Source organism: Mauremys mutica, chromosome 3, assembly GCF_020497125.1.
Source record: "Mauremys mutica isolate MM-2020 ecotype Southern chromosome 3, ASM2049712v1, whole genome shotgun sequence".
Taxonomy (NCBI): domain Eukaryota; kingdom Metazoa; phylum Chordata; order Testudines; family Geoemydidae; genus Mauremys; species Mauremys mutica.
The window spans coordinates 138,175,879-138,433,729 of NC_059074.1; the positions used below are offsets into that span (position 1 = coordinate 138,175,879).

General features: G+C 42.3%; 3 protein-coding genes and 2 long non-coding RNA genes across 11 annotated transcripts; 3 read left to right on the plus strand and 2 right to left on the minus strand.

The window, feature by feature from the left end:
* Positions 1 to 5,299: 5,299 nt before the first annotated feature.
* OPN3 (opsin 3) lies at positions 5,300 to 34,374 on the minus strand. Its single transcript, XM_045010318.1, has 4 exons — positions 34,026 to 34,374; positions 13,660 to 13,979; positions 11,240 to 11,491; positions 5,300 to 7,373 (listed from the first exon to the last, which is right to left on the minus strand). The coding sequence occupies exons 1-4, from the start codon at positions 34,372 to 34,374 to the stop codon at positions 7,110 to 7,112; spliced, it is 1,185 nt and encodes a 394-aa protein (XP_044866253.1). The 3' UTR covers positions 5,300 to 7,109.
* Positions 34,375 to 34,528: 154 nt separating this feature from the next.
* On the plus strand, positions 34,529 to 38,329 carry LOC123365774. The gene is made up of 3 exons (XR_006577747.1): positions 34,529 to 34,881; positions 35,877 to 35,952; positions 37,180 to 38,329. It is a non-coding gene; the product is annotated as an uncharacterized LOC123365774 (long non-coding RNA).
* A 10,455-nt stretch (positions 38,330 to 48,784) lies between these two features.
* On the plus strand, positions 48,785 to 182,982 carry WDR64 (WD repeat domain 64). Of its 4 annotated transcripts, XM_045008688.1 has the most exons (29): positions 48,785 to 49,128; positions 51,149 to 51,279; positions 62,236 to 62,338; positions 62,890 to 62,993; positions 67,471 to 67,500; positions 84,302 to 84,412; positions 87,302 to 87,516; positions 88,272 to 88,406; positions 92,941 to 93,020; positions 100,181 to 100,320; positions 133,752 to 133,878; positions 138,440 to 138,588; positions 143,587 to 143,710; positions 147,432 to 147,601; positions 151,238 to 151,420; positions 154,153 to 154,283; positions 156,855 to 156,947; positions 159,164 to 159,248; positions 160,780 to 160,816; positions 161,994 to 162,145; positions 162,782 to 162,887; positions 165,382 to 165,443; positions 166,433 to 166,542; positions 167,446 to 167,634; positions 171,671 to 171,770; positions 179,892 to 179,972; positions 180,161 to 180,212; positions 180,854 to 180,961; positions 182,702 to 182,822. In XM_045008688.1, the coding sequence occupies exons 1-28, from the start codon at positions 48,975 to 48,977 to the stop codon at positions 180,919 to 180,921; spliced, it is 3,222 nt and encodes a 1,073-aa protein (XP_044864623.1). In that variant the 5' UTR covers positions 48,785 to 48,974; the 3' UTR covers positions 180,922 to 180,961; positions 182,702 to 182,822. The 4 variants fall into 4 exon arrangements, with proteins under 4 accessions (XP_044864623.1, XP_044864621.1, XP_044864622.1 ...); XM_045008686.1 differs by lacking the exon at positions 180,161 to 180,212 and having other exon boundaries at positions 182,702 to 182,982; XM_045008687.1 differs by lacking the exon at positions 180,161 to 180,212 and having other exon boundaries at positions 161,997 to 162,145; positions 182,702 to 182,982.
* An 8,443-nt stretch (positions 182,983 to 191,425) lies between these two features.
* On the minus strand, positions 191,426 to 209,067 carry LOC123367559. 3 transcript variants are annotated; one of them, XR_006578527.1, is made up of 4 exons: positions 208,973 to 209,067; positions 208,246 to 208,427; positions 199,848 to 200,099; positions 191,426 to 195,088 (listed from the first exon to the last, which is right to left on the minus strand). It is a non-coding gene; the product is annotated as an uncharacterized LOC123367559 (long non-coding RNA). The 3 variants fall into 3 exon arrangements; XR_006578526.1 differs by having other exon boundaries at positions 208,246 to 208,409; positions 208,973 to 209,063; XR_006578525.1 differs by lacking the exon at positions 208,973 to 209,067 and adding an exon at positions 208,683 to 208,957 and having other exon boundaries at positions 208,246 to 208,409.
* EXO1 (exonuclease 1) lies at positions 204,666 to 233,603 on the plus strand. 2 transcript variants are annotated; one of them, XM_045011880.1, is made up of 14 exons: positions 204,666 to 204,683; positions 209,664 to 209,837; positions 211,803 to 211,922; positions 214,494 to 214,617; positions 216,044 to 216,181; positions 216,934 to 217,146; positions 219,558 to 219,745; positions 220,632 to 220,728; positions 222,486 to 222,714; positions 225,036 to 225,288; positions 227,598 to 228,087; positions 228,771 to 228,875; positions 231,567 to 231,760; positions 233,240 to 233,603. In XM_045011880.1, exons 1-14 carry the CDS (start codon positions 204,670 to 204,672, stop codon positions 233,382 to 233,384), a joined length of 2,484 nt encoding a protein of 827 aa, XP_044867815.1. In that variant the 5' UTR covers positions 204,666 to 204,669; the 3' UTR covers positions 233,385 to 233,603. The 2 variants fall into 2 exon arrangements, with proteins under 2 accessions (XP_044867815.1, XP_044867816.1); XM_045011881.1 differs by lacking the exon at positions 204,666 to 204,683 and adding an exon at positions 209,072 to 209,270.
* Positions 233,604 to 257,851: the final 24,248 nt, after the last annotated feature.

Consider the following 257,851-nt stretch of genomic DNA (forward strand, 5'->3'; position numbering starts at 1 on the left):
TTTTCAGAAATCTTAAAAGAGCAACAGTCCGATGTGGATACTACAGAACCCAAACCACCAAAAAAGAAAATCAACCTTCTGTTGGTGGTATCTGATTCAGATGATGAAAATGAACATGCATCGGTCCGCAGTGCTTTGAGTTGTTATCGAGCAGAACCTGTCATCAGCATGGAAGCATGTCCTCTGGAATGGTGGTTGAAGCATGAAGGGACATATGAATCTTTAGCACATCTGGCACGTAAATATCTTGTGACGCCGGCTACAATATGTGCCATGCAAACGCCTGTTCTCATTTTCAGGTGACATTGTAAACAAGAAGCAGGCAGCATTATCTCCTGCAAATGTAAACAAACTTGTTTGTCTGAGTGATTGGTTGAACAAGAAGTAGGACTAAGTGAACTTGTAGGCTCTAAAGTTTTGCATTATTTTATTTCTGAGTGCAGTTAGTTCTTGTACATAACTATATTGGTAAGTTAAATTTTCATGATAAAGAGATTGCGCTACAGTACTTGTATTAGGTGAATTGAAAAATACTATTTCTTTTCTTTTTTTACAGTGCAAATATTTATAATAAAAAAGAAGTACAAAGTGAGTACTGTACACTTTGTATTCTATGTTCTAATTGAAATCAATATATTTGAAAATGTAGAAAATGTAGAAAACATCCAAAATATTTAAATAAATGGTATTCTATTATTGTTTAACAGTTAATCGCACAGTTAATCATGATTAATTTTTTAATCATTTGACAGCCCTAGGGAAAACCCCATGTTCTAACCAGCTCTGTTCCTCACAGTCTTCTCCATTTGTGACAAACCTGAATAACTGTCATCTGCAACTTTTGCCACTTTACAGTTCACATCTTCCCTAGACAGTAATAAATATATTAATCAACAGAGGTCCTCCCAACAGAACCTCGTGGAACCCTGTTTTTAACCCTCTTCTATGATGAAAACTGGCCATTTATGCTTGCTGTCTCTTGGTCAGTTTTCTAGTCTGACAGTACTTTGACTCTTACTCAATGGCTACTTAATTTCCTTACCAGCCTCTTGTTAAGGGACTTTGTCAATGGCTTTTGAAAACGTCCAGATGAACATTGTCAACTGGTTCTCCTTTAGCTTCTGTTTCCTTGATGTGTTCAAGGAATTCTAGTAGATTAGTTAGGCACAATTTTCTTTTGCAGAAGACATGACAATTAGACCATATTATAGTCTGCCTGTATTTTTACAATTCTATTTTTATTAATTATTGCTTCAAGCAGTTCTGTCCTCCAGAATAGTCATTGCTGTCAATGAGATTTCATCTTTTTGTTAGCTGCTCAGCCACTTCATTCTTATCTCCTTCAGAACTCCTGGGTATATACCATCTAGCCATGGACACTTGATTCTCTTTACTTTATCCATTTATTCCTTTTCTGACACATGGTCTCTGGTGGTATCCCATCTTTCTTACCTGACAAGAGTGAGTCCAGAGTAGGCATTTCTTCAACATCTTCTGGGCTGAAAACAGATGCAAAGAAATCACCTTCTTTGCAACATTCTTATCCTTGGTGATTCAGTGAACTGACCAGTTCTCTTGCAGGCTTCCTGTCTCTGATACGTTCGTTAATGTCTCAAACCTTTGACAATTTGCTCTTCAATAATCCTTCTCATCTCTCCTAATTTCCTTCTGCTGCACTGTGTGGGTGAGATTTTCAAAAAGCTCCTGAGGGAAGTAGGAGTACAATCTCATTGAAAATCAGACTTGTGCTCCTGAATGCTTTTGAAAATGTCTCCCAGATGATCTTTTTGGTTGGCTTCACTGGGGTTGGTTTTCCAGTTTGGGAAGGATCTCTGTTTAACCTGAATAACCTCTTGCACTTAACCACTTCGCCATACTGGCCACCTCCTTGCCTCCTTGTTTTCTCTTTTCTTATTAGGGATACCCATGACTTCCAAGACTCTGTTACTGTATCTTTAAGTAGATTTCATGCCAAATTGAAGGAGTCTGTCTTTATTTAGATCTTGGGGTCTTTTTGACTAGTTTTCTCTCCTTTCTTTTTAAGTGCCCCTTTCTAAAGTGGACTGTCAGCATGATAGTTTTTGGTCCTGTTCCTTCCTTTAAGATTTGAATCTGATAATACTGTGGCCACTGTTAGTGTGTCAACTATAGTTATAATTATAATCAACTCTTGTGAGTTGACACATGATTAAGTTGAGAATAGAACCTCCTTTAATGTGCTCTAGAACTAGCTATTATTAAAAGTAGTCAGTTAAGGTGTCAAGAAATTCGTTCTCCAATCTTTGTCCTCCTGTAATATTTTAACTGTTGGTTTATATGTGGGTAGTTGAAAGCCTCCATTATTACTACTAGATTTTGTTGCCCCTTTTCTCTCTCTCAATATTGTGCACTCTATATCCTCTTCCTGAGCTGAAGGCTGGGGTAGTATAAGCCATGGAGAAGTGTACCCTTGTCATAGGGGTGCAAGGGACCTTGAGAGTTCTAGTCCAGCCTCCTGAAGAGAGTCAGGACCAAGTATACCTCCTAGACCATCCCTGACAGGTGTTTGTTTAACTTGCTTGTAAAAACCTCCAGTGATGGGGATTCTACAACTTTCCTTGGAAGCCTATTCCAGAACTTAACTATCCTTATAGTTAAGAAGTTTTTCCTAATATCTAACCTAAATTTCCCTTGCTGCAGATTTAAATTGATTACTTCTTGTCCTACCGTCAGTAGACATGGAGAACAATTGATCACAGCCCTCTTTATCACAGCCCTTAACATGTTTAAAGACTGTTATCAGGTCCCCCTCAGACTCCTTTTATCAAGGCGAAACATACCAATTTTTAAAAATCTTTCCTCATATAACAAGTTTTCTAAACCTTTGATCATATTTGTTGCTCTCCTTTGGACCCTCTCCAGTTTGTTGACATCTTTCTTACAGTGTAGCACTCAGAATTGGACACAGTACTGTAGCTAAGACCTCACCGGTTCCAAGTAAAGCAGGATAATTACCTCATGTGTCTTATACAAAACATTGTTAATACACCTCAGAGTATTAGCCTTTTCACAACTACATTACATTGTTGGCTTACCTTCAATTTGTGATCCACTATAAACCCCAGATCCTTTTCAGCAGTACTACTGCCTAGCCACTTATTCCCCATTTTATGTTTGCGTGTTTGATTTTTTCTTCCTAACTGAAGTACTTTGTACTTGTCTGGATTGAATTTCATCATGTTGATTTCAGACCAATTCTCCAATTTATCAAGACTGAATCCTGTCCTCCAAAGTCCTTGCAACCTTCCTCAGCTTGGTGTCATCCACACATTTCATAAGCACACTCTCCACAACATTGTCCAAATAATTAATGAAAATATTGACTAGTACCCGGACAGACCCCCAGAGGGCCCACTAGTTCTGCTCCCCTCCACCAGTTTGACAATGATTAGACTGTTCTTTCTGGATGGTTAAACGTAATGCAGTGCTCCAGTAATCTCTTCAGTTAAGACATACCAATTGGAAACATAGTACGCTTGTAATGGCTTAGTACTTAATTGACTTATCTTTAGTAACCTTATGAGAGGAGGACTAGGCTCTGCCTTTCCTCATGAATGAAGTCCATTTCTGCATAAAGCCAAAGTAATCCAACTCTTTGTGGGAGGTGAAGTGATGAAACCCACCCCATAACCCAAGGAGTGGGGTGCAGCATAGCTCTCCTGTCCCCACAGGTTCTACCCTATAGGGGGGAGCAGAATAGTTGCCAAATCTCCTCCACACTATTTGCAGCATGTTGGAGCAGCTAGATCCTCAACACTCACCACAACCCTTCACACCTGCCTTTGTAGATCTGGTTTGGGGACCACTTCCATGGCATGCAGGAGATGTGGAGGTGCCCCTGAACTGCTATACTATGTCTAATCTCCCCACTAAGCCCCAATGAGGGGGTTGTGTGGTGCAGCAGGCCTGCAGCTGATCCCCCGCACAACAAATTAATTTCACCCTCTAAATCTACTGCAATTGCTGAGCTATTAATAGATTTCTGTATGCTAAATTATTACTGCTGTTTCTTTTATATTGCTATAATCCATGAAAAAAACGTTTTAAATGAACTGGGCTGACAAGAGGTCATAACGGTGCTCTAGCCACTCTAGTTGAAATTTGTGTCTTATTTTTTAAATTTAACATCTTAAATTGGATTATTTCTTTTTAAACACTGAATGGATTGAAAGTTCAGCTCTGCAACAGGCTTATCTAAAGAATTTCTAAATTCTATAACTTTTTTTTTTGCTCCTTCTCCCTTTCCTGCGTTTTCTTATCTTTTTCCTCTTGTACTTTGGTTATTTTAGACAGTTAATGGCCTTATTCTGCCAGCTGCTAAACACCCCTAAATCCCATTCTATTCACTCAGCACTTTGCTAGATCGGGCTCTTAGTCTCCCATAAAATGGATTAATGAGCTATGATCATCCTCAAAGTAGACTGAGGAACCATAGAAATATAGGGTTCTCAGGGACTCCAAGAGGTCACCTGTAGTTAAAAATCTCCCTTGCTACAAACTAAGCCAGTTACTTCAGGGGACATCAGAAATGGAAGATATTAAATATGCTGCTGGTCCTTGCTCTAGATTGCCTGTTAGCATCCTTGAATTCTGTGGCTGGCTGTAATGTCTGCATCAAAGCTGCTTTTATCAAAGAAACAAAAATAATGTTGGAGCTAAATGGTGAGGAAATGGGATACCAATGTGCTAAACACATAAGAGCAATATACAAATCAATTTCAGGACTAGTATTTCTTTAAAATGTCCTTTATGTGTAGAAATAACCAATTTCTAGTAAATTTCACTATTTGTTTCTCATTTACTATTTTATCATACTGTTATATATGGTGACATTCATAACATATATTCTTTTGGGGTTGCAAATACTGCAGGGGGAAATTTGTTTTTAAATCTTAGTAGTTCATTTATTTTTAATTTCATGGTAACTCCTTACCCATGTGACCTGGGGTTAAAATCCATGACAGTATCTCTCTGAAGAAGGTTGATTTTATGAGAGTTCTTTATAAAATAAATCAGTAGCTTTCTGTGCAATTTCAACAGGGCAACAGGCAAAATGTTTATGTCCAAAAGCTGAAATGATGTTGTTGTCAGTTCCTCAGAAACTCTATATTTGTCCAGTAGGTGGTACTAAGATCCATTTCCTTCTCAAAAGGAGAAAATACTTGACCATAATTTAATGTACTATAAATAAGCTAAATTTAATCTTTTGTAAAAGGCTCAAGATACATAAAATGCTAAAATATCAAACATACACATTCTGTGAAAGGATGGTAATTTATATGGATTTCTGGGGCATTTCTTTCTCTTTGGTAAAAACAAATGTGCATAGGTAGTGATCATTGGTGGGGGAAAAAGGGGTCCTGGACATGGAAACTGATAACTTACATTAAGGACATGTATCTGAATTCATGAAACAGCTCAAATCAATGCCTGTTGGGGGAGGGAAGCAGACAAGTGTTTCACCTGTGTCCTTTTCCCAGATGAACTACTGTTTATATACTCGTGTGTGTGTGTGTGTGTGTGTGTTTAAAACATTGCATATAGAGTCAGATTACCAGTGCAGATGCATTAGAGGGGTGCGTGTACAAGGTACTTCATGCCACTGCACCCCTGCATAGTACAAGGAAAAAAATTTGTCTTGTGTCTGGGGAGTTCAAAGACTGCTCCAAGCTAGTACCACCTGTCATTACCTTTTTGAAAGCGGAAACGGAGGGGACTGGGTCAGTCACTTTAATGTGAGTTGAGTTCAGTCAGTATCTCCAAGGATCAGACTCCCGCTGAGAACTTTTGTTTCTGGTCCCTATTGATTTTTTTGAGAGCTTAATTCTTTCAGGCCGGATCAACTCTTGTTAGTGCAGACAGGTGTCCAGCCTGGTCCCTTTGCCCCATTGTCTGCTTTTCCTCCGGTTTCCATCAGAGTGGAGAAGCTGCAAGTTATACTTGGGGCTCCATATTGCCCTATTGGCAGCAAGTGCTGAAGGGGTGGCCTAAAACAACGCCCATCCAGGGAGTCCAGGGACCTGATTCTCTACTCCATTACACATCAGTGAAATTTCATTGATTTATGTACAGTTCACTGGTGTAAAACTAATGTAGTGGAGAGGAGACTCAAGTCCCATGTGTTGATTCTAGTCCAACAAACATAGGAATTACTTGCCTACTGCTGAAATGCAGCTACCTCTGGAGTGCAGCACTGCAACTATTTTGTGCCAGCAATAATTCCCATGACTTTTTACAAAAGTAAATACAGAGCAACTTCTGTAACTGTTCTGCTGAGTGTATTTTAAGAAGGAAAAGTTATTACTCAGATTTGAAATTTAAGCAGAAGCAGTTGGTTGACACCTGCTACTCTCACAAAAATATCACAGCAGATTGAATTTTCAAAAAGTAGTCAGGGCCTCTGTTCCATGAAATGATAAATGTGTGTATGAGTTTGGTTTGGTTTTCAATCCCTGCTAATCTATATTTTCCTCTGTTTGTTTTTTGTTTGGTTGGGTTTTTTTACACTAAAGCAGGATGTAGTGGTGTGTAAAATTTCTGATGCTCTCCTTTTTGTCATCTCTTTACCAGTCCCTTTATTCCCTTTTTCTAAAAATATATTTTTTATTTCTCCGGAACACCTCTCAAAGTGGTTAAGGGCACCTAATGAGTAGCAACAAAACAACTTTGACTAAACAAAGGGGCAACTTTGTACTGGCTTTACTGTGTATGACTGCAGAGGGGGCAATTTGAAAGTCAATTTTTTTTTTTGTCAAGATCAGGTTCTAGTCAGCAAACCCAAGTCCTACTTCTGAAACTCCCCGCATTTCCCAGGTAAGTCTATGGTGCAAGGAATGCTGATTAATCATGTTTTAAAAAATTCAGAGTCCAGCAACATGTTGGGTACAAATGTAAAGATTTCTATACGGTTACCACGATTAAATTGTTCAGAGTTTCATCCACTGAAGTGCTTCAGTATTTTGCAGCTGAAGGACAGTGCTTTCTTCATTACACTATCATCAAAGGAGATGACCAAACAGTTTAATTGGCTAAAGTCCATTCAGGTTCTGACACATGTTGTAGCTTAGCCCCTATAGTGGCTTTACTTGGATCACATTTACTTTCGTGCCATTGTGTTTGCTGCTGTTGTCCATTTGCTGGGTGTCATCACCAGTGATGATAAAAATGATGGAGGAAGAGCTAAAAGTCACTTTCTTCTTTGGCCTGACCCCAGCTTTCTGGGACATAACTATTGGTCTTATTGGCTTTTCATTCCCTAACGCTGGTATTTCTTTCCCGGTCCTCTGGAATCTTAGCAAGCGAAAGCACAAGAGCTGCAAAAGGCATCGTCGAAACTGCAAAGAGGAAAAATTAGACTCAAATTACACCTTTCAAAGCTCTCACTTTCAAAATGCATCCAGTGATGACAATCGTATCAAGTAGTTCTCAGTGAATTGTTATACCAGTTTCTGTAGTTGCCAACTGGTTTTGAATTATCAGGAGTAATGCAATGAACTTACTGGCTCCTTACTGGATACCTTTTCCTTATGCACCCCACACACTCAAATGAGCTGGAGGGGACCAACTAGCTGGTTGAGATCGCTGTTACTCAGTTAAATATGTTGCCAGTAGAGGGCTCCATAATCCCTCAAGAACAGGAAAAGGAGGTAACAGCGAACTGGGTTTAGGAGAGACTGGGAGCTAATTGGAGAGGCTGCATGCAAGTAAGAGCAGTAGGCCAGGCATAATAGCCTAGGAGCTGGCTACGGAGAGGGGGCAAGGCAGCCTGCAATGCTTGCCTTTCAGCTCTGAGTACACTATGGAGGTGGTGTACCACAGCACTCCCAGAGCCATGTGGTGGGGTTGGTTACTGTGCATATGTTGCTGTAGAATAGTTCTAATAATTTTTTTTCATTAACTCAATATTGCTAACTTCAAATATTCAAAAATCATCAGTCAGGCACCCTGAAAAGTCATGATCTTGGCTTAATCAAGATTTTGGAGCCTCTACAGTTCATAATGTTAAGTTTTTTTTTACCCTACAACTATTTAAAAAAAAAAATCTGAGATTTTTTCCTGTGATTTGCATGGCTCCAGAAACTGGAACTTTATTAAACGCCAAATTTTATGGACTTGCAATGACATCCCAATTGTTGGCAACAATGAACTAACTAATTTCCCTTTGAGTAAAAATAGTAGTGGAAAGGAAAACTATTAAATGCTTCCCTATACTAATGGATTTAGATCTGGGATGTGATCTGCACTCGTCTGTCCCATTTAAACATAATCACTTATGAAACGTGATCTTACTTTACAGATATGTAGTGCAAGATACTCCGTGGCAACTCTCCTGATTAGATAGAATTCTAAGGCTTCCAAGAGTAGAACTGTTAAATGTGGCAAATATGGTTTTACTTTCACCATAAATATGTGTACAGTACTTCCAAATCTTCACAAACCTGAAAAACTCAAAGTGAACTCGATCCCTGAGATAACTCATCAGTTTAACACAAAACAAATTAATTTGGCAACATCTTGAAGGGGGTCTAAAGAAATCCCTGGAATAGTGGTTGGGCATTTCCACAAAAAACATGCTCTGAAAAAGCCGCAGCACCCCTGCTTCAATTTCAGGACTTGGATGGAAGAGTCCTTGGTGGTCGACCACTCAGCATTTTTAGGGGCTACTCTCTGCAATCATTTCCCCATCTTTGTGTCCCTGGGGAATACTGCCTGGTAGACAGCCTGCTTCCAATGATCACTAGGGCTCTGCTGACAGCTCCTGGAGACCTAGTCCTAATTCAGGGGCTGGGAAGCCAACTGCAGAGTGGGGTGAGTGAGCCTAACAGTACTTGGAAACGTGACTCCAGCCAGGTTCTCTGCTATGGAGCTGCTCACGCTGGAACCCCAGCAGGTCTCCAATGGAAACATGCCTGTGTTTTGGCAAAAATTGTCTAATCTGCAATAGTGTCTACCAAACATTTTGGGCTAACAAATTGGCATTTTCCAATTAAACGTAGTTACATTTGGTCAGAAAACTTCCCACCAGTTCTAGGTATTATGTCTGGGATGAATTAAGCCCATGTATAGTTATCAACCCTACAGAATCTCACTCAGTTGATGGGTCCCCGTGAACTTCAGGGGTTTATGTGGTTGCTATTGTATTGTACTGGGAATCAGTTTGTGATCTGGGGATTGAGTCAGAGCTGCTACATCAAAATCACTTAGTTCCAAATGTTCTTTATGTATATGATTGGAAAGCCCAAGTGAGAGATCCTGGAAAACTTCATCTCTAAAAGGTAGCCAAAAGTCAGGGAAGGCCTTTCAGAAAACATTCATATTTCTCTTTTCTTTGTCACATTATGCTACTTCGTGTATATAGAGAACTGTGTATTGAAACTCTGCTTAAAGTAAACTAGGAAGTTTGTTTAGAGGGGCTGCAATGTGCAGGCTATTTCCAAATGATGCTTTGCTTCATAGTGGTGTTTATCTTTATTATGATGCAAGTGATTTTTCATAGAGATGCCTAGCTTCCTCACAAGTGTCTTTATAAATAGGAAGATCTGTAAATCTCCATTTTCTTTTGTCCTGTAAAAGCTTATTCAGATAAGTTGGCTACTGCCACTATTGAAGTAGCCTAATACTCAGAAGAAAGACTAGAAAAGAAGCCTATAAAATTAAATCTCCATAAATTTTCTCATACAAAGCAAGTGTTTTCTGTTTTGTTCCCCTGTTTCAATTGCTCCAAAATGCAATTCATTATGACTCTCAAATTATTCTGACTTAACATCCTTCCATTGGAAAAATACCAAACTGGCAAAGCAAACATTCCACAGGAACATGTCACTTTTGACAAAATTTTCATTTTGAAAATAATTGAAACTGGAATATTTTAAACATGTCAAAACATTCTGTTTCAACATTTTCAGAACAGAATGTTTTCATTTTGAAATTACTTTTAATTTAGAAATATTGTATTTTATTTGTAAAAAAATTAAGGTTGAAGTCAAAATGAAATGTGTGGGTTTTTTTTTTAAACAAAACCTCTTGATTAGCCTGAATAAACTTCTGGAATAAACTTCATGAACAAAATTCAAAACTTTTGACTCTTTGCCCCAATTTGTGACACAACAAAATTTTAAAATGTTTTTTTTCCCAGTCAGCTCTAGGGAACATCCTTATCTTAATATTAATGGATATACCTTTGGTTACAATAATACTTATTTTTTTCATATAGAAGTGTTAATTCAGGAGTGTGTCACATTGGTACTTTGTGTAAAACTTTCCATAGTCAAATATATGTGGTTTGTGGGTTTTTGTTTTTGTTTCAAAGCATCCATACCTCTTGGATTTTATTGCAGAAGTTTTATTTAAATTCATAGTAAAACCAAGACACTGTATTCTAGGGGATAGGACACTGGACTAAGGCTCAGGAAACATGGGTTTTATTCCTGGTTCTGCCACTGGCTTCCTGGGTGTCCTTGGGCAAATCACATCTCTCTGTGCCTCAGTTTCTCCATCTGTAAAGTGGGATAATGATACTGACCTCCTTTGTAAAGTGCTTTGATAACTTCTGATGAAAAGTGCTATACAAGAGTTAAGTATTATTATTTCTCTAATCCAATCTAGATTCTCTCACACACTCTAACCTGAGCACTGCAGCAACCTGCTAAACTGTAACAAAAAGCAGAGGATGCTAAAATCCTAGATTGCTACAGCAGTTCTAAATTAAAGATGGATGTAGAGGCTAGGCTGTGCTGTAGTTCTGGGATGCTTCTGATCTGGGTTGAACTTCCCCTGAATCACCAAAGTTCTGGGTGCAATAAGGGTGCAATTTGGATACGTTTCCAGTCTGATCTGCTTTAAAGGACATATTGGACTAAACACTTTCAAACTTGGACACCTAAAGTTTGGATATCTGTTTCCATATTTGGGATAGAAGCAGCAGCAAATAACAGAGAGGAATGGAAGAGTCTGGTTTTTGCTCTGTTTGCCACTGTTGCCATGGGGAGGATGTGATGTAATAATTCCATATTTGTGTGCTCGGGTGGGTATTTGGACACCTCAGTCCCAATTTCTGACCCTTTTGCTAATGAGAGTGATTAACTGCCCTTAATTTAAATGTTCAAGTTTGAAAACTGGACTCCACATCCAGTATAATCCTCACAGCTGTGTCATATGCTTTCTTTGACTGCTCAGGTAAGTAAGTTTGTGATTAACCTACCTTTCTGCTCATGAAGATGTAGATGACTGGATTATATGCAGTGCTTGATTTGGCAAAGAAAGATGGGATAACAGCCACTGTTGGAGTTACAAGGTTGCTGTAGCCAGAAGCTACTAAAAGAGAGACCACTGCATAAGGCATCCAACAGATAAGGAATGTGGAGATCATTAAAAAACACATTTTAGCCACTTTCTTTTCATATCTTAGGAGTTTGATCACTTGAATGGTCTGAAAATCTTCAACACAGCGAAGCTGCAGGGGGGGAAAAGGGAAAAGGCTGAAAACAAATGCAACAAATAGCTTTTAATTTTTCTTAGTTTTTGTTAATTCTCAATTCCCTAGCCTATAGTTTTTTAGGAGCAGAGACTATTAATCCCATTTCAAGACTCTTTAGTTCTTTTGCAGCTGAACAGGTGTTTCCTGCTCATTTAGGATGTGTAGTAAATAAGGTGCAGATATAGTTTGAGGAGATACAGGAAAATGAATGTGCTAAAGAATGACATATCAAATGACCTCAGATTACCTTTTTTTCATTCAAATGAAAGTATTTTAGGAAACTAACATGCACCCATCCATTAACATAGGAAGTTTCTAGTCTCTGGCTGATGTTTTTTTCCCTCAAATTTTGTATGAATATGTTGGTGCTGAAAGAACAATCCTGGAGATTTATTTCTGCTATCTATATAGACTATGCGTAGCATGAGAATTGCCAGTACAGTAGAACCTCAAAGAGACGAACACCAGAGTCATGAACTTACAAGTCAACAGGACACCCTCCCTGTGGAACTGGAAGTAAGCAATCAGGCAGCAGCGCAGACCAACCCCCCTCTAGCAAATACTGTATTGCCTCCGGGCTTTAGACCTGGGGCTCTGGGCTTCAGACAAGGGGGGTTGGGACTGCACCCGTGGCGGGGGAGGGGGAATCCCAGGCACTGGGCAGGGGTGACTCTGGACTTCTGACCTTGGGAGCACCATGACTCAGGGCTTTACACCAGGGGGAGCACTTGGGCTCGGGGCTTCAGCCTCATGGCTCCACTCCTGGCTTCAGCCCCAGTGCTCAGCACTTCAGTCCTGCAGCTCTGTTGCTGGCTTCAGCCCCACGTGGGGCACCAGAGCTCAGTGCTTTAGCTATGAGGGGGGTGCCAGTTTCAGCCCCAGTGCTTGCCCCATAACTAGAGCCCCAGCACCTGCTGAAGTTGGGAATGGAGCCGTGGAGACCCTCAAGCCTCTAAAGCCTTGTGCCCTAGTACTCCCATGGGACAGAAGCCCTGAGCCCTCGGTTGGGAACCCTGGCACCCCAAGGATCAGAAGCCCTGACTCCCTTTTCCCCCCTCCCCTGCAGTTGCAGCCCCAACATCCCCCTCCCCCGTGGCTGAAGTCCATAACTCCTTGTTCAGAATTGCGGAACATTTCAGAGTTATGGACAACCTCCATTCCCGAGGTGTCTGTAACGGAGGTTCTCCTGTACAAGATTCTCCATGCTGCCCTGCCAATTGATTTATAACCCTAACATGGTGGCACCACTTCTTGAGGGGAGATGATAGTTCATTCTCTATGCCACTTCAGCTCTCAGCATTAGCTAAGTGACTTTCAGGAGATGAGAAGTACGTGTGTAACACTCATACCTCCCTAATTACTATTATAGTTGTTTGATAGAGATGCTGATTCACTGTAAACTGGACTGAGACTACCAAACTCAAACATAAAAATTTCTAATTATGGCAGATTTGGACTGAATTAGAACTGATGACCTAGATGCAGAATACTATCTGAACAAACATCCCTGATAGTAACTGCGTTTTACAAAGAAGAGGTGTTTGGGTTATTGCCTCAAAAGACTGATGGCTCACAAAGTAAAAGGGATGCACTGGATATAAAAACAATGCATACCTACCCCAGGTCTCTAGCATTACTGAACAATAAGTCATCAAAGGGAAATTCCTATTGTTCCAATTAGTGCTAGCAGTAATATTTTGTTATTGCTTTATCAAATTTGTATAGTAGGATTCTTTTTAGAGTCTCATGAGACTTTTTTTATTTCAATACTTCTGACGTGGGAGGGGAGTGTATCTTATCTCTAGGTAATTTTTCTAATAGCATTCAAAATGAGATTCTGCTTTTCATGAAAGGGAACAGGAAAAAATGAGGCACGTTAATGGAAAGTAAAGATACTACATGAGACAAGGAGCACTGTACGCTAGGCTGAAATTGTCAAAGTTGCCAAAGGGATTTAGAAACCAAATTCCCATTAAATTGAATGGAAATTTGGCATGAAAATCCCACCCTTCATGTACATTAACTTTTCTATCAGATATCTTATCAATAAAACCTTGGACTATGTACATCTCCAAGACCAATTACTCATTTACCTTTTCATTGAAATTATTCATTGCAAATGCTGTTTGCTTGTTTCAACTCACCATTCGTATTGTATATAGAATATGGCCATAGCAATAGGCCATGATCCCCACAGGTGCCACTAGGCAACCAAGAAAGAAAAAGAGCACAAAGGAGGCATCACGGGGGTTTTTTGACTGCCAGTCCACTGAACAACCTAGTCCATGTATCTCCAGTGTGTATCTGTTCCAGCCTAGAAGGGGTGCTCCTGTCCAAGCTAATGAGTACAACCAGATGTAGGTGATGGCCCTCCAGGACCAAGAGAAATCAATCACTTTTGCATGAACGACTCGAATGTAGCGCTCGTAGGCAAGAACAGTGAGGGTCATGATGGAAACAATTCCTGTAAGGAGAAATAAAGAAAGCTAATTGTGATCATTAAGTAGAGTCATGAACAACTACCCCACTAGTAGTCTGTCAGCAGGGGAAGCTTACCATCAGACACTGCAAAACTACACATTATGGGTCCAATTCTGACATCTTTAAGCCTACTGAGGGCACCTCCCTCCACAAATAATTCCACCAATTTCATAGGGACTATTCAAAGCGAGTAAGGGTCTCAGAATCTGACTGCTGTGCAACTTTTGAACTTCACAGCCTATGCATGGCATATGGAAGAGGAAGAAGGGTCCAGGTTAATCTATATAGTCATAAATACAGCTTGGTTAAGCAGGGGTTAATGTTGCAGGTACATTTAAGGGTAAAACCACTGTAAAAGAATGCTGTCATAAACCACACCACCTATTAGAAACCCAGGAAATTCAGAGCGAAGACTTAATTTAAAAGCAATTAAAACATTTGAATGTTCTGAAAGGCACAGTTAAATCTCCCAAACAACATAAATGGGTAGAATTCCAACTTTTGACAGCTGAACTGTCACAGAAGCTACGGTGGGAGTTTCAATACCATATTTTTCTTTTGAATTGTTGGCACATTTCAAGCCCACACTTCTAATGAATGCAGCATGACAGGAGCCTTAGATTAAGGTCAGTACTGAACAGTGCATCCTACCAGCACTTTTGTTGTGACTTATTCTCTTCAATGGGAGTTTTGCCTGTATTAGGACTGCAGGATTTGACTCTACGTGAGTTGTGGAAATTAATGATCAGTGTCTATTTTATTAACATAGTGCAATCTTCAGTCAACCGAAGCCCTGTACTATCACTGTTGATTTAGCAAGTGTGTCTCTTCTCTTAACAGCAAAGCCTAAACACAAATGTATTTATTTCATAGCACTCTGTATGGTTGGATGCAAATCTCTCTAACAGAATTTGCATATGTCCTTTCTAATAGGAAGAACGGATATTTTGTCATGCACATAAAATGTTTGATTTCTGCATGGAGATTTGTATTTATCAAAATCATGTTTTTATTTTGCTGTGAGACTGTTGAACATGCAGGTTTTATTATTCCCTGAAATGGGAACATCCATTGTGCCCTAAATAAAATCTTCAAAGTTAATCATAGATGACTAAGGCTTAACCTTTTCCCAAAGTGAAAAAAGCTTCAAGGATAACAAATATAACATATGTTAACAGTCGTCTCAGTAGGCACCAGATTAAAATTAATTTTAGGAGGAGCATATAAGCATGTTTGAAGATAGATGTAATTTGTTGTCTCTGCCTTCGTGTATCCTGTATTAAAGTATCCATTAGTAAAATATGTATAATATTAATTGGTTACCTCACAGAAGTACTGGGGGGCTTAATAAATGTTAGTAAGATGTTGTTTTAAGATCTCTGTAAGAAAGGTGCACAATCAATGCAGATGGTGGTGGTGGTAGTAGTAGAATACATCCCTTAGAAGTAACGAGAGGTTCATGAATTTCAACTGATTAAAGCATGGTGGAAGAAGAAAGCACCAGATACTCTGTAGCTCTATTGGATGTGAAACAAGGTAGCTCTCTTTTAGTATGAGCACTTCCTTTCTATGCTGGAATCTGCAAACTCATCATTAAGAAAACGAAGATGGTAGCTAGGACTAGACAATTGTGTCTAGCACTTAAAAAAACAGGTATGTGGCCTTGACCCTGAATCCTGCACAATTTGTTTCTTCAGTGGATTCTTTGCAAGAAGAGTAGCTTTTAGCAGAGCAGGGGAGCGAAGTGATACTGGAAAATACAGGAGGTTCTCTGGACAACTAGGAAGAAAGCTCTTTAATGACAGGTTCTTCAGGGCAGAGTATTTAATTTGGGATCAGGAACAAATTACACTGAAGAGCATGGGCTTCAAAAGATCTTATCAGGAATTAGAAAAGGATTGTATGCTAATATCATATGGATTTTAGTTGCTGGGTGGAGCTTTGTAATCCCAGTGGATTACCCTGACGGGCACAGGTAGCCCACCACTGGTTTAAAGGGTTAGTAAGAAGCCATTGATTTGAGAGGCCCCAAAAATGACTCAAATAGAAGTTTTCTTAAAGATCTCACTTTTAATTAATTCCTGAACATATTAACAGATTTACTTGAGGATCTTTAGAAAAGTCAGTCTTAAATCAAAAATCACTTGCAGTAGGTTCTTCATACAAAGCAAACAGAGTGAAGCCCCGTTTAAGTGTATATGGAAAGCAACCTTAACTGTGACAGCACTATCAGAATCTCCAGAATGTACATCTGTCATCAGAGTTACTTTCTGGATAACCCAGAACCCAGTGTGTATATCTATCAGCTTACCCTTAAAGCCTGGTCTGTTGAATCAAAGTAAGTTTATATATAAATTAATCCTTTCAATCTGCTAGTTTCGGTGTAAACTGTGATTAACTGAAGTGAAGAACTGGTTTCAAATATGCAGTTAAAAATAAAAGCACATGTAACTTTCCCTACTTTGTATTCATCTTTACAATTACATATTCATTAAATTTAGTGCTTGCTTTTTTCATTTAGTTTACAAATTATACCCAAATTCTCTCCTGATGTATCATCAATAGAGTTCCTGAAATAAATTGTTTATATTTCATTGTGAAAAGTTTATGGGCCTAATCCTGTAGTCTTTACTCAGGCAAAACTCATACTGAAGTCAATGGAAGTCTTGTCTGTGTAAGGATGTGACCCGTAACTTTTTGTCTTTTAATTTACCTACAATATTTAGAATGCTTTCACTGTAAAGATTCTCCTTTTTATATTGGGCTTCAGCTCAGTTTAGTTCAACCATCCTTTTTTATCTTCAGTGGATTGTATTTTTCAAATGTTGTCATTAGACAGAGGATAGTTTAATTAATTTACATTTTAAGAATAAAGTCTCCATAGCCAATACATACTCCTGTATCTCTGCCAAATACTAAAGCTAAATCCTTGCGTCATCAGGATTGATGGAGCGAAGGCAGATCACAGGTAAGAGGCTTATATGAAGGATTATGTTTTCAGCAATGTAAAAATGTTGACTTGCTGGATTCATCTATGCTTCAGAGGAACTTGTACCAGTTGAGTTTCACTTTCCCATTGGGGAAAATGTATCTGAGATAGGATGCTGAACTAGATGGATCATATGATGACAGCAAATGGGACTTAATGGAACATCCACCCCAGGAGTTAAAAGTTCCCTGCCTTTTTGTCATGATACTTCTGGAAAAACCATTGAGGGAAACATAGATCCATGATCGCCCTGATGTTTGATCAGAACATAAATCTGCATCAGATTATAGTTTCATTTAGGGTGATATTTGTATCTTCAGGTTAGAGAATAATGAAGAATGTATTGTGTCTGGAAGCTGGAACAAGGCACCTAAAAGCAGCACCACATGTCTTACCCAACTATGAATAGCTGAACTCTATCAGCCTCTTATTAGTCAAACACTAGCATTAATAATCTAGAATTCTTTCCTCTTCTTCCACCCACATTTGCACAGACAGGTCTAAGCAAAACAAAGAGGATTTAGTTTTGTCTTCCTGACTCTCAAATAATGTCAAACCCTACAAAATACCTAACTCCGAAATACTAAACAGATGAGAGGGGTTGGCAATTTATTCCTGATCTGGCTGGGTTATCTGCTAACAACCTGAAGTATAAGGATTGATGGCCTTTGTAATTATGTTTCAGCTACTGACATTCCAGGTGCTAGTCTTATTCATACAAATGGTCTCATGTTTTGAAATGTATTGGTAGCCTTAGTATACTGTGGATTAGCCTCTGTATACTGTGGGAATGAATTCTTCAGGCTAAATGTATTTTTGTGAAAAAACTTAGTCCAATGAACTGTTTCTTTCCCACGTTTCTATGCATAGTTGTGTGAGAGTTATTTAGAGGTATGCTGGCTAGTCAGCCTATGAGTAAAAGTGCTCATAACTGTGCCAAACACACATGCATGCATTTTTCACAGATCCTATTCCCTGTGAGATAATCTAGCCTGAGTTGTCTCTTAGATATAGTACAGAACAATTCCACACTTCAAATGCAGTTAGCATTGTTCCAATATGTACTGTGTCTGCCTCAATGCCACGCTTCCCCTTGGTGCTGAACTAGCACTTAGTACATCATCTCCTTTAAGCGGTGGGAGTTGTTATTAGACTCTCAAAGTACTGATTGGTACTGGAGAGCGAGAGGAGCGAGGGAGGAGGGGAAGAATCCTAATCACAGAATTACTAAAACTAAACCAAAAAAAATGACATTTTTGTGGAGGGGACAAGATTTCTCAATTTGTTGATGATTCTATTAAATTCTGTATTCAGGGCTCTCCCTGTGGTGTTCCCCTACTTCAGTGTGCTTAACTAGAAAATTGCCAAAACCCCATTACTCAGGTATGTTTCCTGTGTTTCTTTTCCCCTTTCCTACTGTCTAAGAAAATATTGTTTATGATTCACACTTTTACTGAGGGTGAAGAGGTAAGCCTGCACTCTGATCACACAGATGTTAACTGCATCCCCTGGAGAAAGCTGATGGGGTAATTAAGCAATCAGGTTGGAAAACCGGATGGGATAAGGAACCAATCCAGGCAGGAAGGAAATGGTGGGGTGGATCAGGGCTAGTGTTCCTTTTAGGTCCTGGGGAGAGGGCCAAAAAGTGCTGCTGGTGCAGTAACTAGACTGTTGCATGGGGATTGCTGGGGAAATGGGGGCAGGAACTTACAATAAAAGGATATGGAATACAGTGACAGCACTACCTGGAGTTCATGCTGTTTCTGCGGGGGAAAATGTGGGAGGAGCCACACCCACTTGCAGACTCCACCCATTTGGAAGGCCAAACAGCCATCAAATGGTAGCAACCTCTGGTCAAAACATGAAACAACAACATGCTAATAAGATGCTTTACATCCCACTGGCAATCCCTGTCTGAGCTGGTTTCATTTAGCAAACAAATGTATGTCAGAACATTACTTAGTGATACCAACAATGCATCACTGAGAATTTTCAGCAACATTTAGTATTAAGTTCATTTCCTTCAATCAAAGCTAAACAGGTTGAAGAATATTCAAGAAATATTAGACTAAGGCTTCAAATATATTTTGTCTAGTGGCCCATTATCAAACAATTGTAGAATTAATATCCACTGTTCACTCCTGTGAGCAATTAATTTGCTTCAGACAAACCACTAAAGCTAAGAGTATATCGAGCAAGTTCTTTGCTGTCTGTAAGAAAGGACAAGTCCATGAAGCTGTTTGGCAGATAGCATTAGTTTCAGTGGAAATACAGCTGTGAAAGCAGCATATGGTGACAGTGTGAGAGAGGTTAGTGGAGGGCAATATGCTCTCAAATTGGGTAAGGATGGGCTTCTATTTGAATAGCTGGTGAATCTATGTCAAATGGACTTTTTCCAGCCTACGACCAGATCTCGGCTTTCAGATGAATCTCTGGCAGTTTATATCATCTAACATTTAAAGGAAAAACTCTTAAATCTTTTTAAAAAGGAAAAATTCCTTGTGAATTTAGTACAAGACCATTTGAAGCTTTTCATGGTTTGAATAAAGTGCGTTTCACCCTTAGCAAAGAGCTGTTTGTGGCATTGTTCTCCAAGGGTATGTCTAGGCTATGAAATTAGATTGATATTATAGAAGTTGATTTTTCGAAATTGATTGTATACAGTTGATTGCGTATGTCCACACTAAGCACATTAAGTCAGTGGAGTGCATCCTCACTACCGTGAATAGCATCAACTTACGGAGCGGTGCATTGTGGGTAGCTATCCCACAGTTTCCACTCACTGGAATTCTAGGTTAAGCTCCCAATGCCTGATGGAGCAAAAACATTGTCGCAGGTGGTTTGGGGTACATGTCATCAGTCTCCCCTCCCTCCATAAAAGCAACGCCAGACAATCATTTCACGCCTTTTTTCTGCACAGATGCCATACCACAGCAAGCGTGCAGCCCGCTCAGCTCAGCAAAACAGCCACTGTTGTGTCCTGCTGGCAGCAGACGGTGCAGTAGGACTGCTAACCGTTGTTATCCACCGCTTCCGCTGCAACTCTGCTCTCCTGCAGACGCCACACCATGGCAAGCAGGGAACCCATTCAGCTCACAGTCACCGCTGCTGTTGTGAGCATTGTAAACACCTCACACATTATCCTTGAGTACATGCAGAACCAGGCTAAGAGATGTCAGCATGAGGAGGATTTTGATGAGGATATGGACACAGATGTTCCTGAAAGCACAGGCTGTGGCAATTGGTCATGGCGGCACTGGGGCTGGCTGATGCAGTGGAATGCTGATTCTGGTCCGGGCAAACAAGCACAGACTGGTGGGACCGCATAGAGTTGCAGGTATGAGATGATTCACAGTGGCTGTAAAACTTTTGCATGCATAAGGCCACTTTCCTGGAACTCTGCGAGTTGCTTTCCCCCACCCTGGGGGCTGCTGTGATCCAAGTAGCCAGGGCAATCACTAGCCTTCTGCTAGCAATGATAGTGACTCTGGGAAATGTGCAGGTCATAGTGGATGGCTTTGCTGCAATGGGGCGATAGACAGAACGCATATCCCCATCTTGGCACCGGCCCACCTTGCCAACCAGTACATAAACCACAAGGGGTACTTCTCAATGGTGCTGCAAGCACTGGTGGATCACAAGGGACGTTTCACTGACATCTACGTAGGATGGCCAGGAAAGGTGCATGACACTCGCATCTTTAGGAACTCTGGGCTGTTTGAGCAGCTGCAAGAAGGGACTTACTTCCCATACCAGAAAATTACTGTGGGGGATGTTGAAATGCCAATAGTTATCCTTTGAGACCCAGCCCACTCCTTGCAGCCATGGCTCATGAAGCCTTACACAGGCAGTAGTAAGGAGCAGTTCAACTATAGGCTGAGCAAGTGCAGAATGGTGGTAGAACGTACCTTTGGATGTTTAAAAGCTCGCTGGTGCTGTTTGCTGACGAGGTCAGACCTCAGCGCAACCAACATCCCATTGTTATTGCTGCTTGTGTGCTTCATAATAGCTGTGAGAGTAAGGGGGAGACGTTTATGGCGAGGTTGAGGCAAATTGTCTGGCATCCAATTATGAGCAACCAGACACCAGGGCGATTAGAAGAGCACAGCTAGGTGCACTATGCATCAGAGAGGCTTTGAAAACCAGTTTAATGACTGGTCAGGCTTCGGTGTGACAGTGGTGTGTTTTTCTCCTTGATGCAAACCTGCCCCCGTTGTTTATTTTAAATGCCCTGTAAGCCAACCACCCTCCCCTCTTTGAAATGAAGTAGCTACTGTTTTGAAACCATGCATTCTTTCTTACTTAATTTTTGTTTGTAATTATTAAACAGATAAGGGAGCCTGGGTGGGGTGGAGAAGGAGGGAAGGACAAGGCCACATTGTTTATTGTAGCCACACTACACATCAAACTGCTTGAATGACAGCCTTCTGTTCTTCGGCCATCCTCTGGAGTGGAGTGGCTGGGTGCCCAGAGCCTTCTCCCACCCCATGTTCTTGGGCGTCTGGGTGAGGAGGCAATGGAATTAGGGGAGGAGGGTTGGCAGTTATACAGTTGATGCTGTGGGGGTCTGTGCTCTTGTTGGCTTTCCTGCAGCTCCAATACATGCTTCAGCATGTCCGTTTCCTCCCCCATTAGCCTCAGCATTGCATCTTGCCTCCGCTCTTCGCACTCACTCAATTCTTTCCTGGCCTCTGCCACTGAATGCCTCCATGCATTGAGCTGTGCCCTATCAGTATGGGAAGACTGCATCAGCTTGGAAAACATGTCATTGCAAGTGCATTTTTTTCACCTTCTAATCTGTGATAACCACAAAGACAGAGATGATAGGGGGAGCATAGAAACATTTGCACCTGAGGGGAGATAAAAAGGGAGAGTAAAATTGGGTTGGCTTCTTATGTCTTCATAACATGTGGAAATGTTTTCAAACTGCAGCACTCTCCTTTCCCAGAGCAAGCAATGGGTTGGGTTTCACATTTAAAAGGAGGGGCTGCAGTATTTGGGTAGATGTGCAGCACACACCTGTCCTCACCCCACTGCATGGCTATTCTCTGGGGGTGATCCCTTCCCTGCTCCCCCTGCCACGTGGCTATTCTCCGGGATGATCCCTTTTAGCCAAACGCAAACAGCCCAGCATGAATGGGGTCCTTTTACTGTTCCCTTACAAACATTCCCCTATTTCAACCAGGTGACCATGAATACTATTGCTTTTAAACCCTGTACTGTAGTTACAAATGTGCACTCACCAGAGGTGCCTTCTCCGACCTCAGGGTCAGGGATCCCGCATTGGGAAGGTATTGGCTGTAGGGTGATGAAAAGTTCCTGGCTGCCAGGGAGAATGGATTCACTGCTTGCCTGCTGCTCAGTCTCCTCATCCTCATCCACAAAATCCTCCTCCCTGTTGCATAAGACTCCCCCCTTACAGGTGTCCACGGACTAAGTGGTAGGGTCCCCGCTTAGAATGCCATGACCTGTTTATAGAAGCAGCATGTGTGGGGCTCTGACCCAGAGTGACGGTTTGCCTCCTTTGTCTTTTGGTAGGTTTGCCTGAGCTCCATAACTTTCACCCGGCACTGCTGTGTGTCCCTGGTGTAGCCTCTGTCCAACATGCCCTGTGAGATTTTGGCAAATATATTTGCATTTATTCTTTTGGATCAGAGTTCTGCTTGCACAGATTCTTCTCCCCATACAGCAATCAGATCCAATGTCTCCCTTTCAGTCCATGCTGCAGCTCATTTGCGATTCTGGGACTGCATGGTAACCTGTGTTGCTGAGTGCAGCTGAGCTCACCACGCTGATCAAACAGGAAATTAAATTCAAAAGTTCCCGCGGCTTTTCCTGTGTACCTGGCTAGTGCATCAGAGTTGAAAGTGCTGTCCAGAGCAGTCACATTGGAGCACTCTGGGATAGCTCCCTGAAGCCAATACCGTAGATTTGTGTCCGCACTATCCCAAATTTGACCCAGCAAGGTCGATTTTAGAGCTACTCCCTTCACCAGGGAGGAGCACAGAAGTTGATTTTAAGAACCCTTTAGGTCGACGGAACAGGGTTGGTTGTGTGGACGCGGTCATTTTTTAAATCGACTTAACAAGGCTAAATTCGACCTAACCCCATAGTGTAGACCAGGGTCAAGGCATTCCCCAAGAGAGAAGAGGCTATAAAATTGCTTGGAAAACTTTCTAGTTTTTCTCCTCACACTAGTGGAGAAGACCATAAAGCCCTAATTTGTAATATTTACTTGGCAGTTCACCTTTATTAAACTGGTCTACTTAGAACAGACTTCAATTTTCAAGGAATGTCATTTGTATTTGCTGCAGCTCAGGAACTCAATTATCTGTGAAGTGAATGAGTCATAATTTAGCTATCGCATATACTATGAACTCTCCAACAATGTGGAAAGAATATTTTCAGTCAAATGGCTAAGAGCTGGAAGTTTAAAATATGTTCCTATATATATCTTTACAAGAAAAATAGCATGCTGTTAGAAAGGACATAGCTTTCTATCCATAATTAGAGTACTGTTCTGTGACGTTATTGACATAAACTCTGACCATATAGATCACTGTTGTAACCAAAGTCCTACAGTGGGCAAATCTTGTACAAAGTAGGTTAAGTAAGCTGACTATGACAAGGTTATGATTGTTATCTGTATGCATGTATCATTTTTGTATTTAAAGTTATAAATATTGGCTCTATCCTGTCTGCATTTCAAACTTGTGCTATGCTTCTGGGTGACACCCCAGACAATGTGGCATTAGCGCTGCCTAGCCTGCTTGATGGTCCATTAAGGACCATCAGCTATACAATTGACCCATTGAGAGAATGCAGATACCTCTTGTGACTCAGCAAGGCATGCAGAGATATGCCTATGGACAGAACTCTAAGGTTTTTCCATGCCATGTGCTGGGTAGCTTGTTTTTGAACAAAGGAAGCACAAGCCACATGGCAAAAGGACTATAAAAGGCAGCTGCATCATCTCCATTTTGTCTTCAATCCTGTTTCTGACCTCTGGAGGAACTTTGCTACAAACTGAAACTCTAAACAAAGGACTGATAATCCCAGCTGTGGATGTACTCTTGAGACTTGATTTGAACCTGCCACAAGCCTGAACCAAGTTTATTCCATCACTGCCACAAGCCTGAACCAAGAACTTTGCCATTACTGTATGTAATTGATTCCATTTAACCAATTTTAGCTCATTTATATTTCTTTTTATGAATAAACTTTTAGATTTTAGTTTCTAGAGGACTGGCAACAGGGTGATGTGTGGGTAAGCTCTGACATATATTGAGCTGGGTCTGGGGCTTGGTCCTTTGGGATCAGGAGAACCTCTTTTTTTCTTTTACTGGAGTATTGGTTTTCATAACCAGTCATCCCCATAATGAGTGGCACTGGTGGTGATACTGGGAAACTGGAGTGTCTAAGGGAATTGCTTGTATGACTTCTGGTTAGCCAATGGGGTAAAACCAAGGTCCTCTCTGTCTGGCTGGTTTGGTGTGCCTTAGGGTATGGCTACACTGGCGATTTGCAGCACTGGAAAGCCTCCACCAGCGCTGCAATTAGTAAGTGGCCACACCTGGCTGCAGCGCTGGCCGTACACCTCACTCAGCATGGGGAATAAGGATTCCAGCGCTGGTGCTGCAGCGCTGGTCATCAAGTGTGGCCACACACCAGCGCTGTGATTGGCCTCCAGGGTATAAGGATGTATCCCAGAATGTCTGTTCAGCCACTCTGCTCATCAGGTCAGACTCTACTGCCCTGGCCTCAGGTGACCCGCCCTTTAAATGCCCCGAGAATTTTAAAAATCCCCTTCCTGTTTGCTCAGCCAGGTGTGGAGTGCAATCAGTGAATCTTTACAGGTGACCATGCCTCCACGTGGCAAACGAGCCCCAGCATGGAGCAATGGCGAGCTGATGGACCTCATCAGTGTTTGGGGGGAGGAATCTGTGCAGGCACAGCTGCGCTCTAGCCGTAAGAATTATGATACCTTTTCCCAGGTATCAAGAGCCATGCAGGATAGGGGCCATGAGCGTGACGCGCTGCAGTGCAGGGTAAAAGTAAAGGAGCTGCGGAGTGCCTATTGCAAAGCACGCGAGGGAAGCCGCCGATCCGGCGCTGCCCCCACGACCTGCCGGTTTTACAAGGAGCTGGATGCGATTTATGGGGGTGACCCCTCTGTAAATCCAAGGACCACGATGGACAGTTCAGAGCCGGTAGAGGAGGGGAGGGGGAGGCAGAGGCAGACAGTGAGGCTAGTGTGGTGGGGGAAGACACCCCGGAGTCCCAGGAGGCATGCAGTCAGGAGCTCTTCTCAATCCAGGAGGAAGCTAGCCAGTCGCAGCCCCTGGGACAAGGTGCAGAAGAATCACAGGAGCAGGTCCCAGGTAAGCAGCTTTTATTGCAATGCAAAGGTTTTGGGAGAGGAGGGGGGGCTGGTATGGCTGCATGCTTGCATGCCTAGACATGGAATATCCCATTGATGTGGTCTATCACGTCGCGGTAATCTGCCTCTAATCTCTTCAAAAGTTTCTGCAAGAGCATAGGCAATTCACGTGACCAAGTTTAAAGGGAGAGCCAGTGTGGTCCCTGTCCCAGTCAGGCTAACGCTTCCGCGCTACTGTTCCAGGAGGGGTGGAGGGACCATGGCTGCACACAGGCAAGCTGCATAGGTGCCAGGGCGGAATCCGCATTGTTGTAGGAGACCCTCCCTTGCTTCCCAGGTAACCCGCAGCAGGGAGATATCTTCAAGTATTAACTCCTGTGGGAAATGGAGGGAGTGTTTCAGTGCAGGACCCAACTGCTGCTTGCTTCCTGCCTTTACCAAAGCCCCAAAAAAGCAGTGCACCCATGAAGCAAAAAGCACCCTGCCCAGGCAAACCATGGCAGGAACCTCAGGTTTAATTCCTGAGGGACATGGAGGGAGTGTTTCCCAGCATGTCTCCCAGGTTCTATTGAATTCTACTTCTACTATGCTACCCTCACTTACCATTTCTGGGAGGCTGTGAATTCTCTAGCTGTGTTTGAAATGTCTGAGGAATGCTACAGTGTGAGACTTGAAACTAACTTCAGATTATACACAATGCAGGCTCTCTTAAAATGTATAATTTGCTGTATTTTTATAGTGTCCTTGACTAGTCCTGGACCGGTCTTATCAGTGACTGAAAGAAAGCTTCAGAACCTGAGAAGGAAGCCTAATAAAAGCAAGGAAGATTTGGTGAAGGCAATTATGAACCAGTGTGCAACAGAGAATAAAACTGCGCAGGAATGGAGAGAAAAGATGCAGCACTGGAAGGAAACAGAAAGCAGGAGAAAGGTGTTGACGCTGAAGAAAACCACGAGGCAGCTTATAAACCTCATGGCGCGCCAAACAGACTGTATGCAGTCACTGGTAGCAATGCAGGCAGAGCACTACCGTGCCAAACCCCCACCCTCCCAAACCTCTTTCCCCTATGCACCAATGTCAGCTCCAAGTCCCGTTCCCCAGCATCCAGGTTCTTACCTACACCATCACCAGCTGCCCCCGACACCTGTACGGTCACTTATGAGCCCAGAGAACTATGACCCTTACCCTCTGCACTCAACCCCCATCACCATGTAACAGTACAATCCTGAGGTGCACAGCACTCCTGGCAGTACATATGCAAACCTATGAATGTACAGTTCAACAACCAACCCCCATGCCCGTTTACTTGCTTTTTTTTAAATAAATGATTTCTTTGATTATGAAACAGTTTTTATTATTGCATAAAGTGAAAGATAAACACCAAGGAAAACACAGGTAACAAACAGCAAGGAAAAGACAGGCAATTAAAAGTACTGTAACCAGTGCACGTCACTCCTGACCAAGGCAAAAAACACCACTGTTGGCTTTCAGCCTCAAATTCCTCCCTCAAGGCATCCCTAATCCTTGTTGCCCTGTGGTGGGCGTCTCTAGTAGCCCTGCTCTCTGGCTGTGCAAATTCAGCCTCCAGGACTTGTACCTCGTTGGTCCATGCCTGGCTGAATGTTTCACCCTTCCCTTCACAAATATTATGGAGGGTACAGCACGCGGATATAACCTCAGGGATGCTGCTTTCCCCCAAGTCTAGCTTCCCATAAAGGGCTCTCCAGCGCCCCTTTAAACGGCCGAAAGCACACTCCACAGTCATTCGGCACCGGCTCAGCCTGTAGTTGAAATGGTCCTGGCTCCTGTCCAGCTTCCCTGTGTAGGGTTTCATGAGCCAAGGCATTAATGGGTAAGCGGGGTCCCCAAGGATCACAATGGGCATTTCAACGTCCCCTACTGTGATCTTTCGGTCTGGGAAAAATGTCCCTTCCTGCATCTTCCTGAACAGGCCACTGTTCCAAAAGATGCGTGCATCATGCACCTTTCCAGGCCAGCCTGTGTAAATGTCAATGAAACGCCCACGGTGATCCACAAGCGTCTGGAGAACCATAGAGAAATACCCCTTGCGATTAATGTACTCGTAGGCTAGGTGGGGTGGTGCCAGAATAGGAATATGCGTCCCATCTATTGCCCCTCCACAGTTAGGGAAACCCATTTCTGCAAAGCCATCCACAATGTCCTACACGTTCCCCACAGCCACGGTTCTCCTTAGCAGGATGTGATTAATGGCCCTGCAAACTTGCATCAACACGATTCCAACGGTCGACTTTCCCACTCCAAACTGGTTCCCGACCGACCGGTAGTTGTCTGGAGTTGCCAGCTTCCAGATTGCAATAGCCACCCGCTTTTCCACTGTCAGGGCAGCTCTCAATCTCGTGTCCTTCCGCCACAGGGTGGGGGCGAGCTCAGCACAGAGTCCCATGAAAGTGGCTTTTCTCATACGAAAGTTCTGCAGCCACTGCTCATCATCCCAGACTTCCATGACGATGTGATCCCACCACTCAGTGCTTGTTTCCCGAGCCCAAAAGCGGCGTTCCACGGTGCTGAGCATTTCCGTTACCACCACAACTTTCATGTCACCCGCATTGGGCAAATCCAGATCATCGTCGAACTCCTCACTGTCACTTTGGAGCTGAAGGAATAGCTCAACTGCCAAACGTAATGTGCTGGCGACAGTCATCAGCAAAGTCCTCAGCAGCTCAGGCTCCATTTCACACAGAAAGCGTGCTGCACTCACAATGGCAAGAAACGTGGATGGGGAAACTGTGACTGCTGGGAAGTGAAGCGATGCACCACGGGGCGTTGGAACAGGAAGCGAAATGACCCACACACTTCCTTCCCCTTCCCACAATACTCAGCGCCAAAGTGGCGCCAAAACGGGACGAGGTGCTCTGTGGGATAGCTGCCCACAATGCACCTCTCAGTACAGCGCTGCAAATGCTGCAAGTGTGGCCAAAAATACCTTTCGTAAGATCATTTCTGTATGCAACCAATTCAGCATTCTTTGAGAGCTTGCTTAAGACAAATTTCAATGTATTTGCAAATGTTTATGGGAATAGTATTTTTGATAGGTGGAATAACCCTCATCAGTGTTAGCTGAAATTGTGTAGGTAGCAAGAGAACAATATGCTCCTTGGAGTCAATCAGGCATTTTTCTGAAACCTCAGGAAATATTATCACATGTACAGGACTAATCCTATGCCTGATAATAAAGCATGGCCCTACTGCATATATTGGGATTCAAAACAGCCTGATATGCAGTTTCAAATTTGTCTGCGGGTGGGCACTACTAGCTGTAGATTTTTTAGATTCATGACAAGCTACCAGATGCACATCTAATGGTTTAATTCTCTGATTCTGTGGTCCTTAGGCAAAATTCCTGCTTTAGTTAATGGGAACTGAGTCTGTTTTAAAAAGGTTCGTGTTTTAGCTATCAGGTATCCTCTCTAGCACGTGGATAGATAAATACATGCTAGACAAGAAATCTTCCAGATAGATTCAGCAATATAGCTCTTGTGACTAAACAGAATTAAGATGCCATCTGCTACCAAATTGGCTCCCATAGGTTGGGAGGAGGGGAAGGAGGTTCATATTCTCATAGGCAGAGGAGCTCACCAGGACAAGTACAGAGCTCCTACAAAGTCATCAGAATGGAGACCTCCTTATAGCTTAAAATACACCTATTAATTGGAGTACCTATCTCTTCCCATCATATTGGAACCACTGTGGCTCCACACTTACGATTTAATGGACTAGATGGGGGCTATAATCTGGGAAAGGTAATGTAAAAGTTACTTAAAAATTCAAGAGTAGTAATTAAATTTACCATATTATTTCCCACCCTAAGTATAAGGAATCCTGCAGATGGTGGCACAGTAATGGTGTAAATGCCTGCTCTTTTCACAGTCCCCATTGTGAATACATATACAGGGAAGTTTCATCTGACTTCAGATTCTGCTCAGAAAAAAATTAATCGGGAATGGATTATTATTCATGAAACAAGAACAAAGTTAGTCCTACAGTGCATATGATTTAAGAGTTTGGGAGTCTATCGCACAGAGTACTTCCAGTCTGACCTTGACAATTCCTTTATTTTCCAAATCAATAACCACCCTTCCTGGTTCCAAACATAACAGCAGACTGAGAGCCTGGTAGAGTGAACAGCAGGCCCCAAGCAACCTATTACTGCCTGGGGAGTAGCCATTGCTACACGGTCTTGTCAGCTAATGAACCAAAATTAATGCAAAAGTAGGGTACTGCAGGAAATACATAAGAAATAGCGTGTATATCCCTGGATCAAATTGGACCCTGAGTGAGTCAACTTTCACTGGAGTTGAGTTCCAAGCCCTGTTACTTTTCCCCTGACTGAAAAGCCTTAGAATGTGGAGTTTGCTGACAAAGTCTACGTTTTGGAGCTAAGACACCTGCAATCTGTCAAAACAGTTCTCAAAAAGAGAGGCTCTTTTAAACAGGAGCTCTTAAAACTGCACTGTTCCAAAATCCCAACAGAAATAAGTACCCTTATATTTGTGAAATAACCTCCCAGAAATTATATGGTAAACTAGAATATGCCATACAAAATGCAGATGCTGTCTCAATGTCTTTTTTGTACATGCCATACCTATCATATAATACTGAAATGCTCCAGTTGAACACAGAAGCATTTTGATATCTATTTTCAAAGTATAACCAATAGCAGTCTTGTAAAAACAACTTTGTTTAAAATAAGACTGAGAACTAGTGATTTTGGATGCCCATCCTTAAAAGGTTTTTAGAAACTGTCATGAACCTACTTTCAGAAAATCAGACCCACTTTAAACTGTCTTAAAATGGCTTAAATTGGCATCCAAAAATCACTCGTCACTTTTGAAAACCTTAGCCTATAGCATGACAAAGCTGACTTGTGCAAAAGTGGTGTGTGAAGAAATAAGTGCAGAATATAACTCTGATATCTAAGATTGTCTCCACCCTAGAATGTGGGCCTTTCAACTGAAGATTGTTCAAGTTTACAATGGGAAAATCTGTGAGCACAAGAGGTGAAGAATGAGAAAAGAGGATTTACATGTAACTATGTCTTAGTAGAAAGAGTGGGCTGATGTTCTCCAGACTGGTTGGTTAATATAACTCAATCCCAAATGCTTAACTCTAATATCCTCTTTGTAGGTCAGCCCTAAGTTTGTGTGGTAGTTTTGTGATGGTAGTAAATTCTACTAGAGGATATAACAAGATCACTATAGTTGAAACCTGGCCTTTGTAGGTGATAAACTAATTCAATAAGCCTCTATTCTGCCAGGGATGAATGCCTAGGTCTATATTTAAGATGTGAGCACAAACAATAGTGATCACAGCTAAACGCCTTGTGGTCATTCAGTGTGAAATGAGTCAAGTTCTCAGACAGGTGTCAACAACACAAAAACTAATTGGTACTTGCGAGGCCAAGAATTCAATATCTGTGATGACTGAACTACATGTTCACTCTAGAAATGACCCTGTTAGGTCACTATGCCATGGCATAATGAGAGAATGGAATGTGCAAGGCTGCACCTGGTCTATTTACAAAAGGACATGAACTTCAGAAAATTCAGAACTGTCAATTTTCAAGTTCTTTTTGAGCACTAAATTCATGTTTAGACAGCTGTCATGGTGGACATGACAAAGTCAGAGTTCCACTTTAGAAGTCACTAACATGCAATGTGTAAGTGAAACTCTTCCTATTCAATAATTTTGGTAGTCTGGAATGCACCTGTTTTTAAAGTGACAGGTATTTGTAACATACAGCCTGTCTATTTTGTTCTTTTTCATGTGTGTCTAGATTATACAGTCTTTCTACAGTTATTGGGAACAAAATGTATATATAGTATGTGCAAAATTCAGATTAGCTGTAATATAGAGTACTTTGAGATTAAGATAGTCAGGTTTTATTTATATATACATAATAGTTAAATGGTTTTGTTTTTAATGTGGAAGTTGAACAAAATGCATTAAAGTATCAGATTCCATAAGGCAATGTAATAGGCAATTCAAGGAGGAAGAAAATTCTAGGGGAAAGTAATTATGTGCATCAGTGATTCTGTGGTGTAAACACTAGCCCAGCTTCTAGATGCAGCCTTAAAAGTTTTTCTTAATTTTTGGAACAACTCTGTGTGCGCATGTGGTTGTGTTTTTTGTGTGAATGGGGTGGGAGGGTATTTTTGTATTTTTAAAGCGCAAACTTAGCAGTCATAATTGTATGGATATATTAAAAAAAGACAAGCCATTAACACTTCCAGAAAGGAATTGAAAATGATTTCAGCTGTATATAATAGTGCATTTATCCTGGCAATGTATACGTATGGTTTTAACGTGATATTTTTTGAAGATCATGATCTGATTATAGCTTTTTCACATTGATCTCTACAGTGTATTTTATATTTTGGATATGTATTTAAGTACAAAAATATAAAAACAGCTGTTGGAAGTCAGTGCAATATGTGAGAAAAAGGATAGTAAACTGAATGGCATTTTAAAATTGCTTAAGTAAGTGTAATGGTAAACTCTGGATGAGGTCACATGCAAAACAAACACAGTAGATGCATAGAGGTGTTTTTTTTCTTTTTTTTTAAAAAGTGTCTGAAATACCTGACTGACATAGATAACATTATGCTAGTAGGGTTCTGTCCTACTATCATGGCAAGCACAAGTGGGTTTACTTTTAAGACCCCAGGAATGTGCTAAGCACCATACAAAACAAGTAAATAGTTCCTGTTCTAGTGAGTTTGCAGTCTAATAGCATCTTGCACCCACAACATCCCTTCATTGCACAAGCATTTCCACTGTTAATAGCTTTAGTGAAACCAGTCATAAGTGATCAGCTAATCCACCACCAAACAGGTTGTTTATTAGAGGTGAATTATAGCTGAAGATACAAAAATTATTATATTGGGAAGTTTGAAAATCTTATAAGGGGTTGCTTATGGGAGGTAGACTAAAGCAGGTGCATATTTTTTGCGTACACACCTACCTATATCTCTGTATTTTATAAGTGTGTCAAAGAATTTGATAGTCAATAACCATATTTCAAGTTCTTTTCTAACTACTTCTGTGATTGTTTACAGCAATTGCTATATCTTTTTGCAACATTATTAATCAAAGAAAAATGTTCTTCTTTCCAGCAGCCTGCACTGATTGATAAAACACAGGATGTATTCTATCAGACTTCCATAAACTGTCTCTAAAAGTTACTTAACATCTTTCATATTTGACTTTAAGTCTTTTTTAAAATGTAAATAGTGGTTTCAGAAACACTTGTCACTACAGAAAATTGTACTTTACAGTGTTCAATAGTTTAGGAATGCTACAACCACCAATAATACTTGTTTCTCATGTGGGTGAAGTGAACATTCAAGATAAGAGCAGCATAAAAAAATACACTTTTGTTACTAATGCTTTTTTTTTTGGACAAATCAAGAGTACTGGTGTGTCTTCAGAACTGATGCAGAGAGTGGAAAAAACAAAACATGTTCCATGTTTTGGATAACTTCCTGGACAAAGACCTAGCTGACTTCTAAATTTCCTGATATCGTGATGTGGCTCCCATGATATTCAGACTTCTCTGCTGTCTGGCTGGTCAGAGATGCCTCTGGTGTGTCATTAGTTATAATTTTCCCTTCTCCATAAGGTTTTGTTTTGCCTTACAAATTAGGAATGATGACACACAATATTCAAATAAGTGAAGGATTTTCTTTGAAGATGTTTCTATGTTTTCAAAACAGCTTACTCAGACCCTTTTGCCAGCAGGGAGGGGATGTTGAGGCACACTTGTCTGATTCAGTTCTAGCTCTCCTGATTAATTTTCAAGAGTTTTCTTTCTGATAATAAAAGTTACCAAAAGCGGGTATAGGCTGTAATAACTACTCTACATAAGTAAATTTCCATGCAGAAGGTCCCAATCTTTGAACTTGCTTTTGGTAAATGTTATAATCACTACAAGAAACACACTTTATACTTTCAAGCAGTAGCATCCTACCTCTTAAAAGCACAGTAAGCAGAGACTGCAGGTTTTCCCCCATTCCCTTTTCATGGAAACAGTCTTTTTGGCCAGGACTTCACACTAAAACTGCCTTTCTGGACATTATTGATATCTAATAAGGGAAAGAGGTGCTGGAGGAAAAAGGAAATAGTATCAATAAGAGGATGAAATTGGTGGCATACAGTAGTAGAGAGAGAAAATGGCACAGGGTCAGTAGTGACGTGGGGAAAATACATTGATGATGGTTTGAGATGGTCCTTGGGTGTGGTATAGAGACAAGGTTATGCAGAGGGGGGAGCTGGAGCTGGTGGGATGGAGATAAGGTAGAGCATGTTGTAAAAGTAGGTGGTAAGGGGACTGAGATGGGGTAGGGTGGTGGTGGAAGGGGATAAAGTGGTGTGGGTGGAGGTTTGAGTTAGGAAGTGAAATGAGGGAAAAAGATGATTGCAGGTAGGTGGATGGTAGCAGGCTTGTGGGGTGAGGTGGGTGGGGAATGAGTTGGGGAATAGGGGGATGAGGTAGGTAGAGAATGGGGGTGAGGTGGGTGGTAATGGGGTGGAGGGCAGGGAGGTGGACGGGGAATGTGGGGTGGAGGGCGGTGGGAGGCAGTGATGGGGGGGGGGAGCTGGGGGCGTGCGGTCCCCCTTACCGAAGAGGCTGTTGCTGAAGCCGTCCCAGAGGCAGCCGGGCGCGTCCCAGACCCAGCGGCTGCGGAGGCAGGACACGAAGGTGAGGGTCCCCCCGCAGAGCGAGACCAGCAGGTCGCTGAGGCTGATGTTGAGCAGGAAGAGGTTGGCGGGGGTGCGCAGCCGCTGGAAGCGGTAGTACAGCACCAGCACCAGCAGGTTGTTGCACAAGCCCAGGATGCCGATGGTGGCGATGAGCAGCGCCAGGAGCTCGTAGGTGCTGGGGCTGAAGAGGGGCAGGTCCTCCCGCTGCTCCTGCTGCCCCGGGCCGGGCGCCGGGCTGCTGCTGGCGCTGCTGTTCCCGGAGTACATGGCTCCGGGGCTGGCCGCCGGCTCCCCGCTCACAGGCGGAGGCTGCCCACACCCAGCGCGGCCCCGGGTCCAGCAGCAGCAGCAGCAGCTGCTCCCTGCCGGCGCCTCAACCCACCGCCGGCTGCTGCCGGCACCAATGAGAGCGAGAGGAGGAGCTGCCGCCACCCCCCGCCCCGCCGGTTCCTAGTGGCCCCCCAGCGGCGAGCCCCGTTGGCTGCGTGCCGGGTGTGGCGGGGTGTGCTCGGGCCGGGCCGGGGCAGCGGGGCTCCCTTAGCTGTAGGCACGCACAGGGCGAGGCCCCACCGGCGCGCTGCCGGCCAGACCTAGCTCCCCATTAAAACGCGGCAAACCCCGGCCTTCTGAGAGGGCTTGTAAAGGTACTCAGCGCGGATGCTAACGCTTCTCGCTTGCCGGTCCTGCAAACACCTCCCACCTGCCCAGCTTCAGGCTTCACTTCACTGGGACTGGCCAGGGTGCACGCAGGAGCGGGAGCTGTTTTCTAGCTGGGTCAGTGTGTCCAGGTCTCTTTGTGCCTTCCGCGTGGAAAACATTAACTGCTTGGAGAGAAATTCCTTCTGCCTGCTGGGGGCAGAGAAATGCTTTGTGCCAGTGGCCCCGCCCTTGCCTTTGAAAATCTAGGGAGCACCTCATTGTATTTAATTGTCGTTAGAAGTGCAGACAAAAGGAAGCAATTGTTTAAGCAGTATAGATGCCAGTTATGTCCTATCATAATGGAGGAAAGAAATGAGACAGAGAAAAGGAACCTCACAAATAATGTAGTGTGTAGGTATAATTCTGGGCTTTAGGAGGTAATGCAGGGTCTCATTGGCATACATCTGGTAACTCTGTTAGGCCCTGATCCTGTAAAGACCGAGGAAGGTGTTTAGGATTTTGCACTGTGAGTAGTTTGGTTGAAGTCAATAGGACTACTCAGTGCATAAAGCCAAAATGTGTAAGTCTTTGCCAGTTCTGGGCTTTTTGTAGTACCTTGGTATGTCTATTTGAGTCTTCTGTAGAACTCATACTCATCCATTTAGTCTTCATATTATAGATGTGGTATATCTGTCTAACTGGGTGGTTTATAATGGCACTGTGTTATCTGAAAGCCGCTTCCTCTCCTCATTCCTATTGATAGTATTTTATAAGAGATTTCTGCTTTTGTAGGATTTATTTAAAAAAAATAAAGGTAGTAACTGAAATTTCCTTTGTGAATAATCAGCTTGAGGGAACATCTGTCTAAATAAATGAGATTGGGTAGGTGAATTTCACTTTCATTATATTATCCTGCCTTTCAATTTTCCAGTGTCACAAGCAAGAGTCCAGTTTGGTCACCCCATATGTCACCCAGCTCCCTACAAAATGTCAGATTTATTGTTTTACATGTACAAACATTGGGGCTGATTTGTACTCCATCATGCAAAATTTCCATTGGGGGAAGGAATGTGGGATTAAGCATGTTTTCTTTGTTATACAGTTCACAATTTTTTTTCTGTCAATTTTAGAGCGGCAAACAGAGAAAATAGTAGGTGTGTGCTGTATAGAGGTAAATTGGGCTGAACCAGTCTGCCTTTCTCCAGGGTATGATTTCAAACTCATTTCTTTAACGGGGTTCTGATTCATAACTCATTTGTGGAATAGCCCTGGCTGCATGTTCTGGGAAGCAAGCCACACCTGGATTATTTTTCTATTTAAATATATGCAACCTTATTACTGAGGGGGATAGGCTGAGAACTTGGTTCTTCAATGGACTGGCCATATTTATAAATGACATTGTGTTTGTGGTGGTGGTTGCCTTGAAATACATACAAAATAATAATGAGGATTCTTGGTTTGTCATGGCAAATTATATGGAGCAGAAAAAGCAATCATTTTAATAGTATACAGTGCTAAGAATCACAGGTTACATCATTTTAATTAAAAAAGCCTACAATTTGCAAACAAAAAGTGTTCAAACCCCTTAAATAACATTTAGCCATTAGCTGAAAACAATTTAAAATATCTATACCAGTCCCTGCTAGTTCAGGCCCCACCTTCAGCTCTGCTTTCCTGATTCAGCCTTGGCAAAGGCAGCAGCAGCAGCTGCCTTTTTAATATCAGCTATAAACATGTGCCATGATTTTGTCCTAAAAGCAGGATTCATGATCTTTCTGCTCCTCCAGTAATGGACAACTAGCCCTAATTATGAATTGTCTTGTTCCCTTTTAAACTCTGGACTTTGTGCAGGGTGTAACTTATCAGCTTTGAAAATTCTGAGTTTAAGTTACCACAGAGCATGTGTAAAAATACGACAGTATGAAATCATGGGATCCATGGGTCTTGTGATGGCCATGTTGAAAATGCAGCCTTAATAATGGTACAAATGTTGGTGTAGCTAGTATAGAACAGATGTAAGTCAGAGAGCAAAACAGACAGTGCCCAGCATTACATAGACTAAGTGCTGGATTCCGGGATGCACTTAGGGGTTTCTTATCCCACTGAACAGGTTTTTATTATCAAACACCTGGGAATGAACAACAGGAAGCTCCCTGGGGAGGCCTTCTGGATTTCCAGAAAATGAGAGAGAGCAAGAAAACTAATAAGTGGAATTGGACAAAGATCACATCTCAACGCACATAATTTTGCAATTCTTGCAAAATGAAATAGATCCACAGATATGCAGCTGGTCTAATGTTTGACCTGATAATGCCTACATTATTAATCTTATCAAACAGGGAATATTTTGTAACTGTTCTATAATGCTTCTTCTGTAGGTCTCCATGTCATTTACAATGGAATGAAGTTATCGTCATTATCTTCATTTTGCAGATGGGGAAGACTGGGGCACAAGGAAGAGAAGTGACTTCCCTTGGTGTTACAGCGTATCTGAGAACAGAACACACACTCCTAACTCTCAGTCCAATGCCGTATTTACTAGAGCATATAAAGCCTCACCAGAAAGCAGATCCAATGCAATTACAATACGGATAATCTCATTAACTCTTTAGCCAATCCCATTCTCAAACTTTCAGGCTGTTATAAAGCTACAGGAAATATATTTTAGAAGAGATACATCCATCTTCATTACACTGCTCTCTTTCCTATTAATTTATTTGTTGGCCAAACCCTGCTTGTCTTACTTGTGAGCAAGTAAATGGGAATACAGCGGAAAGACTTCACCCTGAATGTTATAGTTGCAGGAAGGGAGAAACCACAACCCATTATTGGGAGCTCCGGAAATGAATTGGTGTGTAGTGTTATTGCAATGATTATTAATTGAATTCCACTGAAAACAGCTAGGGATTACAACATCCTGAATGTGAACTCAGAGGACAAAGATGTGCACAGTTGAGCTTTTAGTCAGATGGAAACAGTTGAAGATGAGATGCAAGCTCTCTGAGCCTCAATTATAAACAGGGTCCCTGAAAATCACCAGTGTTTCATGGATCATTTCTGCAGGAGCATTTTTATAGATCTGTTGTCAGTTATGCATCACTCGTATGTGTTGGCAGAATCCACTGACTATAAATTTTTAGAAAACTCAACATCTTATGTGCATGTAAAGAAAGTTAGAGTTCCAGCCAACTAGCACATATGCAACATTTAATGATTGTAATGTCAGCAGGTGATTTGAAATTTCATTAAACCCGCTCCCCTTTTAATATTCCTGGTGGTTTGAAATATGTTTTGGAATCTCAAAGTACTGCATGTTTGGTTCTGCAGCTGAGGAAGCTGAGGTTGCAACAGTGAAGTTACTGTATGACCTTTGGCATGCTGGGAAATATAAGCCAAGACTCCTGACTCCCAGATCTCTACTTTAGAAACAAAGCAATAATGGTAATCCCTAATACTGAATGGGATTCTGTGATTCTCAGTTGGAGGCTGGGAGAGGAAGAGAGGCATGTTTTAAAACAGACCTCCCCATTTGTTCATTCTCCTGCACTCTGCTTTCTGTCTTCCTCACCCTCTTCCCTTCCATTTCTCCTTCCCCTTCATTTTCTTCCCAACAGTCTTCTAGTTTTGCAGACTCTCACATGTCCTATCTCCCCATTTCAGAAACACTGGATAAGCCAGCAGTGAGAAGAGACACAGTTAAGAGATTGCTGTCAGTGTTTCGTACATTCCATTTCAGGAATCAGACAAAGCTCATTTCTGAAGCCTGCTCTGAATTCTGAAAATCCAGGGGACTCTGGTTATAACGAAGTAGTCATAGCATTCTGTGCAGCCGGCCCACAGTACTCTTTAAAAATGATTACCCTGTCTTCAGCTTCTTAACTAGGATTGTTACCGCTGTCTCTTAGCATTTGTTTTCTTCCTTGTTCTTTTAGCCATTCTTTAGCCTGAAAGGCAGATGAAAGCCCAGTGATTATTCACCGTTTCTATATATAGCTACAACATATATCAATAGAGCAAGGGAGAAACTTAAGGACAAGGGAAACTTTTTGTCTATTCACTACCACTGGGAAGTAAAACAATGTTTTTAAGCAGCTATATACATGTTGCTAATGCATACCATTAATGTACATTTTTATAAGTAAAAGGTAGAATTTCAGGGCTTGCTCCTGCATAACAGTAATCCCTAATCATGGAAACAAGTCCCATTTTAAGGGTTTGCAGAATCAGGTCTTAATTTTTAAATAATAATCTGTGTAAAGTGGGCACATTTAAAGAGCATTCAGAAGTCAGGATATGCAAAACTAGAAATCCAAAATACTCACGGTAGTGGCAAGGCTTTGGCAGAAAAGAATTTGGAGCCAGCCCTATTCACTTAAATGACCACATCCTTGCACAGCTGAAAGGGACTTCTGGACCCCTATGTTCAGGGTGCGTAGGTGAAGATAGCTCCTCCCCTGAATGTTGGTTTGGTAAAAAACAATCCAGTGAAGTATGGCCTAGATGTTGTTGCCTTGGTATTCTAAATTTCAGTTTCGATAGAAATTATTTATTTTTAAAGGAATAAAGTTCCCTATCCATTTTTTCAACCCCACCACTACAGCTTCTTGCTAAAGTGACAACTAGGAAATCAAAATGATTAGAAATGGACACATCTATCTTCATTGCCTAAACAGAGTGAAATGCACAGTAGAAGGTAACAGCATAAATAGTGCATAAGAAACAAGATTTTTTTTTAAATTGTCCTTTAATAATTTAAGGCATCATTAGTGGCACAGGGAAGAAAATGCATTTAAAGAACAAGGAGCCCAATATTGCTGCCATAAACATACACATTGAAATCAATGGGCAGGAAAATGAGCCCATGTGAATTTTAACTTGATAGTGTCCCCTTAGGGTTAGTGTAAAACCCTTAAGTTTGCATTTCCTTACTCTGAGTGTTTTCAAATGGTGTAGAATCTCACAGTAATGATGGAGAATCCCATTGAGAGCAATTGATTTTTGCAAATAACCCAGGCTCTAATCCTGCAATTTCATTTTTTGGGGAAAACCTTTGTACATGTACCAAGAGCCATTGACTTCTGTCCTACCCCCAGAAGACACCAGATGTGACTAAATATTGAGAAGCTAAGAAGATGGTTGTCTGGAAGCTCAAAGGCAGAGGTTCCTAAAATGACATTAACTCTGCCATATTCCACATCTTGTGTATTTTATTTATTCGTTTCACAGTACAAAAAAGGGAGACAGATAAAAAATACTCTGCAATGTGGCCAAGTTAACATTACTGCCTTCTCAGTGTTACAGTGCTCAGACTATCAAGTTGTATGCAAACTTAGGCTATAGAACAACATATTCTTGTTTGTCTCCCCCTTTCCTTCCCTTCTATTGCTTGTTCCACTTAATCGTTATGTCTTGCATTGAATTGGACTATAAACTTCTCAGAGCTTAGGCCCTGTATCTTCCTATGTATTCGTACAGCACCTAGCACAATGGGGTCCCATCTGGGGCTTCTGAGCACTACCATAATGCTATATAGAGCTGTATCTTACACAATAAATCCCTTCTGTGGCAGAAGGCAAGAGAATAACAAAGCTTAACTCTTTTATAGAGAACTTGTTGTCCAAGGCTGTTCAAGTTCTTTACAAAGACGTGTAACATTTTGCATATATTACAAATGGAGAAACAAAGGCTCAGCCCAAGGCCACACATGAGTCAGTGGCAGGACTGGAAACATAACTCGAGAGTCATGAAGTCTTAATGGAAAGCAATATACAGGGTGCACAATCCTAAAAGCTACTGTAATTCAGGTACAACAGACAAGAATTCCAATGAAAAAGGAAGAGCCCAGTTGTTCTCTGGTGTGGTTCCTGCCCAGAGAACTGTGTGCAATAGAATCGGGGGTACACTAACACAGAATTGTGCCACAGCATCACAGCTGGAGAACTATTGATGGGAATAGCGGGTAGGTTTCCTGGATCACTTCTTACCTCTTGCAGGTGCTGATGTTATCTGTTCTGCCCAGTGCCAAACACTCTCCTTTCTTACATTTAACCCCCACTTCTATTTTCCATTGGCAAAGCCATCTCTAGCAATGATATTGCTCAAGAAGAGATAGCACAAGTCAATGTCAGTAAGCTTCCGAAGTCCTTTGAGGGTTCAGGTGGGTGCTAAACTACCAACACTATTCAATACAACCGTCCATCTTAAATATGTGATGCAGTCAACAAGTTCTGTTGATGACAAAGCCAAAAGGGACAGGCTTGTGTAGAACATTCAGAGGATGTGTACAGGAAGGGGTTACAATAGTCGAATGATTTTTTAAAAAGTGATAGGTGACCCTCCGTGTATTTTGAGATATGTAAACTATGAAGTTGTTAACATCTACCCTTAGTAAAATCACTAGCATTTGTAGCCCATCAGTTTGACTGAGATTATTATGTGGTTTTAAAGTTATGGCAAGAATGGGCATTCAGATATGGTGTGATTCTGCAAAGTAATAAGTGCCTTTCAGCTTGCAGAGTATTCAGGTTGCTCAGCACCTCACAGAATCAGACCTATGACTACTAAGATTGAGAGGAACGCAATGTGATCATGGCAAGCCTGGATGCAATGTGACAGTTTACAAAGTCAGGGACTAATGCTCTCCCATGTAGTTCTGCTGATTTCAGTGAAACTGCTCATGTGAGTAAAATGAGCAGGACTGGGTCCCCAACATATTCTTTCCAATTTACCATGCATAAGGGTGTTACCTCCATGAAATTCTGTAGTCACTTGCTTGACATTAAATTGTTTCCTTCATTGTAAGATTCAAAACTGCCACCAGGCTGATTTTTGCAAAGTTTTTTTTAGCCTGCAGCCATAGAACAGGTAGCAACAGAATGAACTTTGCTGCACTGTTAATCATTGTACCTCAACCCTGACCTGGAAAGACCACTTCGATGGGGCAGTGTCCATGCACATCAATCCCAGTAAAATAAGCCAGTTAGCCTGAATAAATAATGGAAAGCAATGGAAAAGATGATACAGGATTAAACTGATAAAGAATCAAAGGAGAGGAATATAGTTAATATCAGTCAGCATGGTTTTATAAAAAATAGGTTTTGTCAAACAAACCTGATTTCATTCTTTGAGATTGCAAGTTTGGTTGATAAAAAGTAATTATGTCAGTGACTTAGACTTTTGGAAGCTGTTTGATTTAATATTACATAACATTCTGACTAAAAATTAACACTATACAGTATTGGTAGAACACATGTTAAATGGATTAGGAACTCAAGTATCAGAGGGGTAGCCGTGTTAGTCTGGATCTGTAAAAGCAGCAAAGAGTCTTGTGGCACCTTATAGACTAACAGACGTTTTGGAGCATGAGCTTTCGTGTGTGACTACCCACTTCGTCGGATGCATGCGTCGGATTAGGAACTGACTACTGACAGATCTGAAAGTACTTGTCATTGGGGAAAAGAAATATCACTAAATGGGGGTGTTTCTGGTGGGGTTCCATAGGAACTGGTACTACACCCAATGCAATTCAGCATTTTCAACAGTGAGCTGGAATTAAACATAAAATCACTGGTACTAAAATTTGAAGATAACACAAAGACTGGCATAATGGTAAGTAATGGTGAGGCCAAGGGCAGTCATACATAGTGTCCTGGATTGCTCTGCAAACACACATTCAAACAAAATGTATTTTAATACAGCCAAACACAAAGTTATTAATCTAGGAACAAGGAATGTAGGGCATACCTACAGAATGGGGGTGTGAATCCTGGAAACAGGGCCGGCTCTAGACCCCAGCGCGGCAAGCACGCACGTGGGGCGGCCCTTTCCCGGGGGGGGGGGCGGCCGGCTGGGCCGGCGGACCTGCCGCAGTCATGCCTGAGAGAGGTCCACCGGAGCCCCGGGACGACCGGACCTGCCGCAGGCATGACTGCGGAGGGGGCGCTGGTCCCGCGGCTCAGCTGTACCTCCCGCAGGCATGACTGCGGCAGCTCCAGCAGAGCCGCCGGACCTGCGAACCGTCTGCAGCTGCGGGAGGTCCAGCCGAGCCGCGCGACCAGCGGACCCTCCGCAGTCATGCCCGCGGGAGGTCCGCTGCTCCCGCGGCTCCGGGGCGCCTCCCGGGCATGACTGCTTGGGGCGGCCAAAAACGTAGAGCCGCCCCTGCCTGGAAAACACTGACTCTGAAAAGGATCTGGGGCGTCATAGTGGCCAAGCAACTCAGCATAAGCTCCCAGTGTGATCAGGGGCGGCTCCAGGCCCCAGCACGCCAAGCACGTGCTTGGGGCGGCCTGCTGTGGGGGGCACTCTGCCGGTCGCCGGGAGGGCGGCAGGCGGCTCCGGTGGACCTCCCGCAGGCATGCCTGCGGAGGGTCCGCTTGTCCCGCGGGTTTGGTGGAGCATCCGCAGGCAAGCCTGCGGGAGGTCCACCGGAGCCGCAGGACTGGCGACTGGCAGAGCGCCCCCCGTGGTGTGCCGCCGTGCTTGGGGCAGCGAAATGGCTAGAGCCGCCCCTGAGTTTGATATTGTGGGGGACGGGGGAAGGGTTAATGTGGATCCTTGGATGTACCAACAGGGAAGTAGTGAATGGGAGTAGGGAGATGTTTTTTACTTCTATCTGTGGCATTGGTGAGACTGATAATAGAATACTGCATACAATTCTGGTGTCCACATTTTAAAAAACATGGAAAATTTGGAGAGGGTGAAGAAAAAGCCACAAGTTATTCAAGGACTAGAGAAAATGCCTTACAGTAAGAGCCTTACCTCAATCTGTTTAGATTCAATCTAAAAAAGATTGAGGGGTGACTTGGTTAGTATCTATGCTCCTTCATGGGAAGACAATACTGGGTACTAAAGGGTTCTTTAAAATAGAGGCAAAAAGTTTAACATCAACCAGTGGAAGCTGAATACAGACAACTTCAAATTAGAAAAAAAAAAGGCACATTTTTAGCAGTGAAGGTCACTAATCGTTGGAACTAACTGCCAAGGGAAGTGGTGGATTCTTCATTTCTATGCCTTCAGCTCCAGTATGGATGATCTGCTTAAGCCAACCACAAGTTATTGGGTTCAGTACATAGGCACAAACTCTGTGGGTGCTCTGGGGCTGGAGCACCCATGGAAAAAAATAGTAAGTGCTCAGCACCCACTGGCAGCCAAGTCCTTGCCCCACGGTGACCAGCTGTTCAGGGGCATGCAGGAGGTGCTAGGGAGGAGGGGGAGGAGCGGGGGCAGGAAGAGGTGGAGGAGGAGTCAGAATGGGGTGGGAAAAGGCAAGGCAGAGCAGGGCGAGGAAGAGGTGGAGCGGGGATGGGGGATTTGGGGAAGGAGTAGAGTGAGTCTGGGGTGGAGGGGGATCAAGAACACCCCCCTTCAGGAACTCTCAAAGTCAGCACCTCTGACTCAGTACAAGTTAATTGGGTGAAATTTAATGGCTTGTGATACAGGAGGACAGACTAGATCATCTAATGAGCCCTCTTGGCCTAAAATCTATGAATTCATGATTCCTTTGCCATGATGGCTAACAAAGGAGTTAATTAGGACCCAAAGTGATGGTGGCTGATTTGTTTTTGGTTGGGCTTTTCTAACTGGGTTTTCTCATACACAGCTTTATCACCAGATAAGACAATTACATCTGCACTGATAGTGAAATTAAAGGAATCTATGATTATGTGAATTACTAGGAAATAAACCAATGGCCACCTGAGCTGCTAGTGAGGATGTCTGTTCTAGAAGAATCCGTTGCTTTGGGATGAAAGGTGATATAATTCCCCAATCAACAGTGTTGCTAATTTATTCCCCTGCAATATTTTGGAATTTGTTGGTCCTGGGAATGTTGATATAGGATGGGACAAATATCTGCTCTCAGAGGCGATGTGGTTCTTTGTCAGTGGAGCTTTCTGTTGATAAGTTAACATGTGCCTCAAAAACCAACTCTGTGTAGCTTTAAAAGTGCACAATATCGTATTACTTAATCTGCAGATACATTTTATTTTTAAACCAGAATAGAAAAAAATTATGCTTAAGATATTATGGTAGTTTTGTTAATACTTTTGTGCATGGTTGTGTGTGTGTTACCCACATAAGGCAAGGTATGTTCTGTCCTCAGCATTTGCAAAGAGTCCGTTTCAATGACATTATACCTCTTTTGTATTATGTCTTGCTGTTCCTTAAATCTCACTTGAATGGATTAAAGGTATCTGAAAAGACCATTTAATGTTTGTAGAGCACTTGGAAAATGAAAAGCGCTGTAAATGGTAAATAGGATTAATACAGCAGAACCTCTGTACTATTGCACTAATGAATGATGAATCAATGCATTCCATAACTGGCAAGTAAATCAACGAACAAATAATTTTTTAAACAAAGCTAATGCCTCACAATGTACTTTGCTATAATTGAGTTATAGTTCCGTTTTATGTATGATCTATTATATGTACGATCAGTATAATAGTCAAGTAAATGTAAAGCAGCATTTTGTAAAAATAAATCTTAGTAACGCAAGACTTGTCAAAGATTTAGCAGCAGTGTGCTGTACAGAAGTGGACAGAGACTGCTGCTTTGGTACACATTATAAAGTGCAAAGACTACTGAGTAAGGATGAATGAGGTTTTACTGTAACTGTTTCATAGGTGGGATGTTGTTCTGTTTTACAGATAAGTTTAGCAACTTGATACGTTCATACAAGAAGTAAATGGCAGAGCCAGGAGTGGACCCCACTCCCCTGACTAACCACTGGACCATGCTGTGTCCCTTAGCACCGTTGAGAAAATGGTAAGACTTTGCAATGTATAAATATGGTCAAACACTAAGTCCTTTGACTATTTCATATTAACATTGTAGTGGGGGAAAAAACAACACTTAATTTACTTTACCCCAGGGGGATATAGAAAGGAAGATCTTTTTCTTTTGTTAAGTCTAGAAGGGGCTCAGAATCTACCATGGTGGGGGGTACAGTGTGAGACCCTGAATAGGATGCAATACAATCTAAGGCACCAAACCTGCCACGAAGTGGGGAGCCTCACTGACGTCAGTGGGGCTCCATGTGGGAGCAAAGTGGTGACCATATGCAACAGGTTGCAGGAAAGACCTATGGGCCCAGTCATGCTCCACTGAAGAAAATAACAAAGGTCCCATTGACTTCAGCAGGAGTAGTACAGGATCCCGAAGGCACAAACCAGTACAATAATATAATAATACCTAGCTCTCATGTAGCACTTTGGTTTGAGATCTGCTGATGAAAATCAATTAACAAACAGAATGGCTTATGGGTGTTACCCCTTGTATATGTCCTGGAACAATAGGTGCATGTGATGGAGGTGTATAAACCCCACAATGTCAGTGATAGGGTTAAGTGGAGCTGGGCAGCCCAATTAGCCCATTCTGAGACCTGGAAGGGAAAGAGGTAATTAAGGATTAGACCCAGGTGGTGAGAATCAGACTGGGTGGTGTCTATAGAGGAAGCATGAATATAAAGGGAAGGACTGAGAGAGGAGACCTACAGTAAGGTACATTTCTTGGGGCTGGCCCTGAGAGAAGGAGGGTGAAAAGGTTCCAGGAAAATGACAGCGAGGCTGGAAACTGTGAAGAAGAGGCTTCTCAGCAATAGACTGTCGAGAAGCCGCACAAGGAGTCAGCCTTCCCGAGAGAGGCTTGGAAAGCATAATGCTCGGAAAGGGGCCTGTAGACAGACGTAGGAAGGAGCATGTCTTAGTTGGTTAAACACAGATTCCCAGGACTGGAACCCAGAGGAGAGAGGGGACTGGATTCCCCTACCATCTCCAGAAAAGGGGGATAGGAATTCTGAGAAGAGGAAGCAAAGACTGTAGAGCCCAGGCTGGGGCTGTGACTGGTGACCTGATACGAGGCCATGGGACTCTTTACTACCTTGCAAGGAGTAAGATTATGAACAATCTGGCTGGAGTTGTGAGAAGAGACCAACTGTCATATTGCCAAATTGATGTCTGGGGTGGGGGGGAACTGAAGTGGAGTCACTGTAATGTCCTGCCCCGCCATGAGGGGATGCACTGGCCAATAAGTTCACTCCATGACAGTGCTGAATTAAAAATACTTTGCAGAACGTGGTGGCTTGGCACACATTTGCTGGGAGTCTGTTCCCAGCATAAAGGGGTGACGCTCTTTAGTTGGCAGTTGCAGCAGAGGCCAAGAACCAGTGGGCTAATTAAAAGGAGTGTCAGCTGCGGTATTTGAGCTCACTGCTAATTGCACGTAGGCCTCCAAACTGCTGTCCAGGCCTGACAATGTTGGATCACTACTGACCAGGTCTGGATCAGTGACCTAGAATCAAATGTGTAATTGAGAAGCAGGTTCCAGGTACAGCTGGGTTTACAGATGAGGAAAGATAGTAAATACTATGGGTATTGAACCTCAGAAGGAGAAGATTTACAGGGGAAGGAAATAATTAAGCTTATGAAGTCTGTGGTGGCTATCACTCAGTACCATCATTTTACTATATCCCATAGAACCAGGACCCAGGGGTTCTCCTCAAAGCCCACAGGAATATTTTTGACAAAAGGAATACTGCATCTGAACTTAGTCATGGGCAATCAGAGTTTAGTACAGCAGAGAAATTTAAAAGAGTATCTGAATAAAGTAACAACCAATACCATGTGTAGGTAGGGGGAAGCTGATTGCTATGAGTCTGGAGGGTATCTTCCCCTCACCTCCTTCCCTTCCCTGACCAATGATAGGACTGCACAAATAATTAGGTGGATTATGGTGGTGGTTGTTTTTTTTCCACATTCTGCTACATCATCTGATATAAACCAGTGGTAGAGACAGGAGAGAGAGCATGATGTCCCATTGGTCTCCTCTGAGACAGAAAATCTTGTTTTCCTGTGTATGTTTGTAACAGGGTGGCTTGCCCTGGTGCTGGAGAGCCTGAGGCCAAGCCAACCCTGATTACAGAGCCGCACCTCAGGGGAATCGGGTGATTTCCTATAAAGAGCAGAAGGTGGCTGTGATGAGGGAACTAGAGGGAGAGAGGCTTCCGCAGGGAAGACCATGAGAATTGCTCCAGCTGGAAAGGGCTGGGAGTAGCTTGCTAAGGCAGAAAGGACTGTGACCAGACCAGGGGATTGTGTGCTGTACCCAGCTGGAGGGAAGACTTTTGTGTTGAGTTTTGAACTTTAATAAATCAACCCCTAAGGAGGGCTTTTGTAAGTGGAGTGGAAAAGCCCTGTGTGGAGTTTAGTTGGAGATCCAAGAAGGGAAACTGAGGTGAGGAGCTGCAAGCAGGGCTGCCATGAGGCTGCCAGGGGGCACCATGAGGTGGCCACTCATCTACAATGGTATATAACAAAATAAGTGAAAAGGCATTTCAAAGAAAAATGCCCCAGTCCATTTGAAAAAAAGCCCTGCTCCCCTATGAGCCTCCGGGCTTCTGTACTGTGGGGACTGCTGGATGGAAGAGAACACTAATAGGGAGCTGCTGTGCATCCTTTTCTCCACCCCACTAGTGAATTGTCCTTGAATAAAACAAGGAAAGTTTTGCCTCTTCTGTAAAAAATGCCATGACATTTTGGTTTTAAAAACATCCTTCCCCCTGTATTAAAAGCCACCTGCAAGTCACCCTTCCCCTACTTTTCCCAAGTGGAGAAAGGCTCTTCCTTAGCTCAGTCACTCTGTGCTCCGCACATGAGCTTGTGCAGCTGAAGTGTGAAATTAATACCCACCAGAAGGAAGGGAAGCTCTGCTCACGCGGGGTGGAAGGAAACCCTAGAACCCCAAGAGGGAGAGAGGATGTGACCAGGTAGCGAGAAGGGCAGAGAGTCCCTAGGTGCACAGGAGAAGATGACCTCTGTCTGACACTGAGTGACTAGCAAAGTCTGTCTTTATAAGCTCATTGTGTGTATATATATGTTTTCTGCAAAGGAGGGAAGTGGGAGAGAAACTGCCATTCCCCAACTGGTCACTGACGCTGGCTCATGACCTAGGCTGGCTCAGTGATCAATAGAGACTCTGTGATGTAATGAAGGGTTATGACATCAGGAGTTTGCTGATAGGCTTGCCAGCAGGAAGTGCTTGTTAAGCCAATCATCACTCACTCATTTAAGTGACACCTGGAATTAGGGTCATGCAGCTGCACCTCACACACCCTTGCATGACAGTTTAAGATTTCAGGACCCAAAACAAGGATTGGGGGGGTGCCGTGAGGAGGAGGATTCTCCAAGCTGTCCTTCCTGCATGACGCACCTCCATGCCATCAATCGAAGATGTCTGACAGGCGGGATTCAGAAAAAGAAAAACTCAGTACTCTTTCTGATGTGGCAAGATTCAACTATGCCTTGAAGCAGTTTCAGACACTGATTGGAAAAACAGTCGCCCAGAAGAGGGAGGAAAGATTAGGGATGTACATTAAAGATGAGGGTAAGAGGCATTGTCTTTCTGATTGAAAGATTGTGTAATTTTGGAGTGGAGTCTGGGTAGTTAGGTTGGATGGCCCAGGATTCTACAGAAGACCCAAACTGGCATACAGGTTAGGGCTCGCCTTCCCCACTTTTAAGGGAAATATGCAGATTACTCTAAGAAAATATTTCCCTGATAAGCTAAAACCTACAGCCGTCTTATTATGGCCAGATTATGTTACTGAGCCATTTACCCACAAAAACGTATTCTTCCTGGCAGCATCCCCTCATAGTGATTCTCTGTAATAGTACTAGATTAATCCTTACATAGTGCTATGTGTGTTTGAATGAATCAAACACATGAACCAATTAATTGTCCAAGTCAATCCATTCATATTATCATAAGTAACTCAAGCTTATGTAGGTTGTTACCACTGCAGGCCAGCAGCTTTAGGTGCACAAAAAGTCAGCTTTATCACAGAACTCTCTTTGACCTCAGAATACTCCTGGGTAGTAGGTTAGTAGAATGCTCTCTTAATACCTTTCAGAGTAAGCCAGAATTGGGAATGGAAGGTTTCCACGCCATTTTCCTTCTCACCCTGCAGGTTTTCTAGGCTGCACTGTTTGTTTGTGAATTACTTTTCAACCCATGAGATTTTTGGAAATTAAGAAGCTTGAATTTTTTTTGGCAGGGATGCTAGAATGAATTCAACAAGAAGATTGAGAACTTGAACATTAATGATGCTGAAGGCGAAATCAAGCCGGGAACCAAATGTAGTATCATAGAAATGTAGGGCTGGAATGGCCCTCAAGAGGTCATCCAGTCCAGTATCCTGTATTGAGGCAGGCCCAAGTAAACCTAGACAATCCCTGACAGGTGTTTATCTAGCCTGTTCTTAAAATCTCCAGTGATGGATATGCCACAACCTTCCTTGGAAGCCTATTCCAGAGCTTAACTACCCTATAGTTAGAAAGTTTTTCATAATATGTAACCTAAACCTCTTTTGCTGCAGATTACACCCATTGCTTCTTGTCCTACTTTCAGTGGACAAGGAGAACAATTCATCACCATCCTCTTTATAACAGCCCCTAATATATTTAAAGAGTGTTATCATGTTCTCCTCCCTCCTCCCCGCCAGTCTTCTTTCCTCAAGATTGAACAGGCCCATTTGTTTTTAAACCTTTCCTCAGATGTCTGGTTTTCTAAACCTTTTATTATTTTTGTTGCTCTCTTCTCAACGCTCTCCAATTTGTCCACATCTTTCCTAATGTGTCACACCCAAAATTGGACACAGTACTCCAGCTTAAGCCTCACCTGTGCTGAGTAAAGCTGAGAAATTGTCTCCTGCATCTTATCCAAAACATTCTTGTTAATACACCTCAGAATTATATTAGCCTTTTCACAACTGCATTACATTGTTGGCTTATCTTCAATTTGTGATCCACTATAACCCCCAGATCCTTTTCAGCAGTACTACTGTCTAGCCAGTTATTCTCCAATTTGTAGTTGTTCATTTCATTTTTCCTTTCTAAATTTAGCATTTTGTGTTTGTCTTTATTGAATTCCATCTTTTGAATTCAGACCAATTTGTCAAGGTAATTTTGAATTCTAATCCTGTCTCCAAAGTGCTTACAATCCCTCCCAGTTTGGTGTCATCTGCAAATTTTATAAGCATACTCTCTACTCCATTATTCCAAATCATTAATGAAAATGGACCCAGGACTGACTCCTGCAGGACCCCACTAGATACACTCTCCCAGTTTGACAGTGAACCTTTGAGTATGATCTTTCAAGGAGTTGTGCACCCATCTTATAGTATTTTCCGCTATACCACATTTCCCTAGTTTGCTAATGAGAAAGTCATGTGGGACTGTGTTAAAATCTTCCTAAAATCAAGATCTATTTCATCTACCGCTTTCCTCACCCCTCCTACAATCCACTGGGCCAGTAACCTGTCAAAGAAGGAAATATGAGAAGAAACAATTTGCTAGTGTTCAACTCTGATGGATTTTTTTGTTTTGTTGTTCTTGTTCCAATCCAGATGAAATAGATTATGATAAATTTTATGAGACAGTACAAACTCTCTTTGGTCCAGAAGTGAAGGATCAAGATGTTAAGACCTTTTTCAGGAAGATTAGCAACAACCCTGATGGAAGGATAGAATGGTGTGAGGTAAGGTTTATATATAATCTGAAATAGTGAAATGTCAGGTTAATTTATGCAAGTATGTAATCATTGACACCATGGAACAAGAATGGATTCACGGAGAATGCACATAATCAAAGTGACATTTCCATGTCATTTATTACTGTTTCTATAAATCTTTCATCTGCTACAGGCCAAAACATTTTTAAAAAAGGATCTGGCTTTGAGGCTAGATGGAAAATTAGCTAAAACTACTGTTCTGGTTGGTTAGAGAATAAGTGAGAGGTAAAATGTGAAGGACTGGCTTAGGGCATCTTGTTTGTAATAATATGAGCCTTTATCCAAGATGTTAACAAAACCCAATAATAAATACAATTTTGACAAGCTGAGAAAGAAAGAGGAAGCATTTATTTTTAGTTTGGTGGCGAACAGTTAAAATACATGTACAGCCAACAATCTTAGGGACAAATTTTGCCTTTGGATGCACACATGTCTCCAATGAGAGCATGCGCATTGCAGGAGAGGGGAGATAAATTTGTCCCTTGGACTTTTTCCTCTGTACAATCTGCTCTCACCTGGGGAGTTATTAAACATCTCAGGGTCAAATCTTCCAAATGCTGAGCACCTGCTGCAAGATACTGACCTGCTAGCGGGAGGGGTCAGTGGGAGGCATCAGTGCCCTGCAAGATGTGACCCTTTCGGTGCTGTGTGTTAGGGGTACAATAATCATTGTTCAGGGTAGAATTTAACCAACAAATACCATGCTCCTAGGTGCAAAAATTAGCATATAAGGCCTGGCTCTGCCCTCAGGAAACACTTGCATTTAGGCACCTGAATGAGCATGTAGGTGCTCAAATACCTCCTGTAAAGGACTGGCTGCCTTGCGGGTGTGTTGTGAGGATTCATTAACCCTTATAACAGGGACAAATTTGGCTCTATAATTTGGAAATGGAAAGTGTTATAGAAGTGGTGGCATTTTAACTGAAAGGTGCTTAATCATTGAATTGTCATGGTTATAACTGAGCCTATACCAAATAAGTATATGATTCTAAATAAAAATAGTCATGGAAAATAGCTTTACAAGCAGCCATTCTGTGTAGGATGTCTAGCTGTATGCTGTAGCCAACCTACACAGAATGGCTGCTTGTAAAGCTATTTTCCATGAATATTTTTATTTAGAATCATATACTTCTTTGGTAAGGACTCAGTCATAACCATGACAATTCAATGATTAAGCACCTTTCAGTTAAAATACCACGACATCCTATTACCATAAGATTTTTATTTTCCACTTGGACAACTACCAGAGCTGGGCACTGGGGACCTGATAACACCTACAGTGCAGTGTGGTGCCTTTCCTAGGATTGCACTGTCAGCATTGGCTATATGGGCGCAGACTTATTTGACTGCCCTTGTGGCCCAGAGGAACAGTGTTACTAACTAAACCATGTTATAAATTCAATAGGCAGACTTCCTCGTTACTCTGGAACATCAAATGATGTTTAGTGATCTCTGAGCTACCCAGCTCTTAGCCTTTGATAATCCATGCAGAACATCTTCATATAATTTTCTAGAACCACTGCAGTGGCAATGCATTTGGTCCTGGCAGTCTGGTAAAAGAGCTTCCATCTTAGAGTGATTCTATCAAGTCCCCGACTTAAATATTTTTGCTTGTGATTTTGTTCTTTATGATATCACTCTGCTAACAAATTATTCTCAGATCGACTGTGTGTCAAGACAAAAAAAATGCTTCACATTATCTGTGGGGCTTGGATGAAAGCTGTGATATGGTTGGCTGAAGAGGCTTTCAAACATCATGTAGTTAACTTCCAGTCAATGTACTTGAACCTATTGGGCCTTTTTATCAGCTAGGTCTTTAAATCATGACCAACCTTTTTGTTACAGCATTCACCTAGTGAAAGCTCAATGTAAAACTTTTCTCCCTTCATGTCCTCCCCTTACATTTCTTCCCTGTTCCTTCTTGCCTCCTCTCTTAAGATGAGACTTGAAAGGAGAAGCTGTTGCTAACCAGCTCTCTTCAGCTTTCCTTTGAAACTCTGCTAGCAATGGAAAAGAAGAAAATGGGCATTTTCAGTGTTACAAGGACATGGTGCACAAGAGATGGGTTCTTGAAATAGCCAGTTATGTTAAGAAATGTACCAGCTACACTATAGGAGTAGCCAAATTCTAGTCCCTGCAAGAACCTCTGCATCACTTCTTCAATCTTGTAGGACCCCTTTGCATGGAGGGGGGATGCAGGCAGAGTGACTAAACAGAGGGGCTTCTGCACCTCCTGTATACTGCTGAGGCAGGCTCCACACCTATCCTAAATAGAGCAGCATGGAAAGGACCAGATGGCAGCAGACTGGGAAGGATGTACTAAATCCATGGTTTAAAAGACAGTGAGCCTTGCACAGAGAACAGCAGTGGCTATTCAGACCCAGCAGCTGATATAGTGGCTGTGTAACAGGGGTTGTGTTGGGGAGGAGGGTGAATTCCAGCTTCCCCAATCCTCCCAAACCTTAGCTTGATCACCACTTAGAATATTTTCCCTGGAAGGGTGAATTTTGCCCTGAGAGTTTAATTCAGCCAATAATTGGGTTAAGGCTGTTGTAAAAGAGTACAGGGAAAATGAAAATGACAAAATGACAGCCAGCATTACCCATGTACATTAGGGGAAAGATTTAAAATTACTCAGAGCATCTTCATTACTTCCCTTTACAACAGCATTGAGGAAAAAATGGTTTGATGTACAATTTTTGGCACATTGTGTACAAGAAAGGAAATCAGCTGTTAATGTACTCACCGCCGTTATTAAAAGGTGGGCGCAGGGGGACTAAAAGAAACAAAAGAACATAGGGATGTTATAGAAGGCTGCTCTTCATCAGCCAAATCATGCTTCAGGTGGTAAAAAAGACCAGACCTGCTGGATGAGGTTGTGCATTTATATGGAAGTGTGCCATTATTATTTATGAAGGGTACAGTGGAATAAATCATCCCCAGCCCCCAAAAAAGGAAAATACCATCTAGCTAATATTTTATGTAGATCTGGTTGATATCTGTCAAAATATTTTTAAAAAACCAAATGGTTTTTCAACCAAAATGAATTAGGTCAAAATTTTCTGGGTTTTGTTGTTTGTTTTGTTTTTGAAAACTAAAATTTGTTTTGGCTGTGATAGGGAAAAAATGGGAAAAAAATTAGAGAAATATTTTGGAAAAAGAGAAACATTTTCACATTTTTCTGCAAAAAATAATAATCATTTTTCAACGAGCTCTAGTTGTAAGTGCTTGGGAAAGAAACCAGGTTGAAGCTGGCTGGAGGACTCTCTTCTCACCACTGAGAAGTATCAAAAGAGTGGAAAGGACTGGTTAGCATCTGTAAATGACCATTAACAAGGGGCAGCAGCCTGGTGGCATGACATAGGTTCATAGAGTTTAAGGCCAGAAGAGACCATTACCTCATGTAGTTTGACCTCCTGTATAACTCAGGCTGTTAAATTTCCCCTAGCTACCTCTGTATTGAGCTCAGTAACTTGTGGTGTTGCCCTCCACAGTTATGTCTTTGCTGTACACCATAGCACTTGGAACTTCCTGCTCCAGAAAGCACAGGCTCTGTACCACTCCAGCTGGAGGAGAATCTCTATAGTCTTTTGGCAGCAGAAGGTCTCTAACACAGTTGAGCAGTTCTGATTCCATCCCAGTAAAGGGCAGTGGTATACATAATACTTGCCAGTTTTTATTACAGCATATTGGGGTTACCAAAGCAACATGAGAATGTGACAAACGGGAAAATACATCAAAACTGCTTCCAGCTGCAACCTGGGATAGAGGGTAGGGTACATTTTGTTGTGATTGCCTGTCATTTGTGCAGTTTACAACTGTTTACCTGATCAGGGAAACTCTTAAAGTACACCTGGCCCTCTGGCTGCTTTAGAAGCAGGAGTACAAAAACCCTTGCTGGATGAGGATTTTAAACATCTAGGCTACCCAATTAGTGTGCCACCAGCACAAATGCTGTCTGAAGGTCCCAGGTCCTAGACCTATAAGCATTCTTCAGGAACATAATAGTAAATGCCAGCATTTGAATTCATTGTGTTAGAGCAGAGATTGATTAAAAACTATCAATTGGGGAGCACATGAGCTGGTGAATTTTATATTTGTACGTAGGGTGCTTAAGATGCCTATTAATATGGAGGAAAGTAGTGTAATGTAAAATTGAATTAACAGCTCTCTTCATAGACAGCTCTTGGAAATGGAGGTCACAAATTGTACAGGACACTGTGGGAGGGAAATTTGAGATTTTAAAACATCTCCACTCTACAAATAAATGTTTATTTTTCCTTGCAAGAAATTATGTAATGACTAATAATACAGAATAGTTAGAAAGTCACCCCAGCAATAATTCTGAAAATGGCAATGCTTAATTATGTGATGACAAGAAATAGAAGGAATTAAAGAAATGAATGTTCTATTGAAGCTATTTCATCTAGGTTTAGCCATAACCAGCATTCTTTGAAATATGACACTGCAAAGAAAAGTTGCAGAGTTTTTTTAGTGTGAAATCTGCTGATAATGTGAATTAGAAGCAATCTGGGTAACACCTTGGATGACTTTATAAATGACAGCATGTACCAGGACATTAATCTAGGAGATGTATCATGTGGAGACTGGGTAATAAATGGAAACGGAAGCAAGAGCTGGAAACTGAACTACGAAAACCTGCAGAGTCCTGAAATTGTCCAGATTTTACCTATACTAAAACAGGGCAACCACTGTTTTCAAGGAGGGGAGAAACAATAACACAAAATGTGGAAAATCAGAAGTGCTAAATGACTTTGTTTCAACTTTCATCAAAAAGATTAGTAGCGATTGGATGTCTAACATAGTTAATGCCAGTGAAAATGAGGTAGGCTCAGAGGCTAAAATAGGGAAAGAACAAGTTAAAAATTACTTAGACAAGTTAGATGTCTTCAAGTCACCAGGGCCTGATGAAATATACCTAGAATACTCAAGGAGCTGACTGAGGAGATATGTGAGCCCATTAGTGATTATCTTTGAGAAGTCATGGAAGACAAGAGAGATTCCAGAGGACTGGAAAAGGGCAAATATAGTGCCCATCTATAAAAAGGGAAATAAGGACAGTGTGGGGAACTATAGACCAATCAGCTTAATTTCAGTACCCAGAAAGATAATGGAGCATATAATTAAGCGATCAATTTGCAAACACCTAGAAGATAATAAGGTGATAAGTAACAGTCAGTATGGATGTGTTGGATTTCAACAAATTGAGTCAAATCAACCTAATAGCTTTTTATTACAGGGTAACAAGCCTTGTGCATGAGGGGGAAGCAGTAGATGTGTTATATCTTGACTTTAGTAAGTCTTTTGATACTGTTTTGCATGCCCCTCTCATAAACAAACTAGGGAAATACAACCTAGATGGAACTACTATCCGGTGGGTGCATACCTGGTTGGAAAACCATTCCCAGAGAGTAGTTATCAGTGATTCACAGTCAAGCTGGAAGGACATATCGAGTGGGATCCTGCAATGATTAATTCTGGGTCCAGTTCTGTTCAATATCTTCATCAATGATTTTGATAATGGCACAGAGAGTACACTCAAAGTTTGCAGACGATACCAGCTGGGAGGGATTGCAGGTGCTTTGGAGGATAGGATTAAAATTCATACTGATCTGGACAAACTGGAGAAATGGTCTGAAGTAAATAGGATTAAATTCAATAAGGACAAATGCAAAGTACTCCACTTAGGAAGGAACAATCAGTTGCACACACACAAAATGGGAAATGACTGCCTAAGAAGGAGTACTGCAGAAAGGGATCTGGGGATCATAGTGGACCACAAGCTAAATACGAGTCAACAGTGTAACACTGTTGCAAAAAACCCAAACATCAATCTGGGATGTATTAGCAGGTGTGTTGTAAGCAAGACATGAGAAGTAATTCTTCCGCTCTACTTCGCACTGATTAGGCCTCAACTGGAGTAATGTGTCCAGTTCTGGGCGTCACATTTCAGGAAAGATGTGGACAAATTGGAGAAAGTCCACAGAGCAACAAAAATGATTAAGGAAAACATGACTTATGAGGAAAGATTGAAAAAACTGGGTTTGTTTAGTTTGGAAAAGAGAAGACTGAGCAGGAACACGATAACAATTTTCAAGTACGTAAAAGGTTGTTACAAGAAGGGAGAAAAATTGTTCTTCTTAACTTCTGAGGATAGGACAAGAAGCAATGGGCTTAAATTGCTGCAAGGGTGGTTTAGGTTGGACATTAGGAAAAACTTCCTACTGTCAAGGTGGTTAAGCACAGGAATAAATTGCCTAGGGAGGTTGTGGAATCTCCATCTGTCATAAATAAACAGATCAGGGTTAAGGTCTCTTTTCCCTGGAAAGGGTTAACAAGCTCAGTAACCTGAGAAACACCTGACCAGAGGACCAATCAAGGGACAGGGGAATTTCAAATCTCTGTGGAGGGAAGCCTTTGTCTGTGTTCCCTGTTTTGCTCAGAGAACTCTTTTTGGATCTAAGAGAGGACAATCATGTCTCCAAGTTCTCCTGGAGTAGTTTCTACTAATTAATAGTGAGTATTAATTAGAAAGGCGAATTAGTCTTATGATTTGATTTCTATATTTGCAATTGTGGAAATGCTTTATTCCTGTTTGCTGATATTGCTTTTACTGAGAAAGGGGGAGGGGGAATTCTCTCCAGAGATTGATAAGGTTATACCCTATGAATGTCCAGCTTGGGCTCATAGAGATTCTGTATTTTCTTTTTATTCTTTAATAAATTCTCTTTTCTTTGGACTTGGTTAATTCCTTCTCTTGTGGAAATTCAGGGGAAGGGGAGGGGGGAAGAGACAGTCCTCCTGGGTTTGATTCAAGCAGTTTGAATCAGGTATCTCTTTCCAGGACTAGGGAAGGAGAAGGGGGAAGTGAGTCCCTCTTTGTGTTGAGTCAAGGATTTGACTCGGTGTATATCTCTCCAGAGCAGGCTGGAGAGAAGGAAGAGGGGGAGGAGGGGAACTGGCTGTTTCTCTCTCTCTCTGGTGAGATTCAAGGGGTTTGAATCTGGGTTCCCCAGGGGAAGCTTGGGGGACAGGCAGTGTGTCAGACACTTTAACCTGACTGGTGGCAGCGACAAGGAGACCTACCCTAGGATTTTAGGGTGGGGGGATACATGCTGGTCCTCAACTTGAAACCCCCCAGTTTCAAGTGAGGGTGCAGACCATGACACCATCATTGGAGATTTTGAAGAGCAGGTTAGACAAACACCTGTCAGGGATGACCTAGATAATACTTAATCCTGCCATGAGTGCAGGGGACTGAATTAGATGACCTCTCAAGGTCCCTTCCAGTCTTACAATTCTGTGATTGTAATGGCCTTCAGTTTATTGTCTGAGCCCAACCAACATTATGTCCACTGTCATAGGCGATGCATGGGGTGGCGGTGGCAGGCTCAAGTGCACACCCCCCAGATTTCTGCTTGGACCTGCTGGGTGGGAGAGAGAGAGGATCTGTCCTTCTCCCACTGCGCCTACCCCCCCGCCCCCGCATGCTTGGCCTCTGTCCCTGGCAGCTGAGCTCGAGCAGGGAGCAGAAGAGGCGGGACCAGCCACTTTTCACACCGACTGCTCAAGGTGGCTGCTTTGTGCAGCACAGCAGCTGCCTATGAGAGAACCTGGCTGGGGCGGTGGCAGCAGCAGGCTGCCCTCCACCCAGGCTCGGCTGCCAGGGACAGGGGCCAAGTGAGCCGGAGTCCCCTCTTCCCCCTGGCACATTTCTGGCTTGCTCAGCTCCTGTCCCTAGCATCCAGGGTTGGACAGGGGAGTGGCCTGCCACTACCTCCAGAGCCAGGCTTTCTCTCAGGCAGCTGCTATGCTGCACAGAGCAGTGACTGGGAGCAGCCAGCTTCAGCTGCATGAGAAGCAGCTCCGTTCTGCTTTTTATCAGGACCTGGCTGCCAGGGAGAGCAGATGAACATGCTGGTGGGGGGAGGCACAGTGGGAAAAGGACAGAGCCCCCTGCACCTCCCTGCTCAGGTAACTCCATCAGGACAGGGAGAGCGCGGCAGCCCCAGGCTGGGTGTAGGGTGCTGGGGGCGGGGTCACTGGGCAAAGGAGACATGTGAGGCAGTCATGTGTCCCTCCCCTTTAGATTGTGCCCCTCCCCCCCATGGAGAGGCATGCCTCATCTAGGTCCATTGTAACTCATTCTTAGCTAAATTGAGTCAAACCAGCACTGTACCCAATATGGCCAAAGGAATCCACAGCCATTTTTTCTCTCTCATAACCATGCATAAAATGAGAGGACCAAATCATAAACATTTGTAGGTTAAGTTAAGCCATTTAGATATGGCTCTAATAAGGTCAAATGGGTTTGACACTGTTCCAAGACATTAAGGCACAGGAGGCGTTGTTTGTTTTGTTTTATTTTGGTTGATAGCAATGGTTTAGTGGTGGCTGCAAGACGGGCAATTTTGGAGAGAGGCAGTGTTCTCTAGTGATTAGAGCAGGGGACTGGAAACCAGTACTCTTGGGCTCTCCTCCTAGTTCTACCACTAACTTGCTCTGTGACCTTTCACAAGCCTGGCTCCTGTTCTGTCTCCACTCTGTCCAGCTCCCACACCGTTCACAGTCATCCCTCCATCCTTTTGGACTCCCCTTCAAGCCTCACATCCATCCCCAGCTTTCCCCTCTTCCTTCTATAGTTGCTTTGTTTCTTTCTCTCAGTGAAATACGGATGGCCCTCTGCTGCCATCCAGGGTCAGAGGGACCACCATTCTTTGCACCCTTTCTCTCAGCAGTGATCTCACATGTTCACACAGTCTCTACTATCAATGACTCTCCCGTCTGTGTCTGCACTTCTGACCTGTCTCTGACATCCCCTCCTGGTTGCATTGCCATCAGCTTCAATTTTGCCTGGCCAAAACAGAGCACCTTCCCTCCCAGCTCCTTCCTTTCTCAGTCACTGACAACCTCACCTCCCTCCGTGTCACTCAGGCCCACCGTCGGAGATTCTGTCTTTCACTCCCCCACTCTCCCTCAGGTTGAGAGGCAGAACAGTTGTGAATGTGTACACTAATTGTATGTATGAGGTTTTTTCTCTTCTTGCACTCTTTATATTCCTCTTGCATGCACTTTGGGGTGAGCACTGGGCCTTCGTCCATGTTTGGATGGCATCTTAGCACAAAAGGTACGTCTACACTGCAATCCTAAGTGTGACTGCAGCATAGGTGGACATACCCATGCTAGCACAGATAAAAATAGCAGTGAAGACACAGCGGCATGGGCTTCAGTGAGGGCTAGAAATGCAAGTATGTAATCACTGTCCCCCGTGTGTTTGTACAGACTGAGCTGCTGCATCTACACTAATCTATGTAACCATGCTAGCCTAGGTAAAGCCACTGTGCTGTAGTCAGGCCTCGGACTGCAGTGTAGACATACCTAAAAGGGGCTCCAGCCTGGATTGGGGCCTCTGGGAACTACCACCATGTAAATATTAAATAACAATCGACACATTCAATTATAGCTCTTCAGCCGGAAACACATTTTTCAATGTTTCCTGAAAAGGTTGTATGCTAGTACTAGAAATAATCAAGGGATTTAATCAATTTTTAAAAGGGGCAAGAATCAACTATTTGCCATGTTTTAGCATCATCAGTTTATATAAGAATTATTGGCAATGTTAAGGTTGATTTACTTCAGAGACCAAAGGAAGAGGGTGATGCTGTGATATTGCAAAAGGAATCAGTAGGGTGTGACTGCAAAATGTCACTTAAGAAAACTGTACAGGTAAGAGGAACTCTGGAGAGACAACTGCAGAGCAGCAGTAAGAGGGGTCAGAAGGAAGAATGTAAAGGGCTGTGATTGACAGTTGATTGCAGTATCATTTAGAGTGTGAATGACTGAGGTCACATCAATGCCATGAAAGATGAGAGCACTAAAGCTGCCCCGCAAGACTATGCAGAATGTTCTGTACATGGCACTAAAGGGCATAAATTGGAACTGTCAGGATGGATAATAGATGTAATAAAAGAGAAAATGACTAGGCGAGACAAATGTGCAAAGATTTGACTTGCATCCTAATACACTATTTTTAAAACTAGTGAGAGAAAAGTAAATGAAGAGACTTTGATGGGGTATATGACCTATTTGGATCTTGGGAGCCCATGTGGCTGCTAAGGTGCAGTCAAGACTTCCAATCCCATTTTTTTCCTGTCAGATTTAGAGATTTTTTTCAAACCACACAGGAAGGGATTAGGTCGCTGAGTAGCAGAGGTAGCTGGGTCTTCTTGACCAGGTCCCGGTGACATGCATAATGAGGAGAGGAGGAAAAGAGTGAAAAGTTTTGCAACACAGTGAGATGGGAGTCACTTCATGAGGAAACATCTGCTCTGCTTTTGGACCCAGAGCATGGAGGGCTTTCCATTTTGGAACCTCATATGCCCCTGTTTTCCACATAAAGTTATATGGGGGAAAACCTCAAAGCTTCAAAACGGTGTATGATACAAATCCAGAAGTTCAAATGTTCAGCTTTTCTCATGAGGCTACTAAGTAATATATTTCTATTGTTTCAGTATTTCTTCCAATCCTATCCTGTACCAGGAAGTGCAGAAGTGTGAAAATGTTAAGAATTTAAGACTTTTGAATGTAAAATATATGTATATAATGTAGAGTACTACACTAATAGGTTTTTTTTTTGCATTTTAATAGAATTATTATTTGCAGTAGCACACACTAAGTGCTCTGTGTTTTCCTAACACTTCAGAAAAGCACAGAATCTAAGACCAAACAAGTAGACAGTGGTCAGGGGAAGCGGAATAACAATAGGTGATATATAAAATTGTATAGATAGGTGATTATTTAAAGAAAAGATGTTAAATAATACTGAGCAGAGTCAGGTGAATGTTTATCTTTATTCATATATTCATGGTTTTTAGAAATTTTTTCTTATGGGTTTTTCCTCAGATCTTTGGCTATTTTATAGTAGAAGGTGATGCCCTCGCTGCCCAGCTAGATGAAGAAAACATGGTTTTCCTGGTGTCCCGAAGACAGCAGATTACAAAAGCAGGTGCCCTCTTTTAATATTCATTCCAAAATCTACTCTAGTGCACACTTTTTTTAGGCTGTTTGTTATGCACACTTCTTGTTCTACCATGTTTATAATATACCCCCTTTTTTAATCTGAGGCCCCTATCCTGTTTATACCTGAAGATTTCTCACCCAACACATTGAGCACACAGGCCTTGCCTATTCACCCACTTTCTTAAATTCTTTCTCTTTTCTTCTTTTCTTCTTATTTTTAAATGACTAGATCACCTGACCCAAACTACCTCTTAACAAACCTCTTCTGCTCCCCCCACCCATCCCCACATTCCTCTGCAGCTTGCTGTTTGGGACCAGCCCCATCCTCAAGATTTTAATATTTGAAAATTCAGTATGATTATTTAAAGCCAGTATAGAATAGCCTGCATGCTCATCTATTACATCTCTGAACTCAGTCCCTGTACATTTGGGAGTGAGGGAAGTGCTCCTATCACCTTGTTCTTAGTTATGTATTTTGCCTAGTCTCCTTAGCTGTTTATACTTGGGAGATAAAGAAAAATGTTATTTCACTGGCAGGTGTCAAGAGACGAGATGTGATTAAGTGTATAGCAAAGGTTCCACAATTGGATTTCATGGTAACAGCATCTCAGAAAGGAACGTTAACCATTTTTAACAGTCAGGTAATTCTGATTCATGCTAGATTTTTCTTTAGCCCATTGGTTAGTATATTATGAACTGAAGAAATATGAAACAGAAGTGCACCCTTATATGTAAAAGCTACATGTCTTTTTAACAAGGTTAATTTTGCTACAATGTTAAGTACTAAGGGTAATAGTCACTGGATTTATTTTTAGTGAATTTTGCCCTCTTTCTAGCTTGCAACAGTTGTCTGAAAGTGCAGACACTTAAAATTTCAAAAGGTGGTCCCTCAGGAACTGTCTAGCTTTTTCTAAAACCTCATGTGGTTTTTTTGGGGGGGGGTATTTATTTTTATTTTTATTTTTTTGAGACTGGATATTGGACTAGCTGGGTCCTCGAGTCCTCCAAAAATTCACTCAGGCACCAGGTGGTTCTATGATACCATATCTGCCACGGACTGGCTTTACTTCTTAGCACTTTTTCTGTTATCATCATGAAATTAAGCCTCTGTTGTGTACTAAAACAGAAAAGATGTAGCTGTCACAGCATATTTCTGTCACTGAGCAACTTAACTTATACTGATGTCTAAATGTGTTCATGGAAGTAACCAGTTGACTGCATGTTTGAAGTGTCACTTATCGGAGGTGAACTCACATGCTGAAACTCAGATAAATGAGCTTTGTTCAGAACTCCACTGGGACCTGCTCACAGACCACAGGCCTGCGTCCCAGCTGCTTCAAAGCCACTTCTCTAGGCTGTGGGTTACAAGAACAGCTGCAGCCCCTCCTTACCCCTTTATGCAGGCATTCTGTGTTTGTGCATTGGTATAAGCAGTCCTCTCTTCAGGGCAACGGGGAGCCCACTTCTGCAATGTCTGAGGGCACCTGATGCAGTTGCATCACCTCCTCACCCCCCAGCACAGGTAACACAGGGTCTATTATGAAATTCTCCCAGATGTGCAGTATTTGACATTTTAAAGTCTTGGGGCCAAATTCAGCCCTGGTATAAAAAGACACAGCTCCTCTCAAGTTAATGGCATTGTGTCAGGGTGGAATTTCCACCTTTTGAGGAATTTCTGATGTAAAAGGCCTATGAATCTTGAAGGGTTAGAACAGTGTGCTCACTTAGTACTCTCCAATAACCAGCTTAATAGCAGTTCAGATTCCAAATATTATTAAAGCAACATTTGTTAAGGAGTCTAAGATACTCTATGAATGGTTAAAGAAATATACTCTAGCCAGGCTATAAAATGCAGTGGACATAAATCACACATCTGTGCAGATTGTCACTTCTGTGATCAGAATGCAACTTGTCTATCACAATATTGTAAAAATGCAGTTAGGTTTTAAAGCAGCAATAGCATAGTCCAGGTGTTTCAACTAATTAGGACATAATGCTCATGGAAGGAGTGAACTAGGCAACCAAAGATTCATGTGGGTAATTAAATGCCAAAGCAAAACTGAGGCATTTGGTAACTACTGAAATAATTTATTTGAAAATCCAGGCCTCTGTCTTCAGGAACATTATCCCTCTTACACACCAAGGAAAAAGAATTCCATGCAGCACAGCAATAAAAAATAATTTTTTTCCTGTGCTATTTAGAAAGTTCTGTGCTGCTGCCTCCTCCAAGTTTCCATTGACGTCACTTTGACATCAGTGTCTCTATTTCGTTTCCAGAGTTTAAATGATTTTACATCTTGCTCTTTGAAGCTGTGCATGGAGATTTTGAGTCATGCTGGTATAACTATGCATGCTGTTTGGAAAATGATGAAGGCATTACAAAGTGGGTCACACTCTGATTTCACTCACCGTGAATTTAAACAGGTGTAATACCATTGGCTTCATTGGAATAGCTCTGAGTTTACACCAGAACCAGTATATGTCTACCCTGCTGTCAAAGATGTGATTGCAGCACATGTACACATACACACGATAGCTTTAATCTAGCTAGCGAGAGAACCAATAGCTGTGAAACCACAACAGCAGGGGCTTCAGCATAGGCTGTACAAGCCCACTTGAGACCCTGAGTACTTACTCACATGACTAGGCTGCATTGGAGCTCATGCTGCCATGGTTTCACTGCATGCTATCAGTATGCACACTAGCTAGATCAAAGCTAGCCCCGGTATGTCTGTGTGTGCTGAAATCATACTTCCAATTGCAATGTAGACAGAACCCAAGTGAGAGCAGAATTTGTCTCTTTAGCTGTGAAATCAGTTGGTCTGATTCCAGTTACCAGCAGAAGAGCCCACATTAAAGCCAACAACAGTGCTAGCACCTTTTTCAGCAGTCTTGGTCCAGAGACCAAGATTCAAAAGGAACAGACCCTCCTGTCTCATCTTTAGTGGTATTTCCTCCAGGTCAGCTCTTCAGCATATTGGCAGGGTCATATGATATGAGGAAGCTTGCCTTGTAACTAAACTTATGGGTCTTGCAATGTGCATATAGAGGCCATTTGTCTCCTGGGTTGTCAGTTCACGAGCACTGCCTTTCATGAATAGACTCAGGTTTTATTTATTTTAAGGTTCTGATTGTACTTGATTAGATATTTGAATGGGTGCTGGGTTTTGGATGCACATATTTCCCACTCAAGTCAGTGGCGACCATGTCCATGAATCCATGGACAATGCCTGGTCTGATGTGAGTAGTGAATTTCTGGATCTTTATCATGCCACTTTTGGGTGCCCATCTAAGCGGAAACATTCTGGTATAATAGACTTAAGGACAAATTCTGTACTCTATACTGGTGTAAATCCAACACGCCTCCATCAAAGTCAATACACTGGTGTGCACAAGCAACATATCGTTTGATTTAGTATTCTCCTGGCACCACTAACCTTACACAAAGTAGCTTTCAGGAGTCAAATTTGACTAAGCAATTATTTGGGACCCTGTAGCCCTTTCAGGTCAATTCCTTCAAAAAGTGTGTTCTCCTCATGTGGAGATTTTGGGTTCACGTGGGGAGAGGAGGGCTGGAACTGAGAATAATTGGAAGCCGGGGAGGTGGAAATAGCAAGGAAGAAAAATTGTTTTATAAATGAAAATAGAAATAGTAAAAAGGATTCTAGTTATCCCACAGCGTATCTGTTTGCCTCATTCTACACTAATAAAAGAGTGGAAAATAAATTATTTCCAGCAAATTATTGCTTTGACAGCTGCATGTGTTATTTACATTACACAACTCTTCAAATGACTGATTCAGATTGGATGGGTTAGGACAGCTTTCAGCATCAACACTTAACTTATCAAGTGACACACTTCCATCATCCAAGTGTGCTGTGTAAATTGTTCAAATGTAATTATCTTCCAATGTAAATACAGCATAGAGGCTTTTCTAGACTGAGTGCTGTAATGTAAATCCTGCACATGCTCTCACATGTCTGCAGCTATTAAAGCTTAAATTAGAGGCAAAGGAAAAGTAATTATTATTTTCTAACCCAGTAAATTCCTCTTTGAGGGCAAAATTCTACCTTCTTTCTAAAATGTATGTGGCTCTCACAGACTGGCAGCGTTTGCCTGAAGCACTCTAGATTGACAGCAAATGTTGAGCCCACTGGGAAGGGGTTAAATTTAAGGCCAATATCTCATTACCCATCCCATCAGGTATAAGGAGGGGCTTTCTAGAGAGGGAGGATCTAGGGTGTGGTCTGATGAAGAGCGGTAGGAGCAGCCAGGCCTGGGCAGAATCCTGGAGGTGAAATCTGTTTTTAATGTCTGTGTCAATAAAGCCAAATCTCAGAAAGCCAGTGGATTGTTAACTCTACACAGCATGTAGAGTTTGTTTTAGGGAAGACTTGAAAAGGCAGCTTCCTGCTCAGTCTCCCACTGCAGCCAGCGAGTGTTCCCTACTTGCATCTCCAAAGGCAGAATTTGAGCCTAGATTTTCTATGTATGATTGAAGCTGCCAGTAGAGGGTTTTGGGCACATCTGAGAGGAACCAGTGGCAAAAGGATGATGGTGAGATCCTGGTAGGAGGAGGTGGCTGCCTGCCCGTGGGGATGCAGGAGAGAAAAGGTTGGTCCAGGATTCTCACTCTTGCAAGTATAAAGAAAGAAACTAACTGATCTTCTTGGGAGTCAGGAGCCTTGCATCAGGCCAGGACTTGAGATGAATGCCATTATAAAAATGGACACATTGCACTTCTCTCTTTCCCTCAAGGATCTCAAAGTGCAGATAGATGGCAGTTATTGATTCCCATTTTACGGATACTGCAGCTCTCTCTTTGTTGCTCTAAGTCACTGGCAGGACTTCAGTAACTCCGACAGGGGGTATAGGCCTATTATAGGAGTGGGTGGGTGAAGTTCTATGGCCTGACACGTACAGGATGTCAGACTAGATGATCATGATGGTCCCTTCTGGTCTATGAGACATGGTTGGTTATTCCATTTGGTTCCAGATCCTAGAAAAAGCACAGTGACTAACTCTCTGTCTGTGGTGATTGTTGAACTGACTGTGCTCAGATTTTTAATTCCATTGCCAGCTACTGATTATCTTTTTCTGTTTTTGTTTTGTTTTCAGATGAGGGTTCTGACAAGCACAAACATTGCAGTAAGTTTGTTTTTTTCCTCCTTCTAATTAGATAGAATAATGTTTACTTTCTAATTATTTCACTTCATTAACTGTTGATTTTTAATTGAAAATTCTAACACTCTTTTTCTCCTTGAGTCTCCTGCATAATTGTGCATAGTGCTGCATGTCAGGACATTCTGGTTCAATTCTTTCCTCTCAATTACAGAGAAGTTTGGGTATTTGTTTCCCTGGGTGGAAGGATGCTTCAGATAAGTACTTCTTCCACCAAATGCCTCTTCCCTCCCACCTCCTCGCACCCAGCCCCAACCCCCTTGTATATCTTTCCAACATCTTTTCTGGAGCTGTAGGGTAAGAGGTGACATTCAGTTGACACTACAATTTTAGTAAGAAAAACTGTCATGCTGAGTAGGGAAATACAGTTCTACAGATTCCTAATTGCATCGTATGGTTGATTGACTGACATACATGAATACACTCTGAAGGCTAAATTTTACCCTGAAAATAGCACTGCAGGTCTTAGGAAAGCACATTACCTCGGAGGATTTGAGGACCAAAGTCTGTCATCAATCCAAACAGCTGATGTGACCCCTTGCTGCAGTCAATGCAGATACCCTGTCCCTCAGGGCCAGTGCATTTATGCTGATGGATCCGGCAAAGTGGTTGTCGCTTAAGAGGAAATAAAGGTATTTTAGGCCAGCCACCCAACTTCTCCAACTACCACCCACTGAAAAAAGCAGCTCAGTAGCCAGTTTGTGCATCAAAACTTATAACTGATGTTGCAAGGACTAATTTGAACTTTGTAGTCACTACATGGATGTATTTTTAAAATAGACACACATGATTCTGAAGAGATAGCAGAAACACCCTACCATGCACAAGTAGGTGTGTATTATTTTGGTCAGGCTATGGACAGGGCTGCCCAGAGGGGGGGAAAAGTGGGGCAATTTGCCCCGGGCCCCGCAGGGGCCCCACAAGCCTCTCCGGGTTTTTGGCGGCACTTTGGCAGCGGGCCCTTCACTCTCTCCGGGTCTCCGGCGGCGGGTCCTTCAGTGCAGCAGAAGACTTGGAGTGAGTGAAGGACCCGCTGCTGAAGTGCTGCCAAAGCCTCGGAGTGCCGCCCAGTGAGTACAAGCGGCAGGAAAAAAAAAAAAGCCACAACTGGCAGCACTTAGGCTGCTCTACCGCTGTCTCTTCATTGTTCGGCGGTGGGTCCTCCCCTCTGAGAGGGACCCGCCGTTGAATTGCCGCCGAAGACCCAGCCCTGCAGGCCCCCTGAATCCTCTGGGCAGCCCTGTCTGTGGAAGCCAGCTATGGCTTGTGTTATCTGCTACTGTTTGAGCATTGGCACCTTCCTAACTTAATAGATCTCTGTGTCAATATCCTTATATCAGATCACCCACAATATTCTGCATTTTTTATAGATGTTGTCAGAAGTGGTTAAAACAGTCTGTGGTATGCATGTCAATGAAGTGGAAATTGCACCAAATGTCTGGCTGTGCCAACCCACAAGCTAGTATTAAGATGTCACAACCAAACACAGGGGTTAAATGCCTTGCATAAATCCTATGCTTGTCTGACATGGGCCTCAAAATTTTGTAGTCCCCAGTGCTTTGCTGAAGGATTCATCCTGTGAATGTAAATATGATTTCAAGGAAGGTCCAACAGGAGCCAGGTGTTCTTTGACTCTTTTTAAATGTAACAATTCTGGAAAATATTGTTTAGGAAAGGGGATACTGTTGCATCATGGCACAGCTTTTTTGTTGTTGTTTTCATTGCTTGTTTGGTTTTTTGTGGGTTTGGTTTTTTTAGTAGTGACCCTGTTGCCTGCTGTCTGGAGAATATACCATTGGGTATTTTGCAGTGATGAGTTACCTTGTTGCGTAGACCTGGCGTTAGTGTTAACCCTTTGTTTTGGTTTAAAGTTGTGCTGGCATAGCTATGTCAAGCATGTGAAAAACATCACTCTCCTTATTGATATAGTCAGGCTGTGTCATGGTCTGCACCCTCACTTGAAACTGGGGGGTTTCAAGTTGAGGACCAGCATGTATCCCCCCACCCTAAAATCCTAGGGTAGGTCTCCTTGTCGCTGCCACTAGTCAGGTTAAAGTGTCTGACACACTGCCTGTCCCCCAAGCTTCCCCTGGGGAACCCAGATTCAAACCCCTTGAATCTCACCAGAGAGAGAGAGAAACAGCCAGTTCCCCTCCTCCCCCTCTTCCTTCTCTCCAGCCTGCTCTGGAGAGATATACACCGAGTCAAATCCTTGACTCAACACAAAGAGGGACTCACTTCCCCCCTCCCCTTCCCTAGTCCTGGAAAGAGATACCTGATTCAAACTGCTTGAATCAAACCCAGGAGGACTGTCTCTTCCCCCCTCCCCTTCCCCTGAATTTCCACAAGAGAAGGAATTAACCAAGTCCAAAGAAAAGAGAATTTATTAAAGAATAAAAAGAAAATACAGAATCTCTATGAGCCCAAACTGGACATTCATAGGGTATAACCTTATCAATCTCTGGAGAGAATTCCCCCTCCCCCTTTCTCAGTAAAAGCAATATCAGCAAACAGGAATAAAGCATTTCCTTTAGCAAACACACAATTGCAAATATAGAAATCAAATCATAAGACTAATTCGCCTTTCTAATTAATACTCACTATTAATTAGTAGAAACTACTCCAGGAGAACTTGGAGACATGACTGTCCTCTCTTAGATCCAAAAAGAGTTCTCTGAGCAAAACAGGGAACACAGACAAAGGCTTCCCTCCACAGAGATTTGAAATTCCCCTGTCCCTTGATTGGTCCTCTGGTCAGGTGTTTCTCAGGTTACTGAGCTTGTTAACCCTTTCCAGGGAAAAGAGACCTTAACCCTGATCTGTTTATTTATGACAGGCTGGCAAAAGCCTCCATGTAGACACATTTTATACAGGCAAAATATTCCTTTTACCAGCACAGGTTATGCCATTTGGGGAGGTGGTTTAACCTGTGTAAGTGGTGTCCCCATTAGGAGCCTTTGTCAGTATAGCTATGCTAGCAAAGTCTTTGTAGCATAGATTAGCCCTAATTTTGGATCGCTGGGATTAGCTATTGGTCACTGCCTTTTGAATACAAATATTAACAATAACTTTTAACAACTTTTGTTTGTTTTGGGTCCAATAAACCAACAATATTTAAGGGGCTAAAGCTAAAGGGTAAACCCCCTTAAGCTTCTTCCTCCACCTCTACTTCCATATGAGCAGCAGGCTGGTGGCTGAGACTATAACCTGGCTGAGCAATGGCTGTGTAGCCTTGGCCCACCACTTGAGGAATGCCTCATGCTGCTCCATGTATCAGGTGTGGAGGCACATTTGTGCTTACAACCCTCTTTTGTTGGCCATTCCCACAGCACCCCACTGCAAGCCTACACAGCTCCTCCCTCTGCCATCCCACAGAGGAGAGGGCCGCTTGGTAGCCTGCTCCCTCGTGGTTTGCAGGTGCAGACATGCTTGGCCCCGCTCTGCAAGGACAAGACCAAGGTTAGGTGTTGGGGAATGCACCTGGGGATGCCAGAGAGCGGGGTTTGGGAAGCGAAGCCAATGTTGCATTGGGCAATAGGTAGCTGTTGCCTCCAGGATAGGGCCCTTGGTGCAGTCCCCAACACCTCTGGGTGTCTCCTCCAGAGATGGCATACCAGGGTACTGATCTTGGACTGCCTCCCCTGGGGATAAGGAACCGTCCTTCGCCAGGGTGGCAACCAGCCACCAAGACATGCTCTCAGATGTTGGAGCACCTCCTTGACCAGTAAGGGGTCCCTTCCTTCTACCCCTCATCTCCCATCCTAGGGACAATACATTTTTATTTATCTGTGTATGTATGTCAGACAGTCCCCCCACCCCTCTACTCAGCTAGCCCTCCTCTTGCCCTTCTCCTGACTCACTGATGCACTGCAAATTGCAATCAAAATGGCCACTACTGGACTTCCTGTTCTGGGTTAGAAAAGGTCAAAATGATTTAATTTCAGTCATGTTGAAACCAGTGTTTTGATATGTCAGGAATGAACTGTTGCTGAATAGTTCATTCTGCAAAAGACTTCAAGATTTTGACTTTTCGTCCTGAATCAGGATGAAAGAAAATTTCAAAATATTTTTCATGGGACAGAAACTCCGTTTTCCAGCCAGCTCGAATATGTGCTGTTATAAATTTAGTCATTCTGGAACTCCTTGGGAACCAAAGATATGTTTTAAAAAATAAAGAGTGCATATTAAAATTGTAGTTTTCCTTTCAGTTGTCTATCTCTGAACTCTTAGTAAAATTTCAGGGACAGCTACTCAACTGATATAAATCTCTGCTTCTCCAGTAGCTTTAGGAGTGCTGTGTCAAATTACACAAACTGAGGCCATAGCCCCAGCAGCTAAATTAGTGTTAGAATGAAGAGCTGCGTATAATGTGTTGCCATATCTCCTGATTCATTTCTGGATAGCTGGACATCTTTGCCTTGCTGGACTTATATTTCTGTTCCCAGATCTTCAGAAACAGCATGGTAGAATTAACAATTCGTTCTTCTCTGTCTGAAATTAAGACATTTTCATCTGATTTAATATGGTCTGTGATGCCACTTTTAGATCATCCATCAATCTGTATCTTTTATGAAAATGAAGTGATGCTGGATGCCAAGTTAAGTGAGAAAATCTCTCTGAACTCTCCATCTGCTGATAGATAATTCTCAGCAGCAGTGCTCTTGCCGTTGTATTGCAGAATAACACCTTATGCTCCTTCCAATCTAAGTTCTCATAGCATTTTAAAAAACTGAGATTCATGAAATCATGATAGGAAAGGAATGGTCCCATTTTAAAAGACAGGAAAGTCAAGGCACAGGGAGGATGTGAGTTTCACCAATATAACAGCAACTGTGTGGCAGATCCAGGACTAAAAGCCAAGTCTCCTGGAATACTTGTACAATCTGAACCTTTCCAAATACCAGATAAGAAGAACCTGAATTGTCAATAGATCCTTTCCTATTTTGCTTTATGGTTTTATGGACAACCAAACATGATTTCATTCTTTGATGAGATTACAGGCTTGGTTGATAAAGATAACTACATACATGTAATATATCTTGACTTGTGTATGGCATTTGACTTAGTACATCTCCACCCCGATATAATGCGGTCCTCAGGAGCCAAAAATCCCTACTGCGTTATAGGTGAAACCCCATTATATTGGGCTAGCGGTGGCAGGGCTCCAGTGGTGATTTAAAGAGCCCAGAGTTCCGGCCATGGGGAGCCCTGGGCCCTTTAAATCTCCACCCGAGCCCTGCTGCCGGAGCCCCAGGGTAGCGGTGTCAGGGCTCCAGCAGTGATTTAAAGGGCCCCGGGCTCCAGCCACTGTGGGGAGCCTGGGCCCTTTAAATCGCCGGCCGAGCCCCACTGCCGCAGCCCCGGGATAGTGGCAGCAGGACTCCAGCGGTGATTTAAAGGGCCCGGGGCTCCTCGCAGCTGCTGGAGCCCCCAGGCCCTTTAAATCGCCTCCTGAGCCTCGCTGCGGGAGCCCTGGGGTTACTGCACTATATGCGAACCTGTGTTACATTGGGTCGCATTATATTGGGGTAGAGGTGTACTGCCCAACATGCTGGTTTAAACATTAGCACTGTACAACAGCAATAAAATGCATGTTAAATGGCTTAGGGCCTGGCTAACTGACATGTCTCAAAGTAGTTGTAAATTGGAATCATCAGAGAATGGGGGTGTTTCTAGTGGGATTCCACAGGGATCTTTACTATGCCTGATGATATTCAACTTTTTCATCAATAATCCTGAAGTAGATATAAATTCACTGGTGATAAAAGCTGTGGATGACACAAAGATTGGTGGAGTGGTAAATAATGATGAGGACAGGGCATTCGTACAGAGCGCTCTGGGTTGCTTGGTAGGCTGGGCCCATTCAAACAAAATCCATTTTAATATAGCCAAATGCAAAGTTATACGTCTAGTCCCAAAGGCTGCAGACCACACCAACAGAATGGGGGACTGCATCCTGGAAAGCAGTGACTCTGAAAAGGAGATAGGGGTCATAGTGAACAAGCAACTGAACATGAGCTCCCAGTGCGATGCTGTTGCAAAAAGGGCTAATGTGATCCTTAGATGTGTGAACGGGGGCGGTAAGTAGGAGTAGGGAGATGAATTTATTTCTGTGTACAGTGTTGGTAAGCCCAGTACTAGAATACTGCATGCCGGTCTGGTGTTCATATTTTTAAAAAGATGTTGAAAAATTGTAGAGGGCACAGAAAAGAGCCACAAATAATTTGAGAACTAGAGAAAATGCCTTATAGTGAAAGACCAAAAGAAAGAAATATGTTTAGCTTCCCAAAATGAAGATTGAGAGGTGACTTGATTACAGTGTATATGTACCACCCTGGGAGAAAATACTGGTTACTAAAGGCCTTTAATCTAGCAGAGAAAGGCATAATAAGAAGAATTGCTGGAAGCTGAAGCCAGACAAATTGAAATTAGAAACAAGGCACAGATTTTTAACAGTGAAGCTGATGAAGAGTTGTGAAGATTTGCTCTGTCATGGTATGGCTGGGAGTGAAGACAGTTTGCTGTGGTCTTCTCTCAGTCCTTAAGATATCAACAACCTGGGCCAACAAAACCAAAGCAAAAAACGTTCTCTGGGACAAATAGAGTAGTGCCATGCTCTTGTTTGCTGTCTTTACATTTCCAGAGCAGTAAAATAATGCCTTTTTTGCCAGTCAGACAGGATTGACTCTGTTCTCCCCCTGTAATATTGAACAGGATCTACAGCCACAAAAGAATAGCTGGTCCAACACTTTTTAACAGTTCTGCAGGAAGTCCACAGATTCCTGCCACATAGCTATAGATAATCTCTACTGCCAAAAGGTTTACCTGCATGTCACTTGTCAGTATGTAAGGCTAATCTGTTAACATGCTGACGCCTTCTTCAGGGCTTGGTACTGCTAGTTTCTGAGCACTCACAAATCCTAGGCCTTTTAATAGGACTTATATTGGCTGTATTATGTTTCATGTGTCAGGGGCTTTCATTTTGGGTCTTATCACCTTTCTAAGTGTACAGCACTGTATGTTCTTGTTTATCTTTACTGGCAATGCTGATGCTTTTTTGTTCTTGCATATCCCCCCGTCAGGTTGGCCGTGGCTATTCCATGGAAGGAACCCATCTCTCTCTCTCTCTCTCTGGCTTTCCACCTAGAGTATAATGGTCCCCTCTGGCCTTAATAGTCATGATCCTGGGAGTAATTTCAGTGGAGTTATGAAAGATGAATTTGGCAAAGACCATTTTAAAATGTGAATCCTCAACACGTATGTGTTAAAAAAAGAAAAAGAAAAATTGTTCTTTCACTGCCCTTTCCAGTGCCCACTTGCTCCTGTTTATTTCTCCATGCTGAATTTCTTCCTGACTGAAAATTTTTAATAAACGGATGCAGCACACATCTTTATATCCATTTTTTGCTGTTGCATTATGCAAAAATAAATCTGCATATAAATAACATTTTAAGGCAATAAGGGACATATCTGGAGTTCAGATTATTTTGTTAACACTTGCAATCTGCTGGTATATACACAAATAACAGGTGGTGTGTGTTATGATTGAATTTTTCTGATACTTTTTTTTTTGACTTGTCAGTCAGTGATGGCTTATCTCTTCAAAACAGGAAAATCTTAAAGAAGAAACTATGTCTTGGTTGGTGTCCTTGGTCAAAATTCCCCTCTGTTGTAGTGGGGACTGTGCACCAGTTTTCTCCCTATCTTCCTTCTTTTTCCCATCTAGAGCTGGTTGCATTGCAGTGGACCATTAAATGATTCTTGGAGATGTGCACAGGCTATTTTGTGTGAATGTATGTTTAGATATAAACTAGTTCTTGTGATGCTCATTGGAGTCTTCAGGAATGACAGGTGCTTCATCAATATAAGATCATTATGGTTCATTAGGAATAATCATGATGAGATTTTAGTTTAACAATTTTTTACTAAAGGATAAATGTATACTCCTGTGTGTGTATATATGCTTGCTTGCTCACTCAAACAAGACTATAAATTCCAAATCCTCTTCCTCTTGTGAAGGATATGGCCTATGTATTACTTTGTGTCACGAACTTTCATATTCCCTCAACCCTTCAAAAAATACCATCATACACACACACACACATTTAACCTTCAAACCTAGTGCTTTTAAAAGGCTCTCAAATTTGTCAACTGTGCAAGTGTCTTTCTCCTTATTAGTGAAAATGCCATCTAAGTAATGCTCAGTCCTCTGATAAACATCTTGGCTTATATAATAAAATGGCTGGACTGTTGCCCACATTGTACTGTATCCAAGGAAGCCCTGCCTGTATTACTTAGTTTCGATTCCTTGCAGGCCTTCCCCTGTACTGTATAATTACAGTGACTGAAGTCTGGTTGCAAATAGTTTTGTTCTCTGCCTAACTTGAGGAATAGGATCCTGGGGCCTCAGAACTGGGTCCTGTTTCACTGCTAATCCTTGAGGGGATTAATAGTCATAGTCCTTGTGACGCAGAAGGGTTTCACTGAGGTGCTGCAGAGCATTAAGCTAAGTCTACATAACAACGCATGGATGCATATTCCTTATAGCATTTGCCTAGGGACTAATTGCTGCCAAGTTCTATTTTGAGAGTATCTAGTTTGCTGGTGAGTTTAGTGCTGAAACCTACATTCCACGCTATTTGGTGGTTCTGCAGCTTAGATAGGAGGAAAAAATTGAGAGAGTTACACTGAGAGATTGGAATAGTCTAATCAAAATGGAGCTAAACTTTTCCTTCCTTACTCTAGTGGGAAGAATAAAATGTTAAGTGTTGGAAAATTCACACAGTTTAAGTCAATACTCAGGATGCAGTTTGAAAGTCTAATTACTCCTAAATTCAGTGTGGGGTGTTGGTAGTTTAAATGAGTATTTCCAGATTTTCTGACAGTACAAGTTCTAAATTCTGCTTTTTTGTGCCAGTGTAAGTCTGAAATAACTCTACTGACCATAGGTCTTCACAGGTTTAAATTGGAGCAGAATTCATCTGTAAGATTTTTAGAACAAGTCTTCCAGTTCCTGTTTCTGGAAGATTTTTTTTTAATGATAGATTTTAATTTTCCTGGCTTTCTAACTTCTTTATTTTATAGTAGTAAGATATTTGTTTTAAATGATCTATTTACAAACTTTAAGGCAACGTTGCAATAGAATTGGCTTGTAATAGTGTATATGTAGTGCAACTTTTCAGATTTCTTGCAACTCCATAGGGTTTTGCACATACACTGTTTAGTTGTAAGTATTATGTTTTAAGTAGGAATTAACAAGCTATATAACTTTCACTTATCTTTTCTCTGCTTTAAAACAAATAGCTTTCTTCCCTCCTTCACTTCTATCTAATTGGGTTTAAACTGTCCACTGCCTTTGCATAAACCATTTTCATCTCTCCCCACCATGAACACTACTGAAACCTAGAGAAAAGTGAATCTAATACTGCTCTCTCGTTCTGTAGTGTCAACTCTTCTCTGCCTTCTGAGTTAGATGCGAAAGTGGTAGGTGCCTTCTAAAAACCATAGAGAGAGGGGGCAACCTCAGAATGTGCTACCTCTATACTTGGGGAAGAAAATCTTCAAGAAAAACATGAAATTCTTTTATTTATGGTCTGGATTTTGAGTGTGCAGGAGCTGACTGTGATAGTTCCTATTTAATCCAAATTTGTCACTCTCCCACACATGCACCCACACCGTAGCTGCACATATCATTACTTTCCCTTACTGATAGGGGCGGCTCCAGGCCCCAGCACACCAAGTGCGTGCTTGGGGCGGCAAGCTGTGGGGGGCGCTCTGCTGGCGCCGCGGGGGTGGCAGGCAGGGTGCCTTCGGCGGCTTGCCTGCGGGAGGTCCGCTGGTCCCACGGCTTCTGGACCTCCCGCAGGCAAGCCGCCGAACGCAGCCTGCCTGCCGTGCTTGGGGCGGCGAAATGCCTAGAGCCGCCCCTGCTTACTTAATAGCACTGTAGATGATTCTCTTCCCTTGCAATTATTTTAACTGCTTGTCCACCACCTGACTCCACAAAGCATAGATTTTTGCCTTGCAGAATTGTAGTGGTCTCCCTTCTGGAAATGACAGGGTTGTTTTGGTTCATTAAAATGGTCCCCTGTTCTTTCCAACAGAGAAGCAAACAATACACTGAGTTTACACCTGACGGTAGGACTGCATTCCAACTTTTCAGCTCTGTTAGTCACTTCCCAAATCAAGAGGGTCTGACCCATCAGACAGAAGTAAACAGAAGGCAGTATATCACCCAAGGTTTATGCGCCTCTTCCAGAGTAACTGTACCACTACCCAATTACTAGAAGCAGAGTACTCTCCATGGGATATATTGCCTCCTATGTATGGTGTTGCTCATAAAGCATTAGCTGCACCACTCAACATGCCTCTCCATTATACACTCAGCTATTCTGTACTTCTCAGCTTAATCCTTTGATTCTTTCCACCTACATAATTATGCAGAACCTCTAAACGCCCTCTCAGCATGGGTTTCAACTCTAAACAGCAAACCAGACACTCACATGTGGCTGCCCTGCTTTAGAGATGCAAGGTGGGTGAGGTAATATCTTTTATTGGACCAACTTCTGTTGGTGAGATAGACAAGAAGAGTTCTGTGTAAGTTCAAAAACTTGCCTCTAACCAACAGAAGTTGGTCCAATAACAAATATTATCTCCTCCATCTTGTCTCTCTAATATAGTGGGACCAACACGGCTACAACAACACTGACCTGCTTTTGTAAGTCAGTACAATTAGGGGTCCCAGCTAATTTATGTAACCCCAAGTTTATGGGCCAGTTGTTTCTTCTGTTCTTGAGCAAAAAGCACTTAATCCCAGCTCTCACATCTGTCAGTTTTGGTCTAGTTATTAACCATGGACCCTGTAACTGCCTATTACATAAATCATGCTTTGTGGCCTTAGGTGTGGTATGTTACAAACAATTCTGCAAAAATAACCACTGTCCTGGCTGAAACCATGGCTACCTTCTGACATATTCCAGGGACAAAAAGATTTGTTCCTTTGATACGACCTGCACAACTTGCACAATACTTGAAATATCCAATGAATTGTTGGTTGGCCGTTGTCACAAGAGAGTCCCTTCCTCTAGCATCTTCCCAATTCTCATCCTTCTCAAACTGACCTCTGTAGAATCAGATCATTAGACTTCCTCCATGGCTTTAGCTTAGCTGAGCTCCCCTGGCTGCCACTGACTTGCCTCAGTTTAAGGCAGGAGCTGCAGCCAACAACAGCAGCTAAATCAGCCTTTCTTTTAGACAAAGACATAGGCCCTGGATAAATTTTTCAAGCAGTCAATGAAATCTGAAACTGATGCTTTGCCTTTTTTGCCTCTGAGAAGCAGACACACAACTTTGCAGCAGTTTACTCTTCTCAGATTCGGAATGCGTTTGAAACGTCTAATAGCTGCTGGCGTAATTCAGGGTGACAAATCATTTTATAAGGGAAAACTCTTCTTGCCTTCCAAGTGCAGGAGCACCATCCTCTGCTTCTTGTCTGATTGCACTTCCTTTGCAATCAGATTACTTGACCCTTGTTCAGATCTAACACATGCTTTTCAACCTTTTGAAATGGTGAGGCTGGGTACCTCCATATGCAACAAAAAAGAGGGCTGGATATGTGTGATTGAGAGGTCTGGTCAAGAAAGAATATCTGTTTGTCACTGTCATCTCTGTCCCTTCTTTTATTTATAATGACATACGGATTCAAGCTGCTGCTTGCTGGGCATAACCCTCTCGCTGCCCATATTGCCCTGGAAGCTTAGTGTATATCTATACTCAATAAAAGACCCACAGCATGACATAGGTGTGACTGGTCCAGGTCAGCTGACTTGAGATTGCAGGCCCTTGGTACTTGGGCTATAAAATTGCAGTTTAGATGTTTGTACTCGGGCTGGAGGCAGGACTCGGAGACTCTGCAAGGGGGGTTGGATCTCAGAGCCTGGGCTCAAGTCCAAGCTCAAATGTCTACACTTCACTTTTATAGCCTCCAGTGCAAGCTTGAGTCAGCTGATCCAGATTCTGAGAATTGGTGCCAAGGTTTTTATTATGGTCTAGATATATCCTTCGTGTCTACACAGACAGACAGCACTTTGTTTTTTAAGGTCTTTTCTAAGCTTCACTCAAGCAGTGAGTTTTATCTGCCTCATCAGGAGCAGGGCACTGGAGGAGGAATTAGAAGACCTGTGTTCTGTCTCCAGCTCTGCTACTTGCTGTGTGAAAATCATATAAGCTCTCTGCGCCTATACCATCTGTAGAATGGTGTTATATTAATGATACTCACCTTTGTAAGGAACTGAGATCTGCAAATAAAAAATGCAAAGCAGTATCATCTTTTTGAAGTTCCCATGTGCAAGTCTGAGTAACATAATTTCCTTTTAAATTGCACAAAATATGTGGGAAGAGAATTATATCTCTTCTGATTTACCAAATACTTTTTAAATTTGTGAATTCCAACTTAAAGTGAGCAGTGATTTAACAAAATTGAAGGCATTCATAACCTCTGGCTCTTGCTCTTACCAGCAGACAAAGGGTGCATAGATTATATGCTTTGTAAAGAAAACCTGCACATTACATAAAAACACAAAAATCCACAGAAAAGTCTAATACATTCCCATACAACATCACCTCTCTTTTTTCTTAATAAACGGTCTAACTCTGAATGTTAAAGACGGCCATGATTACATTCAGTCAGAAGTAAAAATGAAAACATAGATCTAAGAGGATACTAACAATTCCTATTTCAACTCCACTGAATACAAATCACTCATAATTTATTATATTTCTCATTCTTACTCTACATAAGGTGCACGCCCCAGCTGCTTGTGATTGTAAAACAAATACAAAATTGTATTATGAGCTACCTGACATTAGCAAGTGGAAAGGAGTCTGAAATCCATATGAATGCACTATAGAGTGGGAACCAGAGCTAAAAATATTTTTCTCTTGGGTACTGGAGTGAGTAATATCTGATAAAACTCAAACTTCATGCTCTGGAAAAATAACCTCCACACTTTGTGCCAGTCTAAATATCCATTTTTGAGCCAGTGGTATAGACATTTGTACATGTTTTTTTATCTTTTTGTGTCACCAAAGATGTAATAGTTTTTCCATAAAAAGGGGAGGCAGGGAGAGAGTTTCAATTGTATATGAAATATTTTAGCTATAGGAGGTGATGACTTCTGACTGCCAAAAAAATCTTACCATTCTAATTTAAGTGATTTAGGAGCACACATTCTATTAATTTTGGAGCTTCTGCACCTAAGTCTCTTATGCTTTTGAAAATTCCACCGTAGAATTAATTATCCCCAACAAGGATGTGTAACTACATGGAGGAGAAAACATTTGTTTCCACCTCTTTTGTCCTTAGTATTATAAGGTTTCTCCTTCCACCGGGCAGTGGAATGCGGTAATTTATCTTCTGAAACACCAGGTTTCTCCTCCCCTGACTGAGTTAGGAAGGTCCAATCACCTAGAGATTGAATGTCCCAAGCGGATGTAAATGGAGTTGGCACACAACCCTTTTGTTTGGGGAGGCTTACACAAGCGCTGGAAGCTCCCTAGAAAGGGGGCCCAGCAGTGGCTGGACCATGGCCCTGCCCCCTGAAGTCCCACCCTCACTCTCCCTCTTCTCACCCCTGCTTCGCCTCTTCCCCCAAGGCCCTGCCCCATCCACTGCCAGGGGCGGCTCCAGGCACCAGCACGCCAAGCGCATGCCTGGGGCGGCAAGCCACAGGGGGCGCTCTGTTGGTTGCTGCGAGGGCGGCAGGCAGGCTGCCTTCGGCAGCATGCCTGCAGAGGGTCCGCTGCTCCCACGGCTTCGGCGGACCTCCTGCAGGCTGCTGCTGAATTCACGGGACTGAGGACCTCCCGCAGGCAAGCCTCCGAAGGCAGCCTGCCTGCCATGCTTTGGGCAGCAAAATATCTAGAGCCGCCCTTGTCCACTGCTCGCTCCTTTCTGCCACTGGGGTGAAGAGGCCGAGCAGGAGTGGGGCCTCAGGGCAGAGCACAGGTGGAGCGTGTGCAGGGTCACAGCACTGGTGCTGGTGGCCCCCTACATTTCTAAGTAGCTTTTGGTGGCAGTGCTCCAAAGGCTGTGTGCCAGCACACCTCCAAAGGGAGATGAGCCAGCATTTTTCCCCTTGCAGAGCCACTGTTTTTGGGGGATGCTAAGCCTCCCCAACCCTCTTATACACACTGCCCATAGGTGTAAATGAACAGAATTTCTCACAGGAGGGAGAGAATTGACTAGAAGTAATCCAGTACTGCCTAGTTGGAGCTATTCAAATCATGAGCATTCTCCTGTCGACCTAGCTACCACCTCTCAGAGAGGTGGATTACCGACACCAACTGGAGAATCCCCTCCTGTATGCACAGGTAGTGTCCTAACTTAAGTGCAACAGCAACACAGGTGCATGTCTGCAGTGTTTTAGATGTAGACAAGCCTGTAGTTATGAGAATGTTCTTTCTTTTACTTTTCCTAGGCATGCTAAAATGCAACTGTAAGCTAGTCAGCATTTTCACTAGCCAGGGAAGGGAAATAAAGCTTCAGGCATTAGTCTTTTAAGGCCCTTTCTTTGGGACTTTTTTTATTGCCCACACAACAGTTGCAACACGAAAAGAAATCAACTGAAAAATACTGGTCAATAATTCCCAGAGACTTTCCCTACTCTAACCAGCCACGAGGGGAACTTTCTTCTTAGTTCTTCTTTGGTTCAGCTTTCTCTTCCTTTTATACTCTGCCTTGAGCAGGCATCTGACAGCCTGTTAACCCTTTACCTTGTCACAGCAGTCCAGGCCCAGTACTATAAATATTGAATAACAAACCTAACCATAAAGTAGACCCTTTCCTTACTGGTTAACATATTAGCAACCTAGGGCACTGGACGAAGATGCAGAAGATCTGAGTTCTATTCCCAGCTCTGCCACTGGTCTGCTGCATGATCTTGGGCAAGTCACTTCTCCTCCTGCTGCCTCAGTTCCCTCATCTATCAAATCAGGATGATATCTCCTTGGTAAAGTGCTTTGATATCTGCTGATGAAAAGAGCTGTATATGAGTTGTTATTATTTATTACAAATGCCTAAAATGACCCCACATACACATAGTATTCTTGGGTAAATTATCAAACAATAATTAAAATCTGTGAAACACCAACATTTCCCAGCTACCTACAATAGAGTACATCATCAGTAATGCTCAGAAATGGGTACACACACACACAGATAGCTGATATTTGGTAGGCAGGTTGAAGGAAAAATATTCCCCATCCTCAAAGTCTTAAGGTTGAATCAGAAGCAGCAGCTCTCACAGCACTCTTGGTGCTGATCTTGTGCATCTTCTTCCTAGAGTCACTTCCTGGGTAGGAAACATAAGTCCTCAGAAACATAAGTCCCAGCAGTACCAGCAGCTGCCTATCAAACACTTCCAATGCAATTAACATTTTCTAGAGGTTGTCCCAAATCCATGTTATAGGTCAGGTTCTCAGCTAGCATAAATCAGCAGAGCTCCCTTTAAAGCCAGTGGGGACTATCCTGAATAATATCAGCCAAGAATCTGACCTGATGTTTTTCAAGTGCTGTTGTTTGCACTGGGACCTATACAATAGTAGTCTTGCTTGACATGTTGATGGAGATGGAAAGATATACTGTATATCCATCTAGCTACTGGATTCACATATAAGGAGGCTTCTGTGTATTTATATATATTTCATGCAAGAGGTGAAACATCTTTTATACACTAAAAGCCATGCTAGTACAACAGAAAGTTATGGTACTTTGAGCTAACAGTGGCTCCTCTTCTTGGGCCAAACTGACACTTCCTTTGGGAATCTCATTTGCTTAAACAGGTGGGATGGATCTCTCCTAATGCACTAACAGGAATTTAGAAGAACTCAGCAGACTAATATTTCTGCTCTGTAGCAAATAAAGTTCTTAATTTCTGTCACTCATCTGAGGTCTTGCCTGTAGATAGAATGGGATGGTTTAACCCCGAAAATATGTGAATTTGGGGCATGTAGCGATCAAGGTTGCATAGTGGGTTGAAGGATTAGTGACCTATGCTTTTACCTCCAGAAACCTAAGTTCAAATCCTACATTAAGGTTCACATTCACAGCCCAGCACCTACCCTAAATATTCAGCCTGAGGTGGGCATCTCCCACACGAGCCTGTGGGACAGCTCTGGAAGTGTTCCATTAAAACTGCTTTAGCTCAGTTTTCAAAGTAGCCCTTTGCCCTTGGCCCCCTTGTGTGGTCTCACATGCCCATAGATCACCCTCACTGACACCCTCTGTGCTATTATGCAAGGAGTCCCTGCACATCTAGGATCCACAACACTTAAGGGGTGCACACCCCCATCTTTCCTCTCCTACTGCAAAATAGAATTGCACTGCTTCCACCACCAGTGGAACCTCTGCAGCGCCAGAAGGGGAGGCTGGATTCGCCCCCAGATAAAAACAAATGTGATTCTATTAACCTAGTCCATAATGGTCACTGGCTCTCATCACCAAACCATGGCACAATCTACAATTTCTAGCCCAGAACTGTAACAATAGGTCAAACAGAAGTGCATTGGCAAAACTACATTACACAGTGTCTACTGACACTCTCTCTGATTCTAACAAATTTATAAGTCGTATATCTGTCACTTTCATGAAATCAAATGTACAAGAAACTTAAAATAAAAGGTCTATATCCTATGATTATTTGTATTATCCTAGCACCTAGGAGCCCTACTCATGAACTAAATCTTTCAATCATCCCTTTTCTTTCATCAGGATAGTTCCTGGGTTACTGGATGTGATTATCTTACTCAGCTCAAACGGGTTGTTGCTGTAACTGAAAGGACTGTTGTCGTCTGGGATTATAAATCACAAGGCAGCTGCCAGGTATTGTTTTGGATCATGCAAATGTTAAAGAAAACCTAACACACTAAAGAATCCTCTGTGTTCACATCATATAGCCCTGTTCCAACTGTCTGGTACGGTGAATTCTATTGAGTGACAATGAGTTCCTGCAGAAGAGTTAGTAAATAAATGAATAAAATGGCCTTCCCTCTGCAACAAGTGAAATGTTTGAGGCTTCAGGACTAGTGTACAAGTCTTCAAAAGAAGTTTAATTCAACCTTCTTTTGGAGTAGCTTGATAGTGTGATGGATCTATTAAGCAGAGGACTACAACTCTTATCAGTCTCTCCACTACCCATCCTCTTCCTCATGGTCTGTAGTCAGTCTGTATCTGATACAGAATCCTGACCTGCTAGTTGCAGCCCTGAAACCTGCTATGTACAAGAAGTACATGATATGGTTTCAGCAGTGTGATTAGTGCTAAGGGAGAACAAGAAACAGAAGGAAAACAGCAACAAAGGTTGCAACAAAAAAAAAGGAAGGAACAACAAAGATTGCAGACAGAAGGCATAGCAACAAAAGTTGCAAACAGAAAGAAAAAGCAATAAATGCTGCAGGATCTCATCAACATGCCACTCTTCAACGCCCCCAGAAAACTCCAGCTTTGACAAACCTTCACAATGGACACAAAGAAAGCAGTATTTTGCAAGATTTTGAATTGCTACAAAGCTCCATAGGAAACTGGGAGTTTCAGGTATCTTCTTTAATTTATGCTATGGGGAAGCAGGAAGAGTATTTCTTTAAATCCTTTGACTTTATTGAAGACCGTCACAAAGATGACTAGTAAAGAGTTATGGATATGTTTGATGGACACTTTATACCTCAGAGAAATATGGTTTATGAAAGAGCATGTTTTCACCAGAGAATCCAAGAACCAGGGAGCTATGTTGAATGTTTTATTAATGTTCAATATCCATTGGCTGACAACTGTGATCTTGGATTTGCAAAACATGAAAATATCAGAAACAGGCTGGTTATTGGGCTAAAAGATAAAAATCTTTAACAGCAGCTACCATTTAAAAACAGACCAAACCCTATCGACAGTTGTACAGATAGCAAAGCAGTCTGAATTGGTCAAACAGCAGAACAAAAGGCAGGAGCAACTTGAAAAACCAGAAACTTCCAGCCTAAGAGGGTAAAATTCCAGTCAAACTCCAAAGCCTTTCAGTCTGCTTGCACAAGATGTGGAAAAATTCATAGCCCAACAAATGTATGTTTCACTGGAGGTGCAAGGTGTAATAAATGGACAAAATATGGTCATTTTGCAGTTTGCTTCAACAGAGCAGTCAGGGAGTTGACTCATATAACAGACAATTAAGAGCCATTGTTTATGGATCTATCACATGTGATGACACAAAGCCTGCCTGGAGAGTGAAACTGAATATTCATGGAAAGCTTATAGACTTTAAAATTGACTCAGAAGCAGACATCACAGTCATCTCAGAAGGGACTTACAGTCATCTTCAACCTCTCCTAGAGCTGAAGTCACCTGACACAGCTCTGACTAGTTCTGGAGGTATTCTGAACTGCATGGGCCAGTTCATCACAGAAACAACCTACAAAGACAAAAGCTTTGCATTCAGAGTGTGTGTTATCAAAGGATCACACACTAACAGCTTTCATTATTGTTTATGAAAACTACAACTCCATTTGAGTCCCTTTCCAGTTTTCCCATGTGTCTTTGGAAAAATCTGTAGCTGTAATGAACAATATTTTGATATATGGGTCTTCGATGGAAGAACACAACAGAGCCCTCAACAAAGTTCTAACCCAATCAATCAGTTCAGACTGAAGCTAAATAAGGAAAAGTGTGTTTTCTGCCTACCCCAAATCAAGTTTTTGGGACAGAGAATAAATAAAGATGGAATGAGTCCTAGCTCTGAGAAAGTAAAATAAGTTTGAGAATTGAATGCACCAACTAATGTATCAGAACTCAGATATGTACTTAGTTGGTGTTGGTCCTGCTTTGAATAGGGGATTGGACTAGATGACCTCCTGAGGTCTCCTCCAACCCTAATATTCTATGATTCTATGATGCAAATTACCTCAGTCAATATCTACAAGACCTTTCTATAGTGACAAAACCATGGAATGAACTATTAAAGTCCTACACATCTTGAGTGTAGGTGTCAAATCAAGAAATTCAAAAAGGTAAAAGAAATTATCTCAAAAGTATCAGTTTTCAAGTACTATGATGTGAACAAACCCACAATGTCAGTGTGGATGCAAGCAGTTATGTCCTAAGTGTTGTATTGTTTAAACAACATAACTCTGAATGGAAGCCAGCTGAATTTTGCTCTCTCACACTCACAGAAGGTAGGCATGGCAAGTACATATTCTATTGAATACAAAAGAAAGTGAGGCGATAAAGTCAATGAACAGTAGAATCCAGATGATTCAAAATCCCACTATAGAACCTGCCCCAAGTCTAACAGACTGCCAGCGTGTCTCCCACTCCTATTGGTCCCTGTCACTTGACTTCTAATACTGTACCAGTCCACATTTTTCCTGCACAAAGAAACAACAAGTTTTTAAACAAACAAGATCCTAATTCACAATTTACTGGCACACCATTTAGCATGATGAATTCTCCTGTTATATTTATTGTTAATATTTCCTAATCCAAACACAACAAAATATCTTTAATACTCAGAGTGAAATCCAAGCTCCGGTGAAGTCCATAGCAAAACTCCCATTGATTTACCAGCTGCATGAGTATCTGGTATCACAAAACAGCTGGAATGGCAAGATTTTGAAAACCTTGAGACAAGAATTAGACGTTGATATAAATGGATGAGCATCGTAGAGACTCTGCTCAGTTGCTTTAGGGCTCATGTGCAGTATCAAATAAACTCTTTACTGTATTTCACAGGATAATTGCTTTATCATCAAACCAATGGAACATTGTCTGCTCTGTGTTTGTACGGTGAATTTAGGAGATCAGCTAGCTAAGGATGACATCCTAATGGGAGATGATGGGGGTCATGTCAACCTTTTTACAGTGACCAGTGATGACTTTGGACTAAAGCAATCCAAAGCCAAAAAGAAATCACAATTGCAGATCCTGGACTCCAGGAAATTCAAGAAGTAAGTTGTTTGTAGTAAAATACTATCACTTTAGCAGTTTTCATCAAATAATTAAACTCTGGTTCTCTATGAGCTGTGCTTCTAAAAGTGCTTAAAAATGGACCTTGCCTAACATAAGAATGAAAATAGCTTTTAAAACAGTGAGCCTGGTTTTCTAGCTGTTGTGTGACGGCAACTCCATTGTTTTCAATGGGAGATCTGCACACAGAGCTGCTACAGAGTAAGAACCAATGGGCCCAGTTCACCACTGCTTTAGTCCAGTTTTACCCGGGTGTAACTCTATTATCCTCTATTAGATGGAATCAGAACTGCTTAGTTGTGTGCCACAGGCCCTACTCTGTCTCCATATTAAAGAAATGTGTCATTATGTATTAGATGCCTGTGGCTTTGGAGCTGGTGGATCTAAGGCAGTGGTGGGCAACCTGCAGCCCATCAGGGTAATCCGCTGGTGGGCCCTACAGCCCACGCCGCTTCTTGCAGCTTCCATTGGCTGGGAATGGTGAACTGCAGCCACTGGGAACTGCGGGCAGCCATGCCAATGTAAACAATGTCTCATGGCCAGCCAGCAGATTACCCTGACGGGCCATGTGCACCCATGGGCCACAGGTTGCCCACCACTGATCTAAGGTATCTCACCTCTCTTTCTATGAATTGCAAGTGTTCATTGTGTGCACTTTTAATGTCAACCTGGAAGTCCTCATTATTATCACACACACATATATATTATACAATAACCACCTACTTTTTCTCCCCAGTATTAAACGAAAACTCCATGATGACTGGGTTGTGAAGGTTAAGTTTATCTCTGCCCTGAATTGTTTTGGATCCTGCTCCTTAGACAGTGTTCATTCGTTCGTTTTGGATGACTTAAAGAGACTGGAGGACAACTTGTAAGTAGAGCCATGAATGTCATAGTGGAACACAAACTCTTCACTGAAAGAGCCCCATGGGAGATTAGTACATTTCAGAATTCTACAATTACAGTAGCTATGTCTTTTGTAAAAGATGGCTAATTAAAACTAAGACATAATTGGAATTAGTCATGCAAAGCTCTACAGAATGAGCCCTCATAAAAGTATATTGGTTTTTGCTCATTAACTTTTAAATGCCCAGGACTGTCCATGTTATTTTCTTTCACATAACCTTTAAAAATAAGTTTTGTTTTCAAGGTCTGTCTGCTTTGGGTTTTCATCAGGAGGCAAATTTACCAAGCAAACAAAACAACTGGATGATTTTACCTGAACTGCTGTAACAACTTATTTTGAAGTTATTCTGCAAAATAAGTTATTACAGCAGTTCAGGTAAAATGCACATTGCTTTCCTACTTTTCTACATAAATTCAAATATATTGCACATGAATTCATTTGCTCATGATGAAAATGTATATATGAATATATGAAAAATAGATAAGGAATTAAATATTTTTGGTGGTGGTATTTAACATGTAGTTGAACTTATTAAAGAACATCACTAATGACGCAATAAAAGCCCTGGCTTTGCTACGTAGATTTATACCAGACTGTGATTTTGGGGAAAGTGAGTTAAGACAAAATTAAGAAATGAAATAATATGGACATACTAAATTTGACATGAGTAGAAACTATAAATAATGCTTTTCATTCAAGGATCTCTAAACATTAGATCCACTCACAGCCTCTTTGTCAGGTAGAATTTTAAGGGCAGAAGCAACAATTATGATCCTATAGTTTCATCCAGGCCATATATTCCCAGTAATTCCTGCATCAAGCCCATAACTTCTGGTTTTATGGGTATTCGATGTATTTTTTTAGATGAGAGAAAGTAAAATGGTCAAATTGAGCAAGATCACTCACTGGGTCACTAGCAGAGCCTGGAAATGCTATTTGAAGGTGTTCAGAGGTTTAGAAAGTTGAAAACACCCCAAGAAAGATGAGGGAGGGGGGAGAGAGAGAAAGTGTCAAAAATATAGTCAGAGGTGCATGCACCACCACTGTATACTGTGTTATATATCATTTAAATGCAAAGGTTCCTTTAGGGTTTTTTTTGCATTAAACATTTATTGTATATGTGTCTCCAGTTGTTGGAAGAAGTACATTTCCCAGAGGAGCTTTCGACAGGAGCTAGATGAAATTATATTTAGACATTTGCAGAATACACAAATGTTAAAATGAAATTTTTAACCCTAAAAATAGAAATATATTAAATGACCATTCTGTATAAGTAATTGTGGCTCAAACATTTAATTACATGATGCAAACAAAATGACTATCCCAATTAACTATTGAACCACTGTTTGGTTCAGGAAGAAAGCTTGGTGATCAGTGTAGTTTTAGTTATCCTAATCCTTACGGAACTGTGCAGTTTCTAGGTGGCTAATGCCTGGAAAGGGATTGTCTTCTTTCTTTACAAAGAGGCTAAGAAGGGGAATGTGTGGCAAGAATCAGAGCGGGTGCCTGGTTGCAAGGATGTGGGATAGGTCTGGACTCATATCTGGAGTGAATGTCACCAGCCTTCCTGTTGCAGACCATCCTCATTCCTGTAGGAGAAGGTTGGAATCACTCCTTGAAGAATCAAGTAAGGATTATATAAAAAGAACTCTCCATTTTAAGAATTAAAAAAGAAATAAATGGCAAAATCCTAAAATAAACCACTTGGAGCTCACATAAGGAGTTGCTTGCTATTTTACTTCATAACCAAGCATTCAGATTCTTTTAATCCTGTAGTGAGTTCCACACACTCACATGGGATCTGACTGCTCAGAGCTTACTGCAGCATTAGGGATTTAGAACTTACTACTACACCCAGACTCTTGTCTGCTCCTGTGTTATCGGTGACACTACCTAAACTGTACTGAAAAAAGACTCTGTTTGGCGTAACCATTTTTATAGGAAGTTACCTCACCCAAAGAATTAAATTCTTCCTTTCTATTACCAAAAATCAACCAGTCACACAAAATATATCTCCCAAAACCTCTCGTGCTGCGCACAGAACTTATCTTTTAATACAAAAATTCCCTACATTCTTTACTTTAGACAATCACAAGAACAGTGCCTAAAACAAAATGGATACCCAGTTACTAAACTATATTTCCCAGAAGGCCCAAGGTCTTAAGTTCAAAACTCACACTTCCCTTCTAGGTATAAAAGCCTCCCTTCTTTCTATGTCTTCTTGGAGTCCAGGACTCCTTGTTAGGAGGGAGTAAGGTAAGTAGCCATTGTCCAACATCAGGGGGTCTTACTGTTGATGTCTAAGCAAACTGATAATTTACAAACAGCTGGTACTAAGGCAGGGGTCGGCAGCCTTTGGCACGTGGCTCACCAGGGTAAGCACTCTGGCGAGACGGGCCGGTTTGTTTACCTGCTGTGTCCACGGGGTTTGGCTGATCGTGGCTCCCTGTGGCCACGGTTCGCCGTCCCAGGCAAATGGGGGCGGCAGGAGATGGCGGCCAGCACATCCCTTGGCCCGCGCTGGGTTGCATTTTCTATCTGGGTTGCATAACAAAATTAATTTTATAGTCACCCTCTTATCTATTCCTGCCCAGAAAGTACAAACTATTTCTTTTGAATTCAAAAGTTATCTTAAAGGGTCAGAATCTTTAAACATATCTTTTTAAAATTTACCCCTGGCCCAAGTTAATGTTTTCATGGTCCATGGTTATTCTGAGCCACTCCAAAATGAATGGAAAAGTCTGCTAGCCAGAATACAAAGGAAAAATAGACATTCACACACATCTATTTGGCCCTACCAAATTCACGGTCCATTTTGGTCAATTTCATGGTCATAGGATTTAAAAAAATAGTAAATTTCATTATTTCAGCTGTTTAAATCTGAAACTTCATGGTGTTGTAATTGTAGGGGTCCTGACTCAAAAAGGAGTTGTGGGGCAGAGGGGTCACAAGGTTATCATAGGGGAAGTTGCAGTACTGCAGTACTGGGTATTTCTGTGCTGCTGCTGGCGGCAGAGCTGCCTTCAGAGCTGGGCAGCTGGAAAGCAGTGGATGCTGGCCAGGAGCCCCGCTCTGAAGGCAGAGCCACTGCCAGCAGCAGCACAGAAGTTGTGGTATGATATTGTCACCCTTACTTCTGTGCAGCTGCCTGCAGAGCTGGCCCACTCTCTGGCTGCCCAGAAGTAAGCAGCCTCACTTCTGTGCTGCTGATGTGGGGCGCTGCCGTCAGAGCTGGGTGCATGGTCAACAGCTGCTGCTCTTCAGCCGCCTACATCTGAAGGCAGTGCAGAATACCATGACCTCCCTAAAATAACCTTGTGACCCCCAGCAACTCCCTTTTGAGTCCAATTTGAGAAAGACTGGTCTCCCCCATGAAATCTGGATAGTATAGGGGAAAACCACACAAAAGACCAGATTTCATGGGGGGAGAATGGGGGAAGACTAAATTTCATGGTCCATGATGCGTTTTTCATGGCCATGAATTTAGTAGGGCCCTACACATTGACCTATGTACACTCTGGGCATACCGGCAATAACAAGTATTTCCTGTCATGCATTTCCACACCTTAAATAGGTATTTGTTGGATTCAGGTTTTTAAGAAAACATTCAGACTGTAGCAATCTGCATGGAAATTGGAGGGAGGAGTTTGGAGGAGACACAATGAAGTCAGTCTGTGTGTACATGGCTGGAATGCTAACTAAAGTTGCATTACCTCTAAAAAGTTCTCTTAATAAAGAGCTAGTTTAGTTTTGGAATCTTCGCATGTTATTACCGAGCATGTAATACAAGCGACATAGCCCAAAAACCAGTTGTATCAAAGCAGCACAAGAGAGGCTGTACTTGATTTGTGTAAAATTGAGGCTGTCACTGCCATCCTAGTTTCTAATATAGAAAGAGCCACTAGTTGTAGAATTCAGTACTCCATCTTGAATTTGACTGGAATATTCTTGGATCAAGATGAAGCATTGTTTCCTGGGACCTATAGTCTCCAATGGTTTTACAAGTATATAAAAAATTAGTTTGACCATGGCTGCAATTTAGGGTGCTATTGCAGGGGAATGGGGTACCTTTGCCATAGGCTTATATTGCTTCAGCTATTCAAGATAAGAAACCATGCTATTTAAACTGAAAAGCTAACCTGGTCCAGTTTTATTGCTAATGCTAGTTACTGAATTTAAACAACTGTATGAATCAATTTCCTTTTAATAAGGTACTGTCTATGTTATATATAGAAATACTTTAGTATTGTGAAAATAACCAGTTAAACATGGTAGAATACTATCTGTCTGTTTTGGCCAAGAGTGTCCAGCACAGACAGTGTCTCCTTCCAGTCCATACTGATTTTTGTGCCATCAGTTCAACTTGTGTGTCTGGATAAAATAGCCCTTGCCAACCCCCACACAGTATGAAGTCTTCAGAAAAACAGATTGGAATTGCTATAGATTCTACTTTGACCAAAATTTCCCACCTGATCAAAAGACTTGTTAATCATTACAGACCTGTCAGGGAGTTTTCTGTCCCAAGAGGAGTTAATGCCTTCACATACTGTGGAAAAGCAAATATCATTGTTACTGGGGGTAAGTAAAATGTTTATATTATATAGAAAGACCTAGTAATGTTTGTCAGTGTTTTCTGCCAAATAGATTCATTGGTTGTATTTTTTCACTAAATAAACTCCAATAATCATAATTTAAAAGGTTGGTAATTATAATAAGTACTTAAATTGTAAACTCCTGCAAACAAGGACTTTGTTATATGTGTGTACAGTGCCTAGTGCAATGTGGCCATCGTCCCTGATTGGCAAAGTGGTGAGTGCTCAGTCTGGATTTGATTCACACATTGCTTCCTATGTCTTTAATAAAAGAGGAGAGACCAGGTTTGGGAATACATAAAATGACCCCGCCACCTCTCCTAACTGCAACACTATTTCCTTACCTTCCCCCACCCACAGTCCCTTATGAGTTATGACCTCAGGATTGCATCTTCACCCTTCCACAGTGACTCCTCTCCTGCTGACCTGAGAAATGCTCCCTGACCTGTTCTTAACAGTTCCCTGTTACCACCCTTTCTGACCCAAGAACCATTGGCATCAATCAGTGGTGTGACTCCACCCATTTCTTACTAATCTCTATGTTCCTTAAAGAAGGCTGCAGGACTGATGCACTGTCCAGTCCATTTCTTCCCCTGTGCTCAACCATATTTTACAATGCTCTTTCACTGCCTAGAACTACTTCTCCCACTGTGCTCTGTCTGCCACTCCTCCCTCCAGACCCCATCTGTTTCATCCCACTATGGCTCCCTATCTCTCTCTTATCTGGCTTTCTCAGTTTTAAGGTTAAGCTCCATAGGGTGTGCCTATATGATGAAAAAGGTGTTTTTTTCAATCAGTTTAGCTTAATCAAGTTAGTTAAACACAATTGGTAACACCTCCGCAACACCTGTGTAGACACAGTTTGACACCTTTACAATCACGTTAGCTGGTTGTTTTGTAGCATTAATACTCAAGCCTATGTTAGTGTTAAAGGGCATTTGCAACTGTGTTAAGATAACTTCAGTGGGGGGGAAAAACACCCTTCCTTTCATGTGGACAGGGCCTAAGGTCTGGTCTACACTTCAAGAGTTGTACTGGTATAACTATTTTGGTTAGCAGAGTGACTTTTTTTGTTAATTATCAAAATACTTGTATTGGTGAAAGTCCTAGTGTGGACACAGTTAGACAAAGGTGACTTAAACCAGTATAGTTATTTCCCTTCTCATAGGTGAATAGCTCTTTCTACCAATATAACTGGATCCACACTAGAGGGGACTATATCCCTTTAACTGTATTGGTATTGTTAAAGCAGTACAGTGTTCTAGTGTAGACAAGGCCTAGGTGCTTGCAGGATCAGAGCCTACATACTTTTCACATTTACAGATACTAGTTGATTAATTATGCTGAGAGTTGATCAGAAATTGTATTTAATGATGTGTCTTATTCAATTGTTATGGTTTAGTTGGATTTTTGTTACAATATTGTGAGTTATAACTGATCATTTTAAACTGGTAATTGCTTTATTTATAGGAGATGAATAATGGATATCATCTGATGTTACAGATTGCACGATGGTTGGCTTTTGTCCAAGTCCTGAAACTTTGGTATCAATGAGGCTCTTCCTCCTCAAAGGGAGGGACACTTTTTAGGCTCTAATGAAGACCCTGTGTTGAAACGTTAGCCACAGTTGGCTGATTAAATAGTTACTGTTTCATTCACAAAGAGTGAAGGGGAATGGGAATCTAAGTTGAACAAGTGGGACTTTATTAAACCCTGCAAACTGCTCTGGCCATGTGGCATAATTGCTTCAGGCTAACTTCCCTATTCCTATTGGTGTCCTGTCAGTAACTGTCCCTCTCAGGAACACTGGCACCCTCCCTCCCCTTCCAATGATCATGATACAGTTAAATAATACAAATATTTTATCATTTTGATTTTGCAATCTTCATTTCCTAGATAAAAGAGCTTATTTTTGTACAAAAAGGTACAGAAAACATGGAAGGCACAACAAAAGGATTATTCTTTTTATGTGTCCCCCAAAGACTCTAGAATCATGGCTTTAGAGAAGTATAAAACTTCTGTTTTTTAAATTTAGTTTGGGTAACTTTCCAGTGCTATATGCCCTTGGATCTACACAGATTGGCTTCCAGATGGACATAGTACCATAGCAACTTCCTTCCCCAGCTAGCTCTTTGACATCCAAATCTTGAACAATGCAGTATTAAAATACTTTACCTAACTTATTACATTGAGTTAAATGTCTAACCCTTCAGCCTTTGAGGGATCCTTCTTCAAACAAGTGTATCAGGATACAGGTATGTGCCTCGCGCTAGTGGGACACACCTACCACTTCAAAAGTTTAACCCTAGAATTCACAGCTCTTTAGGACAGTACAGTGAGCACAATAGGCACAACATGTGCTAAGATTGCCATACAGTATGACTGGCATTGTATCTTACGGCTAGTCTACACTAGAAGCATTACATTGGCAAAGCTGCAGCAATGCAATCTCAAAGCATTGTACAGACATTTTAAATCACTTAAGGCAGACACCTTTTGAGAGAAGAGTAGCAGCAGAAGGATAAACAATGCAATGGAAACTGAACAACAATGTAGGGGAGGGAGACATTTTGGCCAAGGACACTGGGCCAAACTAAGGCTACGTCTACACTACACCACTTTTAGCAACATGGGCGTGTTGCCACTAAAAGTCGCGTCGTGTAGCCGCTGTTTGTCGGCTCTCCAGCTGCCAAAAAACTTCCACCCTCAATGAGTGGTGTTTGCACTGTCGGCAGGAGAGCACTCCTGCCAATAACGCGCTGTTCACACTGGCACTTGTCGCAGCAAAGCTTTTGTCTGTTGAGAGGAGCGGCGGTTAACACTTCTGAAAGACAAAAGTTTTGTCGTTCAATTTCCAGTCTAGACATAGTTTAAAAGTATTCGGGGATCTTGAACATCCACCTAGAGCAGACAGCTGTTTTTAAGGTCTCATCAATGAAAGCCACACTCTCCTTTATTTCATTTATCTTGGAAGTGTGAAGAGCTGAACTGAACCTACTGGGATACAAACCATTGGTTCCATGGAGTCAAGGTATAGCCAAGCTAATGTTTGGCTATCTGATCCATCCCCTCCCAGCTCATGTTTTCTTATGAATGAGCTTAATCCCCGTGCATTTCATGTCAGGGTATTTGATCCTAGAAGCATATTTGGATCACTGAGAGACCTAATTGTTCTTCCCAGTGTCCTGATGAGCTTCTATAACTCTGCTGTAGCAGCGGGGTTAGGAAATATCTCTTCAGTGGCAGGGATCAGTAGAGCAGTAGGTCACAAAAAGGGGAGAGAACAACCTAAAAATCAATCTTATTATTTAACATAAGCAAGAAAAAAGAACTAAAACTAATTGACCAGCTGAAAATAGCAATAAACAAAACCCCTTGCACTTAAGCAAACACAACAAAATTGAATGGATTTTATTGATAGGCTTTTCTGTGGCACCTGCTCTTCATGGTAATACCGGAGTACATAATAGACATTAATGATTTTAGCCTCATGCAACTCTCTGTGTTAGGGGCCCTGGATACACACAGCACTTCTTTCTCCCTGCCCTTCATCTGCTGCCACTGTCAGAGCATAAAGAGCAGAGGTGTTAGAAAGCCACATTCCTGTTCATCTTCAGAATTGTAATGGGAGGGACACTCTTTCTGCTCAGAGACCGTCTGCTGTCCCCCATCCACTGTCACTTAAAGCATTATTTTTTTCATTATTGAACTCCTAAGGTATACACAATTGGGGTGCTCTTTGCTCCTTCTGTGACACCTGATCTACTGTCCCACTCAATGAAGGCTGCTATCAGCCAGAGTCCCCCCCTTCTGAACTCCTCCTGCAATCTGCAGGCTGAGTGCTCTGCTCCTGAACACATTATGAACAAGGCCTCTTGTTACTCTATGGCAAGATGGACCGAAAACCTACAACAAAGTCCCTGGTGCTGCAGCCAGCTGGGACTTCAGGTGCAGAACTCATTAGACTCAAAAATGGAAGTTTTAAGGAACTCATATACAAGCAGTTGACTCTCTAGGGAAGGCTGGCCTTGTAGGTAGGTACTGGTTCAGTACTTGGGAACAGTGGGTTCAAATCCTATCTCTGCTACTGACTGTCTGTATGATCTGGGGTCTAATAAGGGATGTATTTTTCAAAAGAACTATTACATTAACTAAAAAGGTGTCTTGGCTAATTTCTCTGATGAAGCTTGGCAAAAAGGGAGTGTTCTAAAGGCACAAACGGCAACTATTTGCCTAACTTCCATTGGCCATCAGTGGGAGAGGGGCACCTAACAGCCATTTGTGCTTTTGAAAGTCTCCTCAAATGTTGTTAATTGTTCGCTAATTCCCACTGAGAACAATGAGTGCTTCTGGGCACTACATGTGCATAATGGGAGATGAGCTTTCTTTAAAATCTGGCACCAGCTGCAGAGGCTGAGCACTTTAATTTGACCTTTAGTCTCTCTCTGCCTCTGTTTCCCATCTGTAAAATGGGCAGCACATTTATTTCTTCAACCCATTGTCTGCCTTGTCTATTTAGATTGTGAGCACTTTGGGGTAGGAACTTAGGTGTGAGTGGCCAAAACCTAATATGATGGGACCCTAGTCTAGGTTGGGGCTTCTAGGCACTACCATAATACAAGTAATTTGTGGTGTTCTGATATTCAGATCTATTTATTTTATAGTGCTCTCAGATTCCCAATATACTGCAAATGTTGGTATTGCAGTCACATCGCTCCATCAGAGATGTCACCCCAGAAGGGAATCTGGGGTTTTTGGCAGATGTGTGGGGAATAGGTGCAGATGTTCAAAAACATGAAGAGGGTGACATTGGTACTAGGGAGCAGTGGCATCTCCTCTTTTCCTTCCCATTGGGCAGGGTGGAGTGGGGGTGAAGGGACCAGTTTAAATTCAGTGGTGAGGATTGACTTCCTCCCCAGCAACCCTTGAAAACAACTAGCTGCCCCACTGCACCCTGTATCAATGTGTCATTGCATCAACAATAATGGATAAACCCAATAGTTTGATGTTTCTGATAACACAACTAGTAGTGAAATAGCTAACATGGACTTGTGAATGGTTGTCTTTGGGCTTCAGAGCTATCCCATTGAGATTAATGGGATCAGTTCCTTCTGCTCTGACAGCTTTTGTTTCAGGCTATTTGCACTCTGAGTCAGACATCCCTGTATCGGCTTACTCTTGGTTCACATTTTGTGCCTAAAGACGAGAGACTTAACTTCTCAAAAATGAAATCCTAGATTGTGGAGCAGAGTTATGTGGTGACTTAAAGGGAAAGGGGCAACTACGATCATTTGTGTGACCGCATCATTGCATTATATACCAGTGGTTAGTAATACTGACAGCTAAGATCTGACGGTCCCTGATGAACCAGAAAAATGAGCAGACTTATCCCTTCATGTGTCTCCTAACTGGACCTACGAATGTAATGATAAATACTGCTTTCCAGACACACAGTGCCTTTTATCTAAAAATCAGTTACAAAGTTACATTAACTTCTTCATTTTAACAGGTGCCCTTCCTTGGCCTTGCTTTCCTTACCCAAAATTATGCACTAACAAGTCAAGAACTGATCCCTGGTCTCCTCTCTACTAGTCCCCGCTCTATCTAAAAGGCAGTGAAAGACTGGAGAAAGTACCAGTATGATGTAACAAACCCATACTGGCCTAATTTAAGCTCTGAAAAGCCACAGTTGAAACACAGCTGATTCATTACCACATGATGGATTTTTTTCCCTTTTGATTTCTTATGGGCCAGAATATCTGTCTTCTGTGATTTGCATTTTATTGGGTTCCATCTGCTAGGAGACATATATATTTCCCCCAAAACTTTAAACCATCTTAACTTTAAAACTGTCTTCTCATCCAGATTGCTTTGTATAATTTAGCAATTTGGTGAATTATTTCAAACTGTGCCAAAATGAATGCACTGGAATACTCCAGTAGACCAGTTACTATATTTTTATAGGCTGACAGTGCTTGCCACCTGGTTAAGTGTTGGTCCAGCTGTGAAAGGTTTACATGCATTCTGTTGACTCACTGAGGCAGATGACTTATTGCCCCGTCTGGGTATAAAAGAGGATTGGAGTGGCTCTCTGAGGAGAGAATGAAGTGGTCCTCAGGGAAGAACCCTGAGACGATTTGAGCTGACTTATATCTTTTTGTTTTCTTTGTTAATAGAACTAAATCCAGGCAGAGGGTGAGTTTGGGTTGTTGTTCAGAACAGAGTGTTTGTATAACAGGTTGGGAAAGGCACTGGCTTATACTCTGAATGGCCCAGGTCTAGAGGACAATGCATCTGTGCAGTCTCTTTCTAAAAAGCTTTAAGATTTTACTTCTTCTCAAAGTAAATAACAAATAAAGCTGTGTGACCGTTGGCTGACTTGGTTCTGAGGGTTGTGTGAATGTCCTCCAGTTTTGATCCATGTGCTCTTATTCTCTGAGTTCTGCTTCAAGTTTGGAGCGACTCAAAGTAAAACTTAGTGATAACTACCAAGTTGTAACTGGTTTTGTGTCTCAAGCTATTCAGGAGGGGCTAAGTTGATTTTTATAAGGTGCTAAAGGCTTCTCAGTATTTAACTGTTAATAAAGCCATAACTCTGGCATGATTTTGATGCCACACCATAAATATATTAATGTCTGTTTGAAATTGGGCCCAGGTTCTCTTTAAAGGCTTGTGAAAAATAGCAAACTTTTCAATGTAGTTGGTTTAAACATTGGGGTTTGTATCAGAGCCAAAATCTAGGTGTGCTGGTGTTGCTTTGGGTTTTGCTGAAAATGTTTGAAATAATTAGCAGCAAAAAACCTATAATAAAAGGACCAAATTTCAAAAGTGGCTTCCTAAATTGTGTGCAAACATCACATTTGCACAGATGGGTACAAAAGGCTTGATTTTCATTTATACCTTTACACCACTTTGGCAACATTAAAGGGCCTTAAAGAGTGAGTTACGTATGCTTTAAGCAGCGTGAAGGTGTCTAGAGGTCTTTCATCAAGACCTTGGTATGAAAAATACAAAGATTTAAGCAGGATTTGTGTCTGCAGTCCTGGCAGCCATTTTTTTTAAACTAGGCTGTCTATTCAGAATCTATTTTGCGATAGTCTGCATGTTAGAGAGACAGAAAGGGTGATGGATATTTTCTGTTCACAGGTGATGATAAAGTTCTCCGTTTATGGCATCCCAATATAAACACCAAGCCAGTGGGCAAATTGTTGGGACACTTATTTAGTGTCATGGAGATTGTCACAAATGAAAAAGATCAGCACATTATTAGCCTTTCCACTGCGAAGGTAAAGTACTGTCCCTTAACTTCATGAGAAGCACTGCTGTGGTATAGTTACTCGTATAGTTAATTACACTTTGTGTTACCTCTGCTGATGGTGTTAGGTTTTAATTGTTATCACATTTTTATTAGAGTATTTCACACTGTACACAATATACTAAACTCTTATACATGGTTCATAAAGGGTTTTCCTGCAATGAAATAAGTATTTGTTTTTTAAAAAATATTCAAATTATTTTATACTATTTACAAGGCTACAGGAGTCCCAGTTCCTCCTGTGGGACTCTGGGAAATATTCTCTGAGAATTTAACATGCTCAAGTAACTTAATTCTGTTCTTTAACAGTTATCAGATACACAGATGAACATGATGGGAAGAGTCAACCTGGTTTTTATAAAGGGAAATCATGCCTTGTGAATCTATTAGAATTATTTGAGGGAGGTCAACAAAAATGTGGACAAGGGGGATCCAGTGGACATAGTGTACTTAGATTTTCAGAAAGCCTTTGACAAGGTCCCTCACCAAAGGCTCTTAAGCAAAGGAAGGAGTCATGGGATAAAAGGGAAGGCCCTCTCATGGATCAGTAACTGGTTAAAAGATAGGAAACAAAAGGGAGGAATAAATGCGTCACCTCATCTCAAAAAAGATATATTGGAATTGGAAAAGATACAGAGAAGGCAACAAAAATGATTAGGGGTATGGAACAACTTCCATGTGAGGAGAGGTTTAAAAGGCTGGGACTTTTCAGCTTAGGAAAGAGATGACTAAGAGGGGGAATAAGATAGAAGTCTGTAAAATCATGACTGGTGTGGAGAAGTAAATAAGGAAATATTATTTACACCTTCTCATAATACAAGAACTAGGGGTCACTAAATTAAATGAATAGTCAGCAGTCTTAAAACAAAAAACAAAAAAAAATCAGCTTACTTCCTTTTATTTTTTTTTAGTAAAAAAGGGAAGCATCAGAGTAGGGGGCCGGCTTATGAACGGGTATAGAGATGGAGAGAGGTGGGACACAGTCGCCCTCCCCCGCCAACAGAGGGGACAAGGAGAGGCAGCAGACAGCAGAGCCAGAAGAGAAGAGGCAGGGCAAGAGTCTTTCCTTTTCTGGCCACGCTGTTCTCCCCCAAGTGTCCGAAGCAGCTGCAGCTCTGGGGCTGGCCCGCCACGGCCGCACTGCCCGGCCCACCGGAACAGCTCTGACCAGGCCAGAGACATCCTCCCCTGACCCGTCCCAGCTAAAGTGGGAAGGGATGGGGAGAGTGTGGGGGTCCTGGGCTAGGGGTGGGGCAGGAAGGGGTTACATGGGGAGGGGTCATGTGGGGAGGTCCCAGGTTAGGGGTGGGGTCATGTGGAGGGTGGTCACAGGGGCTACTCCTCTGACCCCCAACTTCTTCCCCCCCAAAAATTTCCCCACCTGTTACTGTCCCGGCCCGTCAGGGTAAGCCACTGGCAGGCCGGGACTCTTTGTTTACTTAGGTTTACCTCCATGCCTGCAGATGCTCGAGGTAAACAAACCTTCTTTGGCCCGGCAACCAAAGTTTGCTGACTCCTGAATTATAGGGTCAGCTTATGAATGGGTCATAAAAAATTTGCCATTTTTACTTATCCATTTTAGGGGGGAGAGGTGGTTGGTTTATAAACGAACTGGCTTATAATCGAGTATATACGTCACTTCACACAACGCACAGTCAACCTGTGGGACTCTTTGCCAGAGGATGTTGTGAAAGCCAAGACTGTAACAGGGTTCAAAAAAGAACTAGATAGGTTCATCAATGGTTATTAGACAGGATGGGCAGGGATGCAAAACCATGCTCTGAAATGTCCTTGGTTTCTGTTTGCCAGAGGCAGGGAATGGGTGATATGGGATGGATCACTTGATGATTACCTGTTCTGCTCATTCCCTCTGATGCATCTGGCATTGGCACTGTCAGAAGACAGGATACTGGGCTAGATGGACCTTTGGACTGATCCAGTATTGCTGTTATGTTCTACTCATGCTTGGTAGTCCCATTGAAGTCAACAGGACTGCTCACACCATGTAAAATTAAACACATGCTTGAATCTTTGCAAACCCAGGTCACTAGACAACATTACAAACCACATACATGTGAGATTTAGAAACAAACCTTCTTTCCATTTTACACTTGGTGAATTGGAGGCAGACACAATCAGATTTGTCCAAGGCTATAGAGAGGAAGCAGTGTTAGAGGTAGAATTAACACTCAGGAATTCCTAGCTCCCAGTCCTGTCCTCAGACCTTTGGATTATGCCTTGCTGGGTTGGCAGCCTAAAATATTCATAGTAGAGCTGAGTGAAATTCAGAAATTCCATCCTCTGGGAAATTATGATATTTCAACTTTTGCTTATGAGGTGAAAAGTTGAGACCAAACGTTTTCATGCAACAAAATAGTCTGAAAAACGTCAATTTGGGAATGTGAAAATGTTTTTCTCCATTTTCAATCAACACAAAACATTTTGATCTGAATCAAAATATTTTCATTTTGGTTTGTTGAATTGACCTGGAATGCTTTGTTTTGAGTCAGTTCAACATTAAACAGGCAGCCCAGATGTGCCTATCTTTAATATGTAATACAGGCACAATACAGGGTTTTCGTTTTTTGGGGTGGGGGGTGTTCTGCTGCTGCCTGATTGGTTACTTTTATTTTTACTTGGTGTGCGGTTGACGGGTCAGTCTGTCACTCTGATGCTCATATCTTTGAGGTTCTAATGTACAAGTGACTCGTGGGACTTCAGGTTGCCTGGGGCCCCCATTATCTCCTATGGGCCAGCCTCCCTGGTTGGAATATGTCTCCTATGATGCGCCTACATTTACATGACTTCCATGATGTACCACACAGCTCGGCCAGAGGAGAGTTCGTATTACATCATGGGAGCTGTAGTATTTCTGGGAGCATGGTCCATAGGAGGGAATGGGGGCTCAAACTATGATTCCCATTGGGCAATGTGGCACAATAGGGAAATGCAATTTAATGTTGAGCTGACACAGAATTAAAGGTTTCAGGTCAGTTCAACAAACTAAGATATTCCAATTTGGATTGACCCCCCTCTAAAATCTTTTGTTTCAGTTTTTCCAATGGAAAATCAACATTTTGGCAAAATTGAAGTTCTCCCATGAAAGGTTTTTGAGTTTGTGGAAACTACATTTTCTTTCAGAAAATAATTCTGATGGAAAATTCCCAACCAGCTCTAATTCTAGCCTCTATGTATTGATCTTTATTTTCCTCTCATTACACTGCTAATTAACAGAATACGTCATGAGTCGCCACTTGGTATGAAGTCTTTCACAAAAAGTGGACCTTGTAATGGCAAGATCTAAAGGAAAATAACTTGAAAGGGATTAATGGAGCAAAGTATCAATTTAAGTGAAAAACAGACCTTCTCTTTGATGTCAAACATGACATGCTGGTGATACAAGTTGGAACTCTCACAGGAAAAGCTATCAAAATGTTAGGTTTGTTCCCGCTCTCATTGTTCTCAATGGAAGTTTACTGATTGACTTTAAAGGGAGCAGGATTGGGCCTTTTCAGGATAATTCTTGGAGATTTAGTAAGATGAACCCTATTGTTTCTGATTTTGATTCAACATTATATCTTCATCTGACCCAAACAAGCATCTCTTCCGTAAAACGTAAGTTGTGCCAACACTAAATCTTAACATCAGATTCAGAAAGCCCATTACTTTCCTTCACTGACAGCAAATGATACTGGCTGGAAACAAGACAGTTGCATATATTCTAAAAAGCACAAGTTTGTTCTTTAAGGTGATTAATTTTCTCTTCTGGTCTTGTTTCCCTGGATGTTTTTTCCTTTGAAAATAAATGACACCCTGTCTGCGGACCTCCAATTATGAGATAGCTCAAACAAAAGCGAGCCACAAGAGGCACCTTAGAATCCCTCATAAATTGATTCCCCCATTCTAAAGACTTCTTTCAATATAGAAAGGAGAATCAGTCTCTTTCTGAAGAGATTACAGCTGGGAAGATGAGGTTCATCTGCCTCTTCGCATAGACTAACACTCAATTACAATTTTCCAGACAATATTCAGAAAGTCTAACAAGGGGGAAGCTAGTGAAATCTGAAAGTATGAGGCAAACCTGACGTTTACTCCTCCCTAATATAAAGAAAGGTGAGAGAGATCACAATTCACATAGGAGGCACTAGGTCTCTTCTTAGAAAAAAATAGTACTATTCAAAAATACAGTACTGTTTATCTTCCCTTTAGGTTATGTTGCTTTCTTTTTTGTGAAACCCCACCCTGAATGGTTAGTGTCTCAGCCTGCCAAAATTGCCTAGACTTTGGTCACACTGAGCAGACTGCACAGCCTCTTGTTTTTGGTGCAACAAGGTATTGTCTTTGAGCACTTCTATAATGACATTAGTGCCTTCCTCCTCCAGTTATAAATCTTTCTCTCACCCTCCCAACTTTATACATTGCCTTTTGATTAATAGCATTTTATTATTTCTAAGTCACCTGAGAGAAATTCTAGCACACTGAAGTTGATGGGAATTTTGCCATTGGCTTTAATGTGACCAGACTGCCACCTCTGCAGATGACAAATACCAAATTTTGTCTGGAGTTTCATACACATTTGATTTTTTTCCCCACTCTACAAGTTGAGCTAGACTGAGTTCACTACTATCTAAAGCTGCATGGGAAGGAAGAGCCTTCAAGCATGGTGCTGTTGAGAAATTCAAAACTTGGTTAAAAATATTTCCCTTTTTAGACCCAATTCTATACTTTCAGGCTGCAGTGCTGCATGCCCAGTAATCAAACTTTCATTGTAATATGGACTTTAACAGGGTTTTGGCTTAAATTTAGTTTGAGGAATATCAGTAGAAAGTATTCATTTTCATCACTATTTCCCCAGCACTGTCACTCCATCAGCCACCTGAGGCAATATCTCTTGAGATTTACCAACCTGCCTGCATCTCTCCTACAAGTTGCTGGTACCTCTTACACTCTGGCTGCCTGGTATTGGTCTTTGGGCACTTACTTGCAATGTGATGACTCTCAGCAGCAGGGTCATTTCATGTTAGGACAAAAAAAAGGAATAGGGAGATAGCCTCTGGCTCTCTGTCATCCTCCTATGGCAATAACTGCCAGACAGATTAAAAGGTGGTTTGATTGCTTTGTAGATGAGAGCAAACTGTCTTTTAACTGTGTCCTCAAAAGGCGTAGCCCATTCTGCCCTAGGCATTAGTGTACTTTGGGATGATGTCTAATTCTAGTATATACTGCAAGACTGAAGCATGTTTTAACTATGTTTGGCACAACCATGTTATAACCGAGCTTCCGACATTGCTGTTTGTACAGTGTAAATGGGCTGTTAGATCGTAAATTCTCTGCAGGGAATGTATCCTACTTTTTTGTAAAATCTATTAGATGTTTTATTCAACTTCTCTATGAGAGGTCAATTATTCTTTCAAACTTTTTACACTTATACCATAAGATCTATGTGACTTTATCTATTTAGAGTCATATCAGCCAGATGTGTCACTGGCAAATTATTTCTCCAGTAGAGTATTCCTTCAGATCTTCCAAAAGGAAAAATCTAACCACTCACTCGTACCTCAGGTCAGCTACTTCATGACACTCCCTTAGGCTCTGATCCAGCTAATCCTTACACATATTTAATTTTATCTGAGTAATCTGACTGATGCTAATGGGACTACTCAAATGCATACTGTTACTCATGGGTGAGTTTGCAGGATCGAGGCCTTGCAAAATAAGTAAAGTTCCCACCTAATAAATGATATTGAAAGGGAGACATGTTTTCAAGGCAGGAGTGCCAAGTTAACAACTGTATTGAATGACTAGGTAATACATAGGTGGCCGAAATGAGACAGATGGATCAAAGCTAGCCTGAATTTGTATAAAGTGGTCTGTGTCCGCTCCATGTTCAGTACAGAGATGCAGTCCATCTACAAATCCCAGCATGCAATGCTCAAGTGTCCTGGTTTTAGTTCTGTAGTCTCTATGCAATGTAATTCTGTATTAAAGATGAGTGGTTACAATCTGCTGTTAAGTGAAAGTTGAGTGCTTGGATTCCAAATATTGTCAGTGTAATCCTCATTTGGGCAATATTTGGGTACCTTAGGGATAGTTGTAATAAATACAATTATTAGCAGACATCTGTCTTAAGAAAAATTGAATGAAAATAAATCAGCAGCAGGCAAGGTTTTTTTTCTTTTTAAAGCTACATATCCAGTTCTGCCAAAAGCTTGAGGGCTTGTTGGTAGGAAATTATTTCTGATAGAAGATTTGGGAGGTGGTTGCATCCTGCTGATGAAATGAAAGCCGTTTTCTAGTGTTGAAATTGTACCTGATAGCGTGAGACTTTTTTTTTCCTTCCTGACTTTTCCCAAAGGCTGTTTTCTTGGATTTGTGTCATATGTATAACCTTGCCATCCACTGATCACTAATTCACTTGCGTATTTTATTATTCCGTGATCTCTGTACCTTAAGAAAAATCAACCTAGGGATTTTTGTGTGTAACAGTGAGATAAATAATACTAAATATGATTGCTTTTTGTCTGCCAGTTGGTGACTCGTATTCTGGGGATAACTTATCCAGTAACATAATTAAAATGGTGATAAATTTCACTTTAAGTTCATTTTTAGTTACATTTTGAAAAGATGTGAGGTTTGTGGGGTAGGAGTTTGAGAGAGACACTTAGGGAGACTCCTGATATATTTAGTGTATACAAAAAATACAAATATTGTAAGGATGTAGCTAGTCTACTTTGTTGACAGTCTAACTGAATGCCAAGCAGTCGCTCTTGTTGGTCATTGGCCTGTGAATACAAATAAGAATTAGCCACATGGGGGGGGGGTGACAATGTAAATGTATTCTAGAAAATCTTCATAAGCAAAATGAGAGTGAAATACAAATTAATACAATGTATGTAACTCACTAATGGATTTCACTCAAACGAGAGAGGCTCAGGTTTTTAGTACTGAAAGTACGAGGTTCAACCCTTGCTGTTAGACCAAGGGTCATTTATATAGACAGAAACTATTAGTTATGTATATAGAAATGTCTTTAGATAAATATATTAAAGCGCTTTATTTCGTTCATGGCCTTCTCTTGAACAGGACATAGGAAACACCATTAGATTCCGTTCAGTTTCTTTTGTCAGGGGATGGGGATTTCCTCCTCTTCCCACAGAAGAAGCAGGAGTTTTGTTCCAATAAACCAGTGGATCCCTAAGACACACCAAGGTTCTGTCCCTTCACACTGGTTCCATTTGGTTCCCTGACAGTGCTGCCCAAGGCTGCCCCCTACCCCTGTCATCTGCTAGATGTTAGTGGGAAGATTGGGTGCAGGCTGGTGGGGGAGGGAGGGGTTACAGGGCATGGAATGAGGGATGAGAGAATTAAAACCATAGTAGGTTTTTGGAGGGAGTGATGCTGTAAATGGCAGTTGTCCCCCCAAACTACCTCCAGCATCACACAGCTTTAGATGCATGGAAGGACTTTGTGATGTTGCTCAAATGGGAGGTGGAGGGACTGAGAAGGAGGAACATTGCTATGAAGATAGTATTCCCCTCCCCATTCTGGGCTTCCCCCCATCCAGGGATATATGTTACTGTCATAATAATCTCCACAATTGTGATGCATCCACAGCTTTGCACACTTCTCTGTAAGAGGGGAATGTCCAATGTAAGCATGTAGCAGCAGATCCATTACCCCTGCTCCTTCTCCTGCACTTCACCAAATCCACTCTGCTTAGTAACAAACTAGATTAACTTTCCCTGATGTAGTTAGGGCCCCCATGACTGGACAGCTGAGATGAGGGTGGGTCAGAGCTCTTCTTTTTACCCTGTGCTAGAATAGGTGATTGATTTTCAGGCACAGAAGATTAGGAAGCAGATCCCAGAAAGTTTTATCTTCTTACCAGAAAGGTGGTGTTACTTTTGAGAGGTTCAAGAGCCAGTTCTGACCTTTCCCTCCTTCAGCCCAGAGCCAAGGCATTTGGGGACCTCTTGTCCAAAAGGATTATGAGAGCATAGGCTGGGCAACAAAGTAAGCTGAGAAGGAGAGCAGAAATACAGAAGAATTCCCTTTTCTCCAGTAAGAGACCCGAGAAGATGCAAGATCTATTGAGGACCTGTCTAAGTAAAGTGAACGGGAGCTGCTGACTGGTCTCTCCAAGCAAAGGGGAATTTTTGCAAGGCAGGTATATAGAATAAGCATCTGAAGAAAGGACTTTTTCAGCATGCTTTCTGCAAAGTTCCTCAGTGAAGGAAATGTTAAAGACCCAGAATTCTTGTTTTCAAACTAGCCCTACTTTAACCTGGCCCTCTCCAGCCTATTCCTGTTGTAGTGCAATCTGAGAATTCCAGTGCTGCTGGAATTTAATCTAATGCATGAGTTGTTGGTGTAGCAGAAACTGCTGGAAATCTGGTAATAGAGCATTAATCTTGTACTTGTGTGCACACTTGGCTTTACTTCTCCCAAGACACTGCAGATATAGACTGAATAAACACTGGCTATTAAACAGATTTCATTTAATCTTAGCCACCAAGAAAATGCTTCCATATTTAGTACAAAGAAGGAAAGATGTTGACAGCTTGAAATTCTGAAAGTGTTTTCAGCAGTTTACTTAAAAGGATCAAATGGAAACTAAACTGTCCCAAAATTAGCAGTTCCAGTCATTGTACAAACACAGGGCACATAGGTAGCTCCTGCCCCAAAGATCTTACAATGGAATTCATTTTAATTTAAATTCCTACACTGTTGGTCATTGTCACATCTGTTTATGCACAGAATGTGTAATGCTTGGCGCCGGATTCATTTAATATATCTTATGTGGCAAACAGAAATAAAAGAATCCATGCACAGTTTGGCACAGCTTTGCTTGATGGGCAGCTGCTGCTCAAGAGAGCTTCAGGACTAGAATATCTGTGGGGATCAGGATAGAGAAGAGGTTGAGTGGCAGAACTTGCTTGGGGAAGCTTGCACAGCAGCTGCAGGCATCATGTCAGGCTCTCAGTAGTGCTGTAATAAGCGCTCACTTTCATGAGCAATAACTTGGCCCACAAAATTCAAATACAAAACTAATAAATGGACATATTATTAAAAATACATTTCTTCCTGCTGTGTCTTGCATTCGATATGACTGCAGGAAATATGAAAATGCTTCTGTAAAAAGTCTGACACAGCTTTTGTAGCAATTCTGTCCTCTTTGGGGCAGACATAAGCCATCCTTTAACATGAGGCACAGATGGATGATAAAAGCTATGTAAATGGTCACATGTAAAAGCTATGTTATGGATAACACAGATGCAGGGACGGCTCCAGCTTTTTTGCCACCCCAAGCGGCGAAGGGGGAAAAAAAAAAGAAAAACACGATTTGAGCTGCCACAAAGTGCCGCCAAAGAAGAAGAGGAGTGAAGGACCCACTGCTGAAGACCCAGATGACCTGCCCCAATAATGGACGGAGTGCCGCCCCTTTCTATTGGCCACTCCAGGCACCTGCTTCCTTCACTAGTGCCTGGAGCCAGCCCTGCACAGAGGTGGCTAAGATGTCATGCTGTTTCAAGGTTATACTGCTGTACAGCTTACATTCTGGGGATAGGTTCCGAATCAGGTTTGAGTATCCAAAAATTTGCTGATTTTTTTTTTTTTAAATCTCAGGAATGAGATATATTTACTGAGATATGGGAGGGAACATTTGTCATAGTTCCAAGTTGGTTGCTTCATTTATAGCAGTAGTTATTGTGGAAAAATTAAAATCAAAATATTGCACCATCACACTCCAGGAAGAATTAGTGACTATAACTGAATGCACCCCTGTATTCACAGCCTACACACTACTGTAATAATCTTTGCAAAAAAATATGCCTCATGAGGCATCATTTGAAAACTAATAACTCACTGGTCAATGGTATCCTGGTGAAATGTGTGTAGCAACATTATATGTAAAGTTATGAACATAAGCTGAAATCATGACTGAAGTGTGTTTGCCAGACAAGTCTAGGGAGGGGGGAAACCTGTTTCTCAGAGACTAAGGACAAGCTGACACCTCTAGCCAGGTGTCTTCAAAGCTGACTGGCAATCACTGGTCAAGTGGCCATTCTTTGGCAGCAAAGGGGGGGCAGGAGCACATCGATCTACATTTTAGCAAACAACAACATGGAACTTCTTTCGTCATGAGACTACACGTTTCCATCCTCACAGCTGTAGGTAACTTTGTCTAGGGGAAACCCTCAGGAAAATGCATTTCTAAGGGGGACTGCACTATAAAAAAGTGGGGTTAAAAACACCCCAGGTAGTCTGTCTTCTTAAGTGAAAGAGAGAAAAAGGAACCAGCTCTTTGGACTCTGGGGGCAGATCCTGACTTGAGATTTGATCAGCAATGTTGCTGGGAACATGTGGTAAGGATTATACCTTGAACCAAGTCTAGTTTCAGTCTTAGCTACCAGGAAGCATTTTATCTTTATTTCTCATGTAGCCATTTTGACTCTTACACCTTGCACTTGTGCTCATTTAAAATCTATCTCTTTGTAAATAAACATGTTATTCTTTAACCAAAACTAATCCTGTGTTTGCTTAAACTGAATTGTTTGGTAACTCCAGTTAAAGTAGCAGGCTGTTGTATATTGACCCCTTATGGGATGATGGACCTTTTAGTATATGAACTGTCAATAATACATGTTTTAGGGAAAATTCAGGACTGGGAGTGTGTGTGGGGTCACCCTGCAAGTGGTGACCCAGGCAGGTGGAAGCCAGAGTGTGACTGGAGTGTTGCTGACAGGCTGCTGGGGTCAGAGTTGCTGGACCAGGCTGTAGCTATACACAGATACTCAGGGTGTGACCTGCATGTGGTTTCCAGGTTTTTCAGGGGCCCCAGTTGGGAGCTACAGCAGCAAAGCATGGGTGAAGCATCCAAGGTTGCAGGGCAGGTGGTGACACAACACCTCACTAGTCTGGATCACACCCAGAATGTGACAGTGACCAGTGGGGATTTATGCTAGAAGGGAAAAGCCATCTTAGAAGATCATTAACTGTAATAGTCTTAATCTCTCATTACTTGGACATTAAACTAGTGTAGCCAGGTGAGTGTGGGGGGGGGGTATCACTGTTTGGGAATTGAAAGACCTAGTCGTATATTAAAAGAGAAACTGTGGATATGTCTACACCTCTAGTTCAAAGTGTAATTCCCATCTCGAGGAGACATACTCACACTAGCTCTGAGTGAGCCAGCATGCTAAAAATAGAATGTAGCCATGGCAGTGTGAGGAGCTAGCCACTCTGACTGTATGCCAGTCAGTTGGCGCAGGGCCGCCCAGAGGGGGGGGCAAAGGGGGCAATTTGCCCCGGGCCCCGGGCTCCGCAGGGGCCCCCAAGAGAACAGCGGAGGCTCCCGCCTCCGCCCCTCTCCTGGAGCCTCAGCGCATCAAGCGCCGAGTCTCCGCCAGGGGCCCTGAGCCCCGCCCCGCTCAGAGCCGCGTGGTCAGGGGGCGGGGCTGCGAGCTCCAGGCTGAGCTCAGCTCCCTCCGCTCGACGTGGAGCTCCCAGCCCCGCCCCCTCACCACACGGCTCTGAGCGAGGCGGGGCTCAGGCCCCGCCGGCCACACGCTGCGGCTGTTCCGGCGAGGCGCTGAGACTCCGGGTGAGGAGGGAGCCGGGGGTAAGAGGCCGGGGCGGGGGGGAAGCGGGACCCGCCGCCGAAGCGCAGCCCGGTCTTCGGCGGCGGGGGTTCCCCTTCCGTTCCGGGACCCGCCGCCAAAGTGCCCCGAAGACCCGCGGCGGGGACCCCCCCCCGCCGAATTACCGCCGAAGACCGGGCTGCACTTCAGCGGCGGGTCCCGCTTCGGCAGTAATTCGGTGGTGGGGGGGCCCCCGCTGCGGGTCTTAGGGCACTTCGGCGGTGGGTCCCGGAACGGAAGGGCCCCCCGCCGCCGAAGACCCCGGGCCCCCAGAATCCTCTGGGCGGCCCTGAGTTGGCGTAGATAGGTGTAACTCCATCCTCTGATGGTGTAGATGGGGGCAGTCCATTGACTTCAAATGTGCACAAGCAAAACCATGCAAATCAAGGTTCAACTGCCTTTTTATTTTGTGAGCTGTTGCCTGTACATACATATGTATTTGTACTCATGTGCATATGGCTTGCCAGTTCAGATACTTAGTTGCAGGTGTGCGTTGTAGGTGCAGTTTAGACCTGTTGCTCACTAACATTGGGGTGAGGGGAGACCTGGGTTTCTGATCATGAAGACATGACTCTCTTAAGAGTGATAGCAATATAAGTTTTCTACCCAACACCGAGTGCCATTTAAAGTGCAGCGGTCCATGTTGGAGTCAGGGTTGGGATCTGCCCTGGGGATGGAAGGCCTGGGGTGGGGTGGAGAGCTCACTCAGTTCTGTGCCTCCTGTCCTGCGAGGTTGGCCTGGCTCCCTGCTCCAGCCTGTTGGAACTCACCATAGCATGCAGGCTGGATCTTCCCTTGTGATGGCCCCACACCCTTCCTGGCCCTAGTGCAGCTAGATTGCCTGCTGAACTGGGCTATGGAGGGAGAGGAGTTGTTGGGTCATGGCGTGGGTGCCCTGCTCGCCTATTCCGCTCTGTGTCCTGTGCCCAATGTAATTTGCAATTTTTATTTTTAAATGACAATCTTAATATGCACTTGGCATGAAAAACTTTACCCATCTGGTAACTCGTTCTACAGGAAACTTCCTCTATGCAGAGACTCATTTCTTAATCGTTGTGTATATTCTGTCCAGCTTAGGGTGACAAGATGTCCCGATTTTATAGGGACAGTCCCAATTTTGGGGTCTTTTTCTTATTTAGGCTCCTATTACCCCTCACCCCCTGTACAGATGTTTCACACTTGCTGTCTAGTCACCCTAGGGCCTGGTCTACACTAGGCGTTTAAACCGGTTTTAGGAGCGTAAAACCGATTTAACGCCACACCCGTCCACACTAAGAGGCCCTTTATATCGGTATAAAGGGCTCTTTAAACCGGTTTCTGTACTCCTCCCTAACAAGAGGAGTAGCGCTAATATCGGTATTACCATATCGGATTGGGGTTAGTGTGGCCGCAGATCGACGGTATTGGCCTCCGGGCGGTATCCCACAGTGCACCACTGACCGCTCTGGACAGCAATCTGAACTCGGATGCAGTGGCCAGGTAGACAGGAAAAGCCCCGCGAACTTTTGAATATTTCCTGTTTGCCCAGCGTGGAGCTCCGATCAGCACATGTGGTGATGCAGTTAAAAATCAAAATAAAGAAAGAGCTCCCGCATGGACGATGCGGACGTGATCGCTGTAAGGGCAGGCAAATCTGTTCTATCAGCGCTCCGTTACAGAAGACGAAATTCAAAATCATTTTTAAAAAATCTCCAGACAGATGCCATAGCAGGGCCTCAGCACACTGCTGCGTGACAAGCGTAACGGAAAGCCAAAGAATCAAATGGACGCTCATGGACTGGAGGACTCAAGCTATCCCACAGTTCCTGCAGTCTCTGAAAAGCATTTGCATTCTTGGCTGAGCTCCAAATGCTTCTAGGGTCAAAAACAGTGTCCGCGGTGGGTCAGGGCATAGCTAGGCAATTTACGCACCCCCCCACCTACCACCAGAAGTGAAAGGGAAAACAATCCTCTCTTGACTCTTTTACATGTCACCCTATCTTTACTGAATGCTGCAGATAGACGCGATGGTGCAGCACTCAACACCAACATCCTTGCTCCACCCACGCTATGGATGGCTGATGGTACAATATGACTGATATCTATCGTCATCATCAGCCTATTGGCACATGGGGCAGTGCAAAAGGACTGGTAACCATGCTGACTAGCATCGGTAAGGTCAATCAAGGGCGCCTGGTCCTAATTTTTCGTAGTAGATGGTACAGTATGGCTGATAACCATCATCATCATAGCAACAGGGGGCTGAGCTCCATCAGCCCCCACCCTTCATGTGTAAAGAAAAGATTCAATTGCCCCTGGACTAGCAGAGGGATGCTGGGCTCCTCTCCTACACACTCCTTACTGTCCTGTCTGGACTATCATAGCAGCTGGAGGCTGCCTTCCACTCATATCTCACTAACAAGTCACTGTGTCTTATTCCTGCATTCTTTATTACTTCATCACACAAGTGGGGGGACAATGCTACAGTAGCCCAGGAAGGCTGGGGGAAGAACGGAATCAACAGGTGGGGTTGTTGCAGGAGCACCCCCTGTGAATAGCATACAGCTCATAATTTCTGCAGGATCTGACACAGAGCAGCTGTGCTCTCTGGTTCTATGATACAGTGGTTCTCTGGTACACTTGCCCATATTCTAGGCAGGACTGATTCTATTTTTAGATACCAAAAAGGAGGGATTGACTCAGGGAGTCATTCCCAATTTTGGCTTTTGCGCCCCTGGCTAAGAGCAGCCAGGGGCACTTATGACAGCAACAGATGGTGCAGTGCAAAAGGACTGGTAGCCACGATCATCTTATTACCAATTTATGGCATGGTAGATGGTACAACATGGCTGGTAACCATCTCTGCTGTCATGCAAAAGCAAAAGCATGCTGCTGTGTAGCGCTGCTGAATCGCCTCTGTGAGCGGCATCTAGTACACATACGGTGACAGTCACAAAAGGCTAAACAGGCTCCATGATTGCCATGCTATGGCATCTGCCAGGGCAATCCAGGGAAAAAAGGCACGAAATGCTTGTCTGCCGTTGCTTTCCCAGCAGAAGGAGTGACTGACGACATTTACCCAGAACCACCTGCGACAATGATTTTTGCCGCATCAGGCACTGGGATCTCAACCCGGAAATTCCAAGGGGCGGGGGAGGCTTTCCACAGTGCAATGCTCCAGAAATCGACGCTAGCCTCGGACCGTGGACGCACACCACTGATTTAATGTGTTTAGTGTGGCCGCGCACACTCGATTTTATACAATCTGTTTTGTTAAACCGGTTTATGTAAATTCGGAATAATCCCGTAGTGTAGACGTACCCTAGTCCAGCTTGATATAAGAGGTGGCCTGAGATTCAACAGAGTAAGCACAAGCCAGGAGCACCTGAGTTCTAGTCCTGATTATTGATCTTTAAACCTCTGTGTTCTTAGGCAAGAATCTCATCCTCCCTGCTTCAGTTTCCTATTTTGAAAGATGGGGATAAAATAAGAAATGGGTGTTTACATGCAAATCACTCAAGCTGCATGGCCTTACACTAATTTTTATAGCACTTTTCAACTTTATCATTGTTGCTTAGTTTTAATTACTTTAATGGTAACAACATAGACTTCAGTCTTCATAAAACAGGACCAACTTATTTCTTCAGCTGCATATTTTTTTTGTTTATTTGAAAGCCCAGCTTTGCCTGCTTTTGGTGTGTTGCTGATCTCAGTGGATTTAAAGTGACTTCTTCTCACATCGACCAGCTCTGTTCACATGACTTGACTGTGCATTAGACAGATGGTTCCAATAGCACAGATTACTCAGCAGGTCACTTGTGTCTGTAGAGAAGTTCTTTGTGGGGAGGGAGCAGAGAGAGTGGGGGGATGTGAATCAAGGACGATACTGCTTGTCAATAAACATAAGTCTCCAGTATAAAGAGGCTTACTGAATATGACAGTCCTTAAACAGGCTATCTCTCCAGGTGGAAGAATGACCTCTATTTACAGTGGAACCTCCCTAAATCATGCTAACTGGGACACAATTTGCAAGCACCACATTTTGCACATAAAACATCATGGATGCTGCATCACATAATATACTTGTATTCTGACAAATGTAGTTCAGCTTAAATTTATGATGTTGCTCCATACTGTACTAATGAATTCTCTGAAGTATAGTTTGTAAGTCATAACACAAGCCTTCATAACACTATATATTGTCATTGCTTTGCTAAGAAGTGAGATGAGAGGAGTGTGTGTGTGTGTGTGTGTGTGTGTGTGTGAGAGAGAGAGAGAGAGGAGTTCTGTTCTAATTAAGTGCTTAAGCACTACACCTGTTCTGGTATCTGAGCACCTTTTGATGGGAGTTATTGAGTCTGCACATTAGCAAAATGAGAACTAGCAATATTCTCCTTTATTTGCTGACACGTAAATAACAGTTGTGCAAACTGTGTTCTGGTTGTGGTGTAAGATTGTTCTAAGAGGCTAGGTATGCACGCTTTCCAAATAAACTACCATTTCCTCCAGCAGTTCCCTCACTTGCACAGTACCTAAAAGGAGCTCAGTGGAAGGTATTACTTATTTCCCTCCTGTTGTAAACTAGTTTAAGAATCAGAAAAATAACTTTAGTGTATAAATACTAACTGGAGCAGGTAGTTTGGAATGTCTAATGCCAAGAACTGCACTTCCTGAAGTCCACAGGCAGGGTTAATGTGAGGCTTAATCCTTCTTAAATAGACATGCAACCTGATACCGAGGCAGAATAGGTGTGTTTTTTAAGCTCTTCTTCAAAAGATGCACCACTCTAAAGATCCTAGTGTCAAAGTCTGGAAAGAAGGGACATAGCTTCTAAGTAAGCTGAAGGTGGAAGACATTTCTCTTCGCTATTGCTGCCTGAGCACTGAGAATTAGTGATGAGCCAAGGAAGATGTGGGCACTAATCGGATGAAAAAATATTACCATTGATGTTGGGGAGGTTTCTTTCTTTCATGGAGGGGCAGCACTGTCTTGGGCTAGAGCCTCAATGTGTTTCCTTATTCTTCTCAGCATCTCTTCAGTGTCAGTTTGAGCTAGCTGCCTTCCAGACTGGGGCTGAGCTGTTGCAGGCATCTTGGCTTCATTATCACTGGGACTGTGTTTATCTGCAGAGGGAGATCTACATCTGAGTTCACCAGATATTGCTGGCAACACAAGCCCAAGGCTTAAATAGTTTTCAGCAGATTTCTTTAGATCCAATAGGGAGTCCCAGCCAATGTGCAATAAGATGAATAAACCATACCCAGTGGTGTCCATACAAATAGTAAAACTGCACTGTTTTAGGACATGCTTTTTTGTGCTCAAACTTAAGTGATAGTTCAGTCTAAAACTATGGAAGATTTCACAAATCAGCCCATAATATGGGTAGCTTGTTGTTGTTGTGTTTGTTGTTTGTTGTTTAAACACTCTTTTTTTTTTGTGATAAGCTCCCACAATATGTTTAAATCCAGCAATCTGACAATTCAGGGTATAAAAAAGGATTTCTTGAATGAAAAATTATGACTGTCAATCTCAAGCAAACTGCTATTCAAAATAATGTGCATATTGAATTCTCTTAGCACAAAAATTAAACTGGTTTTCTGTCTTGTTTAACCAAATGTTTTCTATAAATTTAACAGATTGCTAGATTTGTAAATAATTGATATAGGTGCCTTTTGTCACACAAGTTGGCATTTCCATGGCAGTGGTACTGGAAAGGCCACAGAACTTGGTGCAGTATAAACTTTCATTTGAAGCTTTTTTTTTTCCCTAGCCCACGTGATTGTGAAGACTTTATAGGAAATTGTGTAAAGTGATGCAATGATGGCTGCAGACAGGTGGAGTAGGGTAAATTGCCTCTGTTTAGCTCAGTGGTTTTATTGAAATGCCAACTCATGTGACAAAAGGCACCTACACCAATGTGGTCTTGGCTTTATTATTACAGGCAGGGCAGCCTCAGTCAAGGACTAGGACCCTACTGTGCTAGGCACTGTACACACATAGAAGAAAAACATGGTCACTGTCCCAGAGATTACGATCTAAGGCTAGACACTTCTTACGGTGTGTAGAATACAGATAGCCACTACACATGTAGCTACACACTGCTGTGAAAGGCAGAATGTGTTCACACTTGTCACTGTACTGTGTAGTACAGGGGTGGGCAAACTTTGTGGCCTGAGGGCCACATCTGAATGGGGAAATTGCATGCAGGGCCAGGAATATAGGGCTAGGGCAGGGGGTTGGGGTGCAGGAGGGAGTGCAGGGTGCGGGGGAGCGGTGTGCAGGAAGGGGCTCAGAGCAAGGGGTTGGGGTGGAGGAGGGGTGTGGATTGTACCTCCCCTGAAGCTCCCATTGGCCACAGTTCCCCATTCCCGGCCAATGGGAGCTGCAGGGGGTGGTGCCTGCAGGCAAGGGCAGCGTGCAGAGCCCTCTGTCCCCCACCTCCAGGGGCCACAGGGACATGGTGCCAGCCACTTCTGGGAGTGGCACGGGGCACGCAGTGAACTGACTTCTGCTCCCCCCACTCACAATTTACCACCATGTCCCCAACTCTTCCAAACCCTAGAACAATTCCCATATCATGCCCTGCCTGTACTATGTGACTGGTACCCCTACTGCTGCACCTTCCCACTCTAGCCCTGTGACATCCCACTGCCCAGGGCCGCCCAGAGTGGGGGGCAAGTGGGGCAGTTTGCCCCAGGCCTCGGGCCCCACAGGGGCCCCCATGAGAATATAGTATTCTCTAGTATTGCAACTTTTTTTTATGGAAGGGGCCCTTGAAATTGCTTTGCCCCAGGCCCCCTGAATCCTCTGGGTGGCCCTGCCACTGCCAACCCCACCCCTACACCTCAGCTGCCTTACCTGCCTGCACTGCACTCCCTGCCCCCACACAAAGCCCAGGCTATGTCGAGACTCTTGTGCAATCACACTTTTAAAAAAATGTAACTGGCTAAAGGGAGGCAGCATGGTCCAGTAGATAGTATTCCATGACTCCCAGTCCAGTGCACTTGGTTTTGTTCCTGGCCCTGCCACTGACCTGCTGTGTGATCTTGGTCAAGTCTCTCTGTCTCAGTTTCCCCATCTGGGAAAAAGGGATAGTGCATTCCCATGTTGTAACTTGTTTTGAGATCTATATGAGGCTGTATGTTTGCAGCTAATAGGGCTCTGCACAGGCACATAGGGTACCCTATAGAATCAAGGCCTAAGTAGCAATTATGTTAATGATGAGGGTGATAAAGTAAAATTACAGAAGAAAGAAAAGGCCCTTGGAATCTTAGGGGTGCAGACCGTGTGGTGATGAGGTTGGAATAGCTGGTGAGAGAAGCAGGGATCCAACCTAGAGAGAACAGTACTGAGTAAGGATTTCTCTCTTCTTCGATATTTTCCTTCCTTCCCAACTTGACACCCAAACTCTGCATGGAATTTCCCTCAATATGGAGATTTTACCCATTACTGTTTTCTTCTGACATCTTGAAGCTAGACCAAATAACAAAACGTCGTTTTTTGCATTACAAAATCTCTAGAATGCTCAATCGGCTCATGACCAAACCACCCACAACAAAGATGGCCCCTGTATTATATTGGAAACTGGTTTAAAAAACCGACAAGCTATCACCTTCAGTGTGAGGGATTCCTGCCCTACTTGCCCCGAGGTGATTTGGGTTTCTGAGTCAGCCAATAGACTGCCTGTTTGAAATGGGACAGCTTTACTTAAGGGGGGGGGCGGGAATATCTCACTGCCTCACGGAGCAGCCTGTTTCTTCTCTTTCTGGTTTTGGTTCTTATGTGTTTACTTCTTAAAATTCAGAACGATAAATTAAGTTGCATTTCATTGTACCAGCAAGAATATTTATGGCTTTATCCAAGTTCTCTGTTTATAGATTGTAAACAGAACAGCCAACAATGTTGCACTGAGACTACTAGAATAGGAATTGAATTAAAGCATGTGGTGGAGGGATGATATGAAAGGTGATCTTTCACTGAGCACCCTGTGAAAACAAGCACAGTAAAATCAGTGAGTGTACTTGGACATGGTGGCCCTTTTACTGAAGACTACTTAGGAGACAACAGCTCCATTCTTTCTTTTACTCATTGTGGGGTTCAGGGAATATAAACACTTGGCTGATTTTGTGTGCTTTAATTTTAAACATCAGGCTGGTTAAAAACTAAGGGCTAAAACCTTCTTCTCCTACCCACCTCAGTAATCTATTGAACTCAACAGGTCAATATTCTTCCCTCATGTAACACCATTGGCTCTAGTGGGCTTACACCAGGGAAGGGGCCCACTGGGGCTACTTGGGTGAGTGAGGTGAGCAGGATTTGGCTCTAGCCAAATCCAGTCATGGGTGTCTAATTGCCATGTAGACATTTCCTAATAGACTGTGGGTGGGTGTGGTGCAGAGGAGATGAGGAGGAAGGGTGTTGATCTCTTGCATATCTGCTTTGGGGCACGGCAAAATCTGACTCTCAATACACATTGTCCTTTCTTCAATCTACACCACACAGCTTCTCATTTAGGCACAAAATCAAATATATTGTTTAAAAAAAACCATGGAAAGCATCACACATATTTTGTTTGAATTATCACTGACCAGTTTATGCAGAACCCTAGGTGTTCCCCTTCTGGTGGGGGAAGAATAGGAAGCAGTGTACTTCATTAACTTAACATTAGTATGGCATGGCTTTGGTCTGGTACACTCAAACCTTAATGTTATTGAAGTCCGGTCTCTATCTAACTGCCTTTAATGCCAAGCTTGTTTGAGATGTCACAGTGCATGCCACGTGAGGTTGTCACACATGACTCCTGTCTTCTGAAAAGCTGGATGGAGCTGTGTGCATCCCTGACTCAGAGGATTAGTGTTGCCACTTACTCTAACCTACTTTGAAGTCAAATGTCATTGTTTTAAGGATGTATTCATAATGTGGTCATTGGATCTTCCCAAAATATGAGGGAAGCTGAGCTGTAAGCATGATGTTACATTAACTAAAAACCTAAACCAGGATTGTTACTGAAGTGTACTGTATATCAATATCATTAAATGTAATCAAGATAATTGGAACAAAGACATTTTGGGACAACTGATCCAGTCATCCATTTATTATAGTCCTTTCATGGAAATTATGTAACTCCATGTTTATCTGATGTATTTTATCATATACTGCTTAGAGAATAAAAAAAAAATCCTTCCCTTGCTGATGTAGCTTTCATAACAATTATTTATAGCTATTTGTTTTCCTTAGAGATTTAGGAGCTTTCTTAACACTTCTGGATTATTTAGTGCTTCAAGAATGCTGAATATTTGTTCTTAGTAAGTTAGATCAAAAGCTCAATTTTCTTGCTTTTAGTTTCCTCGCCCTTTTCTAATATGCACGTTATCCAGCCTCTTGGTTAGTTTGCCATCAGAAGGTGCAAAGCCCACAAAGGAATTGGAGTTAATTGAAAAGTATATATTTTTGGCACATGTATCTGCTTTACGTCTCTCTTATTTATATAACACATACTTGAAATGCAGGCCTAGAGCCAGTGTGAGACCGCAGGGCTTGAGGGAAATCTGTGTACTAGCTGGTATGTTAAACAATTTAACAGGTACCGTCAAAAATGCAGTTTCTCCTCTTGTGGGCTCTGATAGTGGTGATCCAGCAGATATTCAGACTCTGGACAGGCATGTGATGATTAAGAGAAATATGAAATAGATGAGAATTTATCTAGCTTCCTATTCAGATTCTTGGGGTTTCCACAACTCTGCTGCTACAGAACTGAACTCCAGAATCTAAGCTTGTTCAAAACAAAACACTTTCTAGAATCTATGGTTATGTGATTTGAAAGGGAGAGGGAGCCTTCCAAATGTGAATACGGTGTTGTCTTCCTGAATCTGCGAACAGCCTCAAACAGTAGGTCCAAGTTGTGAACTCTTCACACTTGCCTAATGAGAAATTGATGGCAATTCTTAGGCCTCTTGTTACCCAGCCTTCCCTCCCCAGTCATCTTTCAACCTGCTGCTTTCTTCTCCAACATAACATTTGCGTCTGCTAAACCTGATCTCCTCAAACATCAGGATATTGCTTTTCCTGTCCACCACAGATTATGAATCCCTATACTGACAATACTCAGAACTGTGTAACCCAGTGCCCCCCCTGGCTAGATCCTTTCCCTCCAACTCAATTGGAGTAGAGGTCCAGTACCCACTAATAAGACAGAAGGTTCTATTAGATTCACATTGCCTATGTCCCTGCTTGATTTCTCTCCAGCATAACTCCATAATCCAGAGATGGGAATCCATTTATACTGGTGCCTGTGAAGCAGGTTCTGACAATACTCCTGTGTTCATACCCTACACACTCTTGTAGTAATTTTGTGCAGGTCAAGTCTAGTAAGGTATTATTTGAAAACTCATAATTTGCTGGTCAGCATTGTCCTGATAAAATGTGTGGCAACATTGTATGTGAAGTTATAAGATTTCCCTGTATGGCATTATTAACACATGTTCCAAACCCCACAACTCTGCCCAAACTGAGGTTGGCAAATAGGTCTGTCATAAACAAAGGAGTGCGTGTTCTGCCTACTTTTCATTTTAAGCAGTAAATAGTCAACAGGCAGGAAGGGACACAAAGAAAGCTCAAACAGGTGAGAAGCCAGCACTGGACAATCCTTCCACAGAGACTTTGTCTCCTAGTGCCCAGCTGAAAATGTTTTTCAAGAGAGGGACTGAAACCATAAAAAGGAGGGAAAAACAGCCGAAGGCACCCTCCTCTCTTGCCCTGCCCATCACATTCACCACACCTGAAGCGACAAAGGAAGCATTCATTGGACTCTGGGGGAGAGGTCCTGACCTACAGCGTTTGGTCAGTAAAACTGCTGAAAGCATACAGTGAGAAACTTTTGCTTAAATCTCAGAGGGGTAGCCATGTTAGTCTGGTTCTGTAGAAGCAGCAAAGAATCCTGTGGCACCTTATAGACTAACATCCACTACTTGCATCCGAAGAAGTGGGTATTCACCCACGAAAGCTCATGCTGCAAAAACATCTGTTAGTCTATAAGGTGCCACAGGATTCTTTGCTGCTTGCTTAAATCTGATATCGTTTGTTAGGTATTAGTAAATGTCCTATCTTTTTCCTGTAACAATTGCTGACTTTTATGCCTCATTGCACACAACACACAGTCAACCTGTGGAACTTGTTGTCAGGGGATGTTGTGAAGCCCAAAACTATAACGGGGTTCAAAAAATAGTTAGTTAAAGTCATGGAGTAGGTCCATCAATGGTTCATGGAGTTAGACCCAAGGTGGTCAGAGGTTCAACCCCTTGCTCTGAGTGTCCCTAGCCTCTGATTGCCAGAAGCTGGGAGCAGAGGATTGGGATGGATTACTCAGTGATTGCCTGTTCTGTTCATTCCCTCTGAAGCACCTGGCATTGGCCAGCATCAGAAGACAGAATATTGGGCTAGCTCACCATTGGTCTGACCCAGTATGGCTGTTCTTATGTTATGTACTTGTAGACTCACTAATCTCTCTTCATAGTTAATAAACATGTTTTACTGTTTTATCTAAGCCAGTGTGTTTAAAGTGAAGTGTCTAAATAATAATTTGAGATCATAAACTGGCAGATTATTCCCTTTAAGGAATAACAGACTTAATATATTTTAGTACTGTACAGGAAAGGGCTGGGCAGTACATAACATACGTTTCTGGGGGGAAATCTGGGACTCGGGGGCGGAAGGGTGTTGGGGTCATGCTACAGTATAACTGAAGCTGATGAGAGCCAGGGTGTAGCTGGCAGGCTGCAGTTACACACAGACACTCGAGGTGTGGTTTGCACACTGGAAAGCTGTTGGTGATCGGCCCAGGTGGGAGCTACTTCAGCAAGGCATTGTAAGGAACCCAAGGTTGCAGGGCAGGGGTGACAGGTGCTCATTAGTCTGGGTTGTACCCTGGTATGATAATACAACTAGTTGGGTATTTGATTCTGAAATGTAATAGGCAATCTTGAACTTCACCAAATTATCTATCTCATAAGTCACTAGTTGCTCAGCCAACTGCTGCATAGCATTGAATGAATATACTAGGACTATATCTGCCTTGCCTTAGCCTCCTGAGTAATCCCACTGGTAACAATTTGCTCCTACGTCTTCCAGTAATTAGCTAGAGCTGCAATACCTGGCTAGACAACTACATTCTCTCCCGATAACTTACTCTGTTAAACAACATGGTAAGCAGAACTGCAGCTTTACCTCGGCTGTACGCACAGTGACCTTGTCTGCCCTTTGAGTTCTCTGACACTGGTCACACATTTCATGCACACTTCTCACATAGCTCCCTTCTTTGTGAACCTCACATCACTATGTCTCTATAGCCTCTGATGAACACTTTCAAACAATGGAGCCATGCAATAACTGGGGGTGGGGGAAATCAACACTTCAGCCTAAAAGCAGCTTTTATTCTTCTCATCTCCTGGTCTTGCCGCTGTGCACGGGACTGGACTAGATGACCTCTCGAGAGCCCTTTCAGCCCTACATTTCAGCGGTTCTGTGTTGAACTGTTGAATGTATAGTATGGTGACTGGGGAAGAATGACTACTTTGTGCTGCCCCAGAGAGGGCTGGATTTTGCTGAGCCTCATCAGGGCCGGCTTTAGGCACCGCGGGGCCCGATTCGAAGGAGCTGCCGCTGAAGTCCCACCACTATCTTTGGCGGCAGCTTAATCGCTGCCATGGAGGAAGGTCCCTCCGCCGAAATGCCGCCGAAGACAGCGGCAACGATTGAGCTGCCATCACCGACAGTGCCGGGACTTTGGTGGCAGCTCAGTCAGCTGCCGGTGCCTTCGGCGGCATTTCGGTGGAGGGACCTTCCTCTGCGGCTGCGACTGAGCTGCTGCTGAAGACAGTTGCGGGACTTCGGCAGCAGCTCCTTCAGGACATTGCGGGGCCCTCTTAGTGGTGCGGCTGAATCACCCTAAAGCTCGCTCTGAGCCTCATTTGTGTAGTCAATGAAGTCCTGTAGCATCATTCTTCTCTAAAGATCCTGACGAGGTTCGTTTAGAGTAACTCTAATGTCCCTTAATTAAAATCACTTGATTTCCTATAACTTATAAAACACATCAACCAGGATGATGAGAATTTTAAAGCATAAAAAGGAACTTTGTCAAGTACTCTTTAAGGGGGTTCTTAGGGTGGTTCTCTAGGATCCCTGCAATTTCACGTCCTCTCCTCTTAAAAACGCAGTGGATTAATAGCCTTTTCTTTGATCAGCAAATGCTGGCCACATCTGAGGATGATGCAAGATAGTCTTGCCTCTCTCTTTTCCTCGCAAGCCACTACCATTGCCAATACTTGTCAAGGAGATGAGCCAGGGTTTGGGATACACACAAGAACCATAGCACTGTGGTGCTCTTTTAAGCACATCGGAAAGAGTGTATCAGTTTCAGTGCTTAGATGACCAGCCCTGTTGACATGCAGACAGAGACAACACTTTCTCCTTAGCTTAAGCAAATGTTCTAGAGATGTTTAAAATAAATAGAGATAGGCCCTGCAAGTTTGGTGGAAACAGCTCGAAGTAGAAAGTTAACTAATTTCAGGTATATTTGAGTTGAAACAGTTTCCCTTCTCCTTTCTCCCACTCCTCCCCAGTGTTTTTTAATGTTTTTTGTGCATTTTCACAGGACAGAGCCTACTGGCATTTTCTCATGAGGGATGCATGCACATAATTTGCAGGGGTAGTTGGAGCATGTCAGTTTGTCAGGAGAAGTTCTTTAATATATAACTAGAACAGCAAAGTTACTATGAATAACTTTCCCTAAGGCAGTTACCACTAGTCACCTCCTAAATTCCATAGTAAATGTGCTTGCATTTGCCTGCTGTCAATGCTTGTCATGTATGAGTTCATGCACAGTCGTGCGTGTATGTAAATACACAGCAGTGGCACTACTCCTCTCAACAGTGCTTGTGGCACATTGTGTTCAGGTTACTCATGTGAAACAGTTGCTTGTGTAATCTCCCCAGCTCACTGCCACAGGATGGAGAAAGAATCAAGGTGAAGCAGGGGGAGGGAGGCAAGAAAGATTTCTGAATGCTGTTGTGCCGTTGTCTGAGCTTCTGCTGTCTCATTTAAATCACTGTACTCCCTCCATGATATGGAGATTGGAGGCAGAGCAAACAAGGAGCCAGCACAAAAGTATTTGATTTTCATTCATTCCTATTACTAAATCATTACTATAAAGTGCTTTGTGAAGGATGTGATGTAAAACTAAATTCTCTTCTATGGGCAGTATTCGGACTTGTAAAGCAACTGACTCTAAGAGGAGATGCAGAACCGACTTGATTCAGGTCCTGGAGACATTTTGTGAACTTAGGCACACACAGTGCCTCCTGGAGCTCTAGGAGAGGGGAGGAGCAGCACCCTTTTATAATCCAGGGTTGTGTGCCAATGGGTTGCCCACCATGCCTAGCCACATCCTCTCTGGGGTATGTAGTGCTGTTGATGGCACACCCGCACCTTGTTAAGTTCCAGTCTAGCAAAACACTTAATGTCGTCAATGGGGCTGTGAAGCTGAAGCACCAGGATTCTGGCTGCCCCTGTGTAAGTGCTCAGGGTTGAGAAGCATTACTTTTCAATGGCCTTTGTGCTGAACGAGTGAAAATATGTGCTCCTTCATGGGCATACGCATTGTAACCAATGGTCACTTCCTTGGCAAATGAGTCCCTAAACCTCTCCAACAGTGTGCCTTGCTGTGCTTTCTGGCTTCCACTAGATCTGATTTGTTCACTGGTTTTAAATTTTGTCTTTGTCTAGAGGTTTCCAACCCTTGTCTTTATGCCATGCTGGCTCTCAAGCTGTGTGCTGTGGTCCTTTCCCCTCTGGTGACCATAATGAAGCATCTCATATGAGCTCTTTGTCCAGTCATATATGGATTTGCATGATTTAATATTCAGCCTCTGAAATCTCAGGTTTCCAGTGTTAACATATCACTTGGGAAGAGAATAGTCTTGTAGGACTTGCCTGTTCCTTGCTCTCATTTTCTGACTTGTTCTTCAACATAACAAGCATAAAGCACAGTGCTGAAAATAGTATATTACCTCAGACTCAGCCAGCAGACATAAAGCAACTTAGGTTTTCCCAACAGATATAAAGATTGTCTTCCCTTCATCCAGAGGAGTCAGAGGTTTTGTTTGCTTGCTTTTTAAGGCCAGAAAGGATCATTAGTTTATCTAGTCTGACCTCTTGTATAACACAGGATGGAAATTGCACCTTCACTAGAAGCTTCCCAGTACTCCCACTTACGGTTTAATTTGAGGAGTTCATGGGAATACCAGACCCACCTGTCTTCAGTTTGATTTTATCTATTCTACAGCCTTTGGAACAGACATACATGAAACTGGAGTTTCTGAAAAGGTTTTATATCCTTTTCTCTTTATTATCTGCAGCAGATTTCTTTTCAAGTCTCTACTGTGATTCCCTAACTACCTGCTCTTGGATTACTAGGTTCTTCGGTTCTTCTAGTTGTTTCTTGTGGTATTCCACTACTTTTCCACACAATGCTGGGAATTCTTCCTGCAGAATTGCCTTAACTTCTAGCACTTTCATTCCCATTTTGACTTTCCATTTTTGCTGACCCAGTTGAGTCAGCTTCATAATTTTTTTCCACTCACACAAATTTCCTGTTGCAAGTCTTCTCTCTGCCTTACTATTATCCCTCCAATGCTCCTCCTCAAAGCTTTTGAAGTTGCATGTGTTTACTAAAACCCCAAGTAGATAACCTGAAATGTTAGACTGGGCTTCATCTAACTTTCCAATTTCTGTAGTCTTCCTGAGGGGATAGTTAAGTAAATACAATTGACATGGTTCCTCTGGCCTCTATGCTATCTCAGAGTAACATGTCTGAATGAAAAATTCTTTACATCAACACATTCTTCATCAAAACAAATTAAATGTACAGTTGACATTTCCTTTATATCTGCCTTTCCCAAGTAGGCTTCTGTAAAACTATTCATGATGTCCAATGTAACCAGCACAATTTTAATACATAGCCAGGTTCTCACCCCCCCCCCCCACCCCATTCTATAATTGTTCCAGAAACCTTGGAATTCCATAAGAATTGGTTTAGGTTTGTTTTTTCTTCAGGCACCAATTAGATTGTTTAGTGAGGAAGGAAATTTCCAACCACCTTCAGGTCCATCACCAGGACAAGAGAATTCCATTCTACCTTCTGATCTCATATAATCTTGAATATTTTCAGTCTCAGGATATATTACTGTCTACCTTTATTTTACTATCAAATACACCAGGTTCTAAATTCCAGCTGTCTTTTCTTCTTAGCAATGTTTTCCAAACCAAGAGACCCTCTAAATTTTAAAAATAAAATAAACTCCCTTAATACTTTGAGAATGTTAAAATTACTCAGTAGTTCTTCTTAAATGAATGTATAAGCAGTTAGCTTTTGAAGAAATGCTTACTGTCACTTGTGATGCACTTCTTTTTAGATGCTGAGCTTATCATGGGTGAAGACTGTTTCTAACTGAATCAGGGTTCTTTTTAAGTATAGAACTGCTGCCTACACATTGTACTCAGCAAACACCACATTTTTGTGCCAAAACATTTAAAAACAAACTTTCAAAAGAAGCAAGTAGTACGATATGATGCTTGAAACGGAGTGTGTCGAGACTCCTGGATTCTATTCAGACTCTAACTCCAACATGCTGTGTAGCCTTGAGGAAGTCACTTAAATTCTTTGGCCTCCGGATCCTCAAAGGTATTTAGGCTCATAACTTCTACTGAAATACCTTTCTGAGGATAGGAGTCTCTGTGCTGAAGTTTACCAAGCTGCAAAATGGAAAGAATACCTCCTGTGCTTACCTCACAGAGGTGTTGAGAGGCTTAAATTGCTGTGAAGTACTCAGGTTTAGAGACTGAAGATGCTCCAGTGCAGAATCTAGGGACATTTTAAACTTCATCTAATAGTAAGTTTTGTAAAAGTAGCATTTCCAACAACTGTCTTAAGTCTTCAAAGGGCATCATATTTAGAGAAGGTTTAATATAAGGTGCTAATTCTTCTGAGTCATCCTTAATAAATTTGATCCTAACTGCTTTTCCTTATGAAGTTGACAGATGTCATGTTTTTGTTTTATCTAAATGTTCTTCTTGTCAGATTTGCTTTCTTGACACTAGGAGAGATGAACTAAAGAGCAATTACTTTAGAGCTCAAACTGACTTTAATGAAAGTTTAATCTGCCCTCTCCCTACACGTCATAGAAGTTTCTAAATCAATAGCATCCTAGGGATGGTGATTTGAGTTTCACATAAAATAATGGTTTGGGTCACTTCTGAGGTAATACTGGCTACAAGTAATTTCCTCATAATTCATTGGTGAACTCAGTATGTAGCATGTCATTAAAAGCTTTACGAAATTATAATCCTACAGTGAGCAGAAAGAGATCAAGAAAAATGTTTTATCTGTCTAATCTGTTGTAGGTATTTATAGGGTGCCTATCTGTAGTATCTAATATAATAGTCAGAAAAGCATTTGGAAATGAGCTCTACTCTTATTGTTGTCCTAGATATTTGTGCTTTTAACTCTGTTGGTTTCTTTTTCTCTTGGTGTTTCCATTCCTATCATGAACTGATACTTATGGGTGGCTTCCACAAGGCTCATGGCACTGTCCTTTTGCAATAGTCAAGTCAGTGTGCCAACAGTGAGTTTTAGGTCCCTCTTTCCCGTTGCGGAGATAAGATCCCTTGGGACTGCATGTATGTAATGCAACAATGCCCTTAATCTAGCTACTAAATGCATCTTTGTTTTGAATCCCTCTCGCCCACCCTCCCAGAAATGTGCAGCTCTGTTCTGGAGATCCACTGAAGAATCTTAGCTTGAATGAGAGTTCCCAAAAGTTGCATTTTTTTCTCACCATATGTCACAGAGTGACTGGACCCAACCCCACCTGTGACTGATCAGTTACCTCCAAGCTGAGGTTGTGAGGTTAGGGGTCAGGTGACAGTCTGACAAAGGGGTCTTATAAAGCCAGCAATAGCTCTGCTGACCTGGAGAGTTGTAGAGAAGCTCTGGCGTGCTGGAACTAGGGTGCTGGGGTGCTGCCACACCCCTTGGCTTGAAGTACTAACAACAAACACATGATTTCCATCATCAGCACGCCCAGTATAAAAATTGTTCCAGCACCCTTGCTTGCCTGAGGGCAAGGACCCATAGAGGCTGAGAGAGAAGGAAAAGCCTCTGTGAGTTGTAGCCCCAGGGGCAGAGGAAATAATTTTGCCTAAGATTTGGTCCAATCAATAAATTGGCACAGACACGGCAAGGACACGGAAACAGACCATATGGCACAGAACTGCTCCCTCCTGGACTGGTGCAGCAGCCCCATGGTTTACACTATATCTATGCCTGAAGCTACTCATGGCTCTGTTGCAGAAGCTGCAGATAGCTTAACTCTGTATGTTTCTATAGTTGTGGATGTGGCAGTCCTATTTTTCAAGGTGTCTTACATTATCATGTACATTGATACAAGATTTAAGGAGCCATTTAAGCATGTACTGTATAGCATGAGTGTAAAGCATTTTAATATACAAAATAAACATGGACCTGCTGAGGTGCTCCCTTTTGGGGAAAGACTACATGAAACCTGTCTCTGGCATATTTATTTGGAAGATTTTCATGCTCTTCACCCAAAGCCTCTGAGCTCCGCAGAAATCATTGATTTAGTCTCAGTATTTCTGTGAGGAAGGAAAGTATCATTATCCTCACTTTACAGACCAAGGCGCAGAGGTGAAGTGAGTTGCCTAAGGTCACACAGGAAATTTGTGGGAGAGCTGGAAAAAGAACCCACTTTTCCCAAGTCCCAGTCCAGAGCTTTAGCCACAAGATCACATTCTTTCTCATGTAATAGATGTAACTGCTCCTAGCAAATGAGGACAATGCTGTGTGTCCCTCCTCAGAATGGTTTTGTTTTGCATGCATTACATCACCTTCCTCCTGTGTTTCTTTGTAAATTGTGTGAGTGTTGTGTGAGTGAGCTAGGAAAATAGGACACAGACACTTCTATAACTTGAAACACTTCAAGATAGTTGAGGAAAGGGCTACCCAGCACTGACCACAGTGCTGCAAACCCAGAATGGAGATGGCAGCATGGCTATGGTCTTTCTTGCCCTTCTGTACAGACTGGTTAGTGGACGCAGGGCAGCACGCCAACAGTATAGATGTAGCAACGGTGAGTATATGCACTCCCCCCTCATGCTTCTGGGGTATTATGTCTGCCCCTGCACTGTGCAGTTACAATGCCCTCAGCACCCCCAGGCAGATAGGGCTGCTCCTTCCTTCCCCACTCCAAGCATGAGGCATAAATTCACATATTTCAAGGCTAGAATGGACCCATATGATCACCTGACCTCCTGAATAATACAGGACACAAACTTTCACCCAGTGTAGTATTTAAAAATCATGAGTCACACCCTCCCTCCCACCACCACCAATAATATTGTCTTAAAGTTCATGAGGCATGCTTTTTTTTCTTTTCAAATAAAACAAATCTGAGGTTCTCTTTGTTAGCCTGCTAGAGCCTTTGAGCCTTTAGGGTGCACAGCTTCACATTTTCAAGCTTTTCTTTGTAAACATGAAGGCTAGAAACTTTTTAAAATGAAATTTTTAAATGCAGGCTCTTGACTCTAGCAGACAGGGCTTTAAGAAAGCTGCCAAATACTGAGACACTCTCAGTAAAATTGTGAGCATTGGCAGAACTACAGTGGTTTCGTGGTTCTCGCTCGTAGACCCATCTATGTGTGGTGGTGTCCTTAGGCCCATGAATATGGATTATTTCACTCAATATTCTCTGCATAAATGAACTATTGATCATTGATGGAGAGTGGCCACAACTGAAGACCTTTCAGGTGAGATGTGTTTGTGTGTATAAAATAGATGCATTGGACGTAGCTTCAACTATCCATTTAAAGAAAATACTTTGGATAGCTGGAATTTGAAATGTGTTTTCTGTAGGTGAGGGCTGTTTCCTTCGCTGACTGAGCTCTGATAATCTGAATTCCTCTGGTCCCATGGGATTCTGTATAGGGTGGGAGATCAAGCAGTCACAGGTATTGCGCAACGCATGTGATATTAAACGACCTCAAAAAGGCATTAGGCAGCCATCTGGCTCACAACGTACAGCAGGAGCTCCAGGATCCTAATCAGATTATTTCTATTTTTGGGACAAGCAGAGTCCCCTGGAATTTCTGGGACTCAATAAATGGAAAAGATAAAAAGTAATATTTACTTCTAACTTCCCCCTCTGGTGCCAGTGAGATTTTACAAATAGAAGGTATTTAACATGAAGGTTTAAAAAAAATCTGTTAACTGCTGAATAATCAGTGTGCTTTTTACTGGTGTATTAAAAGGACTGATGATTACAGAGTATTTCATTCAAAAATCCTAAATCACTAGTCACACTATAGAACCATCCCAACCTTTTCTTCCAGTGAAAAGATAAAGGTTAATGCATCTTGTGTGTGTATTTAAACAATAGACACATCACCATGCCATGGATCAAAGGTCAAAGCTGGGTGTAGCCAGTACAATCTAATGGTGTTTTTTAATTACTCCAAGTAACTTGCACATACATGAAATGATCACTGTAGTTTGGCTGTTGAATGAGACTAGACATATATCTGTGGCAAAAGTTGCTAGTGATGGTAGAATAGTGGCATAATATGTCTATTTTATTGGGAAATCCATTGTGCTAAAACATGAAATTATGGCATAAAGTGGTAGTACTGACAGCAGTGTGTGTGTGTGGGGGGGGGTGAACAGCAGGGGGCTGGCTGGTCATGATTAGGACCTCTGGGGGCTACTGCAGTGAGGGATGTGTGTGTGGGGGGGTGTATTTAAGTGCCCTGACTTCAATCATTTTTGTTCATTCTTTTTCTGTTAGATTCGTTTATGTAAATAAATATTACTGACCGTAAAGTACTGTATACTTGGTGGCCAGGTTCTCCAGTGACAGACAGTGTTGAAAATACTATCCTCTAGTATCGATTTGTTTTTTATCAACACATATACGAGAAGTGTAAAGTAGAGGAAAGGCCAGGGAATCTTGTTAAGGCAGCAGACTCAGACTCGGGAGTAGGACACATTGAGAATTTTCATCAAAAAACACATAGTCATTGAAACTGAAACTGTTCATGAAACCAGCTCAGTTCTGAAGAATCTCCCAACTCAATTTTCCCCACAAAAAATTATCAATATTTTTAGTTTCAAGACTTTCAAACAAAAAAACCTGGTTTCCCAGTTCAAAACCACTTTGTTTCAAAATGTATGCCAATTAGACTAAAACATTAATAAAAAAATGGTCAGCATCACAGGACATTTCAAAAGTACCAAAATGAAACTTTAGATTGATCCAAACTGAAACAAAAAACATTGGGTTTTTTGGTTCATGAAAATTTTTGAGATTTCAATTTTTTGTACCAAATTGCACCAGAAAAGTTTGAACTCAAACATTTTTGTGGGATGGGATGAGATTAAGATCCTAGCTCTGTCACAGACTGCTTCTGATACATTGGGCAATTCCATCTCTGTGCTGTTTACCCTCTACAAAATGGGATACTGCTACTTTCTTTGTCTATCTTGTCTATTTAGATTGTAAGTTCTTCAGGACAGGGACTGTCTCATGCTACCTGTTTGTGCACTACCTAATGCAATGGGGCCCTGACCTTTGTTAGGGCTGCTAATTGCTACAGTTATACAAATTGTTAATGGTTGGAAATATAATAGTGACACACCATGCATCTTTTTTTCCTCCAGGTGTTTAGAGTGTGGGATATACAGACGCTTTCGCTGCTGCAGATCTTCCACGATAGTCAGGGGAAGGCTGGAGAAATGCAGATCTATGCCATGATATTTGACAATAACCATGGCACGCTTATTACAGGTGTGTAGACATAATTAGTGAATGAGGAACACATTCCCTCTCACTTTAATTTTTGATATTTCATATTATGAAACATGCCTGTAGAAGGTGCCAGGTGTCAGTCTGGGTGCCAGGAAAAGTGTGTTCTTACATGAGAACAAGAGCATCTCCCGTGGCCTACACTCTTCCTTTTAAAGGCTCCTGGCTGACATAATGTGGTCCAGCTGCCAGCCCCTCCCTCCTGGCCTGGCAGTTTGAACGCACTCTTTGTGATGTGGCAGGTTCTCTTCCCACGTTCCAGGGAAGCTCCCTGCTTTTGCTGGGGGAAGGATGTGAACAACTTATCTTAGAAGCAAGGAGGACTGGAAGGCTGCCCATTTCAACATGTTCATAAATTATCTGGAAAAAGGGATACACGGTGAGGTGGCCAAGTTTGCAGATGATACAAAAATTACTCAAGATAGTTAAATCCTAAGCAGACTGCGAAGAGTTATGAAGGGATCTCACAAAACTGGGTGACTGGGCAACAAAATGGCAGATGAAATTCAGTGTTCATAAATGCAAAGTAATGCACATTGGAAAACATAATCCCAGTTATGCTTACAAAATGATTTGGGTCTAAATTAGCAGTTGCAACTCAAGAAAGACATCTTCGATTCATTGTAGATAGTTCTCTGAAAACATCCACTCAATGTGCAGCAGTAGTCAAAAATGCTAACAGTGTTAGGAATTGTTAGGTAAGGGATAGATAATAAGATGGTAAATATCATAATGTCACTATATAAATCTATGCTAAACCCATACTTTGAATATTGTGTGCAGTTCTGATGGCTCTATCTCAAAAAAGATATGTTAGAAATGGAGAAGGGCAATAAAAATGATTAAGGGTATGGAACAAGTTCTATATGAGGAGAGATTAAAAAGAGTGGCAGTGCTCCGATTAGAAGAGAGACGACTAAGGGGGAGGATATGACAGAGGTCTATAAAATCATGACTTTCTCTACATGGAGAAAGTGAATAGGGAAGTATTATTTACCCCTTCTCATAAAACAAGAACCTGGGGTCACCCAATGAAATGAATAGGAAGCAGGTTTAAAACAAAAGTATTTCTTCACAAAATGCACAGTCAATCTGTGAAACTTGATGCCAAGGGGTGTTGTGAAGGCCAAAACTATAACTGGATTAAAAAAAGAACTAGATAATTTCATGGAGGATAGGTCCATCAGTGGCTATTTGCCAAGATGGTCAGGGATGCAACCCCATGCTCTGGGTGTCTTTAGCCTGTGACTGCCAAATGCTGGGACTAGATGATGGGATGGATCACTTGATTCCCCTGGTTTATTCATTCCCTTTGAAGCATCTGGCATTGGCCACTGTCAGAAGACAGGATACTGGGCTAGATGGACCATTGGTCTGACCCTCTATGGCCATTCTTATGTTCTTATTTAAATACTTGGTTCACTCTATCTTGAAGTTCGTCCTCACTGGAAAAAGGCATGTTCTTATCTTGTGTCTGCTAACGTGATAACTAAGAAAAGGTAAAATCCTAGTGAGGACATGTCAGTTTGTAGTTTTAACACTTTAGCAGGTTGAAGTAAACCCTAGATTCCTGTATAATCTTTACCTCAACCTGGTAACATGTAAAAACTACAAACTGCCATGTCTTCACTAAGATTTTACCTTGCCTTAGTTAACATGAGGTAAGAACATACACTTTCTTTTTTCTTAGAAAAGACAAAGCCTTGGTGGTGACAGTTTCTCACTAACTCTATATATCTGAAAATTTTGGTTGGTTTTATTTTGTTTTGTTTTTATAAAGAAGACAATTGTTTTAGAAACAGAACAGTGACCATGGAGCCAACATTATTTTCTGGGCACTTCACTGTCTCTTGGAGAGAAGAAACTTATTTCATATTTCTGCAACTTTGAAGTGACAGAGGACAGTGGAGATTCCGACAGTAATCTTAGTGTTTCTGCAGAGCTGGAAATTCACTGCTGGTATCTTCTGGACATATTCTGAACATGTTAGCTCAGGACCCGACAGAATGTTTGCCTCCCATTTTGCACCCAAACAACAATATTCTTAATCCACTATTGATCACCGTAATGGAGATCTATTTTCAGTTTTGTATATGGAAGAAAATAAATAGTTATGTCCCTTTGTTAAAAGGCTTCAGTTGAGTGATAACAAAATTTGGACTTTATTAAAGAGGCCCAAATTCAGTTCTGTTATATGAGTATAATTCTAGAGTAATTCCAATGAAATCACTGGGAGTTACATGGTATAAATCATAGATGAGTAGCATTTGGCCTAGTGTCTTCCTCCCAGCATGCACCCCATGTAGCTGAGTTGGGTGCAGGGCATCTGCACTGGTGCAGGTATGTGAGGATTCCTCCCTTTCCCAGGCTGTGGAGTGTTATCAGGCCTGATCTACGATTGCTACTCAAGTCTCACATTAGCAATAGTTTGAATGCTGTGTCTGAGGTGAAAGTAGACATATAGGTCCCAGGGAAGAACCCCAATTTGCTGCAGCCCAGTGTTGCTTGTGGTGTTTTTTTCTTTAAACTTCTACCAAAAGGAGTATTGTTCATATAGGGTATGGGGGGTGAGAAGAGAAGACTTAGTTTTCATCTTAAACCTGTGCAGAATTTGAGATGTAGAAAACTATTAAATGTCCATCTAGTCTATTGATTCCCATATTTTACATATATTTGGATCCCATAGTACTTGTCACTTGCACAAGGTTGCATAGTTAATTGGTGGCAGAATTAGGGAATAGAACCTCAAACTACCAACTCCAAACCCGGAATTTTAACCACAAGACCATGTTGCCAAATTAAACACCTGTTGTGAAAGGGCTGATCCCATTTAGAGTGCACAGACTCTTCCTGCAGTTTGACTTAGCTAGTAAATCAAACAATGACTCAGTAACATAAAGTGCAGCTGAGCTTCCTCCTACGTTTGGCTATTTGTAGGGTTTCCCTCCAAAGGGAGGATACCACCACTTGTATCTCAACATTTGAGATAACTGGACCCACCTACCAGCCTGATTTGTCAATTACCTTGAGCCTTCTTGAAGGGGGCTTACCGCAGGTGCCTAGGGTAATTCAGCAGAATAGCCCTACATTCCTGTAAAAGATGTTAGTCTGCCTGACCTATCTGTTTAGTCTGGCATTTGATGGAGTCTCTTAAAGTTTGTGTCATCTTATTCTAAAGGCCAGTGAAACAGTTCTATGTGAAAAGGGTCATTTAAAGTTTTAAATCCTATAGGATTAGCAGATACATAGTTGGATATTTCCTCAGCAGAGGATTTAGTGTGAAATGAATTGTCCCAACTCAGTCTCCCCAAACTGTTCTACAATCCATACAAGGATGATTATGACTAGACACTAGGCCCTGCTAGCGAATCTGTAAAAGATAAAATGAATTCCTCCTCACTGCCAGAGAGGGCAAGAGATCCAAGTTCTGCCTAGGAGAACTAATCCTCACTGCCATCTACCTGACATGTATTTACATAGAAGGCTTCAGATTATAATCCTCCGATGTCCATACATTGTTACAGATACAGATGTTTATGGATGAGTCCTGCTCTCTATCATGCTCCATTTGCATATTTTGACAGAATCACAGTGGTGCTTTCTCCAATATTGCCCCATATGTCTGGAATCATACCCTGCGCCTTGCAGACACCTTCTCCTACACATCCACTGCTGAACTTAAGTCTTGTACCAGCTCAATTATGTTGCAACAAATAAAATGGGAACTTTTTATTGTTGTGTACACTGCACAAATAGGCGTGTGAGCTTATGTAGTTGAAAATTTTGACCATTATTCAACCTTCTCTCATATCCCTAGACCAGGGGCGGCGTCCCGCAGGAGGGCAGCAGGTGGTGGGGATGCCTGCGGACTGTCCGCTGGTCCCGCGGCTCCGGTGGAGCATCCGCCGGCATGCCTGCGGGACGTCCACCGGAGCTGCGGGACCAGCGGGCCCTCTGCAGGCACGTCTGCAGGAGGTCCACCGCAGCCACGGGATCGGCGACCGCCAGAGCGCCCCCCGCGGCCTGCCGCCGTGCTTGGGGCAGCGGAAATCCTAGAGCCACCCCTGGCTGCATAAACCAAGGTATTGAAAAGACAGCGTAGCTTACAGATGGATTTGCTTTGTTCAATAGGAAGTGACTTCTGGGATTGCTTTACTCAGTGAGATTGCTATCAGTCAGGATGACATTTATTTGTTCCTTCCTACACTGGCCCACTCTGGAACTGTAAATCCCCTAGTTCCTATTGATCTTGGGGCTAGGGTTGCCTCTCCCATAAAAATTGGATAGTTGGTTGTCTAAGGCAGCAAAATATGATAAATATTCCTATTTAGTGATTGTTTATTGTGGTTGGGAGAGGTGACTATTTTCTACTTTTTTTCGGACAGCAGAAATTCTCTAGAACTGGCCAGAAGAGTCTCTTTATATTCTCTTGCTGAATTCAAATAAAACACAATGGTTTATATAGAGTTGATCCATTTCCTCGAATGGCAGTTTGCACAGTCACATAAATGTTATGTATTAGTACCTCTCTTGCCATGTACAGGGTCATCAGTCATTGATATTTATCCTCTAACCCGGATGATACAAGACACCAAACAGGTTCCACAAACGCATGAAAGAAACATCAACGTACTGGCTTACAACAGGGCTTTTCACCAAGTTCTCACTATCTGTGCTGAATCTATTGTGAAGGTGAGCATAAACTTGCACCCTTTAACTGGGAGAAAAAAGAATGTTGCAGTTGCATTTATCACAGATAAATTGTTGAGCAATTAGGCAAGAGTTAACCGTGTTTGTTATGCGAGCCATCATCTTTGTAGCTATTTTTATGCTGTAACTCTCTAGGGACGTGGTAATCCATGATAAATAAGCCATTTAACATCACAGCAGCATTATTTCGATCAAGTGACCCTTTCAGCAGAACTGCAGAATCAATGTAATTAGTCTCCTCTTTCACATTAGGCACCAGAAGGATGGGTGGAGGAGGAGGATATGGTCTTGATGCAGAACTCCTTTTTCTTCACTTGGGTTTTGTTCCACACTACAGCTACGCAGGGCCGGCTTGGCGGCTTTAACAAGTGCGGGGCCCGATTCGTACTCACCCGGCAGCACTCCAGGTCTTCGACGGCACTTCGGCAGCGGGTCCTTCACTCACTCCGGGTCTTCCATGGCACTCAAGGGCCCACCACCAAAATGCCGCCGAAGACCCCCGGAGCGCCGCCAGGTGAGTAAAAATTAAAAAGGTGCCGGCGTGGGGCCCGATTCGGGGGAATTGGGCGAATCGGCCTAAAGCCGGCCCTGGCTACAGGAATGGATCTTTGCATATAAATTGAATTCGGCCTATGAAACAGTGATCATTGGTTATTAAGTGGCTACAAAAAGCTATTTAATAGCTGTGATTGATATAAGAATGCTCTGGATGAGCAATTTAAGCATGTATACATAGTCCTTGATTCAGGAGCACGTCCCTATTCAGGACACCACTTATGCATCTGTTTAAAGGTAAGCATGTGCTCATGGCCTATTGCAGCTCAAGGGCTTTCTGAATTGGGACTTAAACCATGAAAAATTACTTTGGAAACTATGTAGAATCTGAAAAAACTGCAACACTAGAAGAAGATTCCGTATCAAAGGTTAAGCATTCTTCCCGTTTGCTCTATCCAAGGGTAACAGGCTGACTTGCCCTAAAGGATGGAAGGCCTGGGGCCAGCTGACCTGCTTACTAAGAAGCCACCCCTGAGAGGAGTCAGGTGATTGCCATTGCCCAGTAAAGAGCAGTGGGAGGCTGAAGGGAAAGTGGGAGCTCAGGAAGCTGTGGTAGAAACTGAGGAAAGACTCCTGCAGGGAAGACCCTGACATGAGGGGAGCTGCCCCAGCTAGGATGACTGGGAGTAGCTTGCTAAAGCAGGAAGAAGACCTTGACACTAGGGGAATTTGGAAGGCAGACCCTGAAAGTTGAGCTCTACCTGGGTAAAGCCTAGGAGTGGTGACTGAACTGGAATCTGCTTCTGAGAAGGAGGGCTGGGGATTCCCTATGTAAGGGGAGAAAGACATTGAATTGTAGCGTTGGGGTCTTGTGGGCCAAACTGTCAAAGGACTAAATAAATTGGACCCCAGGAGGGGAATGTTTTAAATTTAGCTGTGGACTATCAGGGTGCAGTTGCTGAGGGCCCTGAGGAGGTGGAGGAAACAGGGCAGAGTGACCTCTGTCCACAAGATGGCGCTCCGGAGGCAGCTGCCCTGTTACACCCAGCTACAAGACTTAACTGCCACCTTCCTATTATCCTTTCCCTACCCTCTTCTCTGAACCTTCTTCCATGTGGCCGATAGGCCTGGATCCAGCTTGCTGGCTTTGTCTGCCATACCCACACCCTCTCCTCTTTCAAATCAATTGTGTTGTAGCCACATTGGTCCCAGGATATGAGAGACAAGGTGGGTGAGGTAATATCTTTTATTGGACCGACTTCTGCTGGGGAAAGAGACAAGCTCTGTGGAGCTCAAAAGCTTGTCTCTTTCACCAACAGAAGTTGGTCCAATTACAACTAATTTTTTTTTATTGGACCAGTTATTGTAGAGCCTATAGACTTTATCTAGTCCTTCCCTTAGAAAAAGTGTTAACAAACTAGACAAATATAAAAAGCTGGGTCTCTCTTTTTTTTTTTTTTTTTTTAAATTCATCCCCCTTCTTCAATCTGAGTTGCCTGTTTCGAATGTGAGCTTTTGGGCAGGGACCCTGGGTAAAATATTTAAAAGCACCTGAGCCTCAGTGCCATTTTCAAAAGTGATTTAGGCACTTAGAATCCTATGTCCTATTGACTTTCAATGAGGCTTATGTTCCTATGTAACTTAGGGCCGTACATTAGAAGGTATTTATCTGCTTAAAAATGCAGATAGGCAGCTAGTGGGATTTTCAAAGCACCTAGATACCAAGTTCCTATTGATTTCAGTGGGACTTAGGCACCTAAAACCCTTTTTAAAATCTGGTTCTTAGGCACTTTTGAACATTTTACCACTTGTCATCATACTTTGTAAAACACCTTGCACACTTCTGATGCTATGTCAGTGTCTTAAAGTCTTTAGGAAACTGGCTAATTCTCAAGTGCTGAGTATCTAGGAGCTGGCTTATTTCTTGAAAATGGAGACACTTTCCCTGGAGTGAACCCCAACATGCCCTTCCTCAGTGCCAGAGATGCAGTCTACTACCAACATGATCAATTCCCTCTGCTGCCAGTTTCCATCTCTATCTTCAGGCCAAGGAACCAAGAGTGGGTACATAAGCCGCATGTGGAGGTCAGGAAGTGAACCAGGAAGACTCACTGTGAACTCACCAACAGTGGAAGAGCAATAGGGAGGCAATACCCCTGGCGCTAAGAGGCACATAGAATAGAAGGATATTGACCTTCCTGGAGAAGCCTTATAGAATTTAATAAATAGCCTTTCTGTGGGTGTTATAAGTCATTCTGTAGACTTCAATAGCGAATTTTATCCTTCCTCTAAAATTGCATAGAATGTCTCAGGAAAAAACCCTATAAAATGGATCACATCCTCTTCTATTCTACAGGCTTTAGCACTAATTTAACTACATCAGAATCCAATTCTGAATTGGATTGAATAGTATCACAATAGCCCTGAATTATGGGAAATTGGTTTCTCTTTCTCACCATCTCTATTTGTTGTAGAAGCATAAAAAAGGGACTAATTTTGTCAATAAATGCAATGATTTAAATATGAACCAACTAAAACTACTTGCTATAAAAATGTCAGAAAAACTACAGGCAAAATTGGCCATTAATTTTGGGTGCCCTGCAGCTGACTCCCACATCCTGATGATCAGAGGTACTGAGCACCCACAGTTCTTGTTGACTTCAGATGGAGTTATGGGTAGAGCTGAGCAAAATTTTTCAGACCAACAGTTTATTTGCCAAAACATGGCGTTTCAGGCTATGTGAAACTATTTGCAAATTTGACCCACTTTCAGCCAAGACAAATTTTTTCAAGGCTCAGCCTCAGGAAACTCGTGTGTGTGTGTCCATGTCCCTGTCCTCTTCTAACATTTAGCCCAATGGTTAGGACAGTTTTCTGAATGTGGAAGACCCAGGTTTGAATCCCCACTCTGCTTCAGGACTTGATCTCCTAGTTGAGTAGTTCAACCATCAGGGTCTAGGGTGGGTTAGTCTCAACCTCTCCTGTTTAAGCTATTCCACTTTGTATAAATACTTAAATATTCATTGGAGAAGGGACTTGAATTCTGACAAACTCTGAACATTTTCAGAATTAAAGCAAATATTTTTTCTATTATTTTTTTGTTTGTTTGTTTGCTGGCCAAAGCAAAAAATCAGTTGTTAACCCAGGTCTAGGTATGGATGTTCAACATTACTGAAAATTGGGTCCAACTGGGGCACCCAAATTTAGTGGCCACTTCTGAAAGGCAAGTTATACTCTGAGAAATGAGACTATTTGCATCATAGTCACACCCAGAGGCCTTGCTCAGGATTGGGACCTCATGCTAGTTGCTGTACAAACACATAGTAAGGGAGAGTCCCTGCCCTGATAGGCTTATGTAATATCATATAGCATTATTGCTTCACTTGAGGATCAAATCCTTAAAACACACATGTTGGAGTATCCAACATAATTGATTCATCCCTTCTTTGTAGCCAGGGCCGGATTTAGGGTCAGGCGATGCAAGTGACTATCTGGGGTGCCGAGCTTGGAGGGCGCCGGGATCAGCTCGGGGTGCTGTTTTTGTTGTTAGTGACAAAAAGGAAAATAGAATGTTTGAAGTAAAATGTTTCAGGTATTTTGTATGTGGATTCATTTTTCACTAAGTTCCTGGAATTTTCATGGAAAATTCCAGACTTTCTGAGAACTACATTTTCCTCAAACCTCTTAGAATGTTGTCAGCCATGCCCTTGTGGAGATATGAGGTGGTGTGTTGCCAATCAGTCAGTGAGATATAAGAACAAACTAAAGTGACAGCCAAGCTGCGATATTGTGAACCTTGTTTTATTGTGTAATTGTGAAAATGTTTGTGTTTTAAGACTTGAAGAGTGTAAGTAGAGACAAATAAAGGACATATTTAATGAGATGCCAGAGATATCTGTTGAACCCCTATCTACGCAACAATATAAAAGTTTCTATAAGAGTAGAGGAAACACATTTTTTATTTGCTTACATATGGCATGAATAAATACAGATTTAAGGATCCTAATGTGCAAATTTATAGTCTTGTATGACTGAGATAAATCATGCATGCAAATCGACTACAAAGTAAGGTATTCAAAAGTTTAACAAATGGAGGGGGGCACCGAAGACAATCCTTGCATAGGGCACCATTTGGTCAAGGGCTGGCCCTGTTTGTAGCTAGCTTTCCTTGTTTTCTGTATAGTAAAAACTCATTATAGTTAACCATTTTTATCTCTAACTTAAAAAGAATTTATTTCATGTGACTAGTGAAAATAGGCTATCCTTGCTAGAATGGCTTCCTTAGGGTGCCAAAGATTTTTGGAGTTGTAGAGAGTAATTGTGAATATTGTGCTGTTGAGTCTGCTATACTATCAGGAAGCATATTTTTATGGGCTATACAAGAGTCATCTATTCAGCATGTTAATCTTTTGGCAGCCAACTTATAACACATGGTGTGGGGATTTTTGTAGGATGGACTGCAAATAATTTTAATTTTGTTTCTAGGTCTGGGAGCTAGAATCTGGGCAGCAAATCTACCAGATTGAAGATGCCCATGGGCCTAATATTGAATTGACCTGTGCAGCAATTGATAAAAATGGGTTTCACCTTGCTACAGGAGCCTGTGATGGTAAACGGTTTAATTATCACTACTATTCTGTTATCTCTCTTTAGAATGAGATACTATATTGTGACCAAGGCTGTGAGAACAGTTTGCTTGGAACCCACCTGAAACCATGTTGGATTGGGGTCCAATTTCAAAAAGCTTCTGCAAAACTGGACTGGTGCTGTTTTGTATGGTCCTGACCCCAACCACCCCTTTATATTAAATGCCTCAATGAACAGCAATAAAATTGAGACATGGCATAACTTTAAAGAAATACCACAAACTAAGCTTCCCCATGCAATTTGACTTAACTGTGTAGTACATCCTACCTCTGGAGCTTGCATACACATACCTGGGCTAGCTGTGATCGAGCTAGTGTATTAAAAATTGAGTGTAGCCACAGCAACACAAGAGGTGAAACAGGCTATCTTCCCCAAGAACATGCATAGTGTATTGGACAGGGTGGTACTTAAGGTAGCTAGCTTCTCCTGCCATTGGCACTGCCGCAGTGCCGATCGATTTTTTAGCATGCTAGCTTGACCCGAGCTAGTCCAGGTATGTCTCCTCAAGCTGGAATTTACCCCTTCAGCTCAAAGTGTGGACATGCCTCTTGTGTACCAGGGTGTATATACAAGGGTGGCTCTATGGTTTTTGCCGCCCCAAGTACGGCAGTCAGGCGGCTTTCGGCGGCACGCCTGTGGGCGGTCCGCTGGTCATGCAGATTTGGCGGCATGCCTGCGGGAGGTCCACCGGTGCCGCACCTTCAGCGTCCCCGCTGCCGAATTGCCACCAAAGCCGCGGGACCGGCGGACCTCCCGCAGGCATGCCGCCGGAGATGGCCTGACTGCTGCCCTTGCAAGGACCGGCAGGCTGCCCCCCGCAGCTTGCCGCCCCAGGCACGCGCTTGGTGCGCTGGTGCCTGGATCCACCCCTGTGTATATACCCCGCCTCCAGTCAGAGAGGGGAGAGGTTAGTAAGTATCCTTGCAGGACAAGAAAAATACCTGCCTGGCCTGAAAGAAGTATGAAAGCTGTCAAGCCTGAAGGGAGAATTACAGCTGGATCTAATTTGGGAATCAGGCCTTTGAAAGGCAATGTTGGGCTTTATGGGAAATGGCCTTTGGCTCTGTCTGCCTCGCTTCTAGTCCAAGAAGATCTTTCCCTCAGGGCTTAGGAGCTAGACCTGAATGGTATGAAGGATGAGAGACTGTAGTAGTCTGCACTGGACTCCAGGGACTGTTGCTCCATGATGTAATACTTCTCTGGGGGGTCTGGAATAAGCACCCTGTGAATACCTAAGAGCGTCATGTCTTGCTGCATAAAGCCAGTAGCAGTCTGGAACCAGTCAGCCCTGGTCTACGTTATCTAGAATGAACAGTATTAGAATAAGGATTACATTGTAACAGACACCTGAAGAAAATCCATCATGCATGCAGTATGGCAGTTACTGCGGTGTTAGAAACCTTGATATCTTCTTGGAATTTCCTGACTTTTGTGTGCTTGAATTCTCAGTGGTAACACTGTTTTGATGACAGGTTTTTGCTTTCTATTTATCTTGCTGCTCTTATTGTAAGAAAGGGGAGAAGAGATGAAACTGAGATGCCCTTTACTCAGGAGGACTAAATTAGCTCAACAGGCCATCTTTCACTCAGCTGTCCATAACATTCTCAACCCTGTGACTCAAGAAGGCTGCATTAAAACATGGCAGCACTGGCGCTGGAAAAATTTGTATAGAGGGGGTGCTGAGAGCCATTGAACCAAACTGTAAACCCTGTATAGGATGGAAAGCACTTCAAGCCACGGGGTGCTGCAACACCTCTCGCACCTCTAGTTCCAGCACCTATGCATGGCAGCATGTGTGCACACTCCAAATTTAAATGTTCACCTCTTCAAAAATACTGAACGGACCTGCTTCAAGCGGGATATGCATTTCACTCCTCAAAGAAAGCTCTAAAACAAGCCAAGGTTTGAGTTTCTATCTTAAGTGTTATTGATACGCAAGAACAAAGCTTATGATAGGAACATGTGGGCTAAGTGCATTTTTTCCATCTTGTATAATTCAAAAATAGCAAAACCAATTTTGCTCAAACTTTCAAAAAAAAAATTGAATTATTGTGGGCTAAGCCCAAGCATGAATATCTTCAGCCCAGAAGGCATTTTAATGAGAAAACTGAGCAACTGGAGTAAAGTAGTTAAATTGAAAAGGGAGAACTCAGTTTTATAGGATTTGCTGACTCTGAACACGATACATAGTGTATTTTCCAATATGCAACACGTCATGTAATGTATGGCATGTTAGTTTGAGATTGTATGACAAGGCTTCTCTGTTTATTTACCAGACCTGCACTGAATTCTTCAATAAACATTAAAAATCGATTAATCAATTAGCATGGCTGCATAATTCTGAAACTTCAGGGTTTATTGAAATGTTAAGAAATGCAGCACCAAGTAAATTTTGGGATATTCCAGAAATAAACAGGGTGCCTCATGAAGAAGGCATGGCCTCTGCCACAAAACATGCAGACCAGATTAATTCCACTTCAGCATACTGCCCTTTATTTGCATCATTTAGCTGAGAAACTTTGCCCACAGGTCTTAGGGGCTATTCAGAAATGGAAAGCTGTTGTCAGGTCAGTAAATCCACATGACAAGGGTGGATCCCAGTTGGTAGATGCTCCTTCAGAGAGTGCTTCAGCCTCTCTTTTTCCACCCCCTCATTTTGAGAGACGGTCTGGTAGTGAGCCACGTCACTCTCAACCTTGCCACTCTCAGATCAGAGCCTTGCTGGCTCCCTTTCTGCCCTTTTGTGGACTTGGCACTGAAGCAGGAAGTACAAAACAGGCATGGAGAAGGACAGAATGGTGGTCTATTGGCAATGTCAATGTCTGATAACCCCATATAACTGTGCTCACTGAGAGGAGAGGTGAGGGACTAGAGAATCTATTCCATTGTTCTCCCATTTAGGCAAAAATGCTTTTGCATGCCCACAGTCAAGGAAGGACGCAACATTGCTTGGCAATCAAACTTAACACCCCCACTGACATCAATAGGTTTTGGATGAGGCCCTAAGTGTGCATCACTGGAAATGTGTGTTTTCCTGAAATCAGTTAAGTTTATTGCTCGAAAAGCACAAGGTTGAATTTACATTATTTGAAGTGTGACTAGACACTGTAGGCAGACTGCTGTGCTGCCCCGGGGACATTTCTGAAAAATATCTGGTGGTTGATGCTTTTACAAAGGCCTTAGTGCTGGTCAGGGGCCCATTGTACAAAGAGAAGTAAATAAAGTCCCTGCCTTAAAGAGCTTACATTTGACTTTTAAATAACTCAGCCAACATGTGTAAGAAATTGAAGAAAGGGATTTTTGAGCCCCAAGATAAGTTCTCTCTAGCAGGGAAGATTTTAGCTGTATCTAGAAAGGGAGAGAGTCCATCTGAGGCAAGGAAAACACACCAATATTCCTTGTAATTGCGTGATTGATTATTTGTAAGGGATCCCTACATACATACTTCCTGCCAACCCCCCATGACAGATAGACTAATTCACAAATAACGTGTCCCAACTACATGCTTCTGTGAAGCAATATTAAAATACCAGACATCAGACCTGTAGAAATGGGAAATGTGATGCAGCTGATTTTTCTTTCTTTTTGCCATTTGGGACTTGTCAGGTTTTTTAGTTGAAAATACATATTTTGTGTTTAACAGTTTTTTCTCCTTGTGTTTCTTGTCCTCACTTCTTGTTCAGGAACATTGAAAATCTGGGATTTTGGAAGTGGGCAGGAAATTAAAGTTTTGCCTGTGGCAAATGACAGCAATGATGAGCAGTGGCTGCTGCAGCTAGTTTATCTGAAGGCTAGTGAGAGTCGGCATCTGATCCTTGCTTTGGAGCACAGTGGGAAGATCAAAATCATTCAGGTTTTTGATATCTTACATGTGATTTGTAGCTGCTAATTTAAACAGACAACTTTCATAGATCAGTAGGCCAACTCTATGCAACTGTCATTGTAAAGTCATTTTTCAGCATGTCACCAAAGTAACTCTTTAATATTTAAAATGTCAGCGTGTTCCGTGTTCCATGGCTAGATGTTCAGCATTCTGCTCACCTCTTTCCATGAACCCACTACACTGGAGCTATTAATATTTTTCTCATAGCAGTTAGGCTTTGGTGGAAAGTAAAATTTCCTATCCCTCAGTCATTTGGCTCACTGAATAAGAGCCAGAGCCTGCCTTTAATCTGCCGGATGTGCATAGCTTTACTCATTGAAGTAAATGAGAATACTCCAGTGAGTAAAGTTATTCACACATGCAAGTGCTAGGAGGATCAGGTCCCAAGACTAAAGAACTATTTCCTTTCCCCTCTCCTTCAGAAGTGAAAATCAGAGGCCCATGCACTCCCCTTTGATTACGTGATGTGAGGAACAGCATGATCTGAATCCTGCATAGGAAGGTTGCAAAGAGATATGAAAAAGAGCCTCTCTGTGGTTCCTTCCTTCCTCTTGAGTTGCTGCAGTGCAGATCTCTAGCCTCATTAGCAATCAGCTTAAATAGCTTACAGACTAACAAGAAAATAGCTAGAAGCAAATTTGAGGCTACTTTTGTTCTTGCATATTTCTATTTATAGTGATACCCTTTGCCCAACACCTACACAGGAGAGAGTACTACATGCTAGGTATTTGGTGAGACAGACGTTGGTCCAATAAAAGACATTACCTCACCCAACTTGTCTCTCTCTCTCTGTTCATAGTTTGACACAGACATAGCCCACTCTGCCACAAAGCACTCATACAGTCAAGTTACATAATCGTAATCCCAATACATACAACAATAGGATTGCATACACAACATAAACTCTTAGGCATAGCAAGGTCGTGGACAAAAGAGCAGTTTTCTGACTGCATCTGGATGAAATTTCTGTAACAAAAACATATACATTGTGGTTATGAGCATGAAAATAAGCATTTATGCAGCCTTCTTTATCTCTCTGAATGTTGCTATGGAGGACAATAGCCAGTGTATGGAGCTGCCTTACAAATTAACGTACCAAAAAGCTTGAAATAATCAGTTCGTTGAATTGGCTATTTATGGTTAATTTAAAAAAAACTCTAAATTTAATTTAATAATATCTTAGTTAAATGTAGTCACATGAGCCATTCCTCCCAAACTTTACTGTGAACCAAATTTAAATCTGAAAGGTGCTAAATAACACTGCATAGTAGATTTATATGTTTTACGGTAATTTTTTTTCCAAATTGTTCTTGTTCAATATATTGAAATGGTTTTTAAAAAACCACCCCTTTTCAGCATTGATTTATTTTAGCATGTAATGCCTCTATGAAAAGAGTATTAAACGCTAGCTACATTTTAAATAACACTGAGTCTGTCCTAAAGCCAAAAAGTAGGAACATTGAAGTTGAGGCAGGAAGCTAGGTATTGGAGTTTGTTTTATACGTGGAGAACCTGTTAAGAGAACCCCCATTAGCAACTAGACACAATGGGCAAGAATCAAAGACTCTGTTTCAGTCTTAATTCTAAATTTCCTTAGGTTGAACCAAAATGCTTGTTTTCATGCAAGTGTCATGGCCGCCATCTTTGCTATCACACTACAGATTGAACTTGGGACCTCTAAAGCTAAATGATGAGCTGCTACAACTTGAGCTAAAGAGGTTGTAGCATGGAGTGTACAAGATTCATATCCTCTGTGAATCAGCGTTGAGGGGGACCTGTAATGCACTTTGACCAGTGGGGTACATATGTGAATTGATAATATGTTGTGACTGGGGTCCGAGGGGAGCCAACTGAGGTCACTCAATTAGGTTGAACTGCAACAATGGGGCAGACAATCCCCAAAGCTGGTGGATATTCCAATACTTAGATTTACCAAACCAGCACAAAACAGCTTCTACAGTACCTCACTCGTTACCCAGAAGCCAACAACACAGTTCCCTTAAAGTAACCCAGCCTCGGGCCTCACCCAGACACCCAAGATAAATATGATGAGGATTACTGAAAATCTATTCATCATATAAAAAAGTTCTACAAATCCCAAAGAATCGGACACATTACCTCCCAGGTTAATGAATATTCCAGATCTTACCCAAATACACGCTTACAGCCAATTCTTATTAACTAAACTAAAATTTATTTAAAAAGAAAAGACAGGGAATATTGGTTAAAAAATCACTATACATACAGACATGAGTACAATCTTGAGATTCAGATTCATAGCAGAGATGGTGAGCTTTGTAGATGCAAAGATTTTTTTCAGAAATATTTCATAGGTTATAGTCCAATGTTTATATTCAAGGTGGTCCAGTCAGGACTGGGATCTCAGTCCTTATGGCTTAGGCTTCCCCTGCATGAAGCCTCAAGCAGATCTGAGATAAAAAGGATTGGGAACCAAGGGTCTTTTATACAGTTTTCTAGCAGCCATTTGACAATACAGTCCTGGGTGAACAATAGGCTTTTGATGTAACCTTCTGTTTCCCAAACCTCACTGGTAATTAACTACATGGATTAACATAAAATAATTTATCCATTAGGCAGTCTATCACAAACTTTAAAGAGACAGATAGACAATGACATTATTGCATTCAAGATTCATCTAAATGTTAATATTCCCTTTTGATCTCTGAATCAATAGCTATAGTGACAGAGAGGAACAGTCTGTTTACATGGCTAATTATTAAACAAGCTATAAGTAAACACACAATTAGTATCACCTCTAATTCTCTAACAATACAGATTTTCACTTCAAAGGTCTAGCCTATCTAGCAAGGAGTAGCCCTAATTACCATTCGCATACTTTCCTAATATGACTTTAAAGCAGGAGTCAGCAACCTTTCACAAGTGGTGTGCCGAGTCTTCATTTATTCACTCTAATTTAAGGTCTTGTGTGCCGGTAATACATTTTAATATTTTTAGAAGGTCTCTCTCTACAAGTCTCTATATTATATAACTAAACTAGTGTTGTATTGTAAAATAAACAAGGTTTTCAAAATGTTTAAGAAGCTTCATTTTAAATTAAATTAAAATGTTGATCTTATGCCGCCGGCCCGCTCAGCCCGCTGCTCGTCTGGGGTTCTGTTCACCTAGGCTGCCTGCTGGCTGAGCAGGGCCTGCGGCCGGGACCCCGGCTGGCAAGGGTCCGGCTGCCAGAACCCCAGATCAGCAGCAGGCTGTGCGGGGCCGGCTGCTGGGACCCCAGACCGGCAGTGCTGAGCCCACTGCTGCTCAGGGGTTCCACCCTCCGGCTGCTGCCAGCCGGGATCTTGATTGCCAGATCCACTCAGCTCGCTGCCAGTCTGGGGTCCCGGCCCTGCCCACATACAGTGGGTACCTACCTTCTCCCTGGTTCTAGCCCATTCTCTTCCTCTCTCTGCACTGAGCTGAGGGTGGGAGTGCATGCAAGCTGCTTAACCCTTTCTGGCCACGAGTCATACTTTATATAAGATCCATTGCAATTATACAACAGTAGTGGTTTGCATGGTCATATTTTAATCAGATAATGTCACATGTATTTTTGTCTTGTGGTTAAATGGATCATTTTACTAGGGCAATGAAGGTGAACCTCATCTGACTGTTACATGGGAGCTCCCTGAGACTGTGTCACTTATTCTGCAAGAGAATCCAGTCATGTCTCTATGGCTGAAACCCAATGCCAGGAAAACAAATGGATTTTTTCCAGATGTTCAGCTGTTGTCTGACGCAGGTCCTAAAAGAAATGATGAAACCCAAGTGAGAACACTTCTTAAATTTCTGCATTGTTTACCTAAGATCAGCTAGTGAGTAAGAGATTTAGATGCAGTACGAGAGGCAAAATGATCCAAACTTTTCACTGCATTGAAATCCAGAAATATTTTATTTCAGGGGGTGATTATTTCTATGAGATTCAGTTGCATGACACCCATTGATATTAATCATTATTGTGATTAAATATATAAGCATTGCTATGACAATGGGCCCCTGATTATTATTGTACGTGTTGAAAATAGTAAATTGAGATTTTTGGATGGACAGCTCTGTAGCAATGAAAAGGACTTCATAAATCTTAATGAATGAATCCTCTCAACAACAAAGGAAGAGTTTTTAACATATTTTGGCTATCTTAGATATGGAGAAACAGACTCATCCAAGATCAAACAGCAAGTCTGTGTCGGAGAAAAACTTAGTTCTCGCTTTTTCGTTTGGGTGCAGCAAAATCAAATACTTTATTATTTCTCCAGTAATTACAATGGAGGGAGAGAGTGCCATAGGACACGGGGTCGCCCCAGTCCCGGACAGGTCTCTCAACTGGTAAACAATTACAGCAAGCCTTTATACCTTTGTTACAAATAATTTCTAGCAATAATACAGATGGTAAAAAGCAACAAATACATTTTGTTTATACATAAGCCTTTCTGCTATCTTATTTGTCTCACTCCTAAAAGACGACAGTCTGCATATTTGGTTATCAGTTGCAAGGTCGTAATAACTTTTTACACAGTTCTTGTCCTCTGCCTCACACTATCCTGCTTCTATAAATCTCACGTCATTAGGGTCACAGCTAGCCTAACTCTTGCTAACTGACTGACATGCATTAAAATCCCCTTCAAATCCTTATTAATTCTTTCCCTGCTTCCACATCTGTGACAGACCTAGGGCTAGAAACCAGGTCTCTTGCTTGCCAGCCCTGTGATCTAGCCACCAGACACTGCCTCCCATTCTAAATGACATGGCCATGGTGACATGAGTTACCTGTATACTTCTCATGAAATGAGGCACATTTAACACAGGCTTGCCAAATCCCTCTCGCTAGGGCAAATAGTTTCCTAGGTGATTGTGATCAATGTTACTGACCTCTGCAGGATCAGCTTTCACTATTTTTTTAAAAGTATGTTTCTAGCCCTGATGGCTATGAAGAAAAATGTAGCGAGTCACCTGTAGCTACTGCTGCTGGGTGGTGAGAACAACTGCTTCTCAGATGCGTTCAGGCCTGACTCTTTGTGAGCTCTACTTGTTCTACCTCAGTTCAGAGTGCGGAGGAGCCGCTGCAGTGGGATCAACTGAATCCTTTAGGCGCCGCTCTTCCTTACCAGGGGCCAAAGGGGGAAAGGGTGAAGATGGCCAGTTCCCACTCCTCCTTGCTGCCACCCACCTGAGGCCAGTTCCAGAGGAGTCCTGCTGTGCCCTTCGCAATGTCCTTATGTGTCTGGGCACCTCCTCATTTTATTTTGTTTTGCCTCCTGCCTCCCATCAGGCTTGGTGGAACAGAAGATATCCCTCAGAGGGACCATGCATGCCAGCAGCTCTAAGGCTCCATCCCCTGAGCAAATGGCTGAATATCTGCCAGAATGGTGCTTTAACTACTGTATATTCCATTCTAATTTCACAAGAACAAGGGGATGCTCAGTGAAACAGAAAGGTGGCAAGTTCAAGACTGAAAAAAGGAAATACTCTTTCACACAATGTGTGGCTAGACTGTGGAATTTATTGTCACAGAAAGTTGTTGAGGCCAAGAATTTAGCAAGATTCTAAGAGGGATTGGATGTCTCTATGAATAACAAGAATCCTCTGAGTTAAAATAGTTGATGCCAACAGAAAAGATCACTGAAAGGAATATAAAACTTCCTGCTTCAGAGGTTAAACCAATCTCAAAATATTAGGGGTTAGGATGCGATGTTTTTTATGAGGACAGATTATGCCACAGCTGCCTCCTTTGATTTTTCACCTTCCTCTGAATCATTTGGTGCTGGCCAGTGTTGGAGACAGGATTGTGGACTGTGTGGATTGTGGATCCAGTAGCTCAATTCCTGCAATGCAAAGTGCTGTGCGGTTAATCTTGCTGTTAATTTCATTTGGATGTTTGTGATGTGTTAATGTACTAAGCATTATTAACAACTTGCACCAAACCATTAATACAGTATAATGCTTACTAGATACAGAGTGTCTCAGTTCAAGTATGTTTGTGCTGGTATTAATGTATGGTGCAAACAGTGCAATACAAAGGGGAAGAAGAATGATCCTGTGAGTAAAGCATAGAGTTGAGAGCCTGGGTGTTCTTCCAGGTCCTCCCAAGGACTTCCTATGTGATGTTGAACAAATATCCCCCTCCATAAAATGAGCATAAGAATACTTAGAGTGGTTGTCACCTAAAAAGTCAACATTTGCCAGGATTTATCACATGAGTGTTCCCTCCCACTTCATCCTCGGTCCCTAAAACAGGAAACTACTCTGAGGTCTCAGATACCCTTGTATAGTTAATGCAGACTTTAATAGTGACCATAGGTCTTACCTCAGAGGGATGCTGAGGTCTTTGGATGGAAGGCACCATGAGAATGGCAAATGTTATATTGTGTAATTTTAATAAAATGCATTGAGTTTACAACGATGTACAATGTCATTTTCTGTACATAACACATCTGTTAAAAACATTTCACTATCAAATGTCATGTATTTCTTAGTAAAAGTCTTCTTTATGCTTCCTGTAGAATTTACCACTGGGTGAAGAAATGAAGTGCTTTGATGTGTTAAAAGTAGAAGGATACAGCTTGATAGCTACTGGAAATGCACATGGTGCAATAATCTTGTGGGATTTTGAATCTGCCACTGTCAGATACTTGTAAGTAATACTTTGGTAACAGATATGGCAATATCATGGACAGTTCCTATGGAATTAAGTTAAACCTTATTGAATTAAGTTTAAGTGTTTTGGGGGTACATTGTATTGAAAATACAAATGTTAATGTACTATTGCATTGTATGGAACTTCTTTAGAGGAAGAACAAGATTAATGCAATCTCTGGAAGATATTAGGACTTCAGAGGACTTCTGTGGATAATGCATTTGAAACTGGGGTGAGGGAAATGCAAATGTTAAACCTGGAATCCATCCTTTTGAAGCTGCATTTTGAGCAGAGACCTATTGGCTGGCTGATTTACCTATTCACGGCAGGAGCCATAGAAGCACCCTAAAAGTATGTGGGGGGGCAGAGGTGCCCTAAGCATGGCCCTGTTCCTGCACTCTCTCCCTGCTGAGGCCCCACCCCCATTTGATCCTTTCCTCCTCCTCCCCCTCCCTGTCGCTCGCCCGTACAGGCCAGCCGGTAAAAAGTGGGAGGACCATGGTTCCCTGGCACCACCATTCCAGTGCCCCGATTCACTGTCTTCTCAAAGAACCAAACTGGATATGTGAGTGGCTCACAAAGTCATGGGTTGTTCTCATTCTGAGCAGAGTGTGGTGAATTTGAAACCACAGGGAAATCCCTGATTGGGTTTTGAAGGACTACTTCTGCCAGAGCCCATGTTGGAGGGAGTGATAAGGAGGCGAGACAATGATTATGCGAATTTACCTACTGTAAAATGGCAAGGGCATAAGTATATTTAATCATGTATTTAATGGATCATATCATATATACTTGCATATTAGCTAGCAATATATATAAACAAGTGCATAGTGAATATAAATGTAGGGCTAGTTTTGTTCAGACCTTTGAATAATCTTTTTTTATGAAAGACTGGACAACCATGTTCTTGGCTTACTAAGTGTCCTGTTATTTCACTTCTTGGGATATCCCTGATATGGATGTGCGGTTCCAAGGATGACTTGACAGTGAGAGGTTACAATGACCCAGCCAGAGGTTACAATGACCCAGTTCTGGAGTGCCCCCAAGGTCCTCTCGTCACTTAAGCACTTGTACCTTCCTAACAACGTATCAGGTCCTAGCACCACCCATTCCCTACAGGACGCTTTTAAACCCTGTGTAGTACATGGGGTCCAAAGAAACCTGGAGCTGCCTGGGTTCCTTCCTTCCTTCTGAACTTTGTTCTGGAACGGAGGAGCAGCTGGGGTTATAAAATGGTCACGAAGACCCACTACGCTCTATGGTTCTAGTACAGGAAGGATTTCTGTTCCTCTGTTTGGGCTGTATCTTTGACCATGTAGGTTATTCTAAGACCATTTTATAACCCTAGCTGTATTTTGGTGGTGCTCCTCTTGATCCTCACAGTTTGTCTTTTAAATATTTCTCATTTTTTGTGCCCAAATTTGACAAAGAAATCCCTTCAAAACACCTTATTCCCTAATTAACTGCTCCAAAAAGTTGTCATTAGAAATACCACTATTATCACCCCTAAAGCCTCCAGAAACTCTGAAGTTATGGGGGCAGGGGAAACACACAGACCCTGAGAGTTCCCTCAATCAATGTTGTTCTACACCTTCCCATATCTTGCCCATCAGGGATTGGTAGGATGGTCTAGTGATCTCTGTATGGTCCCAACTTTCTAGCAGCACAAATCTGATCTCCCCCTAAGAATTGCCACATGCAACTGAACAGTTTTGTCTACGTCTAGTAAACTCATTTAATAAGCTTGTAAGTAATTATCTTGAAAACTACACCCTGGCTTAGAAGAAGCTATTAGAACTGGGCACATTTATTAATGTGAAAAACATTCTAAATAAAAAATGAGATTTTGGTGATATTTTTCATCTCCATCAGTTTCTCTTTTGGACAAAATATCAACACTGAAACTTCAACAAAATTTTATATTTAAAAAAAAAGGTTTTGAAATTGTGGGTGAAATTCCACTTTTTCCCCAAATAGGGGTGAGGGAGAAATGAAAGAGGAATAAACAATTTAACTACAACTCTGCTTCTCCCTCCCCTTGCAGGGAGAGAGCTGTTAGTATAGCCACATGGAAGAGAGAGGAAGGGGAAATGTTGGAAGAAAATAGGGCATTGTACCCATGATTCACATGACTGGACTGAATGCCAAGATGATGACAATTTTCTGGTTAACATATTTTTCTTCTTTGTCTTAAATGCTGAGTCTTGGGGGACTGAAAGATTATTTTTTCCCCCATTGCACCATTCCATCAGCTTCCAGACTCTTAGTTCAGTTCCTGGTGGGGATGCTTACAGTGGCACAGCATATGCTAATCCTGCTCTGTGGGTTTTAAAAAAAAAAAGTGCAGTCTTTTCTAAAGATGTCAAGCCAGAATAATTCATGAACAATAAACTGACTTTGCAAAATTATATGTGGCTATTTACATGTAACATAAGCCCCAGGAAACAAAAATTGTTTAATTCTTAAGAGTTTATGTATTTGTCTATAACTTTACCTAACAATCACTGTAATAAACATAAAAAGTAATGAAGTGTGTGACAAATCCTGTACAAACCTCTTTATTTCCAGGGATAAAACTTATCAGGCTGGTCAAAATGCTATCGCTCAAGTATCTGGAGTCAATGCTGTGCTATTCCTTTTCCGTAGTGCTTTCTCTTCCAGGTAACTGAATTGCATGCACTGCATTATGAATTTTGCTCTGTTAAATTGGCATAATTTTCCCACCACTCTTTTACTCCAGGATAACCTAGAGCTGAATTGAGCTGGATTAATTGGATTTTATTAATTTGAAAAATTGCTCCCTCTTCTGATTCCCTCCCCGCTCCCTCCTGGTGTCTCTTCCCTTCTTTTAAGCTGTCTTGTAGACTGCAAGCTCTTTGGAGCAGAGACTGTTTTTTATTGTTGCGATTTGTACAAACCTCAAGTCCTTAGTCAGGTTTTAACAAACAATAGTAGTGCCAGGCCAGTATTCCTCAAAAATTAACTTAATTAATTAATGTATGCGGGACAGATGCTCAGTCACAGAGCCCATTTGTCTAGAGCAGAGGGCTGAGCATGTGTGCGTTTTCACAAGCGCGCATTTTCCAATGTACATTCATAGACACCTGGCAGCCTTAAGGACTTAATTTGGATTAAATACATATGCAGTATTAAGGATTTAAGCAATTAAGCAGCTTTATGCCCCCTTGAATCTGTAGAGTGATTTGTGGTCTTGTGTCTCATAGGGTACGTCCAGACTACCCGCCCGGATCGGCGGGTAGCAATCGACTTCTCGGAGTTCGATATATCACGTCTCATCTAGACGTGATATATCGAACTCCGAACGCGCTCCCATCGACTCCGGAACCCCACCACCGCGAACGGCGGTGGCGGAGTCGACGGGGGAGCCGCGGACGTCGATCCCGCGCCATGAGGACGGGTAAGTAGTTCGAACTAAGGTAGTTCGACTTCAGCTACACTATTCGCGTAGCTGAAGTTACGTACCTTAGTTCGACCCCCCCCCCCAGTGTAGGCCAGGCCATAGACACATAGACTTTAAGGTCAGAAGGGACCATTATGGTCATCTAGTCTGACCTCCTGCACAAAGCAGGCCACAGAATCTTCATTTTAAATCCTTAAAGTGTCTTGCACACTTACTACACCTAAATGTGCCATAACCATTTAATAAATGTTAATCAGACTTTCAGTCTTAAACAATAACATTTGGCCCTTTCTTTTCAAAGAGACCCAGGTAAATTAAATTAAATGCAGTGATTAGGTTTCACAGTTTGCGTTTTTTTATGTCAGGAAATATTCTGACTATTGAAAGGTGAGGCTCTTGCAATGACATTGAATCATACATGTTTTGCATAGGTTGTATTTTCTATTATTGTTTCTGATTAAATGGAAGCTTATTACTATTACACACACACACACACACACACTAACTACAATAAAATAACATTTGCTAAGCTTGCAAAGTGAAGCACTCAAAGGCTAGAAAATGCCAGAATTAAGGAGGCACCTTTGTGCATATTATGATCGTCTTTAATTACATGATCACATACCACTTGTTCCACGGGATCCCTGCCTCATTCAGTGCACAGGATGGATGGAAGGATTCACTATTTTGTTGTATCCCCATTGTTCAAAGTGTGGCCCGAGGCCTTATTTATTGCCCGCTATCAAACCTTGCTCTGAAGACAAGAATATTCATTTCCTCATGGATTTTTCTGTAGTGCTCATGAGTGTTTCACAGACACTCAATTATTTTCATAACATCCTTGTGAAATGACAGGGTATTATTATTCCTATTTTCTGGATGATAATTGATATACAGAAATATTAAGGTCAAAAGTATCCACTAATTTTGGGTGTTCAATTTGAGACAACTAGCATCTGATTTTTCAGAGTCCTTAGCATTGTTATGTGTTCAAAGGACAGCTCCCATATTAATTTCGACTGCAACTGTGAGTGCTCAGCACTTCTGCAAATGAGACCCAACAGTCTCAAATTGGGCATCCAGAAAATTAGGAATGCATAATTAGTGACCACCTGTGAAATGTTCAATTCAAGTGACTTGCCCAGCATTATACAGGAACTCTATGGCACAGGCAGGGATAGAATCCAATTCTCTGTAGCAGCATTTAACTGCCTTAACTGTAAGACCCTCCTTTCTTTTTCTTGCAGTTCCCTGCTCACATACTTAGGTTACTTTCTAAAACTTTTTGAAAACTTAATCTACCTAGTGGAGATACTGCTTCCCCCGTCTCTCTCCCCTCCCCCAATAGCACTGGCTAATATTAACTATAGATCTCTAACATAATCTCTGAGAATGTCAGTAGTCACCCATATTTCATTATGTGCCATCAGCCATATCTCTGGATTTTTTCCCTTAGTCTCTCCTCCTCCACCACTTCATCCCTTGTAAGTGATATGACGGCCACACAGGGTGCAGAAGTCAGCCACTTGAGTCTAAACAAGGTATGTTGGCTGCTTTGGTTTCCACTTCATCCAAGCTAACTTTCTATATAGCAGCTAAAAACAACCAGAGAATCCAGTGGTTTGACAAGCTCAGTGTTCTGCCATGCAGAGGCCCCATGCTCCACAGATGTCTGATTCATTTTGCTTCCCAGACTAGAGGGCAAGCACAGCACAAAGATGGAAATGAAGATGGGATTTGGGAATGTGCTCTGTTCTTCTCAACACCGTATATACGTTTTTAAATTCCCAAATTGGCATATGCATAATTTTGATCCGCACACTTGAGTGAAGCCATTGAGGTACTAAAAATAGAGAAATGACAACAGGTTGTGGTTGTCAAATGTGTCCCAAGGAGCTAGCATGGGAAGATACACAGGCCAGTACATATTTACTAGACTGAGGAGGCTTGTCCTCTTCATCTATAACCTCTGAAGCACCCTGTGCTTCTTAGTCTTCCTCCTGACTTATTGAAATCTTCCACTCCCTCCTACAGATCCTGCCTAACAACTGGGCCCACCCTACCATAGCCCTTGGAGACCCTTCAGTGAGTCCACATCTCTGTACAGTAGAACCTCAGAATTACGAACACTTTGGAAATGGCGGTGGTTCATAACTCTGAAATGTTCGTAACTGAACAAAATGTTATGCTTGCTCTTTCGAAAGTTTACAACTGAACATTGACTTAATACAGCTTTGAAACTTTACTATGAAGAAGAAAAATGTTGCTTTCCCTTTATTTTATTTTTTTAGTAGTTTACGTTTTAATACAGTACTGTACTGTATTTACTTTTATTGTCTCCGCTGCTGCGTAATTGCGCACTTCCAGTCCCAAATGAGGTGTGCGGTTGCCTGTCAGTTCATAACTCTGGTGTTCATAACTCTGAGGTTCTACTGTAGTTGACAGAGTGACCCACATAGATGAACACGGAATGAAGATTGGAGGCAACCCACTTGTCCAACATCTTCAACCATGTGGTTGAGGCCATGTGAAAGTACTGATTTTAGAGTGAAAAGCCACACGCATAATTCCAACAGGACTTTATGTTAGGAGTGAGGTTAAGATACAGTTGGAAGCAGTGCTTGAGAGAAGTAGCAGACAGAATTTGGCTGAAGTCTTCAAAAAGAGGCGTTTGTTTGCTGAAATGGGGCTACATGTGGGTAAGCTTTGCAACTTTGCTATTTTACCCATTTTTGCTCAAGGCAATGACAAGAGCTAGCGAGTAGATCTGCAAAGGCCTCTAACTCCCATTCATCTGTGCTTTTGGAAAATCTCCCCCATGGCTTTATATTCTGTGTGTTTGTCCATTCATTATCTGAGAAAGGAATTAACTTAGTGTAGCCCCTTCTTGGAAGCTGGGACAATATAAGTGAGAAGTTCCACATAAGCCGCTGAGGGAATTAGTTCATTCCTTAAATAACGACAGTCTAGAGAACTGTTTCTCCGGGCATGTCAAGGTCCAGTACTATGTGTGTGCTCTTCTGCTTTCAATTTTCTGGCTCAATTTCTGTTTTATAAATCTTGGTTTTTTAGGAAGATGTAAACAATGGAGAGTCTTCAGCAACAGTAGGTATGGAATGTGATGCTCTTTATACTAGAAGATTTCTTGGGTGGTTGGGGAGGATAGGGTATTTAAACCTGGGGGAAGAAAAGCCCATTTTTCAAACTGTCTGCCTGTTGTCAGAGAGGCTTTAAGGAGATGTTTCAAGGTATCAGCTAAAGCGTATAAAAATCCCAGCTGCTCATCCACTTGGAAGGCAGCTGGGGCAGATAATGAGAGACTGAGGGACGGAAATATCATCAGCATGCAGATGACACAGCTAGGAGTCTTTTCTTGAATCTGGACAGCAAATTATGATCCCTAGTGGCAAGCCAAGCATGGGATTGCAGCAGCATCCAAATAGAATGGAATTGACACTGAAACCGGAATTTGACTACAGTCACTATTGATGGTCCTGCTAGGTAGGTGTCCCTGTCAACAGAACGGACACTGAGTTATTTCACATAGACCACTGGTGACACTCAGTACCCACATGTGTCAGGTTTGAGCTAGTGACCTAGAGGTAAAAGCAAGTGGACCCTTAAAATAAAGCTCTTGGTTCATGCACATATCTTTAGAAATAGAGAACCAAGGGGGAAATATAGAAGGCCAAAATGTCAAATGCTTAGGAGACAGAGGGGCTTTGCACAGGGATTGTTGGTAGTTTTGAGGAGGATGGAATTCTCTCCCTGAGTCTGCAGAATATCAGCAGCACCACTCCCTGGGCTATATCTGCAGCCTCATGGCTGAGCTAGTGGCCACTGCCACAATCCTGCACATCTACTCCCTGGAAGACTCTGATCAGTGAATCTGCACTTTTGCAGGTCCCCTGGTCATATCCCTTCCCTGCCCTGCCCCCACAGTTAGAGATGCAGCAGAACGCTGCTGTGAGGCACACAAGGGGCACACAGGCCCTCCATGCAGCCTCTTTGAAATCTGCCCCCCATGCTGTGAAAAGGGCTCTTCGCACCTGTGCAGGAATGGTGCAGTGTGGCACAGGAAGTGTCACGAGAATACTTCCTAAACAATGTGTCTCCAAGTTCGCCCAATGGCTCCTTGCTAGTATTTATGAAATATTTTCAAAGGGGCCTTGAAGTTTTCTTTTGTCAAAGTTAATGATTTTCTTAGCATTGTGCCATTGCTTTGTGTTCAAAGAAAGAACTGTAAGAACTATGGCAAGAAGATAATGGGGTCAATTATGTTCCAGAAGGGGAAGAGACAACCAACGAGAAGGATGTGCAACCCTCTGACACCAAAAAATCAGCCTCTGGCTTCTCCAGAAACATAGCTGGACATACATGCTCACCAATACTGGCATCTGCTCATGCAAATGGCTGTGTCTATCTATGGACTATTGAGGTAATGTATTTGATTATATTTTTGGAGGGGGTGGGGTTGAAAGAAGAAAATGCTCCACATCTTCAGCATCCTGCTCTCACCTAACATATGAAGTTATAGGAGTTTTTTCCCCCACTGATCATTATTTCTATGAACACAATTCAGTGCTGCTTTAACAGCTGTAGCAAAGGGGAAGGGGAAACAGGAGGAAAATCATGGCTTAGAATAATTGTAGTGACAACTGCCCTGTTAACTGACTCTTTCTTTGAAAAATAATGTAGCAATAATGGGTGGTGCACCTGTATAAATGAGTAGAGGGTCAGGTATGACTTGCATGTTGTGCAGTCCAGTTGACATCAATATGAGTTACAAGACCAGGAAGAGTTGGCTTCTAGCTGGTTAAATTAAAACATATTATTAAAAGGTTTTAGGGACTTCAGTGGCTTTAATTAACTGTGATACTGAACCCTCCAGGTATAACAAAGCAGCTCAATGTATGTTATTAGTATAAAATCTGACTAATATGGTTTGCTATTTACTTAATGCATGAAAAATCAAAGCAACAGAAAACATTGCATCATGTTAACATTAAAATTTCTGTTGCTTTGATTTTTGTGTGGATAAAGTGTAGAGGAAAGCAGACTTTATTTGTTTTAGGGAGATTTACTGAGAGAAGTTTTGCCCTTCACAAAGCATCCTGCAATTCCTCTGACTGCTCTGTGCACTGATATCTCTTCTAAAATGCTTTTAGCAGCCACCAAGGGTAAGTGACCGCTTCTCAATCACAGTTCTCCTGACTCTTTGTAGTGGTTGAAAAAGATTATCGTAAAAACATGCTGGGAATGTGGCAATGAAGGGCCAAAACAAAACTACATTAAAAATTAAGGAAAAGGGAGTCTACGGGAGTAAGGAATGCAGGTTAAAGCCAGAAGCTAACAACACTGCCAGTATGGAGGCTACTTTCAAGAGCCGTGTTATATTTTCTTTACACAAAGAACTCCCATATACTTACCATCTAAATTCCCTCATTTAAACTAAGGGCAAAGATTAACAATAAGAATAAGCAAAAGTCTCACATTCTCCATAACCAGCGGTGGCTCCAGGCACCAGCACTCAAAGCACGTGCCTGGGCAGGCAAGCTGCAGAAGGTACCCTGCTGGTCCCTGCGAGGGCGGCAGTCAGGCACCCTTCGGCGGCTTGCCTGTGGGAGGTCCGCCTGTCCCATGGATTCAGCGGCAATTTGGCGGCGGATACATCGAATATGCATGACCGGGGACCTCCCGCAGGCAAGCTGCCAAATCCGCGGGACTGGGGACCGCCCATGGGCAAGCTGCCAAAGGCAGCCTTCCTGCCGTGCTTGGGGCAGCAAAAAAGTTAGAAATGCCCCTGTCCATAACCGGCTGCCGCAACTAAAAGCAAATTGGCTGCTGTTGTTGCACACAGACTGAGGTAGTTCATGGACAATGAAAAGTTCAGTATACAACAATGACCTTTCTTTCATAAATACATAGCATTACTGATGCCTCTGCCAGCAGCCCTTTCTCTGATCATTAATTTAATGTTTAGTGAACCTCAAAAGGTTGGAGGTGGCTTTCATTTGGCAAAAGATGCAAAAGTGTGGTTGCTTATCTGAAGCTTATCTAAACCTCTTCAAACTTTGTGACTCTTTGTGTCTTCAAACTTGCCCTGAAAATCTTCTTTGTCTCCATCTATCTCATGAGACATCAGGTACTTACATTTCTGTTTCTGCTGGAAATCCCATGAGAACAGAGTTTCTCACAGTAATTCCACACTTCCTGTCTGCTGCTCAGCAGAAGTGAGATGGAAAAAGCTTTTCCAGGCCTTTCAGAACATAGCAATGGTTTGAGGTTGACACCAAGGGTGCATTGCATTGCATTGCCACAGGGGTATGAATGGGGTAGCTTGTGTGGACATGGCCACCCTAGTTGTACTCTAGCTAGCTTGCTAAAAATAGATGTGAAGACTCCATGGTGTAGACTTCAGCACTAGCCATGCAAACAAATGTGCACCTAGGGAGGTCACGTGGGTTTGTGCAACTCATGCTGAAGTCCACACCTGTGGCATCCTCACTTCTATTTTTGCTGAGCCAGCTAGAGTACAGCTGGCATGTCTACATGAGCTTCAAATCATACCCCTGGTTGCAAAGTGGACATACCCTAAAAATGGACAGAGGTTCAAGGGAAAGCTTTCTCTCTAATCAACTATTCCATATTGCACAGGACAGCAAAGAGTTTTTTGACTATTCATGGAGGAGTATTCCATGCTACTGTCCTACCACCTTTCTCCTGCATTTGATGCTTTCCCCTTTTGGCCACCTGCTTGCATATTACTGGCTGCAGATTCTAAGTGGCTGCATGAGGTTTTCCTAATGGTTCTGCTCAGTGTGAGTCCTGCACTCCCCTCCCCTCTCCCCACTGCTGACACCCATTGCTATATTGCCTGGATAGCTTCTGTTAGCCCACCTCCTGCTATCTCCTCCTCCTCCCCTCTCATCCTTCCCCACTAGGGCTGCCCACATTTCTCTCTGCCCAAGTGTACAGTTCTAGAGACTAGGTCTGCCTCGGGTGGCTGTTGTGACTACCCAGGAGCCTCCTAGTGGGAGAGCAACAAAGGAGAGTTTTCAATGGTGATGGAGGAACTGGAACATGGGAGGAAAACTGGAACAAGGAGCAGTGGAGGGACACTATATCAAGGTAAATGTTCCCATTTCAGCGGTCAGTCTCCTTCATCTTGGACTGTGTATCCCACATGAGCGCACTAGAAAGGCATGAGTTATTTTCTTTTTCATTATGCATGTGATTAATCAAACTCTGCCCAGTAAGTCATTTTAAAATGAAAAATGTCACCCCTATGAAACTCCTTCATGTTTGGTCTATGCAGTAGCTAACTCTGCTTAGTAGGCGACCGTCTTTGTGTGTTTGTAATTATTTAAAATTCTTAGATGCTTTTAACAAACAATTACATCTATGCTGTTAATGTGACATTCTTCATAAATAGGCTGGAGATCAGTATTCCATCGTAACATATGGACTAATATTTTCTCCTTTGTTTACTAATGAAATAGTTAAGTGACATTTACATTATCCTAAAAACTAACTTTCAATGCCCAGACCCTTGGCTTCCTTCTACCTTGTCCTTACCCAGGACACTTGGTAGCATATCTAGCAACAGAGGGCACCTATAAAGAGGTTTGAACCTCTTTTGAAATTATTCTGTTTTGGTTTTTTTAAACACAGAGGGGCATATTATGCGCTGGAATACTGGCTCATTCCTGGAAGATCCACAAGATGAAAATAAGGTGAGAATGAAAAATCATTTTTCCATCTGAATAACTTGCCATTCACATATGACAGGTAGAGAAAAATGGAATCGTACTTCACCATCCAGAGACCGGTTCAGTCCACCTTTTTCCCATCTACAAAGAGTAAGCCTGTACTTCTGGTCTGAATTGTCTATTTCAGACTAAGAACAAAAGTAAAATGTCATGGCATAACTCCATTGTGTTCAGTGGAGTTACACTAGGGATAAAATTAGCCTAGTGTCTTCGTGCACGCTGCCTTCAGCTTGTTCTATCATAATCTTACAGAGGTGGAAGTAAGCCGGAACACCATGCCGGACCTGACCGGCTTCCCCAGGCTGGCAATTTAAAGGGCCCAGGGCTCCCCGCAGCGGCCAGAGCCCAGGGCCCTTTAAATAACTGCCGGAGCCCTGCCACCGCTACCTGGGGCTCAGGCAGTGGAGCTCGGGTGGCGCTTTAAAGGGCCGGGATTCCCCGCAGCAGCAGGAGCCCCTGGCCCTTTCAATCCCCATGGGAGCCCTGCTGCCGCTACCCCGGGGCTACGGCAGCTGGGCTCAGGCGGCGCTTTAAAGGACCAGGGCTCCAGCCACTGCGGGGAGCCCCGGGCCTTTTAAATCACCGCCGGAGCCCTGCTGCCACTACCCTTTAAATCTCCTCTGAGTTCTGGGGCTCCCAGCCGCCTCTGCAACTGGTAGCTCTGGGGTGATTTAAAGGCCCTGGGACTCCCAGCCACAGCCAGAACCCTGGGGCTTTAAATCTTGATTTAAAGGCCCCGCCTCTTCTGGTTGAGGCCCCGCCTCTGCACAGGACTCAGGCATACCAGTATGTCCTTTAACTTACTTTCACCCTGTAACCTCACTTCTTTAGAGTCTGAATACTGCCTGCTTCATAAGGACACTGAGGTGGTAACAATGTTAGAGTACATAGCAGACTGAAATGTGGTCAGCGATGGTTTTTGTTTGGTTGGTTTTTTGCTTTCCTTCCCTCAGCAAATAAAGCAGCAGCTCTACTGGCGAGCTCATTCCACCAAAGTGGTCAGCCTATTCTACGAGGAGGAGAAAAACCTGGTAGTGACAGCCTCTGTGGATGGTTCTGTCAGGTACAGACATGGCTAACGTTTATTATTGATTTAGCCTATGGATTCTCTTTTCCCAGAGCTCCCCTTTTTGCCTGACTTTTGTCTAGCTGAAAACTGAAATAACTTTAGATATCTGTTTTGGTGAGGAAAAAATCAATTCTGCATGTGCACAGCTTAGCTTTAGACATAATGCATCCACTCTTCCCCCACCCCCCAAGCTCTCAGATACTTTATTATTTATTTTTTTTTAGTTTGAACCCCACCAGTCTCACAAAATGTGCAGAGATGGACAGCCAAGTTTTTCTTCCAATTGTGTGAAATTGAGCACATAAAGAAAGGCCCTATCATTCTGGAAATGAGCTCCTTTTTGGATCCCATTTTAACTTTGTGCAGGTGCTTGTCAAATTAATATACCAGGTTATTTTGCCCTACATGTGATATCTTGCAGATTAAACCATTGCAATTTCCTGGCTAAAGAACAATGTTTTATAGCCACTTATGCAGTTTGCTCTTAACAAAAAAGTAAACTTCAAGTTTCTGAAACAAATTAACAAATCTAGGAAATTTGACTTCTAAAAATCTGTTTGGTGGTGGCGGCATCTCTCTACAGAGACAGTTGAGGTTGTTTGAAGTGCCTTAACTCTTCATACTTTCACATTTTTATATTTAATTTTAGCCTTGGCACTGAATGTCTTCGTTTGTAATTATTATTTTTTATAATTATAACATTCTTCTAAGGTTTTTCTACCCTTAATTTACTTAATTTGCTATGTACTCTCAACCTTAACTCTGATATTATCTTACAATTAGTCTACTACACTGGTCGGGGGTTATTGAATTACATAATATTTTTCTAAAGGCATTTCACTTTCTTTCAGTTTCTAAATTTACCCACTTTTCCCATCTCTCCTTCTGCACTTCTAGGCTCTGGCATGCACCAAATGGACACTATGTTGGTTACTTTGGACAGCGCAGGGTGTTTGAATTATCAGAATCCGGTGATTTGATTTTGCCCTGTGATGTTAATGAATTTCCCGTTATAATCAAAGAAGACAGCAAGTACATGGAAAAGAAGCAGAAGTTTGAATATCCTCTAATACTGGACAGGAAGAAGTAAGCCCATAAACACTTATTTACATGTGTATTGGGGACTATTAACAAACACATCACACTTTTAGAAATTTTTTCATCTGAGGAAGTGTACTTTGCAAACAAGTTTTACAATACTCCATGAGTTAGACTGTATCCCCATTTTACAGAGTAGTAAACTAAGGCACAGTGGTTAAGTGACTTACTCAAAGTCATATAGCAAGCGGCAGAGCCAGGACTGGATCCCTGGAATTCTAATTACTAATTCTCTGCTGTGATAATTAGATAATCACTAAAGTTAATCAGAATGTATGTATTTAATGTACACTCTTGTTACGTTTGGGAAATTGTTTCCCTCTTACCCTTGCAAGCTGACTGAACCTTCTAAAAAACAAATAGTTTCAAGATAAAACTTTTTCTTACCTGATCTCAACACAAAGATGAAGCCTTCTAAAAGTTAAAGCAAAACTAGCTTAATTGTTGAGGAATGGAGATGTAGAATAAAAATGCATTTTTCCTGTATTTTCTGGTGTGTGTGCTCATAATTCAAAGCTGGGAGCTTCAAAGTTGGCATGAATGTTATGGTTTCAGAGTAGCAGCCGTGTTAGTCTGTATCGACAAAAAGAACAGGAGTACTTGTGGCACCTTAGAGACTAACAAATTTATTTCAGCATAAGCTTTCGTGGGCTACAGCCCACTTCTTTGGATGCATAGAATGGAACACACAGACAGGGGATATTTATACATACAGAGAACATGAAAAGGTGGAAGTACGCATACCAACTGTAAGAGGCCAATCAACTGAGATGAGCTATCATCAGCAGGAGAAAAAAAAACCTTTGAAGTGATAATCAAGGTGACCCATAGAAGGTGTGAGGAGAACTTAACATGGGGAAATAGATTCAATTAGTGTAATGACCCAGCCATTCCCAGTCTCTGTTTAAACCTAAGTTAATTGTATCTAATTTGCATATTAATTTGAGTTCAGCAGTCTCTCTTTGGAGTCTGTTTTTGAAGTTTTTTTGTTGCAAAATTGCCACCTTCAAGTCTGTCACTGAGTGGTTAGAGAGGTTGAAGTGTTCTCCCACTGGTTTTTGAATGTTATGATTCCTGATGTCAGATTTGTGTCCATTTATTCTTTTGCGTAGAGACTGTCTCATTTGGCCAATGTACGGGGCAAAGGGGCATTGCTGTAACCACTGGTGAGGGATGAGTTACAGGTCCCCCTCTGTGGCAATCCACAGATGATGTGAGTATGTCTCAGCCCAGCTTCAGAGCTTTAGGTCAAACTGTAGCAGCTCATACTTTTAACTCTGGTTCAATCCCCAGTGTGTTGGCTGAAATAGTGACTGTTGCAAGTGCAGAAATCGAATACTGAATCTAGAAGTTTGAAAGTTGGCCCAAATGTAGGCTTTGGCAAGGAAGGAAAGCAGTTCAAATTGGACAAAAAATACTTACTTCTGAAGTGATGAACACTTAACGATATGTCTGGTGCGCAATACAGCATCCTAGTCATTTTTGGGGTTGCCTTTTTGCCAAAGCCTTTTTGGGAATGCTTCAGTATTAATGACCATAATCATTTAGGCTTTGTCGACACTAGCACTTTTGTCAGTAAAATGTTTGTTGGTCAGGGGTATGAAAAAAAACACGCCCCGACCGACCTAAGTTTCACTGACAAAAGCGCTGGTGTGGACAGTACTGTGTTGGCAGGAAAGGCTCTCCTGCCGACACAGCTAATGCCACTTGTTGGGGGTGGTTTTAATTATGCTAGCAGGAGAACTCTCTCCTGCCGGCAAAGAGCAGCTACCACGGAGACCTTACAGCGGTACAGCTATGCTGCTGTAAGGTCCGAAGGGTAGGGCTGTATCCTGCTAATACTTACCAGTAAGCACAATTCTTCCCAGGGTGAGTGGTCCTACTGAAGTCAGTTCAGTAACTCATGAATAAAGAACTATGCCTGGCAATACTGACAGGATTGGGCCCTTAGGCTGTGTTGAATACAGGGCACCTCAGCCGAAGCCTTTGCAGTTAAAGATGTGTTAATTAAAGCCTGCTGAGTTAAGGAAGCTTTACTTAAGGATGCCTTTCTCAAATTGGGCATGTTTGTCAGGACACCTCAGGCACCAGTGAGGAAGCAATGCTAGAGTAATTGTAAAACACATTAATTAAATAAATAACCTGGAAGCCAGTGCAGACTACAGAGCACAGGAACACTAAGGAAATGATTTCACTGCAAACAAAAACCCACTTCTCCCAGTCTGAGTCTGGATTAAATTATTCAGGCTTGTGGGGCTTGAGCTGCAGGGTTAAAAATAGCACTGCGGACATTCAGACTCAGACCCAACACCTTCCCCTCACTGGGTTTCAGAATCCAGGTTCCAGCCTGAACTCAAACGTCTACACTGCTATTTGTAGCCCCACAAGCTCAAGTCAATTGACCCAGGCTCTAAGACTTGGCACTGCAGGTTTTTGTTTGCAGTGCAGACCTGCTGTGCTAGATGAGGTTAGAGTGGCCAGTTGAAATAACACCATGTAGACAAAGTACACTGCAGTAATTAGATTGGTGTGGATTAACTACTGCAAGTAAATTATTACATGGCTAGCCTATTTTTGTTTGCAAATATTTCTTCCAAAGACTATATTTTTGGCATATTTTCCCCTATTTGTAATAGCTGAAATAGCTTATGCATGGAAATTAAAGCATTTTGTATCTTGTTGGTCACTTAATCCATATGTATTATTTCTGCTTCCTTGTATAATTACTCTTCCTCATTCATTATGCTAATTTTTTAAAAGTTTCAAATAGTGAATTGAGATAATGGTATCCAAACAAGGAATAGATGTTTCTCAAATGTTCATACACATAAAAAGGGTCCAAACATGATTGAACCGAGCAGATGTTCAGAATTCAAATGAACATATGCGAACACTGGGCCAGAGTCCCAGCAGGTGTAAGTAGCCAGGGCTCCACTGACTTGCTGAAGAATTTCAGTGACTAGCATTCTGTGTAAATTTGCTTCAATTCTTCTCAACAGTGGAACAACAGGATGTAGATCCTTAGCTGGTATAAATCAATATGGCTGCATTAATTGTAAATGAGGCTAAGTTGATACACTAGTTGAGGATCTAGCCCTGCTTGTTTTCGCCTTATATCTTGGGTTGAGGCCCACCTAGTCTGGCAACCAGTTGAATCAGCAAAAAAAGCTCTGCATTGCCATGCTGTGATGGGGTGTACAAAGCCCATACTGGACAACAAGGGGTTAAGGGATTATTTTGGGCTCAGCCAGGCCCTGCCCTGCCACACCTGCAGCAAATGCTCCATCTGATGGAGGAATTAAAAGGAAGAGAACTAGCTCATTTGGGTAGCAGGAGTGCAGGTGAGCAGACCTGCAGCCCACAGCTCCAGCCGAGCTGAGGGAAGGGAGGACCCACCCAAGAGATAACCAGAGTGGGAAGTATTCTGTGGACCTCGGACTTTGGGAACCTTCTTTACTTATTGTGGTTTGGGTTTCCCCGCCAGGGGAAAGTCTTGGACCCCAGGAAGTGGACAAGAGGAAGAGGCCCAGGGAGGACAGTCTTAAGCAGCCTTGGTTGCCAGATTACTGGTAGCCCAAAGGGCCCTGGGTCAGAGCCCACAATCCCCTTGGCAGTCAGGAGTTGCAGCCATAACCGCTAGACCATGATCCCCCAAGAGAGGACCATTACCCATGCTTAGAACCTAGCATATTGTCACTATGTTCTAGATGGAAGGTAATGTTGAGTCATTATGATACAATGAACTGGAGTTTAGTCCTGATAATTACTGATCCATAGATAAACATACCAGCCTGAAGATGGCAAATACATAGTGAAAGAAAATTAATCCCACCTAGATTGGTGAAGTGTTAATTAAGTAACATCTTGTGACATTTATCAAGCACCTACATTAAATTTTATTCTGCCAAGATACATAATGAATTATAATTCAAAGTAATTGTATTTCTACGCTAATTGTGTGATACTGCATGCTGCCCTCTGTTTATAGACATCAGGTTTTTTCCTTCCTATCTCTTGTGAACAGGTGGAAGTCATTGACCAAATCATCCTTACTTTCAAAAAAGCCTAGACCCTTTGAAGTGGATCAGGATTTCAAGTTTTTCAAAGCTCTAGCTTCTCCTAAGGTAGGTGAAGAGACATGATCAGTTTGTATTTCTTTTATGCAATATTCTGGTAGATGTTTACATTTGGAAAATAGCCCAAAACAAATGTCGAAGGCCTGTTCTGAAGAAAAGAATAGAAATAATCAAAGGAATTTGTGCAAACTGTTGGGTTTCAATTCACACGGTTTCACACTTCCAAGTATCCAGTCTGAGAGATACTCGGTTGAACTTTCCTAGTTTGTATCAAAACCATATAAAATATGGTTCCAGTGCAAACCCTGTGAAATTTGAAGTTTTATAGGGTTTTGATACAAATTAAGAAAGTTCAACTGAGTGCAAACCCTGGGGCACATGGATCCATGTTCACATTGCACTCCCCATCAGTACCCGGGGACACTAATGATCCAACCAGTGGCCCAAATTCGGTGATAAATCTTGGTCACATGCCACCTGAGGCACGTTGTGCGTACGCTAAGTAGTTCAACCCTAAATATCACAGATTTGCTTGAAAGGTAGGTGAGAATGCTGGCAAATCGCTTGCTATGTCTGGTCTTTGCTTCAAGGTTTTAATTAAATCTAAAATCTGGAGAGTTCTGTGTCAGTTTAAATTTCACTGTGAACATTTTGCTCAACTCTAGCTGAGTGGGAGTGCATTATACATGCTCCTCTGGCTTGGTACATGGCACCTTTGGGTCAGATTGTCTCCTCTCCCTGCAAGGTGTACTGGAAAGGCAAAAACCAAAAAGAGCCAGTTCAGTGGGAACAAGTGACCTTTTTCTATGTGAGCTCCTCTCTACCCCTCCATGAAGTGGCATTCCTGTCCTCCAGTGACAGAATGGCTGAGAGATGCAAGCTGGAGTGTGGACTTCCTGCCATCCTCCTGAAATTCCTGATATTGTGTCCCCATCTGTACAGTCAGCCATTATCTGAATGTAGTCAACAGAACTGATATAATCTACCAGAGCTGCCTTGGCAGACCAAAAATCTTTCTGGCAACTACGGCAGCAGAATGCGAGAGTCCCATGCCCCCAAGGCAGATTGTCTGGGACAAGACAGCACTATTGTTCATGGTCAGCTACTCCACTCTTCCTGCCCCTTGTGTAATAAGGATGGGGTGAGGATGATATGCTCCTCTTTGATGCATGTCCCCCTACGTTGATAGCCAGCATCTCCTTTCTCCTGATCCTTGTTCACTGAGATTCTCTAAAAGTGGCTTACTTCAGGGTATGTCAACCATGTTGTTGAGGTATTCTGCCACTTTAACCACAAAGGCTGCCAAATATTCTTCCCCTTAAGCTAGGTTGGTCATGGACTCCAGATATCATTTTCCTCTATTGCCTGCTATTACATCAAAGGGAACGGATATGGCTTTTGTGGGACAGTTGTATGTTCCCTACAAAGCGAGGAACTATTGGTGATTAGAACCTAAATCTATTGTACAGCAGCTTTAGGTACAGTAGAGGGAGAGAGCAATGTGAAAATAATATACTGGGTAATACTGATGGCATATAACATTAAAATATACTGTATTACTGAACTGAACTCAATGGCTGAATAGAATGTGGGACAACTCAACAGGTGTGTGCTCTGCTGACTTCTGATTTGCGTTTTAGCTTGTGACTTGTACTACTTAACTTGGTAATTTTGAAAAAGATGATTGGGCTGAGAGGCCATATCATCACGTAAGAGGAGACTGCTCTTGTCTTCAGTTACTTTTTTAATTCATGGACACCTCTGAAAGTGTTGACACGATCTTGCTTATTCTATAGGGGACCATGTAAATACATCTCACCATATTTGCATATTCTTCAAGGTGTGTGTGAGTACCTAGAGGTCTGCATAGCAGGGCCGCCCAGAGGATTCCGGGGGCCCGGGGTCTTCGGCGGCGGGGGGCCCTTCCGTTCCGGGACCCGCCGCCAAAGTGCCCCGAAGACCCGCGGCGGGAGCCCCCCGCCGCCGAATTACCGCCGAAGCGGGACCGCCGCCGAAGCGCAGCCCGGTCTTCGGCGGTAATTCGGTGGCGGCGGGGGGGTCCCTGCCGCGGGCCTTCCGGGCACTTAGGCGGCGGGTCCCGGAACAGAAGGGCCCCCCCGCCGCCGAAGACCGGGCTGCGCTTCGGCGGCGGCGGCGGGTCCCGCTCCCACCCCCCACCCCCGGCGGGTCCCGCTCCTCCCCCCTGCCCCGGTCCCGCCCCCGGCCCCGACGGTCCCGCTCCTCCCCCCGGCCCCGGTCCCGGCCCTGGCCCCAGCCTCTTACCGAGCACGTCTCCGGTGGGGCCTGAGCTCCGTCCCGCTCAGAGCCGCGTGGTGAGGGGGCGGGGCTGTGAGCTCCACGCCGAGCGGAGGCAGCTGCCCCGCCCCCTCCCCACGGCGCTCTGAGCGGGGCGGGGCTCAGGCCCCGTTGGAGCTCCCAGCCCCGCCCCGCTCACCACGTGGCTCTGAGCAGGACGGAGCTCAGGCCCCGCCAGAGACGTGCTCGGTAAGAGGCTGGGGCTGGGGCCGGGGCCGGGGCCGGGGCCGGGGCCGGGGCGGGACCGTCTCTGAGCGGGGCGGGGCTCAGGGGCCCCGACGGAGACGCTGAGGCTCCAGGAGAGGGGCGGAGGCGGGAGCCTCCGCTCTTCTCTTGGGGGCCCCTGCGGAGCCCGGGGCCCGGGGCAAATTGCCCCCTTTGCCCCCCCCCTCTGGGCGGCCCTGCTGCATAGGCACTTTCAAATCACTTGTATGCACCTTAACGAATTAACATTAATTCTGTGATGCTATCAGTGTTGAAGCTAAGAAGTCTAGAAGTCAAACCTGAGATATATGGGAAGAAATTAATGAGGGATTTTTTTAATTCTGAGGATGTGAATTCTCTTAAACTATAACAATTGCATGTGCACTTACATTATCTACCAGAGGATGCTATAAAAAAGGGTTAATATAAAATTTAATTAGGGACTTTCTTTAAAATGCAATTTGATTTTGCAGAAAACTCATATTTCAGCATTTTATGAAAACCTGACAGTTATTTCATTTTTAGATATATTTTTTTCCCTATTGCATGGTCATAAATTGTGTTCCTAGTGGGAAATCAGTACTATATCATGTAAGGCTATTGACCTCCACTGTCAAATACATGGACTCTAATAACCTAGGTAGGTTTTAGCAGTCATATTTTTGCATGGATGAATTATCAAAGTACATCCAACATTTGCACAAATTTGGCCTTTCCATCAGCCTACAGCATAAATGTCATTTTGTTCCGTCTATTTTTTTTTCCTGCTAGGCAGCTGAAGAGTGAAGTGTTGCATGCTCAAAGAGAGATTTCCCACCTGACTCCTCTGTCAGTTGGGAGTGGGGTCCCCTGGGAGTTCCCATGGTGACTGGGGTTAGAACTCAGCCCTCCTTTAGCAACATCCCCCAAGCAACACATACCCTTAAAACTGACCTAAAAATATTTTTTTAATTGAGATTATACCCTCGTTAGAATATTTGTTTGTATAAAGAATGCCTGAAGGGTTTTGAAAAATCAGTTTAAAAAAAAACTTTTGCATTATCTGGAATGGCATGTCTGTTTTTCCCAAGTTCCAGGTGTTCATGAGGCATTGAAGTTAAATATAGAATCATAGACTTTAAGGTCAGAAGGGACCATTATGATCATCTAGTCTGACCTCCTGCACAATGCAGGCCACAGAATCTCACCCACCCACTCCTGTATCAAACCTATGTCTGAGCCATTGAAGTCCTCAAATCATGGTTTAAAGACTTCAAGATGCAGAGAATCTTCCAGCAAATGACCCATGCCCTACGCTGCAAAGGAAGGCGAAAAACCCCCAGGGCCTCTGCCAATCTGCCCTGGAGGAAAATTCCTTCCCGACTCCAAATATGGTGATCAGCTAAACCCTGAGCATATGGGCAAGACTCACCAGCCAGACACCCAGGAAAGAATTCTCTGTAGTAACTCAGATCCCACCCCATCTAACATCCTATCACAGGCCATTGGGCATATTTACCACTAATGGTCAAAGACCAATTAATTGCCAAAATTAGGCTATCCCATTATACCATCCCCTCCATAAACTTATCAAGCTCAGGCCTGGTCTACACTAAGAAGGGGGTTCGAATTAGGGTACGCAAATTCAGCTTCGTGAATAGCGTAGCTGAATTCGAAGTACCCTAATTTGAACAACTCACCCGTCCACACGCGGCGGGGTCGAACTCCGCGGCTCCCCCGTCGACTCCGCCAACTCCTTCTGCCGAGGTGGAGTACCGGAGTCGACCACGGCGCTTCCGGAGTTCGAACTATCGCGTCTAGATCAGACGCGATAGTTCGAACTCCAAAAAGTTGAACTCTCCGCGTCGAACCGGCAGGTAAGTGTAGACGTACCCTTAGTCTTGAAGTCAGATATGTCTTTTGCCCCCACTACTTCCGTTGGAAGGCTGTTCCAGAACTTCACTCCTCTGATGGTTAGAAACCTTCATCTAATTTCAAGTCTAAACTTCCTGATGGCCAGTTTATATCCATTTGTTCTTGTGTCCACATTGGTACTGAGCTTAAATAATTCCTCTCCCTCCCTGGTATTTATTCCCGATATATTTATAGAGAGAAATCATATCTTCCCCTCAGCCTTCTTTTGGTTAGGCTAATCAAGCCAAGCTCTTTGAGTCTCCTTTCATAAGACAGGTTTTCCATTCCTTGGATCATCCTAGTAGCCCTTCTCTGTACCTGTTCCAGTTTGAATTCATCCTTCTTAAACATGGGAGACCAGAACTGCATACAGTATTCCAGATGAGGTCTCACCAGAGCCTTGTATAACGGTACTAACACCTCCTTATCTCTACTGGAAATACCTCGCCTGATGCATCCCAAGACCGCAATAGCTTTTTTCATGGCCATATCACATTGGTGGCTCATAGTCATCCTGTGATCAACTAATACTCCGCGGTCCTTCTCTTCCTCTGTTACTTCCAACTGATGCGTCCCCAGTTTATAACAATAATTCTTGTTATTAATCTCTAAATGCATGACCTAGCACTTTTCACTATTAAATTTCATCCTATTACTATTACTCCAGTTTACAAGGTCATCCAGATCTTCCTGTATGATATCCCGGTTCTTCTCTGTATTGGCAATACCTCCCAGCTTCATATCATCCGCAAAATTTATTAGCACATTCCCACTTTTTGGCCAAGGTCAGTAATAAAAAGATTAAATAAGATTGGTCCCCAAACCAATCCCTGAGGAACTCCACTAGTAACCTCCTTCCAGCCTGACAGTTCACCTTTCAATACAACCTGTTGTAGTCTCCCCTTTAACCAATTCCTTATCCACCTTTCAATTTTCATATTGATCCCCATCTTTTCCAATTTAGTTAATAATTCCCCATGTGGAACCATATCAAATGCCTTACTGAAATCGAGGTAAATTAGATCCACTGCATTTCCTTTGTCTAAAATATTTGTTACCTTCTCAAAGAAGGAGATTAGGTTGGTTTGGCACGATCTACCTTTTGTAAAACCATGTTGTATTTTGTCCCAATTACCATTGACCTCAATGTTCTTAACTACTTTTGCTTTCAGAAATTTTTCCAAGACCTTGCATACTACAGATGTCAAACTAGCAGGCCTGTAGCTGCCCGGATCACGTTTTTTCCCTTTCTTAAAGATAGGAACTATGTTAGCAATTCTCCAGTCATACGGTACAACCCCTGAGTTTACAGATTCATTAAAAATTCTTGCTAATGGGCTTGCAATTTCATGTGCCAGTTCCTTTAATATTCTTGGACGAAGATTATATGGGCCCCCCCAATTTAGTCCCATTAAGCTGTTCGAGTTTGGCTTCTACCTCGGATGTGGCAATAGCTACCTCCATATCCTCATTCCTATTTGTCATCCTATCATTATCCCTAAGCTCCTCATTAGCCTCATTAAAGACGGAGGCAAAGTATGTGTTTAGATATTGGGCCATGCCTAGATTATTCTTAACCTGCATTCCATCCTCAGTGTTTAGTGGTCCCACTTCTTTTTTCTTGGTTTTCTTCTTATTTATATGGCTATAGAACTTTTTACTATTGGTATTAATTCCCTTTGCAAGGTCCAACTCTACATGGCTTTTGGCCTTTCTAACTTTATCCCTACATGTTCTGACCTCAATAAGGTAACTTTCCTTGCTGATCACTCCCATCTTCCATTCCTTGTAGGCTTTCTGCTTTTTCTTAATCACCTCTCTGAGATGCTTAGTCTACAACTCCTGCCTATGAATTTTTTCCCCTTTCTTGGGATGCAGGCTTCTGATAGTATCTGCAACTTTGACTTGAAGTAATGCCAGGCCTCCTCCACCTTTAGATCCTCGAGTTCTTTAGTCTAATCCACTAACAAATGTCCTTAATTTTTTTAAAGTTAGTCCTTTTAAAATCAAAAACCCTAGTCACAGAGCTATTTTTGTTTATCCTTCCATTTAGTTTAAACTGAATTAGCTCATGATCGCTCAAATGAAGGTTGTCCCCTACAACCATTTCTTCTACGAGGTCCTCACTACTCACCAAATCCAAATATAAAATGGCATCCCCTCTTGTTGGTTCAGCAACTACTTGGTGAAGGAATCCATCAGCTATCGCATCTAGGAAAATCTGACACCTATTACTATTACCGGCACTTGTTCTCCAGTCTCTATCTGGGAAGTTAAAGTCTCCCATGATCACACAATTCCCATTACTATTTACTTCATTAAAAATGTCTCTATCCATATCCAGATCAAATCCCGGCGGTCTTTAGCACTCCCCAAGCACTATCTCAGGGGAGGCTCTAGTAGCTTTCTTCCCCAATGTGATTTTTGCCTAGACTGACTCTGTCTTATCCATTCCATCCCTTCTTATTTCTTTACAGTCTACCTCATCATTGATATACAATGCTACTCCACCACCTTTGCCTTTATTTCTGTCTTTCCTAAACAGCACATACCCTTCAATACCTGTACTCCAGTCATGACTACTATTCCACCATGTTTCTGTTATCCCTGTAATATCCAGTTTCACTTCCTGCACCAGTAACTCTAGTTCCTCCACTTTGTTACCTAGGCTCCTCGCATTGGCGTATAAACATCTTAATTCTTGCTGTTTGGCCTCACTCACATTCTTTACCCAATTAGGCATAGACTTTCTACTGCCAGTATCACCTATTAGAATTGTATCTACAGTACCCTCCCTTCGTATGTCCATTATCCTACTCACGGATGTATCCTTTCTTACTTTGTTTTCTTCCCTCTCAATGTTAAAATCTGGCGTGGAGATTCCAGGACATCTCCCAACCATCTCCCCTCAATTCCTAGTTTAAAGCTCTCTTGATCAGTTGTGCCAGCCTCCATCCTAGAAGTCTATTTCCCTCCCTGCTCAGATGACGTCCATCCTGAGAGAACAGTCCTCTGTCCATGAATGCCTCCCAGTGGCCATACATCCCAAAGCCCTCCTTATAGCACCACTAACTGAGCCATCTGTTGATTGCCATAATCTTGTCACACCTTTGTTGCCCTTCTCTAGGAACAGGCAGAATCCCACTGAAGATCACTTGAGCCTTGATTTCCTTAAGTGTTTTCCCCAACCTGGCATAGTCTCCCTTGACACGTTCCAGCAAGAATCTAGCCATATCATTAATTCCCACATGAAGGACAATCAGCGGATTCTTTCCCGCTCCCATTAGGATCCTCTTCAGCCTCAGGTCCACATCCCGTATCTTAGCACCGGGCAGACAGCACACCCTTCTGTTCTCCGGATCAGCTCTGGTTACAGGCCTGTCTATTCTTCTCAATAAGGAGTCCCCAATCATGTAGATCTGCCTAAAAGTTCTCCCTCCCTCACCCCCCGCTCCTTCCGCCCTCATTGGCTCAGCTCAGCTCTCGACCCAGTTAGGTCAACTCTCCATTCGCTATAAAACAAGCAGAACCCCATCCCCCAATTTTTGGACAAAAACCTCCCAGGCCATTTTTATATATGGAAAAGAAACAAAACTGGACACAAACCCAACTTGTAGATGTGATTTTCTTTTTTCTTTCATAATATGGAGGGAACGTTATCTATGCAGATTTATGGAAACTCCACTAGATGCTATCTCTACTATCTTACTGTTGCCTGTAACTGGAAATATGTTGACTCTGTTTTCTATTTTTAAGGTTAATAGACAACCTTTGGAAAGTTTCAAGTCAGGAAACAAAGAGGCTGGTGTTGTGTTTGGGTCTATACCTATATACAGGGTAAGTTCAAGTTAATCTGCTTTTATACCTCAAGCATTGTCATTAATATAGCAAAAATTGTTAAAAATAGAAAACTTTTAAAATCACAAACCCTGTGACTTGCTATTATAAACTGTCTGCTTCTCAATTTAATTTCTTTTGACTTCGCTTGAATTACTCCCTATCCATCTCCATTCAACGGTAGTTAGCATGATAACAGGGCGCCTCCTGTGAAGACTGATCAAAAGACCATTCTGCAAGGTGAGTCTTTCAGCCTTGTACTTCTCCTATCGAAGCTCACGGCCTTAAATTTATGTTCAATCTCTTTTCTTTCAACCAGCCCAAAGACCATTGTTTCTATTTGCACAAGGCGTTGGGCAATATATGCTAATACCATGTCCCACTGAGCATACAAATGCTAAGCCTGCATGGGACTTTTCATTCCAGTTTAATTGGCTTACTAATTTATATAAACAACTGCATTAGCGATAAAGGCCCAAATGCTGATCAGTCACATAGCTGTACATCTGCCCCCAACTGATGGGAAGGCATTCAGAGAGCTGGTGAAGAGCATTCAGCCGATCTGGCACACATGATGATCTTCCACTTCCAGCTAATGTGCTTTGGAAATTTGCACCCTGCTTTCTCACAGAAAGAAAAAATAATACAAGGGGGGACTGATTCTGAACTCCCTTTTCAATGAATTGGGAGAAATTGAACTGAAGTCAAGAGATATCCATTGGATTTTTATGAGAGAGTGAGATCAGAATCAGATGTTATTGTTTCAGTGAGCTAAGAGTCTCAGAAACACTTTGTTATACAGGCTGTTAGTTATCAATACAAACTGGTGTGCTCATAGGAGGCTATTCTGTAACTTCACTGCTCTAAATTACTTTTCAAAGGTTCTCAGTATAACAAGTCACAAACCTCTCCACCAGTTGGGGTCAAAAGAGAAGCAAGACTCAGTTGACACTATCTTCAAAAGGATTAAGCATCATACACTTTATGAGGTAAGTAGATTAGCAATTTCTTCACTTAGCTCCAGAATGTTTGCCCATCCTTATTGTTACATAAATTTCTTTCCTCCTTCCATTCAATTGATGTGAATACACAGAGATCAATTTTTTGCTACCTGAAACTAGAAATAGGTCTGACCATGACTGATACAAGCTTGTCCAAAGTGTAAGGGCATTCAGATCTGGGGATTTGTGTTAGGCACATTTATCCCAGAAATATTTAATGTAACATCCCATCATCTCCAGTTGTGTTCCATAATGCCATGTCAGGCTGCACCCTTTCTGATATATCAGCTCCATATGAAACAATCAGATTACCTAACAAAACAAAAAAATGAATGAGTGGGAGTAGAAGAGAGAAAAGCTTTAAGAGTTAAAGATAAATAATTTACCATACATACTGCAAATCAAACCCAATAAAGCCAATCAGTTGTTGCTGGGGGTACCATGTATACCTGCTGGACAACAGGTATTTCTCCTTCTGTTTAGCGATAAACCCAAACCAGAACCCTAAAATCTGCACTCTCAAGTGGTTCATATTCAAACACATGGATCCAAATCCATCCTTATGGTTTCAGATCTGCACTGGAACCCAAACTGATCAAGAAGGGCAAGTTTTCATTTGCTGTTTGAAATGCTACTCAAAGTGGCAGAAACCATGGGATCACCCAATCTCTCTCATATATTTAGAGAGAAGTAAACATTAACATCACTAAACAGTTTATCTAAAAACTACTTTTTTCTCAGAAATAATCCATACCTGGAACAACAACTTCTTCCCCCTCCTCCCATGAACTAACATACTAAAAATGGAAGTGTAGGCACAGCAGGGAGAGCAGTTGGAGGGGTTACATACCCTGAGTACATATCTAGTGTTTCAGATGGGATTGTACTTGGGTGGCTAGCCTATCCTGCTGCTTGTGTCGCTGTAGCTACACTTCTATTTTTAACTGGTTCGTTCGATCAGAGGTAGCACTGGCATGTCTACCCGAACTGGCAATTACACCACCAGCTCAGTGTAGACATACCCTATGATTGGCAGGACTTGGCCTTTCCCACTCTGACTCCTAAAGCCCCCTCTTCCTAGAGGAGACAACTTCTGAAATTGCAGGAGTTTAATTCCCATGAGCTCGTGGCCCTTTCTAGGTTTCCACTTTGAATGAGGTAATTGGGGTCCACACTCAGCACCTGGAACTCCTGTTGAAATCATTGGAAGTTCTGCATGTGAGGGCTTGCAAGAATTGGCACATAATGTATTTATCAGTAAGCTTTTGGGACCAGTTCGAATGACGTTCAAGTCAATGGCAATACTTTCCTTAAAGTTCAACGGGAGCAGGATCCAGGACTATTATCATGGCTGTGATAAAGATGCATGTGTTAAACTTTGGGCTGAACTTGTTGGTGACACCCAGGAGATGTCACAGCATGTAGTTTATAATATGTAAATAGCACAGAAAATTAAGTTGAACAGGTATTGAAATAAACATCATGATCTGTCCTAGAAAAAACAGTGGACCAAATATTCAAAAGGAAATCTAACTCTTATTTTGTTTCCTCCTAAGTCAGAGTGGAGAACTTCCAAAAAGTCATTTTAAAATTTATCTTTTCTACCATGTCTGATTAATATTTTCTCAGTAAGAAATATTTCCAGTAGAGTGTAGAACTGTACAGAGCTCACTCAGCACACTAGCAAAGGTTAACATGTGTAGCTAAATGTTCTGCTTTGTCTTACAGCCATCACGTTTATCCAAGAGAAGAAGTGCAAAAAATAGCCAGGTTCCGGCAGCAAATTTGGTCCAGTCCTTTGTCCCCTCCATTTCCTTCCAAGGTGTAAAACCCTAAAAACTGCCACTGCTGTTATCAAAAATAAACCTTGATATCACTGCAAATCATATGTAGTCAAAGTAATGGTTACTGGTAAGCAGACAAGCACAGCCTCTGTGTCCAACTTCTTTATTTCCAGTGCTCCAGCAATATTGTGTTAATTTATGTATCAGTAGCTCCTGTTGTCACATCATGCCCCATATTCTTCATAGAAATATGCTTATTATATGAATTTGGCATAACTAAAATGTATTTTATGCAAAATGGGTCATGTAAGTTATCATTGGAAAGGTTATGATTTACTGAATATGATTATCCTATTTGTATGCATGTATCATTTCTGTATCTGAAGTTAGGAATATTAGTTCTGTATCAATTGCAAAAGTGTTTGCATCTGGGGGACACGCACCAGACAGTAGGCAATCAGCCTGAATGGGCCATTGGGAGAACAATAAGATTTTTGAGGATACTAATCTCCTCTCTCCTGAGAGGTTTCCTGGGTTGCTGCTTTGACATCGCAGAGTCATGTGATCATGTCATCTAATACTGGATTCCATCTTGGACTGCTGGTATTTTCCACTAGGACGGGGTGGGGGTTGGACTGGGAAACAAAAGATTCCTGCCATATGTAAATCCTGTTTAAGGCTGGGAAGTGAGTCAATCAAGGTTGCTGGTTCTTCACTGAATCCCTGCCCAGGATGAGTGCTGGAAACACCTAAGACTGACCTAGGGAGCCGGAATGGGACCTAGGCTAAGAAAGGGTCTGGCCTGTGAAAAGGAATACCTCAAACTCTAAGCTGCAAGCAGTGCACCTTATCTTCAAGAAACTCTGCAACCTGCATAAAACAACATTTAGGGTGAGAAATTACTATTTGCAGCCAATTTCTTTAATGTATTAAACCTAGTTAGCATGTTTTGTTTTATTTGCTCAGTAATCTGCTTTGTTCTGTTTGCTATCCCTTATCACATAAAATTTACCCTTTGTAGTTAATAAACTTGTTTGTTTTTGTTTGTTTTTTTAATTCTAAAACCCCGTTTGGGTACTTCAGAACTGGGGGTGCAAAAAGCTGTGCATATCTTCATCCACAGTGAGGGGGGGGGCAAATTTCATAAGCTTACACTGTATAGATCCCTCTACCATGCAATTTTGGGTTTACACTCCAGAGGGTGTGTGCACCAGAGTGCCTGGCAATTTCCCAAGCTGTCTTCCCGCACAGAGCTGATGGAAGGGAGGGAGTGAGAGCAAGCAAGCAAGCAGGACCGGGTGAGGGAGCCCAGGATGGTGGACCAGGCAGGCTCAGTGGGACCCCAAATACATCAGGTGGCATCCTGGAAGGGCGGTCCAACCTGTCACACCTGTATCCTGGAAATCCACTGTTTTCCAGTCTCAGATGATGTGGGGAACACTCTTAGCATAAGCAATGCTAGCACCCTGTCACTGCATGGAGTCACCAAAAATAGTTTGTTCTCATATCAGTCACATGCAAACAGGTGAACTGATTTTTTTTTAAGTATATGTGGGTCTGAGTGTTCTGCATTATTATATAGTTGTATTACGACAATGGATGTGTGTGTATCATCTGAGGCTTTTTAAACCATGTACTCTTAGGAAAACTTGTTTTATTTTTATTTTAAGACCATAATCCTGTGATGTGTACTGAGGGAAAACACCCTTTAAATTCAGCAGTTCCCCCCGAGTTAGGCGTGCAGGGGTGAGAACCAAAAGTTGAATAAAATTAGGTATTACAGTAGAACCTCACTAACTTTCATTCTTTTCTTTTGCAAATCCAGTAACTGACAGACATCTATCTCTCGCGCCTCTGTTTCTCAGCAAAGATTTAATGGAAACAGACTTACTAAAACTTTCTTTCCAAAATATCCTGTACTGCAGTACATTACTAGGAGTCCATCAGCTATTGTCATGGTGGTTTGCAACATGCTTCTGCAATTAGTGTGGATTGCTGAAGTTCTTGTACATAAGTTAAGTATAAAAGAAAATAAAACTGGGGAAAGACATGACAGCTGCCACAACTGAATTTTATTCATGAGTGGGGTAGCAATCCTGTTATTTGTCATGCAATTAAGCTGTGTAAAGAATTCAATTTTAGGCTTATCCAACTGTTTCCAGTACCACTGGTACTTTATCATTTAATATTTGTATTCTGATAGTGCCCATAACACACTAGGGACTTTCCAAACATTTTTGCTCCTCCCTGACTTAATAATGAGCTTCACTCCTGGGCCCGGTGTGCCAATGCCCTTCACACATTCATTCACCTTACTTCAATTCCTAATGGAGCTTGGACCAACCTTGAACTGCTGCAGTGTGTGTGTGCCCATGTAGTGTCCTGTATTTCAGAAGTTCTCTACTCTGGGAGTGCATATCGAAGGGGCTGACCATCCTGCACACACCGACATGCACACAAGATGAGCTGCCTACTTCATGATGTTGGGGAAGAACAGACTGGGTATTGAGGGGAACACGGTGCAGGGAATGAAAGAGAGGGGATGAAAGGAGAAAGGAAAACAATTATTTTAAAAGATTAAGTTGAGGGCAAACAGAGACAAGAATACCAAGGAAGATAATGAATGGAGGAAGAGAAGAGAAGACAATGGGGGAGGTTTTTCATTGTTTCATAGAAATGTAATGCTAAAGAGTAACAATAAACAGGTGCTGGAACAATTTTTATTATGGGGGTGCTGATGATGGAAATCATGGAAATAATGTATTTGGTGGTGGTGTTACTACTTCAAGCCAGGAGATGTGACAGCACCACTGACAATAAAGCAAGTTTGATTTGCATATATTTTATACATTGTATTACCAGACTACAATATACATGGGCCCTTGCCTATATCTACATGTTGTCTTTAATTTTCCCTTGGAATATTCTATATCATTAATATGGAGTAGAATTTATATACAGGCCAAGCTATCTTAGGTACTTATATGGACCCTATCACTGTAGCATCTGAGTATTTAATGTATTTCTCCTCCCAACAGCCTGGTAAGGTAGAGAAGTACTACTGTCCCCATTTTTCTGATGGGGAACTGAGGCACAGATGGCTAGATTCACGAAGGAACTTGGGTTCCTAGAAAATGACTGGAATTCACAAAGTCTGAGTTCAGTGCCGAGGTGGTTAGATGGGCATCTCAGAATGGAATTCACAAAAGACATCATGATAAGTGGGGTGGCTGCCTAAGCTAGCCCTGGTGCATTTTTATAAAGGAAACGAATGCATCACACAACTGTAACTTGCACTGTTAAACTATGGTTTCATTCCATAATGTTCCTTATATGAATGTATCTGAACCTAGGTAGCTTTTTCCAGTGCTGGAATAAATCTCACCATCACAATTCATCTGTAGTAAAGGTCGTATCCCATCAGAATTCAAGGTATAACATATCCAGACTGACTGCCTTTTTGGATTGAATTATATTCCAAACTGCTTTCCTCTGGTTTGATTTGCTTTTCAAGGTAGAGTGCCTCCACCTACATGAGTCAAATTCTGTTAAACTCTTTCTTTGTTATATAGTCTTCCTTGGCAGCTGAGTTTAAACATGTTAAATATTGTCTCTGCATAGAGCAAAGCTAGGGGGCTCGGCATTTTATGAAATCTAAACCAAAAAATACACTTTGTCAGTGGTTCTCCAGATCAGTCAGTGTGGTATGTCAAATCACAAATAGTTTTGTCCTGATTGTGTATTCTTGTCCAGAGAATCTCTCTCTCACACTATCATATACAGTGTATCTTTGAAAATGAAAATTTTTTGGAGAACTGCCTTTAAAAGGGGCTGAAATGTTACTCATATATTCTGCCACCTATCAACTCTGGGAATCAGTAAACAGCCTTAGAGTGTGGTGCTTCTAGTAACCGGGTATATGGAGCTGATATGAGCCCCTGCTTATTACTTCTTTGGCATCTTTGCCCCTCTTCCAGTGGCTGCATTCCCCAAAGCGTGCCTCTATCAGATGTTGCATCTGGGCAACATGACATCAGTAATCTCAGAAGAGCAAGGCTGCGCACCTTCTGCCACTGAAAGCAAGGCCCAGTGCTGCTTTTCAGTGTTAGTGCTGGAAGATCAGGAATTGGGCCTGATGCTGCAGGGTCATTGTTAGAGGTAGAGTCCTTTAGGACTAGCTGTGGGGTTAATGCAAGGATTAAGGGGTGGAACTGGATTTCTGCCTCATTCCATTGTGAAGTTGTTGGGAATGCAATTGGCAAGCGAGGTGAAATGTCATCGCTAATCCACATACTGGTGTTTACTATCACATCATGGGGGTGTTGGCGGAGAGAGCTTGGGGATAGAAAGTTATCTGTCTCTGGCCATACAAAGGATGCTGTACAACCTGCAATCATCCTCTGAGATGCTGCCATTGACAATAAGATGTGGTGCCTCCCTCACACTGTCACATTGCTCTTATGCTGCTCATGAAAACAAGCATGAGCAAGTGCCGGGTTAGTGGGACAGTGCTAGGTACGCCCGTGTCTATTCAGAGCGACCATGTCAGGGTTACAGCCTATGGCAGAGGTGAGCAAACTATGGCCCACGGGCCACATCCAGACCACAGGACTCTCCTGCCTGGTCCCTGAACTCCTGCCCTGGGAGGCTCGCCCCCAGCCCCTCCCCTGCGGTTCCTCCTTCCCTGCAGCCTCAGCTTGCTCCGCCGCCAGCGCAATGCTCTGGGAAGCGGGGCTGTGAGCTCCTGGGGCAGCGCAGCTGTAGCGCCCTGCCTGTCCCGGTGCTCGGTGCTGCATGCTGGCGTAGCAGGCTCCAGCTGGGCAGCAGGGCTGCCTGTCCTGGCGCTCTGGGCGGCGCGGCTGTAGCACCGTCAGCCACTGGTGCTCCAGGCAGTGCGGTCAGGGAGCCGGGGCGGGGGGGGGGGAAGAGGGGTGGATAGAGGGCAGGGGAGTTCGGGGTGGTGGTCGGGGGTGGGGGGTGTGGATAGGTGTTGGGGTGGTCAGAGGGCAGGGAATGGGGGGAGTTGAATGGGAGCAGGGGTCCGGGAGGGGGCAGTCAGGAATGAGAGCAGGCGTTGGATGGGGTGGTGGGGGGCAGTCAGGGGCAGGGGTTCCGGGGGCTGACAGGTACCAGGGGAGGGGGGGGTGGATGGGGCAGGAGTCCCAGGGGGGGCTGTCAGAGGGCGAGAAGCAGGAGGGGTCAGATAGGGGGTGGGGGCAGGCCACGCCTGGCAGTTTGGGGAGGCACAGCCTCCGCTAATCGGCCCTCCATACAATTTCGGAAACCCAATGTGGCACTCAGGCCAAAAAGTTTGCCTGCCCCTGACCTATGGCTACAGTGGCATGAAGAAGTGTGATGGGGTGGACTAGGCCCAAAGGCCCCCTGCTGGAGGCCTCAGGGTCCTGCCACACTCATTTCAGGAATGGAGCAGGAGAGAGGTCCTCCAAGCAGCCAATGAGTGAGGCTGCAGGGGAAGCAGCCAATCAGGGCCCAGCAGGCTCATATATAAGGCGCTGCCAGGGCAGAGTGAGTTCAGTTTGCTTGCAGGGACTGGGAGTGTAAGAGGTGTCCTTGATTGGCTGGCTGCAGGGACTATGGCAGGTGGTTGCTGTCAGGGAAAAGGGATGTTAGGGAATAGCTTCTGGATGATTGCCAGGACTCAACTAAGACAGACTACAGGGAAGTGCTCCAGGGAAAAGCAGTTACTTAAGGGGATGTGGCATGTGGCTGCAACTTAGAAGGTCCCTGGGCTGGGACCCAGAGTAGTGGGCGGGCTGGGTTCTCCCCAATAGTCATTGGGAGGTGGCTGTGCCCTAATAGAAGGAAGTTTAGACAGGTCCAGGGAAGGGACTGTACCTGGAACTGTTGAAGGGGGCTGAACTGAGGCTGCGCCAGCTGGAGAGCTGGGGTCAGAGGACTCAAGGGCAGGTGAAGAGCCTTCAGGGAGGAAGACCTAGGGGGTGCTCCTCCACCCCCGAGCAGGAACCTTTGCACATAAATTGGCTAACTGGGGCACTGAGATAGGTCCTATTGGTGAGACTGAGGACTGGAGCCCAGGGAGGGTTACAGAGAAGTTGCCAATGGAGGGATACCATGATGGGCCCTGTTGGTCTGTGAAGGGTCTGAATGCAGGGAGGGCTACAGGACATTACTGAGGGCTTTGAGATAGGTCCATTTGGACAATGTACTCCAGAAGGGGTGTGTTTTGTTTGCACATGGACTGTGGCTGACCTGGCTGGACAGCTGAGTCACCAAAGACCTGCCTGACAAGTGCAGTGGCTGATGGAACACCGTGAGCTGAGAAACTGAGAAATGCAGGCACCACACGCTCGACCAGGGAGGCGCTTGTGAGAGATGAGTCCCATCCCCATTATGGGAAGCTTATAAAACTGCTGTACTTGTTCTACAGCCAACGAGAGGACTTTGCTATTGCAGGCTGCCAATCCAGCTCTTCCAATGAAAACTAAATTCTCTTTTTCACAGTATCAATACACACTTCAAATCAGGAGAATTTTAGCAGTGGCTGCTGTTGAAATACAACTTCTGTTACCAGAGGTCTGAGCCAAACTCAGCTCTTGCTTAAGGCATAGCTCCCATTGACCTCAATGTGAGTTGCACTTGCATGGTTGAATGTGGTTTTTCTGAGGTTTAGGAAGACAAGCTTGGGGGTCAGATCTATTTTAGCTTCAGATAAGTGCAGATTTTAAAGGAAAAGTTGGCTTCTTGCTCTTTCTGTAGTGATTACTGATCCTATTAAACCTAACTTAGATGTTTCAAATCACTGTATGACTTTGGGCAGTGATGAATTACAGACAAGTTTGTGGAGCAAGCCAATCAAATCAGAAATTTTTCATGCAAAAAAACTGATTAGCGCATGAATCAACTGCCAGATTCAACAGCAGACATAAGCAGCTAGAGGAAAGACGATAAATAGGCTAAGATAATGTGAAATGGGTTGATCAGAAGCTATCTGGGTTTATAAGGTCAGGACATGATGGAGCATATGTTCTTCCTCTGGCTCCCTCTTTATGACTAATCTTAATGGCCTGACGTTTTCTAGGATTTTAGTCATAATTTTCAGCTGACCCAGAAATAGCAATCTGTGTATATGTTAATTAGAGATATTAAAAAAGAAAACTCTAAGGATTTGTTTGTTAATGCTACCTGGCTCATTCCCCAGGCTGCTGACCAATAACTGAAATAACCCAATAATACCAAAAAATCTCTTTGGTCAGGATAACACTATTACCAAACCTATCGCCAGACTAAAATTCCTCAGTGCCCCCAAAGAGTTCCTCTTTAGAAGATCAGACTCCTACTAGTATGTCCCACTAAATAAATCACCCTACTACTTAGGTAGGCATTGCTATATAAGCATGGGAGTAGTGTTGCAGGAAAGCTTTGATCTGGTCTCTGTGCTTTACTTCCCCTGCAGTCAGATTTACAGGATAGATGCTGACATTAATTACATTGTGAATCTATGCCATTACTCTGGATTTACATCAGTGTAATAGAGATTGATATTTGACCCCTAATTGCTTTTTATGTGCTTTTCTGTATATAGTACAAGCCATATCTACAGAATCTTAGGCATGTTTAAAGAAAGGATAATGGAGATTTCAAGTTGTGTACATGCCCCACTGAGTAACAGTCCTTCTTTCCCCTCCACACCCATCTTTTCTATTTATGACCCTTACTGTTCCATCAATTTTAAATTGTAAGCTCAATGGGGCTTGTTTTGTGAGGTGCATTGCATATTTTTGTGTTCTCAAAACTACTGTTTATGCCCTTGGATGTGGCTGTTTGTTTGAAACCAATGTGATGACAGATTAGAGAGCAACTCTATTAAACTCTCTGTAGTTGATTGTGTTAATTAAATCTTACACACTCCATTGCAGGATGAGCGTAAACCTACCAAATAGCTTTCCTGTCCTCAGATGATTGTACCTTGACAGCAAGTGCTAAAATTGATAACCCAATGAATAGTGTTGAGAGAGTTAAACTATTAAACTAGATACTGTTTTAAAATCAAAATTCCAGCCTCCATTACTCTCCTGTGGTACAGCAATATTAAAATGTTTTACGGTAAAATCATTTTTCTTGTGTAATATCCTCTTTTTCTATCTAAAAAGCAAGCCCAGCCCTTTTCTGGCACCAGAAATAATATCTAACATTAATATAGCACCTTTCATCCTATTGCTTTGAGCTGTGCAGCATTCACTAACTTTGGCATGAAATACAGCACCTGTTTAATAACACTATAGAATAGCAAGGCCTGTATTGTGTTTAGTAATCTCCACTGAAATCAGTGGGGAGTTCTGCTTAAAACATCATGATGCAATATGGGCCATAAATGACCTTTACCATATCTAAAGACACTGTAGGGCAAATTAGAACGGCTCAAAAATAAATATGGTCCAGGATCCCAGATTAAACATCATTTCCTTAGAAACATGCTGTAGGAACTTAATCAAAAGTGGACAAGACACCAAGTTTTATTTTATACCTCAACCAAAAGATTAATAGATTAAGGCCAAAAGGGACCATTATGATCCTTTAGTTTGACCTTCTACATGACCCAGACCAAATAATATAATCCAGTAATACCTGTTTGAGCTATAGTCTGTTAGAAAGATATCCAGTCTTGTTTATAGACTTCAGGTGATGGAGAATCCACGATGTTCTGATGGTTAATTACTCTCTCTGTTAAAAAATGTATGCCTCATTTCTAGTCTGAATTTGCCTAGCTTCAGCTTCTTATGCCTTTTCCTGCTAGACTCAAGAGGGATCTGCTATCAGAAATCTCTTAGCCATGGAGATCCTTGTACAGTGTGATCAAAACACCTCTTATTATAAGGCATGTTTACCAGACCTTTCATCATTTTATAGCACAGCCTCACTAATGCTGCATGCAGAAGTAACACCATGTCCCTACTCCTGCTTGGTATTCCCCTGCTTACACATCTGGGGATGGCATTCACTCATGTTGAAGTGGTTGTCTACCATGAGGACCCCCTAAGGCCTCTTCAGTGTCACTGCATTCCAGAACAGTCCTCCATCTTCAAAGTGTGAGCTCCATTCTCTGTTTCTAGATGCAAGACCTTTCATTTGGCTGTGCTAAAATGCATACAGTTCAAATAGGCCTACCTTACCAAGTTATCCAGGCTGGTCCCTGTCCAGCAAGGTTTTTATATTTTCTTCCAGATCATTGATAAAGATATTGACTAACACTGGGTTGGGAACAGATCCCTGCAGGACCACACTAGGAGCACACCCATTGGAGAGCAAGTCACAATCTACAATTACTTTTTGTGATCTATCAGTTTTTAATCCATTTAATGTGGGCTGCATTGATTTTGTATAGTGTTAGTTTTCTGATCAGAATGTCATGCAGGACTAAGTCAAATGCCTTACAGAACTCTTATGTCAACAGTTACCTTTATCATCCAAACTTGCCAACTCATCAAAAAACACTATGAACGTTGTTTGAGACCTACATCACACCATGTTGGTTGGCATTAAATATGCTGCCAGCTAATTTTTTACTAATTGCATCACATCTCAGCCCTTTCATGATTTTTGCCCAGAAGTGATATCCAGTTCACCAGCCTATTGTTACCTGGGTCATTTACATTTTTAAGATATTGGCAAATTAGTATATTCCTAGTCCTCTAAAACTTTCTAAGATGTGTTAAAATTAACATTCATGGTTCAGAGACTTCTTTGGCCAATTCTTTTGATACTTCTGTGTGCAAGTTCTCCAGCCCTATCTATTGAACAATGTTTAATAACTATTTTATCATCCTTAGTTACTGATGGAATTTTGTTGTAAAATATGACTACATCATCCTGCTTCTTTCCAACTACAGAATGGAAATATTTACTGAATAGATGTGTCTTATGATTGGCGATTTTACTATCTTTATCTAGTATCAGACCTGCACCCTACTAGGATTTCATTTGTTCCTGATTTAAGAAATTTCTTGTTAGTGCCCTTTTATTCTTACTGCCCACAGACTTTTTTAGCTTACCTTATTGTCTGCATTTCCTAAATGCTGATTTGTACTCAGATTGCTATCAGCTTCACCATTATTCCATTTGTTGATGATATTCCCAATAGCACAGTGGCCATGCCCTAATAATGCTATATGCCGTACTGACTGATGGGTCAATCCAGTGCTGAATGAAGTTAATGGAATGATTTCCACTGACTTCAGTCGGCAATGGTCCAGGCTCCGAGAGGGAAGAATGCTATGTACAGAATCACCTCGGCTATTACCTGCAGCACATGTGCTTTCTTTGGAGATCTTCCGTCCAAGTACTAACCCCAGCCCAGAGCTGCTTAGATTTAACAGGACCACTGCATAGTCTGGGTAAGGCTCAAGAAGCTTTTTCTTTGATAAATGTAAAACCTGCAGTAGACTAAGCCAAGTAAGCGCAGTTGTTTCTATTACAACAGCACCTAAGAGCCCCACTCATGGACTAGGACCCCACTGTGCCAGGCACTGGACAAATAAAAAAATGATCCCAGTCCCAGAGAGCCTACATGAAGTTTATATTATCAAAATTAGGCATTGTCTGACAAGGTCCTATCTATTTTAAAATACCCCTAATAAGAGACATACGTCATTTCAATAAGAAAACTATTTTAGCATTTTATCTGTGCATTGCACAATGCAGATAGAATAATTCTTTATTAGGAATATTGTAGTTCATTGTATTGTAGACCTTCCTCTCTACAGATTGGAAAAGAGAAAATTGCTTCTCTCTCTGTTCCATCATCATGACAGTTGGCATTGAATTCTTAGCCCATGTACCAAAAAGCTTGATCCTGTACCCTTTGAAGCCAGAGGGAACTTCCACCAGGGTTTTCAATGAGCTCAGGATTCTGCTTACACTACACTCATTGTAGAACAGGCGTATGGACCAGTCTCAGGGAGGGTCCATGTCATTTGGAGGAATGGTACTAAAATTGCAGAATCTAAAAATATTTTCTCAGCAAGATAAAGTAGTGATGTAGTAGGTAGGTGAAATACAGCTACCCTCACTCAGTTTGGCCTGGGCACCACTGAAGTTACCAATCTTTTTTATGGGGTCTACTAATAAGCATTGGTTTAGTAATTCGTTTGTTGCTATTAGTTATGGGTTTTCAGTACGGACAACTGTCCTTTTATCATTGGAATTGCATTTGTTTGCATTCTAGATCTTTTCCTTTACTGCCCCACTGCTTTATTCCTAAAGAAGTCCAAGCACGTTAAAGCCAAATGGAAATCCATATTCCTGTGCATCAGACTAATTGTTATACTTTGCAAAGTAGCCATGCTAACACACGTCTGTTTCCTTTATCATCCTAGAAGCTTATGGTTTCTCTGGCTGCAGAGATTTATTGCCAGAAATTTATTATAGCCCTTGCTAATGCTTTACAAAACTTGGGATACACTTTAATATTTCTCACCCACTGGGGAAGCTCAATATGAATAACATTGACAATGCCAGTATACCTAGACCCAAAAGTCTTCGTGATATAGCCTCCATTGTAATTCCCAGTTTTTGGCTTGGGGTTTGTTGGAGAAGGAACACAAAGGTACTGGTTATTGTCCTGGTCTTCAATAAATTTACTCAAGCTTCTGGATCCTCTGAGCAAAGTCTCAAAGGAAACACTGTGCGCCTGGTTTGCAAGATAGCGAATAGAAGAGCCTGATGCAGAAAACTTCCCTGAGTTGAGTGATGCTTTTGAAAGGGTGAAACCTAATTCTATCCATTGCTCAGGGTGCATTTGTCCATGGATATCTACAATAAGGCCTCCTATCATCTGTGATTTTGCTGATCTCAAACTTTATAAAGTCTTCCCAGGCTTTTTCTGCTTGGGGAATTCCAAAGGCTGCTTCTTCCTTTTCCCTGTTGGCATCCATCTTGATCCTCTGGAGATGATTTATAAAAAGATATGGGGAGAAACTATCATTAAGGCTTCTGATTTCTTTAGCAAGAGTCTGAACAATCTCTATTCCTGTCCTGATTTGTATCCACCTTGCATTTCTGAAAGTCCTGCAGGTTTCCTGGAGAACAATTATGAGAGAAAATACAAGATAATGTGTTTGAATCCCAGCAACCAGCATCTCAATCAGGGATGTCTTCAGGTTTCACTGTTCCTTCATGCAGGACAGAAATAATCAGGCTCATATTGCCCAATTGGTATTCAGTGTAATGGCTGTGTCCAAAGACGATCTCCCTGGTTCCAACAGGCTTCAGAGTCAAATACAAAATGCAAACACACTATCACCACATTTTTTCAGCTGGGGCCTGAGTTTGGTAACGTGTAATGTAACAGCACCTAAAGAAAAAAACCAAACACATTTTGAAAGAGGTTTTACAATGGGGCTGAAAAAAAAATCTCTGGTGCTCTATCTTGAGTCAGTTTTCAGCTGCTGTTAAAATAATCTGTCTATGGGAGAGACTGATAGATACACTCCTTCAGTGTGACTGACCAGAACTGATATAGCCTCATATTTCATTAATTCTCATGGATGTTCAGTAAGGAGATGGCTCTGTCACAGACTCCCTGGATGGTGGCAGGCTGCTAGGCCTTCAACCCAGAAAACACAGAAAGGCAAAAGGGAGCTAGAGGTCCCAAAGGCTCAGGGCTGGGTGAAATAGTCACAGGCAACATTTTTTGACTAAAAACTTTTACTATTTTCAGGTCTGAAACTTCAATGAGATTGAAACAACTTTTTAAATCTTCAAAGTCTTTCAATAAAATTGAGCCAAGTATTTTTTTCAATCTTGAAAAATTGAGAGCTACTCCTCAACAATTTACAAACTTGTGAATTTTAGAAAAACTGCTAGCGGAGCCCTCCCCCTCAAACAGCTACAGGGTTTGGTTAGAGGACTAAGACCAGGCCTGGGATCTAGGATGTACTGGGTCTTGGTCCTACCTCTGCTGCAAACTAGTCTTAATAATTTGCATTTATGCCATATTAGACAATATCATGATTTGGCACAGGTAGTGGCAGTGTAAGCTGCTCTATGTCAGTGTATTGTTATCCTTGCCCACATAAGCATTGAGTCTCACTGGCCCTAGTTGGTAGTACCTATTAAGAGTGCTGGTCAGGGTCATGAGAAAAGGCCAGTGATGGACCCAGCAGACAAGGGCCAAGTTTCCCAATGGTGGGAAAGCCACAACTGTGGATTCATGGCCCACGTAGGGCAGAAGAGCTAGACTTTTGTAACAGGTTTATGATCATGATGGTCCCTTCTGACCTTAAAGTCTGTCATTGTATGGAACATGTTCACACTGAAAACTCGGGGTTCAAGACAGCTCTTCTTAAAGAACCCATCCATTACAAGATTGTAATTGCTGGCGTCACAGAGGCCTGTCTGCCACACAGCAATTAAGTTACTGGGGAAGAAGCAACATTACTCCTCCCTGGTGGTCCACACAGAACTCAGGGTATGGCACTCCTCACTAGACAACCTTTAGCACAGACTTTAGCCCCGTCTCTCCATGCTTACTCTGTGCTGGGCTCCAAAATCATCATGGATACTTACCTGTCAATGTGACCTACATGCCAACAGAAGACTCATCACTTGTGGAAAAGGACTCATTCTACCAGCAGCTAGCAGCAAAAATCTAGTGAACTCCGGCACATGGTACCCTGGTAATGCTTGGAGTGTCCCATGCCATGACTGGCTGTGATCAAACTGGGTATGACACAGTGATAGGTCCCTTTGGTTCAAGTTCTCCAAATGACTCCCTCCCACTACCCAGCTCTTGACTTTGTGTGCTGCTAAGGGCTTTTCTGTTATGGGCTCCCAGTTTAGGTATCTTAAAAGGTTGTTGGACTTGGATTTCAAACAAATAATGCTGGTCTGGGCATTCATCACACTTTGGGGATTCTGCAGCTTCTTTATGGGTTTAGTTAACGGTAGGTTCCCATTGGTGACCTCTGTTTAATATACCCTGCTTCAGGGCTCATTGGCAAGGGCAGCCTTCTGATTTCTATTGTCTATTTGCCAAATTGCTCTCAACTTTCTCTGCTGCTTCTGTTGATATCCAGTAGATGGCATCTGTGTATAATATTTCTCCAATGCTTCCTTTAGTTGGAGGGTTTGTTTTATTTATTTAATTTATTTCATGGGTGGATTTCATAATTTGCCCTGACAATTTGGGATCTCTGCTTTTAAGCAATTTCTTTTAGTATCACCAACCAGGGTATCACTTTCAACATTGCTTTTTCCTTCTAGTGCCATACAATTATTACTTATTATTGCTACAATAATTTACCAAGAAATGGAACAAAATCCCTTAGTCTTCTAAATCTAGTGAACTCAATGAATACATGTTTTGATTATATCCAATACTTGTCATATCACATCTTTCAAGGCTTATAGGATGAGGGACATTACATTAGGAACAAGACAGATAATTTACATAGAGATGTATATCTGATTTATAAGGCAAATCTACAGTTTCTAAGTTGGGTGAATATATATTATATAGGCTTCTTGAGGTATCAGGAAGTTTGACGTCTGGAATGTTTTTTGGGTCACCAGCCAAGCTATTTCTAATTGGTTTAACTCTGTGTTTTGTTTTTCTCGTCTCTGATTCTTAATTAACATATAGGGCACTCTGCATAGGAAAAGGGGGTAGTCTGTCACCTGGCACAGGTTCTCCTCAGCTATACTATGAGATGGAAGTCTGCCCCATAAGTAAGTTATGGAAGTCTTTAGTTTGAGAAACTAACACTAGTTGGAAAATTCCTTATAAAGCATCAGAGCTTTCCTTTCCTGGGAATTGTGTTAGCTTAATTAATGCTCCCCAGACAAGATGTCTCATCTATTGGGACAGGCCTATTGACTTCGGCTCCAAAAGATAGTTAGCGTTTGCAATGTGCATTAAGATGATTACCACCAGACAATTAAAAAGAAGTTAGCATATTTTCAAGGCATATTTTAATACCTGTACATCTTACAATGTGCACACAATGCCCTAACCTTCAATAGATCTTCCAAGACAGGGGGATGGCCCCATCACTTTTAAAAGTGGGAGGGCAATAGCCCTCCTACTTTTTACCACCCGTAAGGGCAAGCAACAGGAGAAGAGGGCAGAGAGGGGCGAGCAGGGCCTCAGGGAGAAGGGGCAGTGTAGGAGTGGGGCCTCGGTTAGGATGCCAGTGGTCACACCCACCCACTTTTAACGAACTTCCACCGCTCCTGCTCCAAGATCTTCTCAGTTCTTGTGAAGAATGAACATCTGCCACTTCATGACAGGGACGCCTCCCCAACAGAACAAAATCCAAACTCTTGCTTGCATGCAACAGTGACCCACCTCAAGCAAAATCTGGCTCAGTGCCATGTGAAACACATCAGCAGCAACGAGAAGTCTCAGTTTGTCTAAAACTAAACTGTATCTTTATTAAGAGAGGTGTTTACAAAAGTACAGTAACTCCTCACTTAATGTAGTCGTTATGTTCCTGAAAAATGTAACTAAGTGAAACGATAAGTGAATCCAATTTCCCCATAAGAATTAATGTAGATGGTGGGGGGGGTTAGGTTCCAGGGAAAAAAAATTCACCAAACAAAAGACTATATATTATACTGCGTGTGTGTGTGTGTGTATATATACAAACAAACAATTTAATACTGTACACAGCAATGATGATTGTGAAGCTTGTTTGAGGTGGTGAAGTTAGAGGGTGGAAGGGGGTGGAATATTTCCCAGGGCATGTCTTGCTGCTAAATGATGAACTAGCACTCAGCTGAGCCCTCAAGAGTTAACACATTGTTGTTAATGTAGCCTCACACTCTACAAGGCAGCACAAAGGGAGGGAGGGAGGGGAGACAGCATGGCAGACAGAGACACACACAGTGTGTGTGAGAGAGATGTGCACTGACCCTTAAGTACACTGACCCCACTCTGTACATTGCCCTTTTAAGTAGAACAGCAAGTTGAGACAGCAGCTGCTGCTAGCAAGCTCCCTCCGTCCTGAGCCCAGTCGTGTCCCCCCCACCAGCTCTATGGAGATGGGGTAAGTGGGGTGCAGGAGCAGGGGGAAGGGGGACACCCTGACATTAGCACCCTTCTCCCCCCCCCAACCCCGCACAGAAAGCAGGAGGCTCCTGGAAGCAGCTCCAAGGCAGAGGGCAGGAGCAGCACATGGCAGTGGAGAGAGGAACAGCTCAACTGCCAGCAATTGTTAGGTTGTTGAGCAGCTGCTGCACAGGTAACTTAGGGGAGAGGGGAGCTGATGGGGGGCTGCCAGGCCACCTTGTTTTCAAGCCCCCACCAGAAGCTCCAATGGGCTGCTCTTTCTGCAAGCGGTGGACAAAGCAGGCGGCTGCCAAACAACATTAGAAGGGAGCATTGCACAACTTTAAACAAGCATGTTCTCTAACTGATCAGCAACGTAACAACAAAACAACGTTAACCAGGACAAATTTAAGTGAGGAGTTACTGTACTGCACCTGAAGTTAGCAGTCTAGCCATGCACACAGACTGACTTCCTTGTGCCTCTTTCAAATTCTTCCTTCCCACAACCTGTGTTCCTCCCTCCCAAGTTCCATGCAGGTTGTTCCACTCAAATATTATTTTTAATCTCATGATTTTAAAACGAATTTGTGTGATTTGGGTGGGGAGAGCTAACTTGTAAGTTTTTGAATGCTTAGGGTTGGCAATACTGAAATTTTCTTTTTGTCCTTTGAAGGAAACTAATGGGTCTTCCATGCATTACAGGTTCAGGCTCATGAAGTTAGGGTTTGCGAAACGGCAGAAAGGGAATATTTTAGCTGGCAACCCTGTCAGGTCTGGGCCTCATGTTAATTTCTGGGTAGTCTGAAAATGGAACCAGGGCTGAATTAAGGAAATCCTAGGTAAACCACGACATGGGGCCCCTGTGGTTCCATCATCTACACCATGTCCCCATTTGTGTGCCATAGCTGCTACTCTTCACTGGGAATGGAGGAGGCACGGGCCCCCCTCCTCCCTCATAGAGCCTGAGGCAGTGATATGGGAACCGATTCTCCCCACCAGGAATTGCAGCAGGTGTCCCCTTCTCCTCAGGAGCAGCACTGGGGAAGGTGGTTCCAGTACTTACCCTAGGAGCTATATCCCAGCTACAGGACAAGTGGGCAAGGCCTGCTGCACTCTTCTCCTCCTGTCACACACACAGTCCTCTGCTGGGTTGGTGTTAGCTGAGCCACACAGGGCATTGGGTCTTGGCGTTAACACTGAGTTGAATGGTACAGTTCATCCCTCTTAGTGGTGTTGTTTCAGGCTGCCTGCAGACTCAGGCAGACATTGCTGCATCAGTTACCTGGGGTTCATGTCTCTAAGCTTTTCTTCACTACTATTAGGACAAGAAACATCGTTTTTAAAATGAAAGTTGAGATTTTGATGTAATCCCATGATACCCGGAGCCGGGGCCCTAAATCAAGAGATGATCATGTCTAAGCCTTAACCTAGCATGGAGGTTGTGCCAAACCTGTCAGGTTCCCTGGAGTTTATGGGAAACTTTCTAGTGGGTTTGGTTTGCAAGGAATCCTGATCCTTCCCCTTCACTTTGCATTTTGGCACTCAGACACCCAATGCAGAACTCAGACTGGTGAGTCTCATCACATCCATCACAAAACCAGCAAGTTGTGATGGGTTTCTTTGAGGCTGGAAAGTTTTGTCCTTTTTCTAACAAAATCCTAACACTACTGACATGCTCGAGTGAAAAGTTCACATGCTCTCTCTTTTGCCCTCACTGGAACCCATTCAAGGAAAGATTTAGGCAAACTTTTAAACAAACCCCAGTGCATTTTGGGTTCATAATGAAATCTGAAACCAGATGAAGTCCACCTGATATAGGATTTCACTGGAATTGTGTACTTTGCACATCTCTTGTAGACAGGTATTTTTAAGGGCCTCTGTTCTCAGATTAGATTCATATTTGGACCCAAATATGACTCTGACCTGGTATTTGAGTCCCAAAGACATGGAGGGGAAACAATTATTCATAGTTTTCTTATTCTGACCAATATATAAAGCAAATTATGGGCCAAATACTATCCTGTGAAACCCCACTGACTGTATGGGATTTCAGTGAGGGCAAAATTTGATCCCCTATTCCATGTATTATGTTGCCGCAAAAACTTGAAGTAGCTGTTTGAAATTTAAACTACTATGAGGATAGAGCCTGGATGTGAAATAAATAAATTATTCTCTTATTTTACATTAAGAAGTCCAGTACCATCTGCTATAGGAGCCAAAAATAAAAGGAACAGCAGAAACACACTGAGCAGACCGAGAATAAGAGGAACAAGATTTAGAAATCAAGCAAAAAATTGTTTTTCACACTAAAAATATAGATGGAAGGCAGTAATCCTACACTACAAGGCTGATTTTGTTACACTCTCATTTACCACTGACTCTCAAAGTTGCTATCTGCTCCTATCCATCTGAAGTGACATTGTATTCTTCTTTTCTATTTAACGGATAAAATATATAGTCAGGTATTATTTGATGGCAAACTACTGCAGAAGTACCATAGACTAGGACAGCAGGGGAGTTATTACATTGCACACCCTAATTGTTGCCCACCAGCACTACCTATAATGAAACCTATAAGAGATACTAATTTACCTTAGTCCTAATTTTTTCCTATCCTGAGGAGTTATATATGCAATTCTTTGATAAAGGCAGTGCTCTAGCCTAGCAAATTTGGAGAAAGGAGAGCAGGTATGTCACCTATGTGCACATGTGGTCAGACAATGTAAATTTCATGGCACTCCCACAAAAATCCCCACAGCCTCTCCGTTCCTGGATCTGATCCTCCAGTATCACTGGAATAGATACCAGGGTGCATGTGTTTTGACATCAGTAGGAGCTATGACTGGTCAGCACTTTGAAAAATCAAGCCAATTACTTAGGAGCCTACATATGGATTTAGAAGCCTAACTTTTGCCACCCATTTTTAAATATCTTAGCCTAGAATTGCACTGGTGTAAATGCAAGCATCTGTCCTTTGGCATTTCAGTCAGTCGGTGTCTAATTCTCTCCACTCCTTCCTTAAAAAGCAGTACATCTTTTCCCTGGGCAGGGCTGAGTTCTGGGTCTGTATCCTGCCAATCCTCTGTGATGCTTTTTGAGTCACATGTGTTATAACCTTTAAACCTGTGTTAGGTGTTGTGTCATGTACAATCTGCCTTCAGCAGGAGGTCACAGTTACATAAGATGCCTTCTTACAATTAAATGCTTTGTCTTAACTGAACTGGTTTGTTCTCTAGAGTTACGAGTTTGAAAAAAGTTGCCACTAAATATCCAGCCCGTAAAGGGCATTGTATTGTAATTATTAATTAAACATTTTAATAATCTGTAAATACCAAAAAACTGACAGCTGATGTGTTCAAATTCATGATTCATATCTTTAAAAAAAGATTTGCATAACTTTCATTCACTACTCTTTAGCCTCTTAACATTTCAGTTACCGTAAAAAAGTAACAGATGTGAATATATTTTGCTCCTACAGTGGTTTTTGGTTTTAATTCACACCTACCAGAAAAACTTCTGCTTTTGTATACCAGAATACACAGATGTGCTCTGGTATCAAAGGAAAACAAATAACTAAAAATAGAAACTAAACACAGAAAGGACACAATCTTTCCTGCATGCTGACCCTGAATTTGATTAAGGAAAAACTAAAGACTGGTAGTTACACAAAACCTGCATTAAGTGGTCCTGCCAACCATAAGCCTTCAAAAATCATGACTCAGGCCCCACAAATCATGATTTTTCAAGGCAATACATTCTGTATTCTTCTTATTTGCTTTCTGGGTTTTGGCCATTTAGGGCAACCTCAGTTCATGTTTTCAGACTCCTCTCTGCACTCATGAGGGCTAGAAATTTAATATTTTTAAAAATGAAAGCTGGGATTCTCATGTAATAACTTGCCTCCAGGAGCTCTGGAACACACCAAATATCAAGTGAGTTGGCAACACTGCATCATGCACATGCATTAACTGATATGACCACAGAAAATACAAGTTCTGTTTTTCAGTGGTCAAAACCCTCTCGCTTCATCCCCAATTATCTGTGCAAAAGCCACACACACAAACCCGCACCTTATCCCTACTTCTGGGTATTCCCCGAAGAGAGGGCAATTGTTTCCTTGCTTTAAAAAACAAAAACATTTATTTGTACTCAGATAACACGAAAAGTGATGGAATGGGAGAGTTTCAAACTTGAATGTGATCCTACCCAACTTTAAAGAAAAACGTATTAAATACATAGTCATTAATATTCCTTCTTTGAACTTTAATCCACAAAACCATTTCAGAATGAGCAATGTGTTATATCCTTGGGGGCAGCCGGTTTAGGAAGAAATCAGTTGAGGCCAGAGAGCAGACAGCTAACAAAACCACCATTTTATTTACAGACACAGAGAGCTCACTTAGCCGGCTGAAGCTGGCTGAGCTAACCCATAATAATCTAACTCAGTTGCCATAGCAACAAAAACCATGACAACCAAATACACAACATATTCCTCCCCCCTTAATAAGAACATCCCCTAAATAAAACACACACTAGACTAGAGAAGGAGGGTAGAGTGCCTCCATTCCCGGCTAAACCCTGGGGATTATTTTGCCCCATAACCGTGGGTTCGCCCTAGCTAAAGATCCAGCCGATGAGAAGGCCTTCTGTCTCTAGGTGGATTACGGCGAACTTCTGGTGTTATTGCACCCGAAAGCACTAGGGGCTCAGGGTCCGCAGCATGAACAGGTGAGGAGGTGGTATCAGCTCATGCTGGGCAAAGGGGTATCTCAGCCGCCGGCAGTAATGGTGGAGAACAGTCAGGAACAGGTGACTCGTGATTCGGTGCCTCACCAGAAGAGGTGAAGTCAGACCCCTCAACTGCAGATGGGTCCTGAGGACTGGCATGACCTGGCAACAGCTGATCTACATGTCGCCGCCAGGTAAGATTCTCTGCAGTCCGGACTGTGTAGGAAACAGGTCCTGTTTGAGTGATGACTGTGGCCAGGACCCATTTAGCTCTGGAAGTATAATTCCGAGCCAAAACTGGCTGTCCCGGGCTAAAGGTTCGGTCTTTTGCTCTGGGTGCCCGTCTGATGACTTGATATTGCTGCTGATGTTGCACAGTTTGTCGGGGTTCAGAAGGTTTCAGCAGATCAAAGCAAGTGCGCAGCTGTCGTCCCAACATTAGAAAGGCTGGGGATGCCTGGGTTGTAGCATGAGGTGTGTTTCTGTAGGAAAGTAAGAAGGTATCCAGACGCTTTTGAATGGAGTGTTGTCCCCTTGCTGATTTCAAAGTGTTTTTCATTGTCTGCACAAATCTTTCAGCTAATCCGTTGGTGGACGGATGATATGGTGCTGACGTGATGTTGTGTATCCCATTTGCCTTCAAAAATTTTGAAACTCCTGAGAAACGAACTGCGGTCCGTTGTCGCTCACATGTTGTTCTGGCAGACCAAAACGACTAAAGAGTCCTCGTAGTTTTTGGATAGTACTCTCTGCAGAAGTGGACTGCATTATAGAGACTTCTGGCCATTTAGAATGGACATCTATTGCCACCAAGAACATGCTTCCTTCAAGGGGGCCAGCAAAGTCAACGTGAATACGTTGCCACGGGTTTTCAGGCCAGTCCCATGGGTGTAGGGGTGCCCACTGGGGTGCATTCCTCACACCCTGACATGACATACAAGCTTTTGCCTTCTCTTCAATAGCGCTGTCCAATCCAGGCCACCAAAAATAGCTTCGTGCAATTTCCTTCATGCACACTATTCCACAGTGACCGGAATGTAGCTGTTCTAACATCTGTGATCTCAGTGGTGGTGGAATAATGACACGTCTCCCCCACAACAAACAACCAGATTGGACCGATAACTCCGTCCGCTTGGACATGTAGGGAACAAGGTCGGATGAGACCGGAGAGGTTTGTCGAGATTTTCCATGCATCACCAGGTCCATAACTTGGGACAATACTGGGTCAATGCGAGTTGCCTTCTTTATCTGAGTAGCAGTGATGGGTGTATTCTCTACCTGTTCAAAGTAGAAGATTTCCTTTTGGGCACTATCTTGATGTTTGAGCGGCAAAGGCAACCTTGAGAGGCCATCTGCATTGCCGTGCAGAGTGGATTTCCGATATTTGATTTCATATGTGTGTGCTGAAAGTAACAATGCCCAACGTTGCATACGACTAGCAGCTAATGGGGGAATGCCTGTGTAGGGTCCAAAAATTGACGTCAGAAGTCGATGGTTTGTAAGAAGAGTAAACTTTCGCCCAAACAGGTACTGATGAAACTTCCGAATTCCAAAAACAATTCCTAATGCCTCACGTTCGATTTGGGCGTAGTTAGTTTCTGCTTTGCTTAGAGTGCATGAAGCAAAAGCAATAGGTCTCTCTTCTCCCGAAGGCATAATGTGTGACACGACTGCTCCCACTCCATAAGGGGAAGCATCGCAGGCCAATTGCAGGGGTAAGGATGGATCAAAGTGCGTTAGAACTTCAGAATTTAACAATGCATCCTTAGCTTTGTTAAATGCAACATCACAGGCTTCAGTCCACTTCCAGGCCTTGTTCTGCCCAAGGAGCTCGTGAAGTGGTTTTAGCAGTGTGGCTAACTGTGAGATGAACTTTCCATAATAGTTCAGGAGTCCTAGAAACGAGCGCAGCTGGCTTACATTTCGAGGTGGGGGAGCCTCCACAATAGCTTTAACTTTTGCAGGGGCCTTATGAAGACCTGCAGAATCGATGATGTGTCCCAAATATTCAACAGAGGGCTTGAAGAATTCACACTTGTCTTTGCGAACTCGTAGGCCATACTCTTCCAATCTTTGTAGGGTAGCCTCTAAATTCTTTAAGTGATCCTCTTCATTTCTTCCAGTGACCAGGATATCATCCAGATAGCACTGAACTCCTGGCAAGCCACACAAGATCTGGTCCATAGCTTTCTGGAACAGGGCGGGAGCCGATGTTATTCCGAGGGGTAGGCGACAGTATCGATAAAGCCCCTTATGAGTCACAATAGTCAACAGCTCTTGGGACTTTTCATCGATGTGCATCTGTAAATATGCTTGACTCAGATCAATCTTACTGAACTTTTGTCCCCCAGCCAGGCCTGCGAAGAGGTCATCGATGCGGGGAAGCGGATATTGCTCTGCACACAACACTGGGTTGACAGTGACTTTAAAATCACCGCAAATCCGGAGAGAGCCATCTTTCTTCACTATTGGAACGATAGGAGTGGCCCATGAGCTATGGGTAACTGGTATTAGGACTCCATTGGTGACCAGGCGCTTCAGGTCTGCTTCAACCTTTGGCCTGATGGCATATGGCACAGTTCGGGCTTTCAGATATTTTGGTGGACTGCCAGGTTTAATGTTCAATGTCACAGTGATTCCCTTCATACTTCCCAAATCATCTCCAAAAACAGCAGCATGTTTCCTTAGTATAGGGGTTAGACTGGTTTCTTCTGCTCTAGGATATGCAAGGTTCCTCTTTTTGTCGGCCAGACCACAGGCCTCTTTTTCTTTTGTTTACAGGCACACTCAATGTGTCCCTTTTTGCCACAGTGTCGACACACCAGGTCCTTACACCAGCATTCTGATGCCTGGTGACCCGGCTTACCACAGCGGTAACATTCTTGACTCTGCACAGTTTTGTGGGTCGGTTCTTGTGACACTTTTTGCACCCTAGGGGATGCACCGATGTATTGCGCCTCCCTTGTAGCCACTTCCATGGAGAGAGCAATATCAACAGCCTTCTGTAAGGTAAGCTGAGCCTCTGTCAGTAGGCGCTTCCGTATAGCTTCACTGTAGAGGCCACACACTAACCTGTCACGCAGGGCATCATTTAACATTTCTTTAAATTCACAGTGTTCTGCTAGCTTTTTTAAAATGGCTACAAATTGTACAACCGTTTCATCTTCCTTTTGGTCTCTTTTGTGGAACCTATATCTTTCAGCAATTACCAGTGGTTTTGGGGAAAAATGGGACCCCGGGATTTCCACAATGTCACTGTAAGATTTAGTTGCTGGCTTCATAGGGTGTAGTAAGCTGCGTAGCAGGGAGTAGGTTTTAGCCCCTACAACACTTAAAAATATTGGCACCTTCTTCGCTTCTGTAATGTCATTTGCAATAAAAAAAAGCTCAAAACGCTCAGTATACACATGCCATTGCTCTATATTCTCATCAAAAGGTTCCAGTGGCCTGGTCAGAGTAGCCATGATTTTAGTTTCACTTTCACAGTCAGTGCAAACAAGCAGCTTTTTTGTTTGTTTGTTCTTTACCTTGACTTCCACTTCCTTCTATTACTGGAGCAGCACCGGAATCTCACCCTTGTCGCCACTTGTTATATCCTTGGGGGCAGCCGGTTTAGGAAGAAATCAGTTGAGGCCAGAGAGCAGACAGCTAACAAAACCACCATTTTATTTACAGACACAGAGAGCTCACTCAGCCGGCTGAAGCTGGCTGAGCTAACCCATAATAATCTAACTCAGTTGCCATAGCAACAAAAACCATGACAACCAAATACACAACACAATGAGTATATGCAAGAAACTTTTACTGAAATACCAAACCTTTTCTAACTTCTTGGGAAGGATACATCATGCCAAAGATTCTATAATAAGTTACATACTGTAATCACAATCAGTAACTTATTCCAATGGACCATGGCTACCAGAACTCTTTCTCCCAGCTCTGATGAAGAAGCAAGGTCGCTGGCCTGATGAGCTTTCAATTGACATAGATCAGACAAAAACTAATACCCTGCAGCATAAGTGAAACACCACGGTTACATATCTTAATCTACAATTTAAAAAATATTTCTTTCAAACCATCCCCACGTTCTGTCCCTATGTCCAGATGCCTCAGTTAACATAGTTCACCATTATGGACCTAATGCTTCTTTTCTATCCTGGGGCAACACAAAAATAGATTCTGGGTGAGAAACAAGTAGAGAGGACATCTAATCAGATGGTGCCTAAATTACTGAAAGTATCTAAAAGCCTTATAATAGCCTCTCTTGTCCCCCCTGCAGTCTTTGCAGAGGGGGTGGGGGAAATTTCTACTTCTGCACTCTGGGTTGGGAGCAAGATTGGCAGGGCCTCTTCTGTCCCCTTTATAGGTACTAGATGAATGTCCACATATGATAATTATTTCTACATTGTTCTCCCCTATTTTTATTTACTTAAATTCTTTCCCTCCTGGAAAATTCCAAAAAATCTTACATGGTGGCTCAGACTATATTAACTGTAGAAGTCAAGATTCAAAACAGATTCAGAAACAAGATTATAATATAACTAAAAAGTTAATTCCTTAATATTTCATCTTTAAACATTTCCTAGCATTATATGCTAGCAACAAGTGGACATCTGGATAGGGGAAACATCACCCCATCACTGTCAATAGTGCATGTTTCTGCTCCTCAGGATTGCAAGTTTGTGCACATTACTCTGCAGCCCCAAAAGCTGATAGACAAAAAGCAAACTTACCCTTTTTGTAAATGTCTTCACTATCCTCAGGGCAGGGATTGTCTGGGGCTCTGATCCTGCAACACAATCTGTGCAGTGTGCAGCCAGACATCTGCTGCCAGAGGGGGCTCCAGTGTGGCCCATGTGGATCTGATGACAGGAATGGGCCAGATTTTGTGCTGGTCCTGGGAGGAGCACAAGAGCTAGTCAAAAAAGGAGGGAAAAGTCCAACATTTTATAAACAATCCCCTTCCATTTTTATTTTTTTTTAATTCCTTGTTTCCCCCCAGCTTTTGAAAAACGTTGCCCACCTCCCCCAGGTACTGTACTGGGTGGTCTTTGTGTGTGCGCGCCTGGGGAGAGCTGAGGGGTGGGATGGTGCAACCCATTAACCCAATGCCCTGGGACTCGGTCTAGGTCTATACTGCATACCCCTGGTAGCAGCACTTGCAAGGTACCTGTAGCTACACGCGGCAGAGACAAGCAGGCTGCCCCCACCCTGCAGTACGTATCTAGGTGTGCCAGGGAAAGGCGCTGGCCAGGCAGGGGAGCGACGCTGCTGCTGCTGGGGGCGGGCGGCGGGGCTTGGGGTGCAGGAAGCTGCGGGGGGCACATTTCCACCCTAAGCCCCGGCCGCTCCTCTCTGCACCCGGGCTAGCCCGGGCCCGTGCGGTGCGGGCCGGACGTTCCCCGCGGGGCTGGCGGCGGCCTAACAACGCGAGCCCCGCTGATGCCCTTCTCTGCCCACCTGTGCCCAGCACCCCCGCCCACAGCCGGCGGGAGCGGCCGCCCAGGGCGGACTACATATCCCAGCCTGCAACGCTCCGCCGCGCGCCCGGCCGGCACCGCACGGCATGCTGGGAGGGGCAGTCTGTCCCCGGGCCGCGCTCCAGTAGCCCCGCGGGCGGGGGGGCGGAGTCTCGAGGCGAGGAGCGCGCGCTGCTTGAAAGTGCTGCAGGCTCCCGCGCGCCCGGCGGCTGAGCGGACGGAGCCAGCTCAGCCGGAAGCAGGGACCGTCTCGCGGCTCCGCCGAACGCCCCCAGCAGGTGCCGAGGACGCCCCCCCCCGGGCTGGTGAAGCGGGGTCACAGGGGGGCCAGCGGGGCCGCGCGCTGGCAGGGCCCCGGGGGCCGGGATCGAGGCAGGGCCTGGGGCGCCGGCCGCCGCGGCGGGGCTGTTGTTGCCGGGCCCGCGTGCGCTGGGCCAGGGGGCCGGTCTCGGCCCTGCAAAGGCGGCGCGGCCGCCTCGGATCTCCCTGTGCCCCGGGGCTCTGTGGCCAGTCGCAGAGCGTCGCAGGCGGCGCTGGTCCCGGGGGCTTTTCTTTCCCTGGCTCGGCTGCCCGCCCGCGCTCCCTCTCGTGCGATCGGCCTTGTGCAAAGATTAAAACCTAGGGCGAGCAGACGTGTTTTGTGTCACGTTTTCCCTCTTTCCTGATTGCAGTGTAAGTAACACCATGGGAATCCACGGCCTGCTCCAGTTTATCAAGGAGGCAGCTGAACCCGCTCATGTGAAGAAATACAAAGGGCAGGTGGTAGCTGTGGATACTTACTGCTGGCTGCACAAAGGAGCCTATGCTTGTGCTGAAAAACTAGCCAAAGGAGAACCCACTGACCAGTAAGCTTGCACTAACTCCTCCTCCCCCCCGCCCCGAGTTTCTCAGCCTTTTAACAAAGTAAGGGTACACTGCCAACTTGAAACTGCTTTTAACTCTCTTATTTTTTAAAGACTGATAGGGTTTCATTTTTGTGGCTTTATAACCATGCACAAATGGAGAAATAGCAAAACTGAGTCTATATGTACAAATTGCTGTCAAATACACAAACATTGAAAATAAGAATCCCCCCCCACCACACACACACACACACATACTCTTTGGTATTGCTTATATCAAGAGTAAGTTTAAAAAAATCAGACAGGAGAGGGTTTTTTTCAATGAGCCTTTTATGAATAACGTCTATAAGGTACTGTATGAAAATGAAAAGTATCCTAGCTATAATATACCTTGTGCTGCTGGCAGTATGCCATCTGATACAAAAATGACAGCTCATAAACAATCTTATGTGACAGAACGACATAACAATGTTTAGTAAGTCTGGCACCCCATATTGTGAATGAGATCAATCTCTTCCTGCACAAAAGTACCCAGCACAACATATATTTATTATTATATATTGTTCATTGCTCATAATGAATCCCAAAAAATATGCCTGCTTTTTAATTTGTTTACAAGATTCACAAACCTTCTGGGAGAGTTGGAGGCAAGCTTTTGTTTTAAGTTGAAATACCTATTAAAGTAAGTGATTTTTGACTGGAAATGAGTCAAAACTAGGCAGTTTGAGCTAAGCTTGATTTATTTTGGGTGTTAGTCAAAACCTCTGTCATGCTCTGATGTGGCTTGCCCCTCTTTCATAGATGGGTGTATATTATAGCAGTTCCTTTTGGTCCAGTTTTTGATGATTGTTACTCCAGTATCTATCTCATCAGAAGAAGCGTTTCTAGCTATTCCACTGTAAAAGCTCTCGCTACTTCCCATATTATGTGTTAGAAAAAACTGTGTGGTCAGTTAAGACTTAAAAATATTATATGACTGTCAAAAATGCTGTAATGCTCTTTTAATAATATAGCCTTCAGTACTGTATAAAGGCTGCTGCTTTTCAGCCACAGACAACTACGTCTGTAAGAGTGAAATAATCCCTGTATACACATACTGGACCAAATTGTACAATTCCATAGAAATACCAATGAGATCAGGGGACTGAAGAAACATGGGAAGGTTAAGCTTGGAATCTCTTACCAATCTTTTTCTTCAGAAAAGATGGGCTTGGGTACCAGTGAAGGTGAGTTGTCCCTTCTGGGCTGCTGCATTGTCCTCCCTTCCATCTGAGGGTTGTTCACAGTTCTGCTCTATAGCAAGGTCTATACCCTGCTCTTGATCATAATAACCTCTCCTTTCTCTAGGAGGGGGTGGATATAGGCACAGATCCCAATTCCCAAGTTTAATGCTGCTTCATGTAGTTTTAGCACAGGCATTTAATCACAATCTGGAGTGATGGGTGGATAGTGACAAACATAGATGGTAAGCTTCCATCACTCCGTAATCACCATAAAGCTCCATCAGAAGGTCATTTGCTGAGTTTCAGGAAATGATAATGGAATATGCATCCCCTTTCCATTTGGGCATCATGTACTCAGCTCACAGGCACTGGGGAGATAATCTGTGCTATAGTTTACAAAATGCTGTACAATTTGGCACTGCAGTGAAGTCTAACTTATTCTTCAGAAACACAATTATTTGTATAGAAGAATAAGCAGCATAACAGACAATAATGTTCATAGTGGACTGATCTTCACTGAGACAGGAGATAAGGACTCCTTCGTAGTAAAAATATGTGTATGTTCTGTTCTGCTCTTTTTTAAAAAAAAGGTTTATAACCCACTGACTGCCTTGAATGCTAATTATCAACTTTTTTTGTTTTTCCTGCAAGTTAGAAATATGTGGTGATCTTAAGGTTTAAGCTTCATTGTCAAACAATGGATGTTTTCACAGTTTGTAAAATAAATATATATATATTCTTACAGATATGTAGTCTTCTGCATGAAACTTGTTGATATGCTCTTGTCATTTGGGATCAAGCCAATTCTAGTATTTGATGGATGTACCCTGCCTTCTAAAAAGGAAGTGGAAAAAGCTCGAAGAGAGTAAGTTATGATCAATTTGCAAACAAATTATACCAGTTGTGTGCTTATGCTTCATATTTTTTAAACTGGTAATTTGACTTATCAAAGATTACTTTAGTTTCTACATTTCTTGCAGTGTAATGCAGGGGTTCTCAAACTGGGGGTTGGGACCCCTCAGGAGGTTACGAGGTTATTACGTAGGGGGTTGCGAACTGTCAGCCTTCACCCCAAACCCTGCTTTGCCTCCAGCATTTATAATGGTGTTGTATATAAAAAAGTGGTTTTAATTTATAAAGTGGGTCACGCTCAGAGGCTTGGTATGTGAAAGGGGTCACCAGTACAAAAGGTTGAGAACCACTGGTGTAATGTAATGATTATTTCAACACTGAGCCCCAAAATCCTGTTGAGGATTTTTTTGTTGAGAGGATCCTGTTGTTGAGGGAGGAGGGGAGAGAAGCAGATCTTCTGAGCAATAGCTTCTCAGTAATTTGTAATATGAAACACCTTCTGTAGTTGTACCTCTGGTTTGTCCAATGAGATCAGAACTGTAGAATTAGTTTGTTGCCAGTACAGGTAGTTGATGATTATTAGTAAGGCTCTGTGTTTGTCACAGAAGTCACAGATTCCGTGACTTTCCGTGACCTCCATGATTTCTGCAGCAGCTCCGTGAGGCTCGGGCAGCCCCTGGGTCAGTTGCACTGGCTGTTGCTGGGGCAGTCTCGGAGACCCCTGCAGCAGGAGTTTGGTGTTGGGGGGCTTGGGGTTGGGACTGCTGCTTAGCTAGGCAGGGCTCAGTTCCTCTAGCTCCACATGCTGCCTCTGCCAGCAGCCAGGCATCGCCCCCACAGCTCCCATTTGCCGTGGTTCCCAGTGAATGGGAGCTGCAGAACCGGGGCTTGGGGCGGAGTAGAGACAGCATGTGGAGCTAGGGCCACCGCTTCCCAGGACCTGGGTAGGGAGCCGGAGCCTGCCCCAGCCCCACCAATCCCAGCACCTGTTCTTCCCTCTCCCCCTTCCCCCTTCTGGGCTGCAATTCCCACCCAGCACCTGGGCCCCCCACTCACCCCCTACGTAGCTTCCCCGGGCTGCACCCCCTTCCCATCACCCTCAGCGCTCCCTGGGCTGCGACTCACACCCCTGCACCTGCGCCTCCCTCCCCAGCAGCAGCAGCATCCCGTCGGGCTGCGCCTCCATCCCCAGCACCCGTGGCGCTTCCTCAGGCTGCACCCTCCTTCCTCACTACCTGCGGCGTCCCCCCCAATTCCCTCCCATCCCATCCCAGTTTTAGTCAGGGGCATTTTTAGTAAAAGTCACGGACAGGTCATGGGCCTGTGAATTTTTGTTTACTGCCCGTGACCTGTCCGTGACTTTTACTAAAAATACCTGTGACTAAAACTTAGCCTTAATTATTAGTGATGGGTCAACGGGTCATTATTCAATCTGCATTACATTAAGATTTGATTCAGGCGTGGGTTTTGAGTTCAGATTCTGATTTGATAATGCTGGTATCTTGTGAGCTGATGTCATTACGTTTTGTCCTAAATTTTTGCAAATATTGCTAGGTTAGCTATTCTCATTATTGATTTGCACTCTGGTAGTGTCTAGGAGCTGTAGTCATGGACCAGAACCCCATTGTGCTAGACCAGAGGTGGGTAAACTACAGCCTGCAGGGCCACATCTGGCCTGTGGGACCGTCCTGCCCGGCTCTTGAGCTCCCGGCCGGGAAGATTAGCCCCTGGCCCTTCCCCTGCAGGCCGCAGCCTCAGCTCGCCTTGCCGCCAGCGCTCTGGGTGGCGGGGCTGCAAGCTGACGGGCAGCATGGGTGCAGGAGCCGCCAGGTGTAGTGTATTAAATTGCTCCCCATAGGAATGTGCTACTTACGGACTGGCACATATATCACATATATTACGGACTGGCAGCCGTAAGTAGTACACCATAAGTAGCACATTGCTACGGGGAGCAATTTAATACACTACACTGGCCCTCCATACACTTTCGGAACCCCAATGTGGCCCTCAGGCCAAAAAGTGTGCACACCCCTGTGCTAGGTGCTGTTCAAATGCAGAACAAACAGATGGTCCTGGCCCCAAAGAGTTTTAAATCCCATGAGGTCTTTGCCTCCTCAACCTGGAAAATAGTCAATTTGTGGTATTGGACTCAATCTGGGAGGAAAGGCAACTCTCAAGTATCGGGGGTAGCCGTGTTAGTCTGTATCCACAAAAACAAGGACTCTCTCCCAAACCTCTTGTGTCAAACATTTTAATTCTTCTTTGAAACCATCTTCAAAACCCACTTCTTCTGTTCATCTCAACTCCTGTGCTGCTTGCTTCTTCCTCAATCTCTGCATCAATGTATTACTATTTATAAGCATTCCTACAAAATGACTTGTCATTATTTGTATCTGCCTGCACCCCTTTTTCCTATGCCCTTTCATATCTTCATGTTCTTAATTTGTGTAACATAGTTTATGACCTTTTTGGAGAAGAAAACATGTCCATCTTAATCCTTCATGAAGTGTCACGCAAACTATGGTACTATGTAAATGTGGAACAATAATATGTTGAGGGAGGTGGGTTTTTTTGTTACCTGCAGGAAACGACAGGCTAATCTTCTGAAGGGGAAACAATTACTTCGTGAGGGGAAGTTATCAGAAGCCAGAGACTGTTTTGGGCGCAGTGTTAATGTTACCCATGCTATGGCTCATGAAGTTATCAAAGTAAGTAATTATTTTATATTGTTAATTATTTCTATTGTAGGTTTACAAATGACATTGACAGTCTTTGTTGGCAGCTTCTCTACTATGTTTATATCTTGCTCATTGCTTTTCCTTGCCCATATTTACATGAAACTTGTCTCTCAACATATAATCGTACAAGATGTGCTGATATATGTGCTAGGCACATTTTTGGCTGTTCAGCACAGCAGACAGATAAATCTACTATATTCAGCTCTGCTTTTCATTATGCCAGACTTCTTTTAATTGGCACGTGACAGTCATTCACAGATATCTTTGCAATTTTAACTAAACCATTGAATATCCTCTCACATCTGACATTTAGCATAAATCAGTGATACTCAGACCTCAGTGCTTCGGGAACCAAATTCGCAATCAGTATTACCCAAAATAGCCACCGTCATGTGAATTCATTGTTTCATTTACTATAGTACTAATTCATATCTAAACAGTATGACACGGGAAATCTTATTATTCTCACAGCAAAATGACTAAGTATTATTTTATCAACTACAATTGGTTAATAACAGAGTAAAAGCATCCTGATTGGTTAATAACTTAGACTGGTTAATAATTAAATCATACTGTGTTTTAATATCATGTGCTGCAAAAAGCAGCAGGAGACTCATTAAAGAGCCACTTGTGGCTCGGGAACCTCAGTCCGAGTATCACTGGTATAAATAAATGACAGGGAGGAAATAGTACAGTTTTATATTTTTAATAGTTAGCAAACAACTATATATAGGAAAATTATGATCACTTAAAAAATGGCCCAGGAAATAATCTTTGAAATTCTCAGTCACAGAAGAGTTTCATCAGTCTTATATTTGTCCAGATGTTCTTTCTTTGAGCAGAAAATATGGTTGGACTGGAAGCATAAACAGTTGTGGTCAGATCCAATGAGTGTGGATAGTGATGGAGGCCAATGTAGGAAATGTTATTTATAAACAAATGTTTGTTTTTAAATTGAAATCATTTATTTTAAAAATGTTATGGCTAGATCCTTCAAATGGCGTGTAGGCGCTTTGATTTCAATGGGAAGTGTCCCAACACAGTGATTTGCAAGATTGGGGTTTCAGACTGTAAGGTTGGTTTGTTTGTTTGTAGTATTGACTGTTGTTACTATATGCTTACACAGGGTAAAATTTTCAAAACCGCTTAACTTCCATTTTCAAAAGTGACTTAGGAGCCTAAGTGTCATTGACAGTCAATGAGACTTAGCTCCTAAGTACTTAAGTCATTTTTGAAAATGCAGAATGTTAAGACACTGAAGCACTTTTGAAAATTGTATTCCTAATGCCTAGCAAAATAAGACCTAAATCTGACTGAAGCCTAGATGCTGCTGCAGTTCAATAATAGTAGTATTGAGTTCTTACATTGTTCTCTTTACATTGTTGTTTGTGTACAGGCTGCCCATGCCCAAGGAGTTGATTGTGTTGTTGCTCCATATGAAGCTGATGCTCAGTTGGCCTATCTTAATAAGACTGGCATAGTACAAGCTATAATTACAGAGGACTCAGATCTTCTGGCTTTTGGGTGTAAAAAGGTAATGAAAAATATAAATAGCCCTTACATCTCACTTTGCATCTTCAAAGCACTGTACAAACTAATTGTCCATACACACTTGTGAAGTATGTAAGTACAGTTATTGTCTTGTCACAGATAGGGAAACTGAGACACAGAAATTAAGGATCAAATTCAATCTTGTTGATTCTCCATTAAGTGCCACAAACTAATAAATATTTATTTTTAGTAGTGCCCACAATGTAGTACATGATTTCCAAACAGATAAAGCAAAACACCTGCACCAAAGATGCTCATATTCTGGAATATGAACTGAAACAAACAAAAAACAACAAACCCCCAATAATTACAGTATTAATGCGTGTCCATATTCTAGAAGCAGGAATCTGCAAATAGATGTATGCTCAGACGCTTCTGCTGGATTAGGAAGCCTACACACAACTTTTTGCCACAACACTGACTCTTACAACCCATCCTAGAATATCCTATCCCATCCTTTTTGCAGAAGACCTGTGTAGCAGGCTGTCTTTTGTTCCTTGGCTCCTTTCAAAACACATACTAACACGTACTTCCTCTGCTGGCTGTGGAGTTTCTGGCAGGCAACACTGTGCCTTCTAGAATTTAGTCTTCTGAAAGCAAGTGCAACAGGCAAGGCGAACATCACACGCTAATAATGGAATAAATGTTTGAGGAGGGGAAACAATTTAGTTCACCAATGTGCATAAAATACAATGAGATGAGAATTAATGTTACCACTTGCTCTCTTATTTCAAGGTGTTTCTGAAAATTGACAAGTTTGGAAATGGACTCGAGATCGATCAGGCTCGACTAGGAAAGTGTAAACAGCTTGGGGATGTATTTACTGAAGAGAAATTCCGTTACATGTGCATTCTTTCTGGTTGTGACTACCTTCCATCACTTCATGGAATTGGGTTAGCTAAGGCATGCAAGCTATTAAAACTAGCCAGTAATCCTGATATTATTAAGGTAATGTATGCTCAGATTTGTATTTTAGGATTTCTAAAGCCTTTATATATGACTGACATTTTATTGAAAAAATCTGAGGGGTTGGATATCATGAAGGGTGTTCTCCTTAACTACCTTTATTTTGATGAGACTATCAAAGGAAATATTTCACTGATGTTGGAGAATGGTGTGTTTCATTAATAAAACAGTGTAACAGCTTAAGCATTGGAGCACTGTGTCTCAACACCTAAATAAAACGAATGCTGACTTATTCTGATTCTTCAAGAATATATAGTGCATGTGGACAGATTTTTCAAAACCTAAAGGACTGTCCTTCATGCTATCATTTATTTACTCCTTGTGTCACATTCCCAGACAACCAGCCCACAACTTTTAAATTGGTTTCAGACTGTGCCAGATTCAACTACCTAAAATGTGGTTCTTCTGTGGAAGAAGTGGCACCTTCTTATTCTGCTCCCTACGTGTATTCAAAGTCATGTCTGCTTATTTTTTCATCATTATCATGGGCAAAGAATGTGTTTGACACTACAAGACGTAAAAATGAAGACAGTTCTTTCCCACAGAGCTTATACCTAAAGCAAACCTGGCACGTTGAGAGATCCAGAGAATAGATTTAGCTTGGAATTGTATTTTCTTCATATTTATATATTAATTTCGTATGGGCAATTATGGAAGAAGAGAATTCTTAAGGAATGATAAGCATGGAACCTCACAATGTTATTTTGAAGGCAAAGTAGTCCTATTCTAGCAAACCAAAGTTCTGTTAACTTCAGCTGAACTATTCATTTGCTTAAGTGTTCTGCTGGATGTGAATCTTGGAGGTTTTAAGAAGTGCTATTTTTCTTTAATTCACAAATTTATTGGTAGCACATGTTTGACTTGCTCATCAAGCTTTCTTAATATCAGAAGGAAATCTTGTAGATTTTCCATTGTTTAATCTCAGTTTCCACTGTTTAGGCAAACCAGTATTTAAAAAAAAACAAACAAAACTAAGTATACCTAGCTTAGTTAAATAGTGAAATTTGCACCTGAAAAGCTGTTGTTTGCTAATATCTCATATTTCAGCTGTAAATATGATTTACAGTGACTGAGCAATAAGCATACTGATCCAACAGTGTGTGAAACATCATTCAGATTTCTCATTGCAGTGAGTTATCGTGAAAGTAATTGGAATGAATGCAGAAAACATACTTCCAAAATATGTTCATTGCCTCACCTGTTTGTTTGGTGTTCTAAACTGAAAAACATGAGGGTTTTTTGAGGGTAAATTTTGCCCATATACTGAAATGCATCCTTCTCAAGAAACTTGTCTCAGAACTTAACTACCAATGAGTGACTTTACAGGAACCACCAAAAAAGTACCTAAATCATGTATATGATTTATTTAATATTTAAATAGTTATATATAACTGTTTATATTAAATATTAGTTTCTCATATATATTTAATATTTAAACAGTTATATATATTATATATATATAATATATATAACTGTTTAAATATTAAATATATATGAGAAACTAATATTTAATATATAACTATTTTAATATTTAAATAGTTTCTCCTATAGATAGATAGATTATATATCTATATCATCTATATCTATATATCTATATCTATTTAAATATTAGTCAGTATTCTTGATGATTAAAAATAACTAGCAAAGGATTTCTGAAAGCTTAAGAGCCTGCCTTTTGTTGTATTTAATATTTTTAGCTTTGTGTATTGGAAGGTGGAAGAGAGGAGAGTGAACCAGAATAAAGGATAAATTTAGTTATACCTCAGCTTCATCAAACTCGCACTCTAATGCAAAACCTTAATGAAGATGGGGTATATATTACTAATGGTATCTGTTAGAGATGGAAATGAAAGCCTTATAGAGGGTTGGAGCGTGTTATTAATAGTGTGGCAGGGAATATGAACATGGAAAGGAACGCACAAGTCCCTCTCTGTTAACTTCTTACTTCCCTGTTTTTAAGGTTTTGAATGGATAGAATGTGTCCTGCCGCAACCTTAAATGTCACTAAATGTAGATTTTTGTTTGCTAATTTAAAGTGTGTGTGTGTGTGTGTGTGTCAGTCACACAATTTGTCCATATATACATGTTTGTGTGAAGGCTGTTCTATTACATTCCTCCTCCACCCGTTGCTTCTCCACTGTGCTAACAGCAGCTTTCAATGTAGTGACAGAGTACTTCTTCTAGGATATTTGGATATAAAATTGTCTCTATATATGTTTCTGGGAAGGCTGTTCTACTGTGTTCCACCCACTCCTTCTGCCCTCTGCTCAAAACAACATTCCATATAGTCACAGAGTATCTCCTCAGGAATAATGCTTTTGAAGATGTGCATGGTATTGCATCTCTTTTGGCTGTTAGTGACAAGAAAGCAACATTTTTGTTGTTGTTGACAGGTTATTAAGAAAATTGGGCAGTACCTGAAGATGAATATAACTGTATCGGAAGAGTACATAGAGGGATTTATTCGAGCCAATAATACTTTCCTTTATCAATTGGTTTTTGACCCAGTCAAGAGGAAGCTTGTTCCTCTGAATGCTTATGATGACAACGTTGATCCAGAAACACTACTTTATGCAGGGCGGTATCCTTTGTGCACTGGCATATTATGGGGGAAATGGTGTGGCATAATGGGCCTCCTCTCTTCCTTTCCTTTGTAATTTTCTCCATTATTGTACAGGAGGCTTTTGTTTGATTAGTCAGCCTACCAAAAGTTAGTAAATCTGGCTTCCTTTAACTTTTTAAAGTATTGCGCTCATCAGAAGGAAAAAACTTCCAGTAATTGGAAATACCATTGGTTCTAAAACCACAAATATGCTTTTTAAAGAAAATGTTCCTTGGCTTAACTTTAGACTGAATTAATTTTTTTTTAAAAAACTGTCTTTACTTCTTTGAGACAGTGACTACAGTGGGTGGTGTTAAGATAATGAACATTGTAACTTTCCCATCAACACAGGCAGGAAGGGTCCTAACCTGTCTGGGGATTATTTACCTGTGAGAGCAGGGCATTTCCCCATCCTCTGCCTTCCTCTTATAACTCCCAGCATGGTGGAATAAGAAATCAAGTATGAAGGGAGGGAGTCATTAAGAACTACTTCCCAACTTTGAAACACCTGCCAAGCTGTTGTGGGGAGTGACTGACAGAGACTTTCATTTTCTTGGGCCACCACTGTTTCTCCTGCCGGCTCTCCCTAGTAGTGACTAACTACTTTTTTTTTTTTTTTTTTTCCCCCTCGACTGTTTTGTGACTTACCCGTACACTCCGGGACTGCCAGGTGCTGCTACTGAATGAGGTCAGGGGAGAGCAGTGTGTGCAGCAATATATATTCTTCTTTGGACACTAACTTTTTTGATTATTCTTATAACCTATTTTAATATAGAAATTAGAGTAGGAGTTGTAATTTATCACACTATTTTGTATTTATAATACAAATATTCAGATATATATCCCCTTAATTTGATTGACTTAGACATATTGGTGATGATACTGCTTTTCAAATTGCTCTTGGCAATAAAGATATCGATACAATGGAACAAATTGATGACTACAACCCTGAGGCTTCACAGGTAACGTTTTTAAAACATTCAACATAGGATTTTGACATACCTTTGGAATTGCAAGGGAAAGTATGGCTGAATGTTACCTACAGCTGTGTCAAGGAGCATAAGCTGGTTTGGTGTTCTGACAGTTGTATATAGTATATAAGGAGTCTGGAATAATAGTATGGCTCAGTGCAAATATTTGTAATAAATAATATAAACTGAGCACTGTACACTTTGTATTCTGTGTTGTAATAGAAATCAATATAATTGAAAATGTAGAAAAAACATCCAAAATATTTAATAAATTGCAATTGATATTCTATTGTTTAACAGTGTGATTAATCACGATTTTTTTTAGTTAATTGCGTGAGTTAACTGTGATTAATCGACAGCCCTAAATAAAACCCTTTTTAAATATACCAATTCTTGTGATGGTAGCTGTTGGAAATATTTTACAATTGAAGTTATAAGGGGAAGATAGTAAGTAAATCAAGTGATGTCGTTTTAAGGTGCATTGTTTTATGCACTGCCAGAGCTAGAATCTGCTTTATAATGTTTCCAGCTTTCTATTGTGTGCATAACTGTAGTTCTTTGCTCTAATTGTTGGTGAGATAGCAAAGTCAAGCTTTTCTGGTGCTAGTCAAGACCTGAATATACCAGGAATTTCCAATCCCTTCATTAAGGTTCTTGGTTGTGGTGCAAAAATCTTGAAATGGCACTTGCACACCATAAATGCTGAAAAAGGGTTCACTGACCTTGGTTTGGTCAAAGAAAACATACTACTTCAGTTTACAAGGGATGGTAAAGGGACAAGGAAATGGATTGGTTAGAACATCCAGAAGAGATAATCCTCATTGGCATCTTTTGTCATGTGACATCTGCAGCTGACATAGGATGGCCAGAATCACCTGGTCTGAGTAAATGACGGGAAAGTCATATATTGGGCATATGCAAAAATAAATCTGTTTATAGTCTTCATTTTGATGTAGAAATGTATTGCTTGTGGAAGTGAAGGACTAACAGTAGTGGAAAGAAAATGGCATTTTGTCAACTTTTCTCCAAGGTACTGCCAATGCTCTTCCTTCCTCACCTGAGATGCCCCTTTCCCAGTCCTGGGAAACTCTTCAGCAGATATTATTGGGCCACATTTTTAGTGTTTTTTATGACTTGGCTGTATGTATTCTGAGGATTACACTAGAATCCCTGCACTTATTTTTATCCTGTGCAAAATTTGTACCTAGGTGTCCAGAGAGGAAAGACAGCATCACTTTACTTGGAGTATTACTTAAGTCTCCATACTTCTAGTTGTCCTGCACAAACTAAAAATCTTAAACTGCTTCAAACCATCTGACTTTCTAACATCTATTTCCATATTGGTTCAGAAAGGATTAATTAAAGGCCTACCTATGGAAGTAACTAGTTCAAATATAATTCTAAAAATTATTGGGATGTCACATTTACTGTATTTAACTCAATAAAAATATTTCCTCAAATTAATTGTTTTTCTAACAGAAATTAAAATTGTTTTCATTGTGCTGCTTCTTTATATCTGTCTTAGACTAGCAGTCAATCACACCTCACTGAAGGGAAAAGGATGTGGCAACACAAAAATTAATTTATATGGAAAGTATTTGAAAATGTGAATGAAGAGCACATATGTCTGTCATAGCTGCTGTATAAATGTCAAATCATCCTGATACACTAAAGTAGGGAATCCTAGGCTGAATAACTTTCTCTCCAACACGTTTTTGTTTTTTTCTCTTCTTTTTATTGTTTTGTAGCCTTCACGGCCAAGAAGTCGTGGCTGGAATGATAGAGCTGCTAGTCAGAAGCCAAACTGTGTAAACAGCATTTGGAGCAGAAACTACAAGTCTGGTCATAATACAGACATTACCACATGTACCACGCGTGTGCTAGAGAAATCGACTACCAAAGGCATTGAGAAGATAATTAGTATCAAAGGCCTGAAACTTCCAAGCAAGGAACTCCTAGTCAAAAGATCAAGAAGTGGTATGTGTCTTTACACAAAAATTATCAGGTCAGAAAGGGAAAAAAGTTTTTCAGTTGAGTTGAAGACTTGAGGTTGAGAATTCCATCTCCAGTATATTTTTATATGAAGAATTTTAAGTGTGTGTTTAAACGTGTTGCAAGACGAAGGAGACAAAATACTAAAACTAAGTAACAATTGGAGTTATGGTTATATGCTTGTCAGTAATATTTTGGTTTCATCTGATTTGCTTTTGTATTTTCAAAAGTTAAGCCATTTCATTAGAAATCTCATCCTGCCACATTTTTAATTACATTGCTTAAAATTATTTTTAAAAATCTATTTCAAATGATATGTTTGTTTTTTGTTTGTTTTTATAATGGCTCATAAGGCACTAGAAAATACCCCACCAATCACAGGGTGGGATTCATGCAGAGGAGTTCTCAAAAATATTATATATGCTGCTACTCCTTACTTTCCATCTCCAAGTTCCTTGAGCATTCTGTCTATTCCCACTGCCTTGGGAATTTTTCTCTGTCTTCCAATTTTCCCGTTATTCTTCAATCTGGCTTCTGCTCTCTATTCCACTGAAGCTACCCTTACCAAGGTAACTAATAAGCTATTGCTAGCTAAGTGAAAATAGCACTTCTCTGTTCTTACTCTGCGTGGTCTATCTGGTGTCTTCAGTGGAGTTGTCTCCTCAGCTTCTGTCAACGCTGATTCCCTACTCTGGCATTTCGAGTGCAGAAGGTCGGGGCCTGCAAGGGCTCTAAAAATTAATACTGGCCACTCCAGGCTTGTATTAAACTCCCAAGGTTACAGCTTTTCTGTGACCTTGGATTGGTAAATGCTGCCACCATCCAAGTGCAGAACCCCTTTAAGAACCCAGGAGGGCACACTTGGGAATTCCTTCCTGTGGGGTACCCTCAAGCCATTTCACCACCACCACCTCCCGCCTGGGAAGAGCCAAGAAAGGAAAACAAAGGAAATCAGCTGTTGCCACCAGCTAATTAAACGTGCACAAACCTCTTAGGACACAGAAAAAAGGTAAATTTTATTTAAAAAAAAAAAAGTCTGAAAACTCAAGCTATTGCTAGATTTTGAAAAAAGTAACTACAAGGATTAAGCATCAAGAATAGCTTTCTTGAGGTCCAGCTTAAAGGTTGCAAATGAAACAAAAGCATCTGGGATTTTTCATACCTGGCCCCAAGTTTCTTACAGCATAGCTCTGCCCTGTCTGTCTCTCCCTCTGGAGAACCACAGATAGACAAAAGGGGAGTCTTGTTTCAATTTTAAAAAGTTCTAGCATTCCCATTGGCTCTTTTGACGAGGTGCCCACTTACTTCCTTTTACCTATGCATAGCAGTGAGACTTTTTAACCCTTTAAAGGTAGAGCAATTAGAGAACAGCTACTAAGAGGGATTTTATAGTTACTGGCTGGCAGGGTGTATATAAAAGGGCTTACACACACACGCACACCCTCGCCCCCTCATTTATCACAGCTTCAGCCTCTTTCTATCCATGCCTCTGCTAAGCTTTTGTCACTTCTTGTCTTGACTACTGTGACATTCTTCCCTCTCCTCTCTGGGTTATTAAAAATTCTGCTTCCTAGGTAGATTTACTCTCCACTTCTTGCATCTTTTCACTGGCCTGTTTTTGCTTACTGTTTCAAACTCAAGATCCTAATCTCTTTCAAGGCCTTATATATTTTTGCCCTGTTTAAATCTCAGCCCTCCTTAGCTCCATATGCTTCTCTCAGTGCAGTCTCTGTTGATCACTTTGTCCCTTTCCTGGTTTTAGACCCCCTGTCATGCTTGGAACAGGCTTTCAGTATTTGTTATCCAAGCACATGACCTCTTTTTCTCTTCAGTACCATTTCTTTCAGTGATCCTTTCTACCTTGTTTTCCTCACTAATAGTTTCCCCGTGCCCTCCTTTTTCTAAACTGTTGTCCCCATCTCTCTCCCTTTATGTAATCAATGAAGCAGGTAATGCTTCTTACTCTGAGAAAATACTCTGCATTTGCAGTGTTTTTATAAATGAGGAGTAGTAGTAATTTTGGAATTTTATCCTAATATGATTTGTGAAACAGGCCACTTTGTAGTGAGTTATTTGTAAGAATATGCACTAGACAAGTATAAATTTACTGGCCAACATTTGTGTTAAAGACCATAATCTCCTAAATGTCTACACCATTCGGAAATTAACAGCATTTCAGGTTTGTTACAATGGTAAATGGCATAACGCTCAATTCAACTCATTTCTTACCAGCTGGGAGAGTTCATTCTACTGGGCATTTCTACAGTGATATTAAACTTAATGAGAACTGTATTCTTTCTATTTAGAAGAGTTGTCGGATGGAGACCTGTTGAGTCAATATTCATTTTCAAAAGCGAAAAAGCCCAAGAAAGAAAACAGTGGAGATGGCGAGCCACAGAAGTGTCTCTCTGCAGTGTCATTGATTCATGCTTCGGGGGACTCTTTCAATAAAGAGAGCTCAAACACCCAACCTAAAGTCAGGAACAAATTTGCTTCCTTTCTTCAGAGGAAAAATGAAGAGAGCAGTGCTATTGTTGTTGTTCCAGGGACTAGAAGCAGGCATGTTTAAATCACCATTTTAATGAGTAATATAATATTAAAATGTCAAGATTAAATTCTTATGGAATACTAAGAATTTAACACTGCAATTTTCCTATTTTTACTGTTCACTATGTGTATTACAATAGTGCTTCAAGACCCCAATGGAGATCAGAGACCCCTTGTGTTAGGCATGGTACAAACACATAGCGAGAGATGGTTCTCACACCCAAAGAACTTACAACATCAGTAGATGTACAAAAGGTGGGAGCAGAAACCATTGAACAAAAGGTGAAGTGACTTCCCCAAGGTCAAACAGCAGATGAGGAGTGAAACCAGGAGTAGAACCCAGGTCTCCTGACACTTAATCCAGTGTCCTATTTACTGAACCATGCGGCCTCCTTAAGCACTGAACTTAGTGTGAAGACTGTGATGTGTATTAACTGCACTTAGTGCTGCAATGTTATTTGAATGTGTTTCCGCTCTTTTTTTATGAATTGATTGGTCTGTGAGATTCTGTAGAAGAGTGGAAAATCCCAGTTGACTTTGGTTTCGTATTGTTTAAATTCCTTCATTTTAAGATTGTGTTTTTATAGGTGAGGTTAATAGAATATTGACGCCAATCCAACTTCCTCTCTTGTCTTCCATCGGCTTGTAGTCTGCTGAGTAGTTTAGGAGGATATAAAGTGGGACAACACAAGGATTCTAAAGTCTCCCAACCAAGTTTCATGGATGCAGGCTACATCCAGAGCCTAGTCAGTCTGACTTTGAGGCTTGTTTGTATCTGCTTGCATGTATTTCTTAAAGTAGACAATGTGAGGCTGCAGTGAACTGGCATTACACATCTAATGCTGGGCTTTCTTGCTTATTTGTATGGTTATTGCTTCCTGTTAATCCTGGAAAAGAAGGAAGTCGGCCTAATTTACTAGGGGCATATAGTTAAGTGTCTGGTTTTGACTGTAACTGCAGAGTACGACAAGACTGCTGTAAAACAGAATTATTTTTCTTTTATCAGTCTTCCATGCTATAATACAATATAGATATAAAAGTTTATTAGCAATTGATGGTATTTAATTTCCAGATTATGCAATAGCAATTCTAAAAATAGCTGCAGTGTTATACCAGGGATAGAACAAATTCATCAAGGAAGAGCATATTCACAACCTACTTGATTCTGAGCTTTGCAAAGAGTCCTCTCATTTTCTGTGCCTCTGTTATGCATAATTGATATCAAAGCAAACCATTTTAACTTATAAATTGTATTACTGCACTTAAATGTTGGAGAGCATGTTTTAGAAAAAGCTCTTAACGAGTATATCCGTGAGGTCCTGTGGTTCTACTAGGCTGTACAAGAGCTAGAATTGCACAGCATCCAGCTTTGACATCTCACCCCAGAAACCCCAGGGTTTGCCAGTTGTTTTCCCCCAAGGTGGAGCTCGGTGTCAGAGAGAGCTTAAATGAGGCTATGGCAGCAGTCCCTAGTAGTAACTGCCAAAGTTGAAAGGGCTGGATGAATTCTAGCTCACTTCTGTAGTAATCTCCTACAAAATTATCCATCCAGTTTAAGTATGTATATGGCTCCTATTACCAAACTGTCTGAGCTACTTTCATTCATTAATGATATCATCATATCTCACAGGGCATTAGAGAAGTATTATTCTCATTTTACAAGTAGAGAAGTGTAGCATAGAAAGATTAAGGCCCTACCCCTGAAAACATTTACGCATGTGCATAACTTTAAGCATGAGTAGTCCCAGTGAAGTCAATGGGTCTATTCACATCTTCAGAGTTAAGCATGTACATAAATATTTGCAGGGTTGAGGTCCTAGTGACTTGACCACGGTCACACACAAGTCTGTGACAAAGTTGGGAATCAAACCAAAGTCTCAGCCTCATGTTTTAACCACAAAAGCAGTTAGTCTGCCTATCCCCACTATCTCTGCAGCACTAGGGTGGCAGGTCCAGCTAAGAATGGGGGTGGCTGTCAGTAGCTCCATCTTACAGCTTACCCAGTATTGTTGGGGAATGAGAGAGGAGGTAGACCTGTTAATCTGAGAGGAGTATGATGCCTCAGTGGCCTTACTTGTTTGCAAACCTCACTGGGGCATCTCCTCAAAATGCAGATTAGTGTAGTTCCAATAGGATGACTGAAAGGGTAGACAGCGACTGGTATTGCTGCTGCTTCCATTGAGCTAGAACCTATAAAGCTGTAAATAGTACTTCCAAAACAAAATGGCTGTGATTGTGAAAATGACATTTTCATTTGCAAAATTGATTTTTTTTTTCCACACCTCCTTATCCCTTGTATCTATCATTTTTATGTATGTTAGGTTCTTCTGCCATGCCACAAATACAATTGCTTGTACAACAAAGAATGAAACAGCCCAACCATCACAGGATGTTGAGTTGGATCGTCAGGCCCAGGAAACTAAAAGTATAACAGAAGATCTTGTTCCTCAGTGTTTAGAGACTGGGAAATTTACAAGAACTATCTCATCATCCCCTGTGGAAACACAGAGAAGTTGTTTCGGTTGGTCTGGAAGCCTTGGAGAGAGTCCTGGGACACCCAGCCCATCTCCTGGCGTGCTGCTGTTACAGCGGTTTCACCGACAGAGAAACAATCAAATGGCGTCCCAGGGTTGTGAGATATCTAGATTACATACTGTCAGCAATGCAGCAGGTGATGAGTCAGATGAAGAATCCTCCCCCTTACTGGAAACTGAGTGTTCTTCGCAGTCTCAAGGGTCTAGTGAGCTATCCGAAAGTAGCTTGGACTTCTCAAGAATATCGCAGGTGTCTAACAAAGACTCAGATGCAGAAGTAAGAAAATTAGCTTTGTTTCAATTCAGCTGTACTGGTAATGTGGGCTAATTCATCAGGGTTTAGGGTAATATTTTCAGTACTGTCTGAGGCGTTTGCAAACAGGTCACATTAATTACAGTATTTATCCATCTGACTCTCCTCTTCAAAATAATACCCTATGAATACGTTAATTTCTAATGACAAAAGCTACTTGTCTGTATGGTGGAAGTGTCTGTAGAGCATGGATTGGCACATTAGTTTGACATTTGGCTCTTTGAATCAGTCCTTTTATTTTCATGGATTCTCAGATTCTAAGCCAGGAGGGACCATTGTGATCTAGTCTGACCTCTATTACGCAGGCTATAAAACTTCCCAAAAATAATTCCTAGTTTTAGTTTATATTTTCAGTTTTTCCATTGCTGCTCATGAAAAGAGTAAAATTAAGATGACTAATGCCTTTAGATTTCTGAATCTGCTTTTACCAATCACTGAAGAAGTCCCTTTCAATGTGCATATGCTTACACAGTACTGCTCAGTGAAAACAAGCAGAGGCTCTCAGGGAAGCTTTTAAAATGTTGTAAACTGAATGTGTGTGTGTGTGTGTGTGTGTACACACATACATAATATGTAAATTGTTTTATGTTATGAAAAAGCCAGTTTTAAAATCTAAATGATGTAAAATATTTTTTTTTGTCCCAAAGGAATCTGACTGCAGACTAGAGCAAGGTGATGATTCAAGTTCTCAGAGCTCTCCCCCGTTTTCCACCGTATGTACTGAAAGGAAGCCTACACTGCTAAGGAGCAAGGTATAACATTTCTTTAATTTTAATATATGATCCATTGAATTTTGAAGATCGACGTCTTGGATAAACCACTACACTCACTCATTGTAAGACTTTAGTCAGGTTGGGTTTCAGGCACGAGTATATAATAACCAGAGAAGGCATGACAGCACTTCTCTAATTTGTCATTCCTGGTGCTCATTCACACTACAAATACAACTGAAACAGGGGACCTGGTTATAAACCCTGGTTAGAACCATTAACATGCCCATGGTTTGCTGTGGGATTTTAACCACATTTCTTTTAACCGTGTTCCTTCACTAAAGTCCAGGACACTTCTAAGATTTTAACTGGTTTAAAGAACATTACGTTCCTGTGCTCATTACAAATTATAGCTACATTGTAAATGAATAAACAAGCAACAGATCTTTGCCTGGTTTTACTGAGATGTATGTTTTTCTTCCCCCGCACACCCCCCACCCCAGCCAGAAAAGTACTCACAAGGTATCTTCGGCTAGAGTAGACATAGCCTTAGTTTTCACTAATTTTTAGCAAGTAACTGTTTTATAAATATAAAAAAATCACAAGTATCTGTGCACCACAGCAGTGCTGAATGCACTCATTGTAATAATAGTGACACCTTGTGGTTATTGGGTTGCTTTCCATGTAAAGAAATTTTAACTTTTCCTTTCCTTCTGAATTATTCTGTAGTCTATTTCTTGCTTTTTTCCAAGAATGTTGATGTGTACTTTTCATTAGAATGACATATGGCTCTTTGAGGAGAGGGCGGATTGTGGAATGGTTAGGACACTAGCCTGGGAGTTGGAAGATCTGGGTTCAACTCCGTTCTCCCTGATTTCCTGTGTGACCTTGGGCAAGTCACTTAATCTCTGTGCCTCAGTTTCCCATCTGTAGAACAGGGGCAGTAATATTTCCTTGTGTCTCAGGGCTGTTGTGAGGATAAATGCATTAAAGATTGTGCAGAAGCCATATAAATACCTTTGATTTAACATATCCAAAAGTTTCAGGAAACTCAGGGTCCCTTGGTATTGGTACAGTAATGTTTTACTGATCAGTGAACAGAGACAAAGCCTAATTAATGAGGATGAGTCTGGTGTAAAACTCTTTCATAAATTCAGGATCAGTCCCATTATGAGGGTGTTAAGATATTACCATTATTCTGCTGCGATTGGGCTGAAAGTAAAGTTTCTATAACACCATTGTTATACTTTTTTCAAAGCAATTTTGCATCCTTGTTGTTTAAAAACAATTTTTATTGATTTTTTTTTTTGGGGCGGGGGGTGTAATCTTCTGGATGGGCAAACTGAGAATCCCTGATACCTTCCAATTCCACAATGTATATGTTCTGGCTTGGTGATTTTAATTTCAGATTTAATCCATGCATTGTCATTATGGAGATAGATGGATAGATAGATATCTATTAACTGGCTCTCTAGGATCTTGGAGCTCTTTCTACAATGGCATTACCACTTTTTGCTATTGGTGATGGAGCGGTAGCAACAGTGGACATTTTTAGATTAAAAAAGGCTAATTTAGACCCAGCAAAAGAAGGAGTAAAATATACTTTACTTCACACTGACTTCAAAATTCTTTGGAAAGAAGCAGATCCAGGGAATTTATGTAGCAGCCTTGAGGAACGGGTGAGCTGCTAGAAACACCTGTATTTAGGTTGCCTAACCCTACTTATTATAAAATATTCTTGCACCCGTCTTCTAATACCTTTGTTTGCCACATGACTTAGCAACCTGAATAACTTTAATACAGTTTATTAGTATGTAATTACATATATGTAGTCCTGAATATCAGTCTCTTGAACAGTTTGCATATTCCTCCCTTGTGAATACTAAATTATCATTGTATAGGACTCATCAGATTTGTGTATTTTTGATACAGAACTCAAATGAAAGTGAAAGAATTGAGGAAAAAAGAAAGTTGTTATAGAAGAATTCCAAAAATCCTAGTGCTCAAAGGTTTAAATTATTTTCATTGCTTTGTCACAAGCATAACATTCAGTAATTCATTTGTCTGACACTAATAAAACATCATTAGTTTCTAAAAATAGGTGGTTTTCTAACACACAAGGTATTTCCCTCAGTTTGAGAAGAACTACTTTGGACATCATTATGAAGGATAAAGATTAATCAATCACTGGACTGGAAGTGAGTGGTTGTGTAGGGACCAGTTATCATGCCCTAATTATATTCAAAATAGACAGAGGACAGTTCCACCCAAAAAATATATGTACTTGCTGCTTCAAAAGGGCTAATATCCCAAAGCTGAGGAAAATTTATTAGGAAAAATTGAGAGTTAAGAAGAGTTTTTATTAGATGACCAAAAGGTATATGATTCACAATGGAGAAAGGGGGGGGACTTTGGCTAAAAGTCCATGGTTCAGTAGCAAGATAAGGCAGCAATTAGAAATAAATATATATATATATATATATAACAAATGAGATATTAGGCAGAAATTTTTAATAGTGAGGGTGATTAACTAGCAAGGGAAGGGGTGGATTCTCCATCTCTTGATGTCCTCAAAGCAAGTTGAGTGCCTTTCTGTATGCACAAGCAAACACTATTTACATTCTCCAGCAAAACAATTTTATTTATTTTAACCCTTGTGTAATAAAGCTCATAGTGTTTGCTCATGATCATTTCTGCCAGAGCTTTATAATGATTTAGTATTTATACCTACAGGTTCCTGGTTTGCATAGATCCAATTTTGTAAGGTCACATGTTGTGACAAAACTCAAGCCACTGATGCCAGCTAAAGTCAGTGGGTTAAGCAAGAAACTACTAAGTACACAGAAGAAAAATCATCACAATGCTGAAAATAATCCAGGACTGCAGGTCACAATCAGTGATCTCTGGAAAAACTTCCAATTTAGAAGGTGAGTTGCTTTAACTCTTTACTATAACAATTGATTCTCTCCTCCCCCCGCCCTGGTTTTCTCCCTAGCCCCTTTGGAGTTCTGAGGAGAAATAACAGTATTTCTGTACTCTCAATATACCCTGAAGGTGTGAGAAGGAAGTTTTGGGTTTTTTTATCACTGTATGTGCAGGCACACAGTGGAAAAACATTCCCACTTGTCTCATGTCCATAGAGACATTGCCTTTTTTCTCCCAGTGTCAGTGTAGAGCCCGCTGGTGCGTGCACAGAGTTCCCTAGTGTGCTTTCATATAATGCAGTACTACAGGGATAGGCAACCTTTGGGATGCCGCTCATCAGGGTAATCTGCTGGCGGGCCGTGAGACATTTTGTTTACGTTGACCGTCCACAGGCACGGCCACCCGCAGGTCCCAGTGGTCACGGTTCTTATCAAAAGTAGTTATGGACTTCCATTTAAACCATCTGCCAATATTCCTCCCTAAACCACATTCTAATAAAGGAGAATACTAGGCTTTGTACTTGTAGGGCACGTTTATAGGGCCCTATCCTTTAATTTGCAAAGGCCCAAATCCTTTTGATCATCCCGTAAGTTATTTGTAGCATTGGCCGACAGAATGAGGGGTCAGACATCAGCACAGAGACTATCCAAGTGGTGTTGAGTTCTGTTACAAATTAGTTAGTTTAGCTCCCCCAGCTCAGATAAGGGCTCACTCCGGCACTTTCTGCAGCCTCCTTGCAAAGCATACCCCTGTCAGACATCTGCTAAGCAACTACTCGAGGTTCAGTCCCTACTGTCAATAAACACTACTTCTTGGTAGATGTGGTGAGAACTTTTGTCAGAACTGATTCACAATCTTTTGTTTAAGTAGACTCCGAATGTACACCACTTTCACACCAAATCACCGCTGGTAAATACATTTGGATAAGCACTCAAAGGAAGAAAGGCTACTTGCATTACAGTAAATGGAGTTATTTGACATGTTGTCTATATGTATTCCATGACCCGCCCTCCTCCTTCACTAGTATGGAGTCCATCTGGATTCTGTTGTGGTGAAGGAATTGAGTTGCAGTTGGACCAGCTCCATCCTTTATGCCCTTGGTACTGGAGCACAAGGACAATTAAGGTGGATGCATGAACCCAACAGACACTGTGGGCCAAAAGACTCTGATCTGAAGTGCGCAGGTCCATGGACACCAAGAGTGGAATATATATGGACAACACATCTCCAAGAACTCTAGTTACTGTACGATAAGTAACTTTTCTTTTTCCTCCGAGGACAGCTGGAGCAGAGAGTTGAAGTAACTTGCCCAATGTATTCAGCAAATCAGTGGCAGAATTGGGATTAAAACTCTGGGCTTCCTGAATTCCAACCTTGTGCTCATTCCTCTATTTCTTCATACTTGCATACATATTATAGTCCTGTGATTAGAAAATGCAATGTGCATAATTGTACATGGTTGCTTGTCTTCTTTTTTGCAGAGACTCTGAAAAGCTCCCGTCTTGTAAAAAGTCATCAGACCCATTGTCTCCAATCAAAGATAATATCCAGCTCACTCCAGAAACAGAAGAGGAAATCTTCAATCAACTTGAATATAGTCATGTTCAGAGAGCAATATTCCAATGAACTGATGTCATTTGCTTAGGCAGCTCTCTGTTGCCTGGTGGGATACATTTTAATCATTGCACATATATTGTTGGGGGACAGAGTAAGATGAATTGTTTCTAGATATCATATACTAATATAAAAAGACTACATTTTGGATGTGAGCTGTATATTTGTCTGAATACAGATTTTTTTTGTCATCTTTTATATAAAGTGAAATGAAAGGTACAGTTTTATACTGACTAGAATAAAACCTTTTCAATATTAAATGTGATTTTTTTCTCATTTAAACACCAATAGGAAACTTCTGTTCAAACTGATTTTTAAAAACTGTCCTTAAGCATTTTATTTTAAAGTTGCATGTACAACTTTATTCTAGCTCTTAACCTCCCCAAGCATGTGCTGTGCCTCTCTGCAAATACCAGAGCCAGTTCAGATTTGGCCCAAGGCTCCAGAGTTAGTGCCGTTCCTTCTGCCCACCTATCCGGTCTTCTGCTCCAGCAATGCCAAGCAGAGCAGAAATTCAGTGCTCCCAACTTGCATCACTATTTTTTCAACTAATAGCAATTTTCAGGCAGCAGCAACCAAAATAGTTCCCTCATGACTGAGACCATCTCTCAGCTGTTACCTGTCCTCCACTCAGAGAAAAGAGCAGGGAATGCAAGAATAGTATTCTAAGATGAAGGCTGTTCTATCTGGGGGGAACTCTCAGGAACTGCAGAAACATCACAACTGCTCCCAGCCCACAGACCCTCACACTGACAAGGGAAAGAAGGGTCTATGATGGACAGATGTGGTTTTCATGGTGGAGAGGGGGGTGTTTTTGAATTTTTTGGATTGTAAATTTCAGATCCTGACTCTTCTTCGTTTATTGCTGGAGTGGTTTTTGAAGAACTGAGCCATCTGGGTTCTCCATCATAGAGTTAATTTCACTCTGTATGACATACCTATAAGTTCCACAATGTGTGTTCATTTTATTGGACACCTTGTATGCATTGTACTAACTAAACACCCAAAACATATACGTTAATGAATTTGTAGAAAAAGACCTTGGCTTGAAGAGCTAAACTCTAAGGCAGGCAGATGAAATACCCCAAGGGATGGAGGGAAATCAAATGCAAAAATGGGAGAAGACTCTGTTTTGTTCTGGATAGGTTCTTGTACCACACTTAACAAGGTAGTGTATGAGTGTCTTCCAGTAGTTCATTAAGCCATGTAACAACACATCTGTCATGTGTTTGTTCTCTCATTCTCTCCTTGAAGGGAGAAACATGCAGTAGAGTGTTTTGTTCTGGTAGTGTTTTAGGGAGGAGGGGCTTGGTGGGGGAAAGGGGAGTTGAGTATATATGGTTTTATGTTAGGGCAGAGGTTCTCAAACTTTTCTTATTGCATACCCCCTTCCAGATTTACCAGCTGCCCATGTACTCTTACCCTTCTCATCACTGATCCTTTGTTCTTAATACTATCTGTCTTTAGCCATCTGTCCATATTTCACTGTTATGTACAGATACAGCTATATTGCAATATATGCAATTGTGTGGGGGGAACCCTAAGTTGTTCGAGTGGTTGCTCATGTCCATTCCATATTAGGTGTGTGTGCTCGCCACGTACACCAGTGCTGGAAGTTTTTCCCTCAGCAGTATCCATAGGGGACCGGCTCTGGTGCCCTCTGGAGTTGTTAGTTCATCTCTGTAATTAATACTTTGCAGTTAAAGCACTCTCCCTCTGAGGATTTCCAAGTGCTTTCCCAAGGTGAATAGTATTACTCCTGTGATAAATGAAGGTTGGGGGAGCTCCCTTTTATGGACAGCCAGCCAGTAGCTATAAAATCCCTCTTAGTAGCTGTTCTCTAATTGCTCTACCTGTAAAGGGTTTAAAAAGTCTCACTGCTATGCATAGGTAAAAGGAAGTAAGTGGGCACCTGGTCAAAAGAGCCAATGGGAAGGCTAGAACTTTTTAATGTTGAAACAAGACTCCCCTTTTGTCTGTGATTGTTCTCTGGGAAGCGGCAGATAGGGCTGCAACTATGCTGTAAGAAGCTTGGGGCCAGTTATGAAAAATTGGTATCGTGCCTAGAAACTACTCATTTGAAACCCCAGATATGTAAGTAAATCAGGAAATGTCTAGAAAGACGCACTTAGGTTTATTTCTTTTTATTTATTTATGGCTTGTGGACTCCTCTGTGCAAACCCCAGGTGCTTTTGTTTTGCTTGTAACCTTTACGCTGGACCTCAAAAAAGCTATTCTTGATGTTTAATCCTTGTAGTTTTTTTTTTAATCTAGCAAAAACCTAATTCCCAGATGTATTTTCTTTTTTAAATTAATAAAATTTACCTTTTTTAAGAACAGAATTGGATTTTTGTGTGTTGAGGTTTGTGCCCATGTTTAATTAGCTGGTGGCAACAGCTGATTTCCTTTCCCCCTCCCCTCAGCCCTTCCCCCTGGTGGGGGGGGGGCAAGAGTGCAGGGATGGTGAAAGGGTTTGAGGGTACCCCATGAGAAGGAATTCCCAAGTGCGCCTTCCTGGGTTCTCAAAGGGGTTTTGCACTTGGGTGGTGGCAACATCTACCAATCCAGGGTCACAGAAAAGCTGTGACCTTGGGAGTTTAATACAAGCCTGGAGTGGCCAGTATTAATTTGTAGAGCCCTTGCGGGCCCCCACCTTCTGCACTCAAAGTGCCAGAGTGGGGAATCAGCCTTGACAACTCCATTTGTAAAAAGGATGTCTGGTGTAGAAAGGCTGAAGCCTAAATTTTGAAAAATGTCAAATAATCCTGGCCTGGTCTATACCTAAATTAAGCCAACCTAAGCCTAGGCTAGACAGAGCTATGCTGACAGAAGAACTCTGTCAACCTAGCTACTGCCACTCAGAGAAGCAGATTTACTATAGTGAAGAACCCCCTCTTTTGTCACTGTAGTGTGTGTCTACACTAGACCTATCCTCCTGTAACTGCATTTCTGACTGCCCAACCTGCGTGCTAAACAAGCCACACCACCAGGGAAGGTGAAAGAAACAGGAACTACAGGTGTGCAGTGTCTTTGTAAATCAGATGTTAGAGGTGTCAATTTGGGCACTCAAAGATTTAGGCAGCTAAAATTAGTTGGTGTTTTGGACAGGGCTGGCTCCAGGGGTTTTGCTGCCCCAAGCAGCCACAAAAAAAAAAAAAGCTGCGATCACGATCTGCGGCAATTCAGCGGGAGGTCCTTCGCTCCAAGCAGGAGTGAGGGACCCTCTGCCGAATTGCATAATACCTGAAAGTGCCGCCCCACTCTGGAGTTGCTGCCTCAAGCACCTGCTTGATAAGCTGGTGCCTGGAGCCAGCCTTGGTTTTTGGAAAGCAAAACTTGGGTCTGACTTGTCCAAGAGCAAATAAGTAGCAAAGGTATAGCACCCAGGAGTCCTGAGTCCCTCTCAGCAAGCTTGTCTTTGTTCTAATTATAATAATCATTATGCATGTGTCCTTCCTCTTATGATGCAATGTAGTGGTTGAAATTACTTTTATAGTACAGTGGAGGGTTCCTTTAAGAACCCCTTAACCTAAGCAAGCAATACTTATGCACCAACTCATTACTGCACTTAATAATTTAGGTTTTAAAACATTTTCTAGAAAAGTGTGTGTATTTTTCATATCTAATATTTTTCGTAGTTCTAGGAGAGAATAAAAGCTCATAATTCCTATTGTTAGATGTGGTGTATAAATTCATAATCCTCATCTCACATTTTCCTTCTTCCACTGACCCACAAGCCCAGCTAATTTTTCATAGTAATGAATGAACCAATTACTGTGTTTGCTGATACCTGTTTGCACCCAGTGGTGGATCAACCAATTCCTTTTTCATTACATAGTATCCTCAATGTATATTTTTTTTCTTTTCTGTTTGTTTCTGCTTTTAAAAAACAATAAAACCTCTTCTACTGGGCCTTCAGGCATGATCGTGATAGAAATAATAGTTTTAATAGATGTGCAGGGGGAAACCTTTTGACCAGCAGAGGTCACTTTATACTGATCATAGGTCTGAATCTGACTGTAATATTCTGATGAATGAGTTTAGTTGCTATCCTGTGGTGTTCCTGTGTTACCACATACCTCTGACTCTGGCAGTGAACTGGTGGGGTGTCTGAATGCCTGCCTTGTAATACAGAATCTAGACAGAACAGTTCAAAGAGCAGACTTCAGAAGAGGTTTGAGGTGGTAGAAAAAATTCAAGAATTAAAACAGGTCCAGAACTTTGTATAATCCCTGGGTAGGTGGTTGGGGGCTCACAGGGCTCTAGCAGTCTAATATAGTGCATTGATATAATTAAAGACAAGATCCCTTAAGAAATAAGCAGAATAAAAAAATAGGTCCCAATCCTGGGAAAACTGTGCATTTGCCTGAGAGAGTGGGATTGGGCCTGCAACAGTAAAAGAAACAATATAAAAGCACTGAAAGTGAGAAGGGCTATGGACAGCAAACCTCTGTCTATCTCCCATTGTTCTCAGTGAGGCTAAAGCCAAGTAGGTTTCCATGGGTTTGGGACACCTTAGCAGCTGAATGGATTAGAGGTGCTTGTCCTGGGAACCTGCCTTGTGTGAATAGCTCTTCTCTGTCCTCCTGGGCAAGCGGGTAGTGCTCTCATTCTCTCCTCTAACTTGAGTGCTTCTCAGAGCACAAGTTCAGTTTCAACAGATTCCAAGAGGTCAGGGCTCTGCACACTGGATATATGCCTAGCTGTGGTCCTGGTTATAAAGGACTCTTTAACAACTCGTTCTTCACTAGTGTTTAGTGTTACAAATAGAATACCAAGAATGTAACCCCCTTCCTAAAGAGTTAAGTTATATAAATCCAATTAAAGACATAAGGGTATGGGGAGCTCAGGAGCTTCATAGACTCATACATAGATTTTTAAGGCCTGAAGTGACCTCTGTAATATAGCCCATAAAACTTCACTGGATTAATTCAAATCCTATAGCTGTGGTTGAACTAGACCCTATCGTTTAGAAAAAATCTAGTCTTCATTTACAATTTCCCATGTTGGTGAATAATCCACCACAACCCTTGGTAAATTGTTCCAATGGTTAATTACTATCACAGTTAAAAAAATTACTCTTTTTTTCCAGTCTGAATTTGTCTAGCCTCAACTTCCAATAACTGAATCTTTGTCTGCTAGAATGAAAAGCCCTCTATTATCAAATATCAACCTCATAAAAAAATCCAGTTAGTTTGCAGCTCCATTTTCTATAAACCCACCTTGATGTATATTAGTTAGATTACGCTTCTTTGAAGCGCTGAGCATCTTTCACTCTCACCAACTCCAGTCAGTGCTGAGCCACATTGGACCCTTGGTGTGGCACATTCCAGGGAACTACAATATTTTACTGCTTTTGAAGGCAAATTAATTTTGCAGTGGCCCTTTACAGCTGGAAATGGATCTGAGACTCCATTTTCACCACTGCAGATAATTCTTAGAAAGTGTCAGGACCTCGTTAGCACAGAAGGAAAGAAAATGCTAGCAGGCTTTGGCTTAATCTTAGATGCTATAATAGTTCAAAATCTATTTAGACTTTTTTTTTTATAAGACTGTAGCTCTCACCCCCCCCCCCCAGCTTTTTCCAGGCAAACATACTCATGCTGATTCTGAATTGGATATGGATTAGCAGAAATTGGGGTTAATTAACAAGCAGAAAAAAAGGATGAAAGTAATTGCATCATTTATTGGCAATTAATATTTTGACCAGTTCTAATGAAAGGTTCAAAACTGCTGTTCTATGGACTCCATTGCTGAATGAGAAGTAAATGCTACTTGATTAGTGCCTCCAACTAATTGTCTTGTTTTGGAGAAAATGGAAACAGAATATTAATTCACTGTAAGCTATGTTTAATATTTACAAATTACTTTTTATTAGCAATATACAGTGTGCTTTAGTCATCATTTGAATTACAATGGTCACACTTAAAACTTAATTGCTTTGCATTATGTAACTAAATAACATAACCTCAGTATTGGCAGATTTCTAAGGAATTCCTATAATAAATATAGGGAATATTGCAAGTACTGAGGTAATGCTATTGAATTTGCTACAGCAAACCTGGCACGGTTTTTAAGAGTGACTGCTTTAAGGAGTTGTTCTCCTGCTCTGGGGTTGCTAAACAGTCCAGAGATTGGTGAATGTTCTAAAAACTTAATCAAATCTCAGCTGGATTGCCTTGCGTCTAATATCATGTGACTGTTGAGAGACTTAAAAAAAATAAACTAATATTTGTGTTGGACTGGGAAGCCAGTTCTTGGAGGTAAGTCCCATTGAGTACATCCATATTTTTTCACCAAACTATAAAAATGATATAATTTCAGAGGTTTCAGTGGTTTGTCTCTTATTTTCTTTTGGTTTCCTGTGTCTGATACACACATTCTGCCAATTGCAGGGTCCTGCCAGCATGAAAATGATACTATTCATAATTTACCAATGGTAGACTTGTGCTTACAGTGAGCTGAATTCTGCTTTGTTACCTCCTTATAACCACACTGAGTGCAGTGAGTTTGCCTGGATGTAAATGACAGCAGAATTTGGCTCCTATGTGATAATTGCCACTTCAGGTTAATATAAATAGAAACGAGAATTGAAATTCTGCACTGCAATTTGAATTCCAATATCTCTTTTTCAGAAATGTAAGAGTTGGTCAGGTACAATTTGTGATCTAAGTGAATTTTCTTGGGTTCATGGATTTATGGCTCTTGGCTTGCAGTTAAGAACATTTATATCCGGTTTACATAAATATGAAACATGTTTAGAGTAAGGGTTGGTGTTTTCTACGTCTGACCATCATAAGGAGCTAGTGGGACTGCAATCTGCTTTGTTGAGATGGAAAGCATGACTGGATTTTTTATTTGGCAAAGACCACTGCAATACCCATGTTCCAGGCGAAGAATGTGCCTTTTAAAAATGCACATTGTGCTTAAAAGTCTCAGCGGAAGAATAAGATGGTGGAGATCAGTTTGAACGTCCTGTTAGTGTTGACTGTTGTCTTCAAACTTTCTACTCCAGCTACTTATCCCGTCACTCCTCTCCTACTTCCAGTGACTCATTAGACATTTTTTTTTCAGATGGAATTTTTTATTTTTAAGACGTTCTACAATGCCAAGAAACAAGGAGAAAGAGCAGGTAGGGGATACCCTCAGTGGATCAGACGAAGGAATTGCTGCCCTGGCTTGAAGGACACTTCTTCAAGGCTGCCTGACCAAATTACAGAGACCAAAGCCCAGTTAAAGATTTACCCCTTTCTGGGAAAGATGGTGTGGTATTTGTACAGGTGCGAGGGGAAAGTCAATGGCAGCACCCCCTCTAAGGAAGCTATTCTGCAAGAGGGAAGAAGGGATTTTTCCAGGGATCTGACTACAGTTTTTTCATGGGAATCCATGTGATCCACATTGTTTGGAGGCCATGTTTCCTTTCTTCTCCAAGGCTATCCCAACCATCTACCCTGAGGAGAGCATTCCAAGAAAATGCTGTGATCGGACTTTTTCAGATGGTAGCCCATGACTATCTTGATGGTTTTTCCTTTTTTCTTTTCTTTTTTTAAAAAACTACATTACTTCATCTTTCAGATTTCTGCTATCACAGCCACGGAGAACATCCTAGCTGGATCTCCCTAATTTCTGGATGATGGCAGAATATGTAATCTTATGATCAGATCCCACCTTAGATTCATGTATGAATTGCTATTGTCATCTCTGGGAGTTCTGAATACTGATCAAGCACAACATGTGGCTCTATTTGTCAGCTCCTCAAAGGACTAACTCCGGTCCCACATTTCACAGATGGGCAGCAGGACTCTATGGGCAGATCTGGGTTCCAGAGGTTTCATTTGGAATAGTCTAAAACTCAGATACTTCCCTCTTCTGTTGTGCTGCTGTGTGTTAGTATTTTCCATGAAAAACAAAAGGTAAATTATACAAATCCTGAGATAGAAAAAATATATTTCACTTTTCTTGTGAGCATTTCTTGTGGATTTTGTGACATTAGTTCAAAGCAGCTTCAGATTCTAGATGCAATGGTTATATCTGTCTAAGTGAATTGTTTCTGATCCAGAAGGTTTTGTGTGGAAATTCCAGAGGCTACTAATTGGTAAAAACAACTTCTCATGGCAGAACAATGTATTTAGTATTTTGTAAATTATGGGGCACTTTGGCCCTGAGTATGTGCCTTCTTCTATGGTGCAAAGTTTAGTGTAGTGCCCCAGATTATGTAAATCAAAGTGGGGGAAGGGCTGTGATAGAAGGGTTGAACCTGCAACCTTCTTTCCACTGGGGAGAGTAAGTGGCAAGGAGATCGACTTACTGTGCACATTCCCTAGGGAGCATAGTGATGATTAAAGCTGCCCTTCCTCAGCTGAAGGCCAGGGATGGGCAAGTGGCACTACATTAATAGATTTTAAGGTTAGAAGGAATCATAATGACCATCTAGTCTGACCTGCATAATGCAGGCCATGGAATTTCACCAAGTGATTCCTGCCTCAAGCCCATATCATCTGGTCAAGTTGGAGCTCATCTTCTAGAAAGGTATCTGCTTTTGATGTAGAGACTTCAGGTTATGGAGAATCCACCACATCCCTAGGTCAGTTCTTCCAATGGTGAGCTACCCTCTCTGTTAATAATTTGTGCCCTAGCTTCAGTAAGCTAGGCTGGCTCGGGGAAATGCAGACTGCATCTCCATGCAACAGGAAGGGGACATTTGGCCCTATGACTGCAGAATATTTTTAATATACACATTTAATATTTGAATTTGCTGATGTGTTATGTCTACAATGAATTATTCACTAGTGTCAGTTAAGAGCATTAAATGATACTGTAATAAGGAAGCACTTACACTTAAATGCAAAAGCTTATTTTAAAAGGACATCAATCCAAATTAAGGCACGAATCTTGCTAATGGATTTGTAGGAGCAAACCCTTGCTTCACTGGGGCTCGAAAACGGTCATTAGCTTTGGAGTACTGGACCTACTGTCCTGATCCTTCGAAGTTGTCCTCATGTGAGTAGTCACACTGAATTTAATGGGACTATTTGCATGAGTAACGTTACTCAAGTGTGTGGGTCTTTGGAGGATTGGGGCCTGTGGTTGCACATTTCAAGTGAAACAAATCAGACACCTGAAAAGTTAAGGTTTTCACAGCTGTGTTAACTGCCCCATTACTGAAGTATTACACTGGCCATACGTAATGTAGGCTAGCTACAATTGCTGTTATTCTTTTTGTTGGGATAGTATTGGAATGCCACAGCGCAATAGGCACTGTACAACCATATAATAGAAACACAATTCCAGCATCTTTAAGTGAATACTTAACTTTAAGGACCTGAATAGTCCCATTCAAGTCAATTGCAAGAGACTTGCTCCTGCTCAGGTTCTCTCAGACTCTATGTGCCTGTTGCAGGTCTGTGGTTAAGACTGTGACTGAAGGGCTAATTCTGTTCTCCGTTCTAGCAATGTAATGCTGGATTAAGTCTGTTGACTCCAGTGGAATTACTTCAGATTTACACAAGCATAACTAACAGCTGAATTTGTCCACAATTTTAAAGGAAATGATGAACAAATGAAAACAGGAATTCTAATAAAAGCTGAGCTGCAACATAGTGTTCGCTTCCATGAAAGTAAGTGAAGGAAGCCAATGGAGTTGCTTCACCTTTTAAACTGTGTAATTGACATCAGAATTTAGCCCTTGGAAATTACAGCAGTCTACAATAATCCATTTCACAGATGTACTGAATAATCATTCATTTGACATTGGAGTTGCTCTTACAGTTTACCATTACTTTTTCAAAAGAATGTGTAAAACTCTTTCAATCCACCTGTCACTGTTGGCTTACAATGCAGACATGAACCAAAGGAAGTTTTATTGTTTTACCATATTTTTAAAAAAATGAAGACAAAAACTGCAGCAGCTCTCAAAGCTACCCCATCAAAGGAAATAGCAGAATGGCTGCCATTTCATAAAATACTGCATCTGTGCATGTTTTAAAACTTTGGCAGCCACAAATAACTTATGAGCTTGCCTTTTAATTTTTTTTAATGTATTTTAAAGAACTGCTTTGCTTCTGCTTTCAAAAAGGTAAATATGCATGTGAGTGTCCAAGATTTGTGCCTATGCCCCCGACTTGAAAATGCACCCCCTACACCCCACCCCGCCAAAAAAAAATTTCTTGCTTGTGAGTGACTCAGGCCTTGTGCATGCACAAAAGTTCCATAGGTTTAAATAAATCTTTTTTAAATTGATTTAGCGAAAGTCCCTAATGTGGACACTCTTAAATCAACTTCCACCAGGTTAATTAAACTGATTTTTAAACTGATTTAGTTAAAGTTGTGCAACTTTTATGTGCAGAGAAGGCCTCAGGGTAGTGGAAGTTGAAAGTGTCATATCTGGTAGTAGCTGGTACAAAGGCAATGTTTAACACTCCTGTTTGAGGAAAGGGTCGCCAATAAGGCATTAGTTTCTTTACTCAGATATTTTTCAAGAGAGTTGTCTGACTGTAAAGCTAAAATAGTGGCTCACATTCAGGGGTGAAAGTAGGTTGCTATGTGCCAGTACAGCATCCCGGTAAGAAGCCGGTACTGGCCTGTACACAGCCGATGTTAAAGCGCTGCCAAGCACTTTAAGGAGGATCCTTAAAGAGCTGCCATGGCAAAGGACCCTCCTTAAAGCACTGCTGAGGCAGCACTTTAAAGTCACTGCCCCTTTTGCCCCCCATCGGTTACCCTGCCACCGACAGGGAGTGAGGGACAAAAGGGGCAGCAGCCCCGGGGCCCTCAATTTAAAAGGGCATGGGGCTCCTGGCCGCTGTTGCCGCTACCAGCAGTGGCCGGAGCCCCAGGCTCTTTTAAATCGCCACTGGAGTCCAGGGTGGTGCGAGCTGGCTGCGCGGATAGGCCCGCCCCTTCTGCCTGAGGCCCTGCCCCTTCCAGGGGCCTGGAGCCAGCCCTTGTACTGAAGATTAATATTACTTTCACATTGTTTAAAAAAAGTCTTTGTGAAATAATATTTACGCAAAGCTGTATTCCAGCTTTACACTGCTAGAACATCTACAGTACTCCACAGAAATGGGCCCAAACGTAATATGGGCCACATTGTCTAGCACAGGGATTGGCAACCTTTCAGAAGAGGTGTGCCGAATCTTCACTTATTCACACTAATTTAAGGTTTCGTGTGCCAGTAATACATTTTAATGTTTTTAGAAGGACTCTTTCTATAAGTCTATAATATATAACTAAACTATTGTTATATGTAAAGTAAATAAGGCTTTTAAAATGTTTAAGAAGCTTCATTTAAAATTAAATTAAAATGCAGAGCCCCCCGGACTGGTGGCCAGGACCTAGGCAGTGTGAGTGCCACTGAAAATCAGCTCGCGTGCCGCCTTCAGCACCCGTGCCATAGGTTGCCTACCCCTGGTCTAGTAAGTTGAACATGGACTGGGGATCATAAGACAAGGATTTTACTCTGTTTTGTTCAGGTTTTCTTACCACCCCCATCACCATGGTATCTGAACACTTTCCACTGCTGCAGTAAGTAGCATGAGTCATGTCTATTATGAATTATTCTTCTTTCTTTTGCTCTTCCTTTTTGGTCTGTGTTTTAATATGAGCTTTGGGTGATATATCCATGTCCGTGGAAAACAGTTTTATTTCATAGAGAGAACCAAGATGCATGTTTATTCTGTAGAGTGATAAATTAATGGACGACACCCAAGAATGCATCAATCCAATGAATTATTTGTCTAAGTGTACACTGTCTGGAGTATAACTAACTAAACTGCTTCTGGACTTGAGGAACGTACCTAAGGATGTCCTAATATGGATATTATTTAAGTGGTTTGAACATTCTTTAGTTGTGGATGTAGCAGAATGAGCACAAAAAGGTCAGTTGTCTAAATTTGTATCTATGTTGTGAAATGTTGGAGCAGCTAGAAATCAGAGTTAACTTCTCTCTTTAAAAAATGCCAATATACAAAATCTGTAGCTGTTCAGGCCTCACCCATAGCTGATAGTTTATAAATAGAGTATAAATGTGTGCGTTTTAAAAAATATCCTGCAGATGTCCTGCTAAATAAATAAGAACGGCCAATCTGGGTCAGACCAATGGTCCATCTAGACCAATATCCTGTCTTCTGACAGTGGCCAGTGCCATATGCTTCAAAAGGAATGAACAGAACAGGACAATTTTTTGAGTGATCCATCCCTTGTCTTCCAGGCCAGCTTCTAACAGTCAGAGGTTTAGAGACACCCAGAGCCTGGGTTTTGTCCCTGACCATCAATGGCTATTAGCCAAGATGGAACTATCCACCATGAACTTATCTAATTCTTTTTTTAACCCAATTATACTTCTGGCCTTCACAACATCTCCTGGCAGTGATTTCCAGAACTGACTGTGCACTGTGTGAAGAAGTACTTCCTTATGTTTGTTTTAAACCTGCTGCCTTTTAATTTCTTCAGGTGACCTCTGGTTCTTGTGTTATGTGAAGAGGTAAAGAACACTTTCCTATTCACTCTCTTCATATCATTCATGATTTTATAGACCTCTATCATATCCATCCTTAGTTGTCTCTTTTTTAGATGAACAGTCACAATCTTAATCTTTCCTCAGGTGGAAGATGTTCCATACCCCTAATAATTTTTGTTGCCCTTTGCTGTACTTTTTCCAATTCTAATGTATGTTTTTGAGATGGGATGATCAGAACAGCATGCAGTATTCAAGGTGTGGGCGTACAATGGATTTATATAGTGACACTATATTTTCTGTCTTATCTAGCCCTTTCCTAATGGTTCCTAACATTCTGTTCGCTTTTTTGACTGCTGTTGCACACTGAGCAGATGTTTTCAGAGAACTATCCACAATGACTCCAACATCTTTTTCTTGAGTGGTAACAGCTAAAATAGACCCCATCATTTTGTATGTATAGTTGGGATTATGTTTTCCAACATGCGTTACTTTCCATTTATCAACATTGAATTTCATCTGACATTTTGTTTCCCAGTCACCCAATTTTGTGAGATCCCTTTGTAACTCTTCGCAGTCAGTGTTGGACTTAACTATCTTGAGTAATTTTGTATCATTTGCAAACTTTGCCACCTCACTATTTACCCCTTTCTCCAGATCATTTATGAATATGTTGAACAGCACTGGTCGCAATACAGATCCTTCAGGAACCCCACTATTTACCTATCTCCATTGTGAAAGCAGACCATTTATTCCTACTCTGTTTCCTGTCTTTTAACCAGCTACTGACCTTCCTTCTTATCCCATGACTGCTTACTTTGCTTAAGAGCCCTTTGGTGAGGGACCTTGTCAAAAGCTTTCTTAAAGTCCAAGTACACTATATTCACTGGAGCAGCCTAGTCCACGTGTTTGTTGATTCTGTCAAAAAATTCTAATAGATTTGTGAAGCATGATTTCCCTTTACAAAAGTTGTGTTGAGTTTTCCTCAACCTACAGTGTTCATCTATATGTCTGATAATTCTGTTCTTTAGTATAGTTTCAACCAGTTTGCCTGGTATTGAAGTTAGGCTTACAGGTCTGTAATTGCCAGGATTGCCTCTGGAGTCTTTTTTTAAAATTGGCACTACATTAGCTGTCCTCCAGTCATCTGGTACAGAAGCTGATTTAAGTGATAGGTTACATACTACATTTAGTAGTTCTGCAGTTTTGTATCTGAGTTCCTTCTGAACTCTTGGGTGAATGCCATTTGGTCCTGGGTGACCTATGATTGTTTAATTTATCAATTTGTTCCCAAACCTCCTCTAATGACATCTGAGTCTGGGACAGTTCCTCAGACTTGTCACCTAAAAATAATGTCTCAAGTGTGGGAATCTTCCTCATACCCTGTACAGTGAAGACTCAAGCAAAGAATTCACTTAGCTTTTCTGCAATGGCCCGTCTTCCTTGAGTGTTCCTTTTAATTTCCATTTAACTAGCTTTCTCATTTTTGTGTAGTTCCACTTTTTGAGGCTAAATGCTACTGTGATGGGTTTCCTTGGTATTTCCCCCCCTATAAGGATGTTAAATTTAATTACAGGATGGTCACTATTACCTAGTAATTCAGCTATATTCACCTCCTGGACCAGATATTTTGCTCCATTTAGGACTAAATATTTATAGTAAATTATGACGCGAGTGCTAAATGTGTACCTTTCCAATTACCTCTTCCAGTGACACACCTCTTTGGTATACACAGGCCACATATACTGAGGCAGTTTCCATTGATTCCCGTATTGTCACTGAACTTCCACCACACAGTATAACTTTCTGTAAGTATGTAAAGTACTATCCTGAAGTCCATGCAAGGACAATTACTCCAACTCACGTATAAATAAAATAAAGATTTTTTTCTGAAGTGATGGTAAAGGAGCAAATTTTGATGTATATGATAAATTATAAAAATGGCTAGATGGCTCTGTTATGTTGCTTTTCCAAAAAGCGATGCAGCTTTGGGCAAACAGGTGATCTAAGAAAGACACTTCGGTTTTTCCAAGATAGGTAAAATTTTAAGGCTCCAGATCTGTGAGCAGCTAGGTAAAAGTTAGATCAACCTTTGGCTGCTCTGCTTTACTCCAGGGACAGGACTGGACCCTGAGGAGCTGCCCTATCTGGGGACTGCATAGGTGATGTAAAGCTGTCCTCCAGACAGTGTGCACTTAGGCAATCTATAGTGTATAAGCTGTTACATTTTAAAAGCACTATATCTAGCTATCATTTACATCAGGGGTAAGCAAACTTTTTGACCCGAGGGCCACATCTGGGTGGGGAAATTGCATGCAGGGGCATGAATGTAGGGCTGGGGCAGGGAGTTGGGGTGCGGGAGGGAGTGTGGGGTGTGGGGGGAGGGGGTGCAGTGTGCAGGAAGGGGCTCAGGGCAAGGGGTTGGGGTGCAGGAGGGGTCCAGGGTGTACGAGGGGGCTCAGGGCACGGGGTTGGGGGCTCAGGGCAGGGAGTTGAGGTGCAGGAGGGGTGCGGCAGGGGCATCAGGTCATGGGGTTGGGGTGCGGGGTCCAGGAGGGGTGCATCAGGGGGCTCAGGGCAGGGGGTTGGGGTGTAGGAGGGGTGCGGGGTGTGGGCTCTGGCCCGGTGCCACTTACCTTGAGTGGCTCCGGGGTGGCAGCGGCATGCAGCAGGACTAAGGCAGGCTCCCTGCCTGCCCTGGCCCCACACCGCTCCCAGAAGCAGCCGGCCCCTGGGGAGTGGGAGGCAGAGGGCTCTGCGTGCTGCCCTCACCTGTGGGTACCTCCCCTGAAGCTCCCATTGGCTGCAGTTCCCCGTTCCTGGCCAGTGGGAGCTGCGAGGGGGGAGGGGGAGGGCAGTGCCTGCAGGTGAAGGCAGTGCACGGAGCCCTCTGCCGCTGCCCGGGGCCGCAGGGACGTGGTGCCGGCCACTTCTGGGAGCGGCGTGGGGCCAGAGTAGGCAGGGAGCCTGCCTTAGCCCCGCTGCGCCACTGGGATGGCAATCCCATGGGCAGGATCCAAAGCCCTGACGGGCCAGATCCGGCCTGTGGGCCGTAGTTTGCCCACCCCTGATCTACATGTATATATCTACTTATTATTTCAAAGGGGATGCATACGACAATTAGTAATAAATAAATAAATAAAATAAATTATTGATTATCAAATGCATACAGTCCCCTTTGAGATACCAAGTAGATATATACATATCATCCTTAAGGTCCCATCAGATGACTTAGAGTGAGATAAGTATTCATCTTCACTTGGGAAACAAGTTAGAGTTTTAATCATTTTTCTCCAAAATACCCCTGTAACGATGGTGCTGTAATAATGAATGAGATGCCACTAGGTTAAACTATTATTGAAACCTGTAAATAGCAACACAGATATACACAGCACTTGCTCTTCTAATAGATACATACAAAATCAGTCTACTATTCAGTATAATATTTAAAGACATTTGTTTCCAATCGCTCAAGCTGGGCTGTGAATGCTCATTCCAAATCATTTAGTAATTGTTTTTAGGTGAGGCTCTTTTTCTATCACACTCAACATACTACTGGCATATTTGATTTTATTTATGCTATGTAACTAAGCTGATACTCTTACTACCCTATTGTATATCCCCCCATGGCACCTTTACAGAAGAGATGATTCAGCTCAATAGGTTTGCCTAGTGAAACATTTTAAATAACTAAATATGAAACATATCGTTCCAAGATAGGAGACATCATTAGAGTGTACTAAAGCCAGGAATAGCAGCTGTCACTAATACAGTACAGTGAGATATGATGTCCCAAAAAGGCTGAACAAAAATATACTGTAATCTCCAAGAATTTTTGGAACTATGGAATATAATTTGAAAATAGAGCCACACTGAGCATTTAATTACTTTTAGACTAAACTAAATTGCCCTTTCTGCCATGGTGCCCAGAAAACATGGTAACTTTTCAATAACATTCATTAAGTAGCACAAAGTTTCACACTATGGACTGTCAAAGACATCCTGAAGTTATCTGGAGGTTTCAGCAGGGAGGAAAGCTGGCTGTAGGGAGTAGGAAGGTGTGGCAGTGTATCAGATTTTAGTACTGTGGAGGGAAGGGTGGAGCTATTCTCATGATGACTTGTGGCTGGTCTATGCTGGAGTCCAGACCAGGTGAGACTCATTAGCTCCACTCAGTGGAAAAAAAGGATTTGTGCCCCTTACTCAGTTTCTGGGAGTAGGGAGGATGTGCATCTGTGAGCAGAAAGGCTGGGAGCTTTTCAGAGAAGGAAGTATGTAGGGGGCAACAAGAAGGATGTTTGAGTGGGAAACCTAGAGATGGAAATGGGGAGGCGGTGGGGCTGTCAGGGAAGGACGCCTTATAGTTGAGGAGGGAAGGTTATAGCTGAGAGGGGAGGGAGTGCAGAGCTTCTTGGGAGGAGTTATTGGGGATGGGAAAGATTTTTCTTGATTGTCTTGTTTAAATTGAACAAAATTCTCCATGCTGATTCTCCCTATGCAATGTTTAGTGTGATTGCACCTATGATCTAGCCACTTAGAGTTAGCACATTAGCTGAATGGTCATGTGGCTAAGGTACTGTATGGGGACTTGGGAGAACTGGGTTTCCTTCACAGACTTCCTGTGTGACCTTGTCCAAGTCCCATAACCTCTGTCTTCCTTTGCTTCCCTTCTGTAATATGATGGATCTAATGCCTCCCAAACTCACAGGGTTGTTGTGAGGCTAAATTCATTACTGTTCATGAAATGCTCTGATACTGTGCTAATAAGACCCAGATAAATATGTAAGCTGATCTGGTGCGGAGTGGTAACACAATGGTCAGTCTAGTGTATGTAGCCATGGTTCTGAGTGGGTTTGTACATGTAAAAGATGGAGAAGCCCACCTGTTTTTCAGCTAGGGAACAGCACTGAGTCAGGATCCTCACAAGGGAAAGAGAGAGCCTGTGTTTTCTCTCTCTCTCTCTTTCTCTCCTTAAGACTATAGGTGTTTATTCTTTGTTGTTCTCAGTCTAAAGAAGAAGTCACTTCACACTGAAAGTGAATGTTTTGCTTTTTGTGCCAGGAAATCCTTAGTTAACAATTTTGACATTTTCTTGACCATAATTAGCTAGCATTGTTAACAGTCCATCTCCTCTGTCTCTCTGATTCCAGCCTGCTTATCTTTTCAAATAGGAGGCGTAGAAAGATTTGTAGAGGAACACAACAGGGAGAACTTACTTGCTTAGAATTCATGGCTGTTTCATGCTGGTGGATTCTCCTGTCCCAGGCGCAGGACTGGTCTAGAGATCAGTAGTTCACAAACTGCAGGTCGTTTGCAGCCCAATCAGCACACAGCTGCGGCCCATGTGACATCCTCAGGGCAATACAGGTTGTATATATATTGTGTGGAGGCGGCCCATGTAACACATAGAGAACTGCCTATGTGACCCACAATGGTAAATAGGTTGAGAACCACAGGACTAGATAATACTTAGTCCTGCCTTAAGTGCAGGGGACTGGACTAGAAGACCTCTTGGGGTCCCTTCCAGTCCTATGATTCTATGAGTCAGCAATGTGATGCTATTGCAAAAAAAGCACATGCAAATTAAAGATGCATTAATAGAGGCATAGAATGCAAATTACAGGCGGTGATAGTACCACTCTACTCGGGGCTGGTTAGGCCTCAGCTGGAGTACTGTGTCCAGTTTTGGTCAACGTATAGAAAGGTTGTAGAGAAACTGGAAAGGATCCAGAGGTGAATGACAAAGATGATCAAAGGGATGGAATGCAAGACATATGAGCAAAGGCTGAAGGAACTGGGTATGTTTAGTTTGGAAAAGAGGAGATTAAGGGGGGGATGATATGGTCTTCGGATACTTAAAAGGCTGCCATAAAAAAGGATGGAGAAAAGATGTTCTCTCCTGCCACAGAGGAAAGGACAAGAGGCAATGGGTTCAAACTACAGCATAGCAGATTTAGATTAAATCTCAGGAAAATCTTAGAACAGTAGGATAGGAACAGACTGCCAAGGGAGCTTGTGGAAGCTCCTTCATTGGAGATTTTCAAAAGGAGGCTGTATAGGTTAGCCACAACAAATCCTGCATCTTGGCAGGGAGTTAGACTAGACGACCCTTGTGGTCCCTTCTAACCCTATGGTTCTAATACTATATCTCATTGAAACTACAGGGGGTAAAGTGAGTGAGTATCTTGTCAGCACGTGCAATTCAGGACTATGGATAAATACAATAGAATTGTGTGCTCATTTTCTTGATTTTTTCCCCCCTGATATTTCTTTCCCTCTCACTTTTCCCACTCCACCTCCCATTCTCTTTTTTCTGTCTCCATGCCATTTGCTGTACTGTGGCCTAGTGGAGTAAATACAGCCCTTGGAGCTAGGAATTCTGGAATTGTAAGTATAGCTGTGCCACTGACTCACCATGTGACCTTGGGCAAGTCGTGTCAAAACTGTGTCCCAAAGCCTATGATGACTAATGGCTTAATCTTGATATAGCATCTGAAGAGCCAAAGCTTTATAAAACAGCCAAGTAGCTCCTCTTTCTTTTGCATGTGGCAACTCTTGGATGTTCGTTGGGAAATGCTGGCATTTTTATGGCAACTCTTGTTTACTACACAGGAATGTTAAGACTTAATTAGCCAGTGATTATAAAGAGCTTTTGGCATCATAGAAGTGCAAAGTATTATATGCCCCATATTATAATGCTCTATTGCTGCACAGTCAGCAGAGAGGGAAGGGGAAAACTAAAAACACCTCTTCTAGATCTCTCGTGTAATCACTTGGTTCCAGGACCTAGGGCTTTAAGAAAAAAACTAACTATTGTGATGCCCACAATAAAATCATGAGAGTTGGCTGCACTGCAAAACACACAACCAAGGTAAATCATAACAGAAATGGAAACATTTAATGAATAATCATGCGTGTTCCCTTTGTGGTCTCTCTGCCTCTGAGTCGCTGGATGTTGCCACTGGCCCTTCCAGCCTATTCTAGCTACTGGCCTGTTCAGTTGATGGAGATGCACGAATGCAAGGAAATAAACTAAACCGATTTGTGGTGGCTCTGCTCCATAATCAGTAATATAAGAGGGAAAATTATTGCTTTGAGGAGAAATGGAAAAGGGGAAAAAAATAGAAAAGAAGATGTTTTTCTCAAGCTACTTATAGGCTGTTATAAACCACAGAATATTATTAGTCAATTGAAAATGATGGAATAGTACTAGACAGGCTTTAACAGAAGCGGCTGAAAACAGATTAGATATCTGTGTTACTCGTGAACCTGTTACCCTTGTCTGTTGTCACGTAGAATATTAGCAGCTTGGTACATCTCAGCAGAAGTTATTTTGCTCATTGTTTTTGTTTCTTTTAAACTCTTTAAGAATCCAGATAACTGGGTTCTAGGACACCAGAGACTATCAAATGGTTCATGCTGTGGGAAAAATGAGTAGTAAGCCTCAGGTTCAGTAAGTGTGAACTCTTATCTATTTTCATTTCTCTCTAAAGTAGTTTCTGCACTCTGGGGGATACAGTAGCTGAGCATGACAAAAAGAACTGAATTTCTGATGCCATTCAAGAGGGAAGGATAGCTCTCCAGGACAAACTCTGGTGTGACAGGGTTATTTAGTCTCAGGCTTTGTCTACACTAGGAGCACTTTACCAGTATAGGTATACCTGTATACTATATTGGCAAAGCGCTCTTGGTGTTGATGCCGCTATGCCAATAAAGAATTGCTTTTACCAGCATAGTAAAACCACACACCATGAGCAAAACAAGAGACATCAGTAAAAGTGCAGCTTTGCCAGTATAGCTGGGTCTATCCTAGGGGCTTCTGCTGGCACAACCATGTCTGTCAGGGATCGCACTTCTTCACATCCAAAACTGATGTAGCTATGCCAGCAGAAGTCAGGAGTGTGATCATAGCCTTGTTTACAGAATGAAGAAGGGTGGATTTTTAAAAACACATTAGCTAACGCATTTTGATTGCATACGGTGTAAGCATTTTGATTGCTTAACGTAGATGGGGGTTTAACACCTTTAAAAATTGAATCGGCTGGTTGTAGTCTACACATAGCTCCTCCCAGGGCTGAACACAACCAGACGATATGTTTTTAAAGGTGCTGGCGCCGAGATATACAGGACTTAAGGTTGTGTTACCTAACACTGTGAACATGTTTCTAAACATTTTTTTAAAACACTGTCACAGGATGGCTAGCCCTTTTAAGGAAAGTCAGGGCCCAGTCTACTTGTGACAGGCTATCAGATGACCAAGATGGATTTGTTTTGGGTAGTCTGGGCCCTGACTCCTTGTAAAGGGGCCAGCCACCCTATGATATACACCTTTTTTTTCTAACCTAGTCCAGGCCCGAGAGTGGTACAAACACACTAGATGCAGTAGGGTCATCCCTGGATGTGAGCTCCTGAACTACTAAGCCCCATAGGCTTACAACACTTAAAAATGACTCTTCGATCTCCCAGGAAGAAAGAAAAAAAATGCTGAGTGATCAATAATAAGAATGTCAACAGGAGCTTTGTGTGCCTTATCAAAAAATTCACAACGGGTGGAGGTCAGTTATTGCATGGAATTCTTTAGCCTTTGGATTTAACTCTGCTTTCTATTTTTTTTTTAACTTATGTGAACATTGCCTCTGTTAGCAAATAGCTCCTATATGGGCAAAGAGCTTAGAGAAGAAACTCCTTAATTTGTGTACTAACCTCTGCAAAAACTGATTTATTTAACCAGAGATTAAATCCAGATGTGAAGCAAACAACATGAGGAAGAATAAGGCAGCATTTGACATTGGTTACTCCTTTGTAAAATTCCATGACGCCAATGGAATGTTGATGAGGGGGGTGATCACAGCCCTTCGGGAGCTGCCTTGTGCCATTGTAGCAATCAGAGTTATAAAATGATGCAATCAAAAGTTCTGATGTGATGTAATTAAGGATCTTAGAAGAAAACTGAGGGACAATGCTGTTTAAAATCCAACATTGCTGAAAACCCCAAACATTTCTTTGCAAACTGCAGACCAGCACTGAGTTCTTTCATTGCTTCATAAATACAACAAATATTATTTATTATTTACTGAGCACAGTACACATGCCCAGGAATACACAGACCCATCCCAAAGATCTTAGAGTCTAAAGGTCTGATGCTGGACATAATGATTACTAAATGTCATGCTTATTACTAAATGTAATGCCATGGAAGTCAGTAGATATGTCTACACTGCAATTGGGGGTGTGATGGCAGTATGTATAGGATTATCTACCCTACCTTTAACCTAGCTATCTTGGGTACAATAAGCGGCAGCAGGCAGTACAAGCCCACCCAGGACCCTATTCAGGCCCTTCCTAACCTGTGGTGTGTGGCTATGAGTACCTGAGCTAGCCAGATTAAAGCTAGTGTAGATATGTTTACATATACTGCAGTCAAACACCACAATTCCTGTGCAGACTTACCCAGTGGATTTGGTAGCAAAGTTTTGCAAGATTAGGCCCTTAATTAGGGCTGCAAGGAGATTTTTTGGGGGCCTGGGGCATATGTAAAACTGAGGCTCCAGAAGGTGGGAGTTGGAGAGTGAACTTGCCCTGTATTCACCCCTCAGTGGTGACGGCTATTCTGCGATGCTGAGCCTGGCTTCCTGCTCCAGGCAATGCAACCCAGTCATGCATGAGGTTGCAGCACCATTCAGGTTTGTCTTGAACACCACCCAAGCCTGAATGTCCCTGTGACCCCATATGCCAGGTTTCAATGCCATTCACTCTAATTCCATGGGCTTGGGGCTCTCTTGAACAGGGGCCCTGGAGCAGACTTCCCTTTTGTTCCCACCCCATTCCCAGTGACCCTGCCCTTAATCAGAAGTAGACAAGACAATGCAATTCACACATATGGCATCAAATGAAGGTGCAGTGTCAAGGGGGTTCAATCTTTTTAAAAATTCCTTTGCCTTTGAGAACTTCCAGAGTGGTTTATTAACAGTAATTGATACAGCCTCAAAGCCACTCTGCAGGCTAGGTAAATATTACTCTACCCATCTCTTCGTTTTGCAGATAACCTGAGGCATAGAGAGGTGAACAGCCTCTCGATGACCTCGGTATAATTCTACTGAGGCATAGAAGTACTACAGTGATGGGCACACAGTACAAGAACCTAGCCCAGCAGTTGTCCAAGCACTGGCTATTTGTTGGCCTGCACAGCGTTGACTGATCACATAGTGTTTTCTCTTGCCCTTATTTTCAGCTATGAAAGTACATTGTAAGAAACTAAGAATACATCAGTGCCTTTCCTAATAGTGCAGTTTAAGCAATTGTCCTTGTTACATAGAGGATGTTGGGTAGCAGTTGGTTCCTGCAATTGTGAATGGGTGGGAGGAGGCCCAGGAGGTTTGTTCTCCACTAAGGTGTGGTGTGCAAATGAAAACCCCAGACCTAGACAGAGGAGACTTGAGTTTAGAGGCATTCATTCTGATTTCTAGTGGGGTGAAAAGCAGAATCAGGCACCAAGTCTCACGGTAATTTATAGTGAGAGTAAACATGTCGACAAACAATTCTACGGGGTGTATGCACTAGCTTTGTTATCCTGTAGCTGGGTCACATGCATTTGTGTGCCAGTGTGAAGTTGTTAATGGCAAGCACAGTAATGTGTGTTTAAGAAGACATGGGCCTCATTGTCCTTTGAGAGACAAATGTCAGACTTGCTTGAGTGTTTGTAACTGTGCTGTCCTCTAGTGATGATAATGCTAATTAAGATGGTCTTTGGCTTAAGTAGTAGAGGGCTTTGTTTTGTCTCTGCTATCAAAATAGGTATGGAAGGTATGCAAGGGAAGTGGTTGACAGCCATGAAGTCAGTATGGTTTCAGCATCACTATCTCACACACCTTTCTGAGTGTACTCTGCCTCTAATTACTTGAGATGTCCGATTGCATTTTCCTCCTACTCAAATTCAAGAGAAGAGCTTATGAAGGAAACCTTTAACATCCATTTGCTCTGCAATCCCATAGCACTTCTTATACACCTAGAGTTTCACACCATTGGCATTGGCTGAAACCTCCCATCCTTACCCGTTTGTGTGGTGTACTGTGCACTGGCTGACTGCTTCCACCCCAGAGGTTGCTGCATTTCAGTTTTGGTAGAGTGTGTGTGCGCGCACGTGTGTGTGTGTTTCTGTATAGTTTTCAAAGTGCTTTCAAAATTCCTGTGGGAAGGAGCCTGGCATGGGGAGAATGGAACACCCTGCAGGGGTCCCCTGGCAGAATTCTCAATGAATCATTTAATCACATAAGTGGAATTTGCTCCTCCTTGAAATAGACAAAACCCATGATCAACCAAGAAAGGCAGAAGGCCAGGACTCACTATGAGAAGATGCTGTCTTTCCATCCCAGCTCAGGGAATCCCTGAGGCTTTCCTCAGCTCTCCAACAGCATGGAGACACAACCCCAAGCCACTGCTCTTCCTGGGACCTCTTTGAAGGGGTTTTCCCCAGTATAAAGAAGGCTTCAGAGGAGTCATTGCAACCTGAGTCTGCATTCATGCTTTGCTGGCTCGTCTGCAGCACTTTGTGGGGAGATGGTATTGATAAAGAACATCTCTACTAGCCGGGCCCCATCCCTAGCTGCTGATCGATCTCCTGTTGTGGCATAGGGGAGAGACATGTGAAGTATTGCAAGGTTAATGTTGGCCAGAACTTGGGACTAGATGACAGGGGATGGATCTCTCGACAATTACCGTCTTCAGTTCATTCCCTCTCAAGCACCTGGCATTGGCCACTATCAGAATATAGGATATTGGATTAAATGGACCATTGGTCTGAGCCAGTATGGCCATTCTTATGTTCTTACTCTCTCTGCTCCCACCTTCCACTCTCTTGCATTATATCCCTATAGTATGACTAACGCTTTATGTAGCATGGTTTTTAACAAATTGCTTCATCTTACTAATGGAAAGAAGGTCATAATACACAGTCAGAGCAGAGGGTGTATGTGTGTAATTTATATGTAACAAAAACATACTTCAGCTCGGTGCAAAGTTACCAGAA

Excerpts from the sequence above, each read along its gene's own strand:
- EXO1 (XM_045011880.1), top strand. Across the intron at positions 225,289-227,597 it reads GTTCCAGGGACTAGAAGCAG|GTTCTTCTGCCATGCCACAA; the intron begins GCATGTTTAAAT and ends TATGTATGTTAG. Across the intron at positions 228,876-231,566 it reads CTACACTGCTAAGGAGCAAG|GTTCCTGGTTTGCATAGATC; the intron begins GTATAACATTTC and ends TTATACCTACAG.
- OPN3 (XM_045010318.1), bottom strand. The coding sequence starts at position 34,374 with ATGTACTCCGGGAACAGCAGCGCCAGCAGCAGCCCGGCGCCCGGCCCG. Across the intron at positions 13,980-34,025 it reads CTTCAGCAACAGCCTCTTCG|GAATTGTTTCCATCATGACC; the intron begins GTAAGGGGGACC and ends TTCTCCTTACAG. Across the intron at positions 11,492-13,659 it reads TTCTATATACAATACGAATG|CTTCGCTGTGTTGAAGATTT; the intron begins GTGAGTTGAAAC and ends CCCCCCCTGCAG.
- WDR64 (XM_045008686.1), top strand. The coding sequence starts at position 48,975 with ATGTCTGACAGGCGGGATTCAGAAAAAGAAAAACTCAGTACTCTTTCT. Across the intron at positions 51,280-62,235 it reads GAAGGATAGAATGGTGTGAG|ATCTTTGGCTATTTTATAGT; the intron begins GTAAGGTTTATA and ends GTTTTTCCTCAG. Across the intron at positions 87,517-88,271 it reads GACTCCAGGAAATTCAAGAA|TATTAAACGAAAACTCCATG; the intron begins GTAAGTTGTTTG and ends TTTTCTCCCCAG.